Raw genomic sequence first — 282,008 nt, 5'->3', positions numbered from 1 at the left:
TCCGTCTCATTCTGTTTACTGAAGATTTGATGAATGTCTTGGTTTTTAGCCTCCAGTGTTCCTTTCCACTTTTACCTCCTGACATCATCCTTATCAATGATCCTTCTAGCCTTATTTCTGTAATGCGTACCCATCAACTATAATAGTCCATTTTCCATGCCAGGCGAGGACAGCCACAAGTCAGACTTGGAGCATTTGTAAATGCCTTAACCTCTGTGAACTTGAAACTTCCCTTTTTAATCACTCTATCTTCTCTCCTTTCCCAATCCTGTCTTCTTTGTTTAATTAGCTCTCCACCCTCTAGTGAGCTCCAGTCCCCAGAGGGCATATTATATTATTCTTTTTCAGTCCTACAGCCTGGACCTCACTATCAGGATTTCAGCAATACTGCGGCTTGTATCCTGGAATTGCTCACTTCCTTATTGCTAACAGCCACTCCAATCCATAGCCCTGGCCAAAACACCTTCTTTTCCTAGTAAGCTGGAAAAAGTAACAAAACTGAAATAATTGGCCTCACCACAAGCTTTTACCAGGCCTATGGCAGAGACCAACAATTACCTACACTGATAGCATTTATCCTGCCTGCTTAGTCAGAGAACCCTGACTTTCCTCTGGTCACACTGAGGGAAAACAACTACGTTTTCCAGCCTCCTTCATGGACAGGTTAGCTAATGTGAGTTTTGGCAAATAGAGGAAAGCAACATATATGTGATACTTCCAGAAAGGCTGCTTAAAGAGACCTAATGTGGCAGCAAGGAACCTACTCTGTCTTTTTCCTTTCCTCTGCTAGCCAGCACATGGCATGTGATGAAGACAAGAGCGAGCAGCTCTCTCTCGAACTGGGAAAACAGAAGTTGGTAACTAGAAAGGTAAAGCAAAACTAGAATGAGCCAGTGTTCCTCATGACTTGGAACCGCCAAACCACTCCTTGTCTGCCTTCCTCTGGACTCCTTCCCTCCTTCCTTCCTTCCTTCTTTCTCCCTCTCTCTCTCTTCTTTTCTTCCCTTTCTTTTTCTTTCTTTCCAGAGAGCACATGTGTTTGTGGAGGGGGGATGGGACAGGGGATGGGGGGAGAGGGAGAAAGAGAATCTAAAGCAGGCTCCATGCTGAGCATGGACACGGGGTTCAATCTCACAACGCTGATATCATGACCTGAGCAGAAATCAAGAGTTGGACACTCAACTGACTGGGCCTCCCAGGTGCCCCTGGACATCTTTTATAATAAAAGATAAATAGACTTCTAACTCAGTTAACACATCTTTCTAATATCTACCCCACCCCCACTCAGTAGCATCCTCATCTCTCTCACTATGATGACATTCTAATTTGACTGAAAATAGTCTGATACAAATTTCAGTTTTCTATTCTTTGACTTTTACATTTCTTTCAACCATCCTCTCAGATTTCCCTTATTCCATTTTCTCTCAACTTCAGTGCACTGGTTTCTTCAGCGTACAAGCATAATCCATTCTCTCTTAAGAAAAAGAAATCAAACTACTATTTCATGCTTTTGTTTTGTTTTGTTTTCATTACATCTGAATAGAGCAGCTGACTAAGGCTTGCTTGCTTTTCTTCATTACGGACCTCTTATCAAATCTTCACACTCTGAATTTCACTATTTCTAATTTTATGGGTACAAATGTGCTATTAAGTCACAAAGTTTATCTTCCTTGATACTTTCTTTCCTTGGGTTCTGTAAGCTTGTACTTGATTTTCTTGACTTCTGCTTACTCTTGGTCCTGCTCCTCCACCTTACATAACTCTATAGACCTCTCTTCTGAGTTCCTGCCCCAGATTTTCCATGGTATATTTTGCACAATATATAGTATAGTTTTTAAATACCCTACCAGTACCTTCAACTGTCTTTGCACAAAACTGAATGAACCATTTTCCCTCCTAAGTCTGGTGATTCTCCCATCACTTTTGTGTATACCTCCATCTCTATGCTTCTACTAGCCTAAACCCAAATCCTCACATCTTTACCTCTCCATTACCATAGTAGTAATGGACACTGGACAATGGAATCTTTTGCTTCTGTACTTAAAAGATCTTAGACACTTTTTTTTTAAGATTTTATTTATTTATTTGAGAGAGAGAGAATGAGAGACAGAGAGCACGAGAGGGAGGAGGGTCAGAGGGAGAAGCAGACTCCCCGCCGAGCAGGGAGCCCGATGCGGGACTCGATCCCCGGACTCCAGGATCATGACCTGAGCCGAAGGCAGTCGCTTAACCAACTGAGCCACCCAGGCGCCCCGATCTTAGACACTTCTGACTAAAATCATAGTTAGGAACTCAGCTAGAATGATGTGCTGACCCCCAGCAAGAAAAGGCAGTCTAGCAGAGAAGAATCTTCTACATGAGATAGGAAAGGAATGTATAGAAGTTACAAGGATTGAGGCAGTTTTAAAATTAAAAACATGTTTTTAACAAGCAAAGGTTTGGGAGTGGTTGGGGGTGGGCAAGGAATCATTCATTCAACACTGAGCTAACCAGTGATACAGGGAGCAATTCTAGGTTGAAGCTAAAGCATCCAGCTGAATAGTTTCTATTTGACTCCCTCCTGATGGGATCCATCTGTGTCCCTCACATATGGTCCAGGTCCTTGGGACTTGGTGTCTCTGATTCCAAAAGAACCAGAAATAGTGTATTTTACTGGGTGTTCATGGGCCATCTTGCATCTGTGTCATTTGGGGAGTGCTATAAAAATTAGAATTCTTAAGACACTCCATGCTCACTCAATCAAAAGTCCTGAGAATCTTATTGTTAACAAGTATCTCTGATGATTTGTATGTACATTAAAATGTGAAAAACAATAACGTAGTCTTATGATAGAAATATTAGAGTATGGAGGCTATCCTAGGCTGCATGGTCTTTGAGATCCTGATTGACCCTCTCTCACCTGAGAAGCAAAATCACCTCATTAGGTGAACTGCCCTTCTCTCCTAATATGTGATCTTTAGAATATCAACACCTCCTTGGATAGAATTTAAGTATGCCCAATTAGCTTTCCTGTGATGTTAGGTTTAAACTCTGAAACTCCACCCTAGGCAGAACCAGTTTTGGCTTCCTTCCCCCACCTCCAACCTCACCACCACCATCTTGGACAAGATCCATAGCCCCTAAATGATCAGTTTCTGACACTATGCCCTCTACCTCCAGCAAAATTTTTCAGAAAGGGGGGAAAGACAATTCTATTTATGGTGTCTGATGTACAGCGTTCTGCATGAAACAGCTCACATTTTAAGACCAACTGGAACTGTGAAGGAACACAAATTCACATACAGAAGACTTAATAGGAATCAGATATTAAGACAGTGGAAAGCAAAAGAATGGTCTCTGATATGACTGCCTACTTCAAATAACTAACATACTAACATAGGGGAAAAACATATTTTTGTTATTTATGGTACAAAAGTTAATTGAGTATCAATGATAAAAGTTACAAGTTAATAGATTCTACCTTGATATAAAGAAGACTATTATTGAAAGATGCTTGGGGGTGCGTGGGTGGCTCAGTGAGTTAAGTATCTGACTCTTGATTTTGGCTCAGGTTTTCACCTCAAGGTCGTGAGATCGAGCCCCAGGTTGGGCTCCTCACTGGGCATGGAGCCTACTTAAGATTCTCTTCTCTCTCTCTCCCTCTGCCCCTCCCACCCCCCTCTCTCCTTGTCAGAAGAAAGGAGGGATGAAAAAAGAAAAGGGAAAAGAAAAAAAAAGGATGGATGGATGGATTGATAGAGGGACGGATGGATAGATGGATGGATGGGAAAGATGGATGGAGATGAAATAGATGGGTTTGAAATCTAATGATCTTCCCTGTCTCTAGAAATGATAACTTCAAATTTATGCTGAGAAAATAATTCAAAATCCCAGTGTCATATAAACTATCCCTACTAAAATTCCTTATGAGATTCTGTGATTCCATAACTTCTATGTTGGTATGATCTTTGAGATGATGTATTTTATGGCGTCTGTTTTATGCTTGAAAAGAACAAAGGCCCAGAGACTATCCTGTACAAGCTTCATAGTTGGTGATAAAATGATCTCACGTATCTTGAGCTCCGGTCCAGTATTCTTTCCCTGACACAAGAAGTTGGCTTTATTTCCACTTAGGAAAATCAAGATTCTCAAATACTTTTTTTAACCCTGATATATGAGATTTTTTTGTTTTCTTTTATTCAGAATTACAGTTTCAGGTAATGATGGCTATCCCAACGCTTGAAGAATGTCTATAAAATTATTCTCAACTCCATTTCCCCATGATGCTGTATCTTTACAATGTTTTAAACTACCTATTTATTGACATTGAAGGTATTCAAGTCTAGTTTGGGGACTTTGGCATAAGGATTTAGAACTGGGACTGAAATCTGTGTTATAGAATTAGGTTAACATCATTAGAATGTACTGTCAATTCTAAGTGACTATCTTTTTTGTGGGTGTGAATTCCCGTTGCCCTTGAAACCACTTCCCTTCCTCCTTATTACGTCTCCTGACATGTAAACATCCAAACTAGCTGTCTTTGGATACTGACTGAGTCACTGCACTTCGAAGAAGGAAGTTCTACATTATTGTCAAGAACTGTGAGTGGCCTGAGATTTGACCCTACATTCAAGCTAACAAGTGAGCCAGTTTCATCAGTGTCCTCAATGCTGGCAGGAAGACCTAGGACACCTGCCTCAGAGGCCCAGTGCAGTTTATTACTTACAATAATAGCAGCTCTTCTGTCTGCTGGTTCCCCACAAGACCAGCAAACCTCTTCACGGGCCCTTACAGGAAAGGAACCCTGAACAGAGGGAGTCCAAATCTTCTTCAATGGTGGTCACACACCTGACCCTTTGCTCCGAAGGGAGACACTACCTGTATCTTCTAAGGCTGGTCACTATGCAAACATCTTGAAAAGACTGTTCAGAACACAAGCAGTCAGTGCCTTCTGCAAGATGTGCAGAAATACAAGAGACCCACAGAAACTTGTCTCCATCAGTTATGACTGGCTCTGCTTGCTCTTTCAAGCGTACCGCCTTCCTTGCTTGACTGCCTCCCCGTTCTTAACCGCAAAGACAACTGTGTTTTGAGGTGGATAACATGTCAAACCAGAAATATTCTCTATCCTCAAAAGATATTATTCTAAAGCTCCCTGGAAATTGTTCTGAAACCCTGACTTCAACACTCCATCCCAAGTCCCTGTCCCAAGGCAATATGCCAGGGTACATTATGTTTGAACTGTGGCTCTGCTTTCTTGCTAGACGTGTGATATGAGGGGCTTATTTAAATTTTCTGTGCCTTTAGTTCCCTTCTCTGTAAAAAGAAGGAAATACAATGAATGACTTTATAGGATCCTTAGGAGACCTACTGAGATAATACATGTAAAGTGCTCAGCATACTCACTGGCATGTGATAGGAAGTGTTAAAGAATTCTTAGCTCTTATTTTTATTATTAAATAATCTTATTATTATTTTTGGAATCTGTATTAGCTATGGTAAAGGCCAAACTGGTATAATGAAGAGACTAAAAACGCATTGTGTTGAAAATAGACATTTATCTCGTATAAGTAAGTAGGCTTTGCTCCACAAGTCACCCAGATGGGTGGGGCAACCTTTCCATCCTCAATATGTTCTAGCCATTGTCTTTTCCAACCAGAAAAAAAGGAAAAGAAGGAACTTTTCAGGCCAAGGACCTTTAAGAAAATAAGCCAGAAATTACACACATCACTTCTGCCCCCATTCTGTACCCATGAACTTAGTCATGTGGTCACACCTGGTTACAACCATCTGCCCAAACACAATTCTGTTTCTATGGAAAAAGAACAAACAGATTTTGGTGAACATACTTAAAGTATTTAGTAAAAAATAGCACTTCTCTTATCCACTTGAATTTTGAAGCTATTGAAAATAAGAACAGAGTATCAACAGAGAAAAAATTGTCACCATTAAGCACAATCGTCCAGCAGAGATCTCCTACTCTATTCCCCAGTCTCCAATCCAGACCTTAGAATAGACTATTCTGGGATGCTTTGAGTTGGCAAAGCCTGCCCGCTTTTCTCTGTCACTGCCTTTTACAATCCAGATAGAGAAAAAAAGGCAAACGATCAAATGTCTAATGCCTAGGACCACTGGCAGATTTGTTTCACATATTTGAAGAATGTGGACAGTGGCTGTCACCCACTCAGCCTTTCTGCTGTGGAGAGAATCAGGAGATAAGGCAAGATAAAATGCTGGTCAATAAACCGTAGGAGCAGATTTACAGCAGATGGACTCGCTTGGTATAGAAGTAGTGCCTTAAGATCAAGTGATAATGACTAGGAATAAGGGCATTAATCCCGTCTGCCTCAACAGACGCTCTGACATTTTCTTCATGATCATTCTCTTTGACCCTGCTGATGTAAAACTCCTTGCCATGTCCATGAAACGGTCTGGTTTGGGACCCTCTAATGTTCCCAGTCATAGTTGTCTTACATATTCTACTGTTTCCTATCCTACAGATTATCTGTTTGCTTTGCTGGACCAGAGTAAACCAAAAGAGGGCACAGTGGGAAGACTGGAGAGCTGCTGTGTAGAGACATGAGAAACATTGCCGTAATACTCGTACACATCAGTGGGTGGGACTGTGGGGAGGTTATAAGTCTTTTCTTTTGTAGGGGGGGTCATACTGAAACTTGAGTCATTACGGCCCATCCTCACATGCTGATGAGAAAACTCCAGTTACACAGAGAGAGGAGGAAACTGACGGAGAGAGGCAAGGCTGCCTGGCTCAGGTAACACAGGCAGTAAGTGGATCCAGAATCCAGGCTTTGCACTTTTGAATTAAGAGTACGTTCAACGAGGAAAACTTTCTAACAGCCATCGTTCAAGGGCTTTGCTCTATTGCCTAATCCAGGTTATCTCTATATCCCATATCCCATGAGGCAAATATAATTGTCCCAATTTACACATGATGAAAGTATTTTAAAAAGCAATAAAAATAACCAAGATGATTCTGGTAGACAGAATAATGCCCCCCTACCCCCTTCGTGCGCGTCCCACCAAAGATGTTCATATTCAAATCCCCAGACTAGATGGCCAAAGTGTCTTCCAGATGTTATTAATGTCAGGACCTGGGGACAGGAAGGCTATCCTTGATTATCTTGGTGTACCCAGTGTAATGAGTCCCTATAAGAGGAAGGCAGAAAAAAAGAAGACAGTAGGAAGGGAAAAATGAAGGGGGGGAGATCGGAGGGGGAGACGAACCATGAAAGACTATGGACTCTGAGAAACAAACTGAGGGTTCTAGAGGGGAGGGGGTGGGAGGATAGGTTAGCCTGGTGATGGGTATTAAAGAGGGCACGTTCTGCATGGAGCACTGGGTGTTATGCACAAACAATGAATCATGGAACACTACATCTAAAACTAATGATGTACTGTATGGTGACTAACATAATAAAATTTTAAAAAGCAACCTATGAGAAAAAAAATAAAATTCTAAAATTTGGAACAAAAAAAAAGAGGAAGGCAGGAATGTCAGCGTCAGAGACAGAGATGTGATGACAGAAGCAGAGGGGAATGAGAAAGAGATTTGAAGATACTCTGCTGCTTGCCTTGAAGATGGAGGTCCACAGGCCAAGGAATGCAGGCAGCTTCTAGAAGCTGGAGAAAGCAAGGAAACCAGTTCACCCCTAGTGCACTTCAGATGGAAGGCAGTTCTACTGGCACTTGATTTTAGGACTTCTGACCTCCCGTACTTCAAGACAATACATTTGTGCCTTTTTAAGCAAATAGAAAACTAATACAGTGATTATGAATTTTCAGAATGCAAGGGAGGCATTGGAAAGAAAATATTTACTCCTTCATTATAATCATATTTAGAGAAGAATAGAAAAGCTGTTCTCCGTATCTCTCCCTGGCCTTTTGGGGTTAAAGGGGGGTGCGGGGGGGAAGATCAGGAAGATCTGGCAGTGTTCTCCATCCTTCCTCTCTACCCTCAGATACAGCTGGGCCTACAAAAGGACCTCCACTTTATGAGGATGATAGTGGTGCTTGATGGGCTCCAGCCTTGCCTTGGCATTGCAAAGAAACGTGCAAGAACACAGCCAACTCACAGTTTCATTACAGCTTTGGCTTTTCCAGATGTTTCGCTCATGTCAGAAGCCAGGAAATACATTGCTTACAGCCCCGCATATGTTTCTGAAGAAGGGTCCTGATAAATATGTCTGGTCTTTCCAAATAACCCTAAAAATTGGCCTAATTCCTAGGAGAAAAATGGCTGTACTTCAGTAAGTTAGACATTACACAAGTGGTGTCCGATAGATGTCCGTAAGTGTTTGTTCTGCATTTAAAATTAACAAAACTATTTTGAGCATGCTTTTTACAGCTATGTATCTGAAGTGCTTATGTGTGAAAACAATTTTTTTTACCTATACCTGAAGTTATCAAGTAGTATGGTCTAAAAAAGATCATTAAAAGAGAGTAAGTGGCAAGAAGCATGTGTTTAAGAAACAGAATTTTTTAAAAAGAGTAAGCCACCTAAAACTGTCAGTAAAGCTCTTTTTTTTTTTCCTGAACACAGTGCAGCCTACATTTGTTCAATGCTTTATTTGTATAGCAATTTCTCATTCATTTTCAGAATTGATTCTGACTACTACATTATAAGGTGAGTTTTTATGGAAAAGAAAGAATCCAAGAAGTAGCCACACAGCTACTAACTGGTGGCATCAAAGACTCTGCTCAAGACACCTGTCTTCCAACTGCCGACTTTGATTTTTTTTTTCCAAGTTCAAACTTGGCCTCTGATAGGATACAAGAGTTGAATCACTGGTTTGACTGCATGAACCAAGCAGCTACAAGTTCCCTTCAAGGTCAGGTGCTAAACTGGGTTAATTCTCAGAGAGCAAGGCAGGATTACTACTTTGGAACCTATTAAGGAACTACTATTGAGGAATTATTATTCCTATAGTTGGGGAAACTAGGGCTACAATGGGCGATAATTAATGCTTGGTCTACCTAAAGTGCCCCTCATTTGTCTAGCAAGTAACACAAGATTTAAGAATGATTTATCCATTTAACCGACCCATCATTCAGGAGGTTTCTCACCTTTATTCAAATGAGATATAAACTACAGTGTCTCCTACTGAACATTCACATCACCTAGGATGTTCAAGACGGGTCTTGGCTCTTGACAGAATTTAATCCTTCCTAAAAAAATTACTGTGTGCCTCTGCACAAAGGCTGTTTACAAAATTTATTCTTATATTTGTATATGTATCAATGTCCTTAACTGCAAACTGGACACTGAAAATATTATGAGAACACTTCAGTTTAAAACAAAAGTATGAGAACATTTAGATCATAGACTCCCATTCTTTCCTTGAATTCACAAATGACAGCATTTAAACATTCATTTAAAAATCAGCTCATGAAACAGATTTAATAGTATAGAAAGGAACTCTGACTTCTGGTTTTCTTCCATGTTCTAGATATTCAATACACAATTTTTCACTAGCCTTTTGGTGTTTTGAGGAAGCCATACTTCCATCTTATACTAGTTTGAAGTAGATTTACCAGCATCCTATTCTGGCTGTGGGTGTGCAAGAGCTTTGAGTTAATGCCCATTGTTTCATTTCCTAGAACATTTTTCACAATAACATTTTTAAAGCTATTTTAATCTTAATAGCACACTGAGTCAATGTCTTCTGCAACTATGAAATGCTTATCAACATGTGTTTTATAGAATGTTAGTCGCACAAGATGGTAACATGTGGATTTGATGATCAAGTAAGTTTGGGAAACATTAGGCCAAGAAAAGTTAATCAGATTCCTTGATTACATCTCTAATGTATTACTGTGCATAATTATCCAAGAGATGGTGTGTAATATTTTCCAAACTTATTTGACACTGGAACCATTTTCAGAGCTCATCACATAATGCTAGTTATTCCGGGGTAATACAATGAGAAAAATCTGAGCTGTGGCAAGATTTCCCAGGTTCTTCTCTTCAATCGTTCCTATGGTTCAGAGGCCTTATTTTACAGGTCAGATTAGAATACCTTTGATGTGCTCATTTACATTAAACTTACTTGCCATTTTTCTGCCTAAGCACACAGACTCCCCAACCCAACTTTTCAGTATATGGAAGAGTTTAGTGGTACTTTCACACCCGAAGTACTCACTGTATGGTCTCTTGTCTATATCACATATAAACATATTCTAAATTTTTCTTTTGGTCAAGACTGACCATCAAGAAAACCTCTTTGTAGTATAGCCCTATTATTTTGTCCATCTGCTGAGAGAGTTTCACTGAGTTTTCTTTTGGTGTTTTTGATCTTAGTTTTTGTTGAGGGGAGCTAGGAAAAGCAGTTTTAAGAAATATATTATGGCATTTACTGCAGGGGATGTATTTAAGTCCCTTAGAAAGGATCCATATGCTTTCTCTAGTGTTAGAACTAGGAAAACAGCATGTTTTCTCCTCATCAAACTGTAATTGACTCTTTTTTTATTTTGAACACCAGGAAACTTAAAACCAAATTGGGGAACAACTAGAGCAATGACTTATGCCTTTGTAGGCTGCATATTTCTGTTGCATTTTTACCTCTCCCTAGCTTGCATTAACCCCCTACTCTGATTTATATTTTTACTGCTGTTATTTTGCATTCGTTTTCTTTTCATGCTATACTATTTTATGTGTTCTTATCCTAATCCAATTTTTACTTGTTGGAATGACTGCTTTTAAAAAGAATGTAGAAAAGGAAAGAAAAATAATTCTGGTTCTGACCATGATCACTACATGTTGTGGTACCAGATATAACTGATGCCGGGAGATCATTTAACATTCACAGTTCCATTTGGAATAAAATGTCAATGATGTTCATGACAGCTGATTTTTTTTTTCCTGGTTTTATAATGGTGCCAGTGTACACATTAGAGGATTCAAATTCTTTCATCTTCCTCAATTGCTTCAGTTAAAAACCCACGAGCGTCTAAAAGTTTGACACAGAACATCAAGATAGTTATGAATGGGGAGGTCAATCAAGCTGGCAGGAGGCTCTTGAATTCCCCTCCTCCCACTGACACATCAAATCTACAGTTTGGGAGCAATTACCTACAAAAGAAATCTAGAAATGAATAAGCAACTCCTACATGTCACGCAAATGAGAAAATACCAACATCAAAATGGGTAGGAAAGGTGGAGATACACTCTCGCCATAAACCCCACCCTAGACACAGCTCCACACATTTGGGAGGGAACTCCCAATCCCCAGCTTCTCCCTGAGGAGCACAGGGATTGAAGCCAACACTCAGTACTCAACTTTTAAGACTCCCAACTGAGCGGCAGGCCCCCCAAACATCTAAAAGCCAACAATGATTGTGTCCATAAGACAAGAGCAAACAAAGGAGCAGTTGTTCACAGTGTGCAAGCACTTTCTGTAGGGCTATCCTACAGATACAGTGTAGAGAGAGCAGGCAAAATTGTCCGTCTCCTAGTGTTTCTCTGAAAGGGTCCATCTGCAAACTTTGAAAGCTGCTGCCTAAGAGTCAGGCTTCTAATTTAGCACACATATAGGGGCTGGCTGCAATCATCCGTAAAGACCAGGGAAACTGATAGACACCTCTCCCATGACCTGTAGCCTGCTCCAAGTCACCAGGATCTCCCTGAAAGGAGCCTGTACACATGGCTATACCTCAGTTGCTGCCTAAGGAGTGAGTCCCTAGAATACCTGCTCTAGTAGCTAATGGGGCTTCCATTTACAAGTCCAACAAGACTGTCGAAGTCAGGATCACCTCCCTGTGGCTATACACCTGAGCCTAGAATAGAGATAGCAGGATAAAACACCCATCTCCAGGTTTCTCCCTGAAAGGGACTTAACAACATACATTTTCAGCTGCTGCCTGCAGTTCCAGCATCCATTTAATCTACATCTGGGCACTGAAGGCAATCCTTTCCTTTTGGACATTGATGGATCTTGGCACACTTTCAACTACTGGGATTAACTAAGAACAAAAAAAAGCAGCTTGGACAATCACAGAGGTTTAAAGAAAACCGGGAGCTCAGACCAAGCTGATAGATGAGGTTCATCTCCAACTTGAGACCACTCTGTCAAGACCTGGAAGGTGGCTGTTTTATCTAATGCACAGAAACCAACAGGGAGTCAAGCAAAATAAAGAAACAAAAGTATGTTTCAAACAAAAGAACAAGATCCATTTCCAGAAACAGATTTTTAATGAAACAGATTAAGTAATTTACTTGATAGAGAGTTCAAAATAACAGTCATAAAGATGTTCACCAAGGTCAGGAGAGCAATACATGAACAAAGGATTTCAACAAAGAAACAGAAAATATTAAAAATTACCAAACAGAAACCATAGAACTGAAGAATATAATAAACGAACTGAAAATTTCAATAGAGGGGTTCAAAAATGGACTAGATCAAATGAACGAAAGGCTCAGCAAACTTGAAGACAGAGCATCGGAATTCATCCACGCTAGCAAAAAGAAAAATCAATGAAGATAGCTGACGGCACTTATAGGACACAAACCAGTGGATCAACATTCATATGACAGAGGCTTTACCAGGAGAAGAGAGAGAGAAAGAGGCAGAAAGCTTACCCAAAGAAGTAGTGACTAAAAACTTTCCTAATCTAAGGAAAGAAACAGACATGCAGATCCAGGAATCCCACAGAGTTCCAAATAAGAAGAATCTAAAGAGACCCACACCAGGACACATTATAATTTAATTTTCAAAACTTAAAAACAAGGAGATAATCTTAAAAGCAGCAGTAAAAAGGCAACTTTTTACATACAAGGGAACCCTCATAAGAGTACCAGCAGATCTTTCAGCAGAAATTTGCAGGTCAGAAGAGAATGACAAGATTTATTCAAAATGCTGAAAGGAAAAGAAATGCCAACATGAATACTCTACCTTGCAAAGCTGTCCTTCAGAATAGAAAGACAAATAGTTTCCCAAACAAACAAAATCTGAAGGCATTCATCCCCACTAGACTGGCCTTATAAGAAAGATTAAAGGGGGTTCTTCAAGCTGAAGCAAAAGGATGTCAGTTAGTAAGAGGAAAACAAATGATAGTATAAAACTCTCTGATAAATATAAATATATAATTAAATTCAGAATACTCTAATATTATAAAGGTGGGGGTAAACCACTTAAAACTCTCGTATAAAGATAGAAAGTATTAAAAATATCTATAACTATAATCATTTGTTAATGGATACACATATTAAAAATGTGTAAATTATGACATCAAAACATAAAACGTAGAGGGAGAGTTAAAAATCAGAGCCTTAGTATACACTCAAAGTTAAGTTGTTATCAACTTAATATAGACTACTAGAAACACAAGATGTTTCATGTAAGCCTTATGATAACCACAAAGCAAAAACTTAAATATGCAAAAGATAAAGGAAGTTAAGTGAACCACTATAAAAAAAATCATCAAATCAGAATGGGAGAGAGCAAGAGAAGAAGAAAGGAATGAATGATCTATAAAACAACCAGAAAACAGTTAACAAAATGCCAATAGTAAGACAGTACTTATCAATAATTACTTTAAATATAAATGAATTAAAATTCTCCAATCACAAGACACAGAGTGGCAGAATGGATATAAAAATAAGACCCAACTATATGCTGCCCACAACAGACACACATAAGCTGAAACCAAACGGAGAAAAAAGATAACCCACACAAATAGAAACCAAAAGAAAGCAGGGGTAGCTATACTTAACGTCAGACAAAACAGACTTTAAGCCAAAGATTGCAACGAGAGACAAAAAAGATCATTATACAAGGATAAAGTGGTCCATTCATCTGAAGGATAGACCATTATTAAATATTTATTTACTCAACATAGGAAAACCTAAATACACAAAGCAAATATTGAAAGATCTGAAGGGATAAAAAATTGTAATACAATAGTGGGGGACTTCAATATCTGACTTTCAACAATGGATAGATCATCCAGATAGAAAATAAAGATTGGGGCACTTGGGTGGCTCAGTCAGTTAAGCATCTGATTCTTGATTTTGGCTCAGGTCATGATCTCAGGGTCCTGGAATCAAGCCCCACATCAGGCTCCATGCTCAGTTGGGGGGCTGCTTGAGGATTCTGTCCTGATTCTCTATCCTTCTCCCTCTGCCCTGGCTCACTCTCCCTCTCTCTCTAAAATATATAAGTAAATCTTAAAAAAGAAAGAAAGAAATGAATGCAAACTACACATTAGAGCAGTTAGATCTGACAGATATTTATAGAAAATTCCATTCAAAAGCAGAACACATTCTTATCAAATGTACATAGAACATTCTCCAGGATAGATCTTATGTGAAGACATAAAACAAGTCTTAATAAATTTAAGGAGACTGAAATATATCAAGCACTTTTTTTCTAATCATAATGTTAAGAAACTAGAAATCAATTAAAAGAAGAAAACTGAAGGGGCGCCTGGGTAGTTCAGTCAGTTGAGCATCTGACTCTTGGTTTTGGTTCAGGTCATGATCTTAGGGTTGTGGGAATGAGTCCTGTGTCAGACTCCACACCCAGCACAGAGTTTGCTGGAGACTCTTACCCTCTTCCTTCCCGTCTGCCCTTCCCCCTGCTCACGCTCTCTCTCTCAAATAAATAGAATCTTAAAAAAATTAAAATTAAAAAATTAAAGAAGAAAACTCAAAAATTTACAAATATGTAGAAATTAAACAATAGATTCCTGAAACCCAGTGGGTCAAAGAAGAAACCAAAGTGCAATAAAAAATATCTTGAGACAAATTAAAATGGAGACACTGCATACCAAACTTATGCAATGCAACAAAAGCAATTCTAAGAAAGCTCATAGCTATAAACATCTACACTACAAAACAAGAAAGATATCAAAATAAACAACCTAACTTTACAGCTCAAGGAACTAGAAAAAGAACAAACTAAGCCCAAAGTTACAGAGGGAAAGAAATAACGATCAGAGTGGAAACAAATAAAATAGAGACTACAAAGACAATAGAAAAGATCAATGAAACTAAGAGCTGGGTTTTGAAAAGATAAAATAGACAAATCTTTAGCCAGACTCAAGAAAAAGAGAGAGAGGGGATCAAGTGAATACAATTAGAAATGAAAGAGGAAACAACACAATCGATACTACAGAAATAAAAATTTAAAAAAACTCTTGAGAATAATTATATGCCAACAAATTAGACAACCTAGAAGAAATGGATAAATTCCTAGAAATATATAACCTACCAAGACTAACTCATGAAGAAACAGAAAATTTGAATAGACCAATTATTACCAAGGGGATTGAATCAGTAATTAAAAACTTTCCAACAAATAAAAATCTCAGACCAGATGGCTTCACTGGTGAATTCTACCAAACATGCAAAGAAAAATTACTATCAGATCTTCTCAAACTCTTCCAAAAAAAATGAAGAAGAGAGAAAACTTCCAAACTCATTTTATGAATCTCAAGCCAGATAAGGACACTCTAAGAAAAGAACATTACAAGCCAATATCCCTGATGAACATATATGCAAAAAATCCTCAATAAAATATTAGCAAACTGAATTCGACAATACATTAAAAGGATCAGACACCATGATCAAGTGGCATTTATTCCAGGGATGCAAAGACTGTTTAACATTCATAAATCAATCAGTGTGAAACACCACATTAACAAAATGAAGGATAAAATCATATGATCATTTCCATAGATGCAGAAAAAGCATTTTACAAAATACAACATCCTTTCATGGTAAAATCATTCAACAGTCTGGGTATAAACAGAACATATCTCAACATAATGAAAGCCATATATGACAAGCCCACAACTAACATTATACTCTATAGTGAAAAGCTAAAACTTTTCCTGTAAGATCAGGAACAAAGCAAGGATTCCTACTCTTGGTACTTTCATTCAGTGTAGCACTGGAAGTCCTACTCAGAGCAATCAGGCAAGAAAAATAAGTAAAAGCCATCCAAGTTAGAAAATCTGAAGTAAAATTTTCAGATGACAAGATATAACATATAGAAAACTCTAAAGATTCCACCCCAAAATTGTTAGAATAAATGAATTCAACAAAGTTGTAGGATACAAAAATCAGTTGCATTTCTAGATACTAACAATGAACTATCAAAAAAAGAAATTAAGAAAATAATAACATTTAGAATTGCATCAAAAAATGAAATGCTTAGGAATAATTTTAACCAAGGAGGTGAAAGATCTAAACAATGAAAAATATAAGGTATTAATGAAAGAAATTAAAGATGACATAAATAAATGTAAAGATATATGTTCATGGATTAAAAGAATATTTTTTAAATGTCCATACCACCCAATATAATCTACAGATTCAATGCAATCCCCATCAAAATTCAAGTGGCATTTTTCACAGAAATAGAAAAAAAAAAAAAAAACCTGAAATATGCATGGAATCACAAGAGATTTTGAAGAGCCAACGAATCTTGAGAAAGAAAAACAAAACTGGAGGCATCATGCTCCCTGATTTCAAACTACCTCACAAAGCTGAAGTCATCAAAACAGTATGGCATGGGTAAAAAACAGACAATAGAGTCAATAGATCAATGAACCAGAATAGAAAGTCCAGGAATAAATCCTTGCATAAATGGTCAACTAGTATTTGACGACAGTTCTAAGAATACTCAATGGGGAAAGGATAGTGTCTTCAATAAATGGTGCTAGGAAAACTGTATATCCACATGCAAATGAATGAAACTGGACCTGTACCTTACACCATACATAAAAATCAACTAAAAGTGGATTAGAGATGAAAAAGACCTGAAACCTTAAAACTCCTCAAAGAAAACATAGGGAGTAAGCTCCTCAGCTTTGGTCTTGACAATGATCTTTTTGGATTTGACAGCAAAAGCAAAGACAGCAAGAACCCAGATGTTCAACAGACGAATGGATAAAGAAGATGTGGTGTGTATATAGATACATAAAATGGAATATTACTCAGCCATCAAAAAGAATGAAACCTTACCATTTACATCGATTTGGATGGAATTGGAGGGTATTATGCAGAGCGAAATAAGTCAATCAGAGAAAGATAATTATCATATGGTTTCACTCATATGTGGAATTTAAGAAACAAAACAGGATCATAGGGGAAGGGAAGGAAAATAAGATGGAATCAGAGAGGGAGACAAACTATAAGAAACTCTTAACTATAGGAAACCAACTGAGGGTTGCTGGAGGGGAAGTGGGGGGGATGGGGTAACTGGGAGATGGAAATTAAGGAGGGCACATGATGTAACAAGCCCTGGGTGCAAATGATGAATTACTGAACTCCACATCTAAAACCAATGATACACTATGTGTTAACTAATTGAATTTAAATAAAATAGTCCAAAAAAGAAAGAAAGAAAGCAAAGGCAACAAAAGCAAAAATAAACAAGTGGGACTATATTACCCTAAAAAGCTTCTTCTCAGTAAAGGAAACAACAAAATACAAAGGCAACCTACAGAATGGGAGAGAATATTTGCAAACTCCATATCCAGGAAGTTAATATCCAAAACACACAAGGAACTCATAAAACTCAACAGCAAAAAAGCAAATAACCCACTTAAAAACTGGAAAACAACCTGAACAGACATTTTTTCAAAGAATACATACAGTAGGGACATGTAAAGATGTTCAACATCACTAATTATCAGGGAAATGCAAATCAAAAGCATAATGAGATATCACCTTGCACCTGTGAGGATGGTTATTATCAAAAAGACAATTGATAACAAATGCAGGCAAGAATGTAGAGAAAAGGGAACCTTTACATACTGTGGGAATGGAAACTGGTACAGCCAGTATGGAAAATTGTATGGAGGTTCCTCAAGAAATTATAACTAGAAATACCATATGATCCAAAAATCCCACTTCTGGGTATATATCCTAAAGATATGAAACGATTATCTTGAAGAGATATCTGTACTCCCTTGTTCATTGCAGAATGGACACTGTAGCTAACATATGGAAACAACCTGTTTGTTGAGGATGAATGGATCAAGAAAATTTGCCATGTAAATACAATGGAATATTATTCAACCTTAAAAAGATGGAAATCCTGTCATTTGTAACAACATGGATGACCTAAAGAACATTATGCTGAGGGAAAAAAGCGCCAGACAGAGAAGGACAAACACTGCAATATGTTTAATTTAAAAAAAAAAAAAAAGTCAAACTCAAAAACAGAAGGGTAGAAAAGTGGTTGCCAGGGGCTGGCGTGTATGAGAAATGGGGAGAGGTTGAAAAAAGGGTCTAAACTTTCAGCTATAAGATAAATAAGGTCTGAGGATCTAATGTAGGACATGCTGACTAGAGCTGATGATGGTGTATTCTATAATTGAAATTTGCTAAGAAAGCAGAATTTAAATGTTCTCATCAAAAAAAAGGGGGGGTGTTGGGGTAAATGTGTGAGGTCATGGATGTGTTCATTAACTCAATGGGGGCAATCCTTTCAAAATCTATACATACATCAAATCCTAACATTGTGTACTTTAAATATCTTATAATTTTATTGGTAAATTTTATCTCAATAAATCTGGACAAAAAAGTTATCAGCAGTAGAAGCTGACTTTATGAGGCTAGCATAGCATTTCCCCAACAGCTTAAAAGGAACACCCTTTTGTCTTGATGTGATGCAAGTTTTCTCACTTGTGGCATTATTGACAATTGGGGACAGATATTTCTTCCTTGTGGGAACAGCTGGTCTGCACTGTGAGATGCTTAGAAGCATCCCTGGTCTCTGCCTAGCAGATGCCAATAACAGCCCCACCTCCAAATAGGACAACCAAAAATTTCTCAAAATATAGCCAAATACCCCCTGGGAGTTGGGGGGTGGGTGGGCAATTGCCCTTAAAACCACTAGTAGAAGGGGGAGCATTTCAGAAGGGTGCAGTGTTGGAGATGATCCAGGAAATGGAATTAAATGGCAGAATTGTCTGAGAGGTCCAGCCTAAATCCTCTGTCTCTTTTCCAAATGCCCCCATGAAATTAGTAAAGAGCTCTTTGCTCTGTCGATCCTGGCTAGAATAGATCACCTGGCAGAGAGTGAGTTCAAAGGGAGACAATTATTCATACAGAGACCAAGAAGAGAGGCCGTGATGCAGTAAATTATGCACAATGATAATATGTTGATTACAAACAGTAGGATTAGTAATATAATCAAAATTGTTCATCTTCATTATTTGCTTTAGCTTATAAAATATATGTCCAATGTAAAAGGCCAAACATTAATCATGTTTGTAAAAGTTGTACCTGCTATTGCAAAAAGTTGAGGGCAAAGGAATGCATAAAACACAAAGTACAAGTATCATCTCCCCTAACCACTCTTCTGAGATAGAATTCTTGGTATTCTTAAGCAATCATTTCCATGTATTGCACGTGTGTGTATGTGTGAAGCTTTTTCACTTAACACATTGTCAACTGCATGATTGTACATATAATTCAATTTTTCCTTTCTAGGAATTTGGGTAGTGATTTATTGTATGCATATGCCACAAATTATCCAATCTGTCCCCTATTAGTGGGAATTTAGGTTTGTAATTTTTACTATTCTACCGACAATGTGGAAATAATCATCTTTATGTGTACATCTCTGTATGCTTTTGGAGATATTACTGTTTGATAAATTCTTAGTATTGAAATACCAGCATCAGAAGATATGAAGATTTAAAATATTGAAAGATAATTGCCAAATTGCTCTCAAAGACTGTAGCAATGCAAATCCTACTGCAGTGTTTAAAAATGCACCAAGAATTAGTAACTGTTCTCTATAATTTTTACCATTATGATAGAAGACAGACTGGGATGTATGGAGGTTTTTTCCCCACAACACATGGTACATATTTAAAAAAAACCAGCCTCAGGGACGTAGAGTTATTTGCCTGAGTTTATAGGGATAGTACGTGACAGAGCCAAATAGTTAGATAGCTGGGTTCCCCAATTCATGCTTTCTTCCTCCTGCGGGATTTCCAAGCCAAGCTGAGTCCTAAAACACCCACAGAACTTTAAAACAAATACAGATTTGCTCCCCCATAGATGCATCTATGTTTTTTAAATTCCCTGGTTGACTCAGAAGAACAGCTGTGGGCCAGTAGTCTGAAATTAGCATTCTTAGCAGATGGCCCTACTGGAACTTAACCTCCATTTGTCTTTTCTGCATGTGCCCTGTTCACGGAGGGGCATGACGAGGTGGCTCTTGCACCACGTTAGCAAGGAATGAAAGATAAACGTTCTCCTTCTTGGAGGCTGGAAGGGCTAGTGTTTTCTAAGATCCAACCTCTTCCTTATGGGACAGTAAGAGGGTACTAACCAAGCTGTGCAGAGCCTCACTGGGCCAAGCAGGAAGTTGAATGCAGCCAGACGAGTCTGAGCAGAGCCCGACGTGAGGACCAGCTCCAAGGCTGCTGTAGCCAATAGCCTGGATGCCAGACCATGTCTCCCACCTTACCACCTGCCACAGGAGCAAGACACAAGCCCTCTGGTTCTTCAACCATGTGGGGACAGGAAATAATACTTGACTTGAGCTCATTTGGTGGTTAGCAGCTGGGCCTAGTTCTCATTTGACTTGGGAAGTGAAGAAATGTGACATTATTTCTATCTCCAGATCATAGAGCGGCTTGTACCCGGCTACCGGCACAATAAACTTCTATTTTTTTGTATGAACTGGTTTACAGTAAAAATAAATTTTTTCTGCTTTAATTAATTCCTCTTCTCCAGAGCAAAACTAACTTTGAGGGTCCCCCCAGCACTTCACAGGAATAGAGATGTGGCATGTCCATGTTTTTGGTTTGTGGCTGTGATCTTGCAATCGCTTGAGCTGGGCACACAAAAAAGCAAAATACCATCTCCCCAAATTAGTTTTCAGAGGTAGCTCTTGAAAGAGGCTGAATTGCCAAAACTTTTCAACATTGTAAGTTGTGCTGAGAGATCTTCCTACCTGTACCCAGCCTTTCTGTCTTCAAATAATACTGGCTGGATGAAGGGAGCTAGGCCACTTAGGCCGTGGGACTCTGGGGGGATGAGGAGCAAGTAGGTATTGCAGAAGAGCCCCCCAGACAGAGCCTGCTTGTACAGACAAGGGTGGTACTTGGTAATGGATTAATTTATCCACAGTGTTCATGCAACCAAGGAGGCAAATAATCTATGAAGATTAGGCCTTAGTGTCAACCCAGAGCCACACCCTGACTTCAGTAGGCTCAGTTTCAAGGTTGGAGGTGGAATATTTTGTATAAGAATTCAGTGACTATTAATTAATGTGGGTCTGTGCATTTATGGCTAGAAACCCTCTTTCTCAAGCTTATACTCACCAGGACAACTCAGTTATAAATCATGTTTACACCAGAGAAACTATGTTTCCTACAACGGTAGAAGTGGAAAAGAACTTACAGATCCTCATCCTCCCTTTCTTCCTACAAATGAGAACACTAAAGTTTAAAAGGTAAACCAACTGGCCTAATACAGTATAACCAGCCATAAACAAAAGCCCACATATTGTGATAAGAGTAAAATCCATTTTACTCACAGTCTCAAAAATTAGGGCTTCATTAGCATAGAATGAAGATCACCTCGCGGTGCTTCTTGATCTTTAATGTGCATAGCATTAACTCCCCACTCCTAGACCTTGTCACAATGCAGATTCTGATTCAGTAGGTCCGGGCTGGGCCCGAGATTCTGCATTTATGACAAGCTCCCGGGTGGCGCCCAAGTTGCTGGCCTACACTTTTGAGTATCAGGTGTTTACAGGCAACACCCTTGGCCTGGTGTGTGTGAACCGGAGCCTCTAGCAGAAAGGTATGCAATACTTTCCATTGAGAATTAGTCTTTCCTGATATGGTAAAGAGTTTGGCTATGGTTAAGGTTAAGGAAATTTCTTCTAAGTGCTCCTTTCAGAAAAAAATAAAACTAAGAGGATCTTCTATTTGTGTAAATGCACAAATTAGACTCCCGTGTGTCCTTGGCAGAGGAACCTTCTCATAATTAAGACAGTTCCCATCTGCATCTCCCACTCAGTCTGAGCATGTTTGCTTCCTCTTGAGTCAAAATCAACATTACAAAACTGCAACTAGGCAACTGGCAAAATGCTCCCAGGAAATACAAGTGCTAGCTTTCTCTCGTAACAAGTTCCCTTCCCTGAGCCATAGCATCCTCTCCTACCTGCATTCATTCATGGGTTTCTCAGCCTCCGCACTGTTGACTTTCTGGGACGCGTCATTTGCTGTGGGGAGCCGTCCTATGCACTGTAGGATGTTTGGCAACATCTTTGGGCTCTAGTCATGTCTTAGTTTAAAGGGCTATACCCTAGTATTACAGACTGGATGGCTTAAACACTACACATTTATCTCTCACAGTTCAGGAAGCTGGAAGACCATGACCAGGGTGCCAGCATGGTTGAGGTTTTGGTAAAGGCCCTCTTCCTGGTTTAGAGACTAATGTCTTCTCATTGTATCTTCACACAGCAGAAAGACAGTGAGAGCTAGCTCTGTTTCTCCTCGTATCAGGACATTTATCCCATTATAGGGGTTTCATGACCTAATTACCTCCCAAAGGACCTATCTCCAAAAACCATCAATCAAATGTGAATGAATGAGGTATGTGAACATATGAATCTTGACAGGACACACTTAATCAGTCCATGGCAACCCACTGGATGCCTATGACACCATACTACCAGTTGTGACCACCATAAATGTCTCCAGATATTGATAAATGTCCCCTATGAGGCAAAATCATCCTCCCAGTTGAAAACTACTGCCTTAAAAAATAATAATTTTATGTTGGAAAAGACAACTAACTTAAACCATAGAGTTACATAATTTTAGATCTGAAAGGAGTCTTGGAGCTCTTCTGTATTTGGGGATCACACACTGACTTTAGGTTAGGAAGACCGTTATTATGATTAGGTATAATTCTTTCTGGTCAAATGGCGAATTCAAGGTATTCCATTTTTCAGTGGCACAAACTTGAGTTAAAGTCTCAGATTCCTTATCTAGATTGAGTCTTTCCTGCTGTGGCAGAGTGTGGGAAGAAATCAATACTTTTCTCCATTGTCATCGGTACAAGCTTAGAAAAGGTGAGATGAGAGCTGCGGGGAGGCTCCAACATGTCCCCACAGCAGGGACCATCCACTGGGTTGTGAACCGCCTTCAGTCGTATGTAAAGCACACATGCACACACATCACTTCAAGATAAATTCCCCACCCCCTACTCAGAGCGTCTTAGCCATCTAGCTAGCTAAATTCCAGAGCAGTTTGTATTTACTTTCAGGGACAGTAGGTCAGCTTACAATATGCTCCATGTGATTTGGAGTGGCTTTCTCACTGCAGTATTAGTGAAAAATATTTTTACTAATATTCTACTGACAAAAGGGAGAGAGAGAAATAGAGCGCATGGCAGAGCGAGGGCAATTTATCAGGTATTTGCCTTTTGGCAAACGCTCAACAACAATGATGTATGAAAGTGACCACTTGTTATTAGATTTGCTAACTCACTGTTAAAAGACCTCTAGGTAAAACACATATTAAGTACTTAAAAACTCCTTTCACATTCATAGATTCTCCAACATTATTAAATGGCCTAGAAGCATGTCAGTGTCAACCCAAGTTATTTATGGTAGCTAATATTAATAGCTTGAGGCCCTGGCACAGGACCAGAGCAGAGGGGCCCCCTTTCCCCGTCTCCTCTACCTGGACAAAGAGGGAAAGCCTGTCTCTCTGAGCTCTGTGATGGAGATGACATCCATCCACTGCCCCACAGCCGCCGCTACCTCTATTCACACTCAGCTAATATTCCTTGTACACCTACCATGTGCTAGATACTGACTCAGGCACTTCTACATAACATGTGTAATATATTTGGACACCACTGCAGAATATAAGGAAAAGCACTGAGGTTAACAATGCCAAACCTCTTTAAGAGTTCTCTGTGCTCAAATTGCACTACTGGGTATTTACCCCAAAGATACAAATGTACTAATCTAAAGGGGCACCCACACCCCAGTGTTTACAGCAGCAATGTCCACAGCAGCCAAACTATGGAAAGAGCCTAGATGTCCATCAACAGGTGAATGGATAAAGAAGATGTGGTGTGTATATATATATATACACACACACACACATCGCTTCTCGGCCTTTTGGCTAAGATCAAGTGTAGTACATACACGCACACACACACACACACACACAATGGAATATTATGCAGCCATCAAAAAACCAAAATCTTGCCATTTGCAACGATGTGGATGGAACTAGAGGGTATTATGCTAAGCGAAATAAGTCAGTCAGAGAAAGACAAGTATCATATGATCTCACTGATATGAGGAATTTGAGAAACAAGACAGAGGATCATAGGGGAAGGGAGGGAAAAACGAAACAAGATGAAACCAGAGAGTGAGACAAACCGTAAGAGACTCAATCTCATGATACAAACTGAGGGTTGCTGGAGTGGAGAAGGGTGGGAGGGATGGGGTGGCTGGGTGATGGAGACTGGGGAGGATATGTGCTATGGTGAGCACTGTGAATTGTGTAAGACTGATGAATCACAGACCTGTACCCCTGAAACAAATAATACATTATGTTAATAATAAAAAAAAGAGTTTTCTGTGCTCAAAAAAAATATTAAAATTATTTTCATTTTCCAATTTTTGATCTTATTTATTTTTTATCATTTCCCCCCTTCTTTGATCTCTTTATGCAATAAATGTACTCCCAGCATTTATAAGCAACTACCAGTTTTCGAAGATGACTCACTTTTGAAACGTTCGAGGACGGCTCAACATTTAAGACTCATGAAGTCAATGTGCCCCTGATAAACAAAACATGCTTTGGCAAGAGGACTAGCCACCTTTTATCTTATTTTTAACTTTGAATCTTTAATTAGGTTTGTTGCCTAGAAGCAGACAACCAGAGAAGTCTTTAAGGTCGGCTAAAAATCAATGTTACAGAACAACGAAGGAAACTTTTTGTGTTACCCAGGAATTGTGACTAACGCTGTGAAGCTGGAAAAGTGAAGTGTTCCAAGTTTATCAATTCTAACGAGCACTGCCAAAAATTGGGGCTGGCTGAGCAGCAGCTGAACAGGTCGTTCCGCAAGCAGCCCAAGCCCCGGTGTACCTAAGGACAGGACTGAGGTGGGGTGGGGACGGGAGACAGAGAGAGAGGCTGTGATGAAGACTTTGCAGCAAGCTGCTTTCCCCTCCCCCTCCCCCGTGGATGCGAGCCAGGTGAAAGGTGGCTCTAAGACAGTCATTCCTAGATACTAGCAATGCCTGCCAAAAACAAAGACCTAAGACTGAAACTGCACTTGTCCCAGCTCACTCACTCATCTGTATTTTGGTGGCAGGGGAGGGGGATTGAAGAGGGGAGGGTTATGTCACATCCTTCAACGATAGCCCAGAAGATGAGGATAAGGACACTTATTTAGCAAAGTGTCGTTTATCGCTAGGAGTAAAGAAGTGCCTGCTTCATCTGCATAGGTCCTCAACCTAGAGTGATTTGAAACCATGCCTGATGCCAAGTCCCGCCCCAGACAAACTGAAATCTGGATCTCTGGGAGGGAAGCCAAAAAAGTATTTTTTTTTTAAACCACTCAGGTGATTCCAATACACCATCGGGTTCGGTTATAATTGCAAGCAAAATAGCTCAGGGCAGCCGTCCGAGGACTAGGCTCAGTGGAGTGGACCAAAAATACTTGATAAAGTCAATGTCAGCCTTACGCTGGGAGGGAATCTGGCATCCTGGGGCTGGTGTTCTGCCTGCTAGTCCTACAACCTTGGCCTCCGGGGCTCCAATTTTTGTCTTTAAAATGGCACTGGTGAAACCATCTACCTCTGACTGCTGTGAAGACGAAGATAAGCCACACAAGCCACGAACTGTTCCTGGTCACGTTTAAGGGCTCCAGGATGAGCCACTATTAGTATAAAGTTATCTCGGAAATTTACACTGAAATAATGCCATGCATAAAGTTCTTTTGGGTTTTTCAAGCCCTTTATAAATGGATCTTATTTCAGCTATATTGCAGTATCCAAACCATGCCAGATTGACCTGCTGTTCATCCGATTTTTCTCCATATCAGAAAAAGCCGTGCTTTGCCTGAACAACCAGTCTGTTTCCATCTTTCTTTTACTTTAGTTTGGATACTATGAATCTTGCGGTCAGTTTCTCTCTTTGCTTTAGCAGTTAGAAAACTAATGTGACCTATATCTCAAAACTAAATAAAACTGCCTTTACTACTGTCTTCCTTTTTTCCCTCCCTTGAAATCTGAGCTTTGACTTCATACTTTTACCCAACATCTATGTACATTACACATATAACATTTTACATTCTTTTACAACATCTGTTTTTGTAAGTTGACTCAAGTGCTTTGTGCAGTGAAACCAGCTTAAGTTAATTACATTAGAAGCACTTTTCTATGATGAGAGCCAGACTAATAGGTTAACTGCTTAACTGAAAAATGCAGTGAAATGCAGAAAGTCATGAAAATATGATGTATATATATTGTGGGCTTTTTTTAAAAAAAATGTAAAACATGTAAGTGTGCATCCTTTAATTGATCTTTTGATATGGAGCCAAGCCCTTGTCTTTAGACATAGAAATTTACCTTCTCAAAAAGATGGCACTTGACACTGTCTTTCTTGTATCTATTGTCATTAATCACCTACAACACCCATACTTTTCAAAAATTTATTTCAGGGCGCCTGGGTGGCTCAGTTGGTTAAGCGACTGCCTTCGGCTCAGGTCATGATCCTGGAGTCCCGGGATCGAGTCCCGCATCGGGCTCCCTGCTCGGCAGGGAGTCTGCTTCTCCCTCTGACCCTCCTCCCTCTCATGCTCTCTGTCTCTCATTCTCTCTCTCAAAATAAATAAATAAATAAAATCTTTAAAAAAAAAATTTATTTCAGAGAAAGCAGGGAGGTGGGAGAGGCAGAGAGAGTCTTAAGCAGACTGCTTGCTGAGCACGGAGCCTAAGGCGGGGCTTGATCTCAGGACCCTGAGAGCTCAACCTGAGTGGAAACCAAGAGTTGGACGCTTAATCCACTGAGCCACCCAGGCACTCCTAGACCAATTTTTTAATGGAATGAGAACTCAGAGACAACTGCAAAGAAAGCAGAGTGCAGAGTCTCTCTAGAAATTTTACCGTTTTCCTCCCTGATCACTAACAACTCTCTTGCCCACCCTCATTCAAAAGTATTTTTTTTATTATTTTTTAAAAGATTTTATTTATTTGAGAGAGACAGAGTGTGAGTAGGGCGAGGAGCAGAGAGAGAGAGGGACAAGCAGAATCTGCGCTGAGCACAGAGCCCCATATGGGGCTCAATCCCACAACCCCAAAACCAAAACCTGAGTCAAAATCAAGAGTCTGACGCCTAACCAGCTGAGCCACCCAGGTGTCCACAAAAGCATTTTTTTTAAAGACTTCCTTCCTCAAAGCATTTTAAAAGGTGGGGTTTTTTTTGTTGTTGTTGTTGTTGTTTTTAAGATTTATTTGAGAGAGAGAGAGCACAGGAAAGAGAGAGAGCACGAGCAGGGGGCCAAAGGAAGGGAGACAAGTAGACTCCCCGCTGAGCAAGGACCCTCCCACCCGCACAGCTTGATCCCAGGATCATGACCTGAGCTGAAAGCAGACCCTTAACAGAATGAGCCACCCACGTGCCCAAGCATTTTAAAAGTTTTAACCGAATTTTCATATGCCCAGCAAATGTCTTCTTTATTGCGTTTATTTTGTAATATTTGTAATTACAGGTTTAGGACAAATAAAATCAATCTCAGTCAAGACACAACACAACTGGTAGAAACAAAAGTGCACGAGGCCTATTAACTGTGAGTGGTCTGTATTCTAGAACTTCGGTCTGTGTGTTTTAGATGGAATGAAGAGTCTTGTATAAATTGTTGACAGAGAGAAATAGCTAAATGAATAGTCCCATACAAAATATATAGCTCAATTTGGCATGAGAACATTCAGAAGTTTGTAAATATACACACATGGGGAGGAACATGAGTGCGTTATCATGCATTTGTGTGTACAGATGTCTATGTGTGTGTGGATGTGCCTGGGTTTTCCCATGGAAGATTATTTCCTGCTCTTCCCCTGATAGCATTGTTGTTGCAAGGACGTGGCAATACCTTTCATGTGGTTGCCATTTCCAGAAATGATGCAACTTCAGTTTTTATATTGTTTTTCATTTGCCATATAGTTCAAAAGGTGTTTCTTAAACTGATATTTGCTGTTTTTTAATATTCCTGGGAATATTTTAGACTTTTTGCCAAAGTAAAAAAATATTGTAACAAGACAGCCTTGGTAGAGCATATTCTTTCTCGTCATGGCTCCCTTTAAATTTCTTGATCATTGTGTCTCAAATTATAAAATAAGTAATTCTCCACTTAGGGGATTAACTTCATAAAATAATGGATCTCCTTCAACTAGCAGGTAGATGTAACATTAACTGAGCAATGAAAACTGCTAAGTATTAAGAATTAAAGTTCTAGGGGCACCTGGGTGGCTCAGTCGGTTGAGTGGCTGCCTTCGGCTCAGGTCATGATCCCAGGGTCCTAGGATCGAGCCCCGCATCAGGCTCCCTGCTCAGCAGAGAGCCTGCTTCTCCCTTCCCCTCTGCCTGCCACTCTACCTACTTGTGCTCTCTCTGTCAAATAAATAAATTAAAAAAAAAATCTTTAAGAATTAAAGTTCTAATTATTTTGCAGCCAAGTGTTACATGTAGCAACATGTCACCTGAGAATTTGATTTCCATAGAACAGGAAATCTATGGGAGGGTGGGAGAAATGGTCTTGGTGACAGGACTATGAGTTCAGTTGAACTCAAAATGAAAATTATACTCAAATGAAAAGCATTTAAAGCTAAGGATTGTATCTAATGGCCATTAAACTAATCACGTTACGTCTGTAGAAATGCATAATGTTTTAGGTTTAAAATATGGATTTTTGACCGAGAATATGCACCTATAGGACCATGGAATACCAACTGTCAAGTTTAAATAGGTACTTTGAAAGAAAGTTACTGGTGGGTACCAAATATTGAAGCACTCTCATATTCTCTCTACCAAACATTAGAACAAATACTCTCTAATCCCTACCTACATCTACCACTTCCTGTCTAAATGGTTAACATGACAGACTGAAAAGGAAATGAGTGGAAAATATAATTAACAATATTTAACCATTATTAACCATTATTTAGCCACACTTAACCATATTAAGTTCAATCACAAAGTTCAACTGGATGAGCACCAGTCCCTCAGCTCCTACCATGTGGTGACACCGAGGACTCTAGGGTTCTGAGAACCACTGTGCAGCTTGTCTGTGTTTTGCATTTTTGAATCACATACCTCTTAGTTTAGAGGTTTTATGATAAATCCTAAGATTTCTCCCAAAACACTTTCTTCCAATGCTGCTTTCAATATGCTAATATTCCATGGGTAGTGTATTTCTATTAATAATGTCTATTAATTATAAGTTAGTATATATACCCCCAAACACTTTAAACATGGGGAGAAATGTGAAGGGTTTAGGCAAACTACATACAAAATAGCCAAGCATTTTAGTTGTCTTTCCCAGTGACGCAAGGATTAATGTTAATGGTTAATGTTACGTATTCATATTAAGGCAGAGTTGATCATTATTCACAGAAGCAATATCAACCAGATGAATAATTAACATTATTTGGATCAGAGCCTAATGAATCAGTCACAGACTGAAGAGTCAGAATGACCTGATCTTATATCTTAGAATTTTAAGGCACAGAAACACCTTAGGAGCATTGGTCAAGTGTTGTTCTTCCCTCCCAGGAAATGCACTGAAGGATCCAATGGAGTACAGGGAGTTAATACCAGAGCTGAGATTTGTTTTTTGTTTTTTTGGGTTTTTTTTATGAATAGAGAACAAGCTACACTTTACTAATATTTGGTTCACAGTGTGACAGTGATACCATGGCTCTTAATTCATTTCTGAAGTCACAAGGCATGGACTGCCTGTGAGTGTCCCAAGGGACAGGAGGGCTCTCCACAGCCCAAATGCATCCTTAGTCAGTCATTCATTGCCTTTTAGAATTTAGAGACATATTGCAGGTTACCTACGAAAATTTTTGTTATTATTCTTCTAGATGTCAGAATAGTTTGTCTCGATTTTACTAATACACTTCACTGCTTTTGTTTATATTTTAATGATTTTTATCTACATTTTCCCTTCGTTCCTTAATAAATCTGAAGAGGACAAATTAAGATAGTTCAAAAAAAGGAGTATGTAGTTTCTCATTTCTTTTATTGAAAGGTTCCAAAAATACGTTTACAACTTGTAGTTTAAAATCGTGTATTTGGACTTTATCAACTTTTAAAATAAATGTTCTATCTTGTTTAAGGTCTCTTCTGTGTCTTTAAACATGTTCTTAAAAGTTCTCATTATAAGAAAAAGATTCTAACTGTGCGTGGTGTTGGATGTTAACTAGACTTACTGTGATCATCTTACCACATATACAAATATTAAATCAGTGTTGTACACTGAAGACTAACACCATGTCAATCATGTCCCAATTAAAATATATATATATATCACCGTGCCATCTTCCAAGGAAGGCCTGAACAACTTTTCAGCGGGCAGACCAACTAATTATATTCAGATTCTTTAAAGGAAACCCCAATTTGGCATGTGTGTTTAAAATACTTCAATTTTTAAGATAAGCCTGAAAAGAGATAGCACTTTGTAACTGCTGCAAAAATACATCAGGAACTCACCTCAATTCAAATGTCACCTCTATCCTGGTGGTGGCTTTTCCACTCTTGAGATTTAGAGAATGAGCCTGCTCACAGACACACTCTGTATTTATTAATTTACCTAAAAGAATATTGTCTATACGTTTTGGTACAGCTACACTATCAAAAGACTGCTCGTGAAAGCGGTCAGTCCTTCCATGCTGGCTACAATCGTCCAGAGCTGCTCTGCTGGGTAAAGTCACTAATAGAAGGTTTTCAGTTGGGAAACAAAAATTAAAAATCACTCCTAGGATTGTCTGTTTTACTAGGTACGCACAACAATTACCAATTCATCGGCGACTTCACACCCAGGGCAGAATCTGCATCATATTTGATGTTTAATTTATTCCATTACTTTATTTTGTTCATATTTTCAAACTATTTTGATTAATTCTTTTAAGTTTTTCAGGTAACTTAAAGTTGGTTTTTGAATAGTGACTTTTCCCCGGCAACCTTTGTAAAAATAGGTCCAAATCAGCAATTTGTTTGATGATCCTATGATTTTCATGAAATTTCCACTATTTGAAGAACACCGTATTCTTATCACACCCTCTGAAGGGCAAACCTTTTCCACTTATAATGTATTAGCAGCAATGACCCTTTTTGGTACTTCAAAGTCATACTAAATACTTTGTCTCTTCTATTATTCAAGATGTTAGTCTAATGTACTTTAACTTGGTTTACACGTAATCCAAGCTAACAGTTTGTTTTATTACTGTCCTATTAAGACTTTGTGAAGTCGCTTGGTCGACAAAAAAAGCACACAGTTCTGTTTAATAAACAGCTTTAAACCATAGTCTCATGTCTTCAGAGAAGTCAAAAAACTTTTTTTTTTTTTTAACAGCAGATGCATCTGAAAGAAAATTGAGTGGACTGACATGTTTAATATAAATGTTCTTACAACCCTTCAATTTTAATTAAAGTTCCTTCCAAGTGAGTCCCTTATGACTCTAAGTCTATCCTGCTTTTCATTAAAAGGTAAAGTCTGATATAACTTCAGAGGATTGGATAAATCCTAAAAATCCCTTAGGCAGAGCCAAACTAAAGGGAAATTTGCATAAAGTGATTTTCCCCCCTGGTCTTCCTCCAAAACATCCATCTCTCCTTCTTCCATACCCCAAAGGTATACTTAATCCAAATCCCACACACACTTCATTTTAATTTGGGGGTACAACTGCTCATAAAAATTTAGCCCTGTAGAGGTCAAAGTCTCTTCCTTCTTTTGCCAAAGAAAGTTTGCAATTGTTGACTTTAAATTATTTGCAAAGAGATAGCTTCTTTTTCCATAGACTTTCTACATCTTTAGTAAATTAACCAGCTGTGTGGTTCTAATCACATTTCTCTTGCTGCCACAACAACCAACCAATGTTTGGAGATACAGTGAAATTGATTTAAATAAAAAGAACCTGAGAATAACTGTATAGTGTGATTTCAAATGTGTATCTTCCCTTGGATTATTTATTAACCTCTTATCAGAAAATAGACCAAAGACCAAAGTGCTTATTTCACTAGGAAGAAATGTGATGATTCAGTGAATTGCTCCCCTACACAATCAATAGAAAGCAGATGTCTTATTTTTCCTTCCTGGCAACTGGTGCTGTATGTAAGATCAGGCATAGCATGTCTGTATCTAAATGCAGATTCGTGTTATTAGAAGTCATGTGTGAAGGACTGTTGCCCCACTTCTATTTGATTTGAACACTAGGTAAGTGTGCTACTTTTCATTTATCCTAACTTCAAACCAAAATAAATTTGCCCCAATCTGTGCAGGACTACCATGAGTGTCTAGATTTCATTTCTTCAGTACATGTGCAAATTTAAATTATCATTATGCTTTTATGGAATATCTTACCTAGGTTAAATGAATTACTTCCCAAAGAAAACAGCAGGCCAAGATAAGAATGATCTATAAAATTGACTGTTTTAATCATACAGTTGACAAAGCATGTCCTACTTGTTTTTTAGATTAAGACCTTACCTTTGTTACTACAAGCAGTCATGTTGGAAAAGTGCTGGGGAGGGTATGTGCTCTGGTAAGTGCTGTGAATTGTGCAAGACTGTTGAATCTCAGATCTGTACCTCTGAAACAAATAATGCAATATATGTTAAGAAAAAAAAAGAAGAAGAAGAAGAAGGTAGCGGGAGGGGAAGAATGAAGCGGGGGAAATCGGAGGGGTAGACGAACCATGAGAGACTATGGACTCTGAGAAACAAACTGAGGGTTCTAGAGGGGAGGGAGGTGGGAGGATGGGTTAGCCTGGTGGTGGGTATTGAGGAGGGCACATTCTGCATGGAGCACTGGGTGTTATGCACAAACAATGAATCATGGAACACTTCATCTAAAACTAATGATGTAATGTATGGGGATTAACATAAGAATAAAAAAATATCTGTTTTAGTATGTTAAGTATTAATGCCTGCAACCCACATTAACAAGTCTTCATGCATGATGGTTATACCTGGTTTTAAGGAATACCCTATCAATGTTCCAAATAAGCAACTCATAAGTGGACCACAGAAATAGCATTCATAAACACTGGATCTCCTGTTTGTGTATGCAATAGTTGTTAAATTAGACCTTCTCTGTTGTCAAAATTCAGCAGAGATCCCTAAAACCCATTAGATGCCAAGAAAACCCAAAATCTTAAATGGAGAGGCATGACCACACATACAAAATTGCACGACTGATATTATATCCAGATACATAAAACAAATCCTTGAATGAAGAAGGCAGGGATTAATAACTTTGAAGCAAGTAGTAAACGTGTTATATATTTCTCCTATGGGGGAGAGAAAAGGAATTCTTCCAACTCATCTCAAATCGAGTGAGTTTTCGAAGAACCACTTAGAGAATTCTTCATATCTCTCTTGGAGTATGGGGCTTGGGACCAGTCTAAAAATAGTCCAGAGCAAAAATTTGGCAGTATTTTGAGAAGGCAAAGAGAGAAATGGCTTTCCTTCAACCAATAATTAATAAAAGATACATGTTTTCTATGGGCTAATAGGGAGCTGGCTACAAGTTCCCTTGAAAAGGAAGAGGGCGTCTGGCTGAAAACACAACAAACATCCATTACAGAAACTGAGCGAGTATGTAAGCCCAGAGGGCTCCAGGTAAAGGCAGCAAGCAGCAAGTCTGGGAAGGGAGCGGTGGGGTTCAAGGAACTCTAGGGTTTCCCATGGAAAAGTCAGCTTTTGTATCTGCTATAACTAGAGGGTATCAGTACCCTATTAACTGTACTGATCAAATAAGACTTCCCTTCACTTTTCTCTTCTACTCCTTGCCCTCCTTTGGCCACCAGCAAATGTAGCTAGAAAGTGGTGCTTCCAGTGATAGGAACAGCCAACTACTTCCCTTTTCCCATTGCAAGATTTGCAGCCTGTGGGAGATTTGGAGGAAGGTAGACAAAAGGTACAAATTTCCAGTAATAAGACAAATAAGCACTGGGGATGTAATGTACAACATGAAGGCTAGAGTTAACAGTGATGTATGGTATATTTACTAGTTGCTAAGAGAAAAGATCCTAAAAGTTCTCATCATAAGAATTATCTGTATGAGATGATGGATATTAACTTACAGTGGAAATCATTTTTTAATACATATAAGTCAAATCGTTATCCTCTACACCTTAAACTTATACAGTGCTGTTTGTCAGTCATATTTCAGTAAAACTGCGGGGTGGGGGAATCTTTCCTGGAGAAAAAAAAAAAGGCAGGCACATTTAACCTCATTGGTGAATTCTACCAAACAGTTAAGGAAGAAGGTAAACTCTTCCAGAAAATAGGAGAAGAGGAATCCCTCCTCAAATTATTGTAAAAGACCAGCATTTCCTTTTTACCAAAACTAAAAAAAGACATAATAAGCAAAAGTAACTTCTAAAACCACTTCAAAAACACTCATTATAATTTCTAAAATTGAAAATTCTCACACAGTGCTGATAGAAATACAAAATGGTAAAGCCACTTTGAAAAATATTTTGGCATTTTCTTACAGAAGTTAAGTATATACTTTTATGACCAGGCAACTCCACTCCTAGTTATTAAACCAACAGAACTGAAAACATATTTCTACAAAAACATCTAGAGGTGAGTGTTCATAGCAGCTTGGTTTTCATAATAGCCAAAAACTAGAAACAACTCAAATGTTCATCAAGTAGTAAATGGATTAACAAGCTGAGGTCCATTATACAGTAGCATACTACTCAGCAATGACGAGCATGTACTGGTATATGCAGTAACTTGGATTCATATCCAAAGCATTATGCTAGAGGAAAAAGCCCAGCCAAAAAAATACGTACTCTATGATGTCATTTATAGAACATTGTAGACAAGGCAAAATTATAAAGACAGAAATCTGATCAGGGGTTGAAAGGGAGTGGGAGATGTGAGAGACCACAAAGGAACAAGAAAAAGCTCTTTGTTACAGGGGAAATGTTCTGTAACTTGATAATGGAAGTTGTTAAAAATCAATGAACTGTATATTTAAGCAGACTAAAATTTATTTTATGTACATTATAACTCAATGACCCTGAAATAAAAATAACCCTGGATGAAAATAAGTATTTTTTTTATTTTTTATTCTTATGTTAATCCCCATACATTACATCATTAGTTTTAGATGTAGTGTTCCATGATTCATTGTTTGGGCATAACACCCAGTGCTCCATGCAGAACGTGCCCTCCTCAATACCCATCACCAGGCTAACCCATCCTCCCACCCCCCTCCCCTCTAGAACCCTCAGTTTGTTTTTCAGAGTCCATCGTCTCTCATGGTTCGTCTACCCCTCCGATTTCCCCCCCTTCATTCTTCCCCTCCTGCTACCTTCTTTTTTTTTTTTAAACATATATTGAATTATTTGTTTCAGAGGTACAGATCAGAGACTCAACAGTCTTGCACAATTCACAGCGCTTACCAGAGCACATACCCTCCCCAGTGTCTATCAACCAGTCACCCCATCCCTCCCACCCCACCCCCCACTCCAGCAACCCTCAGTTTGTTTCCTGAGATTAAGAATTCCTCATATCAGTGAGGTCATATGATACATGTCTTTCTCTTTAGTCAAAAAGAAAATAAGTATATATTAAAAATTGAAAAACTTCCCCACCCAGCAAAGACAGAAATTATAAAATGGATGACAGCTTTGAATTTTGATAATACATGGGATAAGGCATTTTAATATCCAGAAAAGGAGACTACCTGGGTAAGCTTACAGATATACATAAGATTCCATACAGGAGTGAAAAGATGAAGTCCACAGAGATCTGAGTACTCAGGGACGGAAGGGATAGTTTACAGGGGCGAAAAAGTCATTTTCCCCTAGGACATATGAAAAGTATTTTGGTCATGTGTTCAAGTAGAAATGTTGGAGACATGCTAACTCCTGATAGATGCGACAACTTTCTAATCTTAGCTTTCAATAGGACCTTCACCTCTCTTTCCATCATTATCTCTTGAAACACTTCCCCCAACCAGCTCTACGATTCCTACCTCCCAACCTGCCTCACTCTTCTGCATACCTATATCTGATTTTCTCCTTCTAGAATGTTCTTCCTATTTTTACCACTTGAAATCTTTTGTGACTTTCAAGGTTAACTTCAAAAGCTTTTCATAAAGCACCTAAGGAGAAACAGCTGGGATGCCTAATCCTAAAATCGTTTACAAGCTGCTAGTGGCATATGACACCATCTTTGCATGATTTCTGAGGGTTATTTTCATGGGATTCACTCCAAAAAAAAAAAAAATAGGCTCCTGATTTCCAGATAGGGATTAGTAACAAATCCTTAACTCTCTTGTGCTCTCCACACAGAGCTGGGACATTTGTACTTCACCAACAGCCCCTATCCCTTTATTCTAATAACAAGAGTAAGAGGCACCCCCATTTCCAAAAGGTCCTATCACAGCTGCTGCATCAGAACACTGGACAGTCCCATAAAGACCATGTCTGTGATAGGAGATGGAAGAGAGCACACAAAAAGACTTAAACTCTTCTATCCTCCCATAGAATGAATGAATGCTCCACTCATGATTATAGTATCTTAAATAAGCATATTTGAGGAATTCATTTTCTGTCCCATACTCATTGTCATATTATTCTTCCGTCTTTGGGGAAGGTGGTTTTATTGACTAATCCGTGTTTTCGTGTTGGTTGTGAGAATGGGAATGGTTAGCTCTTCCCTGCAAATTAGAGAGTGACACTACCGAAGCCTTTTTCCTGATCACTACCTGAAACAGAAAGATTTTACTTCGAAGATTTATTTTGCCTATAGAATTGTTATGACCATCTGCCTACAGGGAAGGCCATGAGGACATAAAAATCTACAAAAGCAGGGTCCATCTTTTCTACTACTATTTGTAACGTCTGTAGACACCAACACATAGGAGGTATTCACTAAATATTTGTCAATGTTAAATTAAAATATTGCTATATTGCAATCTCTCTTGAATATAACTTAAAGTATGACTTTCTTGAACTACATTAAGAGGTTCATTTATTCATGTTTCCAGAGAATTCATAGTTTCTATAAAACAATCTCCCTTTAAGACTCTCTTAATATATGGATCCTTAAAAGGTTGTTGTAGGATTCAGTGTAGTAAGTTGCTTATCACCTCATTACATACAACACTTAGAAAGTCTGTTATCCATTGTAAAAGTTCTTATGAGAGTACATAGCCAATTTCATTCTACAACTCTTTTGCCAAGTTCAAAACCACAATATCTTAGCAGCTTTTATTTTTCTTCCAAACACCACAAGTTATTACACTATATGATGTACTGCATACTTGCCAAAGCATTTCAGCCAGATTTTTTGTTACACAAGCACAAAAGCATCCAATGCTAATAAACTATTTTTCTTTCTACTTTTATATAAATTCAAGAACCAGTGCATGTTTCTAGCCCTTGGATAGGAAAAGAAAAGCAATCACTAACATTTGAGAAGTATTGTGCCAAGCCAAAATTGTGAGACATGTTTCCCAAATGAAATAAATTTTTTCCTAAGTATAATTTACCTATTAATATACAAGTTTTATAATAATCTAAAATGTGTTGCTTACAGATCCAACACAATGACTATGGTTTTGTTGTTGTTTACTTTGCTTGCTTTTTCAAAATGGAGTATATTTCAATCAGTCTCTTGCTTTTGGTTTTGTTTGCCCAGCTACAAGTTTAATAAACCTATGTGTCTGAAGTTTTACAACTGAAATACACACTCATAGGTGTATTTCAACAATCATTTGGAAATTTTTCTCAACCATCTAAAAACAATGAAAATTTTCTGTCAACAAAGGTAGCTTAACAAACTACGCTATGCTCCAAATTCTGCCTAAAGATTCTGCATAAGGTTCTACTAGGTTTGGTTTTTTTTTTTTTTCAGTACTTGCACCATTAGTTGGAGAAGTAGGCTTACCACGAGAGAATAATCAAGGATTATGGAACTAATCATGGTAGGAGAGCTAGCAATAACGCAAGCTACATACAGAGGAAGACCTACAAGATGGCGTTGAGGAAAGAGAAGCCATTCAGAGAATGGGTCTGCAGCATATCCAGAGCTGTTTTTTGTTTGCCAAAGACTCGCTCAAAAATGTTCACAACATAGCAGGGAATGTTATCGGTTTGTGAATTAATATGGCAACTGAAACATATAAAGTGATCTAACTCACATTTTTCAGTGAACTGATACAAACATTCTCTACCATTCCTCAGAGCCTATTAAAAGGAGAGATGTTCTTTTCTGTGCCTTAGTAAGTAGCAGCCATCACCATGGCCCTTTTGAAAGGTGACATTTTGAGAGTGACTGTTTTGTAGAATATCTAAAGCTAAAGGCAGGATCAATAGGACACCAAATTAACTAGCAAAAAAATGAGGAATCTGGCCAACCTGCTCCTTGGCCTGCACAGTACAAACCACCAAATGGACTAATCAGTCCATTTTCTACCTGTGCATTACCAGAATGAACTGGGGAGCCGATGGAGGTGACAGTTATGGTCAAAATGGTCATCATGGTATAATAAAACAAGGGTCTTAAGATCTGGGCTGATCCTGCCAACCATATCTCAGATAATGACCAAAATTTAGAGTTGGAATTCTTCCAGAAAAATTACATTTCTAGTGACATTTCCTTAGCTAACTGGTTGTTTTCTGGTCTTATAGGGATACCAGCAGGTGAGACATCTGGTGTTGCCTCACTTCATTGTAAAACTCACTATAACTTCAAAGATTCTTGTGAGGTATCTGGAGGTAATCAGGGGTGAAATAGAGGAGAGTTGGAAGGAACCATTTTTATTTGAAAAAGAATAAATATTACTGTACACACACACATATATACACACTGGTACCCAATCCAATGACAGGTTCTGAATATACAAGAGAAAATAAAGCAGATATTGATCCTGCCTTCTTTTCATTGATGTTTAGCCAAAGTACAGAAATTCATACTTAAGAATTATAAAGTAAGAGAAGGGGGTATCACGACAGAACAGTAGTGAGTGACTCACATCAAACTGAAGGGTTAGGGTTGGCCTTTCTGAAGAAGTAACTAGGAAAAATGCAAAGTCAGCCATAAAAAGAGATTTCAGGCCAACAAAAGGCCCAGAGGCACGGCCAATGGGAGAAACAGCAAGGAAACCAGAGTGCTAAAAGATTACAAGCAAAGGGGTGGGTGGGACAACATTAACTAAAGAGATAAATAGAGCCAGATCACACCAGGCTTCAAAATTCATAGAGAAGGATTAGTCTTTGATCCTGAATAAAACTGGGAAGCAAGGAGGGCAAGGAATAGGCAAGATACAAATTATATTTAAGAAATTATTCTGGATCTTGAGTGGTATATAGTGGAGGCAGGGGACGGGGTCAAAGCGGGAAGATGCATACATGTGCATGTATATATGTAAACATGGATGTGACATGTACTTTCTATAACCAGGATGTGGAACTACTTCACAAGTCCTTAAAATATTTTTGCGTTGAGACATTTTAAATGGCAAATAATCACGTCAAAAAGTGCTTAAAAGAGAGGAAAGCTAGACAAAAGAATTTTAGGGGCAGTTTCCAGGAATTTCTCCCTTTACAAAGAACTCTAATTTTCTCATAAACCAGGGTAAGCTGGCTTTCATGCATTATTTGTACTTGTGTGTCATACACTTAGATGGTCAATTTTAAGTGCGATTATTCATTTCCTCTCAGTATACTTTCCATAAAGGAATGTACCCTGCAAGGAGGTGAATTTTATGGTCTTCTGTCTTGGCTTGTTCCTTGCAGCAACATTTGCCTTTCTTGCTTTTCTAAGGTTAATCAGGCAACATTGCTATCTCTTCTCATTACACGTGTTAGATAATCCCCATCAATAACGTGTGGGGGAATCTTTTCTGAGACATAATTGTTCAAAGCACAGTTTTTAGCCACATTGTGGCTCCCAGTGAGGGGCTTTCCTGATTTCCACATCCTTTGACTGTCAGAAAGGCTAGAAGTCTATAATTTGCAAGTCATCTATAGTGCTGCTGAAGGCTTTTGAATGTTAAAAAGAATAGTGATGTAAGCACAAAAAAATTAAATGTTTTATAAGTATTTGTATATATGTATTTGTGATATAGATCATGGAGAGTCAGAAGCTGGAACATGTGTGGGCATGCACATGCGTGTATGAAAAGACAGCCACTGCTATTTCAATATGGAAGAAAAAGCAAAGGCCCTTTTGTTCCACATATTCATTCACTTCTTAGCCACCTCAAAGAACATGATACTGTTTTCAAAGTCCACTTGCAGATCTACAAAAGCTGTTTTGAAGCTATGGATTCAGAAGCTAGAACTACAACTCCCCTGTGTCTCTTTGGCTCACGCCACTGCATCTTGAGGGTAATGGTCAGATTTCATGACACATCATTTTCCAAGATGAAGAATGACAGGGAGCCCTTTCCAGTGTCAGATCCTGTTTTGGTCATCTCCAACATCTTTTTCAGTTGGGAAGTGAAGGAAGTAAGAGAATCTCACAACATAAAATCTTTCCATTTAATGAGAAGTGTGCATGGAATAGCCTTAAGGAAAAAGGAAACATTTTTCAACTTCAAATCCCTTTCTGGACCCCAGTCTTTAGGAGGAAGCTCTAGTGACAGAATCAAAGTATCATTTTCCCCCTAAAGGACAGTAAATACAACTTTCCCAAAAGAAAACGAGTCCAGTCAATTACAAGACAGGACTTTAGGATATATTGCCCATTACTATGCTTTTATAATTTAAGTACATGTTTTTAAACTCTAAAGACAAAATTGTCTCCATGGTTCCATTTTAAGATAATACATGTAAATCAAACCAATCCTTTGAGGCAGAGCTTAAAATCTCAGGCTTTGGGTTCAGGCAGCTTCTATTCAAATCATGGCTTAACCACTTATTTGCTGAATGATGGGGCAAATTGTTAAATCTCGGTGTTTCAATGTCTTCAACCTTGAAATGGGGATAAAAATAGAAGTGACCTCAGAGTTCTTACAGGGATTAATCAAACTATCTCACGCCTAACATGAGGCACAACTCCATATACATTATAATCACCCAACAAGAGATAGTAGTACACCAACAACTAAAGTGACCAATTATTATGTTCAAAAGAATTATTTCACTCTGTACTGGCAGGGCCTAAAATGTTGATATGATTTCCAAGTATTTTAAATTATTCTTGAGAATGTCATTCTTTTAGTAGTTCAGATCAAATTCCACAACTTTTTGCTTCTTCCTTACAGCCCATCTCAGTATCCCATAGCAATCAAAGGGGCACCCAGTCCAACACCTACAGACTGCAACTGAAAAGTTGATTTATGGAAGTATCTTGAAAAATGTCTCAGTCTCTGTTACACACACACACACACCCCTATTATTCAACATCTACACAATACAACTTTAGACATAGAAATAAGACCTAGTAACCTGGATGCCTAAGTCAAAATCCATCTCAGCAGGTGGAATTAAATAGTGAGACTACAATGATTTTTTTTTTTCCCCTGAAACATATTTACTACTATTTACTTCTTGGGTCATTTTCTCCTAAGGCAGACCTTAAACAAAATATAGATATGAAACAAATCTCATCGTTTTGTTATTTTGCTCTCATATGGAATTAAAATAAAAAAAAAAACTACCTGGAAGGTCACTAAATTTTGCCTATCTGCAAGAAGGGGAAAGGCTAAGCTGTCCTCAAAAGCACATCCAGCTTCCTTCCAAACGGTGCTAACAGGGTGGCATACACCCTTCCTGTTACCCCAGGTGCTCAAGTGGAAAATATCAAACACTTAGCAATGAAGATACTCTCTGAGGTGGCTACAAAAAGACTGGTCTTGGTTTCTGCCCATACAGTAGCACACACTTGTATTTTATTTCATTTTACCATAAGGAAGTTTCTGGAGTTGCCCCACCCCCCATGACACCTCAACTTCGCTTTTTTTAATCTGTGTAAATTTTTTCTACTTCTGTCTCTCAGGCATAGATTTTTGGTCATTTAGTTGTTTCCCATGCTTTTACCTGAATGTGGGCAACCTCAGCAGCAGAGGCTCCTGGAAACATGCTTCACCTGTTTTTCTCAGAAGATAGGAGAACCGTTGACTGGACTTATGAGGGGAAGTGGTTGGTTGCGGAGTTGCCAAAGTAGCGATGGAAAGTTCTTTATTGATTTAAAAGTAACAAGAACTCATATTTATCTTTTGACCACGGCAACCTAAGGACTGACTTCCCTTTGCTTTCTTTTACCTCAAACAGGAAGTAAGAAAGATGTTGGTTTCTAGGTTCTGGGAAGCCAATGTTTTAGGGCCATTTTTCTTCCTGCCTACTGTCTGTATTACTTATAGATTTAATAATGACTTTCATCTTTATCATTAGATCTTTTTTTCAAATTAAGGAATTCTAGTGAGATGATTTCTTCTTATATATACAGTAATGTTTCATTAAAATGAGGCATTTCGCAATATCCATTGTGAGGAGCTTTGCTCTAAACCCAGAGTTGAGAGTAAAGCCTCAGGGTGAAGAGGAATTTAGAAATCACAAACATTTTTAACTTCTTTAACTAGAGGTGAGAAATGGAACATCTCTTATGTCAGAAAATAATGTTGTGGGGGAAATTACAACTAATGGTGAAGCAGGATTAGTTCTGTATTGGCCATTTTTAGGCTTTCCTTAATGTTATGCGGCAGTTTGAAAGAAGTAAGCTAGTAAGAGATTTTACTAAGTGCTGGTGCAATGAGAGTGGACAGCTCACAGGTAGGGAGAGAGTTCACTTTCAGTCATGTTGGAAGTTAGGTGCCTTTAAAAAGAGATAACCAAGAACAATTTGAAATTGTACCTTAAACTCAGAGGGTATAGAAGTTAACAATACACCTGTGGGAGTCCACCAGGGCAAATCTGATGATTTATGCCAAGATCTCCTCGTAAGGTGATCAGATGGCATGAGAAGAGTACATGACTAAACACTTACTGGAAGAAGAGTAATATTTCAAGGACAGGAACCCGTGAAGGAGCCTGGATATAAGGAACTGGAGAGGGAGGGGAAAGTGGGTATATCTGCTTCTGGTGCAGAGGGGCTTTGCTCAGCACAGGCCCCATTCCAGGTTCTTGCCAATAGCTAAGGCAGGAAGTCTAGATCTTAGTATTTGTTCTGATGTTCACGGACATTCCCTCTCTGAGTTTGTAGAAAGAAAGGTAACATTTCCAACCAAGTATCATTTAAACATTATTTATAAAATTCTAATTAAAAGGAAATTTTCCTAAAAATATGGAGAGGCAGGTCTCATAGGGATGTTCAGATTGGCACAAAGCTATCCTCTTTACTAGTCATTGCTGAATAGTCACTGATGAGACTGCATCCTGCCTCAGTGATGTGGCTAAAAAGTAGACTTCAACTTGGTTGAGTGGTGAAGTGGCTTCTAACTCTAGAACCTTCTACCCCACTTATTCCAATAGTAGTTTTATTCAAGTTGACTTTTATGGCTTCTATAGAATTGGAAAGTTGTTATTAAAAAAATGGCATCTAGCCATTAGCTCACTAGAAATTGAAAGTAAATGAATCAACTGTGAAGCAGAAGTTCAATAAAATCAGCAAGTAATAGGATTTTAAGATGGGCTCATGCATTTTTAGAATAATGACAGAGCAGTCTCGAGAGACAATGAGTTCTTTAAAAAAAAATAAGAAGAAATAGAGGTGTTGAGATGTATGTCCAATGCCCCACTGGACATAAAGAGGATTGGGAAAATTTCCTTGGTTTGGGATTATTTCTTAGTAGACCCTATTAGGATAGCAGGGCAGTGTGGAAAAGAACATCCTACAAGTTGATAATGGCAAATGCTGAGTTATTTGCATTTATGTATGTGCGTCTGTGTGCGTGCCTATGTAATAAGAAAGAGGCTTCAATAATATAAGGAAGAAAAGTGATTAATGGAGAAAGTGGACAATAGTTTCAAAGGCTACAAAGTAAGAAAAGACCTGATGGGAATTTACTTTATTTAGGAATTATGATGTCACTGGTGACCCGAGCAAGGGTAGATTCTATAAAATGCTAAGGGCAAACCTTGGTTACAGGAAGGTGAAGAGTAGACAGAGACTTCCTTTTCCAACAATATTGGCAGAGTAAATATCCTGAAAAACGATCCTGCTGCAAAGCTCCTAAATATTTGAGTTGGAGAGAGTAAGAGAAGCTGTCAGTCATCAGAGGCCAAAAGTTGTGGGAAAAACCAACTCAAAGAGTTGTAAGAAATGAAATCATCTGTTAATACCAGTAACCTAGAGCTTAGGTTTTGACCTGGACAAACTCAGATCTGCACTGGTGGGAGAGTTGGGTTCCAGTTTTAAGACCTACAAAGAACTGAATCTTCAGTCAAAGTGTCAATTAGAAAAAAGAAAAAGCAAACAAAATAAAATATGCCTTGAATAAAGAAATAAAACAAAATGTCCTCTAAATTTCATAAGTCAGAGCTAATCTTCATATATGCCAGGGTCCCACATCTCACTGCCTGCATAGTCTGAGAGACTCGAGCACAACCCCAGGCTGGAAGCTTCCCCAAGTGCCTGTCAGAAGTAAATCATTTTCCCTAGATGAATCAACCAGCAAATCAAGCCTCAAAGAATCTCCTCATATAAATTGTGTATATTTTAAAAGTATAAAATAAAAAAGGAAACAATGAAGAAGTAAATGCATCAAAAACATTAAACAGATCAGACCTAGAAAGAGTTCAGATATTCCAACTGTACATTCACAGGATTAGCATGCTTAAAGTGTGTGTGTGTGTGTGTGCGTGTGTGTGTGTATTTATATGGAAGAAGTCACTATAAAGATAACTGGGCAGTTGAAATAAAAATAGAAAATAATATGGACATATAGAAATAAAAATACACTAGTTAAAATAAGAATTTAGCAGACGTGCTACTTAGCCTCAGACATGACGAAGGAAAGCATGAATAAGCTGGAATATGGATCTGAAGCACCTGGACCCAAGGGAGGGCAGAGAAGGGACATGAAAGCAGTTGAAGGATAGAAGGTTAGGATATAACATAAGTCAGGTCAGAATTCCAAAAAGAAATAGAGAAACAGAAGAGAGGATTTGAAACACAATAATCTCAATCTTAACCGAACTATAGAATGCAAAGGAAAAAGACCTTTTAAAAAATCCAGAGAGAAAAAACACAGTACCTCCAAAGAAACAACTGGAATGATAGCTGAATTCTAAACAATGGAAGCCAGAAACTGTAATATCATGTCAAAAGTTATAAAAAAAATTTATAGCTGCATACCTAGAATTGTTTATTATCATGTCACTTCAAGAAAACAAAATTAAGAGATTCTAAAATACATACTATATACTTCAAGAGTAAGAAATTATTTCAGAAAAACTGAGGTCAAGAAGAAAAGGTGAACAAATAAAGTGGTAAATATGAGTGAATCTAAACAAATATCAACATTATAAACCAATAATAAAGTGTCAATTTAGTGCATATAGTTTTCTATTGCTGTGTAACAAAGTACCACAAATTTAGTGGCTTAAAACCACAAATAGTTATTATCCCCATGTTTTGAAGGAACATGAGTCTTGGCACAGCTTCATTGGGTTATCTGATCTGGGGTCTCACAGGGCTGCAGTCAGGGCACAAATAGGCTATGTTCTCTCTTGGAGGAACCACTGAGAAAAGATCCATTTCAAGCTCATTCACATTAGCAGGACTAATTTCCTTGAGGCTCTACAACTGAGGACCCAAACCGTTTACTGGCTGTTAGCTGGAGGCCACCCCATTTCAGAGGCCCTCTCACAATATGGCAGCTAACTTCTTCAAGTTATTAAGCAGACTCTCCAGGCTGTATAACACAATAACTGATAGGTCATCCCAACACCTTTGCCATATAATGTGATCTAATCGAGGGAGTGACATCCCACTACTCTTGCAATATTCTATTTGTTAGAAGCAAGTCACAAGTTCTGCCTACACTCAAGGACAGAGAATTATGCAAGGGCATGACACACCTTTGGGTGTTTTCAGCAAGAGAGTTTGGGAAAAAAATAACCAAGATGGAACTAAAACAGCAAGTAAGTCAGAAAGAGCATGATCAGAATTAAAACATGCTAAAGTTCTTGTATGAAGTGCAGAAAGGTACAGATTAATTCTAAACTGTATTACGTGTAAACAGAAGCCACAAAATAAGACGGTAGAAATAAATCTAAAATATAAACATGCATTTTTCAATGAAAGGGTAAACAAAAATTAATGTGGCTATTCTAATAGCAGATAAAATAGACCTTAAGGTAAAAAGGATTATTTCAGTTAGAGGGTCACTACCTAATGATAAATCCAGTGCACCAAATTTCACAATTCAAAATGTTTACAGTAAAAATTAACAGAGAGAAATCAACAAATTATAGTGGGTGATTTTTAGACATAATGTTTAGCAATTGACAGATCAAATAGACACCGCCCTCAAAATCACTAAGGTATAAAAGACTTTGAGAATACAAATAACAGGCTTAAACTAACTGTATTATGTAGAATAAAATACAAAACAATTAGAAACAATACACTACTTTCAAGCACTCATGATACTTACTGACTATAGATAGAAATCATGAAATAGTTATAAAACAAGTTTTTGGTGGGTTTTTTTTTTAAGATTTTACTTATTTGACAAAGAGAGAGAGAGAGCAGGAACACAAGCAGGGGGAGTGGGAGAGGGAGAAGCAGGCTTCCTGCCAAGCAGGGAGAGAAAAGCAATCAAAATAAATATTAAAAAAATTTATAATCATGAAAAATTCTATGTAGGATACAGATAAAATAGTTTATAGAGAGAAATTTATAGCCTTATGTAATAAGGCTTTTATATTAGAAAATCAAGCAGCCATCTCAATTTAGAAGAATATTGACAAAATAAACCCAGAATAAGCTGAAAACTTATTTTCACACAAAAACCTGCAGGCAGGTGTTTATAGCAGCTTTATTCATAGCTGCCCAAACTTGAAAGCAACCAAAATGTCCTTCAGTGGGGTGAATGGATAAACTGAGGTACATCCAGACAATGGAATATTAGTCAGCACTAAAAAGAAATGATCTATCGAGCCATGAAAAAAAAAAATGGAGGAAACTTAAATGCATATTACTAAATGAAAAAGATCAATCTGAAAAGGCTACATACTGTATGGTCCCAACTATATGACATTCTGAAAAAGGCAAAACTATGGAGATAGTAAAAAGACTGGCAGTTTCCAGGGGCTAGGAAAAAGAAGGGACGAATAGGCAGAGAACAGTGGGTTTTTAGGACAGTGAAAACACTCTGTATGACACCATAAGGATGGATACATGCCATTATGCATTTGCCCAGACCACAGAATGTACAACACCAAAAGTGAACCAAAATGTAAACTATAGACTTTGGGTGACTATGATGTGTCAATGTAGGTTCATCATTATAACAATTGTACCACTCTGGTGGGGGATATTAATAACGGGGGAGGGTATGCAAGTGTGGAGATAGGGAGTGTATGGGAAATCTCTGTACCTTCCTCTTAGTTCCGCTGCAAACCTAAAACTGCTCTCAAAAAATAAAGTCTTGGGAGGCTGGGTGGCTCAGTCAGTTAAACATCTGCCTTCAGCTCAGGTCATGATCCCAGGGTCCTGGGATGGAGGAGCCCTGCTTCAGGCTCTCCGCTCAGTGGGGTCTGCTTCTCCCTATGCCCCACCCCCCTGCTCATGCTCTCTCTCTCTCTCTCAAGTAAATAAATAAAATCTTTAAAAAAGCAGTCTTAATAAAAACTTTTTTAAAACAATGAACTATAATTTTATATCTAACAGATTTGCAATTTTTTCCTGTTATACCATGTGCTGTTAAGAATGTGAAACAATGGGACCATTTAAACACTGATGGTGGTAATACTAACTGGAACAATAAATCTGAAAAATAATTTGACGTTCTGTAGTAAATATAGAGATGCTTCTGCTGTTGGAACTATGAATTCCACTTTTGCCTTGGCCTAGAAAAACTCTCACACATGGCATAGGAAGACATGTTCAAGAATGTTTGCAGCAGATTTTTTGTATAGAATAAACCACAGTAAATACTGAAAATCAAATTTTTTAAACTATAAAAACTATAATTTCATGTGGTTCAATCTAATAATAGCAACAACTGGAAACAACAGATATTTATAGTAAAATCCCATGATAGAACACATTATGAACCACGGCTGCTCTGTTTATCATAATAGATAAATTGCACAAAACTAATGTGGAATAAAAACAACAAACAAAGCAAGTCAAAGAAAAATACTAACAGTATTATAGATTTTATATAAAATCAAAACATATAAAACTAAACCATATATTATTGAGGTATATATAAATTATAAAGAAACAAATGAAAAGCAGCAAAAATCATGATTCCTTTACAGGGATCTGGTGTTGGGTTGAGAAGGGTAATGCAAGCGTATTTTAAAGGCTTGTACTTCCTAAGCTGAGCTGTGGATACATTTTAATTATCATTTACATCTTATTTAAATTTAATTATCTTATTTATATCTTACCTTTACATATCATTTTATACGTATAAAATATTTCATAATAACTGATAAAGCATAGGTAAGGAAGTGGAAGCTTAAGAGCAGATGTCACTTTTTTTGTGGACACTTGGGTGTGAAGGGAAAAGGGGGAGAAGTTGATGGAGCAGGAACCAGAATCAGAAAGGGCTTTGGTTTTTCAGTTGAGAGAAACTTGACTATGTTAATATACTGCAAATGAGAGGCTGGTAAGAAGAGAAAAGGTGATTGATAAAGGTGACTGAGGATATAGGCGGAAATGAGAACCAGTTGAAGGCAGAGAGAATAGCTTTCTCCAGCAATGGGTGTCTCTCTTCCCACTCATATGGAAGGGAGAGTTTACGATACATGGAGATGTTGGCTGAAGGAGGTCAAGGAGTCAAAGCAGTGCAGGTCTGATGGTCACTGTTTTTTTATGAATTTGAATGTCAGCCATCCTTTGAAACTAATAAATAAAATAGCAAGTCAGGGCATCGAGGAGACCGACTGGTAGAAGGTTAGAGTGATTTCTATGAGGCTGAGAAAGAGAAAGCTAAGCTGTGTGTTTTCCTTGGCAGGTGCTGCAAGAGACACACTTGGGCTCCAGGGAATGAATTAATAAGCCTTTGCAGTTTAGGCAGACACAAGTCAAGAAACAAAGACAAGAACGGCTGGAAGGAGAGGAAGAAAGAAAAAGGAGAGTCAAGTGCTGGTGGTCTTGATGTGGTCAGATAACTAGAGTATTGAAAATAAGGGACTGACAAGTCTGAAGCTAAGGAAGGAACCTTCCAGAAGAGGAAAACAGAACAGTGCTAATAAATTCAGGTGGGAGAAGCTGGGCAGTGCTCGTCCCTGGAAATGAAGAGATCAGGAACCATGCAGCAAGTTTGTTAGTTCAGGTTGTCTGCACTGACCTTGAAGCTGGCTGGGAAAATGGAGGCAAGAAAGCCAATAAGCAGAATGCTAAGGTCCCTGATACATGTGGAGGGGTGACAAGGGTATTGATGAACCACAGCAAGGAGGATGCTGGGAGGTGGGTGGTCACCGGATGGCAGGAGTCCCAAAGTGAAGGGAGGCTTTTTATCTGAGGAATGAGAATAAATGGTTTGAATCTGAGGAATGAGAATGAATGAGTTTTGTTGTGCAGCTAGGAGGCTCTAATAATCATCTGTGTATGGGGTGCACACACTGGGAGAATAAACTGACTTCCCTTGAGGATAAAGAGAATCCCTGGTCCCAGCTCTATAATGTGGTAGCAAAAGCCCCCTACCATCACTCTTATTTTCAGTTAAAAAAGTGTTTTCCTAGATATCCTTCCAATGCTGATTTATATCTGCACTTTGTACTTACCTCACTTCCGGCACCTAATCATGACTCACTGTAATACTTGGTTTTATGTCTGTCACAGCCACTAGACTGCACTCTGTTTAAAGGAAAAGCGTGTAATATTTACCTTTATGTCCACAATATTTAAGAGTGCCCAGTATATAAAAGGTGCTCAATAAATGTTTATCAAATAAATAAATGGAAGGAATAGTGTAATATTAATAAATGGAAAAGATTGTGAAAGCGAGGGAATGACACCTGTGTGTTTGCATTTGTGGAGGAGTTACGTGTGTGTGTGTGTGTGTGTGTGTGTGTGTTTCTTGCAAGAGTTGTTAAAATAAAGATGCCCTAGAGAGCAGTTATGAAGTCTAATCACCTGAGAGGGTTGGGGGTGAGAACTATGTTAGTCTGAAACTCAGGAATAGTCAGGAGAAAAATAATAAAGCATTATAGAAGTAATAAAGCCATCACAATAACTTTGCAAGTAGCAACGAAGGGGGTAATGCTAATAGAGTCCCCACTGGTATATTCTCAAATTAATAACGATCCAAATACCTCCTATGAAGTTTTTCATTAAAAACACACTTCCATAATCTAAGTACTGTAGACTCTGAATTCAACAAAGGAAGCCTTGTTTTACAGTGTTGGAAATTAGAGCTCTATGAAATCAAGTTTATCTTTAGAAGGAGGTTTTAAGAAACCTGAAAGGACTGGTAATAGCAAAGTAAACAAGAAACAGATGTTGCCCCAAGGAGGCCCTGGATAAATTTATATTTTGATATGAAGCTAATGAAAAAGGGTGGTATCATTGGGACGATTTTCACAAAATTTATACATTTTCTTTCTAATCTGCAGGGTGTAACTTCCCTTTAATTTCATGACTAGCTGAACTATTTTTATCAATGACATTAAGTGAGCTTTGATTTTAGATTTAATAGGCTGTATATTTTACAAAAAATACCAGATGAGATTTTAGAAGTACAAATCTTCTTCGTTGTTCAAAGGAAGCATTTCTCATGAAACAATTTGTTCTAGTCCTTATAAATAGGTCTGCCCAGAAGATATGCCTAGAGAGATAATAAATAATAATCTAATAGTATATGTGATATGTAAGTTTGTAAACTGCAAGGAATTCTATGATGTCATGACAACATTGGTGTGCTCGATGTCCTGTAAAGATTTAAAGATAAAAAAAAAATAGAATATACCCTATTCTCTAATACTGAGGAGATTTATGCAATTTTATAAATAAACAAAACCTTACAGATATTTTATTTCAATATCCTAACGTTTTATATGAAAAAACAAAGGGAGATTAATGCTTGAAGGCAGAATTGGACAAAGGTCAGATCTTCTGTATTTCAGGACTATACTTTTCTCCCCTTCTCTTTCGCCTTATACCATAGTCCCCCTAATCTTTGGTTTCACTTTTTGAGGTTTCAGTTACCCACAGTCAACTGTTGTCTGGAAGCAGATGACTTCTGATGATACACCTTAGCTTACCCCTAAGTCGCAATGCCTACATTATTCACCTCACTGTACCTCATCATATAGGCATTTTACCATCCCACAGCATCACAAGGAGTATATGTGCTGCCGAAGCGAGCACAGCCCACAGCATCACAAGGAGAAGGACTAGTACAGGATAATCAGGAACTTAGAGAGAGACCACATTCATATAACTTTTATTACAGTATATTGTTATAACTGTTCTATTTTATCATTAGTTATTGTTGTTATTGTCTCACCATGACTAATTTATAAATTCAACTTTGTCAGAGGTATGTACGGGTAAGAAAAAACATAGTATCTATAGGGTTCAGTACTATCTATAGTTCAGGCATCCACTGGGGTCTTGGAACGTCACTTCAGCATATAAAGGGGGACAACTGTATTTAAAAACTGTTTCACTATACTTACATTTGATATCTATACTGCAATGCCCGGCTTTTACACACAAGCAAAATGATTTTTTTTAATTAAAGTTTAAATTTTATTAGAGGTATATATATATTTTTATAGAGGTATGGACTTTAATAGAACTAACAAGTAAAGAATGAAGGAAAGAAAGTTTCAGGTGGAAAATTGTTTCATTAGAGAAATAGGATCCAGAATCAGAAATCCTATCAGCCCAGACTTAAAGCGAAGCAGAGAATTGATATTCATAAAGGTTCTCCAATAAAATATTTAATTGATCTGCCCCTTTTCCAAAAACAAACACAAAATTTTCATAATAAAGAGATTCAAATATGCAGTGCTATTCCACAACTATAAATTATATAAAGCACTGAATGCTAAACCATTGGGCCCAAAGTTACACAGAACCAGAACTGACTACTTGGAGAGCCTCTTTGGGTTGGGAAGGCTGGGGATGTTTAAAAGAAGCATGGCTAAGGCACATCTATCATTCCGACTTCTCCTAATGGTCACATAAACCCAGAAATTTCTTTCTCCCTTCCTCCCCAGATTAAAAATCTGCTAGGGTTAAAAGCAGAATTTAGAATGTCAAACCCACAAAAATGTTATGGTTTGGGAGTGTTTAATCTTGGTAAACTGTTAAAAAGATCTGAGTAGGTATTTGGTTTTATTTGGGACTAACAGCAGACTCCAAGCCAGAAGAACTCATCAAGACATTTAATAGCCACTCCAAATAAATTTTGGCTTAAAGAAAAAAAATTTAAAAACCAGACTTACAAAAATATTATCAGATGATAAAACATTATACGTATATGTATGTATATATATATATATATACATATATATATATAGTTACTTTTCACCACTGAAATTTTGGAACACTGAAGAAAGTATCCAATTTGGCCCTTAAATATTATTTTTTATCTCTATATTCCGATCTTCTTAGAAAGAAGATAAAATTTTGTCTTTCTCAGATGGTAGCTACACTTGTGGTGAACATAGCAGAATGTATAGACTTGGGGCGCCTGGGTGGCTCAGTTGGTTAAGCGACTGCCTTCGGCTCAGGTCGTGATCCTGGAGTCCCGGGATCAAGTCCCGCATCGGGCTCCCTGCTCGGCAGGGAGTCTGCTTCTCCCTCTGACCCTCCTCCCTCTCATGTGCTCTCTCTCATTCTCTTTCTCTCTCAAATAAATAAATAAAATCTTAAAAAAAAAAAAAAGAATGTATAGACTTGTCAAACCACTATGTTGCACACATGAAACTAAGGTAAATATTGTATGTCGACTGTACCTCAATAAAAAATAAAATGAATAAGAATACCAGAGGATATACTACGGTTGAGCACACAAAGATTTTTTTTACAATATCATTAACAATAGAAGAAATTGGCAACAACGATATAGAAATGATTACATACATTTGACTTGGCTAACAGTAAAAAAATAAATTTTAGTCAATTCTTTCAGCAAAAAGAAACTTCCAGTCTAATGTTTGTTCCTCAATCTCCTTCCTGGTGCAGGAATAATAATTAACCTGTTCTACACAAAGTTGTATTGCTTTCCTCTCTACCTCCTACTCCAAGTAATCTGTAAGAATTTGGCTTTAAGAAAATTATATCCAGGCTCTTAGCCAATAAGAGTCACTAAGTCATTTATTATGTACTCAGTGCCTTAATTGTAGGGCAAAGTGCATTTTATAGCTTGAGAAGTATATAAAATACAGGCAGAAATCTTGATGTCCGAACTATTTTCTATAGAGTTTACATCAACTGGCCCATCAACCTCTTGTAGATAAAGTAATGGGCAAAACTTCAGAGCAAATTTCACTGGAATGTTGAGTTCCCCGAGATGATCGCTTACTCATTGCTTTATCCCAACTGTAAAGAGCCAGACAAATAGTTGTGCTCAATGAACAGCGAATGTGAAAGGAATGGAGCCTTCCTATGAATCTTCAGACGACAGTTCCTAGTAAGGACTGGCTCACAAATATCATTTGGTGCTTCCTTCTTTTACCTTTCTTACAGCTGTGGGCCACATAATGAAGAAGGTTGGCAGATGCTAAATTTGCTACTCTGTAACTGGATTATTGATCCTAAAATGATTTTTTTTTTTCCTGCAAGGAAAATTACAGGCTGGCTCTTTTTTTTTTTTTTTTTCTTCTTGATTTTAAGAATACTAACTCCGCATTTACTGTCTACTTCTCAACAGAGTATGCTTTGTAGTTAATATCACCTTTGGCCACCCTGTCAATGCTACTGTTACTTACTTCACCCAGGAGGGGGTATACGCCTACCTCGATTTTTCCTGAGGGTTGTCAGTTTCTATTTTTATTTCCACCGAAAAGAGCCATTGTTACTCAAAAAGCCAGACACTTGGACTGGCTGATCCAACGTGTTTTTCAAATCCATTTCTCCCCTGCCTGTCACTACCACACGACAGTAGGAGTGAAAACTCAATTTCCCAGCCTCTCTTTCAGCTATGAGTCGTCATGTGACCCAGTGCTGGCCAAGGAGATGCAAAACTCATTGGGGCTAGTGTATTCCCCGTGCCCTTGCCTCCTCCTTCCTGCCTGGAGCATGGACGGTAGAGAGGCCATCCTGCAAACGTGAAGATTAAAATCTCATGCTAAGGTCTGCAAAGCAGAAAGCTGTAACAAGCCCAGAACATTGACCACGCTGTGGAACCACGGCACCAGCCTTGGAAGACCTATCTGAACTTCTTTTTGTGTAAGAAAAATTAATCTCTTTCACTGTAATTCTGGTTTTATACTGCTAGGCACAATCCTCACTGATACCCTGGAATAATGTATTTTTGTGGTGGAGGTCAATAACGTTAGGATGATTTCCAAAAAATAAATATTTACAAATGATTTCTTATTCTCTGATAGGTAAGACAACAGAGAAAATGCCTCATTAAGATAATTTTGTGAGGAAAGGCTGTTTCTTTTGTTTTGTTGAATATGGGTACCAGAAAATTGATAGTAATTCTCATTCATCTAAAACAATACCAGAGGGGCTACTAAGCTCACAGCTTTATAAACCAACGCAGGGATTTATTGTGAATAACTTAATTGAGTTATCTTATCAATCGCTGTGATATGTTATTTTTTGTTGAAATATGTAAAGAAAATCTCACTTTATATTCAAATGTGGCTGAAAAGGGCAGTATTTTAATAACAGCTTCTTAAAAGTTAATTGCAGTATGGAATCTGAAACTGTCAATAAACTCTTTCTACTTCATTGGATCGAAGGCCACTGGTCTCTCCTGCACTTTGAATGGACCTTTTGCCCATGTATAATAACTTTGTAACATCATGTACTGGTCATTTGGAAAATGTTGGTTAAGGGAGTTATGTTGCTTTTCTAAATGTTGATCCATTTCATCATGTAACAGAAAAATCACAGTCAATAATACTATATTGATTATATCAGAGAAGTCTAAGTATTGGGAAGCTGTTAAGTGTACAGGAATGGATACCAGTTTCCTAAAGTTCTTCCACCGGAAAGCTCAGATTTTATCACTGACTAAAATACTGCCAGTTGTCTTCCTTGAAGTAACAGGCTCACTTTGATCATTTTCAAGGGAATGTCTGTCCAATATACAGCTCCGAATGACCATAGCCCTTTGTCAGTCATTCTTTCAAGTAAAAGTGGTGTTCCATGACAGAAGTAACAGTGCAGCTTAGAACTCAATCAATAGTACAAGCGCTTGTCCTTAAGGGACTCATCATACGTGGTATGCTTTAGGTTTATTTCCTATCGTGTCACAGAGAATATTAAAAACACATGCACTGATACGCACTCAAGGACTGAAACTTAGTAAAGTCATTTTTACTGCTTCCTCAAGAACATTCTAAACTAAATATTTTTGTCTTCTTTTTTTCTCTTTTACAGTATGTGATAGCAAAGAAAACAGAGACAACTGGTACAGTTTCCCTCCTCGATTTCCGCTAAGGCACCAGGAGTTTTATCCATTACTGTTTTTGTATCATCAGTGCAAATGTCAATACAACGTAAAAAGCAAATAATGTCTTAGTATTATGAAAATACTTTTGAAGCCAGGAACTGCCACGGATACACATCACATTTTGAGTACCACTACCATATAGACTATTAAATGGACCAATAATTACACCCAAAATACAAAATATATCAACAAAAGCTATTGCCCCAGAAACCTGCTATTCACAAAACAACAGAAAGGGTCACTGATTCATAAAGACTGAATTCTTTTGCTGAAATAATTGTCCCTGTATTCTAGAAACAAGTTTTATATTAAAATATGCTTATTTTTCTTCCAATATAATATATGCTATCATTTGGAAAAGCATGAAGAAAAATATTAGCTGTCTGCTGCACCCCCACAGATTAACCATTGTTGACATGTGACACATTTTCTCAATATTGTATTATAAGCTTTTAACCTGTCATTTAAAATTCTCTCAAAACATAACTGTTATTGGTGGTAAAATGTCCTGTTTTGAAGTGATACAATAATTTTCCAATAATTTCTAAGGGTTAGATAGCTTATTTCCAATTGTCTTCTATTATAGGCTTTGCTGCCAACATTGAATACAGATGCACATTTGGCCATTATTAGGTGTCATCAGACATTTTAATTTAGTCATGTTCTGATATTGCCTTGTGGCTTTATTTTGCATTTTCTTGGTAAATAATGACCCATAGCAAATTTTTCATGTGCCTACCTACCACTCATATATCTTCTTTTGTATATATATTAACATTTTCGGTTACTTTTTCTCTTGTATTTTTATGATACATGTTTTCTGAAAAGTTTGATTCTGTTGCATATGCCATTTTGTATCCGTTCTTTTTCTTTAGAAAACATGTGACTTATTATAGAACTAACAAATATTGCTCATGAGAAATAGAGAAAAGAATGAAGAAAACATAAAAGTGCCTTATAATCTGACCACTAAGAGATAACCACTGCCAGCCCCTTAGTTTATTTTTCCAGTCTTTGCCTTATGCAGTTTTCCATAATTGAATCAATATTGTATATTCATTTTAGCGTCCCATTCCTTTGTTCAGTACCTTATCATGAACATTTTTGTGCATTGTTAAGTATTCTTTCCACATCACTCTCTCTTCCTACACCACGCACAGGAAATTAAAGTTTACCTAGGACAAATACATGCAAAGTAATAAATAATAGAGAACTCCATTTTATAAGGTAGGTATTGGGGAATAGGACGAAGCTGATATGAGTGCTGGGGAAGGTCGCTGAGAGCTGGAGCTGTTAGGAAAACACAGGGAAGATGAAAGATGAGTTGGGCCTTGAGGGGATGGCAGGTGTGTGAACCAGGGAGCAAGGAGCAAAGATGCAGAGGCAGGAGGGGGCAGAGCTGTGTTGTGTTAGGGTCGGGTGGGTTTAGGCGAGGATTCAGTGAGGAGAGCAGCAGAACTGGTTTACTTTAAAAGATATGGGAGTGGCCACATTTCAGAGGTCTTTTGGAGGCTGGCTCCCCGTAGAACTGAAATGTGTTTGGAATTATATCAAAGTTAGTGATTTGTGGGAGAAAGGCCCACTTAACAACAAGACACTTGTTTATGGTAACATGAAAACCAAAACACCACGTGCACACTGCCATTTCCAGAAAAGACAATGAGATCACTGCTGTTACTAGAAATTGTATAAGCCTCCTTTGGTGAATGGCACATATACATTTTGTAATTTTACGCTAATAACAAATATATGGGACGGGTGTTGTTGTTATTACTGGCACAACTATGATCATAGCAGTTTGTAAAATGAATAAACTTACTCCACATAGATTGAGTTTCAATCTCTGGGTCTCCGAGAGCCTGGGTGGCTGTGGGTTAAGCGCCAGCCTTCAGGTCAGGTGATGATCGGTGGTCCTGGGACGGAGCCCCATGAAGGGCTCCTGGCTCAGCCGGGAGCCTGCTTCTCCCTCTCCCTCTCCCCTTCCCCACCACCCCCCAGCCCCAGCCCCATCCATCACTCGTGGTCTCTCTCTCTTACGCACGTATGCACTCTCAAATAAATAAATAAAATCTTTAAAAAAATAAATAAGGGATGGGTCTCAACCCTGGCTACATATGAAAATCAAATATGGAGCTTTTAAAACTTTCAAAGCCCACTTCTACACCTTCTGCTCTGAATTTCTGATTTAATTAATCTGTAATAGGACTTAATTGCTGGTGGTATAATCCCCCCCCCCATTAATGCTTATGCATTTGAGAACCACACTGCTTCACCACCACAGTATTCTTGGGATGACGGATGATTATGGAAAGCATCAAGATACTTTCTCCAAGACATGTTTAGATTTGAATTCTTAATTTGATTACTTTCTTGAACCCATGCTGAATTTCTCCATGAAATTTATTTTCAAGAAACGTACACATATAATATGTTTTCTGCATCTTTCATATGTGAGAATGTCTTTTTTTTTATTTTACAGAAGAAGGATAATTTAGGTAAATGTGGACTTTGGTGGACCGATATTTACTAACATTTTATAGATATTTCTCCACTCTCTCTTCTGGCATTTATAGTTGCAGGAGGCAAATCTGATGCAAGCATTTTTTTTTCTCTTTAATTAATTTAGATTGCTTGTTTATTCTTGAAACTTGATCCTTTCTAGCTGTCATCTCTTCATTTTTTTATCTCTTCATTCTTTGATTTTTTTCTGATAAGTTCTGAGAGAGCATCTCATATTTAAACTCTGATTCAACATTATACATTTTTAATTCATTCACTCACTCCAATAAAAATTCAAATACTCCTACTGTATTTAATTCTAAAATCCTAAAGTTTCCTTATCTGACATACTTAGCTTCTCAGTGCAGCCTTTTGATTTCGGGCTCTTGTTTCATGGACTTCATATTCTTTTACTACTATTGATTATGTCAAGCAGTATAAAAAATACTTTTCTTAAGTTCTTGGGATAGTAGTTACTTTCCCATGTTCTGAAATATACTTTCCCTTATTTTTGTTTTGTTTTCCTTCCTTTACTCTTAATGAAACAAGCTGTGGTTAGACTCAATGTCAACTGATGGGCATATGGATTTCTCCGCATGACACTCAGTGTCTGTGGGAAATTAGGTATAAATTAGCTAGAAGGCAGGTCTATAAATGTTCCTTCTAGCCCAATTCTTAGTTTCTAAGAAGCAGTCTTTGTCGTAGTGATTCTGTGTGTATTGGGCTGATCTGGGATATTATCCTTCCCTGGTGTCGATGTTCCCAAACAGATTTAATAAATGTAAATTTATAACATCCAGTTAAAATTGTTACAAGGGTTTCTTGTGTCTTTACCTCAACCTACATCACTTTTATCTGTGGGATCAATATCTCTGTAACACAATGTGATAATGCTATTTTTTCCTCCCTCCCTTTCTTCAGTTGCCAGATTAAGTACAAGATGCCCAGTTAAGTTTGAATTTCAGATAAACAACAAATAATTTTTAAGCATAAGTCTGTCCCACAAGTATTTGGGATATACTTACACTAAAAAAAATTATTTGTAGTCCCCACTTCCTATTTGGGACAAAGTTCTATTAAAATAGTTTGTAGTTTATACAAAATTCAAATTTAACTGGTCACCCTCTGTTGGTATTTGCTAAATTTAGCAAACCTCACTTCTTTCAACTTGTTTTCTGGGAGCAGTAGTGTCTAATTTGTATAGAAAGAGCTGTATTCATGGTAGTGAGTATACATGAGACACAGAAGGCTCTCTGACCACTTCTCTCAGGCAGTACACCCATGCAGGAGAGGGACAGCTACTCAGTTTTTTCACTGGTATAGTTCTGGAACTGTTGAGCTGAAGGACAAATGGTATGCGGATTTCTCTGCTTTCTTCAGGCTGGCCAGCTTGCTGTGTTGCAGAGACCTGGCAGCCATGGCTTTCAATTACATTTTTCAATCCAATTCTATCCATCTTGCAATTGGATATAAGAGCTCCCAGATTCTAAAACTTCAGGTTTTGGGTGGCTTTTGTTAGTTTTTCTCTTTTTTGTATGACAAATCAGGAGAGGCTGACTCCGGGGATATTAGCCAGACATTACTGGAAATCAGACTCCTGGCACTATTTACTGTGTGTGTGTGTGTGTTTGTGTTTGCATGCTTGGACTCCAACTTCAGAAGCATTCTTAGAGGCCCAAAACGAAGGAGGTAATTATATTTGGCTTAATGAACCCTGCCAAAATGGAATCAATTGTGATATCTAAATCTATCTCCACAACAACGAGGCAGCGTTTTTTGGAAAAGGCTAAAGTGTTGCTGGATACAAGATTATGTTGCCTACAGTGTGTATTCCACATGGTGCTGTGGTTCACTTTTTGAGCTTTTACCCTATTGAGTGTGTCCACAGATATGTGTTGTAGTCATTCAGGGCTGTTGGGCCCAGGATTGTCTTTGTCCTAATAAGGAATAGCCTGTCAGAGGTCTGCTCATCTTTTGCCTGTCTTATAGCTACCCAACACGACACAGGCAATTTTTACAAGAATTTCTTCTTCCAGGGGTGCCTGGGTGGCTCAGTCATTAAGCGTCTGCCTTCGGCTCAGATCATGATCTCAGGGTCCTGGGATGGAGTCCCACATCAGGCTCCCTGCTCAGGGAAGCCTTCTTCTCCCTCTCCCACTCCCCCTGCTTGTGTTCCCTCTCTCGCTCTCTCTCTGTCAAATAAATAAAAATCTTTAAAAAAATAAAATAGTTTAAAAAAAGAATTTCTTCTTCTGGCTACTCTTGGGAAATAGTCAATCATGCCATCCCTGATATAACTTAAAACCATACCTAGGTGAAGGACCATCTACCACTGGCTGTTTGGCAATCCCCAGAGCTCACGAAAACAGGCAAAGTATAAGAAAACGTCTTCAGAATTGCTCTTGACACTCTTAGTTCAATCAATTCCCAGCTACCAGCCTTTCTTAAATAAGTCATGCATTTGGCTAAGTTGAAAGCCTGACAGAGGTTACAGATCTGGCTTTGGTGTAAATGTGCAATGCCTCACGCTGTGTTTCATCCTTTCCAAGCACAGGCCAACCCACCTGCTTTGCCCATTTGATTTCCTCCAGCTTGATTTGTCTTGATTTACTCTCAAGGTTTTTGTCTGGATTTACTCTCAAGGTTTTTGTCTCACTGACTTAGAGAGGAGGCCTACTCATTCATTTCATGAAGATTATCTTTTTATGGCTGTGTTATTTGGTCAGCAGAACACAAATTTGGTAACAGTTACATTTGTAGAACAAGGGGACGAATTTCTTTTGTAAGGAATAATATACTCCTTAAGAGGCAAAGACTGATGAGACTCATGGGGAAATAATCCTTTCTTCCACTGCCCTTTGTCAGAGGTGTTGAGATGAGCTGGGGATATACCACATAACCTGTAACCCTGCAAGCTCTTTTTGGAACTTCTTACAATGAGGACAGGCTGTTCGGAGAAAGCAGACCTCTTGAGGAGAGCTGTTAAACAGAAGGGTGCTCATTTGAGATCCAGAAATGGAGAGATTAAAGAGAGTTTCGACTTGGATCCTGTAAGGGTTGAGTGTTCTCCAGTCCTGGGCCCACTTGGTTCTTTTCTGTCCCCATTCTAGAGGGACTCATTGTGGTCAGTGGAAATATGCTCTGCTTAGTAAGAAGGGGAAGCTGGAAAAATCCTGACATGAGTGACTTACCTCCATGAACTTCACTTTTCATGATCTGTAAAATGAAGCCAGTAATTCTGCATTAGCTGAGGTAAGGGCTAAGCTGCTGAAAGATATCACAAAACATAATGCTTTTAAAAAGACAATGGCTCAAATTAGAGATTTGTTTCTCTGCTTCTCATGTAAATGTTTTAAGGTGGGCATTGGAAGCTGGGTGGGCAGTGTTTTTCCTCTAAACCACTGAGGAGCATGGATACCTTCCATCTTGCTGCTGGGTCATTCCGTAGGACATGGTCCACATTCACAAGGACAAAGCTGTGTCTCAGTAAATCCAGGCAGCCTGCATGGAAGGGGGAAATTGAAGTCTAGGGTGAGCAATTTTCTTTAAGAAAGTCTGACGTGCAGAGGTTTGGCTCTTCCCCTCACAGCCCATTGGTCATGTGACTGAGTTCTCAGCGATGGGACATGACAGCAAAAACATGGAATGCTGAGAAATGAAATCTCAAACAGGGAGCCTGTGTGCCCAGGAAAAAGGGAAGGACGGGATTTTTGAGAGCAAATAGCTACTAACCAGAAATACCAAGCTCAAGAGTTAAATGGAAAGGTTAAATATTTAAGATAATATTTTTAGAGTGCTGAGCACATGCTAAGATAGAGTATTACCAAGAGCCTACTGCTCAACTAATAAAAACTTTGCTAATTATTAGTAAAAAGGGGGGGGGATTAGAAATGACGTACACCTCTAAATACAGACACAAGGGGAATGGAAAGAACCGAGCCAGATCTAGGAACGCCTGAAATTTAAATAATTCTCATTCCTGGATGGTTTAATTAGCTGAGTGTCACGATGGAGGCGGGGTATGAAATAATTCTCCTTAGGGACCTCTCTAAAACTATGACAAGATGAGGAGTCATTCCTTTTTGATTATAGGGACCAGGGCTCAGACTTTGTTTTCTAACACAGCTCTTTAGACATTATAGGTGGTAGATAATTGCTAGTCTATTAGTTGCTGTTCAACCATATTCAGCATTGAAAGTCCTAAGGTAATAAGCTTAAGAGCAGATTAGACTGCCTGAGGCCTTGTCAGTTGAACTGTTCATGTATGAATTTCTGAGTAAGGCATTCTCCAGAGAACTGTGATTTCTCTTTCTGTACCTTTGGAACAATCCAAGGGTTTGGATGGTATATGCTCGATAATACATATGAAATGTTTGAGTCATACAAAATCCATTTAAAAACGTGTAAGGTGATGGACTCTGAAAAAGAAACTGAGGGTTCTAAAGGGGAGGGGGGTGGGAGGATGGGTTAGCCTGGTGGTGGGTATTGAGGAGGGCACATTCTGCATGGAGCACTGGGTGTTATGCGCAAACAATGAATCATGGAATACTTCATCTAAAACTAATGATGTAATGTATGGGGATTAACATAAGAATAAAAAAAAAAAACTTGTAAGGTATCACTTTGCCTTAAGATAGAAAAAATGAACATTTGGGAAATTGTTTAACAAAAACAAAGTTTTGTGGGAAATAAAATCCACAACAGACTTCTATTTGTGTAACTGTGCTTACTTAAAAACTCAATTTATAATGAAATATATATACATATTTATATGACTGTATGGATACACGTTGGAAGTTAAACACAGGTTATTTCTGGTGGATGTAGATATGGAGGGTTGTTAGGTTCTTTCTCTTTCTCCAGTATTGTCTCTCCTTAAGAAAGAGATAATTAATGGGGGGCACTGGAGAGTGGAAAGAATAAGACTTGAGACAATCATACCTTTTAATAGATCTTCCGATTACAAATGTTCCAAAAGCCTTTTCACATTGTCTGTAATCAAAACAATCCAGTATCCCCATTAGGTGACTAGGGGAAGTGGGTACAATGTTCGTTGTTTTCAAGTGTAAAACTGAAGCGTAGAGTTATTATGTATGCTCCCCAAGACAGTGGTGGGAACAGGACTGGTACCTGTAACAAGTCCGTTCAAGGCCCCCAAACTCACGAAAATGTATTGTTCACAGAAACATTATGAGTGTAAAAGACTGACATTTCCTCTGCCATTGTTTCTTTCCTTAATGCTCCCTGGTGCCCCATACTCTTCCAGGAAACAGCTCCCCACTCCTTCCGCTTAGTGAACATCAAAAGGCTTAGAAGCCATTTATGTATCCATATGTGTTCATTGTGGAGACTGAAACCAAATGGGGAGTTTCAAGTTCTCAAGTAGGAATTCCAGCAAGTGTGGCAAGGCTACTCTGGGATATGAAGGGAAGGCTAATTTTCCATATCCAGCAAAATCTAAAGTAATCAAAGTCCAGTAAGAGATGTCTTTTAAATTTGACTCTTTATGTCCAGAATAGAGTTCACTGTCTTCACAGTTTCTTCAAACACCCTCATACTACAGACTGAAATCTCTGGCAGTGAATTTTGAATACAAATAACTGAGTCAGGGTTGCAGATGGGGAGTAGACATTTGTAGCAGTAAATGAAAAGTACTTATTTAGGAAGTCTTACTACAGAATAATGTTGTTGTTCTGGCCTAAAGTTCTGGTCTCACTTCTTACTTTAGCTTTTGCTCTTATCCAAACACTATTTTCTCATTTTTCATAAATTGGTAACAGAAGTGATTTTGTTAATACAAAGTTGTAAAAGTGGTCATATTAATTCACAAGAAGAGGATGTGTTATATTCTTGTCCTATATACATAACTATGATTTAATTTACCTATAATGGAGGGAAGGGGGAGTGGAGTACAGAAGGTACTAATAAACCTACAGCTCATTCTGCCTTTTTGAGAAGTTTTTTCTTTTACTTGTCTTTAAAATCTTAGGTGAAACATGTTTAATTTCCTATTTCTATTACTTGTCTACAACTCAGCAATGTGGTAAGACAGAGGGACAATGTATGACTGAAATGTCCTGTAGTAAGGTGAATGTATATTCCTAATCATCTGTTGTGTGGGGCCCATCTGAAGCAATATTTATGGGGGTTCTTTGGTCACAAAAAGTTTACTCTTAATAATGAAATCAAATCTGGCTTAAGAAATCTCAATACTTGCAGTCAAAATAAATTTGTAAACTTATACATTATTTTTCAAAGTGTACTTCATGAAACACCTCGCTCTGAGGCATTGTTAACAGGTATTATTCAAAAATAGCCAATATCAATTTTTCAGAAGCAAACACGCACACACACACACATACTTGTGAACATACTCCAGCAAGTGAAACATAAATCCAAGAAAAGAGCTATGGAAATAAGAAATAAGGTCGAGCAAGGAACCAGGAAGACTAATACCTGCCTAAATAACTGTTGAAAGTAAGGCTGTGCAGCTAAATCCCTGAGTTAAAGGATTCTTTAAAAAGAGGGATACATGAGCTGGCTCAGTTGGAAGAGCATGCAACTCTTGATCTTGGGGTCATGAGTTCAAGCCCCATGATGGGTGTAGGAATTACTTAAATAAATAAAACTTATATAAAAAAAGAGGGGTATATGGGAACATATTTCAGAAAAGGGTAAAATTAGCATCTGTCTATCTTCCTGGTATCTTTAGATTTAAGTATGAATATAATATCATGGTGCATCTTACCTAGAAGAAAAATGAGACCAGGAATCTGGGAACCAGGCCCAAAGTAGGAAGTGAGAGGTTGTTGCTAGGTCAACAAGGAGTCATCTATGAATTATGAGTATGCAAAAATCATGCAGATTACATTTGGACAATCTGAAGTCAATGTATAATGTATGTATTATCTATAATATAAAGAATTAGTTGTTCGTTTTCTAGAAAGGGGTTATTACTTTGTAGGGTGGAAAGAATACTTTCCTTTCTGGGGAAATGCAGGCAGATTGTAGAGCGTTGCTCTGAGTTTTCTAGACCATGCTTCTCTTAAAGACAGAGCCACCCAGGTGTGCCCCCCCCCACTTTTTTTGAAAGATTTTATTTATTTATTTGACAGAGAGACACAGCGACAGAGGGAACACAAGCAGATCATGCTTCTCTTAAAGGCAAAAGTCTCAGCGAATGACAAGAACAGTACATGTCATGATCTTGACAGCCTAAGGGAAAGTTCAGTTGAAGCTTATCACCCTTCTCCAGTCCCCAAAACACAAACAGCTCTGTTGAAAATATACAGAATTATTGTCTTTGGATGGTGACTTGGTTTCCTCTTTTTTTTATACTGTTCCATAATTAGCAAGTTTAGATTGATGGTTATTTATTTTTTATTTGTGGAAAGGTGAAAATAATGCCTTACTTTGTAATTTAATAAGGAATCATGAAATACTTACACACATATTTTGAAAAATACAATTTTCTACCAATATATCAGGGAAAGAGATAAGAAAGTTGCACACCAGAAATGTTTGAATTGAAACATTTGAAATGTAGACTGAAGAAATTTAGCTAATTTTCTAGTTGTAGCTTTGATAAGACAGGCTTAGGCATGGTTAAGACATGTTAAGATACCTTAAGAAATGTGATATTAAAAAAAACTTTGGTTTTCTATTTCATATTACCTAGGGTTTTGTTCTTGATGGCCTCTTTCTATAGCTATGCTATTTAGGTAGAAGTTGTTCACTCAAGAATTTGTGTGATCAAAATCTATTATCTCTAGATATTTTAAGTTTTTCCTAATTTCAAATGTCTATCTTTTTCTTTCAAAATATGTGTAGGGGCATTGTGAGGGCCCCGAAATCTTTTTGGTGTATCATGAAAAAAAAAAAGAAAAGAAAACCTTATTGCAAGATGATGCTAAATATTCATAATGTTGAGTAGCCTTCTATGATCTATATATGCTTCAGGGAAGAAACCAGATAATCACTTTCTCCCTGGCAAACACCTTAACACACAGGCAGCTTTGCAAGTTTAATTGAAATAAATGTCAAAACAAGGAGTTATAAAGAATATGCCTACCTAAACTTTTAAAATCTCAAATCTTTAAAATGCCTTGCCCTTCTTGCATCATGACTAAAGGGATAAGGATGCACTCTATTTGGGGAGTTTGGGAGATCATGCCTCCAATCCTGAGATGTTGATGGGATGTTCCTTCTCCAGACCTATAGGAACCCTATCTGGCATGACCTTAGTTATATATACTTCTCTTCATTCCTTTGAAATTATGACTTCACACAGACCCCTATAAACTTCATTCAAAGGAAAAGAAACATCTTTCTACATGGCCGATTGTTTATCCATTCACCCTAAACCTGCTTTCTCTCTCCTGCTTGTCCTCCGGCAATATCATCATCATACATCGAGTATCTATGAGAACACCAAGCACCGGGCTTGGTGCTCACATTTTATACTCTCTGTTTTCCATGTTGACATCTTAAATTCTCTTATTTAGCCCTCCTCCCCTAAGAGTACTGCCTTTGGTTTCAGAAAATGTTCTCTGTCTCATCCAACCACAAAAACCTTCTTGGGTAAGATGGAGGTGACAGAAAATATGGCATAGTAGAAACAGCACGAGCTCTGCATCAGAGAAACTTAGACTTAGGTTGAAACCTTGGCTCTTCTGTTTACTAGCCATGTGAACTTAGATGAGTTGCTCTCTCTCAACCTCAATTTTCCCACCTACTGTATCTGTTAGTATGCCTGCTTCACAGAGCAGTTAGAGGCATTCAAAGAAGTAGAATATAAATGGTCTTACACAGTGCCTAGAACAGGGGAAACAATAAATAGTAGTAATTCTAATGCTCAGAGGTAGTTTCCACTTCAGTTGATACTGGCAGGTTCAGAATGGTCAAGTGACACTTTGTGCTCTCTTTTTTTTTTTTTTTTAAAGATTTTATTTATTTTTTTTTAGAGAGCGAGCGAGAGAGAAACAGCATGAGAGGGGAGAGGGTCAGAGGGAGAAGCAGGCTCCCCGCTGAGTGGGGAGCCCAATGTGGGACTCGATCCCAGGACCTTGGGATCATGACCTGAACCGAAGGCAGATACTTAACCATCTGAGCCACCCAGGCGCCCCACTTTGTGCTCTCTTATAGGCACATGCATGACATAGAGAGCCTAATAATGAATAAATAAATGAAGTACAGTCTACACTATTGAGTGTTTCTCTTCATTGTTATAAACGTTATTTAAGAAAGCCCTCTCTTTTCCTCTTCTTTTGGTATATAAATTAATTACAGTTTTATAACCTCCCCATCCTTTTGTTTGATCTTCTCTGCAGTTTCTTAAATTGAAAAATACCAATAGATTTAGATTAGCCATAGCAAAATCATGGTTTTCCTTCCTTTTGCCATTTCCTTCCTTTTCATCTTCTTGTAATTTAAACTTTCCACATCCTAGAGTGAGAATATGAGTTCCCAGTTTTTCCATAGCCTCAATAAGTGGGCTGGAAAATGTTTTAATGGATTGCTTGAACCAATGAATTTTAATGGTTTCCCCACATCCTCCTGAAGATTTTCATATTTAGCTCTTCTTTTTGTCTGGTGTCTTTAACATCCCAGTCCCAACCCTGAGTCATAATGAATTGAGCCTGTGGTATCAATACTAGAAGAGCTATTTCTTAGTTTAAATGGTAGAATGATACTTTGCAACTAAAATTAATTTTGCATTATTATTTTCACACAGTTCTTTCTCATTCTCTCTTTGTTTCTTGTTTGCTTGTTCTGAAATGAAAACTCCTAAAATATTTCTCTCTTTACTTTTAGTGGTACCCAGATGTGACAAGGGATCTAGAATTAATCCTTAACTTGCCCAGGGACCCAACAGGTACCTAGTTTTAAAGATGTTTTTCCCATACTTAAATCTTACTCAGAATCTTACTCAAACCTGTCTAGAGAAGTTGCATTCTGGGCATGTCATGTTTTTACCAGTGTGTAAGCTTTGTTTTTATCATGTCAGGGATAGAACTTGTGAGTTTTCCTTTATCTGTGAGAGAAAAGTTGACCTTTTGTGCTAATTCCACTTCCTGGTGACTCAGCCTTCTTTCTCTTGGGCTCGTCTCTTTGTTCAGTGCCAGTAACTTCTCACACTCCACTGATTCAGCACCTACCTCTCCTTATCCAAGTTCTTATTTAAACCCATTTTACCAGCCGCAACCTTGACGCAGTGACTTCTTTGTGTGGCCAGTGACTTAATTTTTCAAAGCCTCGGTTTCCACTTAGGAAAAAGTAAAATGAAAATAAAAATAACATACCATTGATCATCCCGCTAGAGCATATCAAGTGGGGAAAAAATACAAATGAGAGTTACCAGCAATAACTATATTCTCCAGGAAGGAGGTAATGGTAAAATAATGAGAATTCATTTTATCACAAAATTTCAACATCCAGGCAGCAACAAATAGGGAGTAATTTCTTTTGCCCTATCATTTGCCTCCAGGAATTTGGCCTGTAGTTATCCAGGTTCCATTTTTCTTTATGTATTTCCAGTTCAAAATAGTAGAATGGAAAGGAGTAAAAAAGTAAACTTTCTCAAGACTTTTCAAAGCTTCCTTATGGATTTAGAGTGGAGAGGGAAAAGCAGTACCAGGTACTGATTCATTTATTCAGCAGATACTTCCTGAGTGCCATCTCTGTGCTATGTCACTGCTTCTATGTGGAAAGGAAGTATTCCTCTGAGACATTCCCTCACTTGGTAGAGGTCAGCTGTTCAAGGAGCAGAGCACATATGTTTCCACAACTAGAGAAAACAGATACGCCAAGGATCCTACATCTCTATTCACTGATTCCAAGAACTGAGCTAAGCCCCTTTATAAATAGCAAAAGGAAATAATTAGACTATGATTCCAGTAGGAGTATGCATTGATTTCACAGTCTCCTTTACTATGGTGTATTTTTAATAAGGTCTGCCTTTGAATTAGGTTTGAGCACAAGGCTGATCAGTTTTCATGCCTTTTACTTCCTTGTAGCCTAGAATGACCTAGTGTTGTTTTTTGTTTTTGTTTTTGTTTTTCATGACTGCAAAGTCTTTGAATAAAACATCTAGTATGCCAGGCTTTTAGAGGAATAATTGTGTCTCTACCCTATCAACTTTTTTTTAATAGGAAGATACTTAGAATTAAGGAGTTTTCATGAGATCTAATTAGGTCTCTTTGCAATCCTAACAGAAGAATGGTAGCATATAAATCATTAGATGAGATCATTATTTTCGTCTGGAATCCCGCATCCCTCAAACATGAGTGTTCCCCCAAGTGAGCACCATTCTGTTTTTAAACTGAGTGTGTTTTCTAGCACTTAATACTTTACCTAACATGGTTGCAATTCATTTGACCTATGAATCATGATATTTATCCCTTACATGTATTTTTACCTCTTCTAAAGCTTAGCTTTAAAGTACAATTAAACTAATGGAATATATGTGCAAATTTTTACAGCTGCAAATTATAATACTATTTTGAAAATATAAATAATTAATACTTCAGGAAGATGGAATGGTTTCATGGGAAAAGTACTGGATAAATTTAGGAAGCCTGAATTTGACTTCCAGTTTTGCCACTCACTAGCGGTAGGAACTTGAAAAAAATCATTCAATTTCATTTAAATTCAGTTCTTTATCATAAAGCAATAAGGCTGGATCCTTTCAGTGCTAAGATTCTAAAATAATAAAGATAGGCACCTTTCCTTTTCCAAGTCAAACTAACCAACTATCTAAATACATTGAATGATGAAGGGGCGCCTGTGTGGTTCAGTCGGTGAAGTGTCTGACTCTTGGTTTCCGCTCAAGTCATGATCTCAGGGTCCTGGGATCAAGACCTGTGTCAGGCTCTGCGCTCAAGGCGGAGTGCGCTTGGGATTCTCTCTCTCCTTCTCCCTCTGCCTCTCCAGCTTGTGTTCTCTAATAAATAAATAAATCTTTAAGATAGATAGATAGATAGATAGATAGATAGATAGATAGATAGATAGATAGAGTGATGGAACTTTTATTAGGCAGCTGGAGAAGCACTTTGCATTTTTAACTATTTCTGTTTGCAATAAGAAAATACATAAAAACAATAAGCTCACTGCTCAGATAATCACTTGTAAAAATTACATGTACAGGGTTTAAAAAGAAATCCAGACATTGGAGGAAATGAATAAAATGAAAAGTCAAAATCTTCATCTCCATCCCCAATAGCCCCCATCCATTTCCTAGGAGATAAATATTGCTAATATTTTGCTCTGACTCTTTTAAAAATCATGGCACACTAGTAAATACATGCATGTGTTGCTTAAGTATTTCCTCATATACACAGATCCTACCACAAAGTTGCATGCATATCATATTTTTAAAAGAGAAATCATTGGTTTAGGGAACATTTCATAACATTAGGGAGTGGCTAAAGAACTTTAAAATTTCTTTAAAAAGCCTAAGTATGATTGTAAATAGTGTTTTCTTGTCCTATGTACAAAGTAAGAACAAAGGCATGTTTGGAAACAGACCCATGCGTATTCTCTGATAAACTTCCCTCTTAAATAGGTATACCACTGTGGGATTTTGGATTTTTTTAAGCAGGATGGAATATTATACTCAATTTATTAGTCCATATAAAATAAGTTGGGATGTGATTATTTTTCCTCAAAGTTTAAATGTAACACATAAAGGACAACCCAAATAGCCAGAGCTGGAACAAGTTTAATGGTCTCAACACACCACCACCAATTTAATAGTTCAGACAGTTCTCTTGGAAAGATCTCAAATGTCCTCTGAAAAGGCAGCACAGTTTCCGAAAGCCCCACAGGAAGACCTTAATGGTAACAATAGAACCATCTGTTCTGGAAAACAGACTCTGAAATGAATTATACTTGGGATGAGAAGATCAAGCCCTCTTCTATATTTGTGGGTAACCCAAGATATACATCACAGCTGCTGGGGGCAAATTTATAGGGCTCCTGGAGGTTATATTTGTGATTCGTAATGGCAAGATGAGCTCAACATTTAACCTACAGGAAGTTAGATTTACCAATATTTAGCAACCACAGGATTCACATTCTCTCAAAGCAAAAAGTAAATGAAACCTTCCTTAATGTAAGGGAGCAATGAGAGTGTACCAGTAAAAATACTACCAGGAGTCATTTCTTTAGTCAAACCCGCATCAGAACTCAAGTATACGAGAAATCATCTTTAAACACAAAGAAAACTTCTGCTTGTGCTTATTAAAGACCACTGATAAAAAGGAACCTTCTACAAAAGTTCCAGTTCATCCCTATATTCATAAATATATGGCAGTGTGTCTTAGGAACGTAGACTCTAGGGCTAGGCTTCCTGTGTTCAAACCCCAGCTCTGAACCTCAACTGCTATACTATGCTGGCCAAGTCTTTAGTCTGTCTGTCCTCAAATTCTTCATCTAAAAAGTGGGGATGGATGAAGATAGTACCTGGCTCATTGGGTTGTTATGAAGATTAAGTATGTTAATACATCTAAAACACCTACCTGGCACACAGTAAGCGCTATGTGATACTAGTTATTTTCATTCTTACTCAGTGGGTCTATGCCAAGACCATAGTAAAGGTCCAAATAAAAACAACAAAAATATCTTTAAGTTGAAAAATACTTCATCCAAAACCATGTCACCGTTAATACACAAAAATGAAAATTTTAGGGGGAGGGAAGGAAAAATAAAATAAGATAAAAACAAAGAGGGAGGCAAACCATAGGAGACTCTTAACTATAGGAAACAAATCAAGGGTTGCTGGAGGGGAGGCCGTGGGGGTATAGGGTAACTGGGTGATGGGCATTAAGGAGAGCACTTGATGTAATGAGCACTGGGTATTGTATGCAACTGATAAATCACTAAACTCTACATCTGAAACTAATAATACACTATATGTTAACTAAATTGAATTTAAATTAAAATTTTTTTTTAAAAATGTTAAAGTTAAAAAGACTAGTATTCTGCGTTTAGATTGTGAATGTATGTGCAGGATATTTAAATATATTGCATAAAGTCTTATGTTTGTGAGCTTAAAAATCCACCAGTTGTGAATCCATTATTGTACAGAGTATGCATACAAATAAAAGGGAAATTGTTGAATTAATTTTAAAAATAAATTTTACAGCTTTTCCTAAGAATCCCTTAATGAAAAGGCAGCAAAAAGATAATGAAGAAGGACCAAACAGATGTTGGTTTCCCCTAAAATTTGCCAGACTTTTACAGCATCATTAGGGTAGATTTCCATTTAGGTCTCCACAAGTTTAAAAATAAGTGGGACATTTGGATCTAGAAGAGAGCAGAGATGATTAAAGGGTTGGAAACCCAAACCTAAGGGGAAGGGATCACAGAAATGATGTTGGTTGGCCAAAAAGAAGAGAGGGCTGTGGGTGACTTCACTGCAATCTTATTGTATATAATATGCCTTATAAAGGGGTCGGGAAGCAGATGTTGTTCCCCAATGAAAATGGTACGAGATGGAATGGGAGACTTTGGTTCTGACTTGATAAAAATCTTTTTAAAGAGTTAACAAAAATTTTCTTGTAAAGAGTTGTCAGACAACTAAATCTTTGTTCATTCGACCAATATTTATTCCATTCCTTAGATCCTGTATTAAGTGCTAAGGATTAATTTATAGGTAATAATTCACATGCAGACATAGATATAGATGTATGGAGTGGGAAACTCCCTTTGTCCCAGATTTGTCCTTGCAGTAGACTTGGTCTATGTGCATTAGAGAATGAGAAAAAATGGACATCCAGGTGGGGAAGGCAGCAGTGGGATGTTCCACATTCCCTCTTCTGATACTCAAGGCGTGAATTTCCTGAGAACACCATAGGGAGAATGCACACAGTGGGGAGTGCTTTTGTACATACCCCACCCAAAAGGGCTGACCTGAGGGTAAGAGAAACCAGCAGCAAGATCCCCTGTGATGTATCACAGGAACTGAGAGAGTTTGGGCCAAAAGTGAAGCAGAACAGATGACCCCGCCTACTCAGAAGGCAGGCTTCCTTTGAAGACCCACCTACCTACCCAAGAACTCATCCAGGAGGACTTTCTCTCTCAGGAGCCCCATGAGAGAGCCACCATCTAAATATCTGCCCCCCAGAGGCATCAATAACCAGTCTTGGATTAGCCAGAGAAACAACAGCAATCGAAAAACAAAAAATGACACAGAGGCCAGTGCAGTGATATTATTAGAATGTTTAAATGCTCCTGTAAGATAAAGCAGTCATCTATTATGTCAGTCAGGAAATTATTAATGCGCACCACTATGCTTCTCCTTGCTAAGAAATGTTATTAAGCCTGTATACATTTTGCATTATTTCTTCCTCTGAGTCCGTCGGAAAAAATGAAATTATAATTCACATAGCTTTGGCTTTATGTATATTTGTGGTATTCTAATGATTTGAAACTTGATAATCAAACTACTTTGTCTGCTACCACTCAGCACATCTGCATAACAAAATTCTGTGTTCTCTTTCACAGCAGTTCTCACATTCTGACCAACATGCACACTCACTGGTAATTATGGTGGATGCTGCGAGGTGTCATCCAGTCCCCCAACTAGGGGCAGAGGCTCGAATTTCCCAAGCTACTTGCAGTCTGGCTCAGAGCCAGCCCCCTCTGGGAATTTCCCTGGGTTGGAGGGAGCCCATTAAGGCTCTACCCCCTCACAGGTGCATCAGCATCCAGCAACTGGTTTATACAGGCTGGAAGATGTTCCCTTGGCCTCAGTTCAAGATATCCCTGAAGGGCCATCAGCTCCAGAGCTCACCATGATACTGAAGCCTTTGGTAAGCCTCTCCACTGCAGTTCAGTCTCTGTGGCTCCCTGCACTCCCTGGTGGTTTTGTTCCCAGAATATACCCCATGTAGACCTCTGTCTCCGAGTCTGTGTTCTGGGGAATTTAACCTAAGACAAATGAAAAAATACATATTTAAGAAGTAAGCAACAAACTAATGATCAATGAAAGATACATATTTTGGCTTATCAAAAATTAATATGATACAAATTTCTAAAATGAAAGCTCGTCTCCATCCTTGCCTCAGTTCTATTCTTGTTAGAATTATTTGATCGAAATTAGGAGGATAGCAAAGGAATCAATTTCTGCTACTGCTCTCCATCACTAGCCCCCAGCAAGGGGAGGGGGGAAATGTGGTCAAGTTACCATTAGACTAAATGGCAGCAGAAACTAACAAATACATGACCTGCCACCACCACATCTCCTTCTCTCCCACAATTTCCCCAATTGTGTCTGGGAAGCAAGTGATAATTCATCAGAATCAGGAGAAATGGAAAGGCATTGCACACTAACTCATGAAAGGTGCCTGGAGAAAGTTATTCCTTTTATTATGTAACAAGATGTAGAAATTCCTGTAATAAGCCTATTTAATTTAATTTGAAAACCTCTCTTTGGAATAAGTTGTCTGTTTTATTATACAGCCAACTGTTATCCATGAAAAATGTGATTCTGATCAATTGTTCTGGCTTGGATAACTCTTGAAGAAGTTTTCTGAAATGGCATCCAGGCACATTTTCCCATGTGAGTCTCATGGGTGAAGGAACATGCTAATGTGTAATTTGGAGGTGGCTGGAAATATTTTTAGAAAACTTAATTGAGGGGCACCTGGGTGGTTCAGTCGGTTAAGCATCTGCCTTTGGCTCAGGTCATGATCCCAGGGTCCTGGGATTGAGTCCCACATCGGGCTCTTTGCTTGGTGGGGAGCCTGCTTCTCCCCCTCCTGCTGCTCCCCCTGCTTGTTCTGTGTGTGTGTGTGTGTGTGTGTCAAATAAAATTTTTTTAAAATCTTTAAAAAAAAACTAAAAAAACTTAATTGAGGGAGTTTTTAGGTTGGATTCCCCCCAAAATCAGACCCTGAGACAATGATGAGTCCACAGTTTGAGAAGTGAACTTAAGCAGCCCTAGTAGGAGAGGGGGAAGGAAGGAAGCCAGTAGAGGATATATTAATGAACAGGTTACTGCTCCTAGGCAAGTAGAGCGCAATCCCTCTGGGTAAAACACACCTCAGAGCTGTCCCACCTGAGACAGGGGGAAGCTGGAGTATTTCTCTACCAACTCCTATCACTTGTTTGTTAAGGGCTGCTTCCAGGGATGTTCACTACCCAGATCTTCCACACTTCCTCCCCACACATGTACGAGCTGAGCTTGCTCTTCCAGCCAGAGAAAGCTCACAGGCAGAGTGGCGCAAAGGTTTGCAGTAAGAAGCTAACTAAATGGGAACTGAGGGAAAAAGAGTGGAGCACCAACAGCACCTGCTAAAGAAGTCATGGAATCCCCTGTCTTAAAGCCTTTGGAAAAAAATAGAAAGAATACTTAAAATCCATTCCTTTTGGGAAATGGAAAAGTGATTGTCAGATTTATTGTAATTTTAAGATTCCAGGCCTCTAGAAAAATTCTAATGCCATTGATAAATAAAAGCAAGCTGTTATTTGGTTACAAAGAAAGAATTTTATCAAGAACTTATATTTAACATTGAATATTTATAAAAACTAAATTGTAAAGAATTAATATTGTTAACATATCCATACTACCCAAAGCCAACTATAAATCCAATGCAATCCCTATCAAAATTCAAATGGCATTTTTTAAAGAAATAGAAAAAAAATCCTAAACTTTGCTTGGAACCACAAAAGACCATAAATAGGTAAAGCAATCCTAAGAAAGAACACCAAACTGGAGGCATCACACTTCCTGATTTCAAACTATACTACAAAGTTACAATAATCAAAATAGTATGGTACTGGCATAAAAACAAACACAGACCAAGGGAACAGAATCAAGAGCCCAAAAATAAATCCATGTACCTACCAGTATCTGACAAGGGAGCCAAGAATACTCACTAGAGAAAAGATAGTCTCAATAAATGGTGCTAGGAAAATTGGATATTCACATGCAAAATAATGAAACTAGAACCCCATTTTATACCACTCACAAAAATTACCTCAAAAATGGATTAAAGGCCTAAATGTAAATCCTAAGACCATAAAACTCCTAAAAGGAAACATAGGAAACAACTTCTTGACATTGGTCTTGGCAATGATATTTTAGATATGACACCTAAAACACAGGGAACAAAAGCTAAAATAATTAAGTGGGACTACATCAAACTACAAAGCTTCTGCACAGCAGAAAGAAATGATCATTAAAATGAAGAGGAAACCTAAAGAATTGAAGAAAGTATTTGCAAACCACATACCTGATAAAAAGTTAGTATCCAAATTATATAAAGAGTGCACATAACTCAATAGCAAAAAACAAATAATCTAATTTAAAAATGGGCAAAGGGCCCAAAATAGACATTTTCCCAAAGAATATATTCAAATGTTCAGCAGGTACATGAAAAGATATTCAACATCATCAGGGAAATGCAAATCAAAACCACAATGAGATACAACTTCACACATATTAAAATGGCTATTATCAAAAAGAAAAGAGATAATAAGAGATAACCAATACCAAGGAGGATGAGGAAAAAAAGGATACCTTGTACACTGTTGGGGGAAAGTAAATGAGTGCAGCCACTATGAAAAACAGTATGTAGGGCCCTTAAAAAATTAAAAATAAAACTACCGTATGATTCAGCAATTCCACTTTTGGGTATCTATCTGAAGGAAATAAAATCATTATCTCAAGTAGCCCCATGTTCATTGCAGCATTATTTATAATAGTCAAGACATGGAAACAATTGAAGTGTTCGTCAATGGATGAATGGATAAAGAAAATGTTACACACACACACAGGAATATTATTCAAATATGAAAAAGAAGGAAATTCTGCCATTGGTGACAACATGGATGAAACTTGAGAACATCATGTTAAGTGAAATAAGTCAGACTGAGAAAAACAAATACTGTATGATCCCACTTTTATGTAGAATCTTAAAAAAAAAAAAAAACTCATAGAAACAGAGACGAAATCGGTGGTTATCATATGGGAGGGGTTACAGAGTGGGGAAAATGGATGAAGGTGGTCAAAAGGCACGAACTTCCAGTTATGAGTAAGTTGTGGGGATGTAATGTACACCATGTGGACCAGTTAACACAATACAGTATGGTATATTTGTAGGTTGTTAAGAGAGTAGATCTTAAATGTCCTCATCACAAGAAAAAAACTATAACTATGTGAGGTGATGGATGTTAACTAACCTTATTATCATAATAATTTTGAAATATATACATATATCATATTGTATGCCTTAAACTTATGTAATGTTATATGTCAATTATATCTCAATACAGCTGGGGAAAAAAGTGCATTGTAAATTATGATTATTTACAAAATGTACACTCAAAATTGAAGGTAGAAAATGTTCATTTTTAAAATGTTATGATAAAACAAGTTGGGGTCTATTCCATGGATAATGTATTTATTTAGAAGCTTAATAGCAATGTGAATTTATTTGCTCCTTGTTTTTATAATTCAGTCTTAGAAATCAGTCTCAGTAATATATTTGGAATTTTCTTTTGGGGTATTTTTTTTTCTTTTCTTGCCTCAAGTGTAAAGCCCCCAATTTTCCTAGCTTTGTAAGTGATGGCATCCAGTTCACCCCAAGCAGAGCATATGCTGTTCTTAACTCTCACGGCAGCTTCTTCTCCAAGTCCCGTTTGCTCCAGAGGGCTAGAGCCTGAGAAGCCTGGAAGGATAGACATTTTCCCAATTTAGGGTAGGGTAGGCCAGGAAGGGTAGGCCAGGAAGTCTGTGACTGGCCTGCACTGGCCTGGCACCCATGTCACCAGCAGCCACATGCCCCCTCAGGAGAGAATCTCTGCGTTGCTGAATGGCTGTCCATCCACTGACTCAGTAGCATCAGCACCATAGTTTGCACAAAAGCTTTATTCGGGTGGTGTCTTGCAGTTTACCAAGTTCTTTTACAAACACTAATTCATTTAATCCTCAAGATATACAGAATATGAATTATTATATTTCTTTGACTGGTGTGGAAACCACAATTTAAAGGAGATTAAATAAATTCCCCCTTTGGTAACCAAACAGTAAGTGACAGAGCTGATGTCCAAACTCACTTCTCAGAGGGAGAATCTTAGCTCTCTTTTCACCAGCCGGGTCTTTTCTTTAGGTTCCTAGGGGATGATATACATCATTGTACATTTAAGGCAACAAATCACTGAACAGCAAAGTCTGAACTGTGACACAGATCTACCTTAAAATTAAGCTAAGGCAGAATTACAATGTATGTGTTGTAATGAGCACTGGGTATTATAAAAGACTGATGAATCACAAGACCTGTTCCCCTGAAACAAATAATACATTATATGTTAATTTAAAAAAGGAATTACAATGTACACATTTATTATTAGAAATCTGACTGCAAGTTCCTTTTGTTTTCTAAACCTGAGTACTCTACTCTCTTTTCTTCTAAGACTTCCACTCAGATGAAATTTGAATGCCATTTACTAAGTATATTAATTATCTATTGCTGCATAACAAATTACCCCTAAATTTAGAAGCCTAAAATAATAATCCATATCTCACAGGAGATCACTGAGATCTTACTATGTGTTAAGGATCCAGGAGCCATTTAGCTGGGTGGTTCTGACTCAAAAGTTTCTCTTGGGGTTGCAGTGAAGCTGTTGGCCAGGTCTGCAGTCACCTGGGGCTGGAAGATCCACTTCCAGGATCACTCGCATCCCAGGCTGTTATCTGGCCATCTTTGTTCCTTGTCACTCATACCTCTCCATGTGCTGCACAAGTGTTCTCATGGTTCTCATGACATGGCAGCCGCCTTCGCCCCCAGAGCAAGTGATCGGAAAAAAAAAGAGAGAGAGAGAGAGCTCCACGTGGTAATCACAGTCTTTTACAACCTAATCTTAGAATGATAGAGCACTTTTTCTGTATTGTGGTAGCCACACAGACTATAATCCCGATACAGTGTTGGAGGAGACCATACCAGGTTGTGAATACCAGGAGTGAGGGGACACTGAGGGCCACCCTGGGGGCTCGCTATCACATTGAGGCGCATACAAACATAGGGGCACATTAGTCTCCCTGTTGCTCCTCAGAGGCAGGTCGGAGCATGTATACATAAAGCAGAATTTTGTCTTGTTACTTGTTACATCATTCCCACAAGACTGAGCTCAAAATGGAACCTAATATAGAATTAATAAGACATTAAGATTCCACCACTACACTCAAAGAACTCAGTCTAATAGAGAAAATATGTCATATAACATAAATCAAGAGAAGGTCAATAACACAGATCAAAAAAGCAAATGGGGTTCCAATAATGATGGTGAGGTGCTGTATACTTGGGAAAGAACAGAAGTTTGGGACAGCAAGGATTTGTTATAAAAGTGGCTGTCTGTGAAGCTGCTTGTCAGAAGGACTGGAAGAAAGAGAAAAATGTCAAGATAGATTTGACTTCCTGCTTGAATTTCTTCAGTGGCTTCCTATTTGGCAATGGGCCAACTCCTTAGCACAGTTTACAAAACCCCTTAGCATGGTCTTCACCTTGGGAACTGCATTGCCAAGCACCATGCTGCCTCAGGGCCCCCTTTCCTAGCCCACAACCAGGGCTCCAGCCACCCCATCTACTTATCGCCCCAGGGCACACCTGGCTGTGTCCCAGCTAGACAGGCATGCTTTTTCATTCATTCTCTCTCTCTCATGGAATATCCTGCACATCTTTTGTCTGCAATACTACCTACTCAACTTTACACATTCCATTATAATGTGTTGGAAAGGGTTTTCTGACTCTCCTCTTTGCGAATCCTTATCCCAGCCCTAATATCATCACCTAGCATGTCACTTAATCTATTTAATTGATTCTAATATAGATGGTCCTTGACTTATAATAGTTCAATTTATGATTTTTCAACATCACAATAGTATGAACGTGATATGCATTCACTAGAAATTATACTTCAAGTTTTGAATTTTGATTTTTTTTCCAGGCTAGCAGTAGGTAGCATGATCCCCTCTTGTGACCCTAGTCAGCTGTGGTGAGCCAAAGCTTCCATTCAGCCACACCATTAGAGGAATAAACAATCAATACACTTATAACAATTCTGTGTCCATGCAGCGATCCCTTTTTCACTTTTGGTACAGCATTCAATAAAATATATGAGGTATTCAACACTATTATAACATAGGCTTTGTGTTGTGATGTTTTTGTTCAAGTGTAGGCTAATATAAGTGTTTTGAGCACATTTAAGGTAGACTAGGCTAAGCTAAACCGTTTGGTAGGTTAGATGTATCAAATGCATTTCCACCTTATGGTATTTTCAACTTACAATGAGTTTACTGGAATATAACCCCATCATAAGTAAAGGAAGATCTCTACGCACATTCGAATCTTACAATGGAATGACAGTTTATCTGACATCTTTTTTTCCTTGGTGATGGATAAAATAATAATGCACCTAAAAAACAATTGTTTCTTAAGTTTGATGAAATTTATTTGCACTTATTTGCATGTTGATTCCTTCCCTGAGACTAAAAAGACCCTGAGGTCTGAGATCATTTCTTATTTATTTTATATCCCCATTGCCTGTCATAGTAGGTTCCCTATAGGTGTTAAAGTACTTAAGTGAAGGAGATAGATCCTTAAATAGCTGATAAGTAAAGTAAGCTTCACTGTTCTCTACCTTGTCCCAGGAAAGATGACCCTGTTTAGCCATGTCATCACATTCAAAACGGTCAGCTTACGGTAAATGAATAAAGATTCCCTAATTTGTTGACCCTGTGACATCATTTGAGACATCACAACTCTTCTTTTCCTGAGCCTTCCTGGAACTGATGTTGAAAACCCCAAATCTCTTGGCAGGACACCATGGTTTTCAATAATGGACTTAGAACGGTAAAAAAAAAAAAAAAAAAAAAAAAAAAAATATATATATATATATATATATATATACACACACACACACACACACACACACACAGTTGGTGAAATGTCTGATCAATGGAGTCAGACATGCTTGAATTGAAGTTCAGGTTTTAGCATTTATTAGTATGTGACCTTGTTGTTTACCACCAGGATCCTCAGTTTTAACCTTTGTAAAACAGGGCTAATATAACTAACTTCTCAGGGTAGTTGTGGGGATTAATTACATTAACAAATATAAAACATCTTGATATGGGGGCTGGTACAGGGAGGTATTCACTTAATTTTCAGACTATCTTTAGGTCCCCAGCACCTGGCATATAACAGAATGAACAACAAAAATAATGAATAAGAATAATCCACATGGTCAGGTGAGCAACATGGACCTAGAAACCCTTGCAAAATCATATAAATTAGGCACTGAAGCAATTGTCCAAATTAGTGATATTAAAACACAATGAACACCAATTCCTGTAGAGGATTTATTCTGCTTGAGCTTCCATCCATTTATCTTCATGTATGATTGAGTCATTTTAAATTTGGATCTGGTTTTACCTCTTGCTTCCTATTCACCAAAACATGTTTCACCATGACAATAGAACTTATGACAATTAGACTGTGTATTTTCCCACATATCATCATTTTAGGGACTAGTCTGCTGTTTTTGCTTGCATGACATTGTAATTCAGCAATGTACTGGATAATAATCTTTAGCTCCCATTGGCTCTATCTCAGTAAAACTACCTTATTTCCGGGGCGCCTGGGTGGCTCAGTTGGTTGAGCGACTGCCTTCGACTCAGGTCATGATCCTGGAGTCCCTGGATCGAGTCCTGCATCGGGCTCCCTGCTCAGCGGGGAGCCTGCTTCTCCCTCTGACCCTCCCCCCTCTCACGTGCTCCCTCTCCTCTCATTCTCTCTGTCTCAAATAAATAAATAAAATCTTTAAAAAAAAAAAAAACTACCTTATTTCCTCTAAAGCTTTCCCATAGGCTTTGCAACTTCCTTCTGAACTTTCTCCAGGCCCTAAATTGCTTGACTGTATTTCCCTTTCTCTTCTATCATATACTTCTCTATGTTGAGAAGTCTTTGGGGAAGCAGGGAGTCCCTGTGCCAACTGACAAAGACTAGGATAGGCATGGAAAGTGATCAGGCCTTTTAAAGAGAATTTAGAACTATGGAAACAGGGCAGGTAGATAGGAGACATGATGAAGGAGGGAGAAAGGAATTGAGGAGTGGTTAAGTAAAGTTGGAGAACAGAAGAGTGGAAAAGAGTAATAATTGTGATGATTAGTTGCCAAAGACAAAGAGATTAAGATCAGGAGAGAGTTTCGGCTGGTTTCCATTTCAAGACGATGAAATGGGGTGGGGGGGGGATAGAGACCCAGTTTTCACAAAAATATTTAACTAAGGGGCGCCTGGGTGGCTCAGTCATTAAGCGTCTGCCTTGGGCTCAGGTCATGATCCCAGGGTCCTGGGATCGAGCCCCACATTGGGCTCCCTGCTCCACGGGAAGCCTGCTTCTCCCTCTCCCACTCCCCCTGCTTGTGTTCCCTCTCTCACTGTGTGTCTCTCTGTCAAATAAATAAATAAAATCTTTTAAAAAAAAAAAAAAAAAGATCTTTAACTAAGAGCCTGACATAAAATGTTTAATCTTCACTGGATAAATCCTGCTGGAAAGTAAGTTCTAGGTATCAGTGCAGAAAGAGATTAAAAACCCCTTTATCCTACAGTAATGTAGAAACACAATCCCAGAACAGTAAAATAAACAACACATACTATTTTTGATCTTTTGGCTCCTTTTGCCCATTTCATAAACTCAGCTGCTCTGCTGGGGGCTAACCCTAGCCCAGCAGTCTACGTGGTTGGATGGCTGCCTGGTCTAAGTGCTCAGATCAAGTCAGTCTTTTCAACTCTTCCTATAAGCACAATTTTCAAAGATACTCTCTCTAAAAGCCAAGTGCTTTGATTAACAGGTTAAGTGCTATAATCACCAAGCATTTGAATGCAGATTAACTCATAGACCCAGATAATGAATCTTGTTCTGTCATGTTTTTTATTTAGCCAAAAGTTGAAAGAGAAAGCTTTGAAGAATGTGGAGAAACTTGACTATGAAATTTTGATAGCCTTGGGGCAGAGAAACTTAACACAAAGAAATAATCATCATTCATTCAAAGAGTATTCATGGCCTCAGTGGAAAGATTAATGCCAAAATTCTGTGATTAATTACAGTTATTGAAGAAGCTAAAAAAAAAAAAAAGGCACCATGAGTTCTTAGGTTAATCAAAGACAGCGCAATTCAAATAAACTGTCCTAGTGTCAACAGTGAGTTCTTGGTCAAATGCTCATAAGCCTCATTGTTATTTTGAATCATAGGACTTCACCTTCATCTCCAAACAGATTTCACTTTCATCCTGAAAAAAATGCCTGACTGAACATTATTGATTTGATAGAGAAGGTGTCAATGATTTTGCTACATAAAAGTGACTAACGAAATCTGAGTTGTGATATTCAGGTTTTCTTGCCTGAGAAACATCATTTCACAGTATTCTTCTAAAAATGTAAGGACTAAATATTGTGATTAGTAATTACAATATTTAGTGAAAGAGGAGAAAATTTCAGGAACAGGGATAAAATAATTGAAAGGAAGGACCACCTAACTATACCAATAGACCATCTCTGCTTCGGTAATCCAAAGTTGGTCTGTGATGGATTTGCCTGCCAGAGACCTACCAGGAGCCCTGCCAGATAGAGCAGAGGCAGATAGCTAGGTTTAAAAAGAATCACAACTTCTCTTCTTCACATTTCTAGGTAGCCTTTTGGCATAGACACGACTAATATTCCATGAATAGAAAAATCAATTCCTTATTACGAGGCTTCAGGAGGGGACTTGTATTAAATAGTTGTTGTGGCCATGGCTTCCTCTGTGGAGCATGGGAAAAAGATATGCCTTATACCCAAGATTCCTTAGAGTTCCGAAAAAATTGAAAGTCAACTCTACAGAATGTTAACTATTAAGTTTGAACTTGCTACCATTCTTGAAATCATTTGTTTCTAACAAATGACGTGTAACATGTAAAGGAATGAAAACAGTGAACTTTACACACTTGCAACCAATAGAGTTTCCAGATTTCCTATTACTTAAAGAATGGAAACGCCTCTGCTATATTTCAATTGCTCTTCTTGCAACACAGCTAAAACGATTTGTATGTTTTCCTAATTCTTCTCACTTTTCTGAATAATCAAAATGGAGGAAATATATGTGTGTATATAGAAATAACTTGTGAAGCCCTAAAAGGCAGACACAGTGGAAGGGACATGCAGTCTCTATTCTAGTAAAACAAACCATATGACTAATTAAATATGTATGTTTTCTATTGCTCTCTTCACTATTTCTGAAAATATATGCTATTTAACTGATCAGCCATTAGTTTGGGGTCACTCTCATCTGACATCTTATACACTACATCTCTTTCTCACCTGTTAATGAGGCTCACTCATAATTTTAAGCTTTTATTTGTAGACTTGAGCTTCTTACACTTTTCAGACTTACAAGGCCATTAAAAAATTTTTTTTAAATACCTCTCTGAGAACATTAAATGTTGTAAAAGTGGTCCTATAAATATACTATTTGTTTTTCTTTGCTATGTCAGAACAAGAGAGAAAAAATCAAGGCTATATTCTATTCCTGGAAGAACTGTATATAAAATTGAGAGGGATTCTCTCTCCACTACATACTGAGTTGCCATGCTGCCAAGCCAAGCCCTGCTCTCCCTTGCAATCACTTCATTCTTTCCTCCTTCATAAAGTTCTCCTCCCAAAAAGTGCCCATCTTTTCAGAAACTGCCACTCTCCTCCTAAGGAAGGAAACATGAAGATGGGCAAAAGGCTGACCTCAATCTGCTTCATCTGGCCCTCTTAGAATAGAAATTTCTGACAAAAGCAGGAAATTATTTCTACCTTCTATATAGTTATAAATACAATTTGGCACAGAGCAAACATTCAATGAGTCAGTGAGCAAGTTCACTCATTATCAACCAAATGTTGAATCTGAACCTTGGCATATTGATTTAGGACAAATAACGAAAATGAAAGGATACTCAGGCCAAATTTCATCCAACCCCGTTTTTTAGTACAGCAATACTGTGATGAATGGAAAATGCTGCTTTCACAAATGGAAGTTTTACATGAAGACTTAGTATGAGCTTAAGGTATACAAACATAAACCCAAGGCTTGTTATTGTTGAGGTTATAAAGGCTCAATAGCATGTGTCTCCTCCCCTCCCCCTCTTTTAAAAGTAATAATGACTTTATTATAAGGCCTGGTTTGGCTGTAGGCAGAGTTGAACACTCGGAGCAAAGAAAAGTGATGTGTTGGCTCTCATCACTTTCCCGTAACTCATGAATATTAACTTTTTCCGAAAGATCGCCGCCCATGGGAATTTCAGTCCTTCTTTTCCAAATCTATTGTTACATGCATTGTTTTGCCTCTCATTAAAGGAAGGCAATCCAGACTATTCAAATAAACTCAGGGTTTAAAAAAAAAAGATGGTAAGGAAAAAAAAGAAAAAAAAAAAACATTTCCAAGTTTTTTCAACCCCACTGCATGAATGCAAGCTTCAGCTCAAACAAAACTACTCTTAAATCCAGTATTGACATGACATTATTTTGATAGATTCCAGTAATGGCTTCTAGTGTGTCTTTAATTCTCTTCTTAAAAGACCTCCTCATTTAAGCAGTTTATATTTGTCTCTGTTATCTTCACAGCTTGCACATGCTAAAAACCAATTCCTTTGGCCCAGTGCAAAGACCAGTGGTTTCTCCACACCTGAAGTTGGACAGTATCTAAAACATCAGGTCATCCTCAAAGAGGACCTGAAGGCCCCTCTCTAACTTGTCTATTAATGTTGCTCTCCTGGCAAGCAGACAACTTCATCAGAGAAGTCAGCCAAGGAGAGTCTTTAAAGGGAAGTTCTGCACACGAGGAGCAAATGCATTTAAAGTTGCTGACGGGCATGAAATGCTTTGATGTGAAGATGGAAAGCTCCAAAGCAGGAAGGATTTGGGGCATTTTGAGTCTGATTGACTCTGTGGTTTCTCTGAGCAGTTATTCCATGGGCTAAAATAAATGCAGAAATGGTATTTTGAGACCACAGCTATGAGGGGAGCATGGTGAATTTCAATAAAAATCCCATTGAATCTTTAAGTTCAGTTCTTAAAAAAGCAAGGGATATGAGAAAAGTAATACTGTTTCCTGAAATTTCACTGTTTTTATTTAAGAGGTTCAAAAAAAGGAGAAAATCCCATTATTTATTTTTATTTTTAGGAAAATGTTGAATCCTTATTGCCTAGAACCATATGGTAGATGCTCTAAAGTTCTCCCCAAAAGAAGATCTTATTTCTTTTATAATTAAAATGTTAGAAAGATGCAATTTAATAAGCAATCTGATCGAGGTAAAGTTCAGAGACAGAAAAGCACAGATGAGTAATGATTTCTTTCATTATTATCTTCTCAAATAGGTTTCTTCCAGTGGTCAGTTAACAGCAAATCAATTTCATAGAAAGCTTGTTTCAGTGAGCAATGATTTTATGCCAATATGGAAGTTATTTACAGATCCTCCTTGATTTATGATGGGGTTACATTCTGATAAACCTATCATAAATTGAAAATATCTTAAGTTGAAAATGCATTTAATATACATAACCTACCGAGCATCATAGCTTAGCTTAGCATACCTTAAATGTGCTTAGAACACTTAGCCTACAATTAGGCAAAATCATCCCACATAAAGCCTATGTTATAATAAAGTGTTGAATACCTCATGTAATTTATTGAATACTATACTGAAAGTGAAAAACAGAATGGTTGTAAGTGTACCTTTGTTCACCCTTGTGATCACATGACTGACTGGGAGCTGGGGCTGCCCAGCAACATGACATAGGATCATAGAGCCTATCACTAGCCCGGGAAATTCAAAATCAAATGTATGATTTCTGCTGTATGCGTATCACTTCCACAACATCGTAAAGTTGAAAAATTGTAAATCAAGAACCAACTGTACTTTTACCATGAGATGCTTCAAAAAGAATAAAAATTAAGAAAACCCAATCAGAACTTTCATCATAAATAGTATTTTCTACAAAGACTAATGGTAGGATGTACTGAGGTTAAATGAAATCAGATATGTAATGAGACCTCAAAAATGTAACATGGTTAATTATGCAAATATTCATTTTAAATAGAGTCTTAAGGCTTGGAACTAAATGGAATAATAAATAGACCAGGATAGTTGAAAACATGGCCTCCTGAATCTGAGTAGCTCAGTTTTGAACTCTGCTCCAAAGAAGTTACAGTTGGATGACTTTGGACAAGATACTTGAGTATTCTGTGCCTTAGTTTTCTCAGCTGTAAAATGGAGATTTTAATAGAACTTTCTTCATAAGCTTAGGATGAGGATTAAATTAATGAATATATGTAAAGCTCTTGGAATAGTACCTGGCACCTAGTAAGCACTCAATAAATGCTGGTTTTTATTAGTGGTGGTGTGGGATACTAAAACAAACAAACAAACAAACAGCCCAGCAAACCCCTAGTCAGGCATCTGGTTCTATGTCTGCAACTAGTTAAATTCCCCAGACCTCATTTAAGCCATCTATAAAATGAAAGCGTTGGGCAAGATCACCTCTAAAGTTCCAACTTTAAAAACATATTGCTTTAAAACATGTTGTTTGGGAAGTATGCTATATATTCTGCCAAGTTTTTAAGTGGAAGGTGATACTATTTTAACAGACGATATTCTAAAGCACTTACTTACACAAAAATGTATTTCCCAGATTCTACTTCCTCATCTTGTATTTTCTCTTTGACCAAAGACTGTGGAAGTTCATTTGTTGCTTCTCCAGGGAAATGGCTCTTGCCAAGGTCACAGTGATTTTCACATTGCTAAGACCAATGGTCACTTCTTTGACCTCGTTGTACTCACAGCTCATTTCTCCCCTTTCTCCATTCGCCAGCCAAATTGTCTTTTTAATAGATAAATATATTCTTTCACTCCCCTGCATAAAATCCTGAAACGGCTTTCCATGACATTTATAACAAACTAAAAATCTTCTTGAGTTCCATCATCCTTCATGATCTAGACACATGCAACCTTATTTTCTATCCTACTCTCCTTGCTCTTTGCCTTCTTTCCAGCCACACTACCTCTGTTCTGAACTTTGAACACCCTGCACTTATCTCAGATGAGCTGGTGCTAGCAGGGGCACCAGCTTGGAATTCTCTCTCCATAGGTCATGGCTGGCTCCTTCTGGATATTCAGTCTCAGCTAAAATGTTTCCTCCTCAGAGAGCCTCCCCGATTAATTAGTACCTAGATCTCTCAGTCTGCCTTTTCCTATCTCATACTTTTTAATGAAACCCGTTATTATTTGAAATTATATTTATTTTTACTATGTCTATCTCCCCCAAAGAAAGTAAACTCCATGAAAACAGGCACATTGTCTAGCTGAATGCCAAGATGAGAAAAAGTTCTCAATAAATATTCATTGAACGAAACATAATCCATTTTCTCTTATATCATAACCAAATTGTTCCCTGCCTTCCCTCAACACCCTTCATGCAGTTCCCCTTATTTAATATCTGTCACAAATTATTCTGTATTATTCTGGACTTTTCTTCTGCATGTATGTCCTAGTTCTCCAATTATAAAGTGACTTGTGGAATGAGATTGTGTCAGTTAGCTCTAGACAATAAAAAATGCAGATGTCCCAGTGAACTCCACCACTTCCCCCTCTACGCTGTTTTATCTGGCAGAAACACCCTGAACTCTCACCCACTCCTTACTTATAGCCTGATTCACTCCCACTCACATGTTGGGGAGCACCCCTTCCCAGAGGCATGCTGAGTCAAGTGCAGACTAGTGCTAAGGACCTAGACTAACCTCTTCCCCCTCCACCCCTCCTATGTACACACACCAACCTCTGGGGAGAGAGATTCAGAAGAAAGCCTGGGCTTTCTCCTAATCAAGGGCATACAGCCCAAACATTGAGATACCGAATATTGCTCTAAAGTTAACTCACTATTTAGGAGCACTTCATACGTCCTGCAGGAAGCAGGGCCCCTCTCCTCCTGTGACTCTGCTGTATCCCACCTTTCCCTCTCACCTGTGCCCTGACTCCCTCTTTCCCTCCTTCCGGTGGGTGCTCTTTGGGCAACTAACTCCATTTTCTGATTGCCCTGAAGCAAATTCCTAGTTGCTGTCCAAGGTAAAATCACAGCTGACTTTCAGTCAAAACTTGGACTCCTTATGGTTTTGAGTTTACAAGTTTTGCGATAATGAATAAAAAGAAAAATATTTACTGATCACTAATGATAATTTTGTTATAAATATAAATATATGAGATAAACAATGACTATTTTTGTTAGAAGTTATATTCACATAGTTCTTACTAAATTTAAATATGAGAAGTACTACTAGCTTATCTAATATAGCATAAATAACACATAGGCAATGATATAGAGAACAGAAATGTATTAATCACATTGAAATAATTATTAACCTAATTTCTTGGTTAAAAGCAACTAAACAAGTGTTAAAAACAAGACAACATCCCAAAATGGAGTCACTTATGCTAAGCCCCATATCATGAAACTGAGGCTTAACTTAATTAAAGCTTCAACCCTCCCAGAAATGGAGTCTTAAACCAATCAGGAATCTCCTGATCAGCATTAGTTAGGTAATCTCCCTGAGATACCCCTGCCATCCCCTATAAAGAAAGTAACCTTGCAACAGTAAAATCTGCTTTCCTACATTGCTTTAAAAAACTCTACTGGAGGAAGTAATATTTTAGGAAGTAAGTAGAGAATGCTTTTCAAATTGGAAGGCCAAAGAAAGACATGAAGGAAAAAAATTGCTCTCAGCACAGATGAAACCTGAGAAAAGTATCTGAAGCTGGAGTTGGAATTAACAGGCAAAAAAACCCCATAAATACATTTACCTAAGGCAAGTGGACTTTGAAGGAGAAAAGGCATAAGGAGTTGTGTTGGTTAAAACACTCCAAAAACCCTTATATCTTCAATAGGCTATTTCCATTCCTTTTAGGTTTAGCATAGCATTGAAAAAATGGAATGCAAGGAGACATTTGAATTCATTTAACTATCATGAAATGATGTTTGTAGTGCTTCTAAAATAAAGACAAGTTTTATAGTATATAAAAGACAGAAAACAAACTCCACAAATAGAAGCATGAAATCCATTTGGAATGGTTAAACCAACCAGAATGTGCGGGTATATGTATTTGTAACTTGAAATACACTCAATCATTTTGTCAAGCACATATTCTTTTTTTGTTTTGTTTTTGAGTTGGATATTTGGAGAAAGATGTAATCCATATGTTTTTTATTCATTTACACTTGTATTAAAATGGGGTTCAAATCATATATTCATGCTCCATGAGTCAGTTATTTCTGTTGAAAATGGATCTTTTCTTGATTAAAAAAAATTTCACACTATAGTCCAAAGTTGTCAATTCATATCATAGACTCTTAGTCTAGAATACAGATACTCTTTTGACATATGAGAAAATGTTCTAAGTTTTACAACCATCTGACACTATTAAAGGTCAAGTCCTTGCCTTTTCTGTCACTATTAATGACCATTATTTGCCATGACAAAATAATCATATAATAACAATAATTTCTATTTGGCTCCCTATTTTAAGGTTCAGCACACTTGATTATATCTACCTTAGGACACTCCAGATTTAGAAGTTCTTCTTTTATACCTCATTTAGTTTTTGTAAAGTAATTTTTATTTTCACCAAATACAGGGAACATTATCACAGGCCCTAAAAGAAATTCAAACAAAATAGAAAACAAAACAACATAAAACAAAAACACAAAATTTTACTTTTCATGAGCATAAGATTTCACTTTACATACAATAGTATGCCTTGGTTTCCAGATCAGCTTCTCTTGTCCATTAACTGATTTATTTCCACTAGTGATGATTTATGTCATTTTCCCCTTCAATGGACGTCTTCATTGCTGCTTTTTGTGGGGGAAAAGGCAAAGAGAAAAAAGGAGAAGAAAGAGCACATCGAAGCACTGGAAGCCAGACGTCACAGCTTTTGCTCTCACGAGGCAGAGGTCCCAGAGACACAGTGGCACATTGTCTGAGATGAGAGCCGAGATGCAAGAGGCTCCTGTAACCCTAAGAGGGGAAGCTTCTACTGTGGCTGGCTCTGTGGTAGCTTTGTAATTCATCCTCTACCATACCAAATGCCTCTTTTGGCGGTAGCCGACTGGTGTTGACACTTGTTTTTGTATGCCATAGTTCAAAAGACCACACTATGAAATAGCTCTAGAATGTGCCTTGTAACATTTATAACAATAAGGACATTTACATCCTTTTTTTTTGTGAGAGAACATTTAAGTTCTACTCTTCTTAACAAATTTCAATTATATAATACAGTGTTATCAACTATAGACACCATGTTATACATTAGATCTTCAGACCTTATTCACCTTATAACTAAAAGTTTATACCCTTTTACCAATCTCTTTCTCTTTCCCCCACCTCCCAGTCCTGGCAACCACTTTTCTACTCTCTTTTTCTGAGTTCAGCTTTTCTTTCTTCTTTTTTTTTTTTTTCCTTCTTTAGGATTCCGTATGTAAGCAGCACCATGAGTATTTGTTTTCTCTGTCTGACTTATTTCACTTAGCATAATGCCATCCAGGTTCATTCATGTTATTGCAAATGACAGGACTTCCTTTTTTTTTTTAAGGCTGAATGATATTCCATTGTATAGATATACCACATTTTCTCAATCCATTCATTTATCAGCACTTAGCCCATTTCTGTATGTTGAGCATTATGCATAATGCTTTCATTTCCTCTAGATATACACCCCAAAGTGGGATTTTTGTATCATATGGTAGTTCTATTTTTAATTTCCCGTGGAACCTACATACTGTTTTCCATGGTGGCTTACATTCCCTCCAACAGTGCACAGGGTTCCTTTTTCTTCACACCCTCCCCAGCGTTTGTTCTCTCTTGTCTTTTTGAGACTAGCCATCCTAACAGGTGTGAGGTGGTAGCTTGCTGTGGTTTGATTTGCATTTCTCTGATGACTAGTGACATTCAGCACATTTTCTTTTACCTATCAGCTATCCGAATACATTCTTTGGAAAAATTTCTATTTAAGAATGCCCATTTTTCAATTGCGGTGGGGGGGGTGTTTGTTTTGCTACTGAAATATATGAGTTCCTTGTATGTTTTGGATATTCACTCCTTATCCAATATCCAATATGTATTTGCAAATATTTTTTCCCATTTTATAGGTTGCCTTTTCATTGAGTTGATGTTTTCCTATGCTGTGCAGAGCTTCTTAGTTTGTTGGAGGTCCACTTGTTTGTTTTTGTTTATTTTGAGAGGCAATATTTGCAGAGGGCTCAAGATATGTTCTTGGTCCTTAGGAGAAAAAACATATTCTGTTTGTACTCTACAGTTCAGTGAGTTTAATTAAGGTTATCATTTTCTGAGTTGTTCTATAAGCTAAGAGTAAGCTCACTGCCTTCTTCTTGACCATATATTCAATCAGGAGAATATGATGACGCAAAACTGAATTTTCCTGAACCATGTGCCAAAAGTGTAACATCCTATTAATAAGAATAATATAAATAAATAATCAGGTGTTATAAATTGCTGCATCCCCTCAAAGATATATTCAAGTCCTAACCCTTGGTACCCATGAACGAGATCTTATTTGGAAATAGAGTCTTTGCAAATGTAATTAAGTTCAGATGAGAACATACTAAATTTGGGTGGGCTCTAGTACAATATGACTGGTGTTTTTATAAGAGGAGGAAAATAGGTCAGAAATATAGAAACAGAGACACGAGGGGAGATTACCATGTGAAGACAGAAACAGAGATGATAATTACATTGCCACAGGCCAAAGAATGCCTAGGGCTCCCAGAGCTGCAAGAGGCAAGAACGGATCCTTCTCTAGAGGCTTTGGAGGGACCATGACCCTCCCAACACCTTGATTTTGGACTTCCAGCCTCTAGAACGAAGAGAGAACAAATTGCCATTGTTTAAGACACCCAGTTTGTGACACTTTACGGCACTCCAAACAGTTGGAGATAGAAGTCTTTCAATCCTTTGGGGAGCTCTGGTGGTATATCACAGTGAACCACAGTGTCCACTTCAATGCCTGACATTTGTAGTCATACAAATAAACCCATGTTTTAGAAAAACATGGTTTCTGATGAGCTAAAATTTACATGTATTATGCAGAAGAGATTTAGTCAGGAGTGCAGATATGTGTACCCAAACTCAATGCTGCAAAGAACCCTCCTCCTCCAGGAATATCCTTCCGGGAAAGGCCATCCCCCAAGGTAGCTATTTGTTATATGCTTCACCAGGACTGGCATAATCTGTAGCCCATTGAATCTGAAGATCCTATGCAAATACCTGGTGTTTGTGGATTTGGGGTTAGTGCTTTTTAGGCATGGTTTTATAACATGAGCCCTGGGGTAATTGCTTAGATTAAATAACAAGTAGCTTCGGATTTGGCTACTTGAGGGCAGGGGTCATTTTAGATGGCTATTGGTATCCAAATGGTCTGGTACAGTATCTGCCAGACGGAGGATGCCAAAAATGGTTGATGAAGTAGTAAGTAAACATTGGGTATGTATAAATGTTTGGTTATACATAAAAAGAGATATGCTTTAGGTAAAAACTGAGTATAACTATTAATGCTTTACCTTTTTGAAAATAGTATAGTTTACGAGGATATTCATACGTTATTTAACTCAATTTTCAACACAACTCCATCAAAGAGATATTACTCTCTCTGTTTTATGGACAGGAAATGAAGGCTCAGTGACATGCCCAAGATCACACAGCTAGTGAGTGGTGCAAAAATGTTATGAGTGATTCGGAGTCCAAATCTTGGTGCCAAATTATATTCTTTGATGCCTATATCATAACTGCCTTTTGAGGAAACGCCTGCACAGGTCTTGAGACTACAGACTTCACTATAAATCACTGCATGCCTAGAAACCATTCACTTCAACTGTTTCTTTCACAATTTGTCCCCTTTGGTGGGGTTAAAAAATATCTGAAAGGGGTGCCTGGCTGGCTCAGTTAGTTAGAGCATGTGACTCTTGATTTTGGGGTCATGAGTTTGAGCCCCCTGTTGGGTGTAGAGATTACTTAAAAAATAAAATAAAATAAACTTGGGTGAGGTAGACTTAAAAAAAAAAAAAAAAGCCTGAAACCCTCTTCTCATTTGAACAATGAGAGTATATGTATTAATGCTTAACTTATACCAGCAACTATCAAAAAGAAAGTCCCTGTTTAAATCCAAGGAATTAGTTTTATAATTATACAACTAAAATTTTAGCCACATGTAGTCTCAAATGAATTATGTTAATTAACCCCCTTCTTTCTATCTTCTAAAGATTACAGAAATTTCACGCTAATTTTATCTTCACTGTATTTTAATATTCTAGACATTCTTAGCTAAAATACCAACTATCTTTATTAAATATTTTATTGAAAGCTATTATTTCTCATAACCTGATATATAAAGCACACGGTACTAGACTGGATTCTTTAACTGCCCAGAATCTCTCTGCATGAAGGAGCAGTTCCTGAGCTCTGCCTCCACCAGCACATCATTCAAAATGATTGTCATGGAGTCAGGATTGGAACCATGCAACTATCTTTTGGACCCAAGTTTGGTGAATTCCAGTCCTACTCTAGAAATCTGACATTTGGATTTGAGAGTCAAAGAGACTGCAGGGACCATTAAAGCTGAATCACATAACTGCAATGCTCCAGGAAGGAGGTCCAGGATCCCCAGTAACCAAGAGTTAGCCTGATGTGAAAATAGCTGTAAGGGATTCTGAAAGACCAGCCAGATATAAATCAATCAAAAACTAATCATGAAAGCATAAGCCTGATCAAAACAGAACACTTAACCATCTCCTTACAGATGAAATCATGAACCATTTAGACATTTTATAATCACACCCAACCTTCACCACACCATGGTACAGAAGACAAAAAAAGCAAGTCACATGTAACACTACTGAACTGTACACTTATAAATGGTTAAGATGGTAAATTGTATGTAATATTTTTTACCCATCCCCAGAGTCACGCAGAAATTAACTTGCTAGTTAAGAATGTAGTATTTATCCAGTTGAGATTCTCTGTTTCCAATTGATGAGAACTTAGTTAACTTTCTAGGCCATGGCAAAGAGATGAGGCACTTAATGTGTCCCTGAATAATGGTAACATTTAGTGTTGAAGACATTCAGAGACATTAGCAGAGTGAGCTGGTGAATGTTTAACAATCAGCTCTCAAACAACACAACGTAACCGATCTGTAGAACTGGTCAGTTTCCACAGTATAATTGCTTCCACGGCCATTTCAAATCACCAAGGTGACTTCAGTAAACACAGAGCTGGGGGGAAACGGACACAATCTGCTCCCGTGAGCACCCCCACACCAAGACAGGGGGGCAAGGCAGAACAGAACCACCCCCAAATGTCTCTTGTGTCCTCATTTCATTTGTTTCAAGTTCAAAATGTAGTGATGTAGGAACAGGTAAAGGGAACAAATATTTATGAAGTGACTATTGTGTACCGGACCCAATTTAAATTACTTCATTTTAAAAGGTTATGTACACCACTAAATAGTACACTTAAAAGGGCGACTTTGTGGTATGTGAATTACACTGCAATCTCTAAAAATGTTGAGTTAACACCTAATTGATTTGACTAATTCTCTGGATAGATTTTTTTTTTTCCTCTTATGAAAGAATCTTTTTAAATTCTTTCAGATGAAAGATTGTACAGGCAATGAAAAGTCACGATCTTTGTCATAATCAAGCTGTTGTTATCTGAATACCTCTCTAAATTGAATGCTATACCAGCTTACCGTGTTTACCTTCAGAGCACAGGGGACAAATGGGTAAGTGGGAAGTTCCTACTGAAGCCTAGTGTGGAAGTATGGTCTCTCTACTTGTCAGCTCTTCTGTCTCCCACCAAAAACTGATGTTGGTATTTACAAATTATTAGTCCCAGCAAGACTGATGGTAGAAAAAAAAGGAGTGATGGTAGACAACTGTGCCAGTTGTGGATCAATAGTTCTGAGGGTGTTATGCAACACGAGACCTTTGCATTTCTGTTAGCAGGCCAATTTTAATGTATCCAATGCTTCTTCTAGAGAATTATATCCTCGTTGTTAAAGTAATTACCCAAATTAGAATACCAAAATCATAGAATTCTGGAATGGGGAGTGCTTACAGATTTCTTGGGACTTACTCCTTTGACAGATGAAGAGGGAAGAATTTAGTCATGCCACGGTTCTTTTCAAAAGAGAAGTCAGTTTCCTGGTTTCTAGAGAAGTCACTTCTATCTCCCTGTGCTGCATGTGGCACTAAAATCCCAAATGTTTATGTTTTACACAATTCCCACCCTAATGTCTAGTTCCAGAACCAGAAGCTCTCCTCCATGGAATTACCTCTATTTTACTAATTTTTAGTATATCCAGATATTTCTAACAGTAAGAAACAATGCCTGAACTATACTAGATTATCTTTCAACTGTCTCCCACCATGAGTGAAACTTAAAAACTGTTATGAGGAATCTAGTGTCTCCAGTTTCATCTGTTTGATTTTATATTATATATAATAATATTTGTAATATATTCATTATATTATAGATTATGATACAATTCTATTATTTATAATATATTACACATAATATGGTATAATATAATATATAATATTTAATAATAATATTTATGATTTAAATATAGGAAATGCATTTCCCCAATCAGTTCTTTTTGCACTGGTTCTGCCTTTAACAGAAATGTAATTGGCAGTAAGTTATAACGAAGCCAACACTGATGCATGTTGGTGTCAGGAAAACTTTCAGATTCCAACCACACCATCACCAGTAGGGCTAGTAACAATCATAGCTAAAGTTAATGGAGCACTGTATGATGTGCCTTAAATGAATTATAACTTAACACAATTTCAAAAGTAGGAGCTATTATCAATCCAGTTTCTTACTGAGGAAAGGGGCTGAGAAGAAGCTGAGTAACTTGCCTAAGGTTACTACTCAGGGTCTCAGGTGAGATCTCAAGAGCCTTCAGCAGGTAACTGGGCTACTGCCCTCCATCAGTGACGTCTAAGGGGCCTCTCCCAAACTTTTAGACCCTCCTGAATTGCTCATTCCTTCCTGCAGGCAGAGGACGTGCTCTGGACCAAGAAGGAGAGACCGACATGGCAGGAGAGCAGAGACTCCTACCTTCTCTTCTCTTCTTTCTCTTTCTTCCTCTCCAGTGATGGCATTAATATCCATCTGCACCACCTGTGAACTATGAGATCATTCACTGAGATTACAATTTCAAGGCTCACTATTTAAGAACCTGCCTTTACCTTGTACTGGGCAGTTAGTTGGTATTAAATATTTTTAAGAGTTTGCCTAATACATTTTGTAATAAATTAAAGAATGTTAAAAACTGAGTTTTAAAAAAATGAGTTTTCTACAAATTAGTGAAACTGAGTTATGAATCCCTTCTTGTAGTATCTATTGAAATCAGCCTTTTGTGGTAGGCACAGCACTTTTTGTTAGCACAGCATTCAGAAGTACAGAGGATATTTATAGTGCAGACTATTAAAATACTGTATTAATGTAATGGAGAGTATTTTTGTTCTGATCATTTTTCTTTCTAGGAAATTGACCACGGCCCACTTGCATCCTGCTTATCACATCCTTCAGGGATGGCAGAGAGAATATGTGTCCTCTCTTCATTTCTTTCCTCTTCTCTACTAGAGCTTGGTTCTCAATTGCCTAATCTTACTCAAGCCCTGGAAAGAGGCTTTCGAGTCAGTCTGGAAGATAGCCACTTGAATTCTGACCCGTGAGCCACTTTGAAAGCTGGGTCATCTTGGCAATTATCCAGTCTCTCCAAGTCTTCACATCTTCAACTAGGGAAATAACAACACTCATCTCATCTAGAGGCTGTGTGGCTTAAATGAGAAACAGGGCACAGGGCCTACCAAGTGGCAGGCTCTTCCCTCTGTGAGCCCTTCCCCTTCTAGGCTGAAAGCTTGGAGCACAGGCTCCTCAGTGACCCTTCCCACGTTTAGGTCAAGACCCTTTGGGAATCTGAGGAGGTCTAAGGACCCACCGTGCAGACAAAAGCAGGTGTATCCTCACAAATGTGGCACATGATTTCATGGATTTCGAGTACCCCAGGGAAGACCTTCCACACTTCCCTGGGACTTCACAGACCAATGGCTAGGAACCCCTAGAACAGTACAGCATCATGAGTGAGGAACAGTGAACTTCAATGGGGGGAAAAAAAACAAGAATAAAGAGAGCAGGAGGTGGATGATCAAAGGAGTTTAAAAATAACTAAAACAAAAGAAATAAATGGAAAAAAGACAAAAAAGGCAAACTTGGTTTGGGCAGAGAGACTATGTAAGAAATATGGGTCCATCTGTAGCCACTGTCCACAGCCCAAATGGATATACTTGTTAGCTAGGGTTTAAGTAATTTGCAGAGTGTTTAAATAGTTAAACATGGCCTTAGAAATATTTGACAACAAAGTGTACACTAATCCAAAATATAATCAAATTGAAAAAGCCAAATGGACCTTCCAGATGTCAGGGATGAATAATTCACTTCAGTCCTACCCCAGCCCCTCATCGGGCACATTACACTGATGAGGCTTCGCCCTTGTGCCTAGCTTTGCTGCTTTAGAATTATGGGACCACGGTTTCTGGAGGCTTCTTTGAAAACTACAGTCACAAATAAATTAGCTTAATTATTTACTGCTTTACCAATGCAGATGAAATGATTATGTTAAAAAAAAAAAAAGTGACTCCCAGGGAAGAGCAGACAATCTCAAGCCACGTGAGAGTTCTCCTCCGGTGCTTCTGCTGCTCTCTTGCTCTGTGTCAGCCCTGATTTGAGGGCAGATTCTGGCCTATCTGCTATTTTCCTGCTCTTCTCCGTTCCCTAATACCAGCCCTCCAATTAAAAGAAGGAGCCTTGGGGAATTGGGGAAGGGGGTCTGTTGGAATCTACTGGGTAGAGCCCAGGGATGATGCTAAATATCCTACAATGCACAGGATAGCCTCCACAACAAGAAATTATCAGGCCCTAGATGCCTAGTGTGAAGGTTGAGAAACACTAATGTAACCCCAAAGTTAGAATATCGGTCTGAGAGGGCGGTCTCCATCTGTGATTCTCTCTATTCACACCACCATAGTATTTGTTGTGTCTTCCTCCTCAACTACACACTCACTTTTCTTATGCATCCAGAAAACCACTTCAGTGGGTTATCTAGTAGGATGGGGGAATACCTAGAATATTCCCACTATCCTTACTGAGTCTGGTGCCCAGGAGAAACATGGCTGGAACGAAAGCCAGGAAGGAATCCCAGGTATACCACTTAAGGGCCAATTGAATTTGAAAAGATACTTAACCTCCCTGAACCTAAATCCTTCAGTAGTAAAATGAGAATAAAAGAGTGGATTTTGTAAAAGTGTTCAGAATAAACAATATATATCTGTGTCTGATGCAGTGTTTACTGAAGTAGGTGCTCAATAAATGCTATTATTAATACTTAATAGCAATGGATCCCGAACTATATTATGCATCATAATTAACCTGGGAAGTTATTAAATTCACATTCCCAGGCCCCATCCCCAAAGGTTCTGATCTCCTATGGCAGGAATTGTATCTAGAATCTGAAATTTTTAGAAGAGACAAGGTGATTCTGATCTACATGGTCTGTGGCCCACATGCTGAGAAATGCTGCTGCCCAGGGGTTGGCATTGAATGTCCCCAAATATTCTGAGCGAGATCCTCTGATTTTTTTTAACCTTCAGAGAAAAGGCATATCTGATACTCCTTGCCTTTTCTCTAGAATTTAAATTCTGGGATAATTAACCTGAAGAGTTTTACTTAACCCAATCTTACGCCCACTTCCCTGAAAGCCCAACTCACTGATGTTTCCAACTCTTATTCTATAAAAGAAAGCAAGCATTTGGCCAGATGGGGCTATAAATAAAAACGTGGAGGAGAGGAAAAGTAACACATGCTGACTTACCCTTGGAGAGCATCATGGAGCCATGGAAAAAAAATCTGACTTTAGAGTCAGACCGGAGTTTCATTCTTAGGCCTGCCCTTTGCTTGCTCTCTGAGCCTCAGTACCCTCAGCTGTAAAATAGGAAGGAAAACATGCACGTCTTCCATTAACAGGTGTTCTCAATTACCTATTCTGCATGGGTTGGTCATTCTGGGATTAGCCCCTCTTCTATGTAGCAGACAATACCTATGCATTCTTCCCTTCTTGCCTTTTTTTAAAAAGATTTTATTTATTTATTTGAGAGAGAAAGAGAGCACAAGCAAGGGAGAGGGGCAGAGAGAGAGAGAGAGGCAGACTCCCTGCTGAGCAGGGAACCTGACCCTGAGCTTGATCTCAGGACCCTGAGATCATGACCTGAGCTGAAGGCAGACACTTAACCAACTGAGCCACCCAGGCACCCCAATGCCCCCCCTTTCCTGCTTGTTAACAGAATCTCATCATTTGGCAAGGGCAGCAAATGTACCCAGGGAAAGAGCAGCTTTCCTCATTCTTGCAGTTAGGAGTAGCTGTGTGACAACACAGTTCTGGTCAATAAGCCTCAACATGAATTCAGTTGAGGATTTCTAGGAAAGTATTGCTTCCCTTTCTTCCTTTTCCCTCCTCTGCATTTTTCCTCCTCCCTTTTCTCCTTACTTCTCTGAATACTCTTTCTACTAACGGAATGTGTTTGTGAGCCTGGAGGTGGAGGTCTGTGAGTGAAGGTGGACTGCCTGCTTTCATGAAGATGAAGGTCCAGGCTGAGAGTGATTGAATAGGAAGCCTGGGTCTTTGATAGGGTCTTTAAAGCAGCTCCACCAATCTTGGACTGTCCACCTTGTTGCTACATGATGAAATAAGCCTCCTATGTGTTAAACCACTGTTATTAGAGTTTTGCAGTATACACATAATTCTTATCCAAACCAGAAGTGCTTCATGCCAAACAGGAGATCGCTAACAGTAGCAAGATCCAGACTCTCCAGATTAAACTTCTTGACTTTGTAGTTTCGCTCTTTGCTTGGACCTAACTTGAATCTGCCCTCTGGGATAGTCTCCAAATTGTAGCCTGTTGGGTGATCTGATCTACCGTTTGTCCTAAAATCTTTGCTCCATTTTCCTTTCTTCATTTTTCCCCCTTACTTTCTCATTTACTTCCCTAGTTCTGATACCTTTCTTCAATCAGAATGTTTGCATCCCCTTAACGAAGCTCTTTTGGCCCTCAGGGCTGGGACTAGGACATGCAGTGATGTGCCATAGTGCAAAATTTTAGGTGGCACTTAACAATTCATGCAAGCAAAGGGTCAGTATGTTAGAGTAAATACCTCCTTAATGCTTGCCTCAGTAGCCCCATTCCCGTGGCCCTTCCCCCCACAACTTCTCCAGCCCTGCCCCCACTATCAGTTTTTGAGATTGATCTAACCTTCAATTTTAGTGTTTATCAAACTGCAATTTATCACCACTATTCTTTCCTGAAATCCCTGTAATGGATATGATATTTTCAAAGGTGATATACAACAGAATAGAAAACGCTGAAAAGAATCCATTACATAGAAAGCATGTCTTACATAGTAAGTGTTAAGTGTAGTTACTTGTGGGCGCCTGGGTGACTCAGTCGTTTAGCGTCTGCCTTCGGCTCAGGTCATGATCCCAGAGTCCTGGGATCGAACCCCACATCGGGGGGGGGGTCTTGCTCAGCAGAAAAGCCTGCTTCTCCCTCTCCCACTCCCCCTGCTTGTGTTCCCTCTCTCGCTGTGTCTCTGTCAAAAAATAAATAAAAATCTTTTTTAAAAAAGTATCGTTACTTGTTTCAGCTATACATATAAATATGTGTGTCTGTATGTGTAATACTGGGTCATGAGATAAAATGTAATACTTACTGTGGATTGTGGTCCAATAATTTTTGGGAGAAAAAGTTTTGTTCTTTGCTCCAAGCTTATCCCTCTCAATCCAGGTTTCTCACCTTCTACCTACCACACTAGCTATCTACTAAATTTTATCTGCAAATTTAGCTTATATAAGCTTATAGAGTATCTAACATAAATTAGCTACAATGAGTCTATGTATGTGCTATAATGATTCCCAAAGTCTAAATTTGTTCAAAATGATAGACTCCATCATTTTGACACATGGACAAACTTCTCAGGCATATGTAATAGCTTACCTTCATTCTTTTTTTTTTTTAGAGGGAGAGAGCAAGCACAAGCAGGGGGAGTGGCAGGCAGGGGAGAAGCAGGCTCCCCACTGAGTAAGGAGCCTGATGTGGGGCTCGATCCCAGGATCCTGGGATCATAACTTGAGCCAAAGGCAGCCGCTTAACCAATTGAGCCACCCAGGCGCCCCTACCTTCATTCTTTTTATTATAAAACATTGTTTACTTTCTTAAGACAATATTCCTACAGGTGTTCCTTTGAAGGATTTGACTTGATCATTTCTAGGGTTCTGTGACCATAGAGTAGGGTCAGCCTGTATTCTTGTATTAGGAGCTGGGGAATATCAATCTAGTTTTCCTATTTCTAAAAGAGCCATGCTTCAACTCTTCTAACACTTGAGGTCTTTCAGCACACTTAGAAAGCATAAAAAGTATCTGTGATTCTTAGAATGACTCATAGCAACAGCAACCTCTAGTTTTTGCTAATGTTTATATTGGCGCTCAATCTTTTGCAAGTGTTCATTAGAGTTTATGTGGTCTCTTCCACCTGAGAAGCTAAGCGTCACAGAAAGCCAACACAGATTTATAAGACATCTACTGTAATTCCATATAATGCACAAAACAAACAAAATACGATTATTTAACATAAGGGCCTTAAGACTACAACCAAAACAGGAAGAAAAACAAAGTATATGTAATTCCAAATGCAGCAAATATATCAAAGAGTTATCCAAATAGCTGATGGAAGATAAACTACATCATTGTCTTGCTTGCACAGTGATGCTTAATTGAGCTATCACTCTAGCATCTTGGCATACAATAGCCAATCATGTCTGCACCAAGTATAGGGATAAGAAGATACGAAGAATTAAGAGGACCTTTTCTTAATTTGGATTTCAGCCCTTCAAAGTCCTTCAAAGGAACTTGTGTCAGTTCCTAGATAACAACTGCTTGCTGCCTTGGCACACTGTAGGCTCTCAGTGAATGTGTGTAGAAGCAATGAACGAATGTTTGACCAAGGATATGCAAATTTAGACATATTTTTGATCCTTCACACAGCAGGCTACTTACAAAACTATTTGAGTCCATAAAGAAATAAAAAAATATATTTATGAAATTATCTTCTTCCATTCATTTTGAATCAAATGGGAATTCGGAAGACTCAAGTTCATTTATTTCATATTCACTTATATTAATCCATTCAACAGTTATTAGACACTAATGGCTCTGTAGAGACGCACTACAGTTGAAGTCATTAGAAAAATAAGGCTTTTATCTTTCAAACAAGAACTTTTATTTTGCCAAGAGTAAAACTTGAACTCAAACACATTACAAACATTTTTTTAAATGACATTTCAAATGTGATTCCTTTGCTTGTGTTATTTCTATTTTCTATATTTGTATGTAAATTGTACTTTATAGAATAAGGCAGAGGTGAGATAAATTTTTCCTTATCCTTTTCATTGTTTCCTTTCTTTGCTTCCGTGTTAGTGAACATGACCATAGATGTTGCAAAAATCACTACCACTGTGCTAAGTGGCCTGGCATGACTACAAGCTCCAAATTTAATTTCACAAACATTTATTCAGTTAATGCTAAGTGCTTCAAACAGTAATTGGGAACCTATAGTATTCTAGGTGCTTTTTATAAATTTCTGAGTTGCTTCCTATTGGCCAGGGTTCAAAACATTTAGATACTGTTCCTACCTTCACAAAGTTCATTCTAATTAATCAACCACCATATATGACCTTTGAAACAAAGTAGTTAAATCTTGCACTACTTCTGCTATGCTTCCATGCTTCCAATTAAATATTAAAGTAGGTTGGAAGATATTTCATCTTCAGAAACGTGTTCCATTTGTCGCCAGATTGGGTGGTTTGCATTGTCTTCAAAATGTTTTTGGGTTATGATCATGTAAGCCCTAACAAGAAATGAGTTCTTCAGCACTGTCAACCTAAAAGGCAAGTGATTCTGTATTCAGTTTCAATGTGTGAAACCTCAAATGTAAATTTTCTAGTTCTCTAAGTTTCAGTTTCCACCTGCATAAATGAGGCTGGACTAGATGATCACCTTGCAAACACAGCTTGTTTGCTCACTGGACACGTACAATCTACAATTTGCTAGAACCAAATTTTTAAAAAGTCACTGTCCTACAACATGTTGTCATGCCTAGAGGCAATAGGTATTCTTTTCTGATCATGAAAGAATTAATGTGTTCTCCTTCTTGTCCTCCACAGTTCACATCATCTCTGATGACAGGCTATAAAAGCTATCAAAAGATTCCCAGGGAAATACATCAACTTGTACAGGAACTGTGCAAGAGGCTTTAATCCCATATGTTTACAACTATTTTTCCCTGTAACATGTATGTCTTGGTACCACCCCATGCACAGCTCTATGCCTTTATGTTCCTATGTATATGTAATTTATTATATGCTGAGTGCCAGGGCTGAATTAAATGTTCTATATACATTTTTACATATAATCCTCACAACAAGCCTACAAGGCGGACCTTGTTAGGTCCATTTTCCAGATTCAAAACATAGTGTTTAGAAATAGAATATAATTTGCCCAAAGTCTGCAGTAAGAAAGTGACAGAGCTAGAATTGAAACTCCAGTTTATACAACTGGAGGCATAAATTTGCTCCTAAAATATTGCATTGAAACTCTACCATCCTTATGCTGATAGAGAAGGCATCTCTGTTAAGGCAAGACTAACCAGAATTCGTTAGAAAACAACATATAATATATTGCTCACCTGGTAATAATTTTTCTCCTCAGTAACAAGAATGTTTTAACTAACAAAACAACTGTGGTGTAATGGAAAACTAACATCTAGACAAGTATTAACCACAGCCTTCTTATGAGAGTTCACCCATCCTGTACTTTCTTTAGTAAAAATGAGAGCATTTACCATTTCACATGTTCAAATTCCAATGCATGAAAACAATGGCAACATCTAGGTCTTACGTGAAGTAGCATGCATACATTGTTTTTTGTTATTCTGAAATACAGATATTTATTAACTATATACATACATATATATTTAAAATTAGTGGATTACTTTAGGTAATTGTGTCTCATTCACTTCATTTAGCTGATATTCCCCAAGAATCTAGAGATATCCAAACAATGCCATTAAATTAACAATGAGCAGATTTGAATTTTGCTATGTAATATTTTATTGACAACTTAAGATTTCCATACTGTCCTGCTCAGGTAAGTATGGGTATTTATTGTGGGGTCAGAGAATTCAATGCAATGTTAATGTTAGTCTAATCCACAATTAATATATTCCACAGAATATCTAATGTATTTAATTTTCTTGCAATTTTATTTGTATAGGCTATTGACAGAGATTTACCTAGCCATAAACATTGTATTGGAACATAAGATTTTTTTTTAAGATTTTATTTATTTATTTGACACAGAGAGAGAGACAGCTAGAGAGGGAACACAAGCAGGGGGGAGCAGTAGAGGGAGAAGCAGGCTCCTGGCTGAGCAGGGAGCCCAATGCAGGGCTCGATCCCAGGACCCCGGGATCATGACCTGAGCCGAAGGCAGACGCTTAACAACTGAGCCACCCAGGTGCCCCAGAACATAAGATTTTTTTTAAGTTGAGTGCTTTACTTTCTAAATTATTGAACTAGTTTTCAAAGGATTTTGCCTTTCAGAAGAATAAAATAATACAAAGGTACATATCAATTTTTTAATTAAATATAATTTTTTTATATTTTTAAAGTTTTAATTTAAAATCCAGTTAGTTAGCATACAGTGTAATATCATTTTCAGGTGTACAATACAGTGATTCAGCACCTCCATGCATCACCTGGTGCTCATCACTGCAAGCATACTCCTTAATCCCCGTCACCTACTTCACCCATCCCCCTACACACCTCCATCTGGTAACCATCAGTTTGTTCTCTATAGTTAAGAGTCTGTTTCTTTTGTCTCTCTCTCTTTTTTCTCCTTTGCTCTTTTGTTTCTTAAAGTCCACATATGAGTGAAATCATATGGTATTTATCTTTCTCTGACTTATTTCACTTAGCATTATACTCTCTAGCACCATCCATATTGTTGCAAATTGTAAGATTTCATTCTTTCTATGACTGAGTAATATTCCATATATATATATATATATATATACACACACACACATATATATATATATATCACATCTTTTTTATCCATTCATCAATCGATGGATATTTGAGCTGTTTCCATAATTTGGCTATTGTAGATGCTGCTGCTATAAATATCAGGGTGCATGTATCCCTTCGAATTAGTAGGTTTATATTCTTGGGTAAATACCTAGTAGTGTGATTGCTGGATCCTAGGGTAGTTCTATTTTTAACTTTTTGAGGAACTTCCATACTGTTTTCCACAGAGGCTGCACCAGTTTGCATTCCCACCAACAGTGCAAGAGAGTTCTCCTTTCTCCACATCCTCGCCAACCCGTTGTTTCTTGTATTGTTGATTTTAGTCCTTCCAACAGATGTATCTCATTGTGGTTTTGATTTGTATTTCCCTGATGATAAGTGATGTTGAGCATCTTTTCACGTATCTGTTGGCCATTTGTATGTTTTCTTTGGAAAAATGTCTATTCATGACTTCTGCCTATTTTTCAATTAGATTATTTGGTTTTCTGGGTGTTAAGTATTTTAAGTTCTTTATATATTTTGAATATTAACCCTTTATCAGATATGTCATTTGCAAATATCTTCTCCCATTCCATAGGTTGCCTTTTGGTTTTGTTAATTCAAACACTGTGCAGAAGGTTTTTACTTTGATGTAGTCCCAGAAGTTCACTTTGTTTCCCTTGTCCAGGAGGCATATCTAGAAAGAAGTTGCTATGGCTGATGTCAAAGAAGTTACTGCCTATGTTCTTTTCTAGGATTTTTATGGTTTCAGGTCTCATATTTAGATCTTTAATCCATTTTGAATTTATTTTTGTGTATGGTAAGGAAGTGGTCTAGTTTCATTCTTTTGCACGTTGCTGTCTAGTTTTCCACACCATTTGTTGAGGAGACATTCTTTTTCTCATTGGATATTCTTGTTTTTTCAAAGACTAGTTGACCATTTAGTTGTGGGTTCATTTCTGGGTTTTCTATTCTGTTCTGTTGATCTATGTGTTTTTATGCCAGTACCATATTGTTTCTATTACTACAGCTTTGTAATATAACTTGCACTCCAGAATTGTGATGCCTCCAGGTTTGTTTTTCTTTTTCAAGGTTGCTTTGGCTGTTCAGGATCTTTTGTGGCTCCATACAAATTTTAGGACTGTTTGTTCTAGGTCTGTGAAAAATGCTGTTAGTATTTTGATAGGGCTTGCCTTGAATGTGTAGATTGCTTTGGGTAGTATAGACATTTTAAAAATATTTGTCCTTCCAGTCCATGAACATGGAATGGCTTTTCATTTCTTTATGTCCTCTTCAATTTCCTTCATCATTAAAAGTACACATCAATTTTTAATATGAAGTCTAGTTTACCAGAGGGTGGTGTTTTATTTGTTGCTACCATTAGGAAAGGGCTGCCCCTTCCACCTATTATAGTAGATAACCACTGGCAATGTGCTCAGTCTTTAGATCCATTTCTCAATGAGAAGTAGAGATCTGTCAAATTGCTCTCCATTCCTTCCCAAACATTTTGGATCTAATGACTGGAGAGAGCAGGGTATATATTTTTAAGAAGGCATATTGAGGGGTACCTGGGTGGCTCAGTTGGTTAAGCATCTGCCCCCGGCTCAGATCATGGTCCTGGGATCAAGCCCTTCATCAGGCTCCCTGCTCAGCAGGCAGTCTGCTTCTCCCTCTGCCCTTCACCCCACTCATGCTCTCTCTCTCTCTCTCACTCTCTCTCAAATAAATAAGTGAAAAAATCTTTTTAAAAGAATGCATATTGAATTTTTTTAAAATAAACAATTCTTACAATGAAATTACAGATTGCAAAAATGGGCAAAAACTCGACTCAGGTCAATATTCACAGATTTTGTGGTTTCAACTGGGGGGGGAGATATAACATTTCTAGAGGCTATTACATTTTTGTTTAGTTTTCATAGCTATGGACATACATAGCAAGAAGAAACAAATTTTTTGAGAAACATGGCTTGAGATGATTTTTAAATCAGCCCTAAACATTCTTAGTACTGTGACTTATGGTTTAGGCTTTGTACCTTGACTCCTGAATATATTATTGGATGCCAACTGCACTGCCTTTTTTTTTTTTTATTTTACCCTCAGAGTTTTGCAGGAATTCTAGGAACATTGGTCAGATTGGAAAATACACTTCACTGGAGATTCCTGAGATGACTCTAAAACCCTCCTGAAATAAACAGCAGTACAGCAGTAAATTCTGAAGATAACATCTGCCAGGGAAAATATATCTTTGAGATACCCTATGAGTAGTAAGTCTCTGGAATATTTGAAAGTAAAAGGAAAATGAGCTCTGGAAGCCCGAAAAATCACAAACGTTTTGGTAGCTGGTATATGGTAGTGTGCTGGGCCTGGGCCGGCTCATACTAACTTGCAAGAGTCTGTTGTGAACATCCCTAACCAATAGCTTGAAATCAGTCGTGATAGGAGTCATTATTGAACAGAAATGACAAATGCTACAAATCAATCCCCTCACCCCCACCTCCAATCATGACTGTTACACATTTACTAACATTTATTGAGGAGGCAAGGAGGATCACATAAGGACTTTTATTTTTGAGTCTTCCATGTAGTAAGAGTGCCATGGTTTACTGTTTTATATAGTAAGTTTCTCCATAATGTTTATGGTGGGGATTTTGTTTTCAACCTGATTAAAATGGTGTCCCTGCAATGTTTTGTGATGGTTTAAGTTGGATCTTGGATCTATATTTTAATGCCTGGCAGAGAAAGGTCTTAGGTAATATGAGGTAAGAATGTTTAACCAGGTACTTACCAGCTGGTTCCATGCTCTCAGCTTTTAATACTGGCAGGGTTCCCCAGCAGCAGTTCCATATTCACTGAAATGTGATGGCAATACTCATGTGCCCAATCTCCCTCAACCTCTTGACCCTTTCCCTTTGAGATTCACTGTATCTCTTCTCTCATCCTTAGCCACAAAGCCATGCATCAGAGTCAGTTAAAGATATATATATATAAGATATATATATATATCTTATATATATATATATAAGGCTTATTGAGATATAATTGACATATGAAGAACTGCACATACTTGGTATGTACAATTTAGACATATGCAAATACCCATGATACCATCACCACTAAGGTAATAAACCTATCCAATACCTCCCGAAGTTTCCTTATGTCCCTTTCGTTTTTGTTTTTTGTGTTTTTTTGTGGTTGGTTTGTGGTTTGTTTGTGCTGGGAAGCCTTAACATGAGAACTACCCTGAAGTAACTATGGAAAATAGTATGGAGTTCCCTCCAAAGATTAAAAGTAGGGCTACTCTATGATCCAGGAATCCCACCTCAGGATATCTAACCAAAAGAACTAAATTAGGCTCTTGAAGAGATAGATATCTTCTCTCCCATGTTCATGCAGCATGATTCACAATAATTCACAAGATATGAAAACAACCCAAGTGTCCCCCAATTGATGAATGGGTTTTAAAAACATGGTAAATACACAAAATGGAATATTATTCAGCCTCTAAAAGGAAGGAAATTCTACCATTTGTGATATGGGTGAACCTGGAGGACATCACACTAAATGAAATAAGCCAGTCACAGAAGGACAAATACTGCATGATTGTATTTATATGAAGAATCTAAAATAGTCACTCATAGAAGCAGAAAATACAATAGTGATTTCCAGGGGTTGGGGGTTGGGGAAAATGGGGAATTTTTGTTCAATGGGTATAAAGTTTCAGTTATGCTAGATGAATATGTTCTAGAGATCTGCTGTACAACACAGTACACATAGGTGATGATGAAATGGTATTGTGTACATCCATTCTCTTACGCAACCACTCAACTTCATCCCCCTCCTTGGGAAACTGTGACTGTGTCCCACCAGCCACAGGGAAAGGACCATCTGGTAATTATTTGGTTAATTTGACTAATCTAGGTAATAGAGTTAGGGAAGAATAATCCCTCTTGTCCTTATAGGGTGATGACATTGGACTCTCAGCTACAGCTGGGAAGAGGACCCAGGAGGAATCAATTTGTTCCTAAGACATCCAAAAAGTACAACAGAATGAACTCCATGAAAACAAAACTCTAAACAAAAGTCAACACAATCTTGGGCACATTCAGAAAGATGTTAGGAACTGTGTCCTGGCCTCAATGAAGACAGTATCTGGCACGGTGTGTAATTAGGCTGCTGCCCTTAGGAAAGCTAGCACAGGACAAAGAGCATCCCGACAGGGACAGTCCACGCAACGAAGGAGATATGGGAGGTGTTCGGAAAAGTCTCCCCTGTGGACTGGAATCAGGAAGACAGGAAGGAGTCAAGATCAACAACTCCTGCCTCACTAGGGCAAGGAAATGTAGGAAAAGTGAAAGGAATAGGTGGCAAATAATAGGTAACAAATTTATGGGAATTTTTAGCCTGTGAGGTGACAGAAGTTTAATAAAAAAGATTTAAATAAATTTAAAAGTTGACAAAGATAGAAAGGTGGAAAACTCTCAAATATATTCCTCACTTCTGAGGGGGAATTTAGAATAAATTTCTTTCTCTTCATAAACTATGCTTCCATTTTCAGAACAAACTAGATCATGGCCCTTATACATACAGAAATTCCCATGGTATGTACATAGAAATGGAGTTTTCCCTTTCCTGGAACATAAAATCAAGAAACATTATCCAGAATTAAGAGCAGTTTTTATTACCCTTGGAAATAACAAATCTAACACTTCTTCATAGCTGAGTAATGCATGTATTTCTTCCAAAATCAACAATCAACCACAAACCTTTGGCTGGCCTAGAAAAGGTTTAAAGGCTTTGAGAATATTAGGAGAGACTTAATAATAGCAAGTGTTGCAACTCACATGCCCACACAAGACCACTCTGTGCTTTTAGGGAAAATGTCCTACATATGGTAGAGGATAGCATTTTATTCTATTTAATCTATCACATAAATCACCTCTTGTGTCTCCTAAATTATGTGATCTTTATCTCTCTAAAGTAGCTTAATCTGCATCCTGGTATATTCTATCCATGCAGAAGCTCTTTCTGTTCCCATTAAAATCTAAATAGAGAACAGAATATAACACTTTTGAATTAAAGTAGGAACACAACAACCTAAATGGCAGGGGGCTATATTTCTAAGGTCTCAGCCCAGAGAGGGCAGAACTCAAGATCAGTTAACTTCTGTTTGCATATGAGAAAGCTAGAGCAAAGTGAGGCCAGGCAACACAGCCAAAATGTGTATGCAGATTCCTAAAATCCAGTATAGCAAAGCAACTTAATGCCCTGACCCAAGCTGTTTCCTGTTTGCCCAATGGCTGATGCCACATTGTCTAACAGGGTAGCAAGAGGGAAAAGGAATGCCTGGAAGTCTTCATTTGTTTAACGTCTACCTTTCCATTCTCCAGTGTCATCTACAACGTGGTTCTCAAATTTGGGCACACATTGAATCCCCTGTGGAGTTTTAGAAACTAATGTCTTAGTCCCAGTGACAGAGATTCTGATGGAATTATTCTGAGGTTCAGCCTAGGCATCAGGATTTTTAAAAACTCCACAGTTGGTTATAACAGGTGGCTAAAGTTGAGAGTCACTGATTTACAGGAACTAAGAGACTGTCTAGACAGTGCTTCTCAAATTTTAACACGTGAATCGCCTGTGGATCTTGTTAAAATATGGCTTTTCATTTAGTAGGTCCGGGGTGGGGCCTCAGATTCTGCATTTCTAGCAAGCTCCCAGGGGATGCTGAGGTTTATGTGGTCCGGGAACCAGACTGGGATTAACAGGGTCCCAGAGCTGCCATCACTAAATTCCTGAAGCAGCATCCACTTCACCTGCGAGTTTACTTAGAAATACAAATCCTCGGGCCCAACCCCAGACCTGTTGAACCAGAAAGAGCAGGGTGGGGTTGGGATGAGCAGCAATCTGCACTTTTAACAAGCCCTCAGTTTTCATGTGAGCTGAAGTTTGAAACTGCTGGTCAAAAGTTGCCATTCAAAGTGTGGTTATCTGACCAGCAGCATCAGCAGGAGGATCACCAAGGACTTTCTAAGGTCAATGCAGGATTTCAGACTTCCTGTATCAGAATCTACATTTTTTTAAAAATTTTATTAGTTTATTTTAGAGAGAGAGAAAGAGAACACAAGCGGGAGGGGCAGGTGGAGAGAGGAGAGAGAAACTCAAACAAACTCCACTCTGAGCCCTTTGCCCAACACGGGGCTGGATCTCAAGTCCCTGAGATCAGGACCTGAGCCCAAACCAAGAGTCAGATGCTCAACCAACTGTGCCACCCAGGCGCCCCCAGAATCTACATTTTAATAACATGCCAGGTGATTTCTATGCACATGAAAGTGTAAGAAGCACAAGAACCTTGGCAAATTTCCTCAAGACCCTTACCCAGAACAGTGATAAAACATTCATTTGAAAAAAAATTAACAATATTGATTATAATTGTGATAGTATGTAGCAGGTTTCTTTTTAATTATAAAACGAATCTTGTTTATAGTGACAAGTTTTAAAATCTGGCAAAGCCTAATCAAACAAACGGAAACCACACGTGATCCCACCATGTGGAAAAACTATTAAAAACTGTTTATTCCTCCATCAAATCACAGTGTTTCTAAAGAGAAAATAAAAATAAATTATCGGGCACCTGGGTGGCTCAGTTGGTTAAGCATCTGCCTTCAGCTCAGGTCATGATCCCGGGGTCCTGGGATCGAGTCTCACATCAGGCTCCTCTTTCAGCGGGAAGCCTGCTTCTCCCTCCCCCTCTGCCTGCCATTCACCCCTGCTTGTGCTCTCTCCCTCTCTCTCTCTCTCTGTCAAATAAATAAATAAAATCTTAAAAAATAAATAAATTATCATAAGAGATCGTCATTTTATCCTGCTCAAACAGAAATTTGGCGATGTTTAACTGCAACTTAGACCCCTCAGACCTTGCCCAATGTGGCAAAAATATGAAGCTCTTGTTTAGGAGAATGTTGGTGACTTAAGGGGATGACATCACATCCGGTTCCTACGGTCATCTTGGGAATATGAAACCTCCTCACCACGATTCAGAATGTTGAAACCAAGCTATTCTGTTCTGCTACTACGTTAGAAGTTCAGAACTCACAGACTTAAAAATACCAGCCAGTAATGAAAAACAGGGTGGCCTCATTTAAGTTACCAGCAGTGAATAAATTCCCAGAAAGTTGAAACACTTATGTGTACTGGTGCCCTTTAAAGATATAATGAGTAAATAGTTTGGAAAAACAGTAATTCACATGGGTCTCAAATGTATTCTCTTTCAATCTATAACAGATAGCTTGTTTTCTATAGGGGAAAGCAGACTGTTAACATTTTCACAAACTGGGCGGCCTAGAACTGCTATAATCAGAAGCCCAGGAAAAGAAATTGGAACTTTCACATAGAAAGCGAGATTCCCTGGCTCCTTCATCCTTAGGGAAAGCTAAGAACATAAACTTTTTCAGTGGCTCTTTCTCTAGAAGACTGTTACGGTATCAAACTCCAGCGTGAAAAAGAAACCAGCCTATCTATCAGCATTGGAAAAGGCAGCTGGAGCAACAAATCTATTGCTTCTGCGAAAAGAGAAAAACCAAGCACAGTGATAGTTTGAGTATTTTTAGGTGTGTGGTATCTTTTTAGAGCCCAAATATCCTGTGACTTGTTATTTTGGAAAATTTTTTATCACCACCATTCACTCTCAAACTGATATATAACTTTAACTTAACAAGTTGTAAGCACCAGGTTAAGCAATTTGAATAAACTAGCAGTTAACCTAATTTCTTAAATTTTTTATCTTCCATGCACATTAGTCTTGGAACTTCTCGCTTTGGAAAGATAAATAAACTTTAAATGTAGACAGTATATAGTGAAGGCTTTCTACTCTTAAAATTTGCCACCAATATTAAGCTTATCTATTAAAGAGATAGTTTGAGAACCAAAGATAGTTTGAGAACCAAAAGATGGAGAATTTTGGAGAGTCAGGATTGGGCATTATAGTAAGAAGGACATGTCACAGGCAATGCCTCTCAAAGAGGTGAGACCGGCTATTCTGGTGCCTTCGGAAAATGCTCAAGGCTGTGTTTATATTTTAGGGAAATAGTGGCTGTGCATTTACATATTGGCATACATATGGTTTTGCTGTAAGGCACTTTTCTTATACTTCTTCATGTTTCTTTATATCATGGTAATCTGTATTAGTTTAAATTATATGTATATTCCACAAATAAGTGAAACCATATGATAATTGACTTTCTTGGCTTGACTTATTTCACTTAGCATAATCTCCTCCAGTCCCATCCATGTTGATGTAAAAGTTGGGTATTCATCCTTTCTGATGGCTGAGTAATATTCCATTGTATATATGGACCACATCTTCTTTATCCATTTGTCTGTTGAAGGGCATCTTGGCTCTTTCCACAGTTTGGCTATTGCGGACATTGCTGCTATGAACATTGGGGTGCATATGGCCCTTCTTTTCACTACATCTGTGTCTTTGGGGTAAATACCCAAGAGTGCAATTGCTGGGTCATAGGGTAGCTTTATTTTTAATTTTTTGAGGCACCTCCACACTGTTTTCCAAAGTGGCTGTACCAACTTGCATTCCCACAAACAGTGTAAGAGGGTTTCCCTTTCTCCACAACCTCTCCAACATTTGTTGTTTCTTGCCTTGTCAATTTTTGCCATTCTAACTGGTGTAAGATGGTATCTCAGTGTGGTTTGTTTTTTTTTAATTATGTTATGTTAATCACCATACATTACATCATTAGTTTTTGATGTAGTATTCCATGATTCATTGTTTGTGCAATAACACCCAGTGCTCCATGAAGAGGGGGACATTGGAAGGAGAGATGAACCATGAGACTATGGACTCTGAGAAACAAACTGAGGGTTTTAGAGGAGAGGGGGGTAGGGGGATGGGTTAGCCCAGTGATGGGTATTAAGGAGGGCACGTACTGCACGGAGCACTGGGAGTTGTACGAAAACAATGAATCGTGGATCACTGCATTGAAAACTGGTGATGTATTGTATGATGACTAACATAACATAATAAAATAAAATTTAAAAAAAGAAAACCAAAAAAATAAAAAAAAAATTATATGTATAAATAGATTTGTATATTCCATGAATTTCATTTCAGATGAGTAAAAGATTACAAAATAGTTTTAGAAAAAGGTCATTGGGTTTGTTAGAACCTGTGAAACTGATTAATTACCTTATCATCAATGTAATTACCTGCATAGCAACTTCATTGTCATTACCTCAATACAACAACGTTAGTTTTATCCCAAATTTGGAAAATATGTTTGAGATACTCGAAAACCAGTTCACGTGACATGTATAATAGTGTTGGAAACCAAAACTGAGACAGCACCAGAGGTTTGGGGACAGCCAAGTTGTAGAGAAGTGGGATTAATATAAAATGTTATGAGCCGAAAAACACCCCACAAACAACCACAACATGATTTCAGTACAACTCCAACTTAAAAGTCACAGGGGTAGCTTTTGACATACAGCTGGGCTCCTTCTCACATGGGTAACTTTATCCAGTGAGCTTTAAGCTTAGGGATATTATTTATTCACTATAGTTAATATGGAGGTGAGCTGGTATAAAACTAGAGTAGTCTGGAGAGGTATACTTTACAAGTGGACCAGAAATATTACTCTAGAGTTAGTTCAGAATAGGGAAAATTTTAACAAGCCCCTTAAGTAATTTTGGGAACTGGGAGGTACTTTCACATTGTCACATTATCTTTTTTCGTCACACATGTAATTAAGTACCTTAATCATGCAAAATAACAACAATATGTAAAATATCAAACTGTGCTCAAAGTCTAAAAGAATTTTTTTTTTTTTAATTTTAGAGAGAGAGAAAGGGCACAAGCAGGGAGAGGGGCAGATGGATAGAATCTTCAAGCCGACTCCCCACTGAGTGTGGAGCTCAATCCCATGACCCATGAGATTATGACCTGAGCAGAAACCAAGAGTCAGATGCTCAGCCACCTAGGCACACCTAAAAGAAATTTAAAAAGGATGTGTCACAGCACTGTTTTGTTGACTTTGAGTACTTGCAAAATATCAATACATGTCCCTGCTAATGGCCAGACAGCAGAACATGAGGAACTCTGACCCACCATAGCAATGCACTTGGTTTGCACTTAATTTCCCCCACACCTTGGCTATGTTAGGACAGGAGAATACTAGAATCCAAGTAGGAACTCCTCAGGAACAGAATCCTTAAGGGTTAAAAAAAGAAATGGAATCATCTCCTACTTTCAAGATCTCTAACACAGTAGCTGACCACATTAGCCTTGAGACACAAGAGCAGAAGCAGATTCTTTTTTTTCTTTTTTCTAATTAATTTATTTATGTAATTTCTACACCTAACATGGGGTTCAAACTCATGACCCAGAGATCAAGAGTCTCACATTTTTCCAACTGAGCCATCCATTCTTTTTTGTTTGTTTAGTTTCAGAGGTAGAGGTCGGTGATTCATCAGTCTTATATAAAAAAGCAGAGATTCTTAAGAAGATTGGAGCAACAGCTGAGATTTCTAAGGGCCTCCAACCAGCTACAATGTCATTCACCACATTTTCTTACCCAGTGGTTCTTAGCTCTACATTAGAATCACCCAGAGAGCTTTCAAAATAAAATCTGATGCCCGTCTTGAATCCCCAACCAATGAAATAAAAATTTCTGTGATTGGGACGCAGACATTTGTATTTTCAAAGCCCCCTAGGTGATTGCAATGTTCACCCAAGGTGAAAAGAACTACTGGCTTAGCCATATTCCAAGAATGAAACTCAACACAAAGAATTGTAATAAGCTTCACAAATCACGTGTAGTAATTATTATCACTATCATCTAGGGCTATCCAATACTGTTCAGAATTGGCTGGCTTGGCCATTGGATCAGATGGGAAAAATCAGCTCAACAAAACATAATTCTTTGATGGAAATTTAGCTTTTTGCCAACCACATGTTTAAGCATTTGTGGCCCAACTTCAAATGAAAACAGAAGTGTTCTGTTTTGTTTTTTCTAACTGAATCATGATATTCACAATATACAGCTTGACTGACAGTGCTTGTGGGCAAGTGAACAACTTTAGAGATTCCTTTTTGCTTGAAAGTACACTGCGGACATTTATTTTATTCATTTGAAGAACAGGACTCTGAAAGCTGGGCTTGATTCTTGCTTTAAACAATCTGTGGGATTTGGAGCTCAACCGAAAACGATCTAGATTTTAATTTGTTGACTCTAAGTAAAATAAGTTTGGACTAAATGATCTCAAAGATCTTTTCCATCTCTTAATGTTCCAGTTCAAAAATATATATAGTTTTCTCCCCCTTGCCAAGGCATATGCCCTCAAATCACTTAGATTCATATGGTGATACCATTTTTTTTTCACTACTTAGGCCACATATTAATGGCCATGAGTTAAACAATAACTTGATCATTTTTGCATGGTATAAAAGAAGTACCAAAAGTACAAAGCTTTTCACAAAAGACAGCACAAAGTGTCATCCATCCATCAGGTGTGAAGAGACATCTCCAGTAGAGACCAAGAGAATATCTGCTTTCTAATATAAACATCACTTTTCTGTAAAAAAAATTATTAGGAGGCATTCACTGAAGGGAAATTATTGGCCCTGGAGGCAAAGATGTGATAAGATAATGACTTCTATTCTTTCATTTTGGCCAAATGGTAAATAAGTCACAAATGAAATAACTTTGGCACTATTAATTCTCAAAAGCAGATTTAGGCAGAGACTTCAATAAGCCTGAAATCAGCACTTAATTTTTCATTTTCTCTTCTCTGGGAGGCTTCAATGGAACAGTTTCAATTCTCAATTTAAGATAGGTTGCCAAAAACTGATTGAAAAAACATGGTGCATGAGAAGATGTTTAGGTAGGTTTAAAAAAAAACAAAAAACAAAACCTGGATACTACCACTGCTTGATAGGAAAATGACTTTTGCACCATACTTTATCCTTTTAATAGAAAAAGACTCCTTTTTTTTTAGACTTTGGAACAGCTTGATACCTAAAAATATATTTTTTTGCTGTTGATGAGATATTTTGAGAAGTGTAGGTCAAAGCTTAGAAGTTTAAGAACGACATTTCACATGGAAATAGTTTGCATAGTTTCCACATTCTCTTTTCTTTTCCCATTTCCCTTAATAATATTGGATTTTAAAGTTATGCTGCTTTTTGTCTTCATAGTCTCAGACATGGATGATTTTACCTTTAAATTGAGAAATTCAAAGAAATAATGTTAGAAGAGGTATGTATTTTCTAATCTACATTTTTCTAAGATTTCAGATCACCTCTTCCTATTTGAGTGATCAAATTATCTCATCTGGTGTTTCTTGAAATGAAATTACTCTCAGGCTCAAAACTGATGATATAAATATCTTTGATAAATCTTTGAGTAAATAATTCTTTCACAACTACAAGGTCTTAAAGTGCCAAAAGAAGAAAACATTGCTCTTTTGATTTATTCCTATTACATGTTAAACAGGCTACTGACCAGAACTGAAACTAGATGAAGAGGACTTGGATCTCCAATTTGAAGTGTGATAGGAGCTTAAAAGTAAGTTTTAACTACTTTAATCTAATTTGAATCCTTTTGAATCCAGTTTGTTAAATTCAGAACTGCACTGAATTAATTGATGTTGGATTGAACCATTTTCAACAATATTCTCATGATCTTAGCCTTGTCCAATGCCTGCCTGTCATATAAAACAATGCACTGTCTACAAGAATGGAACAAGGCATGAAGTATAGAGATGATATAAAAAGGGGGAGGAGGTCGAGGGGCGCCTGGGTGGCTCAGTTGGTTAAGCGACTGCCTTCAGCTCAGGTCATGATCCTGGAGTCCCGGGATCGAGTCCCGCATCGGGCTCCCTGCTCGACAGGGAGTCTGCTTCTCCCTCTGACCCTCCCCCTCTCATGCTCTCTCTCTCTCTCTCATTCTCGCTCTCAAATAAATAAATAAAATCTTTAAAAAAAAAAAGGGGGAGGAGGTCAATATTAGTTATCATTTTGTAGAGAGATTATATGAAATGCAAGAGATGATCAGAATTTGGGGACCAAGAGTCAAGTCAGGAAACCAGAGATTGTATGAAACTCTTCTAAGCCCTGCACACAATCCAGGTTCATGCAGCAAAGCAGGGAAGTTACAGGTGACACCTGTGACACCTAGAATTCCAGGGGAAGGGTCTGTTCTGTTCCAGGGTATAGAAAACTTTGCAAATAATTATGCAAACTCTTCCAAGTACTTCCTCTGAAATGAAGACATGATGAGGAGCCCAGGGTTTAAACAACAATTTTGAGTATGCTGTACAGCTAAATGCTTCCTGGAAGTGTGCTGTTTTGTCTGAGATCAATAATGTCCTATAAAAGGGTAAACTGGACCATCATGGTCAGTCTACCACCATGACAATGATGGTGTCAAGAACTTTCGATGGAAGGGATTTAAAAATAAATTCTAACTATATCATTCCCCAAAGCACTTAGGAATCAGGAATGCATGTGGTGATTCAGAAGCATCTGAGATCCACGTTAACCCGGTTCAGCAAAGTGAGAAGTGACATAGAAGAGTGCCAACATCCCTGGTAGCATGGGTGACCCTTCACTATATGTTGAGTTCTGCAGCTTTCAGGGCAGCTCCAGAGCTCTGCCAGGCAGTGTTGTCACGGGGTCTGTGTGATGGCGCCACCATGCCTGTTGTTTCCTAAGCTTCCCAAAGGGCCACCAATATATAGGCTTGCCTTAGAACAAAGATCTCAAGGGGTGCCTGGGTGGCACAGTCTGTTATGCATCAGACTCTTGGTTTTGGCTCAGGTCTGATCGCAGGATCTTGAGATCAGGCCCCATGTGGGGCTCCGTGCTCAGCAGGGAGTCTGCTTGGGTCTCTCTTTCACTCTCCTTCTGCCCCTCTTCCTTGGGCTTGTGCACGTGTGCACTCTCTCTCTCTGAAATAAATAAATAAATCTTAAAGAAGAAAAAAAGAACAAAGACCTCAAAACCTGTTTAAATCAGTTAGGACTATATTGAGATAAGCTCTTCCAAGGTTTGAAATAGTGAATGAAAATATTAACTGTAGCTAAGTTCTTAAAAGACAATCCTAGGTCTGTTGTTCTTAAATAAATGACTACTTCTGAAGAGGCATTATAGATTATATTGCTGAAATCTTAGCTTAAAGAAGGTCATTAATTCAGAAATGAATGAATCAGGGACAGTAGTTAATGCATAATTCTCCAAATAGCAGCATTGCTATTGCTTTATCGAATTTGCCCAAATTTCAAGATCTTTCTAAACCACAGTTGTTCTTGTACGTCACTTTCAGTATAATGTTTACCATCTGTTGTCTGTTTATAGGAAATGCATGCATGTGGCACTGCTTATATGCAACATGTAAGCTTACTAAAACAGATTTCATCAAATGGGAATCAAGTCAAGGTGAAACTTTATTCAAGGACATTTGTTCATTTCCAATCATTTGCTTGTGACATAATCATTGCAGGTTGATCAAATAAAATGATCTCAAGCTATTCCAAGCAAGAAAAAGCTTGACCATTGCTCATATCTCAGTAATATCAATTCCACTTAAGAAAAGTTTGGGGTATTTTTTGCTAAAACAAAACTGCTGACTTCAAGCCTTAAAATTGGTCATAGATTTCTGAGACCCAAATCCTCCTATGCCACTTGGATTACACACAGTAGATACTGGGAGAGAAACCAGATTTTTAAGAAATTCACATATGTTAAGTAAACAGCATAACTTTGTAATATGAACTAGTAATGGCAAAGAAGTAATTTAAACCTACTGTACAAACTGGGAGGATCTAATATGTAGAGTGATTTCTCTTTTGAAAAGGAAGTAAGGGCTAATTGTAAACTTTAGGGGTTTTGCTAAATTGAAGTTTCATTGTATTCTTTCCCTTTGCCCAAAGAAACTATACTAAGTGCAAAGAAACTAGCAAATATTTGAGTATCTGTCAAAATAAAAATTGTATCAGTCATGTTTGAGGAGCTATCGGGCTTACCTTCGCCTGACTGGAAGTGCCGACTGGGGTCATGATAGGGAGAATACAAGAAGGGAGCTTCATGGCCAAAAACTCAGGGCTCTGCTCTCTGAAATTATCCATCTGGGAGTCTCACAGCCCAGAAATCCCACCAACACACTCCCAGTCTAAAAAGAAGAATGGGGCAGAAGGTTAGAGACTCTATAAAGCAGCCTCAGCCCAAAGGGTCCCAATTAATCCCTGGGTTCTGTCCTCATGTATTATTCTAACCCTTCTTACTATATTCTCTAAGCTAATTTATATATTCTGTATTAGGAGTTTAGTTTGTTTCTGTGGTAAATTATTTTCTTTTTAACTCTAAGTTTTATTTTCTTTCTCTTTTCTTTACTGTCTCATCTCTAACTTTCACTATATTTTATTAATTCCTGACTTTTATTTTTGCCACTTTATAGTGCTTATTTTATGCCACTTTAGCTTACTGTTTCATTTCATTATGTTACTTGGTTATTTTTATCATCTATTTTAAGATACCATTCTTATTTTCTTTTAAGTATTACCCAATTTTTATAAATGGCAAGCAGAAATATTGGCTAAAAGGATGCATCTGGGAGGTCGATCTAGGCCCTAAGCAAGGAATGTTGAGAGATATTTTTCCCTCTTATGGGTTTTACATCTCTTCCAGATCCCCACAATTAATTCCTGAATTCCCACCCAACATAAATCTTTTGATTGTGAAATCAGTCTGAAAAGAGAGTTTGACTACCATCGTGAACACTTCATGCTAAGGAACCAAACCAGCCTACAAGCCAAAAATATCCCCTCGGCATCACGATAATATGACCCTGTGGACAGCACACATGAAAAACCAAATTACAGTGGTCTTCTTCCCTCACAAATCAGCCAATCCATTTAAGGAAACTGAGAAAACTTCATGATTTCTATTCTATAAAACTGTTGGATTCTGGGTAAATTCTGGGGGAAAACCACAGTTTACCAGGAGAAAGACGGTCACAGGAGTTGGGACCAGAAGGAAGTCAGGCAGTTCCAGTCAAGGAAAGAAACTGGCTCACATTCTCCAGACTTTATCCCTGTTTCCCTCTGTAAGCACACTGGCTTTGTTGTTTTTCTGTTGCTACTTCAATAACAGGATCATTTAGAAAATTCAAATGACATAAAGTTCTAAGCAAGAAAGTGAAAACTCACTTGATTTCCCACAACCCTGAAATAATAATCACCATTAATGTTTAGTGGCGATCTTTTCATGTCTCCTTATGCACAAATACCCATGGACATATGGCATTTTAGATAAACGATATTATATCTTACATGTTTTTAAAACATGTCGTCTGTTTTCTTACTATTTCCTTCTTTTATGTTTTACCTTGTCTTACCCTTTCCCATTTCATTCTAGTCTCCCAACCTCTATACACATTCCTGACCAGCAACCCATGTTAACAAACTCGTTTAAAACTTGTATGTTTACATATATGCTCATAAACATATATACACACGTGTGCATACACATAGACATACATACACCTCAGGAAAGGCTAGGTTATGCTGTTATAAAAAATGACCCCAAAATATAAACAGCAGTGATTTATTTCTTGATCATGATATATTTCCATTTTAGGTCGGCTGCTGTCCTGCTCCCAGTTATCTTTCCTCCTAGATCCTGGCTGATGGAGAGGGTGCGTTGCTGTTGTGGTGGCAGAAGGAAAAGTAATATGGTGATGCCATTGAGCTAAGATGTAGACAAGAGGTACCCTGTCCTAGTCCATGCTCTTTAGGAAACACTGATCTGGCCCTTCCTGGCATGTGCCTTCTAATGGAGCAGTCTGAAGGGCCAAAGGGCCATGCCCCCTCTATGTCCCTGTGGCTCCCCCCACACCAATCTGGACTGTGCTGCAGATTCTAGCTAGGATCCAAGAATTCCTGCCCAAATGGGCTCCGTGAGGGCCTCTTCCCTGAGTTCATCCCTCTGAGGGCAGACAAGATTGTAGGAGCATATACCCCTTAGCTCAAGAGGTAGCCAAGAGTTAGATGTTTGTGGGGAATGATGGAGCTTGAAAATATGGGCTGGAGTATTCACAGAAATGAGCTCAAGTCCCTCATGATATGACACAGATGGAAATTTAGAGCCCTACCTTATTTTGTTTCAGGAGGACAGTGTGTAGTCCAACTTAATAAATAAACTGTATATTTCTCTGAGTTAAACTATACTTTTTTACATATAACGGGGATCACCTCTTGATTCTCTATTCTCTTCTACTGATCTATTTTTCTGTGTGTATGCCAAAACCACAATGATTTCATATTCTGTATTCTAATATGTAGTATGGCAACTCCCCTTTCATTAATAATTTTTTTCTTTTTCCAAAATATTATTAGCTATTCTTGGGTATTAATTTTTCCACATAATTTTTAAAAATCACTTTATGCAATCCATTACAGAAAACTCTGTTGAGATTCTAATAGGAATTATATTTATATACTTACATAACACTGATATTTTTATGTTATCAGTAAGCCCATCCAAGAATAAGTATGCTTTCCACTAAGATTAATTTTTTTCTGAACTTTAATAAAATTCTATACAACTGGCTCTGAATATTTCTAGTTAAATTTACTAAGCATTTTTATAGTTTTCATTACTATTGTGAATGAAATGTTTTCCATTTCATTTCCACATTTTTATTGCTCCCATAAAAAAAAAACATTTTTTTACATTTTCTTGTTTTATTACATTTATTAGGGCCATCAGTACAATGGCAATAGCTGTCAAACTAGTCAGTGACTTTAATTGAAATATATTTTAGAATTTCACCATACAGAAAGGTGTTAGCTGTTGGTTTCTGGCGAATGATCTTTATGTCACTCAAATTATTTTTATTCTTTCTCTACTTTGAATATTTTTTTTAAAAGATTTTATTTATTTAACAGCGAGAGAGGGAACACAAGTAGGGGAGTGGGAGAGGGAGAGGCAGGCTTCCCGCTGAGCAGGGAGCCCGATGAGGGGCTGGATCCCAGGACTCCGGGATCATGACCTGAGCCGAAGGCAGACGCGTAACGACTGAGCCACCCAGGTGCCCCTTGAGTATTCTTTTTAACAGTTGCTGAACTTAGTCCCTTTCTGGTTAATATAGTTCTTTTTTCTGCATTGTATTATATAGGGTCAAGTTCAGCTCTGAGGAGCAGATAACTAAAAGTAGCAGTGACTTAAAACATAAAGTTGATTTTCCTGTGTTGGATAAATGTGGAAAGTCAAGGACTGGTAAAACCCACAATCATTGGGACTTCCCTCCTTCTATCCTATTATTCTGCCACCTCGACTTATGGTGCAGGGTTGCCTTGGGCTCAACCACCATGTTTTAATTCCAGTCAACAGGAAGATGAAGATTCAAAAGAAAAGGGCAAGTTCCCCTCTTTTGATAAGCCTTGTTCAAAGATGCACACACTACTTTTGCTTGCATTACACTGTTCAGAACTTAGTCTTATGGCCATGCCCTAAATGCTAGGAGGCTGGAAAATAGTCTTTCACTCTATTTTTTCTGCCTTTTGTGGTTTTAAATGAGTATTTTATAGGATTCCATTTTCTCTCCTTTCTTAGTATATCAATTATTTTTCTTTTTTTACTTGTTTTGGTGGTGACCCTGCAGTTTGTGAACTAAGCCAAGTCTACTTTCAAATAGCACTGTACCACTTTGCAGGTACTGTGAGTCCTTATGATTAGAAAATAATCCTAATTCTTCCTGTCTGTTCCTTGTATCATTGCTATCATTCATTTTACTTATATATACTACAGAATCATATAAATATATGTATATACATATATATACACACAAAAGATATCTACATAAGCATGCACAAATACATTGCTGATATTATTATTTTGAACAAACTTATGTTAGATCAATTAAAAATAAAAGGTTTTATTTTACCTCCGCGTATTTCTTCTTCAATGCTCATCCTTTATGTAGATACGAGTTTTGACTTCTATTATTCTTTCTCTAAAAACCTTTTAGCATTTCTTGCAAGATAGGTCTACGGGCAACAAACTCCCTTGATTTTTGTGTCTGAGAAAGTCTCTATTTGTCCTTCACTTGTAAATGATAATTTCACAGAATTCTAGGCTGGTAGTTTTTTGTTTTGCTTGTTTTCCTCTCTCAACACTTTAAATATTTCACTTAGCTCTCTTCTTGTTTGCACTCTCTCCTTGTTTCTGAGAAGAAATTGGATATTGTTCTTATCTTTGTTCCTCCATAGATAAGGTATTTTTTTTTTCTCCCAAGCTTATTTTGGGATTTTTCTTTCTCTTTGATTTTCTCTAGGTTGCAATGATAAGCCTAGGTTGCAATGATAAGCCTAGGTGTAGTTTTTGGCATTTATCCTGTTGATGTTCTCTGAGCTTCCTGGATCTGTGGTTTGGCCCCTGGCATTCATTTAGGGAAAATCTTAGTCATTATTATTTAACATGTTTCTCTTGTTCCTTTTTCTCTTTCTTCTCCTCTGGTATTCCTATTATGTTACACCTTTTCTAATTGCGCCATAGTTCTCATCTATTCTGTTCTGTTTTTCAGTCTTTCTTCTCTTTGCTTTCCTATTAATATAACTTCAAGGCACAGGGATTCTTTCCTGAGCTGTGCCCAGTATACTAATAAGCCCATTAAAGGCATTCTTCATTCCAATTAGGGTTTTTTTATCTCTAGAATACAGTTTCCATCTTTCTGCTTACATTGTTCACCTGTTCTTACATGCTGTCTACCCGTCCAATAGAATGCTTAGCATATTAATCATAATTATTTTAAATTCCTAGCCTGATGATTTCAACATACCTACCTGCCATGTCTGTTTTTTTTTTTTTTTTAAGATTTTATTTATTTGACAGAGAGAGAGACATGGGGAGAGAGGGAACACAAGCAGGGGGAGTGGGAGAGGGAGAAACAGGCCCCCCGCCGAGCAGGGAGCCTGACAGGGGGCTCGATCCCAGGACCCCAGGATCATGACCTGAGCTGAAGGCAGATGTTTAACGACTGAGCCACCCAGGCATCCCCCATGTCTGGTTTTGATGCTTGCTCTGTCTTTTCTAATTGCAGGTGGTTTTTGTTTTTGTTTGCCTTTTGGAATGCCTTGTAATTTTTTCCTGATAGCCAGACATGGTGTACTGAGTAAAAGGAACTACTGTAAATAGGCTTTTAGAAATGGGGGCAGGGGGAGTGTTCTACAGTCCCGTGAGTAGGTCTCTCCTAGTGAGCTTGTGCCTCTGGACTGTGAACTTCACTTAGTTTTTTTCTCCTGCTTAGGTGGGGCAGGATGGCTAGAGTGGGCTGGAGTTAGATATTTCCCTCACTACCAGACCAGTTAGGCTCTGGCTAACTAGTTTCCTTGGGTGCAGTCTTTGTTAAGAACAGAGTGCTCTTGGGCCACCTGGGTGGCTCCATCGGTTGGGCAACTGACCCTTGGTTTCAGGTCATGATCTCATGGGATGGAGCCCCATCTCAGGCTCCGTGCTCAGCGGGGAGTCTACTTTAAGGATTCTCTTGTTCTGGGGCACCTGGGTGGCTCAGTTGATTAAGCGACTGCCTTCGGCTCAGGTCATGATCCTGGAGTCCCGGGATCGAGTCCCGCATCGGGCTCCCTGCTCGGCAGGGAGTCTGCTTCTCCCTCTGACCCTCCCCCCTCTCATGTACTCACACTTTCTCATTCTCTCTCTCTCAAATAAATAAATAAAATCTTTAAAAAAAAAAAAAAAAAGGATTCTCTTGTTCTTCCCCCGCCCCCCCATCCACTCCCCACCCCGCCTTGTGCACATGTGCACATGCACATGTGCTCTCTCACTCTCAAATAAATAAATATTTTAAAAAATAAAAAGAACAGAGTGCTTTGGCCAATTTCAAAGTGGTTCCTACTCTCTTCCCCCTGCCAAAAGCACAAGGGAATTTTTCTCTGATATTTACTCTGGGTACCTGGTGTAGCTCCTGGAAGTAGATCTCACAATATTAGTGGGAGTGGGGGGCGCCGGGCAGCTGTAACTCAGTTCACCAGAGGTTTTTAACTCTCACATTTGTCCTCGCTGAACCTGTAGCAATTCTTCTACTACAGCTCAGCACTGGTTCCTACAGCCGTTCTGCTTGTGAGTCTGCTCAGGCAAGTGGCAGCACCCTTACTCACCTGTCTCTCCAATCTCAGGGGCCCCGGTGTACCCTGTGGCCTCCTGTCTCTTATGGATTCAAGTACAGTTATTAATTTTTCAGCCTGTTACTTGTCAGGATGGAGTAGCAACTGCCAAGGTCATCACATGTGAAACCAGAAATCGGAAGTCAGAAATATATTCTTTATTCTGGGCCACATATTCAGCTAAAATTGGGATTTTTATTAATTAAACATGTGGAGAACAGGTATTAAAGTACAACTGACAGCTACTTTCACAATTATTTACTCCATGACATCTGGATTTTTATTCTTTAAATTGCTTAATGCAAGAACTATATTGAGAGGCTTCCTGATATGAAAATTATTGGAATGAAAGTTATTTAGTCATATTGTATTATTTTCAATATATCTCCCTAAAAATATAAATTACAAATTTGAACCCAAGAGTAGAACATACGAATATACCATTACCAAAGAAGATGTTGCAATACTTGTTAAAGTTCCTTTACTAAAAATATATCAGGATCACTTGGTTTTATGATTTAGTTCCAAACATGGGGCAGCTCAGTCCATTGAGCATCCAGCTCTTGGATTCAGCTCAGGTCATGATCTCAGGGTCATGAGATTGAGCCCTGAGTCAGGCCCAGGGCAGAGTCTTAGGATTCTCTCCTTCTCCCTCTCCCTCCCTCTTTGCCCCTTCCCCTGCTCTCCTCCACAGGCGCTCGCTCTCACTCTCTCAAATCGCTCTCTCGTTCCCTCTCAAATAAATAAAATTTTTAAAAAATTTTTAAAAAGTAAAAAAAATAAAAACAGAATTCAATGTCTATGTTTATATCACTACAGACCATAAAAAATGAAATATTCCCTAGTCATTTGATAAAGACATTATTTTAATACTAAACCTGTTAGAAATTAATAAAAACTGTAGCTCTATCTCACTTATAAATTTATATGCAAAACTTTTAAGTAAAATAATTATAATGTCCATAATAAACCTGTTGGTTTAGGAAGCAAGGGATGCTCCCACTAGGAATTTGTCAGGATATCTTACCATGGTTTTAAGAAACCCAGATCTCCTGAATGCTGGAGTGAATGTGGAAGAATTTAAGCCATAGCTACCAATATAGAGCTACAACCGCTCTAAAAACTTTGGAAAGTGGACCCTACTCCTCAGCTTTTTATGGTATTACTTAACTGTGGCAAGCCTCAATTTCTCCACTATAATATTGGAATAATAATCGTGTTCTTGGAACAATTCACTAAGATCATATATGTGAGGCATCTATTACATGTTTGGTATATGATGAGTGCTCAGTATTCTTACATGGCATCTTCCATTGTCTATACCATAGAGAAATTTGTAATGCAAAGGCCTATCATATTAACCTACCTAAAACCATTTGCCAGTAGAAAATTAATTCTTTTATATCTTAGTTTTGAGTTTCTTTACTTTCCTGGCTTTATGAGTGAAAAACCTGGCCAATTGGGATAGCTATTTTTAAAATGATTTTTACTTCATTTAAGAATTTATTTCTCACCCTTTCTCCAAAATTATAGGCAGCTTATGAAAGTGTATGAAAGGGCGCCTGGGTGGCTCAGTCGTTAAGCGTCTGCCTTCGGCTCAGGTCATGATCCCAGGGTCCTGGGATCGAGTCCCACATCGGGCTCCCTGCTCGGCGGGAAGCCTGCTTCTCCCTCTCCCACTCCCCCTGCTTGTGTTCCCTCTCTCGCTGTGTATCTCTCTGTCAAATAAATAAATAAAATCTTAAAAAAAAAAAGTATGAAATACAATAGCAAAAAGTATATATAGAAGTTTTTTTAATAAAAAAGCAACATTGAAAGGATAAAATAAAATCATGAATCATACAAATAAAAAACCTGTATATCAGAGGGTCCTATGAGCTTGCTGTAGTTGGGTCATGTACTTCACTACAAAATGTCTTGCAGAAAGTGCTGCAAGTTACTAAGCTCCCATTCATTTTGAAACCGAATTTTCTACTTTGGTTCCTATTTTTTGGTCTCTGTGGGTCCTCACAGTCATACTCCTCTTAAAAAGTGTATGAAGATTATTTTGATGTCTGATATCAATTCAAAAATCTTATAAATTCTGTGTATATTAGGCACCAACCTAAACATGACTTCTTTAAAAAATCAGAATAGAATTTTTAACGCTATTTCCCAAAACTACACAAATGATTGGGGTTTTAGAGGGTTGTTCTATTATGGACCATTTTCCTAGGGGTTACTGTGAACTAACTAGAAAAACATTTAACCAGTGAGACTTCGAACTATAACAATTTGAATGATAATAGAAACCTCATTTATATTTTCAATCAAGAAAAATGGGTCACAGATGGCTTTATAGTGAACTTGTCTTTGCTTACTGTCATCATTGATAGGTTTCTCAGGCCACAGTTAAAGTGACTATTTCTCACTCAGTCTGAACAGCACTAAAGCCACCTCCAAGTTTATGAACATAACTAGAATGCCTAGGTTTTAAGGGTTGGGATGGCTGTGATAGATCAAAACACTCTCAACAAACTACCTTTGGATGTTTGGTGGATTCCCTTGAGACTTGTTGAGAGAGGTTTCTGCCCTCTCATCAATGTTTAGCATCCAGCACGTTTTAGGTTCAACTCCCCTGTGACTATACTCTTAACCATAAGAACTCTGATAAGACTGCCTTCGGCTTTCACTTAACCACCTTTAGCCTTGATTACGAGAATTTGAATATGGAATAAGTTATGAGAGCTTAATGTAAGATCCAACTCTTTATACAGCTGCAAAATTTGCATTTTAAAACCAACGGAAGAATGGGTCCCCAGGCAGCAATGGAATCCAGATGGCAAATTTTAAAGATCACTTTAAATTCACTTTCCTCTTCAGCTTATAACTTAAAGAACTAATACTCTAATGTTGTTTTGGAGCAGAAGTTGGCAAATTTTTTCTCTGTAAAAGGGCACATAATATTTTAGGCTTTGCAGACAATACAGTCTCTGTTGCAACTACTCAATTTCACCATTGTAGCATGAAAGCAGCCCTAGACAATACCTAGATGAATGGGCATGGCTGTGTGCCAGGAGGATTTTATTACCAACCTTGCAGACCAGATTGGACTTGCCAGCAGTCATTTGTGTGTCCCTACTTTGAAAAAACTGTGTCTTTACCCTCCAGTTACAAAATTGCTTTGTATGTTTTTATGATCAGATAGATTTGTGATTCAGAAATATTGGGTGACTTGTAATTATTTGTCACCAAAATATTAAAGAGTTTAAAATATTAACTCTAAATTCTCTAGACTCCATGTACTGGCATGATTATCATTTCATGGTATCTGAAACACACTGCAAACCAGATGATTTCATAAGAAAGAAATTATAGAAGATGATGTTGAAAAAAGAGGCCTACCCCTTCATAGTTAATAAATTCAGGGCACAGACATTCTTCTAAAGTAATGTACAAAATGTTTTTTGCATATCAGGTGCATTTTAACTTCAAGTTCAGGAAAGTAGTTAAAGAGCAGCAGTTCAAGAAAGTAGTTTGAATATAGCTACAAAATCCAGATATGGCTGAATTGACAATGAATGATGGGGGCTTCCTCTTTAATCTGACTGCTCAGGTTAGAACAGCTAATGGAGCTTGGAACCACCATTGGCTGTAACGATGATTTCCAATGTGACATAACTGTGGGAAGGACAAAACAGCTTCTAGGTGGGCGCCTGGGTGGCTCAGTTGGTTAAGCGACTGCCTTCGGCTCAGGTCATGATCCCGGAGTCCCGGGATCGAGTCCCGCATCGGGCTCCCTGCTCGGCGGGGAGTCTGCTTCTCCCTCTAACCCTACCCCCTCTTGCACTCTCTCTCTCACTCTCTCTCTCTCAAATAAATAAATAAATAAATCTTAAAAAAAAAAAAAAACCAGCTTCTAGGGAGACACATGTAAGATCTTGCAGTATTTTTACTTTGGCAGCTCATTTGCTTGCTCCATGGTTTTTTGAGATAAGCCATGTCAGAGGAGAAATGACAGGCAGCTTTATCTAGTTATGAAGCTTTTTAAAATGCCACTCTCCCCTTCCATAAATATCCCAGTCTTTTATTGACAACAGTGCTAGAATTGTTTCCAACTTTTTCTATTCATAGGGAATATTTTGTGACTGTTACCGTGTAGCTTTGTGCGACTCAAATGTCTTTCACTTTGCTGTTACACCTCTAAATGGGCCAGAGCTTTTTAAAATTTAAAGAGTAAGAAGAGATGTGGAGTGTACACAAGGGAAAACACCATATTCTTTCATATATTGTTGTTGCATTTCAAATCAAAATGATTAAGACATGATTATTCATGAAACAACTTTACTTCTAAATACTTGAACTACACTTTCATTTACCTTAAATGTATGGCTCTGCTTCAAGTTCCGCATTTTTTTCATGTTTTCTGTTAAAGACCACCTTTTCATGACATGTATACCCTTTGAATATTTATAAACTGCCACCATACTCTCCATTCTTTACCTTTAAGCTGGATTCATATTTTTATGGGTACACATTCTACAACAGGATAGGAACAATTAAATGACATAGCACCAACCTGACTCATTTTTTGTTGCGAGGTTCTAAAATCCTTCATCTCATTCCAACAAGAAAGCTTTTAACTTTCTACCAATTTCTAACCATTAACTCTCTCCTTTAGTTCTTTATCCCTTCAAATACTGACAATTCATGTACTCTGAGGCAGCTTGGCAGAACTACAATATATAAATACTGGAAGAATCAGATTCTATGCCAATAGTTGTAAACTATAGATGCACAATGATTATTTTCAGAAATAGATGTAGGGAATGTCCACAGATGTTTGGAGTTCAGTCTCTGAAAATGTCAGATTTGAGTTATCATGGAAATAAACAAATATCAGTGCAACCAAGCAATTAAGGCATTTTTCTGTTGGTTATGTTAATACCATGCTATGTTCCCCAAATCGTATGTTTGAAATGTATTATTAACTTCAAGATGGGATATTGGCCAAAATAGTAAGTACCAATGCACTTAGTGAAAAATAATACCAATATGTTGATTCTTAGGTATAAGATAATACTTGTACTATATTTCAAAAAGCAAGAAAATGATAGCCTTCACTATCAGAAAATAATTCTACCTAAATGAATAATATCTCCTTTGCAGTCTCCCTCAAAATATAAATATAAATTAACAACCAGGTCTGGGATTAGAAGTATTAGATGGACTACATTTCATAAATCCAAAATGTATTTATCATCTCACTTACCAAATATTTTTGTCAGATAACAATCTACACATGGATGTAAGTCAGCCTGTTTAGCTTTTATACAGAGATAAAATTAATTTAATTGTGGTGTGTTCATGGGAGATGGCATAGTCAAAAATAAATACTCAATTGAAGGACAAGTAGCATTCGGATAATCAACATCCAAATAAACTCAATTCTGGTATTTCTATTTTGAAATCACAGTTCTGTAAGTTGCCACTGTGGTTTATAGGTAGCTAAACTCGTTTACTGGTATTAGCAGTTTTGTATATTGCACTGGATTTTCTACATAGTTGGTGATATTACTAACAAATGAAAAGTCTTACTTTTTTTTCAAGCTGTTTTTTTGTTTTGTTTTGTTTTGTTTTGTTAGTTTTGCCTTATTACATTGCATAAGACCTTCAGAAAAATTTTGAAGTGTTCAGGGTTGGCATGTTTGCCTTTTTTATGATCATGAAGATTAAGCGTTCGGCCTTTCACCTTTTTTTTTTTTTTTAATTTTTTTTTTTATTCTTATGTTAATCCCCATACATTACATCATTAGTTTTAGATGAAGTGTTCCATGATTCATTGTTTGTGCATAACACCCAGTGCTCCATGCAGAATGTGCCCTCCTCAATACCCACCACCAGGCTAACCCATCCTCCCACCCCCCTCCCCTCTAGAACCCTCAGTTTGTTTTTCAGAGTCCATCGTCTCTCATGGTTCGTCTACCCCTCCGATTTCCCCCGCTTCATTCTTCCCCTCCCGCTACCTTCTTCTTTTTTTTTTCTTAACATATATTGCATTATTTGTTTCAGAGGTACAGATCTGAGATTCAACAGTCTTGCACAATTCACAGCGCTTACCAGAGCACATACCCTCCCCAGTGTCTATCACCCAGTCACCCCATCCCTCCCACCCCACCCCCCACTCCAGCAACCCTCAGTTTGTTTCCTGCAATTAAGAATTCCTCATATCAGTGAGATCATATGATACATGTCTTTCTCTGTTTGACTTATTTCACTCAACATAATACCCTCCAGTTCCATCCACGTCGTTGCAAATGGCAAGATCTCATTCCTTTTGATGGCTGCATAATATTCCATTGTATATATATACCACTTCTTCTTTATCCATTCATCTGTCGATGGACATCTTGGCTCTTTCCACAGTTTGGCTATTGTGGACATTGCTGCTGTAAACATCGGGGTGCACGTACCCCTTCGGATCCCTACTTTTGTATCTTTGGGGTAAATACCCAGTAGTGCAATTGCTGGATCATATGGTAGCTCTATTTTCAACTTTTTGAGGAACGTCCATACAGTTTTCCAGAGTGGCTGCACCAGCTTGCATTCCCACCAACAGTGTAGGAGGGTTCCCCTTTCTCCGCATCCCCGCCAACATCTGTCGTTTCCTGACTTGTTAATTTTAGCCATTCTGACTGGTGTGAGGTGGTATCTCATTGAGGTTTTGATTTGGATTTCCCTGATGCCGAGCGATATTGAGCACTTTTTCATGTGTCTGTTGTGGCCTTTCACCTTTAAAAGTTATGTTATGTTAACTATAGGTTTTCCGCTTTTATCAGGTGATGAAGTTTCCTTTAATTACTAATTTGCTGTATGTTTTTATAACAAATAAGTGTTAAATTTTATCAAGTGCCTTCTCTGCATCTATTGAGATGGTCTTAGAGGTTTTTTCATCATTATTCTGTTAATTATGTGAACTGCTTTGATTGATTTTCAAATGTGAAACCAATATTGGGTCTGAAATAAATCCTATGTGGTCAAAAAGTATTATACCATCTATATATTGCTGGATTCTCTACGAGTTTTTGCATTTATATTCATAAGGACTATTGGCTTATTGTTTTATGGGGTTTTATTTTCTTCTATCTCTTTGGTTTTGGTATAAAGATAGTGCTTTCTCTCATTTTTCTTTCATATATCTGTAGGCTCTGTAGTGATTCTCTTTTTTAAAATTTCTGATATTGTTTATGTACTTTTATTGTTTTGTTTATCCAACTTCCCAGAAATTTTTAATTTATTGATCTCTAAAAAGAATATGCTTTGTTTCATTTTCTCTCTTGTTTTCCTGATTTCAAATGAACTGATTTTGCTCTTTATTATTTCCTTCTTTTACTTACTTTGAGTTTAAGTAGCTCTTTCCTTTATAGACTATTAAAGGGGGGGGTGCAGAGAATTTAATTTACAATTCCTTCTAATTCTAATAAGCATTTAAAACTACAAATTTTCTTCTAATCACTGCTTTAGCTATATTCCACATTTCAATATGTTGTTTTTTTGTTTCATCTCATTTCAAGAACTTTCTAAAGCTACTAGTGATTTTTTTCCATTGGTCTTGTGTTTTTTATGAAAAATATTGTTTAATTTCCAAATATTTGAAGATATTTCAGTTTATCTTTTGGCTTTTTGTTTCAATTGAATTGCTGTAATCAGAGAACAAACTGCATGATTTCAACCCTTGCATATTTTTTCCAATTATTTTATATATATGTCAGGACATACTTTATAATCCAACATACAGTACATCTTGGTAAATGATGCATATAGGCACATGAAAAGTATATATACTCTGCTGCTGTCTGATGGAATGCTCTATAAATGTTAATTAAGTCTAGCTGGCTGTTAATGCCAATCAATTTTTCTACATCCTTATTGATATCAATTACCAGAAAAGGAGTATTAAAATATTTTTAAAAAGTAATAGACTCTAAAAGTAATATAGGAAATTTACCTGATCTTTTTATTTAAAAATTCCAAAGTCAAATATAAAAGATTAAAATTTAACTCTTGTTCAAAAGAAAAATGTTGATTCCAATTTTAATATTGTAAAAATGCAGCAAAACAGAATAAGGAATAAATGAATTGTACAGTACTAGTTAATTTTTGACCTACTTAAAACTTCCTTATATAACACATGTGGTTTCCTTGATTTAAGTTTGACTTCCTGAAAACCAAATTAAGACAGTTCGAGGGTAATTCCACCCCAAATTTAAGGTAACCAATTTACTGCTCTGCTTCTCTTTTGTGGACTCTTTTTATCTTTTTCCATGTAGAGGGATTTTAACATTTTTTTTATAATTTTGTGAGTTGAGATTTTTTTACTATATAAGTACTCAAATTATTATTCTTTCATAAGTATAGTCACTAAACACCTGAGAGATGCAATTATCCATACCTTATTTCCAGTTAACTTATTTCTTCTGACCTCTACTGGATGGCATTGACTATGTCAAAGTGAAAATACAGATATATGTAAAAGAAAAAAAAGAAGTTTTGAGGAAGGTAGAAAAGAAGCAAACTTAATCTAGGAACTTCATTTTTTAGCCTTAAAATACTGAGATTTAAAATAAAGTACTTAAAATAAAATACTACAAGAAAAAAAAATACTGTCTTTTTTCCTTCATAGTACGTAATTTTTTTTTTTTTAAGATTTTATTTATTTATTTGACAGAGAGAGAGAGACAGCGAGAGCAGGAACACAAGCAGGGGGAGTGGAAGAGGGAGAAGAAGACTCCCCGCCGAGCAGGGAGCCCAATGCGGGACTCGATCCCAGGACCCTGGGATCATGACCTGAGCTGAAGGCAGACGCTTAACGACTGAGCCACCCAGGCGCCCCTCATAGTACATAATTTTAATATTTCAGAGCAACTTAACTTTGTTGGACTTGCATAATAGCACTAGAGTTTTCCAGCTCATTGATTCCTAATTTTTGTATGTGTGAAGATACTGTCTGATGGAATGCTCTATATGTGCAGACTGATGCTGCACAGTACAGATCCAGATGTAGGTACTGTGTCACACTGCGAACATGGCCTCTGATTTATAGTTATTTATTGCCATTAATTTGCTACTCACAGATTTTCTCATTCTAATTGAAGACTCAAGATATCTGGCCCAAGCTTTTCCCAAGAAAACTGTTTCCTAATTCCTAATGCTTTGACCTCAAAAATGGTTAAGAAAAAGGTTGCTGTGATGTATGCATGGGATTTACAAGTCTGTTAGATGTCTCCCTCAAAGGGAAGAACTGTGAAAACACAAACCAAAACACAAACATAAGAAATAACAGGAGATTGTCTGCTGCACAACGCCCCATCAATTTGATTTACCACTTCACTCCAAACAAGTCCATGTATTTTGGCAATAAAAAATCTTCCCCATATTCTCAAAATAAATAAGCCATGGGGAGAGAGGATGAAGATCTTCATTTTGTAGATCTAGAATTCTGCTTTTACACTTCCTATTTCTCTTTAGTCCCAACCCAAACTTGAAGTACATCTTTAATTTCTACAAAAGTAAATAATCCAACACAATAAGAATCCGAAGGCATAAGAGCCTGCTAAATGATTTCTGAACAGACAAGGATTTATGTTCCAGCCACAAAATCAACTTGAAATTAAGTAAGTATCACCTGCATTAAAATTCTCTTTGATTTTATCTCCACCAGGGATTGCAATGACTTTGCACTTTATGTAATCTCGATTCTCTTCAACTTGTTGGTTCCCTCTATCCTTCATTGTATATGGGCTCTTGTCTCCTCTTTCCTTCTCTGAAGAAGTAACAAATTCTTTCCTGCTCTCCCTTCAGTACAGTCATTGTCTGCCTTTTTCCCTGAACTATGGTACAAATGAATTTCCCTGACAAAGTTCTTGGGATCTAACCTCCTACTCACAAAGCATTGAAGTAACATTTAGTTTTGTAAGAATTTTGGAGACAGGCATTATGTTGATGTTGGGAGGTATAGCTATATAGAGAAATACAGATATTATATCTATTATAAATTATATATAATATATAAAATTCATTTTATTAAATTTATGGAAAAGGTAAGAGAATATTCAACATTATAGAGCACCTACTATGGAAGGCTAGGCACAGACACTACTCTTAGTACTATGGTGAACGCAAATTGACCTGTCATACCTTTAAGAAACTCTAACATTTTATATCATAATATTTAAAATAAATACAAATTGGGGCACCTGGGTGACTCAGTCGGTTGGGCGGCTGCTTTCAGCTCGGGTCATGATCCCAGAGCCCTGAGATTGAGCCCCACATCAGGCTCCTTGGCTCAGTGGGAAGCCTGCTTCTCCCTCTCCCTCTCCCTCTGCCTGCCACTCCCCCCGGCTTGCTCTCTCTCTCTCTGTCAAATAAATAAATAAACTCTTTTAAAAAAATAAAATAAATACAAATTTGGTAAAAGAATATTAAATCTCTAATATTAAATATTGTTAAATATCTTTGGGACATAGCATAAAATGTCTTTTTACTATACACCTTACTTCCCACCATTATAGACCTAAAACTTCCTTGTTCACTTGGAGGACAGGATGAAACCAGATATCATTCAAATCAAACGTTAAAATTTATAAACCTAAAAAGTATTAATTTCTAAATTATATTTTCAGTAGCCATGTCCACTGCAAATATGCCATTTTACAAGAACACAAAAAGAGAATTTTAAAAGGGCTTATTTTTTCCCTATAATATGCCCCATGTTAAGGGCCAAATGCTGCTTTTTATGTAACCCAATTTATATTTTTCCTTTTTATGCGAATTTTTAATCATTTTTGCTTTAATAACCAAAAAAAAAGTCATGGAAAGTAAAATTTAATTCCATTCTTTTAACAAGCAGTTAGCCAACCACACACCCTTTACCAGGAAAGGAGTGTTAGAAGGTTTTACTAGAGGAGGGAAAGTTACAAAGAAGAAATGATTATTTAGTCTTAGGAGGACAACATTCATTCAGAAATTGTAAAAAAGCAAGAGTTCAGAAGAGCATATTAAAGATTTACTATACAATATGCTACAAAACACAGCTGGATAGTTAAGGCAATGTCAGGGAATATTCAGTATTACATGAAGTTTGACCTATGGGTTAAGTCTTGATCTAGAAGGTAGAACTTGAAGGTATATATGTGTAGCTGGTTTATTGAACTAGCATAATTCATGACTTAATTGAAATAGAAATTTGTTTTTATTCCCACAATTATCCTCTAAACTTTATTCAGTACTGGTGGTTTCCTCTAGCACCAGATGAGAATTCATGGGCTTACTCTTAGATAATAAACAGTCCTATGGTCACTTTAACACAAACAAAAATTCAATTTAGTAATTGGAATGTCTAGTCTAAGATAGTAATCAAAATTTTGAACTGGATTTAACAATAATTCTTCCTTCCTCCACCAGCGTGAGCCTGTTTCCCCCAGTTCACTGGCCTGTTTTTGCTTCTTCCAGTGGTTGGTGGTAAGGAAAGAGAATGGTAAGATTATACTGGACCCTCTTGTTGTTATCAGGCTTCACACCATCAGGACTGGCAAAATTTTAAAGCTGACTCTCTTAAAATGCATTTTGATGGAAGTCTCTATAGAGTCTCTGATTAGCTGCTTCAACTGTAGTTTCTTTGCTCTGAGAAGGTATACCATTACTCCAAATGGTTGTGAATTCTCCATTTTACTGATGCTGCAATCCCCAGTTGGTCCCCCTCACCACCACCTCTCTCACTTTATCTTTAGTGGGTATGCTGGAGAGCCAGCTCCTACAAGCTTGCAAGAGCAGACTGTGCTCATATTCTTTCAGCTCCACATTCAATGATGCCATGTGGATAGTTTGAAATCAGTCATAATGGTTATATTTACACCATAGAAATAGACAAATGTTACAAATTAGGAGATACAGCAGCATTGCTTTTATTTTTGTTTTTGTTTTTGGAGAATCACTTTTGCAGCACAATTCTGGGTCCATGGGAAACACTTAAAACCCTTAGACACTTAAATCATTTGCCCCCAGCAAACTATTTATGTATTGATGGGGAAATCCCAACACTGCTTCTTCTATTTGCTCCCTCACTAACACAGCAGCTGGCATGATTTTGCTCTCTAAATATACCTGGTTGGAGCCAGACTACAGAAAGCCCCAATGTACGAGTCACGTACCAAGCTTCAAAGGTACCCTTGGAAGTCTCCTCACCATCAGGTTTGATGAAGGGGAGCAGGCACTCTACCTCTAAGGGAGTATGGTTCACAACACACCTTTCTCCAAAGATACCTTCTGCCCTAAATCTACACTCTTCTAAACTACACTCAGGTTTTTATCCTCCAGCTGGTAGTGGGCCCAAGAGTTGTAGAAGTGGTCAATTCTGCATTTATGATCTTTTACAGTTCACATTTATTTTGTCTTAGTGTCTTCTTCAAAACTCAATTTGAGCATCCTGATTCGAGAAGCATAAATCATGAAAAAGAGAAGGGAATCACACATATTCAGTATGAAAGGATGATGAGAAATAAGATCAAATGAGAGAATATACCAATCTCATCTTTTGTGATTATAGTTGTTGTTGTTGTTAAATGTAGGAGGGGAGGCAAGTTCATGTGTAAAACTCATTTAATTTGAAATGAAGAAAACTATATTAATGGAGCACAACCCCATGCACGGACTGTGCTAGACTAGGCAGTGTTTTTATACTTAATGTACAAAGGAACTTTCTAGGAGGCCTTGTTAAAATGCAGAGTCTAATTCAGTAAATCTAGGTGGGACTGAGATTTTGTATTTCTAACCCAGTTCCATGTAATGCATATACCACTGGTCTAGAACTTCTCTGAACACCAAAGGACTAGAAAACACACACACACATACTCATGAAATAATTAAAACAATTTTATGAGATGGTTCTTATCTCTATTTTATCTATGAGAAAAATGAATTTGAGTGAAGTTAACTTGTCCAACTACATATATAAGTGGCAGATATTTGTCTTCTTCTCTTACTCTTTCTATTGGATGACACAGTATCTCTGAAGTAGTTGTTATTCTTATTTTCAATGTATAAACTTTAATCTGGTAAAAAATAAATAAATAACAATGTTGAATTTCTTTTCCTCATGATACGACTAACTTCCCATTTTTAAGTAACTGTTCAGTCTCCTAACTGCTTCATAGCCCCAGAGTTATAATAGATTTAATCAGTATCATGTTCAATGCCAGCTACTAATAGATACAGTTCACCTATGGAATGAATGTCTTCTAGATAATTTGGTCATGTATAATGGTACAAATGTCTATATTAAAGAGTTGTATTTTATATTCTATAGAAATATATGAAGTCTTCGGGTTATCAAAGGTTTACTGTCTAGTGAAGAGACTTTCTAAAACATATATTCCCTCTCATTTACTTATACTGAATGTGTACAGAATGCCCACCAAGGGACACAAAAGCTGATCCCCAAGAAAAGTATGACGAATTTGGGCTGCCCCTAGAAAGGTGGTATTAACAACCTCAACCCACAAATTTCAATTTTAAAAGATTAAAATCTTTAAGTCCCTGATTGCTTACAAAATACCTTGGTCACATGTAATAGATTTAAAAAAATTATTAGCTAAATGATTCTTTTATTATCAAAGTTTATACATTTATTTTTTTAATTGTTTTCATTGCTACATAAACTCAATCCCTTGATCTTTCCTTTTAAGCTTGTTTAAAACTAAATGAAGGAAGGAAGATAGAAGGACGTGAGTCACATGCTAACCAAAATAACAAAACAGCCCTGGCCACAGATAATTTCCTGAAACCAGTATGAGAAGGAATAGCAATGCGAAAGAAAAACATTAGCAAGTCATTTTGTAAAACAGTAAAATTTCCAAATATAATTGAAAAGAGAAAAATATTTCCAAACTAAATATCAATTTCGGAGCCTGAGGCAATAAATAAATAAATAAATAAATAAATAAATAAATAAATAAATAAATAAATAAAAGGGGAAAGCTCAGTCTTAATATTAAAAAGAATAAAAACTGCTTATTTTCTACGTTTATAATATGACTGAGAAGCTGTTTAATAAAACTGAAAAGAAACATTAGGTAAAATTCACTTTTAAAATATATGATATTATGATCTCTATGCAAGAGATTTAATAAATTGTTATGTATTCTGGGATTCATTGAGTTTTAACTTTGCAAACATCCCTTTGAATAAATGGAGTTTGATAACTGGGAATGGTTTCATGTGACATATCCTATCAAAAGACCCAAAACAAACACACAAAATGTTTGATGATCTCAACACAGCTGTTAAAAGTCATTTTGGTTAAAAAAAAAAAAAAAAAAAAAAAAAAAAAAGTCATTTTGGTAGATGTCAGCCCCATTCTTGTTTTTCAATCTTTTTTAAAAACTGGGATGAAAAATAGTTTATTTATGTGCAAAAATATCAACCTACTTAAAATTAACAGCCATTTTCTTAATAGAGAAACTCTATTGGGGTCCTCATACATTAAAATCCAGAACAGACAAAGAATGCTCACAATTTCCAATAACATTTAGAATTTTCCTAGGTATTCCAGATAATAACATAGAATATGTGGAAGAACTTGAAGTTTCCAGTATGGAAAAGAGAGATAATATTCTACCCAGGAAATCCAAGATAATCAATTGAAAAGTTACTAGATTTCATAAGAAAGTTCAGTAAATCAGATAGATACAAGATAAAATAGGAAAAGCAATCACTCCTTGGCGTATCAGCAGGAGGCCATTAGAAAATAAGATGGAAAAACCTCAATAACAGAAAAGAACATAGAGCATGTGCAGATAGCCTTTGAACACATGGATATCTGTCTGGATTATTCATATAAACAAAAACTTGAATATATAGTGAAATATCCCATGTTCATGGATGAGAAAATAGATCATTAAAATGTTAGTCCTTTTAAGATGAATTTATACATATGAAACAATTATATCAAAATTTCAAGAGGAGCTTCTTTTGGAACTAGAAAAATATTTTTAGATTTAATATAAAAGAGAATGAATGATGAAAGAGTCAAGAAAATTTTTTAAAAAAGAAGAGTAATGAGTGAAGGGACTTTAACTCTACCAATATTGAAATATTATATAATAAAGTTTTAATAATGTGAAGAGCATGGTAGTGTCAAATATGTAAGAATTAAATGTGTAATAAATAAGGCATTCAAAATGAAAAAAAAGGAAGATTTGTTTGATAAATAGTTTGGAAACACACCTAGAACGATGAAAGTCAAATGCAAAAAAATAAGAAAAAACCTGATAATAAATTACATCAAAAAAATAATAAAAGTTATGTAAACAAATTCTCCAATTGTGGGATGAAAAGAACCCAAAGCTCAAAAACAAAGGACCAGTTTACTAGATTTAAAGATCTAAAATGCTCCAAATTCTGCCAATCAAAAAACAAAAGCCCGTAAACCTTAACAGTAATAAACAACTAGATAAAATATTTGCAAGATAAATCAACAAAGAACATGAACTTAGCATTGGCAAAACTGGAAATACACATAGCTAACACTTAAAAGTAATGTTCTCCCTTACTAAAAATCAAGGAAGTAAAAAAAAAATTTAAGAAAATAACATGTTTATTTTTCAAAACAGGAGATATTTTCAATGGTAAGAATAGCCAATACTGAATACTTTCTTATGTTTATTGAAGTCAGTTTGGAAGTTAATCATTTAGCAAAGTGATCTACTAGGTTACAATGAATGAAAGCAAGTTTCATATAACACTTTTTCACACTTAGAATTATTAAACAAACATTCATTAACAAGCAGACAAAACAACAACAACAACAACAAAAACAGAAACAAAAAACCTGTACCAAATTTTCACTAAAATGCCACTTCTGTACTTTTTAACTGGTCAGACCACCACCTACGTGAAAAATTAACTGAAGCCAGATCGGACAACCTCCCAGAAGCAGGACCTAGTACCCTAGTAGTCAACTGCACACAACTTAAAATCTTTAACCAATGGTTGGCCACAGGACCATTTTGGGATCAAGCATTAGGCATCATTTTAGGGGTAAAGAGTAGAGGCCTTGCTGATTTCTTACTCTACATTCATATAAGTATACAGAGTGTCCCTAGAATGTTTTAACTAAATCATTTTCCCTGAAAACTTTTAATTCACTAAGCAGTTTAATTATCCTAATTAGGGCGCCTGGGTGGCTCAGATGGTTAAGCGTCTGCCTTCGGCTCAGGTCATGATCCCAGGGTCCTGGGATCGAGTCCCACATCGGGCTCCCGGCTCAGCGGGGAGCCTGCTTCTCCCTCTGACCCTCTCCCCTCTCATGCTGTTTCTCGCTCGCTCGCTCTCTAAAAAATAAATAAAATCTTTAAAAAAAAATTATCCTAATTAACAAGCTACCAATTTCACCAAAAAAGCTAATTTCTGACAATTATTATGTTAATTCCCATATTAGTTATTAACTGAGACATAAAAAAACAGAAACACTTGTATTAGCCACTGATGGAGCTGGACTTCCTGATCAGCAGGCTTTCTTTGGACTTTTGTACTGTTGATAAGCAGCTAGGTTATCGCTTAACCTAACAAAACCTGCCCCCCCCACCCTATATAAAGTAAATTATAGACATTTAACACCACATTAAATGTCTCTTTCCATATGACCCCTCCTCTTATTATTGTGTCTTCTATATATCCTGTATTCTTATCTATGGAAATGACTGGAATTACTACACAATTAGTTCAGGTTATATTCAGCTTGAGTCCATCAACACGGATTCTGGTAAATCGCTACAAATGTCAAATTCTTCAAGCCAAAAGGAAATCTGCAGTTTGTACAGAATGACAACCACTTCTCCCTTTAAAATTTCTTGCCATCCTCTGCTAAGAAAGATTATCTTAAGTATTTGATGGTAGTCGAATCTTTCGCAATCTCAACTTACTTCACTAGGCTTACCACATCACTCTGGGAGACAAACAAGGTCGATGTGTAGTCTATGGCAAGGTCATCTACACTGTTTATGATGCCACAGCTCTTCGGCAGTGACGCCTACCCATCCCCCTGCCCCAATCACTCTCCAGCAAGCCTGGATCTCTGCCAGCAGCCATCAGTGGGGGGAGGGACTAGTACTTCAAAGGTCTCAGTGCAGCTCACAAAAGTTCAGGAGGATTTACCCAGGCCAGGATGAAGACTGTGTATTTGGCAGTTATGTTTGGTTATGATGATGAGATAATCCATAGAAACACAGGATCAACTGAGAGGAAATCTGGATTTAATAGCCCCGGAGCAGGCTAAAAATAAATGTAACAGAGAACTGACAATCCCTTGTGGGGGGTGGGGGAGGGACAGCTTAGTATCTCACACCTATCAAAGCAGAAGAAAAGGGAGACAACAGCACACAGTATCATTCAAAAAGAACTACGCAGGATTCACACAATGTTGACCAAACATGACAGTGATGTTAAATATCCAGAAAACAAAAATGAAGAAATGAGGAAGGGAAATTAAATACTCAAAAGAGATGGTCAGTAAGGTGGTGAAGGACCTAAGGCGCTGCACAATTCTGGGGACAAGGAGCACCAAGAGAGACTCTGAAGGAAACCTTAATTCCAGAAAACTAAAAACCAGAAATCAGCTGGAAACTCATGACAAGTTTCAAGTCATTTCAAAGAAGAGAGCAAAAATGAATATGGATTCAAATTACAATTAAACATCCAAAGTCCACTGCCAATCCAACTTGGAACTAACTTCTTTCACACCCTTGGAGAAGCCTTTTGCAATTTTACACTTCATGAGAAGCCTTTCGCAATTCCTAGATAGGAAAGTCCTTGACTCCAGTAGCCAGAACCTGGCTGTGGAGAGAGGGGAAGCTATTATCAGATTTTGTGTTTATACCCACCTTGTTCCAAAAACAATATAAAAAATCATAAAAAATATAAAATAGAAACATTGTAACATGACAATAAAAATTAGAAGAAAGTGAAAGAATTCTGGCAAAAAGAAAATAAGGTAGAGCTTATGAAATAAAACCAAAAATGAATAAACACACAAATACATTTTTACAATAAAATCTGGTATGAATGGTTCCCAGCCTTTTTAAGGATGAGATTGATTTTTCTAAAATTAGAAATTTTCATACCTTTAAACTGTAATCCACCCCCCTACAACCATGATAACAGTAATTGTACAAGTATCTATCCACCAATGAATTATACAATAAACTACAATGAATTCAGTTAAGTGAAATTCTATTTTACGAGTCAGAAATGTATTCACATGAAAAGTATTAATACCTAAATGTGTAAGATATCATTTAATCTAATGAAAATATTTGATACTCAAATCAATTCATGGACCTTTCTAAAAAGTCTAATGCCCTGACTTAGCAAATCTACTCATTTTCTAAAGATCTTTGCATTCCATATCTCCCCAAATACAATGAACTTCTATTTTTTTTCTTCTCTTTTTAATTCTTATTTAAATTCCAGTTCACCTACAGTGTAATATTTGTTTCAGGTATAGAATTTAGTGATTCAACACTTACATACAACACTCGGTACTTGTCACAGCAAGTGCCCTCCTTAATCCCCATCCACCATTTAACTCATCCTCTACCCACCTCCCCCTCCACTAATCATCAGTTTGTTCTCTATACTTAGGAGTCTGTTTCTTGGTCTGTCCCTTTCTTTTTTTCCCCTATGATCATTTGTTTTGTTTCTTAAATTCCACATGAGTGAAATCATATGGTACTTGTTTTTCTTGGACTTATTTCATTTAGCATTATACTCTCTAAGTCCATTCATGGCATTGCAAATGGCAAGATTTCATTCTTTTTATGGCTGAGTAATATTCCATTGTACATATATACCATATACACCATATACCATATGCTTATGTATGTACCCACCCACATATGTATACACACACACACACACACACACATCTTCTTTATCCATTCATCAGTTGATGGACATTTGGGCTCTTTCCATAATTTGGCTATTGTAGATAATGCTGCTATAAACATCAGGGTACGTGTATACCTTCAAATTAGAATTTGTGTCCAAATACGATAGAAGTTTTGAAGGAAATGTAGTGGGTAATAAACTATGGCCAGTAAGGCCTATAAGGATTTTTCCTTGCGGTCTATGGAAAAGGCTCTCTATAGTCCCCAATTATCTGTTCTCCATTCTTCCTTCAAAAATAGCCTCCCCCAGCCTCCCCAAATATTAGCATGTATACCCCCCACCAATTGCCCTTAGGTATAGTCATGTGACCAAGTTTTAGTCAATGAGATACACAGAAACAGTATGAGCAATCTCCACCAAGGAAGGGCTATGCACTTCATCTCCATCTTTATCCTTCCTGCCTGGTGGAATGGACACAGTACTGGCAAGGGTCATATTCTCAATAGAGCAGAGAAAAAGGTTGTATGGAATCTGGGGCTTTGATGAATCCATGGAAATTCTTTAGTAGGACTCTGACTACTGGACTTGGTTTGTAGAAGAAAACAAAAACCTCTTTTTAAGCCACAGTTAATTTTGGATTTTTGCTGTCATATGCTTTCAAGTCGAATTCGTATTAACACATTGTCTTTACCTGTCAATAATTTTCATTTCTTATATTTAGCCTGCATTCACTCTTAGATTTACACAATCTGAACGAATTTAACTTATGTCCTACAACTCTGCAGCCTTGTTTCTTGCTATTGTCCTTAGTTCTTTCTGTATCTTTCCTCTCACCCTAGGCATTTACTCTGATAACAGGCTTGCCAGTCTGTCATGACTCTGCCTGACTGCAACTGGGACCAATAGCTTTTTAGATTGTCCATATAACTGATGTACCAGGATTTGTTTTCAAATTATTCCTGGTTAATTCTTCAGTCCTTCCTCACCCCCCACACCCACCTGGTGTCTTTCCTTGGCTTAGTTTCCATCCTTGTTTTGCTGGAGCAAATCTTCAAGTAACCTCCATAGAAAAGTTCATAAAAGTTTATAAATTTGGCAAAGTTCAAAAGTAACCTCCTTAGAAGTTTCTGAAAGTCTGAAAATAGCTCTATTTTACCATCACACTCAATTGCCACTGTGACTAGCCTAGAATTTTTCCTCAGAACTCCAGAGGCATTGTTTCACGGCATCTAGGACCAAGTGTTGGTGAGATGTCTGACGTCAATGTGATTCATTTTCATGAATCATAAATATGACATGTCCTCTGCATCCCAACTTTTAAGCTTTTTTTTTAATTCCTTGTGTTCTGAAAATTCAGGTATGGATTTTTTTTTTTTTTTTTTTTGTATCATCCTGGAAATTCATTGGGTATTTATAATCTAAAGAATTCTTGTGTTTAAGTACTGAAAAGTTCTCTTTGATTTGTTTTCATTGCTACCCTCCCCTCCATTTTTCTCCATCCCCTCCTCTCCCCTCAGAAATCCTACTGGGTCGATGTCAGGCTTCCTGCCTTGATCATCCATGTTCTTTTTTCTCATTCTTACCATTTTTAAGATCTTTCTTCTCTTTTTCTGATTTTCTTAATTTCATCTTCATAACTATTGAATTTTTGCAGGCATATCTTCAAAAAAATAATTCATTTTTGTTTTCCATTGTTCCTTGTTTTATAGTTTCCTTACTTCTAGATGCAACATCCTCTGAAATTTTCAGGACGACAATTAGCTTTTAAAGTTCTTTTTCCCTAATAATCTGTGTTTCTTCTAAAGCAAATGTTTTTGTTTGAGTTGTTCTTTCATTTTGCTGGTTTTATTCATAATTTTTTATGATCTCTGGCTGATGTTTTATAAAGAAAAACATTGGAGGGTTGAATTTCTAAGATAAAAACTATGAGTCTCCTAGGTTGTTGTTTGTATATTTAATTTTATGGCTAGGTCTCTCACACAATGATGATGCCTGGCTCAAAGCTCAGTGCATATAGGCAGAACTAGTCTACTGGCAGGCTTCATATTAGGATGGGCAGTAATGGAGAAGGCATTTAGGCTGGGGCGAGGATAGAGCCTCCAAATGCAATGAGGAGGGTTTTATACTGGAAGATTTAATTTTATACTTGTAGTTCATTTGATTTCTTTAGAGAAATGGCTTTAGGGTTGCTTTATTGTTACTGTTTTGTCTTTGTTTTTGCCTTCAAGTTATATATTAGGCTGCTTAGAAATGCCTGAGCTCGGGCGCCTGGGTGGCTCAGTCGGTTAAGCCACTGCCTTCGGCTCAGGTCATGATCCTGGAGTCCCGGGATCGAGTCCCACATCGGGCTCCCCGCTCAGCAGGGAGTCTGCTTCTCCCTCTGACCCTCCTCCCCCTCATGCTCTCTGTCTCTCATTCTCTCTCTCGCAAATAAATAAAATCTAAAAAAAAAAAAAAAAAAAAAAAAAAGAAATGCCTGAGCTCAACCCATCTTGGGATGAGAAAGGGCGGAGAAGAAGGAGTGTTGCAATCCTACTCTTCATTCAATGGTCAGCCTTTCAGTTAATCTCCCAATTTGGCTTTCCTTCTCATTTGTGTTTTTATCGCTCCTGGGCCAGGATCATCTCTGTTAGCTCTGCTATATAGTTCAGCCTTCCCTTTAGTATGGCATTCCCTCTTGTGTGTTCTGGGCTGCAATGATTTATTTTTAAAAAATCTGTCGACAGGGTTTTATCTTCCTTGAGTCTTCTAGAAATTTACTGGCACCTGGGTGGCTTAGTTAGTTAAGCGTCTGCCTTCAGCTCAGGTCATGATCCCAGGGTCCTGGGATGGGCCCCACATCAGGCTTCCTGCTCAGCAGGAGCCTGCTTCTCCCTCTCCCCCCCTCACTCCCCCTGCTTGTGCTCTCTCTCTGTCAAATAAATAAATAAATAAATAAAAGAAATTTACTGGAATCTTTTTCAATAATTTTTCTCCTCCCACTCTTTCCATTTTATGAGTTGATTTCTACGCTATCATATATTGGGATTTCAGGAGGTAAGGGAATAGACATGCTTGTGCTAAATCTACCACCTTAAACCAGAAGTATTGTTCAGTGTTAAATAAAAATGGAAAAAAAACTTACATGTCTGATAAACATTTATCAAAATCATTCATTACTGGATTAAAAATTTAATATTTCTTTTCTATTTCATTTCTTTGCATATATATGCATTTATGTATTTATTTTTTATGCCTTTATTTGTTGTATGACTTTTGTTTTATCTTTTGATATTAGCACAGTGAAATAACTTGCAGCTACTTTAAGTCCTTGGGAAACAGGAAGGATGATAACTCAGTTAATATTTTTAAATGAATTTTGGCACAACTAATTATGTAAAAATTTTGTTATTGAATTTATCATTTTGTTCCTGAAGGGAAAAAAAAATGCTTAAGCACCCTTTAAGTGTACTTTTAAAAAATACTAAGTGAAAGAAACATGAAAATAAGTATCATCACGGTATAGTTACTAATTCAGTGGCTCCTGATGCCTAAAAGCCAAATCATGTGACTCCATCCAGAGCCTGAGGAGCAATAGCAAAGGAAGTTCCAGGTCTATATGAAAATACTTCAGAATATCAGTCTAGATTAAACATCACATGGTATAGTTAGGAGCATATTTTGGGCTTTGCTACTTATAAAAATCCACTGGATTTTCAGAAGCACATTTTTACCCAAAGCCACTGGAGTGTAATATGTAATGAAGAGGATTGTCTTGACCTGAATGTAATTTCTTCATATTGTTTGGAAGAGTTTACTGCACAGACCACTTAAACTTGATTTTTACTAAAATGTTATTGTCCTTAAAATACTTGTGGTTTTTAAGAGTGATTTATCAAGACATTTTGGGGTATTTTGTATTCTGCCCAGAAGGAACAAAAACAGAAACAATTATTTCATTGGTCTCCCATATGATTTCTATGCATTTACATATACAACCTTGGAGTTGTGTTATTGTTTAGTATGAGTCCACTGTCTATTTTGGGATTCCCTCCATCCCCCAAATTTAATGAGACTCTTCTCTACTTTGGGCAGTGACTCATTTGTATTTATGGATTAGCCTGTACTGGGAAAAATGGTCCTCTTCAGAGTGACTAAAGACTACATCCCTCTTTCTACCCAAATATACTGTATGTCTCCCAGACATTTTTTCTACCCCTGCAAGAAAATAGGAGAGGTAGAATCTTATCAATTATCATTTTACTCGTGAGTTGAGCAAATGAGAAACTTTCCCTTCCTGGGAGCATTAATTAAGGAACCTCAAACTGATTTCATGATGCCCAGCAAACAATCCATCTCTCTCTCTGTGTCTCAAATGAAGATATAATTCACATATCATAAAATTTACCCTGCTGAAGTGTACAATTCAGAGATTTCTTTTTTAGTATATTCGCATAGTTGTGCAGTCATTGCTAACTCCAAAACATTTTCATTACTCCCAAAAGTAGCCCCTATTCCTACAAGCAGACACTTCCTAGATACCCACATACTCCTCCCTACCCCCACCCCTGGCAACTACTAATCTACTTTCTATCTCTATAGACCTGCCTATTGTGAACATTTCATCTAAATGCAATCATTCAATAGTTGTCTTTTTTGAATGGCTTATTTCACTTACTATAATGTTTTCAAGGCTCACCCATCTTATAGCAGGTATGAGTACTATATTCCTTTATATTGTCAAATAATATTTCATTGTATGGATATACCACATTTTATCCATTCATCAATTGATGGACATTTGGGTTGTTTCTACTTTTTGATTATTATGAATAATGCTGCTATAAACACCCACGTGTAACTTTTTTTGTGGATCCATCTTTTCTTGGATATATACCTAGCAGTAGACTTGTGGGGCCATGTGATAATTCTATGTTTAACTTTTGGAGAAACCTCTAACATGTATTTTTTATATTTCACTATATCGAATAAATGGGGTAATTTTTTGTAGTATTACCAAAGAGAAAATAATTATAAGCATAAATCTCATTAAGACAGAATTTTGCAAATGAAAATGTTTACTTGTTTTTTTCTCCAATCTGAACACGAGGATCATGATGAGGCTCTGCCAGTAGGTCCATTCTCTTCAAATATCTATAAGTAAGTATACCAGAAAGAGTTCTTTAGCATAGGACTTTCTGAGGACAAAAATAGAATCAGTAAAAAAAGCTTAAATCCTTATTTAGAATTAGACTCTGAATATATTACTTGGAAACATATGTTTTACCATTTGCGTATGCTTATTCATCACAACATATAAGAAATATACAATTTTCAATCTTCAATTCTTCCCCACATGGAATGGGTAATAATACTTATTCTAGAATAATGACAAGAGTAGTCTCTGTTCTGTCTGGACTTTTTTTTCTTCTAGGTCCTACTGATAACTTTCAGTGTTTTATGTCTCTCCTGCCCTGAGCTATTTTTCATTAACACATGACTTATTTTCAGAGGACTTATTCTCCATGTCTACTTTATACTTGCTTGGATTTCATTTTAAGTACCATGATTTTCTAAAGAGGATTCTTTTTCCGGGGGCGGGGGGTCCTACAAAATTCTTGCTAATATAAGAAAGGCTGGTCACACTCTATTAACATGGCCCCGAAGCTTGTCAACTCCTCTTCTTTGAGCATTCTTCTTTCATCAGGTCTCATTCTTGGCCATCCTGTGATAAAACTGATAGCCTCTTGATGAGAAGAATGACATGCAGAATATGGTCCCAGGTGAAAGCATACTGTCCACTGTATGAAAGTAGAGGTGCCACATGCTTCCTGGGTAATGTTATTAAATCATGTTATTAAATACTCTCCCTGGCTATTCAAAGATGAGCTCCTAATTCATCATTTTGCACTGAGTTTCCTTGGCTAAAAGGAGAGGGATCAAAATTTTTACATGACTTAAATTTATAGTTGTCTTTAAAACCAGTGCAGGAAAATAAATAAATAAATAATGCTTTTAGAATTGAATGCTGCCCCGAGCACATTTCAAAATGTTTTCTCCACTTTTGTTCTTTCAGAGTCAATGCCTGTATGATTTTTTTTTTTTTTTCTTTCACAAGGCATCAATATTCTTAGCTTGAGGACAGGGTCTCTTATGGTAAAGGAGAAAAGATGTGCCTCTAGCCCTGAAAGAGGTGTCTGTGGGGTGATGAGAGAATGGAGGAGGGAATTTTCCCTCCCTGCTATAAACTAAAGAGTATTGCTGAGTATACTTTCGTTGAAGATAAATCACAACTGTAAAATGGGAGAAAAATCTGCAAACTTACTGTGCACCGTAGTGGTTGTACGATGTACGTTAATGTAACAGTACAGATGGTCTTTACAAAATAGCGGGTTTTTTTACTTTTTTACTGTTTTTGTGGGCTTTTTTGCACCCCACTATCAAATCAAGGATAAAAGAATCATTTGTTTTAGTGACATCTACAGGCACTTTCAGAGAAAAACATTCTCAATTCTTGTAACTGCACTTGCATTGACCTAATCAGGAATGCCTGTATAGATTCAGACGGATGAGCAGTAGTCTTCATTATAGTCGTGCATAGAAGGCAGACCTTACTGTAGTTTCAGTTGAGTTTTAAGTGCATCCATTTGTCTCCACAACTAATCTTCATCAAATGTTTAGTCAACTTGATTTCCCACACTCCCATCCCATCCATATTTGTTCAATAAAAACTTCATGTTACAGTTTGGGCTTAATACTGTACTAAAACAATGTGAATGTCTCCCATTTGTTTGTGTATGCTTTGTTCCACTCACATAAATTGTACCTTTTATGGGATTTGACTGGATAGGGGAGACTGCTGAGTTCACATACACACACCCCTGCTACCCTCCCTACTTCCTACACTGTAGAAACTTGTGCTCCTGTTTCAGGATACTACTAATGGAAAGGGTAATAAAGTTTTTGGAGGAGGAGAGGCTGGATTACCAGAGTTCGAAGCTTGTAGGAGTCCACTGGATTGAATAACCTTGAGGAGCTTTGCCCAAGACTACCTGTCACTTGCCACATCTGAGTGACCCCAGTACGAGTAAAGCTGTGGAATAGTGGGTACCAGATCAGGCAAAGAGAACAAGATGAAATGGGTTAGCCAGAGAGAACATCTCTCACAGCAAGAGACTGCACAGTGTCAGAGATGGGGGAGGGGCAGGGTGCTGATGATAAAAACACCACAATGGTGCCCTATTAAAGAAAGAGCCAGCATTAGGAGCCTGCCATGCCAGAGAGCACATGACCCCTGAGTAAGGTCTCCCAACAGTACCAGCTAAATAAAGACTCTCTATTTTTTTTTTTTTTTTTTTTTTGCCCCACATGTCTTACTCCTCTGTCCCATCCAACTCTGAAGGATCCAACAGCAAAGAATGGCAAGTCAGGAAGATATGAAGCAAAAAAGAGAGAAGAGTCAACACACCCCTTCCCAACGTTCTGGGTCAGGCCCAAGGGAAAGGGAAAAGCTCTAAAGTGGATATGACAAGTTCAGTTTAGATCAGACTGCTCTTTTAATACCTGAAAAATGAAACTGAAAGTGACCAGAAAATATCATCTAGGCATGAGGAAGGAATATCTGACAGAGAAGTTTTCAAAAATGGTAGGAAAAAAATAAAGCTATTTTCTAATCTTATATTACTGAGTCCTGACCATTTCGTTGATCCAGTCAGAATTTTACTTTCTACTATATTTTCTTTTTAGATAATAAGTCAGCTAGTTTTAGAGAGAGATTGAATAAAAAAGGGGGATATTCTTGTCCATGTTCAAAACTCAGGAGAATATTCCAAAAGTGATAGTTATTTTAAGGTATATTTTGCATATTTATGGTTTTAAATTTATATAACCTTCATTTAAATTTTTCCTCCTCATAATAATACTTTATATAGAGTTTTGCCTCTGTTCTATGAGAATGGGAGAGCAAACCTCAGGGACTTCTCTTCAGGACTTGTTGAGTGGGACTTACACCAGACTTTTTTTTTTTTTCAATATTTTATTTATTTATTTGTCAGAGAGAGAGAGAGAGACAGAGAGCATAAGCAGGGGGAGTAGCAGAGGGAGAAGGAGACTCCCCGGTGAGCAGGGAGCCTGATGCAGGACTTGATCCCAGGCCCCTGGGATCATGACCTGAGCTAAAGGCAGATGCTTAACCGACTGAGCCACCCAGGCATCCCTAAACCAGACTTTTGATCCCCCAACTCTCCCACTCCCAAAAATGAGGCTTTTATTGTCTGATCTCCATCAAGTTTACTATCACTGTCTGAAACTCTATGCCTTCTTGGAAGGTTAATTTATCTTTGCTGAAGATTCTTTTGAGTTCCCTACCCCTCACCCCCACGGGGAAGTTCCCATGGCTAGAAAGTACTACTGTGTCTCCAGATGGCTTTTCTAGGAGACAGTCTTGCAGACTGACTTAGACTGATCAGACCTGAGGATTTTGAAACTTCACAAATATTTATCAGAAGGATTTACAGATGCTTGGTTTTTATAACTGCCTGTTGATACAAATGCCACATCAGCTGCCTCAGAAATAAAATGGATTACTCATCAGACAGGAACACAGATGATGAAACACAAAAGATCCACTAGTAATTACATAACCCCCTGTGGACCATGGGACAATGAAGGTAAGGGTCCAAGGAAAGGTTTCTGGAATTGTTTTTTCATTCCAGGCAGGATGGATTACACAGAAGGGTAAGGATACTGAAACAGAGAAATAGGGGAGGGAGTCCTTTCAAAAACCAATTTACTGATAACAAAAACCAGGAAGTAGTGGTGTGTGTTGCACGAATATGCACTTCCTTGTTCCTTGCTGCACCAGAGGTCTAGCCACACCACTGAGTCATCTAATAGCAACCACTCTCCTATCTCTCACAATCTCCCATCTTCCCAGCTTCTTCCATTAGAACTCAGACAACCCTTGAGACTCAAGGACACAGTACAGAGGGCAGAGAAGGATTTTTGTGTGCCTTTTTCTCTTGCCTCCTTTTCTCCAGGCAGATTATTGCCCTACCCAACACCACCATAAGTCAAGAAAGCAGGAGCCAGTCCAGTGCCTGCTGGGGAGGTGCTGGAGTGTGATTAGGGCGCAGCTCTAGCTGGCCTGTGAAGTCAAGTATTAACAACATGAATAAGCAAATCTCTCCACCCCTAAGCATTTCCTCCTCCCATCCTCCTACTTTGTCCTCCTCCATATCCCAAGGGCTTTCCTAAAAAAGCTCTCCTAGAGAAAAATAAACAACTACTACCACCCTAGCAGGTAAACTCATCAAGGGGGTCCCCTCACACATCACTGTCTAAGGGAGCGAATATGCTCTGGGAAATATGAACTCAAAAAGAAGAGCAATGTGGCATCTTAGGCGCATAATCATTACAAGCAAATTATGTATAACATTTATGAAAGCAGAATTAATAGAACACACACAAGATTTGAAAGTAAGCATATAAAATATCCTCAAAGAGACAGAGAGGATCCTGGAAACCAGACACAGGGGGACCGGGGTGAGGGGATGGGAGAGGGAGTCATAAAAAAGTGAAGATGCTACTATGAAAAAGAAAAGATTTTTTTTAATAATTTAATAGATTGGTTGACTATTATGAAAGATACAGCTGCAAAACTAGAAGATTAAATGAAGGAACTTGGCCTATCACAGGTGGTTCCGTATATTCCTCAAAGTATTGCTTAATCCATTTTAAATAATCCTCTGTCCAGGACAATCTAACATAATTTTCTCTTTTCAGAAAACCATTTCTTCTCCTATTCAAGTCATCATTAAACTACCTCCACTCATATTGCTAAACTGAAACCATAACATACCAGGACCCAGTATCTACATTCAGACAGAGGATTGCTTCAGTTTTATTTAAGATCTGGGGCTGGTGGTGGATGCCTGACTACATTTGTGTAAATCAAGCCTCAATCTTGGTGACTGTCTCCAACCTAAAATGGTTTGGCCTCTAGGCTTTCATTTCTAGGGGTTGAATGACCAAAACCCTGTATCCTGCCTTGCCCCACCCTGCCAAAAAAGATGGCAAAGATATTGCTAAATGGATAAAAAGAGAAATAAATCCCTTTCCAATAGGTACCCTGCTATGTAGAGTAAGATTTGCCATGCTTAAAGAAACATTTATGCTGCTACTGTATAAGGATCATCCATTCAAAAATGATACAAAATGGACAACTTTAAGAATCTGAAATACTTACTCCTTTTTATATCAGGTACATGAATAAATGTAAACACATATTTAAATGGACATATTCTTTTGGTCTGGGGGAAAATAATTTGGACTAGGACTACATCCAATTTCTACACAGAGCCTCAGTACTAGTTTGGGATGTCATAACAGGCAGGGTCCTCCACACCTCAACCCCACCACCTACTACTACAGGTATTGTGAAGAATAACTATTTGCATTATAAAATATTTTCCCTGAGACCACAGAATTTGAAATTATGCCTCCAAAATTTATGGCATTGGATAAGATATGTAACATGAATTCCCAGATCAAAAATGGGACACTTATTTAATTCACACTACAAAAGTCTACTCAACACCTACAATGGGCCAGGCTTTTTCTTTTTTCTTCTTTTTTTTTTTCTTTTCTTCCCCCCCTCCCCCAAAAGAAAAACCTCCATATTCATGAAAAAAATTTTAGGTTATTTGGAAGAAAGATTTTAGTGAAAGAAAATCACTGTGTTAGTTGTTTTTAAAATCAGAACTATAATATATGACAGCACTGGCTTTCAATGTACTAATTTTAGTAGTCCCTAATCCACAGATAATGATAGCGCCTTAAACATAGAAATGTTTTCCTCTAGAAGAAAATATGAAATATACTGGAAAAGTACTAAAATACAAGTCTTATGTAAGCAATTAATAGGAAATGTTGTGAATCTGACTTAGATTTAATGCTGTCCTTCTGCTTCTTTTTGTAAAATACAATTTACATTCATATATAAAATAATGCTTTTGTTATATATGGACAAGTGGGCAGAAGAAACCACTTGGTCATATGATGTCCCTAACAATAAAGCCTATAAAATGTTTATATACTATATTTAAATGGTTTATATAATTTTGGAAAGAGAAGAAAAGACACAGAAGATAAGGATTTAATTAGCTTGTGGGTTGAGTAACATTCAAGGGCTAATACCTCTCCTTGCAGAAAGAGATGATTTTCTGATGACAACATCCATTACAACATGCAGGATATAAAGAGGACACTGTAGTCATTAGCCATGCCCTATAAAGTAGAGAGACAAGTGTCTGCTTCATTAGCTCATCATCAAGTTTTGGCCTTTAGTTAAAGATGTTCAACGTTGGCTATTTAAGGCATTCACCAGTACATACTTGGCCTCAAACCTCCTCACTTGGCTTAAAATCTTAAATTTCTTCTTTCTGGCAACTAAAAACATTAAATAAGAAATGAAAAAGTTAATAGGAGGAGGAGCAAGATGGCAGAGGAGTAGGAGACCTAAATTTCGTCTGGTCCCAGGAATTCAGCTAGATAGGTATCAAACCATTCTGAACACCTACGAACTCAACAGGAGATCAAAGAAAAGAATAACAGCAACTCTCTGAACAGAAAAGCAACCACTTTCTGGAAGGTAGGACGTGTGGAGAAGTGAATCCAAGGAGATATTCGGGAAGATAGATGGCGGGGAAGGGGGCCTCCGTCAGCCACTTCTGGCAAGTGATAGAGCTGTGGAGCACAAAATCAGAACTTGTAGAAGTCTGCTCCGCTGAGGGATGTCGCTCCAGTGGCTAAGCAGGGGGTGGAACCCTCCCGGGACAGTGTGGTCTCAGGACCCTCGGGGTCACAGAAAGACCAGGGGTGCCTGAGTGCGGCAGAGCTCTCAGGTATCAGAGTGGGAAAGCCGGCTGCAAAGACAGAGCCGCAGCATGGGCTCTCAGCTCGGGGTTGCCATAAACTGTGATCTGCAACACAGTCTGGCCGCTGCTCCTCCAGCAGAGACCCAACAAGCGGCAGATCTGGGGAGACTCCCCTTCCTCTCCTGGGAGGAGTGGTGCGGGAGCAGACCGCAGGGATCTGCTGGGTTTGGAGACTCCACACGGGGTCGTGCACCAGAGATAGAAACGCTTGGTCGGGTGAGCATGGAGTGCGGCCGGAGACCGGGAGACGGGAGTAACTGACTGTTTTATCTGGGGGCGCACTGAGGGGTGGGGTCCCGAGTTCTCGGCTCCTCCGAGGCGGAGACTGGGAGGCCGCCATTTTCATTCTCATCCTCCAAAGCTGTACGGAAAGCTTGCAGGGAACAAAAGCTGCCGAGAGCAACCCCGAGCAGATTACTTAGCCCAGACCGGTAAGGGCAGGGCAATTCCGCCTCAGGCAAAGACATTTGGGAACCACGGCAACAGGCCCCTCCCCCAGAAGATCAGCAAGAACAGCCAGTCAAATCCAAGTTTACCGATCAATGAGAACGGCAGAACTCCAGTGCTAGGGGAATATTGCATAAAGAATTCATGGCTTTTTTTTCCCCTGATTCTTTAGCCTTTCAAAGTTAATTTTTTAATTTTCTTTTTTTTTCCTTTTTCTATTTTTTTTAATTTTTCTTTCTCCCTTTTTCAACCAACAACTTATCAATCCCTTTTTTAAAAATCTTTTTTATTTTTCATGTTTAGAGTCATATTCTATCCCTTCATTGTAGTTAACCTTATTTTTGGTATATATATAAGTTGTTCTCTCTTTAAAATTTTGGGATACAGTTTCTTCTAACAGACCAAAATATACCCTAATTCTCTAGTGTATGGCTTTGTTCTAGTCTCCTGCCTGATCACATTCTCTCCCTTTTTTTTTTTATTTCTCTTCTTTCTTTTTTCAACCAACTTCTTATCAATTCCTTTTATAAAATCTTTTATAATTATCACCTTTACAGTCATATTCTATCCCTTCATTGTATTTACCCTTATTTTTGTACATATATAAGTTTTTCTTTCTTTAAAATTTTGGGAGGCACTTTCTTCTAACAGACCAAAATATGCCTAAAATCTAGTGTGTGGCATTGATCTATTCACCAGCCTGATCATATTTGATCGTATTCTTTTTCTTTTTCTTTTTTCTTTTTTTCCCTTTCTTTTCCCCTGGTTTCAGGTCTCTTCTGATTTGTTTAGTGTATATTTTTCTGGGGTTGTTGTTACCCTGTTAGCATTTCGTTCTCTCACTGATCTATTCTCTGCTGGACAAAATGACAAGACAGGAAAACTCACCTCAAAAAAAAGAACAAGAGGCAGTACTGACTGCCAGGGACCTAATCAATACGGACATTAGTAAGATGTCGGAACTAGAGTTCAGAATGATGATTATAAAGACACTAGCTGGGCTTGAAAAAAGCATGGAAGATACTAGAGAAACCCTTTCTGGAGAAATAAAAGAACTAAAATCTAACCAAGTCGAAATAATGAGGTGCAATCAAAAATGGAGGCTCTAACTGCTAGGATAAATGAGGCAGAAGAGAGAATTAGTGATATAGAAGACCAAATGATGGGGAATAAAGAAGCTGAAAAAAAGAGAGATAAACAACTACTGGATTGCAAGGGCAGAATTCGAGAGATAAGCAATACCATAAGACAAAACAACATTAGAATAATTGGGATCCCAGAAGAAGAAAAGAGAGAGAGAAGGGCAGAAGGTATATTGGAGCAAATTATAGCAGAGAACTTCCCTAATTTGGGGAAGGAAACAGGCATCAAAATCCAGGAAGCACAGAGAACCCCTCTCAAAATCAATAAAAATAGGTCAACACCCCGACATCTAATAGTAAAACTTACGAGTCTCAGAGACAAAGAGAAAATCCTGAAAGCAGCTCGGGAGAAGAGGTCTGTAACCTACAATGGTAGAAACATTAGACTGGCAACAGACCTACCCACAGAGACCTGGCAGGCCAGAAAGGACTGGCAGGATATCTTCAGAGCACTAAATGAGAAAAATATGCAGCCAAGAATACTATATCCAGCTAGGCTGTCATTGAAAATAGAAGGAGAGATAAAAAGCTTCCAGGACAAAAAAAGACTAAAAGAATTTGCAAACACAAAACCAGCCCTACAAGAAATATTGAAAGGGGCCCTCTAAGCAAAGATAGATCCTAAAAGTAACATAGACCAGAAAGGAACAGAGACAATATACAGTAACAGTCACCTTACAGGCAATACAATGGCACTAAATTCCTATCTTTCAATAGTTATCCTGAATGTAAATGGGCTAAATGCCCCAATCAAAAGACACAGGCTATCAGACTGGATAAAAAAACAAGACCCATCGATATGTTGTCTGCAAGAGACTCATTTTAGACCCAAAGACACCTCCAGATTGAAAGTGAGGGGGTGGAAAACTATTTACCATGCTAATGGGCATCAAAAGAAAGCTGGGGTGACAATCCTTATATCAGACAAATTAGATTTTAAACCAAAGACTATAATAAGAGATGAGGAAGGACACTATATCATACTTAAAGGATCTATCCAACAAGAAGATCTAACTGTTGTAAATATCTATGCCCCTAACATGGGAGCAGCCAATTATATAAGCCAATTAATAACAAAATCAAAGAAACACATCGACAACAATACAATAATAGTGGGGGACTTTAACACCCTCCTCACTGACATGGACAGATCATCTAAGCAAAAGATCAACAAGGAAATAAAGACTTTAAATGACACACTGGACCAAATGGACTTCACAGATATATTCAGAACATTCCATCCCAAAGCAAAAGAATACTCATTCTTCTCTAGTGCCCATGGAACATTCTCCAGAATAGATCACATCCTAGGTCACAAATGGTACCAAAAGATTGGGATCATTCCCTGCATATTTTCAGACCTCAATGCTTTGAAACAAGAACTCAATCACAAAAGGAAAGTCGGAAAGACCTCAAATACATGGAGGCTAAAGAGCATCCTACCAAAGAATGAATGGGTCAACCAGGAAATTAAAGAAGAATTTAAAAAAACTCCTGGAAACAAATGAAAATGAAAACACAACTGTTCAAAATCTCTGGGATGCAGCAAAGGCGGTCCTAAGAGGAAAGTATATAGCAATACAAGCCTTTCTCAAGAAACAAGAAAGGTCTCAAATACACAACCTAATCCTACACCTAAAGGAGCTGGAGAAAGAACAGCAAATAAAGCCTAAACCCAGCAGGAGAAGAGAAATAATAAAGATCAGAGCAGAAATCAATGAAACAGAAACCAAAAGAATGGTAGAACAGATCAACGAAACTAGGAGCCGATTCTTTGAAAGAATTAATAAGATTGATAAACCCCTGGCCAGACTTATCAAAAAGAAAAGAGAAATGACCCAAATAAATAAAATCATGAATGAAAGACAAGAGATCACAATGAACACCAAAGAAATACAAACAATTATAAGAACATATTATGAGCAACTCTATGCCAGCAAATTAGATAATCTGGAAGAAATGGATGCACTCCTAGAGATGTATAACCTACCAAAACTGAACCAGGAAGAAACAGAAAACCTGAACAGACCCATAACCACTAAGGAAATTGAAGCAGTCATCAAAAATCTCCCAATAAACAAGAGCCCAGGGCCAGATGGCTTCCCAGGGGAATTCTACCAAACACTTAAGAATTAATACTTATTCTTCTGAAACTGTTCCAAAAAATAGAAATGGAAGGAAAACTTCCAAACTCATTTTATGAGACCAGCATTACCTTGATCCCAAAGTCAGACAAAGACCCCATCAAAAAGGAGAATTATAGACCAATATCCCTGATGAACATGGATGCAAAAATTCTCACCAAAATACTAGCCAATAGGATCCAACAGTACATTAAAAGGATTATTCACCACGACCAAGTGGGATTTATCCCTGGGCTGCAAGGTTGGTTCAACATCCGCAAATCAATCAACGTGATACAATACATTAACAAAAGAAAGAACAAGAACCATATGATCCTCTCAATAGATGCAGAAAAAGCATTTGACAAAGCAGCATCCTTTCTTGATTAAAACTCTTCAGAGTGTAGGGATAGAAGGTACATACCTCAATATCATAAAAGCCATCTATGAAAAACCCACAGCGAATATCATTCTCAATGGGGAAAAACTGAGAGCTTTCCCCCTAAGGTCAGGAACGCAGCAGGGATGTCCACTATCACTACTGCTATTCAACAAAGTACTAGAAGTCCTAGCCACAGCAATCTGACAACAAAAAGAAATAAAAGGCATCCAAATCAGCAAAGAAGTCAAAGTCTCACTCTTTGCAGATGATATGATACTTTATGTGGAAAACCCCAAAGACTCCACCCTAAAACTGCTAGAACTCATACAGGAATTCAGTAAAATGGCAGGATATAAGATCAATGCACAGAAATCAGTGGCATTCCTATACACCAACAACAAGACAGAAGAAAGAGAAATTAAGGAGTCGATCCCATTTACAATTGCACCCAAAACCATAAGATACCTAGGAATAAATCTAACCAAAGAGGCAAAGGATCTGTACTCAGAAAACTATAAAATACTCATGAAAGAAATTGAGGAAGACACAAAGAAATGGAAAAACGTTCCATGCTCATGGATTGAAAGAACAAATAATGTGAAGATGTCAATGCTACCTACACATTTAATGCAATCCCTATCAAAATACCATCAACTTTTTTCAAAGAAATGGAACAAATCATCCTAAAATTTGTATGGAACCAGAAAAGACCCCGAATACCCAGAGGAATGTTGAAAAAGAAAAGCAAAGCTGGTGGCATCACAATTCTGGACTTCAAGCTATATTACAAAGCTGTCATCATCAAGACAGTATGGTACTGGCACAAAAACAGACACAGAGATCAAAGGAACAGAATAGAGAGCCCAGAAATGGACCCTCAACTCTATGGTCAACTCATCTTTGACAAAGCAGGAAAGAATGTCCAATGGAAAAAAGACAGTCTCTTCAACAAATGGTGTTGGGAAAATTGGATAGCCACATGCAGAAGAATGAAACTGGACCATTTCCTTACACCACACACAAAGATAGACTCAAAATGGTTGAAAGACCTCAATGTGAGACAGGAGTCCATCAAAATCCTAAAGGAGAACACAGGCAGCAACCTCTTCGACCTCAGCTGCAGCAACTTCTTCCTAGAAACATCGCCAAAGGCAAGGGAAGCAAGGGCAAAAATGAACTATTGGGACTTCATCAAGATAAAAAGCTTTTGCAGAGCAAAAGAAACAGTCCACAAAACCAAAAGACAACCGACAGAATGGGAGAAGATATTTGCAAATGACATATCAGATAAAGGGCTATCCAAAATCTATAAAGAACTTATCAAACTCAACACCCAAAGAACAAAGAATCCAATCAAGAAATGGGCAGAAGATATGAACAGATATTTTTCCAGACATCCAAATGGCCAACAGACACATGAAAAAGTGCTCAGCATCGCTCGGCATCAAGGAAATCCAAATCAAAACCTCAATGAGATACCACCTCACACCAGTCAGAATGGCTAAAATTAACAAGTCAGGAAATGACAGATGTTGGCGGGGATGTGGAGAAAGGGGAACTGTCCTACACTGTTGGTGGGAATGGAAGCTGATGCAGTCCCTCTGGAAAACAGTATGAAGGTTCCTCAAATAGTTGAAAATAGAACTACCATACAACCCAGCAATTGCACTACTGGGTATTTACCCCAAAGATACAAATGTAGGGATCTGAAAGGGCACGGGCACCCCAATGTTTATAGCAGCAATGTCCACAATAGCCAAACTATGGAAAGAGCCAAGATGTCCATCAACAGATGAATGGATAAAGAAGAAGTGATATATATATATATATATATATATATATATATATACGTACATACAATGGAATATTATGCAGCCATCAAAAAAACCTGAAATCTTGCCATTTGCAATGACGTGGATGGAACTCGAGGGTATTATGCTAAGGAAATAAGTCAATCAGAGAAAGACATGTATCATATGATCTCACTGATATGAGGAATTCTTAATCTCAGGAAACAAACTGAGGGTTGCTGTTGTGGTGGGGGGTGGGAGGGATGGGGTGGCTGGGTGATAGACACTGGGAAGGGTATGTGCTATGGTGAGCACTGTGAATTGTGCAAGACTGTTGAATTACAGACCTGTACCTCTGAAACAAATAATACAGTATATGTTAAAAAAAAAAAAAAAGATCGTAGGAAGGGAAAAATGAAGGGGGGTAGATCAGAGGGGGAGACAAACCATGAGAGACTATGGACTCTGAGAAACAAACTGAGGGTGAGGGGTGAGGGGGTTATCCTGGTGATGGGTATTAAAGAGGGCACGTATTGAATGGAGCACTGGGTGTTATACACAAACAATGCATCATGGAGCACTACACCAAAAACTAATGATGTAATGTATGGTGATTAGCATAACATAATAAAATTAAAAAAAAAAAGAAATGAAAAAGTTACCAAAGTTCATATAAGGCAAAATTTTGGATACGATGTTAGCTTTGCTACACTATATTTACATAACATGAAAACGACAGAAGAAAGAAAGCAGTCACAAAAAAAAGTACAAGTCTGATAGGGGTAATATCATTTCTCTGTACCGTTATCTGCCTCTACCAGTTGAGTGAGTTATAAACCAAATTTGCCAAGAACAAACAAAGGCAAGCATGCTCTGAATCAATACATTTACAGTTAGACCTCAAAGAATTCATTAAATCAAGGATCATGACTTCAAAGTAAAAAAATCACCATGCATATGAGGAAATGGGGCAGCATGAGTGGGAATTATCAGAAAGAACAATTACCAGATAGCAGATTTAGATGTGCAAAAATTTCAGACATTGGAATTATCTGACACCAAATATAAAGAAAGTGTATAGAAATAATGTACAAACAAGAAAATGGAAATAATGTATAAATAAGAAAATAACAAGGCAGTTCTGACAAAGAAATACAGCATTTCTACCAATGGAAAAAAAAATATATGTTTGGATATGAAAACTCAATGTATAGATTTAACAACAAATTAAAAATGGAAAATGAGAACATAATTGAATTCATAGAAAAATCTAAAGAAATTGTCGGGAAAATAGAATGGGATAGAAAATATGGTGAGAAGTTAAAGGATGTGAGGGATAAAATAAGAAAGCCTAATATCAATGTATATCAGAGTTCCAGTAATACAAAAAAGAGAGAATAGGGTGGAAGTTAGTATTCAAAAAGATGATGACTGAGAATTTTGCAGAAGTTGGAGAATTTTAGATTTACAAATCCCTGTGAACCTCAAGCAGGAGAAATAATACTGTCATAGTATATTGAAGCAAAGAAAAGATCTTAAACACAGCCAGAAACAGAGTAATATGCATCAATGAAAAAAAGCAAACTTGCTACAAAAAATGGATAAATGTCAAAAAATTATGCTGAGTTAAAGAAACCAGATATTTAAAAAACCAGATGTAAAAAACTGCATAGTATATGACTGCATTTATATAAAATGTCTATATGTCAAATTTGTAGAGGGAAAACACATATCTGTTGTGTGTGGAGATGGAGATTTTAATTACAAATGGTATATATATCAGCCAAACATAAGCCTAAAGAAAAGTGGATTAGCTAAAGTAAAGAAAGATAAGACAGATTTTAAGTATTAAACATTACCAGAAATAGATCAAGTGATGATATAATAATAAAAAATTTAAATCACTATGTAGATGCAAAATTTCTAGATTTTTATGTAACTAATAATATAGGTAAAAATAAATCAAGAATCTACAGAACTACAAAATTATATTTAATAAATCTATCACCACTGTGGGAGATTTTTTAAATGCCCTCAGTAATTATTAGATTAGGCAGACAAAAATATCAAGCTATAGAAGATTTGAACGCATATTTACTTATTTTAATCCAATGATGCACAAAATCCATTATACCTAATAAATGTTTCATGTATAAACTTATAAAAGTTGCTAGAACGCAAGCCTCAAAAAAATTCAAAGGATTTATATCATGCAGACCACATTACCTGACTTTAACACAATAAATCAGAAATAATTAGAAAACCATCACATATTTGGAAATTAAAAACAAACTTCCAATAAATAAAAAAAATCATAATGGAAATTAAAAATATTTAGAGCTAAAAGATAAAATATAGTAGTAGCACATATCAAATCTTGTAGAAAATAGCTAAAGCAGTACTTAGACAGTGATTGCCTTAAGAAATTTATAATATAAAATTTGAAAATTAATAAACTAAGCAACAATACAACATAACAGACAAACCCCCAAAAAAGTAGTAAAATGAAACTAATGAGGACAGAAATGAATAAAAATTAAACAGAAAATTATATAATAATCAAATGTCTAGAAATTTTTTTTAATAACTGACTAATAGAAAAACACTGATAAGATATCAAGAAAACAAAGGGAAATTCACAAATATTAGAAATGAAAAGGGGGGCATAATGACAGAGGTTAAAAGGTTTAAGAGGATATCCTGAACAACCTTATATAACTAAATTTCAAAACTTAGCTAAAATGAATAAATTTTTTTTAAAAAATTCAACACAATCAATTCAAGGAGAAATACTAAAAATACTAGAACACTAAAATTAAAACTAAGTGATCAGTAGTTTACAGTCATCCCAGAAGGAAAACACCAAGACTAAATGATGTGACAGGCAAGGTCTACCAATCATTTTAAGATCCTTATATATGAATCCAACAAACAGTAGTCCAGAAAACAGAAAAACAAAGAATACTACCCAACTAATCTGTGAAACTTGTAAAAATTTGATATCAAAATAAGAGAAGGTCTCTAAGTGAAAGGAAAATTGGAGGCCAAATTCACTCTTGAACATAGATACTATGCCCATAGGCACCTAAATAAAATACTAGCAAACCAAATCCAGCAATGAATATAAAAGTCTGAATATCATGACCAATTTGGATTGAAATGGAAGGTTAGCATAATATAAGAAAATCAATGATTCAATACATTGACAGATTATAGGAGAGAAATCACTTAATCATTCCGATAGGTGCAGAAAAAGCATTAGATGAAATCATCCATGATTTTGAAAAATTGTAAGCACATTAGAATAGGAAAGAACCTGACAAAGTGTGTCTACAGAAGCAATGGCCAATATGGTGCTTGATGGCAAAACGTGAATGCATTCCTTTCATAAAAGCAACAATAGGACAGTACACCTGCTATCATCCCACAGAGGTTAACAACTGCACAGTGTTTATCTTGCACCAAGCAGAGTTTCTACATACTTTGCATTTAGGCAATGGATAGAGAATTTAGTGGGGTTCAAAATCCCAATGTTAATCTACTTTATCAGAGATGCAAATAGCAACTGACACCTATGACATTTCAGGCACAATCCTGGGCACGGGGTATAGAGATGAAAAGACAAGAACCATTCTCTGAAGAGGTTTTGAATTTAGAGGAAATTGGAAACATACTGCCCTCTAGGCAACTAAAAGGGCATTTTACATTCATCTAAGTGCAGGTCAAGAGACACTTTGAAAAATACTGTGAGAATACTTTATGTATAAAAGCTTAACACCAAAATGAATTTTCAGTGAATATTGATACGATATACCTATGCCTGGTGCTTAATGAAGATAAGCATAAAGAAAAATAAATTAATAATTAATAATATAAAGAAATAATTTTTAAATAACTAATTTGTAGTAGAGAAATTTACCTATATTCATTTGGTCTTTTTGTAAATATATGTTGTGCTGTCATAGAAGAATATTTTTTTAAAAGCTAGAAATTTTGTTTTATGATCAACATTTTTCAAGCTCAGATGAACCCATCAGTGATTTGAATCTGAGTTTAGAATGGTGGCTTTGATTAAGAGAGCTGTCATGCTTCAAAGGATAATCAATGACCAAGGAAATAATCAATAATGACCAAGGAAATAATGAAGTCCAGTATGGACTTGCTGTAGGACCTAACAGAAAATTTGGGTAAGTTAGAGGACTTTATTGTTCTAAGCCTTAAATAGTAATAAGAGCCAAAATGTACTGAGCTCTAACTATGTTTCGAGCTCTATGCCAAGCACTTGATATCTGTCATTCCATTTTAAACTGATGATGTAGATTTTGGTCTGATAAATGCCTGTATGTAAATTCTGGTCAAACCATTTTTGCTTCCTGCCCACTAACCATAGCAAGGTCTAGACACTCAATCCTCTGAGTCAAAAGATGGATCAGAAATTAATGAGATTGTCACAGACCTCTATGTATACCTTCTTTGTTCCCCAGATCTCCCAGTGAGTGGACAGAGTGAAGCCAGGGCCTTAGAGATGCTACTTGACTTTTCCTGTCCTGCTCTGATGGATCTTGTAAAAATGGAGCAAAAGCTAGAAAGTCCCTTCAAATAACCTAGGACACATTCTAAGATGGTGGACTTTATTAACAAAAGAGGCATAAAGACAGCGATATCATATTGGTGGGAATAATAATTGAAATCACCTTTCTACAAAAAGTTTGAAAACAGTGGTTAAAGGTGCAAAAAGTACATTTCCTTTGATCCACCAATTTTCATGTCTAAGAGTTTTTTCTAGTTGAATCTAAACAGAAGTAAACACAAATATGTGTGACTAGGAATATTCAACAGATTTTTTTAGAACAGCAAAAAAAAAATGTGGAAACAGCTAAATTTCCAACAATAGGAGCAATGGATAATTCTATCTTAGGATAGAATAATAGGTAGCTACTTTAAATAATATTATAAAGGAGAGTTTCTAAATCTCAGAATTACCGACGTTTTGGACTGCGTAATTCTTTGTTGTGGGGGCTGTCCTGTGTACTGTAGTACATTCAGCAGCATCCCTATCTTCTACCCAGTAGATGCTAGAAGCAAAAATTGTTTTCAGATGCTACCAAATGTCCTCAGGGGGTAAAAACTGCCTGGCTGGGAATCACTGTTATAGAGCAATATTTATGGTCATGGGAAAATATCCATAATGAGCTAAAGATGAAAGAAGGAGTCTATAAAGCACTGTCACAAATATTTCTCTTTACACACACATACATACACATACACACACACACACAGAAAGGAAGAAAAAGAGAGACCCTTTTTATTTTTCCAAAAAAAAAAAAAAAAGGACTGGAAGGATAGTCACCAAAGTATTAATAAAAATTATTTCTGGGTGGTGAGATTATAGTCTGTCTATCTGTCTGTCTCTCTTTCCATTCTTCAGTGTTATCTAAATTTTTGGAGTTGAGTTTTATTCCTTTTTATAACAAAGAATAAAATGAGTAGCCTTTATAAGCATCTCTTTAAACATGACAGTGTGTCTGTTTCCAAAACAAAGGATTGTCAATGATGAAGGAATGCAATGTAATTATTGAAACATTTTCCAAAAGAGTCCTCAGCTGCAAGGATTAAGGAAGGTCTGGAGACAGGGAGAATGGGTCTTCCTTGTTGGGCATGTCCTCCTCACCAAACCAAGCCATCAGCTTACCTGCTCAATGCTGTTTGAAAATTTAGGATTCCAAGTAGAATTAGCCCCTAAATCAATCTGCAATAAGTAAACAGAAAACCAACATTCCTATGATGCTGTGCTTAACAAATTTACTCTCCATGAGTGTTTGTGTGTGAAGAATGTGAGAAGAAAGGAAGTCATAGTCACTTATGAAACATTTGGGTGTGAAGATCACAGGCACCAGTCCATTTCCTCACATTTCCCATGCTTCAATTTTCTCATTTGTAGGCACACATGTGTGCACAGACACACACAAACACAGTTCCAGAGAAATCTTTACTTGGTAATAAGGCCACTTATTACCAGAGGTGGAAGAGGTGGGTGTGAATAAGAAAGGTTGCCAGGGCCTGGAGGGAAGGACAAATAGGAAGTACTAGTCAAAGGTATAAAGTTTCAGTTATAAAAGATGAACAAGTTCTAGAGACCTACTGTACAGCCTAGTGCCTATAGTTAGCAATACTGTATTGTACGTTTAAAATGTTGCTAACTGTAGATCTTATGTTAAGTGTTATTATCACAAAATAATATAAACAAATAAATAAAGTGGGAGAAAAAGAAACAATCCAGGATTTATACAACATGACTGAACATTTTCCAGTGTTGTCGTTTTTTCCTTTTTAAAGGCAAACTTTCTCTGGATCTCTGATTACAGAAAACAATTTTTACTTATGCATATAAAAGTAAAAATATTTTTTACCCATGAGTATAAATATGTGTGTTTTAAATCCTGTGTAATTTTTAGAAAACGTGCTAGAAGACTATCATAACTACTAGATTTCTCTTGGAAGGCAAATCTTGATAAACCTTGAAGACTGCTGTGTAATATTCTTAGGGTGGATTTGAGAATTACAGACTCCTTGAGGCTAGTTCCAAACAAAGCATCTAGGAAGCTTGCCAGGGGTACTTCTAGATAATTCTGAGTGATATAGGGAGGGGAGAATTGCGTCCCTAGGTCCACTGACCCAGCGTGAAATGTTTTACCTATGAGGGATATGTCTTTGGGTATGTTTTGAGAGGAGAGAAAGTGCAAAGCAGGATGAGGAAAGACCAAAGCTAAGGAGACTTAGTAGAAAGAATAGATTTTTTTCATAATACTGTTAGAAGTGAGGCCAAGTGTTTCTCAGGGGAGCCAATTCATTAGTCTGTTCATTCTTGATGAATTCAGTATGAAGATGAACAGAGAAATGTTCTCCTCATTTGCCAAAAGAGACAAAATATTTCCCCTGCCAAGTTTGAAGAACAGAATTAAACTCATTAAGCATTTCTAAGATCCCACTCCTCTCTCCTTCTGACTTTGCTTCCTTGCCTGGATAAAATGACCTTCTTGACAGCTCCGTGTACATTGGATAAAGAGTTTGAAGGGAAGCCTAGTTTTACTCCATGGAAAATACGGTAACCTGTTAGGAGAGAGGTTGGGGGTGATAGAGAAGAACCAAGTATACCAGGAAGGCTGTAACTTTGTAGAGCTGTCTACTCCTTCTTAATTTGTTCAGAGCCTCATAATTCCTTGAGACCAGCAAGGTAAAAATGTATAGGGTGCTGGTGGCTTAGATCATGGCACAGAGGGGAAAAAAAAAAAAAAAACTACACACACACAAATACATGCATCCACTAACCAAAAGTGTAACTAACCAAGAAAGCCATGTAAATATCAAAATTATGCAAACCACAACATGGTAGATCATATGTTAAAAGCCAATCATAGTCAAAGATTCAGAAAGTTCTAAACAGGTTAGTACTTCCTTCTCTGGCATATTCTATTAGCATTCTCAGAAATGTTGCCATATGGACAACACCACACAGCTTGCCAAATCATTCTTGAAGCAAAATAACAAAGAATTCATTAACAATAAAATGACAAATATTGAATATGAAGATTACCCAGCACTGCACAATTCTCACAAAATTCCCATTTTTCACTTATGCCTACTTTCCCCATGGCTCACACAAAATGGAAGAGAAATCAATGTCCTATAGGCCAGATGTCCCAGAAACCAGGTCATCTATGCCACCAAGTATTGATCCCTGCTGAGTTTCTATCTACTACTGATGCTGCCTTCATGTTAGTCCATATATGTTCCCCACCCCCTGCCCTAGTAGAATGCTGCATCTTAAAAATCCCTTCATTTATTTTTAGTTGCTATCTTCCTTCCTCTGCTACAACATTACATTGATCTCTCTCTATGCTTTTCTCAATACAAAAAAAAAAAAAAACAACTTTAATTCTGTTATTTACAAGATTTAAAGTTTATGGTTGGCAAGACTCTCCAATCCCGGCGCTAAATATCACTTCTTAGTTCTCACTCTCAAAATCACCCTCCCTACTAAGTAAGACAGTAGCCATGGCCAGCTTTGTGCATCAGTGCGACTTCTGTGGCAGTCTGCCTAAATATGGCCCACCACCAATGTGTCTGTTTCAATAGAAAGAACTCAATTAGTAAGTTTGAGAAGTTGGACGTTCTAGTTAACTTTCTGAGTAACTCTTTCTACTTTAATCCTTTAAATGTATTTCAAAAAAAAAGTTCACCTTGCCTGGCATGATACTGCTTCCTGGTTCATTTTCAGGCAAGATCAGCTCTCCCAGACCTGAGCGGGGACCAGACCCCAGAAAGCGAATGTCGTTTGCGATCTTCATCAGACTGCAGGCGGTGGTGTTCATGGCGCCGCTGAGCTTTCTGGCTACAATATGAAGATAATTAATTTGCCTAGTTTCCTTTATAAGTGACGACAATGTAGCAAGAATCTAAACAGATAGATGTTGGTCTTTAAGAGTTAATCAGTCTTTAACTAAACTGGTCTGCTTCTTTGTAAATGAAGATAATCAGTTTTGTGAGAATTAAATGAGAATTATCTAATACTCCTCACACAGGATATGAAATCTAGCAAGCACTCAAAATATGCTAACTTACATTAACATAGTTCTTCTTCTGTATCTAATTCTAATTTCTTTTCTATCTTCTCTTTTTAAGGTTAAATCAGCTCCATTTATAGACTGTGACAGTTATCTAGAAGAGGCGTGGGCTGTCTTCTATCTTATCCTCCATGTGGTTTAGTTTTTATTATGGAATCTTTTTAATGTTAGATGTTGCTAGGCGATTTTTTCTGGTTTGATTAATTTAGTTCTAGCACAAACAAAAATATATCCAAATGGTTTGTTCTTCACTGATGTTGCTTCCCTTCCAAAATAAATAGGTTCTACTTTTGTGTCAAAAGACTTCTGATGTGGTTCCAGACCTTTACAGAGTTGTGCATGATCACAAACTTAGTGGTTTAAGAACTTCACCACTCATTGTTAGTGTAAATACATTGAGAATGAATAACTATAAGTGATGAAGTACTGTAAAAAAAAAGAGAGAAGAAAGAAAGAAAGAAAGAAAGGAAGGAAGGAAGGAAGGAAGGAAGGAAGGAAGGAAGGAAGGAAGGAAGGAAGGAAGAAGAAAGAAAGAAAGAAAGAAAGAAAGAAAGAAAGAAAGAAAGAAAGAAAGAAAGAAAGAAAGAAAAGAAGAAAAGAAAAGAAAAGAAAAGAAAAGAACTCCAAATTAATTGGAAGGGAAAATGTATGCACTGTAAATGATAAGCAGACAAGAAAGAAGTGTGACTTCTTTTTGGAATTCTTTATCTAAATAGTCCATGGAAAATATGACCCTCCATCTTCAGGGGGAAACTGATAGGCCATAACGTGAGCAAAACATGGAAACAGTTTATTGAAATTAACCACTCTGATGTATAATCTCCTGAGGTTTGACAAATCCACCTGATTTTGGACTAAAAGTTAGCAAAGCAAAGCATGAACTGCTTTACGTTACAGTTTACCAGAAGACAATAAGATGAAAAAATGCTGGGTTAAGTGTACTGGCTCTAGAAGATCCTTTAATATTTAATTGTGAAATGTTTTCTGGTTTCCCGATTCCTGTTACCTGAGTTTGTTTATACAGGCTGTGGGAAATTGCCAGGATAATTGTTTTTGGTAGGAAGGGAACACTATTCAAAGTAATAGAATTTAGAACAATTTTCTTTTATCAAAGGTTAATTTTTTGGGTAGCTTTCTATAAAGTTCCATCCTATTTTGTAGTCACATTAAAATGTCAACGGACTTTATGGATTGCCCAATGATGCCAAAGATACAGAAATACCCACCATGGTGGGAAGAAGGGACACAGCAGTGTTATTAACAATACTTTTGTTATTAACAGGAATATATAAGAGGGGAATTCAGTGAAAATGGCTGGCATCCAAGTATACAGCTAATCTTTTCTTCAGTTGAAGTTGTGGATTCTAATCAGTGGCTCAGAAGGAATGAGATTGGTGAATCTCACAGAAGAGTTTTTGAGAAACTTTTATTACACAAAAAGCTTTTGAATGAGGAAGTAGGCCTTTAAATGGGATGGCCTCTCTCAGATATTTCGCTCATTTCCAGTAAATCCTCCTAAAAAATGAACACTGCTTCTAACTGAACAATCACAGTATTTCAACATACCCAAGGCAAACTGGGTAGGGAAAGCTGAATTATGATGAAAGCCTGTGTACTATTATGACCTTTCTCATGACCATAATTGATGGATGTGCCCCTAAAACACTTTGCAGGGCTGTTGATATATTTAGAAATGCGCCTGTGACTCATTATGCCCATAATTTGGCAGTAAATAGGGGCAGATTATCCCAGTGGCTATGGAGACAACTCATTACCCAAGGATGTGGTTCTTTCATGTGTAATCACCTTTTGTAGAATGTACAGTTGTCTCCTTTTTGAAACTGTACAGCCTGGGCTCAGAGTTTCATAAGCTAAACTCTATTTTTTTATCAGTATAAATTCAAAATAATCAAGTTCAAAACATTTCAACATCCTTTCTGGTATGAATGCTAAAAAAATCCTTTACTTAAAGGCTTATATAACTGACCTTTGGCTTCTGCCTTGGATATAGAAATGTGGAGAGTGTCACTTCTCTATCAAATAGAAGAAGCTGGATAAACTACAAATCTTGATTTTTCTTGAGCCTAAAGAAGTAAGTTTACATGGTATCCAGCTAGTCTAAAGCCTAAGAAGAGAAAGATATCTTTAAGGAGAGAGGGAATATAAGTATGGGCTTACTAGTGAGAAGAGAAAAAGCCAGGATTGCCATACAAGTGGGTAAGAAACATCCAGTTAAAATTTTTAATAAATTCCTAAAATCCAAGAGTGGGCCATATGAAAATATGGAACCCCTGGAAATTACAGATGTAAGGAGAATTTATACCATCTCAGTTATTCTTCTCCATGACTCTGTGATTCTCTACTAATAAAACAAAGAATACCTTTCTTGCCAAGGGTAGCAAGAACCAAATAAACAGCAACAGCAGTCTACCACTGTGGGATTGTCAAGAATGAAGAGAAACCCTCTCTGAAGTCTAGGTACACAGAGAAGGTCTATTGCTAAGGGTGGAACAGTAACATTAAGAACTCATGGGCAAACAGGACCCCACCCTAAACACAAGGTAATGCAAGAGGAATTTGGAGCCATTGATACAGTCAGTGAACCCATAGCAACAACCAAACTCAAACCCAGCTCACTTCTGAGTAGGCTGACCTACCACCCCACAATAACAGCCTAGCAGAACACAGATAAGCCTATTTCCAAGAATAAATACTAGTTATCTCACTCTCTAGTCTTCACACGATACCCACTATTCAATGAAAACTTATGAGACATAGAAAAACAAGGACAAAACAACCCACTGATATGAGGAAAAGCAAGTGACAGACCCAGAGATGACCTATATGTGGGACCATAATATAGTGAATTTAAAATCACTGTAATAAAGATATTAAAGACACTATCAGGAAAGGTGGTCAACATGCATGAACAGATACTGAATTTCAATGGAGATAATGAAAACTAGAGGAGTCAAATAGAAATGCTAGAAACAAATTCACAGAAACAGAAATGAAGAAAGTCCTCCACTGTCACTGACATAGACATCTTGCAGCTGAAGAAAAAACTCGGCAAGTGTTAAGATAATTCATTAGAAATTACATAAACTGAAACACAAAGAGATAGAGAATGAATAAAACCAGTGAGAGCATCCCAGGCTACAAGATGTTATCAAATGGTCTAACAAAACCAATTGAAATCCCAGGAGAAGACAAGAGAGACTGGGACAGAATAAATATTTGAAGAGATCATGGTCAAGAATTTTCCAAAAATAATGAAGGATATCCAATGTGCAGACCCCAGAAGCTCAGAGGCCTCCAAGCAGAATAAACACAATTTTTTTAAAAAGCCAGACATATATACAAGGTGTTAAAAACCAAAAAGAAAATGGGCGCCTGGGTGGCTCAGTCGTTAAGCAGCTGCCTTCGGCTCAGGTCATGATCCCAGAGTCCTGGGATCGAGTCCCACATCAGGCTCCCTGCTCAGCAGGAAGCCTGCTTCTCCCTCTCCCACTCCCCCTGCTTGTGTTCCTGCTCTCTCTCTCTCTCTCTAATAAATAAAATCTTAAAAAAAAAAAAAAGAAAAGAAAATCATAAAACAAGAATGAAAATGCCACATTACATATAGAGGAACAAAGGTAAAACTGCCAACAGATTTCTCATCTGAAAGTACGAGAACCAGAAGACATGTTGAAAGAAAAAAACTGCAACTGAGAATTCTATACACAATGAAAATATCCTTCAAAAATGAAGCCAAATTAAAGAGTTTTTCAGATGAAGATAAGCAAATTAATTACCAATACACAAAGCGTTATCAAATGTAAAAAGAAGTTCTTCAGGCAGAATAAGTGTAAGACAGAAATGGAAATGGTTAAAATGAAAGTAAATACAAAAGATTTTTCTTATCTATTTTTTTAAAGATTTTATTTATTTATTTGACAGAGAGAGATAGAGATAGTGAGAAAGAGAGCACAAGCAGGGGGAGCTGCAGGCAGAGGGAGAGGAAGAAGTAGGCTCCCCCCCGAGCAAGGAGCCCAATGTGGGGCTCGATCCCAGGACCCCAGGATCACGACCTGAGCCGAAGGCAGCCACTTAACCAATTGAGCCACCCAGGTGCCCCAGATTTTTCTTATCTTTAATGCCACTAAAAGAAAATTGACTGTCTAAAGCAAAAATAGTACAAATTTATTGTGTGTTTATAAAATATATGAAAGTAAAATCTATGGCAACAATGACTCAAAGGCTGGGAGGATAGAAGTAAAAGTATACTATTATTGGTAAAGTTCTCAAACCTATACATTAAGAGGTATAACATTACATGAATATAGACTGCAACTAATTAGAGAGGTATATTGCCAATGCTATGGAACGAGATAAAAAGTAGCAAAAATAGTAATTCAATAATGGAGATAAGTAAAATGGAAATTTTAAAAATACTCAGGGTCATGATATCAAGCCCTGCTTCAGGCTCCACACTGAGCATGGAGCCTGCTTGAGATTCTCTCTCTCCTTCTTCCTCTGCCCCTCTGTGCAACACCCACCCTACCCACCCTGCTTGTGTGCAGGTGTGCTCTCTCTCTCTAAAAAAAATAATAACAGTAATAATCCAAAAACACACAGAAAAAGAAGAAAAAGGAAACAAAGAAAAAAGGAAAAAGGAAACAAAAGCAAGATGGTAGATTTTAATCCAACCACACCAATAATTATATTAAAGGAAAGTGGTCAAAACAAACTAAATAAAAATCAGATTCTTAGATTAAAAGAGAAAAAAAGCTAGATGTAAATATATGCTGATTACAATAAAACCAGTTTAAATTTAAAGACTCAAATAGGTTAAAAGCAGAAGTATGGGAAAGATATACCATACAAACACCAACCAAAAGAAAGATATAGTGACTCTATTAATGTCAGACAAAATGGATTTCAGAACAAGGAACATTTCTAGTGTTAAAGAGTGACATTACAATCCCGAAAGTATCTGTGCCTAAAAACAAAGATTCAAAATGCAAGCGCAAAAACTGATAGACCTGAGAGCAGAAATGGACAAATCCACAATTAGAGCTGGAAATTTAAATGTTCCTCTGTCTCTGTAATTGATAAAATGAGTAGCAAGAAAATCAGTGAGAATATGGGACCTGGACAAAACTAGCACCCTACTTGAGGTAATCAGTATTTATAAAACAAAGTATCCAACAACAGCACAATATCCATTCTTTTCAAGTTCACAAGGAACGTTCAACAAAATAGTAGACCATATTTGGGCTCATGAAACAAATCTCAACCAATTAATAATAACTAAAATCATACAAAGTCTGTTCTATGATACTAAAGTAATTAATCTAGATATCAGTAATGAAAAGATATTGAAAATTCCCACACATTTGGAAATTAAACAGACATAAATATTATAAATAACTCATGGATCAAAGAGAACATCATAAGAGAATTTACAGCATTAAATATTTATATTAGAAAAGAAAAAAAGGGCTCAAATCAGTTATCTAGCTTTTACCTTAAGAAATTAGAAAGTGGGGTGCCTGGGTGTCTCAGATGCTTAAGCATCTGCTCAGGTCATGATCTCAGTGTCCTCAGGCTCCTGGCTCAGTGGGGAGTCTGCTTCTCCCTCTCCTTCTGCCTCTCCCCCACTCATGCTCTCTCTCTCTGTATCTCTCTGTCTCAAATAAATAAATAAAATCCTTTTAAAAAAAGAAACTAGAAAGAGTACAAATTAAACCCAAAGTAAGTAGAAGAAAATTATAAAAATTAGAAGAGAAAAATCAGTGGCACCTGGGTGGCTCAGATGGTTAAGCGTCTGCCTACAGCTCAGGTCGTGATCCCAGGGTCCTGGGATTGAGCCCCATGTCGGGCTCCTGGATCAGTGGGGAGCCTGTTTCTCCCTTTCCCTCTGCCTCTGCTCATGCTCTCTGTCTCTGTCTCAAATAAATAAATCTTTTTTTAAAAAAAAAAGAGAAAAATCAATTAAATATTGAAAGGAAAATAATAGAATCAATGAGACTGGGTTTTTAAAAAGATGAATAAAATTAATAAATCTCTAAGCAGATTGACCAAAAAAAAAAAAAAAAAAAAAGAGGGAGAAAGTAATAGCAAGTCAGGGAGAAGATATAAATATCAGTAATTCAACAACTGAAAAGGAAGGGACAAATTCTTTGAAAGACCAACTGCCAATATTTATTCAAGAACAGACAATCTAAATAATTATACATCTCTTACAGAAATTAAATTTGTAGTTAAAAGTTTCCAACAAGAAAAACTCTAGGACCAGATGAACTGACTGGCAGTCAGTTCTGCCAGATACTTAAGAAAGAAATAATATGAATTATACCCCAAATCTCCCAAACACTAGAGAAGAAGGGCACATTTTCTAATTCATGTTATGAGCCCAGCATTATCTTGATACCAAAAGCAGATGAAGAAATTGAAATGAGTCAAAAACTACAAACCATTATCTTTCATCAACATAGACATAAAAATCCTCAACAAAATCTTAGCAAATAAAATCAGCACTATGTACAAATGATGATAATGTATCATGATAATGTATCATGACCAAGTGAGGTGATTCTGGGAATACAGAGCTGGTTCAACATTAGAAAATCAATCAGTTTGATTCATTACGTGAACAGACTTAAGAAGAAAACCATACGACTATCTTAATTGATGCAGAAAAATAATTTGATAAAATTAATCATCCATTAATCATGAAAATTCTCAGACATCTGGGAATAAAAGAGAATTCCTGAGTCTGACAAAGTACACCCATGAAAAGAGTACAGCTAAATGATACTTAATATAGAAAGACTGAATGTTTTCCCCCTAAAATCATGAAAAAGTCGGGCGCCTGGGTGGCTCAGTGGTCAAGCGTCTGCCTTCGGCTCAGGTCATGATCCCAGAATCCTGGGATCGAGCCCAGCATCAGGCTCCCTGCTCAGCGGGAAACCTGCTTCTCCCTCTCCCACCCCCCCTGCTTGTGTTCCCTCTCTCGCTGTCTCTCTGTCAAATAAATAAATAAAATCTTTAAAAAAAAAAGAGATCATGAAAAAGTCAAAAGTAACTACTCTCACCACTTCTATTTAACACCATACTGGAAGTTGTAGTTAGTGAAATAAGGAAAAATAAATGAATAAAAGGTATAAGAATTAGAACAGAAAAAAAATAAACAAAGCTACTATTTGGAGAAAACAAAGAAAATCCTGTAAGAGTCTACAAAAACTCTAGTAGAGTGTCACAGATCTAGGCCAATATATAAATTCAATTTCATTTTGATATATTTACAATAAACAACTGGAAATTAAATTACTATAGTAAAATTTTTTCTAAAGTACATTGAGAATAGAACCAAAAAGCATGAAATTATGGTGTATACATCTAACAAAAGATGATCAATGTCTATATGTTAAAAATTACAAGATCTGATGAAGGAAATGAAATAAGACCTAAATAAATGGAGATATATACCATATTCAGGTAATGGAATACCAAATACTGAGCGAGTGCTCACACTGCCTGATTTCAGGACCAAAAAAGTTGCAGTTCCTTGACCACCTCACCTCCAATGATCTTATTCCCTCTGCCACTCATTTCCTGGTCATACTTCCCATGACCCTTCCCCCTCTCACCATCAGTTGATGACCTGGTTTCCTATTTCACTAAAATTAGAAACAATCAGAAAAGAACTTCCTTATTCTCCAACCACTGGTCTACCCACCTAACTCTGTCTTTGCATGTGTACTCTCCCTTCCCTGCTGTTCTTCCAGATAATCTACTATTCTAAGCCCACCCCTCCAGTTTAAACTAGTTCAATTAGTTTTTAGCACAGGGCATGGGAACTAGTTTTTAGCATGTGCTGAAGGACATCATTCTTGCAACTGGCTACTATCATTGTTGGAATTAATCAACATTTCATGAACCATCTGAACATAATCAATTTTCAATTTCCTCTGCATAGATTACACATTTTATGCATTCTTTCTCTTCATTCAGACTATCTCCCTCCCCATAGTTTCCACTCCTCCCTGGCCTGCCAATGGAAGCAATTTTAGTGTTTTGGTGATCAGGGTTAAATTGCACCTGTAGATATTTAACTTTCTGGCTGCAGGCTGCATCTCGGCATCCATCCCTAAGGGCCATAACAAAGCGGTAGAATATGAACAAATTCTGTGCTGGGATCATTATTCAACCCCATTTATGAAGCAGGCATTCTGACCTCAGAAACTCTGGGCCCTAACCACCTCCGTGGATCCCAGAGACTTCCACACTCACTCTGCTTTAACCAACAGTGCCCTGATTTGACTCACTGCTATTGTTCATCCTTGGCTGGACTCCTGCCAGATCAGTGATAACCCTGTGACAGCTAAGCAGAGTATGTCCACTTTTCAAAACAAATTAAGAAGCATTATGTCACATGAAGAGAGATAAAAACTGGAAAAACAAAAAGCATTTAACAAGTGATCTCTTCCCCTTCCAAGAACCTGCCTATCTAGCACCTTCTGTTTCTCTCAGTTTTATATAAACTCATGCATCCTTGGCAGAAAGGAAAGGTCATGCCCAAGACTATTTTGCAGCATACTTCCCAACTATGATTCAGGTCCCACAGACCCTAGATATAAAACTCCCTACTTGGCATAGGGCAACGTTCTATACCAACGACCTGTTCTCTCACCAAGAACACAGGCCTACTCTTCCAGATACACAAAGGAGGAGCTCTGTCCTGTGACAGATGGTTCTGGCAAATAGAATCAGAATGGCCCTTTTATTATCAATCAGACCACACACACTGGCAGGAAAGTCTGGACCTCAGTGCTGGGCTACAACTGGCTCATTTAGCAGTCTGCCTTCAAAGTCCTTTCCCAGGTGAGCCATCCCATCTTGGTTCATAAGCCGCAGTTGTCATAATCAGGCTTTCGTTCCCCCTCATAAATAGTATTTTCTAGACTTACCTCCATTTCTTTATTTCTTTTTTACTCTGCCATTTCCCATTTCCCTTACTTTCCTCATGTATAAAATGAGAACTCCAGAAAAAGTTACTGAGCTTGCCAACTATTTTAAATATGAGACTTTTATTCTTTTGTTATAAATCAGGACTCTGAGGGGCACCTGGGTGGCTCAGTCATTAAGCGTCTGCCTTTGGCTCCGGTCATGATCCCAGGGTCCAGGGATCAAGCCCCACATCGGGCTCCCTGCTCGGCGGGAAGCCTGCTTCTCCCTCTCCCACTCCCCCTGCTTGTGTTCCCTCTCTCGCTGTGTCTCTCTCTGTCCAATAAATAAATAAAATCTTTTAAATAAATAAATAAATCAGGATTCTGAGATTCAGGTAACATGAGTAGCAAAAGGTCACACAAGCGAGGACCAGTGTTCAAATATGAACTTGGAACTCTTGCCTTAAAGTCCTCCTATTTTCATTAAGACTATGCTCTTGTCAATATAGGTGATAAAGGAAGGACTCAGGGTATATTGTAGTGTATGAGGTCAAGGGCACTAAGAGATAGTACAGAACTGTGCTTGACACATAGTAGATGCTCATGCTAAAAAAAAATTGAATTACTCAATAGATACATTATTCATTGATTTCCAGATTTAATCAGCTTCATCAAATGTATGGCCATAATCCCTAAGTTCTTGCTTCCTATCCCTGGCAAGCATGGTCTGCTATCACATGCTAACTGCTCACAGGGTCTAGCTGCTCTTAACCAGGGTCTGGTTTTCATGGGTTTCATCACACAAAGGTCAGCCAGACCCTGTAGGAAAAATGAGGTGGTAAGCAAGGGACAAGCACCTCTAAGGATGTAGGAGACAGCCAAGTGTGGCTTTGACATTTACAAAAGTTGGAAATATTTCTATTTAGAAAAATTCTATAAATATATCAAAAGCTATCCTTAAAGATAGCTAAAATCTTAAATTCCAACAAAGAAATGAGATTAATACAATATCCTCATAACTTTAAGGATTTGGAGAGAAAGAAAACTCTACTTTTAGCCAAACTGTGGAAGGAGCTGAGATGTCCTTCAATAGATGAATGGATAAAGAAGATGTGGTTCATATATACAATGGACTGTTACTCAGCCATCAGGAAGGATGAATACTTACATTTAAATCGACATGGATGGAACTGGAAGGTATTATGCTAAATGAAATAAGTCAATCAGAGAAAGACAATTATCATATGGTTTCACTCATATGTGGAATATAAGAAACAGGGCAGAGGATCATAAGGGACAGGAGAGAAAACTGAATGGGAAGAAATAAGGGACAAACCATGAGAGACTCTTAACTCTTGGAAACAAACTCAGGGTTGCAGAAGGGGAGGTGTTTGGGGGTTGGGGTAACTGGGTGGTGGGTTTTAAGGAGGGCACGTGATGTGATGAGCACTGGGTGTTATACGCAACTGATGAATTATTGAACTCTACATCTGAAACTAATGATGTACTATATGTTGGCTAATTGAATTTAAATTAAAAAAAGAAAACTGCTTTTAAATTTAGTTTATTAATTAAAAAGTACCAGATGTTTTGTTTTTCCTATAGAAAACCACTCAATACATTGTCTTCATTAGGTACCTTGTTTGAAGCCTTCCATTAGCGACATGAGTCAGCTGTTCGCTCTTTCTTCAGATCTCAAAGAGGTTAAAAAAAGAGTATTTCTATCATTGCTGATTCATGGTTACTAAAATAAATAACATGACTGCGGATCATGTGTATTATATTCATCCTGGCTCTTAAGGTTTAGTTCCAACAGTTCAAGTGTGGTGGTCTCTGAGGTGTTAGAGTGTAGGTTTAATTCCATGCAGCAAGGATGCTCCTCACACTGGACTAGGAGCTACCTCTGGAAGGCAGACTCCATGCCTTTCTCTTGTTTCCTTGCAACAGTCAGATACCCCACCATCAAATTCAAACTCACTGGGTCAGAAGCCCTTCGGAAGGGCACTGATTTTAGAGAGGGGCCCCAAATGCATAAGGCTTCTTACCCTAAATCCAGTGATATCTGTGAGAGTTGAAGAGATCACTTATTGCCTGTATATTTCTATTTACTTTCCAAATGTGGCATTTAAGCAAAAACTGATGTTTATCTGGTTCAAATCAGAGCCAAGTTATAGTGTCAAGAGAGAATCTTAATTTCTCAGAATATGTTTGGCCCTAGTGTGTGATTTATCAATTAGTATATCACATTTGATAGATGTGTTTGCTCTAAGTAGGGAACAGGCCATTAAGCATTACATATCCTGAACCTTCAGGAGAGGAAAATAACTTTGATTTCTCTGCTCTTTCATAATTAAGATGAATCACAGCTGATAAATAAATTTTCTGTATTGCTTAATACCTCCCAGATACCAGGATCAAGAACTTGGCAAGGCAGGTAAAAAGATTTCCATGAGCAAGAAGCAAATGAGAAAGACTTCCTCTCTGGAACGAATTCTTGGTAATTCCTGTGGGAAATTTTCTTTTGTCCAAACATCCTTCCTCTTCCTTTGCCTTGCCCTATTCTCAGTGTTTTTAAATACACCAGTTATGGCTTTCTACTAAGAGCTGGTAAATGGAGTTAGGGGAAAAGCCACAGTATAGTCCCTCTATTGTAGCCATGTAAATCAAAAGCAAGATATATTGCATAGCCACATGGGGACATCACATCTTCCTTCCTCCTGACACAACTTGTACAGTCATTAAAAGTGATTAAAGTCTTAGAGACCCAGACAGAGTCATATCTATTTTGGTACTGCTGGCTTGGTCTATCCCCCCATCCAGAAGGGAATCACCCTCTTTGTGTAAATGTTTGCTTTGTTGGAGATTCTTAAGCAGAAATTAATAGTATACATGCTTCAGGAGTATTAAATCATCCATGATAAACAATTCCCAGGCAATAAATAAATTTTCTGTATTGCTTAATACCTCCCAGATATCAGGATCAAGAACTTGGCAAGGCAGGTAAAAAGATTTGTGCACATGGATTTTGTGCACCCTAAGAATTGTGCACATGGATAGAACAACCCTTTTGCCATCTACATACTAGGACCATCTATAAAACAAAAAGCAAAGTAGACATCTGTCAATTAACCAATTAGCCTAATTAATGTTTTCTCTCAATGTAGATAGGTAACAAATTAATGACTAGGCAAGTACGAAATCTCTACTTTGTTTTATGTGGTGTAGATACAGTTAATGAATCATGAATGTGTGATACTCTTTGCCAGCAGTTACAGAACACACTTGGAACTTCTTTGGAAATCTGCTTTGATCTCTTGTTTGAAGTCATGTGCCAATATTTTGGACCCGTGACATCAACTATCACCACCTGCAGGCTATTAAAGAGCTGAAACTACCCAGGTAGAATTGACACCAAGAGAAGTTTCAGTACAACACAGTCATGTGTTGAGGGAAGATTTGTCTAGGTGTTCAGGAAGCTCAATAAAGTTGCAAATATTTTTTTTAAATGTATACAAACACACACACAGACACCTATATATATATATATATATATATATACACATTATAGAGAGAGAAAAAGGAAGAAACAAAAAGACTTTCAGTTTTCTGTAGTCCAAATCAGGATTAAAGCAGTATTTAGGATATTCTCAGTAAAAACTGGATATTATATTTCTTTATAGGAATCAACAAAATAGAGCAAATTTACCTGAGGATACTTTGAGGTTCTGTCACTTTCCCCATCATGCTGACCCAAAAACCTGGAGGATACACAGTAACAAAGAAACCAATTCCATGGGGCAAAAGTCTTATTTTGAATAACATCTTATTATAACTGACTTTGAGCCAAAAGAAAAATGTGGCTTTGGGCTGGGGGGGAGGGGGGTGCAGAGGGTGGGGAAGCAAAGGGGGAAGGAATTTATTCCATTTCTGTTGTCTGATTCACAAGTGCTGTTAAATATTTACCAGAAATCTGACAGCCGTTTCTTAACATTTGTTAATCACAGATAACATCATTCCATTAACAACTCAATAAACTTCTTTAAGGTTGTGCAAGGTAAGTCTCACTACCTTAACACTGCTAACCCGTCCTTGGTAGAATAAATATTTGTTTTCGATTTCTCTATGCCAAGTTTTATGGGATCGTGTAATCTAAATCTCCTTTTGTAAATAAGGTATGCCCTCAAGAGGATGAGAGTGCAGAATCTAAAGCCTTGTCTGCATTCTCTCTACAGGTCCTTGAATAAAGGGTTTCATGTCTCCAGAAAAATAGACTTCAGGCACTTCTGACAAGTACCCCAGCAGGAATGTCTTTGAGAAATATTTCAATGACAGTTTAAGGCTCCTTTGCACACATTTTCCCATATCCTCCAGCGTGTGTTGTCGTACATCTATCAGGGCACCCATGGCTGAAGATCGTGTTTTCCATTTTTCTGATTATCCTTACTTCTTTGTAACAATCTTCATAGAAGTCCAGCCTAATTTCTTTCCCAGAGCCTGTGTCGTACAGATCCTGATTTTCATGATTAATCTTACCCTGAATTAGCTGGGATAGAACTCTGATGATAGGTCATCCTGTGATGGTCATTAGCTGCCACCTGCACAAACACATCACTGAATGGGACTTGGGGTACATTGGTCTTGTATACGGAGTAGAAAGCTGCCTACATGGAGTGACTTCTCCAACCAGCCACACACACAAGTAACCTTTCCCCACTCACTGGTACTAAATTTCTATATAGAGGGTAAGTCATTTCACCAAAAACTCTCATAGCAAAGTACGTGGTAAGCATGGTAACTATTTATTATTATTACTATTATTATTATTAGAATTCTACTTCTATAAAATACTCTAGGAAATGAAAAAAAATAACTCTATACAATACTGTAGGAAATGAAAAAAATTATTACTCATGTAAAAATGAATGACATCAGATTCTTCCTGAAAATATGTTTTGATAGAGGGAAGGGGAATGAAGAGAGGATAAATTACACTTATTAAGGAAATATCATGTCCCAAACTTTGTACTAGGTGCTTTACATAAATTGTTTCATTTTCATTCCTGCAGCCATGGTAAGCTATAGATAACATTACCTTCACTTTAGAGATGAATGAACTAAGTCTCAGAGGAATTAAGAAGTTTGTCCAAAGTCCCATGCCTGGTAAATAGTATGTTTGGTATTCAAATAAGTCATTTTAGCACAAAAGCTCAAACTAGTGAGGACTAGGGGTGATGAATCGCAGACCATGAAAAGCAGTGTACCTAAGATTTGAGTAAAGACAGGCTGGAAATGACCATAATATTTGGACAATTTGTCCTAAGTCAGACTATATCTAATAGAATTACTCTCTGCCCTTTTCCCCATTTTATCTAAAAGGAAGAAGTGTGTATGTGTGTGTGTGAGAGAGAGAGAGAGAGAGAGAGAGAGAGAGAAAGGAAGGAAGGAAGGAAGGAAGGAAGGAAGGAAGGACGGACACCAGACTCTTAGTTCCTTGAAAAAGAATGAGTTAAACTCTCTTACAAGTTTTTACCCAGATAGTGTTAAAATAAATATTCCAGGAAAGAAAGATTCAGAATTAGAAAAGCCGTAAGTGACACAATTGTCATTTCCAGCATTTAAATCAAGACCAATCACACAGAGCTCAGTGTTAGCCTGAGTCCCTTCCACCTAGTTTTCCGCTCTCCTTGCCAATAACCAGTCTATTTCATAAAGGAGTCCAAGGCACTGTGAACATGAAAATTAACTTTAAAATACTTCCTGAAGCATTACCAGAAATCATGTTTTCAATGTCTAAATGACTTGCATTGTTCTAAGTTTCCAAGCTGTGCCCAAGACCACAAAGATAAATGGGGCATTGGGACAACCATGTGAAGGACTATGTTGCAACATGAAATAAGTATACTGTTCAGCGTGAGTCATTTGCAAACAGAAAGAAGAATGGCTAGAAAAGGTAATGCTTCAGGACAAGAATACTTCAAATAAGACACAAAAACTTGTCTATATTCACATTCAGGTCAGGAAATACCACATGAGCTGAATGTTTGAGAACCAGCTGGCTGTGGATCACCCGGATTCAACAACTCAATTAATCCTATCTTCAGCTCTACAGCATAATCTGTGGTTCTCTACTTGAGCCACACAACAGAATCACCTGAAGAGGTTTTTTTGTTTTTAAACAACACTGATACCTGGGCTCCAACACCAGACATTTGGATTAATTGGTATAGGGCGGGGGCCAGGCTCTAATATTTTTGTAAAGCTTTCTAGGTGACTCATTGTGAGCCAGGGTTGAGCCCTACTATACTAACAGTACAAAATGAATTTAGAAAGTTTATCCCCACCCCTTAGGGCTGCCAGAACTGCCATCATGACTTTCACCTGGGAGTAGTTGGCCAAGTGACTGATGCCTGAGATGCAGTTGCCACATCTCTAAAATAGAGAGGAGAAGATCTTTCAGGCATGTGCTTTAGCATGGGGCTCAGATCATCATATTTTCAAAATAAATGTCTATGAGCCTAGACACTTTATTTTTCTTCAATCATATGCCTCTAGAATGAACAGAGAATATAACTTGTATGTGAACATATCTCTTAGATGTAACATTATTTCTTTTGCCTCTAACTTAAATTATGGCTTTAGAATACCCAAATTATTGGCTTGAAAGTAGGAAAATACTATCAACTAATATTTGTTCTATCTCTATATTCCCAAATTAGAAAAAGTGTTTCTGATGTGATGTTTGTTAATTTTATCTATTTTGTTTAAAACCGACCAGCTAGCCCTATACTTACGGCTTTATATCAAAGTTGGTAGTCTTGGTAACAAAAAACTCCGACTTACTGTTTGGACTTCAAATACTGTGTACCCTGTATTACTAAGAAATTCATGTCATTTTGTTGTAAGGTTGAAGGAAGAATTGAATTTGCATCTCTTTTATCTCCATTGTGCTACCACAGTTCCTCAAATAAAGTGGATGTTTACTATATATCTGTTAAATTTATTTCCAAAGACTTACTTCAGTGTTCCAATGATTAAATGATGAAACACAGACATATGACCCCAACCCTTGGTATCTGCTGTCAAAGATTCTAGAATCAAGCAAGTGAAAGCACCAATATTTCCTGTGCTACCGTATAGCTTAAATTTCAGAGTATTTTTTTGCTTTCATGAAAGTTTTATGAAAATCTGTATTTCTATATTTTGAGGGGTAGATGTTATTTCCTTTCTATTCTGGATCTGTAATCAAATCTTTGACAAATTAGTGAGATTTTCCTCCATGAATGTAGAAGGAACAGAAAGCCAACAAATAAAGATACTTCACAGAGGCATTTTGTCATTTGTAAAGAATTTTAGAGTACAGGGTAATTCTTTCTTGGCGAGAGCGAAAGTGAGAGAGAGAGAGAGAGAGAGCACAGAGAGCAGGGGAGAAGCAGAAGCACACTCCCCACTGAGCAGAAAGTCTGACATGGGGCTCGGTCCCGGGACCCCAAGATCATGACCTGAGCTGAAGGCAGACACTTAACTGACTGAGCCACCCAGGTGCCCCCCAGGGTAATTCTTTCTTAGTGAATAAATAAAATGCCGCATTTTATAGAAGAGCACTCCTTAAATCATAGTAATAAAGGATAAAAGTATGACCCTATGTGACAGAAACTGTTAGTTGCTACCCAATATTTAGCTCCTACACTTTATTCCTTAGGGTCGAAATGTGCCGAGACTCAAGTGATAGTCTATGATTAGACTGAGTCAATCATAACAATTTTGTTCCTTTATTTCCCAGCCTTCCTTACAACTAGGAATAGTCACATGATCTAATTCTGGCCATGAAATGTAGAGGGAAGTCTGCCAGTTTTGTGTACCTGTTAAAAAGGAACAGACACTGAGGCATGGCTCTTTCCTCCAGCTTCTGATTTGAATAAGGTATCCTTAGATGACTGAAGCTTCAGAAGCCATCTTGTGACCATAAGGCAGCAATCCTAAGAACAAAAGATAACAAAATAAGAACCATGGAGCTGAAAGATAAAAAGATCCTGGATCTTTGATGGAATCATCAGGAGATGAATCAATGCCAGCAAACACCTATTGCAGACTTTTTATTATATGTGAAAAATTACTTAGAAGAAAACCACAATTTCCATGTATGAAATATTATGAAGCATAATATCTTCTCCCTATAAAATTCATAAGATAGTAACATTTCATCTGTGAGTGAGAAATAGTTTTTCATAACAAATCAATCATTAGGAAAGACATTTCAAACCCAATTTCACTGTTGCCCTCATTTTCCTTCCAGACCCCTGGCATTAAAAACAAACTCTATTACCTCAGACCACTACAGTCCTTACTGCCCTATCAACAGCTTGTCTTTCCATCTCTCTCAAATATATATGTGTTCATAATATACACATAATATATACTCAACTTCTCTGAATAATTCCATTCTCTTTAAAACATAGTTTTGAATGTTTGGAAAAGTGATAATAATGTGAGCAATAGGGTTTTTTGACTGCACAGGAGGTTATTCTAACATACTTTAATTCCCATGACTAGCCCAATGCCCTTGCATTTTTTTTTTTTTAAGGCATAGTAAACTGACCATTTAAATCAACTGTGTCCAAATTAAGGAGGTGTGAGCAAACTTATTTCCAAATTAACCAAAATGAGATACCCACAGAATAGCACAAGAGAGTAAAGATCTCTTAAACAGTTTTTCACCCATGTAACTCATCAGAGATCAGGATTGAGAGAATGAATTTACCTGGAAAACCCAAAAGCTATCTTCTAATCCTGATTACTTGCACAGACTTGGAAAATTACCTAAATTCTTAATGCCCTAAATACTAAATATACATAATAATAATTCTTCCTGTTTACACATAAAATGCTAAGGAAATTACCAATACCTCATAAGATGTTGAGGAAATTGCCAGTAAATTTTAAAGTAATGCACATAACAGTGCTATTAAAATGTTTCTTCCCAGGTCACCTAAGAGTCTGTTAAGCTTCCAACTCTTGATTTTGGCTCAGGTTATGATCTCAGAGTCTTCAGATCAAGCTCTGGGTCAGGCTCCATGCTCAGTGGGAATCTGCTTGAGATTCTCTCTCTCCCTCTGCCCTACCCCCTGCATTCTCTCTCTCTCAAATAAATAAATCTTAAAAAAAAAAAAAAAAGAATGAGGAACACAGGAAATAATATAGAAAGACAGAGGAAAGGGGTGAAGAAGTTAGGGAGGAAGGAAGAAAGAAAGAAACACAAACTACCAAATCAGTATGAGTGGGGAATATAACCTAGAGACAGTAAAAGGACAACAAGGAAAAATTATAAACAACTTTATGATAATAATTTGACAACTTTAATGAAATGGTTAAATTCCTTGAAAAATATGATCTATCAAAACTCACTAAAAAGAGATAACCTAAATAGTCCTATATCATGGAAAATGAATTTATAGTTTCAAAACTTCCTACAAAAGAAAAGCCCGGACCCAGATAGTTTTACTTACTGATTTTATCAAACACTTAAGAAAAAAATGCCATGTATACACAAATTCTCATGGAAAAAAATAAAGTGGGGGGAGGGGCACTGTAGGCACATCCCCATTCATTCTATGAGGGCATCATTACCCTAATACCAAAACCAGATAAAGACATCCCATTAAAAAAAGTAAAGACCAATATATCTCATGAACAAAGACACAAAATTCTTCAGCAAAATTTTAGCAAATTTAATCCAACTATATAAAAAGAATAAAACACTGTATATTTTGGTTTTACTCCAGAAACACAAGGCTGTTTTAATGTTCAAAAATCAATCAATGCAATTCATTAATTCTAGAGCCTACAAAAGGAAAGACCATATAATTAAATCAACAGATACAAAAAAGGGCCTTGACCAAATTTAACATCCCTTCATTTTAAAAACTCTCAGCAAACTACTAAGAGAACTTCTTGAAACTAAGAAAGAGCATCTATGAAAAACTTACTACTAATATCACACTAAATACTGACAGACTGAGTGCATTCCTCCTAAGTTCAGAAACAAGACAAGGACGTCCACTCTATTTCTATTCAACACTGTTGTGGAGGTCCTATCCAGGATAATAAGGCAAGAAAAATAAATCAAATGTATATGTATAGGGGGGAAATTATACTCCTTTTTATTCCCAGAAAATATGATAGCCTATGTAGAAAAACCTGTGAGATCTACTCATAAAGAAATGTTATTAAAATCAGTGAGTTTACCAAGATTGCAAGATATAGGGTCAATCTATAAAAATCCATTGTATTTCTCTATGCTAGCAACAAACAATTGGGAATTAAAATTTAAGATAAAGCATTACCACTTACCATAGCACCAGAAAATATTAAATATTTAGGGATAACCTTAAATATGTATAAGATATATAAGTGGCAAATATAAAACATTGCTGCTAAAATTAAAGACCTAAAGAAATTAAGAAATATATTGTGTTAATCAAGCAAAAGATTCAGTATTGTGAACATGTCATTTCTTCTCAAGTAGATCTAAAGATTCAACACAATCCCAATAAAAACTCAGAAACCTTTTTTTTATAGAAACTATCAAGCAGATTCTCAAATTTCTATAGAAATGCAAATGATCTAGAACATATATTTTTCAAAAAGATCAAAGTTGTAGAACTTATACTACCTGATTTCAAGACTTTATTATAAAGCTTCAATAATCAAGATAGTATGACTTAAATATATACATACGGATGAATGGAACAGAACAGAAAATACATAAATACAGGTAGGTCATATTTGGCCAATTCATTTTTATAAAGATGTCAGGGAAATTCAATAGAGAGGGGATAATCTTCTCAACAAATGGTACTGGAACAACTGACTCCCTATGCAAAAATAATAACAAACCTCACAACATACATAAAAATTAACTTAAAGTAACTCACAGGCCTACATGTAAAGCCTAAAGTTATAAAACTTTGAGAAGAAAACAGAGGAAAAAGTTCTTTCTGTCCTTGAGTTAAACAAAGATTTATTCTTACAGGGCACAAGAAACAAGAACTATAACAGGAAAAAAAAAAAAAAAAAGAGGGTGCCTGGGTGGCTCAGTTGGTTAGGCGACTGCCTTCGGCTCAGGTCATGATCCTGGAGTCCCGGGATCGAGTCCCACATCTGGCTCCCTGCTCGGCGGGGAGTCTGTTTCTCCCTCTGACCCTCCTCCTTCTCGTGCTCTCATTCTCTCTCTCGCAAAAAAAAAAAAAAAAGAATGAATTTGATTTCATCAAAATTTAAATATTTAAAAGCCACTGTTAAGAAAATGTAAATGCAAGCCATAGATGGAGAGAAAAATGTTTGGGAAAACCTGTATCTGTCAAGAGCTATGAAGGGTCTGAGATTTTATACTCACAGCAAAACGACACATTAGCCTGCCATGGTTTCATGGATTCTAACAGAGGACCTGAGACTCCTGCATCATAAAAAAGGACTTCATTACTCACAGCAGAACAAAACCTACAGGGGTGACGTGCAGCTGAGCCCCAGCAGACACTGCACATGGAGAGGATTTGCATCACCCCTCAGTAACTCCAAGCTTAGAAAAGCCCATTTTTTTCAAGAGCAGCAAGCAAACCTGGGAGATACTCTTTGTTACCTTAGCAAACAAATTTTCCCTTTCCCAAAGGAAGACACTATCTCAATTGTCCAAGGCTTTTTTGCTATACAACCACCTTTAAAAACAGAGTCTGGAATAATAGGCGTCAGTGTCTCTGCTGGTAAAATCTGCAGAAACATGAGAATTCCAAAGAGAATTCTCTCCCAACAGTATCCAATGAAGAAAGTATGTCCAGAGCATATAAAGAGTTCTCAAAATTCAATAATAAGACCAACCACTCACAATTTTAGCAAAATAATTGAACAGACACTTCACTCAAAAGATATATAGATGGGGAAAAAACCATATGAAAACTATTCAACATCATTAGTCATTAGAAAAATATACATTAAAACTCACAATGCAAAATCCCAACCCACCTTTTAGAAGAGCTAAAAGTTTTAAATAGCAAGCGCTGGTGAGGACATGGGGCAACTGGAAATCTCAAACACTGCTGTTAGTAATGCAAGATGATACTTTGGAAAATAACCTGGCATTTTCTTATAAAGTCAAACACATCCTGACCACTCAATTCAATTTCACTCCCAGCTATCTCACCAAGATAAATACAAACGTATGTCCACACAAATGCCACGAGTCCTTCCAACTCATTATTTCATCTGTTTGCCAATGATAGTGCAGTCCTTGCCTGTGGACCAGCTGACTCAACAGTGAAGCCCCAGGCTTTTTTTTTTTAAATGCTGGAGTAGGGGACACAGGTTTTCCTGGACTACAAACAGAACCGGCCTTTGTGCCTCTGTTTTTGCCACCTTCAAACCAAATGTATATGCTAAAGTCTACAGCAGCTTTATTCATAGTAGACAAAACCAGGATGTTGGGCACTAAATTCCCCCTGGAACCTCCTGTGTTCTTGCAAATCGAGGCAGTGACTGCCTTTGTTTCCAGTGATCTCTAGAACATGTAGAACAAACATATAAGACACATATAGACTCATACAGAACAAAGAGCCTTGGAAGATAGAGTTTCCCCCTCTAAGGAAAGGATGGGTATATTTTGCTACCCAATACAATAAAGATAATGCCTGCCTCTGCATCAAAAGACAGGTTTACTGCCCATAAAAGAAAAGACTCGAGTTCCCTAAGCTCAGGAGTTCTCTTCTATGAAGCAACCATTGCCTGGCCCTCTACATCTCAACCTCTGCAAATAGCGGCTCAGGAAACAGGCACAAATGTTAAGATTCTGACTGTGCTGTTGCCAGAATACATTGCCCTTGTTTGGTGGACCAGGAATCTCATGTTTTTACTATAAATAAAGGATTCATGAAACTGTGGCAGCAACTGGGTAGCTTGATGGGGAGGGTTAACCATTCACAACTCTTGACCTTAGAAACAACCCAAATAGCTACCAAAATGTGGTATATTCATGAAATGTAATCTTAGTTGACGATAAAATAGAGCTAACTGATACATGACCAACGTGGATGAATGTTAAAAGCATATATGCTAAGTGACAGGAAAACAGAACAGAATACATACTATGTAATTCTATCTAGGTGAATTCACACAAGGTAATACAGTGAGGAAAAGCAGAGGAGTGGTCACCAGGAGGACTGACTGCTAAGGGGCACAGACAGTTTTCAGGGTGATGGAAATGGTGTTTATCACCATCATAGGTGTTACATAACTATATACTTTTGTCAAAATTCATCAAATCATACCCTGTGGTGGTGATTATAACTGTACATCAATTATACCTTAATAAAGCTTACAAAAAGGATATTAATGTTCAGCAAACACTTAACAGGCACACTTATTTCTTTAGGCACACTTCGTGTGTGTGTGTGTGTGTGTGTGTGTATGTGTGTGAGTGTGAGGGCCAACAGTAATTTTTTATTCCTTTATTAAAGAAGCATGTGGATATTACTGAGTGTCTATGATGAGCAAATCACTGAGGGGGTACTATCCTGTGTTCATCTTACCATCTTGTCAGGAACAAAGTCCCAAATAGCTCTCTGCAAATTTCCCCAGCTTTATGATTTTTCTCTGACCTGCAGAAATCATGGGAATGGTCTCTCTTTAGGAAAGAGAAGTTTCCCTGGCATCCCTGGTCCCTGTGAACTTCTAGGAGAAAAACATGCAGCACTAAGCAGAGGAAGTCCCTCCTCTCATGGAACATTTTAGAGGAGAAGTGGGAGCAGATTATAAACAAATACTCAAAATAAACAAGAAAATGTCAGGTAGTGAAAAGTGTCATAATAAAATAATGTGTTCTAAAGACAGAGTGACTTGGGGGAGCACTTTAAGTCAGGTAGCCAGAAAATCCTCTAATTTAAATCGAGTCCTGAGGCATCAGTAACAGCAGTTGTCTGCTGGGATGGGAGAATGTACAAGGAGGGACTAGGAGTTAGGGGTAAATGACGACCCAGGAGGACAACAGACATATTTTTTCTGTATCCTATTATACAGTGTTTAAATATTTGCCATATGTCTAGATAAATTTTTCTTTTAGTAAGGCAAATTAAGGGGCACCTGGGTGGCACAGTTGGTTAAACATCTGACTTTTGGTTTCTGCTCAGGTCATGATCTCAGGGTCCTGAGATGAAGCCCCAGATAGGGCTCCGAGCTCAGCAAGGAGTCTGCTTAGGACTCTCTCTGTCCCTCTCCCCCCTTACCTCACTCACTGTCATGTTCTCTCTTGCTCTCTCTCTCTTTCTCTCTGGAATAAATAAATCTTTTTTACAAATGTAAAAAAAAAAAAAAGCCAAGTTAAATTAAGAAATACATATTAAACATAGGCATTCTGGAAAATGTAACAGAATCCAAAGGGCTTGCCAAGCTATTGAGTTCAGGGTCCTAAAGTCATCTTCACAACAATGAATTACAGAGGAAAAAAATAACTATTTATTGTTCCTGGACAGATAAATGATTCTTCACAGCCAGAAACTGAATCTTCACACCTAAGATTGGAACTACTTGGAGAATCAATGTTATAGAATTTTCTCCCTGCTTCCCCAAAGATCTATAAATAACTCAGCAGCAGAAAAAAAAGGTCTGTGCTTTTTTCAGAATCTCCAAAATTTTTTGGTGTCTACATTCACTCTCCCTTGCAATAGAACTCTATTGATTAAAAAAAAAAAGTTTCATCCTGGTGTCTATGACTAATAAGACAAAAAATAACTTTGTGCATGATTCAACTGACATCACTTTGGCATACTAGAAAAATTGGATCAAATAACAAAACCACTGTGGTCAAAATTTTTTTTAAAAGACAGAATGTTTTTTTGTAAACATAAGAAATTTGCTACAACTTCCTGACCCAAGCATAAATATATTTTCTAATTTGTAAGGAAAATGAGAGGGGAAAAGCATGTAAAAATCATACTCTACCAGATATCATTAAAATATATAATATACATATACTACAGGGGTATTATATTTTGTTAGGTATATTATACAAGGTACTTCAAATGAGTTGAACTACTTGTAAAAACTATTTACCACAGAACCTGTAATTAAATAATTTTGAATATTCTGAAGTACCTACTTATAAAGCAGGAACACCACAATCAGTAGAAAAGGAGCATCTTCATTACCAAGAAAAAAGCCACTGTTACTTAATGTAAGTTGAAAGAATACAAATTGTTCCTCCCAAATTCTTTCATTTGAAGTCCATCTGTTATGATGTAGTCACCACACATGTACCATGCAGCCCTACAATCTGCAGATTTCCACAAGAGAGGTCAACACATGTGACAGAAGGAGCTCAGAAAGGGTAGCTGTCATTGCCAACTAAAGAAATCAAGGCAACTGTGTGGCAAAGCAGGCATGGGAGCTCATCAGAGAAGGATAGTCCTCTCTCTTCAGTGCTGTTGGAGACAAAGGACATTCCAGGCAGGAAGAACGTTGAGAACAACCACATGAGGCCAGATGGCCTGAGTTGACAGTTAGATGTGGAGGACACACTGGGGACCTGTCCTCATCAGCATCCAATTCTATCACTGCATGGTATATCCATTATAATAAACTGTTTCTATCTCAAAAACCAATTTCCCTGAATAGCAAATCAGTGTTATGTGATAATTATCATAATACTTTTTTAAATAAATCAAAGTTCTGGTATATTATTATTAATCCCATTGGTGAGGCTTTTGCCCTATTTAGTTTCAAAGCTATTTTTGCCTGTTAATTGTTGTCTTAGTCAGAAATTTATTTCTCACGGTTCTGGAGGATGGAAGTTTGAGATTGGGGGCCAGGATGCTCTGGTGATGTCCTCTTCCAGGCTGTGGACTGCTGAGTTCTCACATGGCAACAAGAGGACCAAAGAGCTCTCTGGGGTCTCATTACCAGGGGGCACTAATTCCATTCATGAGATTATACCTTCATGACCTAATTACCCCCCAAAGGCCCCACCTCCCAATACCATCACTGGGGAGTATAATTTCAACACATGAATTTTAGGGGACACATTTAATCTACTGCAATTGCATTTTTAAAAAACCTAGGAAAGGGAAAAGCACCAAACTTGTGTAGGATCATTGGATTGTATTGGAAGGATGGAACTCAGAGACAGTCAGCTTTGCATTTTAGAGATAAGGAAATGGAAAGATCCAATGAGTTGCTCAAATTTAATTATTCTTTTTTACTTAACAACTGCTTACATAGAACATTTTAGAATATCCATTCATTTAATCCTCATAACAAACGACGTAGGTGCCACTGTGATCCCCATTTTACAGATGAGGAAACTAAGGCACAGAGAAGTTCAGAGACTTCTCCTTTTCAGCGGCAAAGCCAAAATCAGTTCCCAGGCTGGCTCAGGTAGACTCTACATGTTAGGTTACTAACCACAGCGGCAGGGTCAAGGCGATTGCTGACTCTCAATCCCAGTTTCTTTCCACTTTAAAATTTCTATTCCTACACAGCCAAGACAGGTTTTCCAGATCCCAGTCACTGAGGTTTTTTGCTATCTCTGTATCAAAATGCTTCCTTTGCTCCACAAATCTTAGAGTTGATTGTGTTCCTCATTTTCACAGATGGAATTTTCCCTCTCCTCAGCCACACGCGCTCTGCCTCTCACTACAAGCAAACCATGCCTAGTCAAAGCCACAACAAAAAAGCCTCAGTGTTGTGCATTCCTTCAACAAACAAAAATAGCCACATGCAGTGTCTGCTTTTATTTGTCCTGGAAATGAAGGAGGAGAAAACAAGCTGCCCACACCCGTCCGTATAACTCACTCACAGCACAAATACTTGGTGCCCTTTCAGGTTCTGGTCCCCTCCCTTATAGGGGCCAGAGCTGAAGAAAGGAGCAAGGCCCTTTTCCATTTCACTTTCTATACTCAAGATGTCATTTCATCCTGCTCAACAAGAAGTTGAGGGGAATTTTTTCCAGAGTGGTTTGCTAGGCTCCACAGCCGGAAAGAGAAGAGAAGTTACCCACATTCTAAAAGGAACATCAACACCTCCAGACTCCTGCAACACCTGCAACCCTTGCCAGGTCTTACGAAGAGGTGGCAAAACCAGGCTTAGAACACTCAGGCTCACCCCCACTTCTAGTCTGTGCACCGGGGTGCTCAACATTGGCTACGCATTAGAATCACCTGGAAGCTTGCAAATCTGGTGCCTGGATGCCTCCCATAGAGAAAATTACTTATTGGGCTGTGGCAACACCCTAGGCAATTGGCTTTTTTTTAAGTTCCCCGTGTGGTTCTAATTGCAGGCAAGGTTGGAATGACTGTTACACAAGAAACAAAGGAGGAGGTGAAGACATTGGCCTTGAATACCAAGTGAGAAGGAATGCCCCTCTTCCAAGTGGAGGTTGCTTTTCTTCTCTGAAGGTTAAGAAGATGGTTAGGAACAACTCCAAGAGAACTTTCCTACAAGAAGGGATGGCTATTTGTAGGTAAGCTTAGCCTCTGCCTATTTGAGCAAGGAAAACAAAAAAGAGGATGGCATTATGGTGGAAGGAGGACACTGTTGAAGTAAAAAAGATACTTGATTTCCTCAGCGCCAAATGGACCATGCAGATATTAGCTGTGCTCCAGCTGTCTTTCATGGAAACTTCCAAGAAAGCTGTTTACCAAGTCCTGGCTGAAGGCTGGATTATGGCAGCAGGTGACTGGGGCTAGACTGCTGGGTAGGGGGTGGGGGAATAGGGGAGCTGGAAAAGATGGGATTCCAACATCAGAGAGTGAGGTAGTGAGGAGACCACACGCCTGTGCCCCAGGAGAAGGCTGCCCGTGAGATGCTGCTCGTGAGAAGGGCACCAAAGGCCAGTACAGAAACATCATCAACCAGGTGGGAGAAATCTAAGATAGGGTCCCTTCCCCTCTCCTTCCTCCTGTTCTAGGACACTGGGGGTCCTCTGGCCTGAGAGATGGAACAAAAAAAATGTGGAGTTTGGCTTAGACGTGAGCTTGAAAATTGGAAAAGTGGGCTGAGTTACAATAATCAAAATGGACCAGAAATGTATAGAATCCACCCAGGATGTTGGTTGAAGTCAAAAGTCTTCCAATCAACAAAGGTGAAGGCAGAATTGAAAGAAAAAAAAAATCATATGACTTCTCAACTGAGCTTTGACTCCTAACTACACCTGTTGGATTTGCAAGTGCATGCCGATGTTTCCAGAGGCAGTGCATTTATGTGCAAGTAAATGGGTATGTTTACCAAATGTCACAGCAGTTGGTGTTATTTAGTAAATGTAGCAACAGCATTGGTGTGCCATCGTAGCACCCTGCACAGCGAATGAAGGAATTATGGACAGATGCCCTGAATCTGGCTCCTTTACAGGGTCTGTGGTGTAAGCCACAGTGCCATGGACTAGCGAGCCAAACAGATGCTGACTTAGCTGAATGAGAGAGGAAATGCTCACCAAGCAGTGATGCTGATCTCCCGCAATGTATGAAGATATGAAAATATTTGAATGACATCCACCCACAATGGCTGGCATATGACCCACTCAATCAATGTTCATGGAATTTCAGTCTTGATAAAACACTCATAAAATAAAACTCTACTCAGAAGCTCCCATTTAAGTGGGCATAAGAACCAAAAGGACTTGAGTGAAAGACTGTTTCACAGAGAAGCATCCATATGGCACAGATGTGGAGAATACTCAGTGCTGTACCTCCCTCCAGATGAATGCTTGTGGTTTCCTGAGAAAATTTTAAGCACAGTTCATACTAATAACAGCCATATATAATCTATATAATGTTTAAAAACAGCTTTGTTTGATGATTCTTAAGCATTCAGATTTAAAAATGTGTAGCCCATTTAAAGAAGACAGTAAAATAAACTGAATGGGGCCTGAATGAGGAAATTAGTAACAAGTCTAGGTCCAAAACTACCACTTTTCTTTTTAGAAGGCAATTCAGAGCTGGAGGGGGGCGGAGAGAGAGAGAGAATGAATCCAAGGGCTTAGGAACCATGCAGCAGGCCAGAGCAAGAATTAAGGGTTGCAGAGCAACAGGGAGCCTTCTGGAAGAAAAATCACACCTCTCCTTTGAATAGAAGTTAGGAATAGCTGGAAAGGCACCTTGAAGCCATAAAAGTCTCCAATAACAGAAAACAAATACTAAAGACCTTCATTTAGGATAAAAGAAAAACTCTTAAATACTCAGAACTTACATCCGTTATTACTTACAAAATACTTCCTATGTTCTATACTTAGGAATGTGCATTTCTCTGACTTTAACTTCGGTATTATAAGAAAGCAAAAGAAGCCCATCAATATACCTATAATTTCTTCATAAATAACTATATAGAAATAGCAAAATCAAGTGCTTCTTGCTTTCTATCTTTGGTTCCAGGTATCCTTACCTGAAGAAAACCTATTCTTGTGCACCAACGCTCCAAATCAATGGCTTTTATTTTATTTTATTTTATTTTATTGTTAGTCATCATACATTACATCATAAGTTTTTGATGTAGTGTTCCATGATTCATTGTTTGTGCATAACACCCAGGGCTCCATGCAGAACGTGCCCTCTTTAATACCCATCACCAGGCTAACCCATCCCCCCACCCCCTCCCCTCTAAAACCCTCAGTTTCTTTTTCAGAGTTAGTTTCTCATGGTTCATCTTCCCCTCTGATTCCCCCCCCCTTTATTTTTCCCATCCTACTATCTTCCTTTTTTTTTTTTTTTTTAACATATACTGTGTTATTTGCTTCAGAAGTACAGGTCTGTGATTCATCAGTCTTACACAATTCACAGGGCTCACCATAGCACATACCCTCCCCAATGTCTATCACCCAGCCACCCCATCTCTCCCACCCCCCCACCACTTCGGCAACCCTCAGTTTGTTTCCCGAGATTAAGAATTCCTCATATCAGTGAGATCATAGGATACTTGTCTTTCTCTGATTGACTTAGTTTGCTTAGCATAATACCCTCTGAAGATGTACATCAAAATCAGCCGGGAACTTTTCCACACAAGCTCATGTTTGTTTCCTGATTCAAACCATATGAATTAGAAACTTCAAGAGTGGGTAGGGCCCAGGAATGTGTATTAGAACATGTTAAGTCCCCAGGGATACTGATATGCACCTCCCATTCTAACTACCAGCCATCACCATTCAACTGGTGGCAGCTACCCAAATTGTAGGCACCATCCACCAAGGAAGAATTAATCCAACAGTACAATCCTTCACTCCTGATAAAGCTGAGAACTTTCCATTGTTTCACTTACTAATCTCTGGCAAACTAGCCCAGACAATTTTAACTCACATTAGTTTAAATTAAATAGCCTAAATGTATCCTGAATCTTTCCAAAAATGAGAAATAGAATTTGCTCAATAATGATTTGTTATAAATTAATCAAGCCTACACTCTGGTCTTCAGGTCATTCGTGCTTCTTTACCAACGGTCTACAGCATCTGTACTTTCTGGGAGATCCAGCCATAGCAAGTGACAAAATTGGTCTCTTCCTTTTAGGACATTTCTCCTACCATTGGGATGAATCAATCAATAACCAGTAATTGAGCACCTGTTATAACAAGGTACTCTCCAGGTGCTTCGAATTCAACCTAGTCTGTGTTTTTAGGAAATTTAAAATGCAGTTTGAGGAGTGGAGTGAACATATGAGAAAACAGGTAAGAGGAACAAAAGGCAGGATATAAGAGTCTGAAGTCAAACTTCAACTTCCAGGAGGGAAGCTATTGGCTGAGCTTAATGAAGAATTTGTGGAGGACTGAGGTCGATCCTAGAGAATAGCAATAATGATGTGAGTAAAGAAAAGGTGAAGAGAGCATTAACGCTCAATTTTCAGTTCAAGAAATATTCATTGTAGGCCTACTACATGATCAAGGCTGAGGTTATCAATAACAAAGATGACAGGCCCCAGACCTGTCTCTGAAAGGCTCATACTACATCACACCAGAGCCGGGCTCTTCCCCATTTACACCGAAAGCTGTTAGGAGAACATGGCAGACTAATGAAGGCAGTGGCTTTTTGAGATAAGACTTATATAATATATTCAATAGGAAGTATTTGAGTAAAATGGCTTTCGGAAGAAAGAAAGCTGACAATATATGGGGAAGAGCAAGTAATCTAATTTGACAGAGCATACATAAAAAAAACTACAGCATCTTATCAAACATCTAAAAAAGTTCAAATCATATTTTAGAGAATTCAGAATGTCAGTTTGATACATTCCTATTTAATTGAATAGTCACTGTGGAGTCATGAAAATTTATGTTCTGTAGAATTACATAATCAAAGTTGTAATTTAGAAGGAAAATTCTGGAGGCAGCCTGTAGGCTCATTGGGAACAAGGAGAGGAAGGCCAGGAAAATTCGAGGCTCATGTAGGAGCCCAAGTGAAAAACAGTGAGGTGTAACCCTGTGGGGGTCGCTAGGTTAGGAAGGCCTAGGCTTCCCTGCAGCCGCACACACCTTCTCCTCCACTCTCAAGTTTCTTCTGGGTAAAAAGACATCATGAGACTCTTCCTAGTTTAATAAGAAAAAGGATGCTCTTTTTCAACCGAGTAATAAGGATAAAACCGAAGTAGGATAAATGATGACTACTCTAACAATATCCAGTAAAAATTATCTCAATGCATTTGTTAGATTTCAATATTCATATATTTCAATATATGTTAATATTTATATATTGAATATATGGCTCTGAAAAATATTCCCATTTTTCTGATTCTGACAGGTAATAGTTATGCATCATAAGCAAATTCCCCACATGTTCATATCACCCCCTATCTACCCCCATGTTCCTCCAAGAAGGTTCCTACAAGCATCAAATGAACACGATAACTGACTTGCCTGCCTTCAATTTTAGGTCTCAAACATATGCAATTCTTTGACTCAAAATCTTGTACTTATCCAATTGAACCACAAAATGTGCATTAAGGCCATATATAATAAAGGTACTGGAAAGTGGGAAACATGACCCATGTTAGCTTGTAACTTGGGGAGTACATGGTAGGGGCAAGCAATCTTGTCAACTTCACGTAAGGCTGCCATCACCATTGAAGAATAAAGGTTTGATGGACCAAGAATCATCATGTTTACTGTTACTGAACTATGTCCCATCTTTCAAGAGGTTTTTATAATTTTATATTCTGAAAAAACCCCTGTGATTCCCATTATGTAGAAAAGAAAATCAAGGCAAAGAAAGCTCATCATCTCACAACTAGCTAAAATGGATCCCAGGTTTTCATTTGTAGTTCACTACTTCTTCGGTTAAACTTTAGTGGCTCTTCATTCAGTGCCTACTGTGATCTTCCACTCTCATCTTTGAGCCAAATCAACGTCTTCACCTGTGCATCCCTGCCTTTGATAACATGCCTAATGTCTTCTAAGGTCAGAAAGGATCTTTGAGCATATTAAAAAAAAACAATACTCAGATGGTTTGATGGATGTTAAATTGCTCTTGTAAAATAACATCTTGATATGAGTTAATTGCAAATTAATGAAAAACACATGAATTTGAATATATTCAAATGAAACTAATTGGTTCAAAAAAAAGGAAAATCTGCTTAGCAGAAAGCACTCTACCAACTCCCAGATACTTAAGCAATAAATCATGATAGCCCAACACATGCTGGATCGGGCTATCTCTGTTCTTTAAAGAAGGCATTTCCATGAGTGCTCACCAACCAAGCCCCTGAAAACCAGATGAAGATTTGGAAACTGCTCTAAAGAAATCCAGGGAATAGCAAAGTTCTCCAAAAGAGCTACCTGAACCACCTGGGAAATGTCAAAACAGTAAACTCTGGCATTTATCAAATTAGTCCATTTTCTGGTCTGCAACAGCTTAAGTTGAAAGACTTTCAGTTTTTCTGAAAGCCCCCATTCTCCCCAAGAAAAGTCCTGCAGGTTGAGCTCATATGAGTCCAAAATTTAAATTTAGATTCAGCCCAGATGTCATGAATGATGGTAATCACCTCCTACTAGACAACATTAAGAATTCTGTCACTCTCAAAGACTAACTCTTTACAGCTTTCAAAATGGATTAGGGCATTCAACGTTTAGTTATTCCTAGGTTATGCCCTGGATCATTTGGTGTTTTGAAAGTCTGGAAGCTAACCAGTAATATTCTTTTTGATTTAAAATTAAGCCAAAGAAATATAGACTCAATACAGGAGAAAATAGTGCCAAAGAAATTTTTGTGAAAAGAAAGAATATTCAGAAACTAGCATTTAAAACCTATTTTCCAGTACCAGTTTGGTAGTTGAAATGACAGGTGAGAGGTATGAGTTAGGAAGGACACCTGGGTTAGGACCTGTTTTCATTTAAGTGACAGACCCAACTCTAACTTAAGCAAAAAAGGAAGTTGTTGATGTTTACTGGGGTAGGCTCAAGATTGAAGAAAAACAACACACCAAGGACTCTTTGTCTCCTGGATTCTCTCTCCATTCATCTCTCATATCTGCTCATTACTACTTCTCCTCATATGCTGGCTTCACTCTCTTTTTCTGGAAGTTGGTGGTCTGTGTTGGCAGGAGGTGTGGCTAGTAGCAGCCCTAGCTTCACGTGCCCATTGGCAACAGGGCAGGATGCTCTTGGACTTCCCTTGTATCACACATTCCACTGAGACTGGTGTTGAGCCCGGGGCTGGGGTAATATAAGTGGCTGGCTCACATACTCTTGTAGCTAGAGACAAGACAGCGGGAGAGCTTGCTAGGCAGACGAAGAACAGTAACAACCAAAGGAACAGCAACAATGGCAATAATAATAATGACCTCACAATCTCACAATTGTCCACAGGGGCCAAAGAGACTGTGGAGGTCTTCGGGTGTGTGCCTATCCTGGGGGACAGTTGTAGAAATGTTCTTCCCTCCTCAACACTGATCCAAAAAGTACCTTCCTCTAAAGCCAGGTGGATAGCTCACTCCCCACCCCACCCCACAACCTTCTCGCTTCCTTCCCTCATCACTAAACTTCTCTAAAATTCCTAGTCTGTTTCAAATAAGTTAGCATTGAGTTGGTTTTCTATCTTAGATTTTGCTTCATTTCTGAAAATAAAAATAAAATACATAAAACATACAAATTTAAAAATCTGGAAGCTTATTTTTATCAATGGGTGTTATTTAATCTTTCAAATCTATGGTAAGTTCAACTCTCTTATGTTCCTTCCACAACAGAAGCAGCTGAATGACTGTATTCTGTATTAAAACATATACCATTAGGGAAATTCCCCAATTAAGTAATTCCACAATTCCCTTTTTGAAAAGTAAATATGATCCTAAAAAACCTGTAGCCCTTAACATATCTAAGTATTTGTGTAGTGAAGAGTATACCAGAGAGAGACTTAGGATGACTTTATAATACCCTAAGTTGATTTTTACTTTCTCCACAATAATGTTCAATTAATTTGGCTTGAACTGATCTTTTTGCTTAGAATAGTGTTCAATTGATTTGGCTTCTTAGTCCGTTTCTTACCTACTTCTGCATATTGATCACCCATGCAGCCAACGTGTTTTGGTCATGAAACTGGCTAAAATTATTGGATCAACTCTTCTTGGATTTACAATTAACCCAGCCTGAGTGAATATAGGGAACCAGCTTTATTGTCCAGGATCCCTGGATCCAATACATAACATAGAAATAATAATATTTGTTCTGAGTACTTCAAAGCGACTTTATAACTTTAGTGAGCTGATAGCAGCACTTGATTTATTTATAGTACTCAGAAAAAAACAAGTTTTGTACAAAACTATATCCTGAACAAATAGATAGCTAATATAAATTATGACTACTGTTATTATCACTGTCATAAAACCCATGTAAAGCATCCTCTCCTCATAGCTGTTTATCAAAAGGAAAATAAATATAAGACCGAGTCTACTTAGATTAAAATCAGGGTCAACGTACATTAAAGCAACTGTTGTTAAAACATAAAAGGGATGTAAACGATAAGATGCTTACTATTACAGAAAACTTCTGGTTATTGTGTGCTGGATTTCCCAAGCTAAGATGGAAATTTTAAATATTTACCTTGACTCACACTTATCTAAAACATCTGTGTTATTCAAATATTACAACAGGTCTCCTTTGCCTGTGATTATGTGTGCACACATGTGTGCATGCACACACACACACACAAATGGACTGGCCACATTATGTTTTTAGCTATGATTAGGGAGACTGGTTTTCCTTTTCTAATGAAATCCAATGGAGTGAGAAAATCATTATATACTAAACCTGAAAGATAATAAAGCTCCAAAATACATAGCCACGGATTCTCTGCCCCCCCAACTATGTAACAAATGTTAATCTTCTTTCTTAATTAAAACAACTCTAGTTTTTAATTTATTATTTGGACCTGATCATAATTTTAAAAATTTAATTATATGCCTTGCAGGAAGGAACAGGAGGTTTTTAACACACTTTTAGTAAATTTGAATCAATTAAACCCATTCTTTAAAATACAATATTGCAGCAACTTCTAATCTTTTTACCCTCATCACTAAAGATAAAATGTTAACTGCAAAGTTTGCATTTCACTCAGAAATGACTGAATTGATCGGCCTCAAATTGTGGTCCCCAGACTGGGAGCATCAACATCACCTGGGAACTTGTTAGAAAAACAAATTCAGGGATTCCACCCACATGTACTGAATCAAAATCCCTGAGGATGGAGGCCAGTGCTCTGTGTTTTAACAAAAGCCCTCTAGGTGATTTGAGGACTCCTGCATAAAGAATCCTAACAGCAGGGCTGATCCCTGAGAAGTGGGCAAATTTTATTGCTCCCACCCCATCCAGGGCACCCTCTCTGAGCATCCCATCTTTCCTCCAGGAGCCTGGACACCGGGGGTCTATGGGTGGCAGCCTGCCTAGGAAGTGCATCAGGCCCCAAATCTCCCTTTTGCCATAAAATGCTCTGACCCCATTTGGTGGGGAACTCAAATTCCCACCAAGATGTTAACGATTGTTAACAGCTTACCTTACCACGTCATGCTCTCAGGCAGATTTGCATTGTACACTTAGATCTAATCACTGCCCATGTCTGGGTTGGGGAAAATGGTGACTGCAGTGATATCCGAGGCAGGATGTCACTGCCCAAGGACCCCTCGGGTGTTGACAAAGACAATCAGGAGCGATGTCATCACCCCACTCTCCAGTCCCACAGAGCTTCGCATCTACCTCTTTTTTGTTCGTTTTTTCACTTATGCAGCAAATACTTATTGAACATCTGCTATGTACCTGGCCCTGGGCTAACTTTAGGTGCACTTTTTCATCTTTGCAATAAATATCTATAGCAAGAAAGAACTACAAAAAGCAGAAGAGAGGTAAGTGAAGATCTCTTTAACTTTCCCCAAACAGCATCTTACAGAGATACTGCCCCTCCCTCTGTTTTTCAGGGCTAGCCCAAATCAGCTGATTTTTGCATGCTACATCTAAAAAGTTTTAGTTTTTGATTGCCCCAGTCTGAATGGCCCCAGGATTAAATATAACTAAATGCTACAGTGGAGCCCACAGATAATTGGCCTGCAATTAACACACATCTAGCTATGAGGCCACTGGCTACACACTCTTATCCTACCATTTGGCTCTCCACAGCTCTCATTAACATGGAAATAGTAAAATTCTAGACATTATGCAATTAAGTTTTTGGACTTTCTTATAGGATTAGGTAGGATTTTACTTATAACTCAAATGAAAGGAAAAACCTGGCGTCATGGCTAATAAACAATGAAAGCACATACTTCCTCCCTGGATGGATGGAATATGGCTGATAGCAGCAGTGACTTCCAGCTTTAGAACAGTATATACTGAGTAAATCCTTGTGTTTTTTACCCCAGGAATATCACTTTTCCTTAAATTATCTCTAATTCTCTTTCACCTGTGCCTTGATTAAAAAGTTAGAAATTCTCTAATGAAGCAGTTCTCAAAGAGTAGTCAATCATCACTATCAATATGACCTGGAATGCTGGTCGTTGTGCCCCACCCAAGACCTACTAAATGAGAGATTCTGAGGGTGCGGCCCAGCAACCTGTTTTAACAAGCCCTTCAGGTGACAGCAAGCACACTAAAATTTCAGAACCATTGTTCTACTGTATTAATCACTAACTAGCCCAATCCAATGGAAGTGGAAAATATGAGGAAATTTTCTCTTTCCCAAAAAGAGGAAAGACTTGCCTGAGAAACATTGAAATATCTGATTAGTCAAGGAATACACAAAATGACCCCCTGAATGTAAGGAGATTTTGTGAATGGGACCCAAGTGTCAGGACAAGGTAAAGAAAGGTCATAAAATAGGGCCATGCCTAGATGAATTATGATATTAGAAACTGAGGAGTGTGGCTCATTAAATCAATCCAAGTCTGTGCACCAGAAAGAAAAAGGGAGACAGTAAAATGCACTAGTGGTGTCTAGTGGTGCAGTAGTGGGGAGGAGGACAAAGAAGAACAAGGAAGAGAAGGACCAATAGCAGAAGTTTGCCTATGGCTGCGCTTTGGTTGGTTTTGTCCATTGTATTGCACAGTGATTCAGAAGTTAGGCTATAGTAATAATGATATTAGCTAGTATATTTAAGAAGAAAGGTGAAGATATGGTAAATGAGGGCAAAAACAAGGTAAACTATAACAACAAAGAAAATGTAATGGTATAAAGGTCAAGAAAAGAAAAGAATACCCTATAATCCAGCAATTACACTACTAGGTATTTACCCAAAGGATACAAAAATATAGATTTGAAGGAGTACATGCACCTCAATATTTAAAGCAGCATTATCAACAATAGCCAAACTATGGAGAGCACCCAAATGTCCATCAACTGATGAATAGATAGAGAAGATGTGGTACACACACACACACACACACACACACTCTACAGCCATGAAAAAGAATGAAATCCTGCCATTTGCAATGACATGGAGGGAACAAGAGAGTATTACGCTATGCAAAATAAGTCAGAGAAAGACAAATGCCATATGATTTCACTCATATGCAGAATTTAAGAAACAAAACAAATGAACATAGGGCGGGGAAAAAAGAAAAACCAAAAAACAGACTCTTAACTATAGGGAACAAACTGAGGGTTACTGGAGGGGAAGTCGGTGGGGGGATGGGTTAAATAGGTGATGGGGATTAAGCAGTGCACTTATGATGACACCAGGTATTATATATAAGTGATAAATCACTAAATTCTACTCCTGAAACTAATATTACACAGTGTTAACTGGAATTTAAACAAACTTGGGAAAAAACATAATGGAATATAAAGTTGCATGTATCTTATAATCATTAGTATTTTAAAAATAGTATGTGAACAAGAACTGGAAGAAATGATAAAATAGCATTCTAGAGTAATTTACAATGGGGAGTTTTATTCTTTTTCTTAAAATTGACTCATGCTAATGGATCTTCTTTTTAAGTTACGCTGACTAAAGCTGCCTGGGGCTGCTCCCATTCTGAGTTCCTCCATATTAGTTCCTCTAATCATGTCCTAGTGGTGCCAGGACGCTGCTCATGTTGTTGCTGCTTGTGTTGTATAAATTTGAAATATGTTCTCACCCAGCTGGTCAAGTGTCATATCAGGTCAGTGAATCTGGCTGATATGCACACATTCTAAAAGCCTCGTAGTATTTCTGAGAAAGAGCTAAATTGCACATCTCTGTTTTTGAAAAATTTTGTTCCGCAGGAGATAAAACACCTCGAGTCATTTGAAACTTCAAAGTCACATTTATAGTCAGCGGTGTGGTCAGCCTTCGATAAGGAAATTGCTATTAGGAAAAATGTGTAGCAGAGATACATGGAAAGGACAAATAAGAAGGCTCAGATAGGAAATCCCTTTGCATGTCATCACTAGAGTCTCATCAGGAGATGTTATTGGGAATGGAAGAGCAATAGGAAAAACAAGGAAATGTGCAGAATGTGAAAAATTAAGAAAATGTCAAGTACAAAGGGCCAACCCTTATAAAGAATAAATAATTGGTGAAGCATTTATTTCTTCAGCACCCAAGGGAAAAATAAATAGAAATGGAAGAAATAGAAAGGAACTTGCTCAAAAGTGGCTTGGCAAAGTAAAGAACAGCTGGATTTAATTCAGCTTTCCCAAGAAAGAGAGGAAAGATTTGGAGTGAACCCAACTTGTCTGTCCAGTTTAATTCAGATTTCATACATTCATTCATTCATCAACAAACCTCTACCAAGAGGCCACCATATAGCAGGTAGACAATGTGCCAGGCCCTGAGAAGCAAGCCCCCTCTCCAATCCTGGGCCTCTTCTCTGATTCTTGCCCTCTCCCATCCCCCTCCTCACTTGGACACACTAACCCTTCACTGGGAGAAAAGTGTGCCACCCAATTCCACACCTTTCAATTTTTAGAGCACCTAGAATAATATAAAGAAATAGAACCCAACACTCCAATTTTTAATGCATCAAATATGTTAAAATAACTTTCTGGACCCAAATTAGCCACTCCTGCCTGGGAGGCCATATCACCAAACTAAAACTTAGATAACTTTTGTGTCTCTGTAAATGCTCTGCTTGACCAGAAATGCAGAATATCCAGCCAACCAATCCCCAAACACCAAACCAACTCTGGGCTCTATACTTATTTTTTTGTTCCTTCTCAATCCAAACAAGGTTGACTATATGGCCCCAGACAACCAGATATTTTCTATTTTTCTTTGTTCTTTATTCTTTATCCTTTAAAAGCTTCTTGCCTTCCACCCCATTTTGTAGTTCTCTGAATAGACTGTTCATTTCATGAAATGTTAAATAAAGTTTACTATATCACCTAAATTGTTGTCCTTAATCATTTATTAATGGTTGGAACCAAATTCTATTTCTTAATCAATCAATGGTAAATTTACAGTATCCTAGCTCTTTCAAAATGACTGAGTTTCATTCTGGCAGGTTCAGGGTAAAAAAGAGCTGCTCCTAACGCCCATTCCTTAGCCTCTAGATAACCCTCCCCCACTCACACTCATGCCTTTAACTTCAAGCATACACACACATAATCATAACAGTACAAATGAAGCATCAAATCTTTTATTAAGGAGACCCCAGTCTGATTCAAAGCCTTGAGTGGCAGCCAGCTAATTCCTGATACTTGAGATAAAAAAAAAAAAAAATCCCTCTGGTATAACTCTCTTTTGTGCCAAGCTAGATACAAAATGGGAGAAAAAAAAATCCCTGATTTCATGCAAAAGTACGCCTAACCTACTCAACCTTTAGCCAGGTTTTGATAACCCTTTTTCTCATAAAGCTACATATAGAGAAGAAAAGAATCATGCTATGATCTGAAAGAATGCATATTTAGAGCCAAATTTTAAAGTAACACAGTTACAGTTGGCCTCAGAGGGATTAACTTAGGATACAGAGGGAGATGTCTGACTGCCCATGTTTGAGGCTGACCCTGACCCCCAGTCCCATGATGAAATGACTCACCTAATCTCAAATGAGGACATCACACTGTGAGTAAATCCAGATTCAGTGTTCTGAAGACAAGATCATAAAAACAAAATTGTAAGAGTTGGAAGGACATACAAGTTTCTCTATTCCAGTCCTCTACTTAATGTATCAATTCTCTCTACAACATTCTAGAAAAAATGGTCAATCAAATGATTATCTCACAACACAATGGTTTATTTTTTTATTATGTTAATCCCCATACATTACATCATTAGTTTTAGATGTAGTGTTCCATGATTCATTGTTTGTGCATAACACCCAGTGCTCCATGCAGAACGTGCCCTCCTCAATACCCATCACCGGGCTAACCCATCCTCCCACCCCCCTCCCCTCTAGAACCCTCAGTTTGTTTTTCAGAGTCCATCGTCTCTCATGGTTCGTCTACCCCTCCGATTTCCCCCCCTTCATTCTTCCCCTCCTGCTATCTTCTTCTTTTTTTCCTTAACATATATTGCATTATTTGTTTCAGAGGTACAGATCTGAGATTCAACAGTCTTGCACAATTCACAGCGCTTACCAGAGCACATACCCTCCCCAGTGTGTATCACCTAGTCACCACATCCCTCCCACCCCACCCTCCACTCCAGCAACCCTCAGTTTGTTTCCTGAGATTAAGAATTCCTCATATCAGTGAGGTCATATGATACATGTCTTTCTCTGTTTGACTTATTTCGCTCGGCATAATACCCTCCGGTTTCATCCACGTCGTTGCAAATGGCAAGATCTCATTCCTTTCGATGGCTGCATAATATTCCATTGTATATATATACCACTTCTTCTTTATCCATTCATCTGTTGATGGACTTCTTGGCTCTTTCCACAGTTTGGCTATTGTGGACATTGCTGCTATAAACATCGGGGTGCACGTACCCTTTCAGATCCCTACTTTTCTATCTTTGGGGTAAATACCCAGTAGTGCAATTGCTGGATCATATGGTAGCTCTATTTTCAACTTTTTGAGGAACCTCCATACAGTTTTCCAGAGTGGCTGCACCAGCTTGCATTCCCACCAACAGTGTAGGAGGGTTCCCCTTTCTCCACATCCCCGCCAACATCTGTCGTTTCCTGACTTGTTAATTTTAGCCATTCTGACTGGTGTGAGGTGGTATCTCATTGAGGTTTTGATTTGGATTTCCCTGATGCCGAGCGATATTGAACACTTTTTCATGTGTCTGTTGGCCATTTGGATGTTTTCTTTGGAAAAATGTCTGTTCATGTCTTCTGCCCATTTCTTGATTGGATTCTTTGTTCTTTGGGTGTTGAGTTTGATCAGTTCTTTATAGATTTTGGATACTAGCCCTTTATCGGATATGTCATTTGCAAATATCTTCTCCCATTCTGTCGGTTGTCTTTTGGTTTTATTGACTGTTTCGTTTGCTTTGCAGAAGCTTTTTATCTTGATGAAGTCCCAATAGTTCATTTTTGCCCTTGCTTCCCTTGCCTTTGGCGATATTTCTAGGAAGAAGTTGCTGAGGCGAGGTCAAAGAGGTTGTTGCCTGTGTTCTCCTTTAGGATTTTGATGGACTCCTGTCTCACATTGAGGTCTTTCAACCATTTGGAGTCTATTTTTGTGTGTGGTGTAAGGAAGTGGTCCAGTTTCATTCTTCTGCATGTGGCTATCCAATTTTCCCAACACCATTTGTTGAGGAGACTGTCTTTTTTCCATTGGACATTCTTTCCTGCTTTGTCAAAGATGAGTTGACCATAGAGTTGAGGGTCCATTTCTGGGCTCTCTATTCTGTTCCATTGATCTATGTGTCTGTTTTTGTGCCAGTACCATACTGTCTTGATGATGACAGCTTTGTAATAGAGCTGGAAGTCCGGAATTGTGATGCCGCCAGCCTTGCTTTTCTTTTTCAACATTCCTCTGGCAATGCGGGGTCTTTTCTGGTTCCATACAAATTTTAGGATTATTTGTTCCATTTCTTTGAAAAAAGTTGATGGTATTTTGATGGGGATTGCACTGAATGTGTAGATTGCTCTAGGTAGCATTGACATCTTCACAATATTTGTTCTTCCAATCCATGAGCATGGAACGTTTTTCCATTTCTTTGTGTCTTCCTCAATTTCTTTCATGAGTATTTTATAGTTTTCTGAGTACAGATCCTTTGTCTCTTTGGTTAGATTTATTCCTAGGTATCTTATGGTTTTGGGTGCAATTGTAAATGGGATCGACTCCTTAATTTCTCTTTCTTCTGTCTTGTTGTTGGTGTATAGGAATGCCACTGACTTCTGTGCATTGATTTTATATCCTGCCACTTTACTGAATTCCTGTATGAGTTCTAGCAGTTTTGGGGTGGAGTCTTTGAGGTTTTCCACATAAAGTATCATATCTGCAAAGAGTGAGAGTTTGACTTCTTTGCCAATTTGGATGCCTTTTATTTCTTTTTGTTGTCTGATTGCTGTGGCTAGGACTTCCAATACTATGTTGAATAGCAGTGGTGATAGTGGACATCCTTGCCGCGTTCCTGACCTTAGGGGTAAAGCTCTCAGTTTTTCCCCATTGAGAATGATATTCGCTGTAGGTTTTTCATAGATGGCTTTTATGATATTGAGGTATGTACCCTCTATGCCTATACTCTGAAGAGTTTTGATCAAGAAAGGATGCTGTACTTTGTCAAATGCTTTTTCTGCATCTATTGAGAGGATCATATGGTTCTTGTTCTTTCTTTTGTTAATGTATTGTATCACGTTGATTGATTTGCGGATGTTGAACCAACCTTGCAGCCCAGGGATAAATCCCACTTGGTCGTGGTGAATAATCCTTTTAATGTACTGTTGGATCCTATTGGCTAGTATTTTGGTGAGAATTTTTGCATCCATGTTCATCAGGGATATTGGTCTGTAATTCTCCTTTTTGATGAGGTCTTTGTCTGGTTTGGGGATCAAGGTAATGTTGGCCTCATAAAATGAGTTTGGAAGTTTTCCTTCCATTTCTATTTTTTGGAACAGTTTCAGAAGAATAGGTATTAATTCTTCTTGAAATGTTTGGTAGAATTCCCCTGGGAAGCCATCTGGCCCTGGGCTTTTGTTTTTTGGGAGATTTTTGATGACTGCTTCAATTTCCTTAGTGGTTATAGGTCTGTTCAGGTTTTCTATTTCTTCCTGGTTCAGTTTTGGTAGTTGATACATCTCTAGGAATGCATCCATTTCTTCCAGGTTATCCAATTTGCTGGCATAGAGTTGCTCATAGTATGTTCTTATAATACAACACAATGTTTTAAGTGACAATGATATTACTGGGTGCTCAAATATGTATCCCCTTGGATTATTTTTCTCATGCTAATGGTAAATAATAATCTCATTGTTTATATTTGTAGATTCTATATTCCTACATGCCAAGAATTTTGAAGCTTTCTTACCCTGCCTTTTATGAGATGATATGAGCTGGTAAACCCTTTGTTTGCTCAGCCCAACCACTCATACCAAGTAGGGAGAAAATTTACAGGAAGAAGAATATCACAAGTAGTAAATTAATATCCACTTTCCACTTCAAAAGTAAATCATCTACATTAAGTTAGAACCATTCATTTTTTTTATGCTTACAAGTTTATTATATAATAAAGGATATGACAAAGGATACAGATGAATACCCAGTTGAAGATACAGAGTGAGGCCTGGGAGGGTCCTAGAGCACAGGAGCTTCTATCCCTGTGGAACTGGAGTATGTTACCTTCCCAGCATGTAGATGTGTTGGCCAAACTGGAAAAGTTCTCCGAACCCCAGAGTTTCGGGATTTTTATGGAGGCTTCATCGTGAAGGCAAGGCAGGGGAGAGGGGGACATGGAGCTGAAACTTCCAAGTTTCTGATCATGACTTGGTCTTTCTTATGACCAGCCCCCATCCAGGAGCCCACCAAAAGTTGCCTCATTAGAACAAAAGATACTTCTGTCACCCAGGGAATAGCAAGGGATTTAGGAGCTCTGTGTCATACACTTTTATCACTTATGAAATTGCAAAGGTCTTGGAGCTTCTGTATGAGGAACTGGGGTGAGACCAAATATTAGAACAAAAGATTGTCCTGCACCTCTGTTTACAAGGGTTTAGGAGCTCTGTGCCAGGAACCAGGGGGCAGAGACTAATAAATATTTATTATTTCATTCCTATCTATCTTTAAATCTCTATCTGTTCATCAATCCATCTTTATGTTGATGCATTTCAAAGAAAGTTAGTACATTTTACCACTCAACACCTCAGCATTAATATCTCTGAGTTCAATGGTTTCTTTTTTTTTTTTTTTGAGGTAAAATTTCCATACCATAAAATGCAGATCTTAAATGTGCTGTTTGATGAATTTTGACAAATATATTCACCTGTGTAACCCAAACTTCTATCAAGATGGAATTTTTTTTATTATGTTATATCACCATACATTACATCATTAGTTTGGTTGTTTTTTGTTTTTTTTTTTTAAGATTTTATTTATTTATTTGACAGAGAGAGACACAGCAAGAGAGGGAACACAAGCAAGGGGAGTGGGAGAGGGAGCAGCAGGCTTCCTGCCGAGCAGGGAGCCCGATGCGGGGCTCGATCCCAGGACCCCGGGATCATGACCTGAGCTGAAGGCAGACACTTAACGACTGAGCCACCCAGGTGCCCCTACATCATTAGTTTTTGATGTAGTGTTCCATGATTCATTATTTGCGTATAACACCCAGTGCTCCATTCAGTACGTGCCCTCTTTAATACCCATCACCAGGCTAACCCATGCCCCCCACCCGCTCCCCTCTAAAACCCTCAGTTTGTTTCTCAGAGTCCATAGTCTCTCATGGTCCATCTCCCCCTCTGATTTCCCCCAATTCATTTTACCCTTCCTACTATCTTCTTCTTCTTCTTTTTTTTTTTTTTTAACATATAATGTATTATTTGTTTCAGAGGTACAGGTCTGTGATTCAACAGTTTTACACAATTCACAACCATTCATATTGATTGTATATTGCCTTGAATACATATTATTCCCCTTTATCCCCACCTCCATTGAGAAGAATCATAAACTGTATATGACTGAAGAACTGGAAGATTCCTTAGAAACCATCTACTCTAGTTTCTGTACAAGCAGATAGGGAGATCTAAAAAAAAAAAAGATATTGTGGAAAATGTTTTGGAAGAAAGAAATGGAAAGAAAAGGTGCCTATGTTAGACAAATGTTGGCTTACTGCAGAAATGGGAGCCAAGAAAACTGGGAAGTTCTATATTTGCAAATCAGCCACTATAAACTAAAGGATACAATTAACAACAAAAGAGCTAATCATTTGACAAGCATTAGTGTATTTCACATGTATTAATTTATTTAATCCTCAAAATAATCCTGTAAATTAGGCTCCAAAACTACGTCATTTTAGAGATGAGAAAACTATGACTTAGAGAAGTAAAACTTCAGAATTTATGCCTTAAACTCTATGCCATGACCATCTATATATACTGTGGTGTAGTACAAAATTTTGTTCTGGGATCCTGACAACCAACGCAAAAAAAAAAAAAAAAAAAAAAAGGGCAAAAAAACACTTGCTATAGCAACTTTATCATCCAACAAATTAAATAAGTTATTTCTTCAAAAGATGAAAACTTGCAACAGCAAAATTCAGAACAAGTAAATTATGCAGGGCCTTATATAAGAAATAATGGACATCATAATGGTCAGTAAACGTTGTACAACATTTTTTCATAGATGTATTTCTTGTATAAGCCTTCAATCAAAGCTGAGGATACAGTGTTGATCTGGAAGCCAGTAAGATATTCCACAAGTGAAAAAGGTACAAATAATGAAGAAACAAGCACAAGAATCCTTCTGCTTCTGACAGGGATTTTTTTTTCCTTTCTTACCCAGCTAACTTCAGAAGGAAGCCCAATAGAACAGAGATCATGCAACTGAAGAAAACATTCCTTGTGCTATTTCCTGTTCAGGAGAGAAGATGAGAATAAACCCTGCAATACAACAACCTGTTGAGGTAGCAACATAGAAATTAATCCAAAAATCTTTCCTTGAGTGGGGTTCAGCTGCATCTGCACCTGGGATTACTCTCCTCTTCCTTGCTTCCCTACCCTGTTGCAGTGCCAAGGGTTCTCCCACTTTGCCCACATACTTCTTTTCTGCATTCTGTGTGTTACTGAGTCTCCAGCACAGGAGATCTCCAACACCAATGGAAAAGTCAGCCTTCACCAACCAGGTGCAGGCAATCATACCTTCTCTTCTCTTTCTGTTACAATGGGAAAAAGTTCTCCTGCCAAGGCCCAATTCCCCAAATTTGTGTTCTGAGTTCCTTCCGCTCCCATCTCTCAGAAATCTGTTTCATCCACCAGCCCATCTCTGTCATGACCTTCAAGCTCTTCTCTATAGGATCAGGCCCTAAAACATGGAAACATCACTTTAAAGTCCTTTTTTCACCCCGTCTTCTTCCAGTGACCCATCTAAGTCTCATCTCCCTGCCCTACCCAAGTTTCTTAAAGAGGTACTGACACACTCTCTTGCTTACTTATCCAATTTTTAACTCGAATCTAAATTACTCTTGCTAAAATCACCAATTGTGGCTATTTTCCAAGGATGGCCCCAATCTGCCGGTTCTTTTGCAAGCATGCTGCTCCTCCAGTCAGAAGGTAGACTTTTTTATTCCTCCCCTTGGCTCTGATCCAGGGCTATAATCTGCTTTGTTCAATTTAATATAGTGGAACAGATGCCTGACCCCTTCACCTGGCAGCTTCTGCTTCTGCTTTTTTCTCTTGGAGCATTCTATCTCAGAAACTAGTCACCATGCTATGAGAACCCCAAGCCACAGGGAGAGGCCACCGTAGGTGCTCCCCTATCTCAGGGCCTACACTTCATCTGTTCACTCTTCAGAGAGGGTTCATCTACCTCCTGCTCCATCCCTGGCTAACTCCACTCATCCTTCAAGTCTAAAACTAAAAATTACTTCCTCAGAGATGTCTTCGTTTGAAATATGCCAACTCGAATCAGGTACCAATATTGTAATTTGTCATCAAACACTGTATTTCCAATTCATAGTCACAATTTTTAAATGCTATTTTATTTAAGAATTATTTTAGTGTTTGTCTCCCCCAATAAACACGTAATCCTCAAGTTTTTATTATTCACCATCACGGTAGGCAGCTTCTAACATGGCCTCTGATGATCCCTAACCCCTGGTGTTCACACTTTTGTGTCATAAGTGTGGGCTGGACCTAATGACTCACTTTTAGTCAATAAATATGGCCAAAGTCATGGAATATCACTTCCATGATTAGAGTGTAAGATTATGACTTGTGTCTTCTTAGCCAATTCTAACATATTGGCTTCTCAAGTTACACACTTTGATGAAGCAAGCTGCCATGTTGGAAAGACCCAAATGGTAAGGAACTGGGGGTAACCACTGGCCAACAACTGAGGAAAAAAAATCCTGCCAATAACTACGCATCTGGGCTTAGAAGTGAATTTTTCCATGAGATGACTGGAGCCCAGGGAACACCTTGATTGCAACCTGCGAAGTAGAATACGCATCTAAGCCATGCTCAGATTCCAGCCCCACAGAAACTGTGAGAGAATAAAAATGTGTTGTTTTAGGCCTCTAAATGTTAGGATATTTTGGTATGCAGCAATACAATCACTGTGTCTCCTACAACCAAAAATAGTAAATATTAGTGGTTATAATGTTTCAGACAGTGTTCTAAGCACTTAGAACTAAGGAGGTAAGTGCTATTATTTTCTCAATTTTACATATGAGGGAACTGAGGCAAAAAGATTAAGTAACTGCCAAAGATCACTCAGCTAAGTAAGGGTGAGAGTAGTGCTTGGTTTAGGTACTCTAAATATTTATCAAATGAATGAACAAATACATGTCTCTATTACTCTGCAAACTAAGAAAATTAATATTTTGGGGGCCACTAAAACATCTTCAGCATGTTAACAAACTATAAAATTAATCAATGCATATGTAATGGACTCTGTGTACTAGTACCTTTAGGTCCTGTGGTTGACATAAAATATAAAATATGTATCCATTAATCCAATGTACACTGTAGACATTATAAGTACTTGAGGATTACATGTTTATTGAGAGATACAAACACTATACTATTTACAGTCTAGTTAAGGAAATCATGCAGAAGAGTCTGATCACTGACCATGATTTATGGCATGAGATTTACGGCCAAGATATGTGAATCTGCCCATTTTATTGACCCAAATTACCAGCTTCAGCTGTAAGCAAGTCATTTTTTCACCTTGAATAGCTAATGGGCATTTTATAGGATACCTCCTGGTTACCCATTATGTTTCCTGCTGTATAATGCCAACTCCTTCCAGTTTCACACTTGCAAGCTGGGTCATGTGATTCATGCCAGATGATTTCCTTGCTGTGACTTAGGCGTGGTTTCCAAATAAAACAGTTCCAGAATATGGCTTTACTCCACAGACTAGGACCAGCCTGTTCACACATCTTTACCTTATCCCTATTTGAAGTGAAAATCAATTCCCAACAGTGATCATTTCAAAAGTTTGATTTGAATAAAATAGAAAGGGGTAGGACTAAATTCTTAAAACATTAATCCTATTTTACCTCTCGAGGTTCTATGGGTGCTCACGCAGTAATGTAAACACAAATATGCTGATATGTGTCTAAAAGGAATGTTACATGACCATGAGTCATTATGCCCATCACTTTAAGGCTGTTTGGGTAGCTGGAATAAACCTGTTTTCTTAGTAGTAGTGTAGGAGGTAAGGGATATGGCTGATTTATACTTAAAGGATTGATAATCCTAGGCTTTGTTATTAATGGCAGTGGTCCTTTAACTTTTGGAACAGAGGAGTTATATTTTATTTTCCAGAAGGTTTGAAGTTACCAGGCAATTAATATTTATTAAACAATACTTTTATCTTCACAATAAACCTAGAAGTACCCCATTTACCAGATGGGGATTCTGGAACCCAGAGAAGTCATTTTTTCCAAGGTCATATAATTCATATTAACAGAGTGCATATTTGAGCCATGCTTCCCTAGAGCAGAGACTTAACCACACCTGATACTAAATTATGGAAACATCTTCCACTTTTCAGTCTTCTAGTCCATACCAGGGCTCACTCTGGCTTAGGTATAAATCTAGTCCTCAACTACCTTTTTCCCACCCCAAGCATTCACTCCCTTCCTACCCTCCTTTAAGTCTGTTTTCTAGAAAAAAATCAGTCAGGAAATATAAGTCACTACCTTGCCTCTCCTCAAAGAAGTTTGCCTTTAAAACACTTTGTTCTTGACAATGAAGATGGTTTCACAGGGTGTATAGTACTTATCTCCAACCATAACAAGTTGATTACCTTAAATATCTACAGCTTTTTGTATGTCAAAAATACCTTGCTTTATTTTTCAGCCTAACACTTTCTCAGATAGCTCCCATTAGACATCTGTGAGCAAATGCAGAAGGGAGAATGAGATAGGAATGTGTACGCATGGCAGAGGATTTTTCTTAAAGGCTCTGAAAGCATACCATACAGAATTGCTAATGCCACTCATGGTCTTTTGCCCAAAGGTAGCTCTTCTGCTCCTAAATAAGGAATGGAAATTGCATCCAAACCTGTTTAATTCAGCCTCATGAATAACTTGGGACTCAAGAGGATACCCAGAAGCAGATAAGTAAAAGATGGTTGACATCCTTGGGCACAGCACTACCTCTTTGGAGAGAGGGAGCATACAAATGAACACAGGAAACAACTGAGGAAAATGTTGTTTAGTTAAAGGACAACTAAAAGTAATTTTCAATGATATGGTGTGCCAAAATAATTAATTCAGGCAATTATTGCTGTATGAGATCCAGACAGTGGAAAAATAAATTTATCTTATAGAATTGGGAAGGATTACCAAAAAGAGGGCTGACTTGGTACAAGCATGGAAGGATGTGAAGAGAAAACAGAAGCGTTATAATTGGAGAACGAAACACAAAAGTGCAGAAGTGAGTACAAAAACCTCACCAGATTGAAACAAAGCATCTGTGGTTCTTCCTCTCTGCTTGTTCTGTTACTCCGTGAACACTCACTGAGTTTCTATTTTGTGCTAGACACTGCTCCAGGCATGAGGAGATTGATGGATGAAGGCCCTCCATTCAGAGAGCTTATATTCTAGTGGTAAGAGAGATACATCAACAAATGAAGAATATAAATTTGGATAGTGATAAATGCTATAAAAAATGGCACAATGGGATAGAGTTACCAGAGGAAGCTGTTATGAGCTGAACTGTGTCCCCCAAGAATTTATATATCGAAGTCTTAGCCCCTCACATGACAGAATGTGATTGTATTTGGAGATAGGCTATTTAAAAGAGGTAGTTAAAATGAGGTCACTACGGTGTGTCCTAACCCAATATGACTGATAACTTTATAAGAAGAGGAGACCATGCAAAGCGAAAGGGAGAAGACACCCATCTCTGAACCAAAGAGGGAGGCCTTAGAAGAAACCAACCCTGCCAACACCTTAATCTCAGACTTCTAGCCACCAGGACTGTGAGAAAACAAATTTCTGTTGTTTGCGCTACTCAGTCTGTGGCTCTTCACTCAGGCAGTCCTAGCAAACTAATACAGAAGCCTATTTCAGGTACTACAGTCAAGAAGGGCTTCTCTGAGGAGATGACAGATAATATCAGAGCTGTAATCTAAAAGAACACTGTCCCTAATAGAGAAAAGGAGATGTATAAGAGACCAGAGACAGAAATGTCAAAAGACAGGAAAAAAGCCAATTTATCTGTGGCACAATTAACAGGAGCGTGTGTGATAAATACTGTCTCCTGGAGAGCATAGACATGTTCTCTCCTATTTCACAGGGATGGTATACAAGTACAAACAATGGGACCAGGAGTGGGGAGTGTTGTCCTTAGATAGAAACTGAGACAACCCATCATGAAAGGGGGGAAGGTAAAATATGTGTGAGTAGATACCTGTCAGTTTTCTCTTCTTTTTAAAATAAATCGTGAAGCAAGGTCATTAGTTAAGGAAGTTAGAAAAGATATCACCTCAATCAGTGGGAGAGTGGAGGTGTGAGAGAAGTGGGTAGGACTGACAGTCCGTGCTGGGTGCCCATTTGAGATCAGTGGTTACAATTTGAAAGGAAGAAAGTCATCACAGTTGCTTGATTTTCTCTAACAATGCTCAGCTATTAGATCAGGTTCAGAGTAGGCAGAGTTGAGTTTAATCAGGCTTCTTATGTTGCACATGTGTATGACTGGGGACAAGAAAAAAAAGGGTGTTTTCAAGAGAGTGGTGATAGTATCAGGCCAAGGAATCCACTCATCTCCCTTCTTTCTTCCTATGAGGGTTTGGCCTGCTAAGAGTTCCAGTAGCTGGATAGAATGAGGCCAAATTATGAAAAGTCTTAAATGCCCAGAATGGAAAGTAGATTTGATCTTGGAGAAAATGCGTAGTCCTTCATGATATTTTGAAATGATTTAAAAAAAAAAAAAAAACCCTAATATGATTCATAAAAAAGGGAAACCAGGAAAAGATCTTTCCTCTCTTGAGATTTCAGGATTTGTAGTGGTTTATTTACACCTGGGTTTATGCAATAGGACAGCAATGCTATCATTAAAGAGCATCTTAGCAAACCCATTTTATCCACTGTGCAAAGTTTAGTAAAGAAAAAATAGTGAAATGTGATTCCCATATTCTAGGGACTTTTCTTATAAACATGATGACCAGCAATGATGAATCTTCCCAGAAAACTTCAAACTCAAGTATTCTTCCATTGTCCTGAATGATACCCTGTGCTTGTTAAACCACATGCCTTCATTGTTGTCTCAGAAAAATATGATTACCATAACAACTAGACCAAACACACTGACATTAACAGAACAAAGACAAATCCAGATTAAAACCTTATGTTAAAGAGATCCCAGAATACGGTCATAGGCGGTTTACTTGTTAAAAAGTCCACCATTTCAGAATCCTGAGGTCCCTTCAAAAGAAGGACAACTGGCTTGATATGTTCAAACCAACAACTGCTCCAAGACAGATTCTGTCTAAAAAGTTAAGGAAGAAAGTCATTGCTCAACTATACAGGGTATTTCTGGGAAAGAGTCAAGATATACAAGCTCAGTTTGGGGACACTGGTTGGCAATGGAATGGGAAATATGATTCTAACTATATCTATTAGATCACTATTGAGGTCAATATATCTTAGGATATAAGCCAAGCTGCCGTAGCAGAGTGCCCAATATCAAGTGGCTCAAACAGAATAGAGATAGGTTATTCTTTCTTACACCAGTCTGGAAGGAGATAGCTATGTTCTAAAAACTCATTCAATGTTTCAGGTTCAGTCCATTATATCGCTCAGGGGTTCTCAAATGTTTTGGTTTCAGAATCCCTTTACACTGAAAAATTACTGAAGACCCCAAAGAGATTTGTTTATATGAGTAATATCTTAATAATAACTACTATATTTGAAATTAGAACTAAAAAAATATTAAAATATGTGTTTATTAATTCCTTTTTAAAAACCATGATAAACTATATGCTAATATAACTAACTTGTTATAAAAAATAACTATCTTCAAAAAAGTAGTAAAAAAAAGCAGAATTATTTGATATGTTTGGAAAGTCTCTTCAATGACCAGCTTAATAAGAGAAGAGTGATGATGATGATGATGGTGATGATGTTCTACATTCAATCTAGTTCAGGAGGTTGTTTTAGTTCAAGTATGTGAAGAGAGTCTAGCCTCACACACCTATATAGCTGAGAAAGGGAGGAGTATCTTAATAGGCTTTTCAGATCATTGTGAATATTGTTCTTTAATACTACACAAAAACTCAAGTAGTAGTTTCTTAAAAGTTGCAACATGACATCTGAAACATATCCAAAATCTTTTCATACTCTGTTACATCAAAATCCATTGGTGGTGTGATTATATAACTGAATACATTTACCAAAATTTAGCAAACAAACAAGATTTCTTGTTTAATACATCCCGTGGGGGTTTTACCCACGCATGACTTTGTAACATCATGCATTGTTCCTTTAGAAATTATTGGTTCATGAGTTATGCAGAACTTCCAAATGTTGACACATTTTATTACACAATATTAGAAAATCATGTTCACTGATAGCACCACTGATCTCATCAGAATAGGTTTTAAAAACTGAGACGCTGTTAGGTTCATGGTGGCAGATACCTATTTCCCAAATTCAAATTTTGCTTGCAAACTCAAACTTTGTAATTCGTAATAAATACTGTCTGGTTTTTTTTCCTTGAAGTCACAAGCTGATTTTCAAGGAAATGTATACCAAATGTCTGGATAGACAAAGCTTGTCAATCATTCTTTCAAGTAAAAATGGTGTTTAGTTCAACTTGAAATTCAAACAATCACACAAGTGCTTTCCCTTGAGACAACATATTTTCATACACGTAAGTATTTATGCATACTTTCTATTTCATTACACAGAATATTAAAAAGACATGTACTCAACAGGGATGATGAAAGTGATTATCTGTAGTGCTTTTTTAATTTTATTTTGTTATGTTAATCACCATACATTACATCATTAGTTTTTTTGATGTAGTGTTCCATGATTCATTGTTTGCATATAACACTCAGTGCTCCATTCAGTACGTGCCCTCTTTAATACCCATCAGGCTAACCCCTCTCCCCAACCCCCTGTAGTGCTTCTTCAAGGACATTCTTAACTGAAACTGCCATTTTTTGTTTTGTTTTGTTGCAACTGCAAGTCTGTGAAGAATGTGGTGACTCTTGGTACAGTTTGGGCGTCAGTGCCTTGATTCATGCTAGGGTACCAGTAGTTTCACACGCCAGTCCATTGCCACCATCAATGCAAATGCAAAACAGTAAAAGAGGCAAATAACACCCTAAAATTATGAAAACAGCTTTGACTTCCCAGACTCCCTGAAAGGGCCACAGGAATCTCCAGGTGTCTGCAGAACACACTTTGAGTAGTACTGCACTAGAGTTCTGTCCTCATCAGCATGGATGACATTCCCTAGAGGAAAGGAGGGAAACTAATGTTCAAGGTAAACTCTTTCCTTTTAAGTAAGTAACCAAATATTTGAACTCTTACATTCCATGAGTGAGAGCTTCGTTCCATGGCCTTAGCTAGCCACAGGGTAGATGAGGAAAAAGTAGTCTCTAACCAGGCAGCCATATTATATGGAAGAGCAAGAGAACAGATTTGGGCATGTAATAGTCACCACACTCACCCCATTAATCTATGAGCAGGTCAAGTAAAAGGACAGTCATGCTAGAGGGCCTGCAGTCAATTGACAATAAAGGTACTTCTGCTTCGTGCCTAGCCCCAGGGTGTAACACTGGTCAGGGGGTGTCTGGAGATCATGGGGCAGGAGCAGAGAAGCCACAGCTCCAGTCCTGTGGGCAGATGGACGGAGCACCAGGAAAACTGTCCTCAAAACGGCTCCCAAGCATTACAGTCAGGAGAGGATCACTGGAGAAAGACAGAAAAGGAAGCAGCAGTGGGAAGAGTAGGACCCCCGAAGCAAAAAGAGAGGGCAGATCATCTGTGGGTCTTGGTGAGCAGATCATGGGGAAGCCAGCAACCCCTGGAACTAGGAAGAGCCCTGGTTTACAGCAACATTCCTAACTGGGCTGGGCCAGAAACAGGCTGCTCTGTGACTCTTATTGTGACCTCACTTTGTCCCCAGGCTGGAGAGGTGGGGGAGTCTGGGTAGTTTTATGCTGTTTTTATAGCTCTACTTGATAGAAACCTATTCCTATTTGAGAGCTGAGTCCAAATATTTTATTTGTTCCCCTCTCAATAGCAACAAGAACAGCAGGCAAGAGCCAATTCTGCAGAAAACATGTTGTGCTGCAGAAAACTGACGTGAACTTAGGGCACAAAAGTAAAGAAAACAGAGGTAAAGGTAGCTCTGGTCACTGAGAACAAAATCCTAATTACAGCAAGCGTACTGGAAGCCAAGACTAAACTGACCTTGCAAAGCTGAATAAACGGGAAATATGGGACCAAAAAGCTTTTAACTGCTGTGCCTTATCTGATATGCTGGCAAATGTACACAAAGACAAAAGGAAAGGATTGGAAGGCATTCATTTTGAGATCAGATCCAGGTCAACCAAAAGATCACGGGTCCTTGAACTTCATTCCATCAGCAGCAAACAGAAAGTCTATCGATACCTGGTAGAAGGGGTTTATGACAAAACTTAGTTGTCCGAAAATCATCCTCATTCATGTTTTTCCCCCACTACCTCCCTCAATGCTTCTATTTTTTACCCCTACTGTCAATCTCTGTCCTACAAAGGAAAGCAGTTTTTAAACACATTATTTTGGTATATTAGCTCAGGTTAAAGGACAAGGAGACCAAAAAAAAAAAAAGAATAGAAATGAAAGACATATCAGAACCAAGGAGATGAGAAGGAAAATATTTGCCAACTTCAAGGGTTTATGTATTCCCTGTGACTGGACATGAATTTTGAGTCCAAGACTTTTGGCAGGCTATGCAAAAGAACAAACACAATGATTGACATGGTTCTCATTGTAAGAAAAGAGGAAGCAAAATTGCTGTTGGCTCGAAATTCTCAAATTTCTCCTCTGAGTCCTTTAATGAGAGCCAGTGAGTTACATAATGGACCTTCCCCTCAGCACCAGTTCTGTGGTCAATGCAGATCGATGCCCATTTAAACCTAAGCTTTTGATTTATGTTACTCATCTTTGTGCAGATTTTCCAAGAACCTATAAAAGCATGACAAATGTCACATAAAATAACTATGTGTGGCTTTTAAATTCTGCCAGTTGACCTAAAGTAAATCTGACCTGGGAACACCTGGCAATGTTGGAAGGACCCATCTACCTTGGTCAGGAAAGGCTACCTCTGAATGAATCAAAAGGTGCAATCGCATCACAAAGGTCCTGAGCACCACCACCAGCCTCTGTGACAGATACTTGACTCTACATGGTAGCCTTTAGCATAAAGTTCTGACTCCACCAGCAGTAACTGTGCTATTTGGAGCATGTCACTTAAACTCTTGGAACTGCAGTGCCCTCGTTTTTAAATGACTCATAAGGTAGCTACCATTTTCTGAGGTCCTACTCTGTGCCGACCACCATTTCACATCTGTTTTCCCAGCTGGGTTAGAAGTTCCATGAGGGCAAAGAGAGTATTTCTTTTGTTCACTATTGGATTTCCATCATCTAACACAGGTCTGGCACATAGTGGAGGCTTAATAAAAAATTGTTTTAACTGACCAAATTCTCAGTGTCATAATAACCCTGCAAACCAAGCATAATTCCTATTTTATAATTGAAGAACTCGAGGCTCAGCAAGTTTAAGTGACATTTGGAAAGTCACAGAGCTGGTTAAATAGAGTAGCCTGTCCAGCCCCAGAGCCTGCTTTAGTCCCACAAGGCTGCAGCAATGCAAACAGACCACAGCAAGTTCCAAGGCTTATCCAGCTCTATCATGGAATGGTTCCCCACAACTGGTGGGCGGCCAATACCCTTTAGCACAGGGGTGCCTGCTGCTGAAAGAGTTCCTGCTTAATGAAATTCTTCAACGATTTTCACTGCATCAAACCCAGTGGGCACGGCAGTGAAGTTGAGATGGGAAAGGGATAAGAAGTGGTCTTCCTCCTCTATTCATGCCATGAGCTTCCTCGTTTCCCCACCACCCCCTCTCCCACTGGCCTGCATGCAGCCCATACTGAGAAATCAGCTTCAGCTGGTTTTATTACTGCGAGTACATTACTAATGGCCTCTGCTGTTCTCCACAGGCACAAAGCACTGGATCCAACACTGGACAGAGGGGAAAAAAGAAAGAAGGGTGGAGGAAAAAAGAGCAGTAAATATAGAGGCAAAGGCAGCAGAGGGGTGGGAGAGAGACAGAAATGAGGTAGGAGACATCAGACCATGCCAGCACCAAGACTTGTCTGTTAATGATAATGGTAATAATAATGATAACAACAATAATATTTATGGAACATTTACTACAGGCTAATACTTTGCTAAATGCATTGCACGTGTTATCGTTCATTTACTCGCAAATATTCGAGAGACAAAATCCCTGCCCTCCTGAGGCTTACAATATAAGTTAGCAAAATATCTAGCTAGAAGGCAAGTGCCAAAGATGAAAATGAAGCAGGGGAGAAGAATGGTGTTTCTCAGGTGCGAACAAAGAGAAATTGATTTAGCTCAGTGTCCAGAGAAGGCTTTCTGAGAAGGGGACATTTGAGAAAGACTTCAAAGATAGCAGCACCAGCTCCCGCTCATGCTCAGGCATTTCTGAAATATTTTGAGGCCCCCAAAATATTTATTTTGTTTTTCAGCCAGTTATGACTTTTCTCGTTTGTTTTTTATTCTCGTCTCTTAGTACATTTTATGTCTGGGGCAGAAGGGATTATCAAAGTGTGAGCCACCTGCATCGTTTTGACTGGTGTGGTCATTTCTCTGTACCAAATGTAAAAGGACTAAAGGCTTATCCAAGAGGAGCAAACCTACCTTAAGTTTGGAAATCCTGTCCTGAGAAGGAAAGACCAGCAGTTGCTAGTATTCTTCTATATTTCATCCTGCTGATGTTACTCAATACAGGGAGCTTCACACCATGGCAGGAAAAGCAGCAGATATCGCATCAGTCAATCGCACTTCATTATGTCATTAAAAGATCATTTGAATCACCTTATTGTACTTGGAATCCTGTTCAAATGGTTGGAAGGCCTTGCATAAAATTGTGGGCTGGTTATCACATTAGCATAGTTTTGCCCCTTTCACAAAAAAAATCACAGACACTGTGGCATGTCCTCACCACAGGAACAGTACGCACTAGGGAAATTTGGGAGGACAGAGTGGGAAAGAGAGGGGAAACTGACTCATGCTTCAGCTGGTTTTATTACTGTGAGTACGTTACTTGGGAGGCTGAAGAGAGCAAGGTGGACAGACAAGGCTAGAGACCCTTGAAAACACTAGGAAAATAAGGTAGGCCAGCACCAAACATGAGAGCCTGAGACAGAAATTAAAAATATCAATTTACATATATAAATATAAACATTATATCATATGAGCCCTAAAACGAAATCCTTCGCTTACAAGTGCATTTAAACCAGTAAGTGAAAGAGTCAATAAAGCACTATCTGGAAAACTCGGCAAGAAGTACTACAAGAGTAAGCTTTTCATCGCCCTCCCACTGGCCAAGACTGTCGAAGGGAGCCCACACCACTGCTCTTTTATTTAAGGACAGAAGGGGCGAAGCTGGCTCAGACCAGCTCACGAGAGCTGACTGTGCACATCTCTTCCCCACCCCACATTTCATGGTGTCAGGGTGGTAGCCTCACTTGGCCATGAGGAGAGTATTTGCACCATGGAAATCACCAAATGTTACCAATCAGTGTCAGGGCATTGTGTTTTGGGGGTTTTTGGGGGGGGGGGCGGGGGTGTTTGTTTTCCATTGAGAGCCTGTTGTTAAGCCTTTACCAGCACAACACTATGGGAGGGAGAGGCTGTCCTGGATAAATTAAGTGATCTGTGTGACCACTCAGAGGCAAGAAGGAGAGAAGTCATTCCTTCATGCATGAAAATATGCAAAAAGTGTAAAAAACACGCTGATGATACAGGTGTTCGATGGAATGGAGGGTGAAAACATTTTAAGGCAAGAGCATCCCATTTTGGTAAAGGAGATTCCAAAAATCTGTTAAACCAAGATTCTCTTGACGTCATTAAACAGAATGAGGATCAAGCGAGCCAGATCTAGAAGTCTCACAAAACTAATGGTTGGCTTACTCTGAGACTTAGTCACAAAGTCAAGGTCAATTTTCCATTTGAAACTTAATTTTAAAGTACCCTTTAATTCCGGAAGGTAGGAAAAGTGAAAAAAATATGTATATAGGAAATCAGGTTACTCCAACAGCTCAGCCATATACATATCGCTGTCTAAATCACCAATAAAAAACAAACATTCCCTAATTATCCTAATTACTCTCTCTAATCAAAGATCAAAGCTTTCATCAAAACTGAAAGACTTAAACGGGACAGGTGGAGCAACAGGACAAAGAACCACAAGAAAACAAATGTCTGCTATCAAGTCCACACTTCACAGCTTAGAAATTTGCAAGCTGACAGAATTCATGTGAGTCCTGAAGACATATTAAATCTGACATCGCTCACCACTGAAATTGTAAACTTTCTAATAAATAACATGGAGCAGGAGGTGAGATTTTGTTTATTTGCCCTCATTTCTGCAGAACCCCAAAGGCCTTGCCTGTGTTCTTCCAGGCTCCTTCAACAAAATTCCTCTCCTGAATTCCTGTGACCAGAAGAGTAACAAACTGATACCAAATAGGGATAGTTCTTCACTGAGATAGAGATTTCATTTGTGATCTCTGCATTTGTTCCTTCTGTAGGCATGGATTTCCTTGAGTTGTTAGTCAAAATGCATTATTATAATAGAGAATAATGGTTAAAAATAAAGTTTTTGGAGACAGCTAGATCTAGTTTTTTTCTTGCTCTGCTACTTGCAAGCATTATGACTTTGGACAAGGTCCTTAGAAGACGTATTTTTCCCCTTTGTATTAGTGGGGATAATAATACCGAAACTTCATAGCTGCAGTAAAGTTGAGATACGGGACTACATGTTAAGCATTTGACTCGGGGCTGGGCCTAGAACAAACCCTCCATAAATGTCAGCTATTACAACTCTGTTACTGAATCTCCTCTTAATCGTATCACCAGATTAACTGACAACATACTGATACCCGTGGATAATGAGCACTTACAGCTACTACACTCACCTCTGCTACACAGGCACACTTATACTCCTAACTATTGTGTTGTCACTTGTTCATGTTCTCAAAACGGCGAATTCTAATTGCACTTGTTCTTTTAATTAAGTATAATCAATTAAATTTTATGTAAACCCACAAAATATGAGTAGAAAAAGACAGTTGTGTAACATTGCTATAAAAACTAAAATGGTGGCTTTCAAAATACTCAAAAGTGCAAGCTACTACAAAGAGTACTGCTAATATATGAGGTATGGATGAGTTGACTAGGAATACTGGGGAATTTTTTTTTTAATGCTTCAAAGACATATTCCAAAATTTGCTTTAAAAGTATCGCCAAATTATCCATCCACATAAAAATGAGTAACTAGTATACAATGGGAAAAAGTCTCTTCAACAAACAGTATTAGGAAAACTGGACAGCTACATGCAAAGAATGAAACTGGATCATTTTCTTTCACCATACACAAAAAATAAACTCAAAATGGATGAAAGACCTAAATGTGAGACCTGAAATCATAAAAATCCTAGAAGAGAAGACAAGCACTAACCGCTTTGACATAAGCCATGGCAACTTTTTTCTAGATGTCTCCTGAGGCAAGGGAAATAAAGCAAAAATAAACTATTGAGACTACATCAAAATAAGAAGTTTCTGCATGGCAAAGGAAACAATCAACAAAATTAAAAGGCAACTTTTGGAATGGGAGAAGTTATTGCAAATGACATATCTAACAAAGGGCTAATATCCAAAATATACGAAGAAATGATACAATGCAATACCCAAAAAACAAATAATCCAATTAAAAAGTGGGCAAAGGACATGAACAGGCATTTCTCCAAAGACATCCAGGTGGCCAACAGAAACATGAAAAGACGCTCAACATCACTCATTATTACAAAAATGCAAAACAAAACCACAATGAGATATCACTTCACACCTGTCAGAATGGCTAAAATCAACAACACAAGAAACAACAAGTAATGGTGAGGATGTAGAGAAAAAGGAACCCTCTTACACTATTGGTGGGAATGCAAACTGATGCAGCCACTGTGGAAAACAGTATGGAGGTTCCTCAAAAAACTAAAAATAGAACTACTCTATGACCCAGTAATTACACTACTGGATATTTACTCAAAAAAATAAAAAATAAAAATAAAAAAACTGGGGCACCTGACTGGCTTAGTTGATTAAGCATCTGATTTCTGCTCAGGTCATGATCTCAGGGTTCTGGGATCGAGCCCTGCGTTGGGCTCCCCACTAAGCAAGGAGTCTGCTTGTCCCTCTCCCTCTGCCCTTCCCCTTGCTCATGCTCTCTCTCTCTCAAATAAAATCTTAAAAAAAATAATAAAGTATATTTTAAAAAATACAAAAATACTAATTCAAAGGGATACATGTACCCCTATATTTATTGCAGCATTATTTTTAATAGCCAGACTATGGAAGCAGCCCAGGGGCCCATCAACAGATGAACAGATAAAGAAGATGTGGTATATATAAACAATGGAATATTATTCAGCCATTAAAAAGAATGAAATCTTGCCATTTGCAATGGCATGGATGGTGCTAAAGAGTATAATGATAAGCAAAATAAGTCACTCAGAGAAAGGCAGTGATCTCACTCATATGTGGAACTTAAGAAACAAAACAAATGAGCAAAGGGAAAAAAGAGAGAGGCAAACCAAGACACAGACTCTTAATTCTAGAGAACAAACTGATGATTACCAGAGGGGAAATGGGGGAGGGGGATGGATTAAATAGGTGATGGAGATTAAAGAGTATACCTATCATGATAAAAAAAAAAAAATTAGATAAAATAAGTATCACTAAATTATCCCTCCACTTATAAATGAGTAACTAGAAATAGAGGATACATTGAGTGCGTGTGTGTGTGTGTGCACACGCATGTGCACACACATGTTGAATAAATAAGGAAGAATTTGATCAAGGTTTAGGAGTGAGGGACTACTGAGCAAAGGGAGGAGACATGGTATAACTTTCTTCCATGCTCTAGTTCAAGGTCTTTAGGCAAGTCACATAGCCTAAAATGGGGATTAAAAAACAAACTTAAAAGGCATGGATTTGAATCAGAATATTTTATGGACCTTTCTAACTCAATGACTCTTGGTATCATAGATTTTCAGATAAAGCAATGATGCATGCAAAAAAAGAGAAACTTGGTGTCCTATGCAGATGAAACTAGTGATCAGGGAACAGATATTCACAACAAGCTCCTTGATTTGTTGATATGAGTGCAACAAACGCCCAAAGAATGCTGGGTCCCTGAGCAGGAATGAATGGGACAAAACCAGAGCCCTGACCTAAGCCTGCAATTGGGCCACGACACGGCCAGGCCACCTCACCTGTCTTGCTTTACTTCCATGCCATTATGGTGAATTTAAGCAGTTCAAAGAGGTCTAGACATTTGATTCTGATCTAATTTACTTAAATGTATGTATATATAACTGGTGTTCAGCAAAAGCATTTATAATCTCAGTGTGAGCCAACATATCCCAGATACAGTAGCAACACTTGGCCGATTTCTTCTTTGTGCAATCAAAAAATTAAAATTAAAATTTTGTGAAAATCACTCTAAGAGCCCACCTTTTTCTGTCTTTGCCTTGTTATAATAAACAGAAAGGAGAGATGATTTTTCAAATGTTAGGTTACTGCCATTTGGTAGAGATTATCCTCTGGGCCCACTAACCAAAACCTCAAGGCACCAGGCAACCTGCCAAAAGAATGAGATGCAATGCATTAAGATCAATTTGTTAATTTTTAATAAGGCTGCAAAATGCCCTAGTAAATTACTTAATCATTTTAAGAATGTATTGCTGCTTCTTCACTATTCCTACCTCCTGTGCATGGAAAAACTAACTTTCTTTTAATCATTTCCATTCTTCCTTTCATCCCCTTGAACGCTACAATAATTCTCTGTTACTACCATCACCAACCAAAGCAACCCATAAAACTGAAGATCAAATATAACGAAAGAGCATAAAAAACATGGCAGGATTTTCAAAGCAACTAGATTGTTTGACTCTATTTTTAAAAAAATAGTTAATTCACAGTTTTAACATAGGGAGTTAATATATTGTATGTCTTCCTCTTTGGAAATAATGCTTTAAATTGTGAAGAATGTTGCACACTATTATAGTTCCAATGAGTCAGATTATATTACAAAACTTCACTTGAATTGATCCTTTTCTTAATCAACTAAACTTTAAAGTGAAGCTTAACAAAATGAGGAGGAAGAGTTTTAAAGCAGACTGTTGAAAAAGTGATCTGAATCCATGAGGACACCAGTCCTTGGGGGCTTTGTTCACTGGGTGGCCCCACGGCTTCATAAGAGGTGCTCAACAGATAGATTTTTTTTAAATAAATGCTTTAAAGGAGATTTATCCTTTCCTAACAGTCAAAAAGATATTCAGGAAGTATAATGGAGGGAGAAAAAGCACAGTTGAAGGCAATACCAAACCTACAGCTACTAGACATAAAACCACAGCTCTCCTGGAATAAAGCCAAGGCTTGCACATCGAATAAGAGTAGACATGACCCACAGAATGAATCAGGCTTGTTCTAGTTCATAGCAGCACCATCTTTCTAAGCAGAGAAACATACATTCCTAGTAGAGAGAGATCTGTAACTTAAAAGTAAGATGTAGCAATTTCATTGGCTATTGAACATTAAATATTTGGACAGTAGAATCTCTTTTTCTAAAACTCAAAAAAAAGGAAGGGGGAAAAATCTAAAACTAGATCTATTTCCAAGGTAGTAAATTAAAGATTTACAAAGGTACTTTCACAAAAAAAAAAAAAAAAGCCATTTTAAGGAACAATGTGGTTCATGACAATAGTCTTCAAAATTCTCCCTGCTAGGATGTGAGCTCACAAAGGCACAGTCAGCACCTATCCATTTGCTTATTTCCTTGGCACCTAGAGTGGTAGAATAAGCAATGGAATTAAATCAGTAGAAGTGGATTCAAATCCCAGCTCTACTTCTTTCCAAGTGTAAAATGAAAGTCTGAGCCTAAGTTTCCTCCTCAATAAAAATAAAATAACCCAGGGCGCCTGGGTGGCTCAGTCAGTTAAATGTCTGCCTTTGGCCCAGGTCATGATCCCAGAGTCCTAGGATGGAGCCCCACATCAGGCCCCCTGCTCAGCAGGGAGTCTGCTTTTCCCTCTCCCTCTGCCCCTCCACCTGGCTCGTGCTCTCTCTCTCTCAAATAAATAAAATCTTAAAAATAAATAAATAAATAAAATAACCCTTCATGGGATGTTACGATGATTCAGGCCCAGGAACCTGCATTTCATACAAGCAGGTGAAATGAGACTCACTCAGATTGTCTACATAGATAATTTTCTGAGAAACACTGCCTTTATCCCAAACTTCTTGTCCAAAGGAGGAAACTGAACCCCAAGTAGGATGAAATGACTTACTAAAAGACCTTCAATTAATTTGAGGAAGCCTTGGGAGAAGAGGTGGGGGCTACAGAGAGCAGAAGGAGGAGTGCCAATGGCGCAGCAAGCAGAAGGGCTCCTTTGCTTCCTATAGATACTGTAGCCAGGTTCATAGAATCAACATACCACTGCACTTACTAATCCATACATATGGTTATTTTTAAGTAAATTCTAGCAGTGTAATTGCTAGATCGCAAAATATGCATTTTTGAAGGCTTTCTGATGCATGTTTACCGTGTCTTCTACAAGACATACCAATTTATACTCCTACCAGCAGAGTAACATTCTACCAAATAATGGCTCAGGACATAATAGAGTGCTCTCTGGAACTCCAGCTAGGCCTAAAGGGTTCTGAAGGCTCTTATGGAATGTTACTTGGGCACAGCATTTTGGTTTTGACACAGACCTACAGTTGCATCTTGAGTTTACCATATATTTTTTTGTCAGTTGGTCACATCCTTAATCCTTGCTACTAATTTGGGGTGAAACTAGATTACTTCATAAGAACTGTGGTTTCATCTTAAATGAAACAAATCTTGTTTCCAGGAGAAGCAAATTAAAAATGTTGATTTGGATGATGAGGCTTAGTCAGTTTCACCATGTGAGCCAGAAAAGAGCCCAAACTCAACATAAAAGGCAATGGAAATGGGAAAATTACCAATTCCAAAGCCTAAAATGAATGAGCCAAATATCAGAATTTAGGCATCTTACATATTTATACCCAATGCTTACCAAAGAGGGAAATGTTATGTTTACTCACTCTGCTTGTGGTTTTTTGCCAATATCCATCACCCAAAATAAGGCAGTCCAGCATTTTCTGCAACCTGTATGTACAGGACTTTATACAGAACCATCTAAATCAGTGCTATTCAAACTCTGGCATATACACAAATCACCTAGTGATCTGGTTAAAATGCAAATACTGATTCAGTATGTCTGGGATGGGGCCTGACATTGTACATTTCCAACAAACTTCTAGGTCACTGATGCTGCTGGTTCCTGGATCATACCCTGAGTAGCAAGAATCAACACTAAATGTACTGAGGAACTACAAAAGACACCATCTGTCTATCCTTTAAGCCAAGGGCTGTCACCCACAGTACATTAGTATGACTCTCTCCGTGAAAAGGAAAGTGACAGCATTAGAAAGAGCACCTGGACTTGAAACCACCCATGTGAACCACCACCAGTATTGTCAGTAACCTGACAAGTAGTTACTGATGGACCTGTGTTGCCCATAAGAACTTGTGAATGGGGCGCCTGGGTGGCTCGGTTAAGCGACTGCCTTCGGCTCAGGTCACGATCCTGGAGTCCCGGGATCGAGTCCCGCATCGGGCTCCCTGCTCGGCAGGGGGTCTGCTTCTCCCTCTGACCCTCCCCCCTCTCATGCTCTCTGTCTCTCATTCTCTCTCTCAAATAAATAAATAAAATCTTTAAAAAAAAAAAAAGTCTATGGTGTGGGGCGCCTGGGTGGCTCAGTCGGTTAAGCGACTGCCTTCGGCTCGGGTCATGTCCCAGGGTCCTGGGATCAAGCCCTGCATCGGGCTCCCTGCTCTGGGGGAAGCCTGCTTCTCCCTCTCCCACTCCCCCTGCTTGTGTTCCCTCTCTCGCTGTGTCTCTCTCTGTCAAATAAATAAAATCTTAAAAAAAAAAAAAAAAGAAATATCTCTGAGTCTCTGATACTTGGTCTTCATCCTTCCATTAAAATCATCACTGGGGGCGCCTGGGTGGCTCAGTCGGTTAAGCGACTGCCTTCGGCTCGGGTCATGATCCTGGAGTCCCGGGATCGAGTCCCGCATCGGGCTCCCTGCTCGGCAGGGAGTCTGCTTCTCCCTCTGACCCTCCCCCCTCTCATGTGCTTGCTCTCTCATTCTCTCTGTCTCAAATAAATAAATAAAATCTTTAAAAAAAAAAAAAAAAAGAACTTGTGAATGGGTGTGTGGGGGCAGCAAAAAAAAAAAAGTAAGAACCAATGCTTTAAATATTTGTCTGCAATAACATGAGAAGTCTACTCATCTCTGCGGCCCTCAAGTCCATTCCAGAAGGGGAGCCCATCAGGTTGGTCTAAACACACATCGGCAAAGCCAGCTGCCATATAAGTGGGATGGAGCACAAGGCGAGATCATGGACATTTTAATCAAACCCTCCTACATGTTGACATTTATGTGCAATATAGAGGGTCTCTGGCTTTTTAAGCACCATAGGGATATGTGGTCAGAAAGAAGCAATTTTCTAGTTAATGCAATTTATAACTTAAACCTCCAAAGTGAGCTTACACAAACAGTTCTAGAACTATCTTCAATGATCCAAGGAGTAACATATTACTAGATAATTTATTTAAAAAATCAAATTTAGTATATTTCAAGGTGATATTTTTAAAAGGCATATATTACCTATACACTGAACTATAAACACTGTCATTCAAGTAATAACCACAGACAGCATGTGTGGCTATCATATGGTTGTATCTGAGAACAGTTCTTACCTCAAGGTTTGACCTCAGATAGAATCCCTTCTAAAATGCCCCTTTAGGGTTCCTTTCTGAGCCTGTTGCCTGTTTTTTGGATTTCCTTGATGGGATGGAATCCTTTGAGAATGGCTAGCAATTTTGAAAACAGCCAAAAGTCATTTGAAACCAAAGATAATGACCAAGGAGAGACAACAAATACTCTTTGGAGAAAACAAAAGTAACTGGGACTGATTTTCTTTTGTGGCCAGTAAATGGGTTCTGAAGACACTGTGAAGCTGGAGCCACAGAAAGGTCATTCGAATAGCATCACATTGTGATGACTTGGAAAGCTAACACATATTTAAAGGTTATTTTGTTGAAAATTGGCTGTTTGTAATGTGGTGTTAACACATCCACAGGGGTCCATAGATGGGTTTCAGTGGGTCATGAAATTCCTACGATTGCATATAAAGTGTGATGCATGTGTGCCTTTGTGCTTTTTTTAATCAAAGAACTTTATGCTCTCATCAGATCTTCAAAGATTTTTGTAACTGGCAAAAAAGGCACGTTGGGATGTCAGACAGATACGTGGGCTTGGGCTGTCCACTTACCTTGAGCAAGTTGCTTATGCTATCTAAGCCTCAGTTTTCTCCCCTGTTAAATGGCAATAATACCTACCACAAAGATTGTCACAAGAGGGGCACCTGGGTGACTCAGTCAGTTAAGCGTCTGCCTTCGGCTCAGGTCATGATCCCAGGGTCCTGGGATCAAGCCCCGCATCGGGCTCCCTGCTCGGCGGGAAGCCTGCTTCTCCCTCTTCCTCTGCCACTCCCCCTGTTTGTACTCTCTCTCTGTGTCAAATAAATAAAAATCTTTAAAAAAAAAAAAAAGACTGTCACGAGTATTGAAGTGAACATAATGTGAGGCACACAGTAATAACTTAATAAATGGTAATCTTACTGATTTGTAATTATATAGCAATCACGTGACTGCACACAATCTCTCAAGTGTCCCAATCTTACAAAATGGCTTCGACTCTACTTGTGCCATTTCATCCTTCCCTCAAGGCTCAGAGGAAGATGGTACCATTTTCCACACTAAGCCCCCAATCTCTCCATCTCATTCCTTCATTTTTCTTCTTGCATTTTATTTCCTGATGCTTCCTCCAGCACCTTCCATCTCTCTTCCTCCACTGCTGCCTTCACTCCATTCCAGCTTGCCATTTTCACAAAATCCTCTCGATCTTCTAGTTATAATTTTACACCACTTTTTCCTTTTCCTCTTTCTCTTTGACATGTGGTCTGCTCCAAGGTCCCAGTTCTTAACACTCAAATAACTATGATTTCATGCTTGCTTCAGCAGGACATATACTAAATCAAATAACTATGATTTCTGCTCATGAATGAAAAAGAGCTTATCATTTACACCCCCAGGAGCTGACTTCTGTGGCAAGAGCTAGTTGTGAAAAGAGGACGGTGAGCCACTGGAATGAGGTTTAGTGGACATCGTACTGGATACAGAGACAGAGATCTATTACAGATCTCCCTGATAAAATTTTCTTAACTCCTCAGTTTTATTTGTGGAATCAAAACTGACTCTATCTTAACTAGACTGTGTGATGTTCTTTGCCAACTATACAGCATGACATGCACACCAGAGATGAACAGATCTACAGAGAGATGGCTTCAAACAGCTCTAAAGGACTTCCAACAGCCTTTTTTCAGTCCTCAGTCTCTGTGATCTCTAAGGCATTTGGTGGTGTCAGCTACCTCTTTACGTCCACAACATTATTATCTCCCCTGTCTCTGGACACACCCACTTGAACACATTATCAACTAAGACTCACAATTTCAATAGCTAACTTTTGTTCCTCCCCCCAAATTGGTTCTTCTACCCCACCTTCTTGAGTTTCCATTTTGTGCCAGTGTTATCACCCTAGGGAGGAGTTGCACATCCTAGAGGAGAGATTCCAATAAGGAGTGACCAGCAGCATATCCCTGCTCCCATTTTCCCACATCCTCTCTCCTCAGCTTAATCCAATTTGTGACATTTCTGGAGCATGAAAATGCAATCTCCTTTCTTGGGGATTGGTCTTGTCCTGAAGTCCCAGTTACCTTAAGGACGAGAGTAATTAAACTTAGAAAAGTTCCAACTATGGTGAGGGGAAAATCTCCAATATAATTAAAATCAGGGTTTTAATAGTGCTATACATAAGTATTCTAATAATGCTATCCATGTTCATAAGCAAATTAGAGCTTCAAAAGGCCATTTTATCTCATTCTATATGTGCATCTATATGTGTTATATATATTAATATATGCAAATACATATCAATATATTATCTACACATATCTTACGTGATTATTTATTAGTCAAAGATTGATGGGGCAACTCCTATACTCAAGTTATGTTTCTAGGCAAACAGAATGTCTGTCCTGGGGAAGTTCGTTACTAAAGCAGACATATATAAACAAATACTTGTAACAATATCAGCTGCACTGGGCTAACCCTTGTGCACTTCCTGTTTTATAGACACTGCTAAGTGCTTTGCATAGATATTTTTACTTAGTTGCTCATAATACTGTAGGTAGATACTATTACAGATGAAGAAAAGAGGCTCTAGAGACACTGAGTGCCTTGTCCAAGCCTATAAATTGGCAAAGGGTTCAAACCCACATCTGTCTAATCTGGAATGCACACTCCAAACCAGCACATTTTCTGGCATCCAAAATGCCCTAGGAGCAAGGAGACAAGGAAAATGCCCTTGGTCAGGAAAGAAGCGGGGTTGATCTTACTCCACAGCCCCGCATGGCTTACAGAGAAAAGGGAAGCTGCCTGAGTCCATAGAGCCTAAGAAATAAAAGAAAGCAGGGAACTTCCATTTATAAAATAAATAAGTTACTGGGATGAAATAATGTAATAACTTTGTATGCTGACAGATGGTAACTACACTTATCATGGCAAGCATTTCATAATGTATATAACTGTCAAATCACTATGTTGTACACCTGAAAATAATATAACATTGGACATCAACTATAATTCAGAAGAAGAAGAAGAAGAAAAAGAAAAAGGAAAAAGAAAAAGAAAGAAGAAACAAGAAAGGATCAGGGAGCAGGGACCTGCCAAAGTCAGAGCCACGGTTCTGGGAACTACTCCTATCAATCAGCCCAAGCAGCTCAGATACAAGATACAGTGGGCCCATGGTGACTCCCCTGCCACCCTTTGTAGTTCTCAGTTAGGTTCACCAATAGCATAGACATTTTTTATCTGGGTTATCATTTCTATTTGTCACTACAATAGGAGTCCTTGTTTCCCCATACTGCTCCTTTGAAAACACAATGTGCGCCATGCCCATTTCACCCTGGTCAGCAGCGCTGGAAGTGAGCACCAATCAAGGATAGTTATGTAACCAAAATCTCTACTCCCTGATACCTGCCTTATAAAACTGTTCTTAGAGAAAATATAATTATATTTTTAGCTCCTTCCAAAGGGCATGATGAATACCTAGTATCATTTGTGTATTTCTTATAAACACTTTTTGCCAAATGACTTCTTATAAAAGGTGCTCCAAGTTCTTTATCCATTTAGTCTTTCAAAAGATGTTTTCTGAGGGCCTACCATGTGCCTGGCACTGCTTTAGGCATCTGGGGATATAGCTATGAACACACACACACACACACACACACACACACAATATCTGGCCTCAGAAAGCTTACATACTTGCAAATATAGTTGGATAAAACATAAAAATTTAGCTTGGTAGGGACCTAGTCCTAGCAACAAATTACATGGTGTGGTAAAGAGAAAAAAAGATATATAATTTTTCTTACAAACAGAACTTCAAAATGAGTTGGTGAATGGATGAGACTATTTCTAAGTTACGACTTTGTTTTGTGTAAAATAAATAGACTTGTTACTTAAAGAAAAAGTCAAGCAATATAGAACATCACAGAGAGAGGAAACAGTAAGTCACCCCATCCCTCTTCCCAGATTAGCCCATTGGGGAACACAACTGCAGACAGAAAGAATGCTATATGATTAGGAGCACACTATATATGTGATTTAAAAATATATAATTTTAAAAATTATAATAGATTTAAAAAATAGAAATTGGAGTAAAAGCTAAAGGAACTATTGAATTTCAAGTAAGTGTTCTTTTTGTTTGGTTGGTTTTTGGGTTTTTTAAAGATTTATTTATTTATTTATTTGAGAGAGTGCGCGCACATGGGGGGAGGGGCAAGGGAGAGGGAAAGAATCTTCAGCAGACTCCATGCTGGGTGCAGAGCCCACAACAAGCAGAGCCCACAACAGGGCTCCATCTCACAACCCTGAGATCATGACCTGAAACCGAGAGTTGGACGCTTAACCTACTGAGCCACCCAGGGGCCCCTTAAGTAAGTGTTCTTAACAGACAGTAACACTAAAACATTATCAAAGGGAGGGCTGAAAACCACAAAAGCACACGGGAGGCCAATGGGTAAAACTTTATTTTTTAAAAGGTCCATTATATGACTTCTTTAAAAATCCATTATACGACTTTTAAAGAGTCATACTAAAAAAGGGCTATCCACTGCCTTACACTTCTGACTCTCTAACCCCAATGCAAAAACTAAGCACTTTTAATGCCTTGTATTTATTTTTCCGTGTATTTATCTCCACATTTCTAAAACTTGCCTGTGTGCTGGTATTTCTTGATTTATCAATTTTAAGTATAATCTATTCAATTCTCATTATGAAAGATAACTATTAGTGTCCTTACCTGCCCCCTTGTTTTTGTTTAAATTACCATGACCATTTAGACTCTTTACTGCTAACCCAAGTGGTGAGCTGTAATTATTTCCTTCATGCACCACTTTTATTTTTCCAGAAAGTAACACTTAAGAAAAATTTGTTTTGCTTAGTTTTCTATGTAGCTGTATCTAATTCTCTCACTCTCAAACAGCCTCTCAAAACAATCTTCTAGGTGGTCAAATGTATCAAATAGTCTATCTGATCCCATGGTTCCCACCTGGAAATTTCCATCCTGAAGCACTCTTTTTGCTACGGTGTGTACTGTTTTTCCTAGATATGTTTCTTAAAGCCTCAATAATGCTTCAATAAGCCTCTTGTGGTGTTAGGAAAGGGAAAATTATACTTTCTTAAGAATTATTATTTAAAAACATATTTTAAATATTGGCAGCCATTGTTCCATTAGAATTAGGTGAGGTGTTTTTTGTTGTTGTTTTTTGGGTGGTTTGTTTATTCATATTTGATGAAACAATTCTAATGGACCCTTCATCACTCTTGACCATATCTACGGGCAGCCCAAACCTAATCCTGTTTAGTTGCATTAAGAAATCATCCTTTGATTTCAATATTTTTCTCGAAGGTGGCTCATTTTAGGGATTCAGTTTTTTAAAAGAGAGAAGCAACTGCTTGATATTTATTTTATTTTCCAATATTATTTTTGCTTCATGTGTGTGAGTATTTTTGATGTCTGAGGCTTTTTACAGCAGAGTTTAGCTCCGTGACATTCAGTTCAAACATTCTGCAAAGGTGGCTGTGTATATGTGTGTGTATGTGTGTGTGTCTGTGTGTGTCTTCTGAGGAACAGGTCCGTGGTTTTCATCAGATTCTTAAAGCAGTTCTTGATGCCAAGAGGCTAAAACCTCTGCTTTGTAGAATAGATGTGCTTGCGATTTAGAGAATCAAAATAATAAAGTTAGAAAGGACTAGAAGAAACCATCTGGCAGTTAAGCAATTAAACCATCCAAAAGATAGAGTGAATTATCATTTTCTGGAAGTGGCTCATCCATGACTAAAGGGCACAGCTTTTCACCTGTCACAACCACGAGGCTTCAAGTCTGCTTCCAGACTACAGAGCACAGTTAGGCTCTCTGATGGAGAAGACTCTATTGTTCCTTATTGCACTGCTTACAAGGCCTCCTTACAGCTTAAGGCTGTTGATAATGATTATGGGGAAACTGAACAGGGCCTGAAAAATGTGCCTAGTACAATTTACCATGGTTGATCTTAATAAATGAAATCCACCAAATAGGTTCTTCCGTCAACCAACTTGGTGAACATCCCCCATGACGCAGGTCACACAAGTTACAACACGCACAGACAGGCATCTCTTACTGCATGCAAAGCTGGGTTTCTGGGAAGTGTGTGAGATTGTGAAAAATGCACTGAAAAGGAGGTAGAATATTTGAATTCAGTCTTGTTCTGCTTTAAATTCACCATGTCCCTCATATGTGACATAAGGGAATTTAAGGGTAGGGAACCAGTAATCTTTCTGAGTACTCACAATGAGTCAGGAAATTAGATATAGATACAGGTAGATAGATATAGATATGTTCAGTTAACCTTCTCAGTATTGGTATGGAATCTATTATTATCTTCATTTTACAGAATAAACACCAAAGACTCAGAGAGATAAAATAACTTATTCAAGATCACACAAATATCAAGTCACAGAGTTGAAATCCTAACGAACCCCTCATTTTTTTTAATTATGAGAAATTTCAGGTTCACAGCAATATTGAGTGGAAAGCACAAAGAGTTCCCATCTACTCCCAGTCTCCACTATCAACATCTGCCAACCCTGTTTTTTTAAACACAAAAGCCAGGCATTAATTCCACCCCCACCCCCATAATTCTAAGATTCTAAATCCATTCACATAGCACCAAATGTGTTACAGGAACATCACATTTAAAAGGCCCCATTATTAATCTTTTTTAAGCAGATGTTTTTGTAAAGTGAATAATTAATAACCACTTCATCGTTTTTTTGTTTGAGTAAATGTAGAGTCTCCCATATAGGATTTTCTTAGAGTAGGGTAAACTTTTAAAATCTAGTTCATATAACAAAATGAACCCTTCTGATACTTAAAATCATGTACTGGATCACATTATATTGTATATTTTGAAGAATTACTTGTGATACACTATTTCTCAACTGTCTTCATCTGTTTAAGTTCCATGAAATCTAGGAAATGAAAGTACCTAATCTCACTTCCTAGCCGGAGCCATTCAATGGCAAATACTCAATTGAAATAAGAGAAAGGGGATTTATAGGCAAGAGGAATAGAATTTAATAGAATGTTTGGCCCAAAAACCAAATAGTTCAATTTTAAAAACGGCAGAAGAAATGAACAGACATTTTTCTAAAGAAGACATACAGAAGGCCAACAAACACATGTAAAGATGCTCAACATCACTCATCATCAGGGAAATTCAAATCAGAACCACAAGGAGATATCACCTCACACCTGGCCAATATCAAAAACACAAGAAACAACAAGTGTTGGGGAGGATGTAGAGAAAAAGGAACCCCAATCTTGCATTGTTGGTGGGAATGCAAATTAGTGCAGCCTCTGTGGAAAACAGAATGGAAATTCCTCAAAAAGTTAAAAATAGAGCCACCCTATGATCCAGCAATCATAGTGCTGGGTATTTACCCAAAGAATACAAAAAACACTAATCCAAAGGGATACATGTACCCTATGTTTACTGCAGCATTATTTACAATAGCCAAATTATGGAAGCAGCCCAAGTGTCCATCTATAGGTGAAAAGATAGAGAAGTTGTGGTGTGTGTATGTATATATACATATATATATACACAGAAAGATACAATGGAACATTATACAGCCATAAAAAGAAATGAAATCTTGCCATTTGCAACAACATGGATACATCTAGAGAGTATTATGCTAAAAGAAATAAGACAGAGAAAGACAAATACTGTATGACCTCACTCACGTGGAATTTAATAAACAAACAAAAAAAAAAGCAAAGGAAAAAAGAGAGAGGCAAACCAAGAAATAAGACTACTGGCTACAGAGAACAAACTGATGGTTACCAGAGGGGAGGTGGGTGGGAGAAATGGGTAAGATCGGTGATGAGGATTAAAGAATACACTTATCATGATGAAAAATAATAATAATAAAAAGAATGGTAAAGTATAGACTTAAAACTTCAAAAATAGGGCACTTGGTGGCACAGTTGATTAAGTATCTGACTCTTGGTTTCAGCTTGGACCATGATCTCATTATATCAGGGTCATAAGATCAAGCCCCACGTCAGGCTCCCTGCTCAGCGTGGAGTCTGCTTGGGATTCTCTCTCCCTCTCCCTCTATTCCTCTATTCCTCCTGCTCACGCCCTCTCTCTCTATCCCTCCCTCTCTCTCTCTCAAGTAAATAAATAAATCTTTTTTAAAAACTTCAAAATAGGGGCACCTGGATGGCTCAGTCATTGAGCGTCTGTCTTTGGCTCAGGTCATGATCCCAGGGTCCTGGGATCAAGCCCCACATTGGGCTCCCTGCTCGGCGGGAAGCCTGCTTCTCCCTCTCCCACTCCCCCTGCTTGTGTTCCTGCTCTCGCTATCTCTCTCTCTCTGTCAAATAAATAATCTTTAAAAAAAAAAAACTTCAAAATATAAAATGATTGGTGACTTTAGGAGATTTTGAACAAGGTAGTTAATCTGCCAAACTTCAGTTTCCTCATCTGTAAAGCATGGGGGAGCCTGTGAGAGCTAAAGACAAGGTATGCGAGCTGCTGAGCTTGGTGAGCTTGGTGAGTTGGTACCTACGGGGGTCTCGGTGCATTAGAGGATATCATGGTTATTATTGTGTCTGCTGCTGCAGAAGTCAGACTTCTCCCCTTTTTTAACTGGCGGTAGCAGGAGTTGTATTGGTGGAAGGTGGTACCAAAATGCCTGTAATCCTTCAGGTTAAAAAAAAAGAAACATAGGTAGGTTCATCTTGACCTTCATTACATTTTGCCCTGAGAATTTACTATTCCTTTGAACAACAGTATTTCAAGTTAAAAATAACATCTATGTGAGGCTTCTTTGAGAAGCAGAGTGGCCTGGTCAGCCACAGCTTTGTATCTGAAGCCCATGCTTCATTTATCAGAGTCCCATCTTTTAAAACACATTAAAATCACATGGCAAGAATTTTATCTAATCTAAGTGGAGAATCCCTTAGGAAGAGATTAAAAAAATAACAGAACCAAAACTTAGACTACTTGGGGCTCTATTATCACCTCAAGTCCTGACTGTAGTCTAGAAATTCAGCCCATCTTTGCCCCATTTCTTTATCGACAAAGTAAGTAGATTACCAATGTACCTATTGGAATCAGAGTATCTAAAATATAACACGTAAACTGGATTTTAGATGTCACTCAGTTTGACTTTTTTTCCCCCCAAAACAAGCTTCAAAAACCCTGGAAGGAATTCCTGAGGAAGAAAAGGCAACTAAGGTTTAATTTTTCTCCACAGAATTTTTAAAAATTCTGCCCATATTCCTAAGCCTAGAAGAAAGAGGCCTTCAATTGAAGTGTGGGAGCCAAGATCACCCAATGAGGCAGAACTAGGTCAAGAACCAAATTCCCCTAACACCCAGCTCAGCACCCTTTCCAGTACGTCCAGCTGACTGACTTGCAAAATAGCTGTTAGAAGCTAGCAGTTGTTTTCCTCACCCCAGACTGTCTAGGGTCATTATGTTTAAGGCTGGAACAAAGTCCAGGAACACCAACAATCCAGCTCCAGCAACTCACCCAGAAGCAGAAAACAAGGGGCTCTCTGCCAAGATTATGTAAGATCTCACCCTAAAGCAGTATGCTATTGACAGAGAAAGGCAGGAGTCAGAATCTTGGCATGCGGCCATAAGGCTCAAAGATCAATCCCATTTTCAAATGTGCCTAAAGTTGCTCAGGGAATTCTCCCCAGATGCTTAAATTCAGCAATGGAAAAAGTCTTTAAGTTACATGGAAGTAATTATTCTTATCCTCTTAGAAAATGTTGCCTTCTTTGAAATATGAATTATATATACCCACTATAATTAAATCTCTCTGATGGACAATGAATGCAATTGGAATTTGGTTTTCCACTTGCTCTGTTTATCACAGGATATACTTACTCCCATGAGTATCCCTCCATATTGTCATTCTTAAACTGATTACACCGTTTTCCTTTGTAAGACCAAATGCTTGGAAGGCGGGGAGAGTTTTAATTAAAAGTAGGTAGGAAGGAGGAGTACCCTGGGTGGCTCAGTCAGTTGAGCATCTGACTCTTGGTTTGGGCTCAGGTCATGATCTCAGGGTTTTAGGATGGAGCCTCCATCCCCCCATCTCCCCCCTTATACCCCCCCACCCCGTGGGGCTCTGCACTCAGTGGGGAGTCTGCTTGAAGATTCTCTCCCTCTGCTCCTCCCCCCACAAGCTCTGGCTCTCTCTAAAATCAATCAGTCATTTTAAAAATGGCTACGAAGGGTTTGCATAGATCTAAACTTTAAATCATCAGTACTTATTATTATTCTATTTAACTAGTAATGCAAATGAGCAAATATCTTCCCAGTAGAATCCAAAAGAAATCTAAGTGCAATGAACTACATTCCAAGAAGTGCTATTTCAACTTCTAAGCTAGCTATTTGCTTTTCTCCCCTTTCTCTTCCTCCCTCCATCTTCTTGTCTTCATTCTCATTGCCATCTCCACCACTGTCACCTGAAAACTTCAAAAGGAATTTTATCCTTTGAAAGATAGTTCCTTCCCACCTTAGGATTGTTTTAAACACGAACAACTCTATTATTAAATTTGATGGAAGTAAACCAAGAAAAGATTCTTCTGTCATCACTATCATCACTAATTTTCATATTTTTAGAATTATGCATGTAATATAGCTTAAAAAAGTGGACTGCCCCTCCCCAAGTCCAGAAAACTCCATGAGTCAGTATACTATATTTTAAATCATAAGACCAGACATATACAAAACATTCCATCCAACAGCACCAGAATATATGTTCTTCTTAAGTGTACATGGAACATTCTCTAGGATAGTTCATTATTAGATCACAAAACAAGTCTTAACAAATTGAAGGTTGAAATCACATCAAGTATCTTTTCTTACCACAATCGTATGAAACTGAACACCAATAATAGGAGGAAAGCTGGAAAATTCACAAATATGTTGAAATGGAACAACACATACCTGAACAACCAATGAGTCAAAGGAGAAATCAAAAGAAAAATTTAAAAAAGTCTTGAAACAAATGAAAATAAAAACGTAACATACCAAAACTTGTGGAATGTAGCAAAAGTATTGCTGAAAAAAGTCTGTAGTGATAAACATTCACATTAAGAAAAAAGAAAGGTCTCAGATAAACAACTTAACCTTATACTTCAATGAACTAGAAAAAGAGGAATAAACTAAGTTCACAATTTGCACATAGAAGGAAAAACAAAGATCTGAACAGATATAAGTGAAATAAAGACCAGAGAGACTCCTGGGTGGCTCAGTCGATTAAGCCTCCAACTCCTGACTTCAGCTCAAGTCATGATCTTAGGGTGGTGAGATCAAACCCTGCATCAGGCTCCACGCTCAGCAGGGAGTTTGATAGAGATTCTCTCTCTCCCTCTCCCTCTGCCCCTCTACCTGCTCAATCTCTCTCTCTCTAAAATAAATAAATCTTTTTAAAAAATCTATTCTAAAAAAAAAAAAAGACCAGAAAAACAACAGAAAAAAATCAGTGGAACTAAGAGCTGTTTTGGAAAAAAAAAATCAAAATTAACAAACCCATCACTAGGCTAAAGAAAAAGAAGAGAAGACTCAAATAAATAAGAAATGAAAGAGGAGACATTACAAATGATAACATAGAAACACGAAACATCATTGAGTCCTATGAATAATTATAGACCAACAAACTGGACAACCTAAAACAAATGTATAAACTCCTAGAAAAGAAAACCTGTGGAATGGAAAAATATATTTGTAAATCATCTCCTGATAGGGATTAATATCAAAATATATAAGGAACTTACACAACTCAAAAGCAAAAAACAACCAGATTAAAAAACAGGCAAAGGATCTGAATACACATCTTCCCAAGGACATACAAATGCCCAAGTACATGAAAAGAAGCTTGAAATCATTAATTATTAGGGGAATGCAAATCAAAACCACAAAAAGATATCACCTCATACTTGTTAGGATGGCTATTATCGAAACCACAAGAGATAATAAAGGCTGGGGAGGATATGGAGAGAGGGGAACCCTTATACACTCTTGAAGAGAGATCTGCTCTCCTATGTTCATTGCAAGATTATTTAGAATACATGGAATACATGTACAAGTACAAATACATTATAAATACATGTATTTATAATAGCCAAGACATGGAAACAACCTAAGTGTCTGTTGATGGATAAATGGTAAAAAAAATGTAGTGTGTACATATATATACATACATGATGGAATATTATTCAGCCATAAAAAAAAGATGGAAATCCTGCTATTTGCAGCCACATGATGAACCTGCAAAGCATTAAGGTAAGTGACATAAGCCAGAAGCCAGAGGGAAAGACAAATCTTGTATGGTATCACTTAATATGTATATACATATGTCACTTATATCTAAAAAAGTTGAACTCACAGAAACAAAGAGCAGAATGGTATGCCAGGGGCTTGGGGTGGGAAGAACAGAGATGCTGATCAATGGATACAAACTTTAAGTTATAAGATGAGTAAGTTCTGGGGTTTAATGTAGAGCATGGTGACTATAGTTAATAATACTGTATTATTGGATTGTACTCATGATTTTCTTAGAGTTAATAAGCATTCTCACTATAAACAACAACAAAAAAGCAACTATGAAAGGTCATAGATATGTTAACTAAATTACGGTAATCATTTCACAATGTATATGCATATTAAATCATTATGTTATACACTTTAAATACATAACATTTTGCCAATTACACCTCAATAAAGCTGGGAAAAGATTATTACTACATGTCTAAGGTGGAAACTAATGAGAATTTAGACTGACATTCATTCACATTTATAGCAGATAAGTCACTATGGTTAGGCCTCCCTTGTGAAAACTTTTCCACCTGCATTTGATATTCATTAAATAAGTCAGGCAGTTCGCCTGACTTTCGCCCTTTTTTTTTTCTCAATAAGAATCAGCATGTTCTCTCTTTTATGCCCATTTGTATTTTCCCATTGGGGGTCTAGAATCAGCAAGGCTGCTTCATTTTAAATCCCAACTCCCTTGATTACTATCTATGTGCCTCAGCAACTCTCTCCTCCCCCGATGCCTTTCTGTACCACGGAGAGCACAGCCAAGCCTTGTGCGGAGCTGGGTAGCCCAGGAAAGGCTTGGGTGCAAGGCTGTGGTTCTTTGTTCTCTAAATTATACTAGAGGAAAACAATTCTCCTGCATTATGGGAAGGCAGGCAAGAATCGCAGGAGTCTCTACATTTTTATGAGAACCCCACCCTGGTGAGACTAGAATGAATCGAATCCAGTACCCAATACACACATCACTGCTACATGCAACAATTCTACTTGCTCTTTTCTAAAAGTCTTGCTAAACAAATCTGACTTACAATGACATCTGCTGGGAGTTTTTGGCACTGGAAGGGGAAAAAAAAAAAGGCCAAATATCTGTTATTAGCAACACTGCCCAGGGAGAAAGGAAATTTAACAGTGTCAAAAGTCAATGTCTTAAATGATCTTTCAAACTGGGAACTGTATTGTGAAAAATAATAAAAAAATAAAATAAACCTCAGGTGAACCCATAATAAATACCAGATGTTGCACTATGAAACTAACCCTGAAATGTGAATTAACACTCTAATACAGTGTTATCCAACTTTTAAACATCCTTCTAGAAAGAGAAGGATGAAACATGCGACATTCCTCCTAGATGCACTTATGCTTCCGGGAGTTTCTCAGAGCCAAATCTTCAACTTCTCAAAGCTGAAACTACATTTTCTTTCAAAAATATCAAAATATTCATTTAGCTTGATTATTCTTTATGTTTAAGGGAAAGCTGCTACAAGTTTAGGTCAGACATCCTCAAAGGCTGATGAAGAGCATCTTTCTCCTAACCTCAGGCTTGAATTCCAGTTGAGGGTGTGGTCAAGGAACAGAGTAGAAGGACCACCGTGCTCATGAATCTTCCAGCAAGCCACTGACATGTCCAGTGGATTTATTTTCAAGGAGAGATGATGATGCATCAGTCAAGATGAAATGAAAGCTTCCCTGCCAAAGTAACCTAAGCTTTAAAGGAGCACACTGTTAGGATGGAGTCTCCTACCATTCTCTTCCCCACGGAGGAGCAGATAACTAAATGAAGGAGGAATTGTAGGAGTTCATAGATGAATCAGGAAGACAAAAGGCATTATTACATGCACAAGTTATAATTCTATTTAACTGCTACCACTAAGACATATTGATATTAGATTCAATTAACCTAAATTTTAGTGTAAAGTCCAATCTCCAGCTGCCACTCAGTCAAAAAAGTCTTATAACCAGATAGAAGCTTTCACTGTTCATTAAGGAAAATTCAAATTGGTCTTGTATTTGAAATTATTTTTCCAGTTTTGTTCATAGTAATAATTGAGGCCATTCTTTAACATGTTGATTAAAATGATTGCAGTGAGATTTAAACTAAGTGAATTGGAGAGAGATTTAAAATAAGAAATTTCTTAATAACATTCATTGCACTCTTGGGATTTCCAAAGATAATTTTAAAAATTACAAGTGAAATTGGACAGTTATTCTGAGAAAAAGCCCCTGAGCCATAAGAAAATCCCATCCCATAGTCTTTTATTCAAGCTTTAAAAGCTGGCACTTTGTATCTGTGATGTTCAGATATGTCTACCTTTCAATTTCATTTTCATATTTAAGGACATGAAGAAACATTATTGAATCTAATAAAGGCTGAAGGCTTTGCTTCTAGCAAGATGCAAGTTATTCCCACATGATTGGTATAGGGTCAAAAACGTAATGGGTTGGTATAAATTCTAAACTCCCTTTTTTTCATAAATTGAGCTCATTTTGAGGCAAGTCTCCATAAGAGCAGAGACTGTGTCCAGCTTCATTCAGTGCTATATTTCCAATGCCTGCCCACGAATGTTTCTGGAAATGCACAGGAAGACTATTCATATGAAGTAGCTACTTTCATGATTTCCAGTCACTCTGTAAACTTGGGACCTGATAAGTCTGCATCTGAAAGCAAATTTTTCCAAGCCTTTTCTGACTCTCGTTGCTTCTCCCTTCTGCTCCAAGATCTCCAGATTTCAGGGTTCCACCCCAGCTAGTCTGAGTCTCCCTTACATCACTCTGGTAGCAGAAGGAGTCCTCTGATTTTTACACAGGCCATCTGCTGCCTTGAGCCAAAGGCCTATGCTGACTGCGTCCTTCAGCATCAGGACTCTGGGCCAGAAAGAACAAGGGTGAGGAGCAACTGGAGCCATTGAATTAGAGGGAAAGCAAATGATAGGGCATCTAAGCAAAGATTCACCCATCAAGTAATTTTTGAAATGGCTCTTTAAAGACAAGTAGGGGCAGGATGGGAGGAAGCCAGGATCTTTGTCTTTTGAATCTGTGTCAAATACTACTCTGTATGTATAGAATCATTAAAAATTTGCAAACATTATGCATAATGGGAAAAAAGACTAGTCAAAGAGATTACAGTTGGGCACGTGGGTGGCTCAGTAGGTTGAACGTCTGACTCTTGATTTCTGCCCAGATCATGATCTCAGAGTCATGAAAATGAGCCCTACATTGGACTCCATGCTCGGCAGGGAGTCTGATTGAGATTCTCTCTCTCCCTCTCCCTCTGTCCCTCCCCCCATTCACGCTATCAAATAAATAAGTAAATCTTTTTTTTAAAAAAGAGCTTTATAGTTAAGTAACTTGTTTTTCTTACCTGCTTATTCACAATACTCAAATATCGAATGGTTGTCTACCTGCTATACAAACAACAAACTAGTGTGACTATACATTCACTAAGTTGAAAAAGTTTTTCTCATGGACATAATCAAAACTCTCGTTAATGCTACATCTGGATGTTTTTGCTGACCATTTAAACAAGCAGACAGCTTGATCAAAGTTATTTTGCAATTGTGGAAATAGTTATTTTATGCCTTCTTCTGCATGATATGGCTTTTCCTTAAACAGAAAATGTCCAAATAATCTGCAAAGAAAATAATTAAAATAACTTTCTTTTGGCTACTTCTATACATGTTTACCAAATCAGTCCTCCTATTCCCCAGCCACCATCCTACATCAAGCTCCATCTTCTCACTTTCTATTACGCCACAGCCCTGCCTTCCCAACTTCTGAACACCCTACCAAAATAAAATGTTAGCACTTTACTCCTGTGCACACACAAAAATGTTGCAATGGTTCCTAAGTTTTTGCAACTTCAAGCTACTTGAAGTAGTAGATCCCAATCCATTCTGTGCAATTTTACATTCCACTACTTTTCATCCTATGTGCTTTGTTTAGCACACTGTCCTTGAGCATGGAAGTCCATTCCCTATCCTAGTCACTTCATTCATTCATTCAGCTCACCCAGCATTCTCTGCACCCTACTCCACTACCTATTCAAACTCTACCCATACTTCAAGATTCTCCTTAAGCTGTATCTGAAAGCTTTTACATACTTCAGATGTTAAAGATCTCTCCTGCCCTTCTCACTAGCATGTAGGACCATCACAAATATCTACTCATCAAATGCAGAAGCTAATCATAAAATAGGGAAATGAATAGTTTTAACCATATTAATCAAATTAGTATGATTTCTGTTTAGGCAATTCAGCTTTGATTAGTACCCAAAACCAGGCAATCAGCACTTCTCCCTATTAGTGTAACTTAGATTCTCAAAATTAACTGCTTTTCAAAATTGACTATAAGACCTACATAAGAATAGAGGTCTGGACCTCTCCCTGACATCATGATTCAGAAGGTCTGGAGAAAACATAGTTTCAAGTAGCTCCACAGGTGTTTCTGATACCCACCCACATTCAGGATATTGTTTTTCCAAGGGAGATCCCAGCTGATCGCCTGTCAATTGACACATGAATGACTCCACAAGAAATCAAAGAAGCCATACAAACAACAGGAGATTTAGGGTTGATCTATAGATTAAACAAAAAAACAAAAAGCTTTGCCTTAACAAGCCAAATTCAGCAAACATAGGTGATCCAGTAATTCAGAATAATTTCTGGGCTGCCGAATTTACACAAACTGGCAGTTGGGACCAGAGGTTCCCTATCATTACTGTGCCTAGAATAATCTGGAAACAAATGTAGGTACATACTAGGGCACCTGGGTGGCTCTTGATCTCAGCTCAGGTCTTGAGCTCAGGGTTTTGAGTTCAAGCCCCACATTGGGCTGGGTATGGAACCTACTTTAAAAAAGTGCAGATACATATTGCAACCCACTGAACCAGGAACTCTGGGAATGGGACTTAAGGATGTATATTTTCTTAAATTTCCAGGTGATTCTTTTGAGCAAAAGATTCTGGGAAACTCTTAGGTCATTCCAAATTAATATCTATATTTCCTTCAAGTTAGACAGATCTTGCCTTAAAAGAGCTGTCTGGTGAGTAAGTCTCATCTCCATTCCACTAGAGCTTCTGGATATGAGTTCTTCCCAACAGCATTCCAAAAATCCATATTTGGAGCATTAACAACATAAGGAAGTGATAAAGGATTGCTGTGGAAAAAGACAAAACTTTGGTTTTGGTTAGCTGATATTCTTTCATCTTTACATTGGCCATTACAATGATTGCTTAACTAAGTCATTGGTATGGCATGAGTATTTTTATGTTCTAAAATCTTTCCATTGGCCATGACTCTGGGATATATACCATTCCTCTTGCCTAGAGATAACCTTATGTTTTTGCTGTACAGAAAACCAAAACACACACACACACACACACACACACCGCTGAAAGGTTAACTTTAAGTGCTTCATCAAGTAAATATCTTAACTGAATACTCAAATCATGAGCCATCCTCTCTTTAATTACACTTCGACAGTTTTTTTCAATTGCAAAAATCATCATTATGAAATTTCCCTTTTTATTGAACACAGTAGATATTTTGAGGTACATCAACGAAAAAAGAAGAGTGTGTTTGCCAGGTGGTATTTTGCCCTTATTATATAAAATTGGAAATGGAAATTGTGGCCTTGATGAAAACACTGAAATTCCAGTAAGTAGAATCAGTCATACTTTTTGTGTACCAGGGTTAGATTTCAAACAGCAAGTAAAAGTTCCCTGAGCTACTAGTAGAAGCAAACATTCTCAAATTAAAATAAAAAAGAAGGAATACACATGCTTTCAAGAGCCCAAGAGGGGATGAGTAACATTTGACATTTGAAAGGCTGGAATCTAAAAAAAAAAAAAAAAAAAGGCTGGAATCTGAGCAAACGGCTTTCTCCCAGAGGAGAAACTTCTCACCAAATAGTTGGCCCTTTGTGGTATCTAGCTTTCTTTGAAACAACAAGCCTAAAATCTTCAGGAAGAAGGCAAATTAATGAAACCATTTTGGCTTAACTCCTCACAGCCTGGGAACTGTTGTAATCAAGTCAAGAAGCGCTAACCAACCGAGTTTTAAATTATACCACGGTCAGAATAAGGGGAAGAGCATTAATTGTAACAACTTGCTGACAAGCCTGGGGCCCCTCCAGCTGCCTCATTCACTTGCTCACTTGAGTGTCTTGGGACTTTTTCCTTCCACTCTTAAAAAAAAGATCTCATAGTTTGGGAGGTAATATTTGGATCTCCCTCCTTGTTTTGTACATTGGGACAGTTACCATTTAACTGCAGGGAATTTTTTCATTATTAAAAAAAAGAGCAAATAGGTAAAAGGATGAGTCAGGCATCAAAAAATCCACACTGTCACCCACATAATTCAGAGAGAGAGAGGCAGAGAGGGAAATAGGGTAGAGTATTAGAAGTCATAAATATTTAACTAAAATAAGATTTACACATGTTCCATACATTTCATAATGCCTCAGAGCAGTGGAATATAAAATCATCCTGCTGCAGTACGATATTAAGTTTCTTAAAATGCCAATGGCAAAATTTAGAGTATTTATGTGTTCTTCTTTCAAACCATCTAATAATAATAAATAATAATAATATATAATAATATATATATAATATATATAATATATATAATAATAAATAATCTCTTTTGAAGCCATCAAATCCCCTCACAATTCACACAGAAAATGCAAATCGTAGTTACTTCTTCTAAATCCCTCACAATCAGACAAACACAAAATAATAAGCTCTTAGTAAACCTGTGGCTAGGCCTGTTGCCTTGCCCTATCTGCTCAGTCTGGGTGGCATTGTAACCATCCAGAAACTGGACGATAACAAGAACTGATAATTCACCCAATCTAACCATCCAGCAGTGTGTCCAAAGAGTTTCATAGTGGCCCACTGCTCCTTGCATGCTTCTTCCTCCTACCCACAGTCAGTCTATAATATGTAGTTCTGCACAGACTTATATTAGTTTGCTAGGGCTGCCATAACAAAGCACCAAACACTGGGTGGCTTAAACAACAGAAATGTATTGCCTCACAGTTCTGGAGGCTGGAAATCTGAGATCAAGGCATTGGCAGGGTTGGTTCCTTCTGAGGACTGACAGAAGGATCTCTCCCAGGCCTCTTTCCTTGCTGTGTATATGGTCCTCTTATTATGTCTCTTCATATTATCTCCCCTCTATGTATACCTCTTTGTCCAAATCTCTCCTTTTGATCAGGACACCAGTCATATTGGACTAGGGCCCACCCTAATGACTTCGCTTTAACTTGATTCCCTCTGGAAAGAAGTTTTCTCCAAATAAGAACGCATGTTGGGGCTCTGGGGATTAGAATTCCAACACATAAATTTGTGGGCCAAAATCCAACCCATAATAATCCTCTATCCAACCTTACATGGTAAACACTAATGTCAACATTTAGGGGTGATTTGCACTGTGAGAAGTAAGGAAGACAAACCCACTGGGCCATGTGGTCATCTCAATCATACCTTTTGAAGAAAACTCACAAAATAATCCTTTATTATATGAAATTATGAAAAAGTAAAACTAAAACCACAATAGGTAATTATCTATAAATAAAACACCTTTGGTTTTCTTTAATCTTCTTCTGTGGAGGTAATTACCAAGCCTAATTCACTATTTTGAGCATTTAACAGTGAAGTAACAATATAGTCTTGTCACCCCTATCATGGTTCCCCAAATCCTCCATCCCTTCTGGCAGTCACAACCCCAAATTCAACAACCAACAACATTCATATATAAAGTAGTCAAATTCATAGAAATGGAAAGCAAAATGAGCTTGGGTCTTGCGGGGGAGGAGGAAGGTGGGAAAGAGGAAACTCCTATTTAATGGGTATAGAGTTCATGATTTGCAAGATGAGAAAGTTCTGGAGATCTGTTTTGCAAAAATGCAAATATACTTAACATTATTGAACTATACACTTCAAAATGGCTAGGACAGTAAATTTTACAACACGTATTTTTACCAAAAATTTTTTTAAAAGAGTAAACAAATGTTAACCTAGAATTCTATACCTGTGAAAACGTCTTTAAAAATTAAGGTAATATAAAGGCTTTTCTTGAAAACCAAAAGCTGAGAGATTCAACACCTAACCTACAGTATAAGAAACATTTAAAAAATGGGTTTTTTTTAATGAGTTTTTGTTTGTTTGTTTTTTGTTTTTTTATTCATGATAGTCAGAGAGAGAGGCAGAGGCAGAGGGAGAAGCAGGCTCCCTGCCCAGCAGGGAGCCTGATGCAGGACTCGATCCCAGGACCCTGAGATCATGACCTGAGCCGAAGGCAGACACCCAACCATCTGAGCCACCCAGGCGCCCCTAAAAAAATGTTTTTCAGGCAGAAGGAAAATGACACCAGACAGAAATTGGGATCCACACAAAGGAATGAAGAGTGGCAGAAATAGTAAATATACAGGTAAATAAAAAGCTCTTGCTTCTTATTTGTTAATTTTTTAAAAGGTAATTGACTATTTTTTTAATTCAACAAATATTTATCTAAGACCCATTATATGCCAGGGAATGTTCTAGGGGTTGGGATATATATTTTTTATTGTTATGTTAATTACCATACATTACATTAGTTTTAGATGTAGTGTTCCATGATTCATTGTTTGTGCACAACACCCATTGCTCCATGCAGAACGTGCCCTCCTTAATACCCATCACCAGGCCAACCCATCCTCCCACCCCTCTCCCCTCTAGAACCCTCAGTTTGTTTTTCAGAGTCCATCGTCTCTCATGGTTCGTCTCCCCCTCTGATTTCTCCCCCTTCATTCTTCCCCTCCTGCTATCTTTTTTTTTTCTTAACATATATTGCATTATTTGTTTCAGAGGTACAGATCTGAGATTCAACAGTCTTGCACAATTCACAGCACTCACCATAGCACATACCCTCCCCAGGGTCTATCACCCAGCCACCCCATCCCTCCCACCCCACCCCCCACTCCAGCAACCCTCAGTTTGTTTCCTGAGATTAAGAATTCCTCATATCAGTGAGGTCGTATGATACATGTCTTTCTCTGAATGACTTATTTCGCTCAGCATAACACCCTCCAGGTAACTGACTATTTAGAGCAAAAACAGTAACAGTATATTTTAGAGTCTTTAACACATGTAGAAATAAAGTTTATCACAACAGTAGCATCAAGGATGGGAAAGGGAAGTAATAGTATACTATTAAAAGAGTCACACATTATATGTGAAGAGATATAAGATTATTTGAAATTCAACTGTGCTAAGTTAAAACTGTCTATTACAAGTCCCAGAATAATTTCTAAAAGTATAAAAGTGGTATAGGTAATAAGATAATAGCACAGAAAAAATTAAGTTCTAAAACATGCTCAATTAATCCAACAGAAGGCAGAAAGAGGGGTGAAGAACAGATGGTACAGATAAAAAAAGCAAATAACAAAATAATAAATTTAAAACCAGTCATATTGCCATTTACATTAAATGTAAATGATCTAAACACTAATTAAAAGGCAGAGACTGTCAGGCCAGGTAAAAAAGCAATACTCAACTATATGGTACTAAGAAATTCCTTTAAAATATAAAGATACAGATGTAAAATAAAAGGAGGGAAATAAAGCTACAATGCAGAACTACCTATGAAAAAACTGGAATTTCTATATTAATATTAGAATGGCTCCATTAGCCAAGTATCACCAAGGCTTTTGCCTCATTCTGTTTTATTAGTGTAATTTTGCATACTCACCTGCCTCTATTCACACTAAACTAGTCAGCCTGGCCCAGCCCCTAAACTTCTATGCTGAGTTTCTTATCCCGTAGTGGATTTCACTTTGAATTAGAACACATGCCACTGCAGGGTCTTGTAAGGCCATTCTGCCTTGTCAGGGTCACATGTCTTCTTGGTTAAAAACAGAAGCACTCCCTCATTGAGTCAAACCCTTCACCCGGTTATTGAGCTCTAGATCAAAATCCATGTGGCTTTACCCCGAGTAGCATCTAAGTGCTGCCATACTGTGCAGAAACAGGATACAGCAGGAATGTTTCTTCCACCCACACAGAAACACATGCAAGACACACGGAAAGACAGAAGGGCTCCATTCTTTGCCCAAGACTGCTTAAATTCTCTGCCCAGGAAAACTGACATCAGCATTAACTTTTGGAATGAACATTCTTTAAAACTAAGCTATTTCTATTATTATGCCTACTCTGGTGACAATGATTTACTTATATCTATATAGCATGTTGTACTTTTTGAATAGTTTCAGATAGTTCATCCTTTCCAGAGTCCTCTTCAGATTAAGGCTATAGAGACAGAATGCCAGGTTTTAAATACAGGGTCTATCATATATTAGCTATGTAAACTTCAGCTAGTTACTTAAACTCTTTAAGCTTCAGCTACTGGTATAGTGGTAAGTGAGCAGACTTTCAATTAAAAGTAGAAAAATGAAACCTAGAGGTATTATACAAGGTGCCTAAAGTCACAGACAGAATAGATCATGGATTAGAACTCCAAGACTTTCTATGTATTTTGCCATCACTTCTCACCACCTCCACTGCTACTACTCTAGCATTGTCTCTTGCCTAATTTGTTAGGTAGCTTTTGAAATGTCTGGCTATGATCTCCATCTCCTAATATTCACACCTTTGTACAATCTCTTCCCCTTGAGTATGTGCTGGATTTAATGACTTATTTCTAACAAATATAATGTTATAAAACTAAGGGGTATCACTTTAGAAATTAGGTCTTAGAAAACTGTGACTTCCATTTCTTCCTCTCTCTCTCTCTCTCTCTCACTCTCGCTCTCTCTCTTGCTCCTCTTACCTGTTTGCTCTCCTGGAGAGGATCATATACAAGGAACTGAGGGTGTTTCCTGACCAATATCTAGTGAGGAATCAAAGACCACAGTCCAACAACCCACAAGAAACTGATTTCCCTGTGAGTAAACTTGGAAATGAATCCTCTCCTAATCAAGCCTTGAATTCATGCTTTAATTGCATTCTTATGAGAGACTCTAAGCCAGAAGACCCAACTTAGCCAAATTCTGAGAAACAGAGGCTGTGAGATAACAAATGTTTGTTGTTTTAAGCTACCCAGGTTGGGAGTAACTTGTTACACAGTATAACTAACACACCTCAATTACTATAATAGCCTTAAAATTGGTGTCCTTACTTCTACTCTTGACTGTCCAGAGTACACTCAGACTTATCCTTTAAACAAGCCTGATGAAGTTATTTCCCAGCTCAAAATTCTGCAATGGCTCCATTTTCTTTTAGAATCAAGTCAAAGTCCTTACATAACCTAAAAGATTCTACAATTCCCCTCTGTTCTGACCTCAAGTCCTATTACTCACTCACTTGTGCCCCAGCCCCATAGGCCTCTTAGCTGTTCTTCACACATGTTGGGTGTGCTCACACATGGCCTTTGCATTGGCTATTGCCTTTCCCTGAAATGCTCTTCCCCCAGATATCCACACAACTACTTCCTTTGCCTCAAGATATTTCAAGATTTTATAGTGCCAAAAACTATAGAGTCTATGGTGAGATAAATCATGCCTGCTATAACTACCTCTCCAAGGGGCTTTTTATAACTGCACCAGAACTTCAGATTAAAAGGATAAAGATAGCTTAAAAAACAAAAACACTGACATAAACTAAAAGTGTGAATGGCATTTCCTTATTAGATGTATTAAGCAAAATAAAAGCTCACAAACTCATATATGAGAATATATGATAAGAAATAAGGGTATTTTGGGCTGCCAAATGAGCTTTATACTATTACATACTTCTTTTGTGTGTGAAAGTATAGAAAATATCTGAAATATCCTTTATATTTATCAGAAACTCAATTATTAAGCACAAATTAAATTTCTTTGTTCAGCTTTTATGAGCGTATATCACACCTTAATCCTAAAACCAGTATCCCTGGTAACAGAAGCAGGATTAAGCTTGACAGATACCCACAAATAAAGGCCTCTTTTATTCTGCTCATTTTCTTTTTAGTGGAAAGGCCTTCTGTGGTGAGCAACCCGATTCCTAAGGCAACCTTTGTGTCCAAGTAGGAGTTCTATATGCTACCCCCAAGTGTGCAAAGTACAATGATCTCCCACTATGTGTGTTAAGAGGCTGCAAAGCTTAACAGTCCCAACTGAAGCAACAACTTTGTGCTTTGACACTTGAAACCTGAATGCCATGTAGCTCTACCTCCACTTAATTGTTTTCCCCACTTCAGTGCACAAGCCTACACACATACATACATGCATACACACACACAGAGACACACACACACACACACCCCTTGAAGTAATGTTCTTTACTGACACTCGACACTCTTACAATATAACAGCTGTGTGGTAGTAACAGAGAACAAAGGAAATTAATGTTGTATACCAGACTGTTTTTAAGACTGACACAAATGCTTCCTGGGTCCAGCCAAAGTAATTAAACACATACACATACACACTCACACATCTCAAAGCATGTTGTTTGACAAAAGAAGTTGAAGGCTTGTCCCCAGAGAAAGCTATTTATGAAGGACATCAAATGAATACAGCATGAGTCAATGGACTCCAAACATTTCTTGGGCTAAACAACTTGTGGGGCCCTTTTGATGAGATCCAGGACACTGATCTGGGGATATACCAGCACTGCCAATGCCACCAACTCAGAGGAACATTGATGAATGAGTTACCTGGATGTGTGGGCAGAAGGCTTCTCCCAGAGTTGATCTCTGTGAAACCAAAGCAGCCCCTGGCACCAGCAACCCATGCACCAGTGAGGGAAGGGTAGACAGAAGACAAAAGGGGAAGCACAGGCATGAGGGATGGGAAGAGCCTCCATGTTATCTTTGAGAAAACAAATCATACCTCATTGCCTGAGAAACCACTCTCAGTAATTTGCCAAAGCCTCGTCTCATTCTTTGATGGCTGCCGCCCCCGAAGGGGACAGGAACTTCATGCTTCAGACTGAACATTCACCTATTCAAAAAACATTTATTGAGAGCCTACTATGAAATGAGGGGCACCTGGGTGGCTCAGTTGGTTGGGTGACTGCCTTCGGCTCAGGTCATGATCCTGGAGTCCCAGGACCAAGTCCCACATCGGGCTCCCTGCTTAGCAGGGAGTCTGCTTCTCCCTCTGACCCTCCCCCCTCTTGTGCTCTCTCTCTCTCTCTCATTCTCTAATAAATAAATAAAATCTTTAAAAAAAAAAAGAAATCATGAAATGAAATGAACATACACTGAGAATAAAAGGGAAACATAATTAACACAAAGCACTTTCTCTTCCCTAATACACCAGACCCCAACCTCAAAAAGCAGAGCAGAATCACCCCACTCTGGATTCTTTTTTCATACAGAAGAAAATAACCCCCTTGGAAGGCATCTCTGCTAAATCCTAGAGACTTCTTAGAGTTTAGAGTATTTCTTTTATTTATTTTCCCTTTGAAGATGATTATTTTTGTGCCATTCAGCATCTCCAACTGTAAATCTACTTAGTATCCTAGCAATTTCAAGCACTCCAATCTAAAAAGTAGTACACAGAACACAGTCAGGCACAATTTTTTTCTTTTGACTTTACTCATGCTAAAGGGTCTGAAAACCCTAGGATCAATGAACACCATATACACACATAGCCACATGCCCTTGAAAAGACACAAGATAGTATGTTACTCTGATTTTGCAAGAAATAGCACACAAAGGGGATTCAAGCTGACAAGGAAAAGCAAGATGCATACTACATCTCATTGCTCTATCAATATAATCCCCAATATAATCCCCAGAGAGTATCTTTAAGTGGTTTCCAAAATTATATTAATTACTAAATGGAAGCCTCAAGGACAAGGAGAACCTAACAGTCATAGTTTTATTTACCCTCAGCACCTGCTATTTGCTCAGGGTTTATTTAAACTCATAATCATGTCTCCTGCAATGGAGGATTTGGGTTGATTTACGGTCACAAGTGGAAAATGTTATATATCCACATCAAATGTGAATGTGGTCTCCCTTAGTAGAAACTGATGAGTTAAACCATGTTGATCCTGTAGGCATATGAGATTTAACTCTACAGGGAGTCCTCAAAAAAAAAAAAAAAATTCCACAGGGGTGCCTGGGTGGCTCAGTCGGTTAAGCATCTGCCTTTGGCTCAGGTCACGATCCCAGGGTCCTGGGATCAAGTCCCGCATCAGGCTCCTTGCTCGGCAGGGAGCCCGCTTTTACCTCTCCCTCTACCTGCTGCTGCCCTTGCTTGTGCTCTCTCTGTCAAATAAAAAAAATTCCACAGAGAGGGAAGAGTTACTTAGACCTTTAAGAGCACTTTGTAATCATTGCTCATCACAAAACAAAAAAACCAAAGAACAAAAACTTAAAGAGCAAAAGAAAAAACATACTGATTTGCAATATTATTTTAGTTCAATAGGTTGTTTTCCTTTATCCACGCAAGAACAATAAGAGAAATCCACACACCTATTAAAAACTGAGAATCTCTAAAAACAACCACAAAACAAGTAACAAAATGGCAATAAATACGTACCTATCAATAATTACTTTGAAATGTAAATGGACTAAATGCTCCAATCAAAAGACATAGGGTGATACAGTGGATTAAAAAAAAAAAAAAAACAAGACCTATCTATATGCTGCCTACAAGAGACTCATTTTAGATCTAGACACCTGCAGATTGAAAGTAAGAGGATTGGAGAAAAGATGGAGGAGGAGTAGGGGACCCTATTCCAACTGGTCCCCGGAATTGAGCTGGATATCTACCAGACCACTCTGAACACCCACAAAATCAGCCTGAGATGTAAGAAGATCTGGATCTCTACAAACAGAATATCACAGGCAGTTGGTTCTGAGGTACGAAGTGGGGGGTCGTGACTCCGCAGGCAGATACTGGAGGATAAACGGCAGCGAGAGGGAGCCTGGCCATGGGGATCCTACACCGCTGGTGAGCAATAGCCTCCTACACTGGGGACAGGGCGCAGACTCGCAGACTGGTAGCGGCGGGCAAAGGACTTTACATGGAAACCAGAGCGGCAGGGCCGCAAGTGCGAACTGGGGGCAGCTGGTGGTTTCAGAAGCACAAAGGGCAGAGATGTGCCCTGACCTGGAGGCAAGGACTGGGAGCCCTGCTGAGGGGTGCACAACCCAGGATGCTGCAGTTTATAGCAGCATGGACAGAAACAGAGGTAATGTAGCCTGGGGAGCTCACTGAAGAACAGACTGTGATCTCTCTGCTCTGAGGCAGAGGGTTGGAAACGGTCTCTTCTGCTCTGACTCTCCAAAGAGACACAGAAAGCCACCAGGGAAAGTGCCAGAGAACAAAAGTCCCAAAAAACCAGTTCCCACTGAGCCCATCCCCTGCCACAGGGGGCAGGGCAACTCTGCCCAAACAGGGTTGCCTGAGTAACAGCATGGCAGGCCCCTCCCCCAGAAGACAGGCTGGGAAAACAAGAGGCCAGCAACCCTAAGGTCCCTAGAAAACAGGTGCATCTTGCTTGGTTGTGGTCAATAATTTGGACTCTATACATTCCCTCAACCACCCATCAACAGAATGACGAGGAGGAGGAACCCCCAAATAGGAAAGACTCAGAGATTATGACTTATGCCACAGATTTACAAATGGATTCAAATATAACTAAGATTTGGAGATGGAATTCAGGCTAGCAATTGTGAAGACAATAACTAGAATGGAGAAATCAATTAATGGCAACATAGAGTCTCTAAGGGCAGAAATGAAAGGTGAATTGGCAGAATTTAAAAATGCTATCAATGAGATCCAATCTAATCTGGATAATCTAACAGCTAGGGTAAGTGAGGCAGAAGAATGAATTAGTGACCTGGAAGACCATTTAATAGATAAAAAGGGAAAAGAGGCAGCCAGGGAAAAACAACTCAGAATCCATGAAAATAGAATCAGAGAAATAAGTGACACCATGAAGCATTCCAATGTCAGAATTATTGGAATCCCAGAGGGGGTGGAGAGAGAGAGAGGACTAGAAGATATATTTGAGCAAATTGTAGCTGAGAACTTCTCTAATCTGGGAAATGAAACAAACATTCGCATCCTAGAGGCAGAGAGGACCCCTCCCAAGATCAAGGAAAACAGGCCAATACCCCGGCATGTAATAGTAAAACTTGCAAATCTTAGAACCAAGGAAACCATCTTAAGGGCAGTTAGGGGGAAAAGATTCCTTACGTACAGAGGGAGGAACATCAGAATAACGTCAGACCTATCCACAGAGACCTGGCAAGCCAGAAAGGCCTGGCAAGACATATTCAGGGTACTAAATGAGAGGAACATGCAGCCAAGAATACTTTATCTGGCAAGGCCGTCATTTAGAATGGATGAAGAGATGCAGAGCTTCCAAGACTGGCAGAAACTGAAAGAATATGTGACCACTAAGCCAGCCCTGCAAGAAATATTAAGGGGGGTTCTATAAAAGGAGAAAGACCCCAAGAGTGATCTACAACAGAAATTTACAGAGACAATCTATAAAAACGTCTTCACAGGCAACATGATGACAATTAATTCATATCTTTCAATAATCTTCTCAACATGAATGGCCAAAATGCTCCCATAAAATGGCACAGGGTTGCAGATTGGATAAAAAGACAGGACCCATCCATATGTTGTCTACAAGAGACTCATTTTGAACCTAAAGAGACATCCAGACTGAAAGTGAAGGGATGGAGATCCCTCTTCCATGCCAGCGGACCTCAAAAGAAAGCTGGGGTAGCAATTCTCTTATCAGACAAATTAGATTTTAAACTAAAGACTGTAGTTAGAGACACAGAAGGACACTATATCATTCTTAAAGGATCTATCCAACAAGACGATCTAACAATTGTAAATATCTACGCCCCCCAACATGGGAGCAGCCATCTACATAAGCCAACTGTTAACCAAAATAAAGAGTCATATTGATATCAATACGTTAATTGTAGGAGACCTCAATACTCCACTCTCAGCAATGGACAGATCATCTAAGCAGAAAATCAATAAAGAAACAAGAGCTTTGAAAGACACACTGGACCAGATGGACCTCATAGATATTTACAGAACATTCCACCCTAAAACAACAGAATACTCATTCTTCTCGAGCGCACATGGAACTTTCTCCAGAATAGACCACATACTGGACCACAAATCAGGTCTCAACTAATACCAAAAGACTGAGATTATTCCCTGCATATTCTCAGACCATAATGCTCTAAAACTGGAACTCAATCACAAGAAAAAAATTGGCAGAAATTCAAACACTTGGAAGCTAAAGACCATTCTGCTCAAGAATGTTTGGGTCAACCAAGAAATCAAAGAAGAACTTAAACAATTCATGGAAACCAACGAGAATGAAACGCATCAGTCCAAAACCTATGGGATACTGCAAAGGTGGTCCTAAGGGGGAAATACATAGCCATCCAAGCCTCACTCAAAAAAATAGAAAAATCCCGAATTCACCAACTAATGCTACACCTTAAAGAACTAGAGAAAAAGCAACAAATGATGCCTAAGCCATGCATTAGAAGAGAAATAATTAAGATTAGAGCAGAGATCAATTAATTAGAAACCAGAAACACAGTAGATCAGATCAACAAAAGTAGAAGCTGGTTCTTTGAAAGAATTAATAAGATTGATAAACCACTGGCCAGACTTATCCAAAAGAAAAGAGAAAGGAGCTGAATTAATAAAATTATGAATGAAAGGGGAGAGATCACGACTAACACCAAGGAAATAGAAACAATTATTAGAAATTATCAACAACTATATGCCAGTAAACTGAGCAATCTGGATGAAATGGATGCCTTCCTGGAAACCTATAAGCTGCCAAGACTGAAACAGGAAGAAATTGACAACCTGAATAGGCCAATAACCAGTAACGAGATTGAAGCAGTGATCAAAAACCTCCCAAAAAACAAGAGTCCAGGGCCTGATGGATTCCCTGGGGAACTCTACCAAACATTCAAAGAAGAAATAATACCTATTCTCCTGAAGCTGTTTCAAAAAATAGAAACAGAAGGAAAGCTTCCAGACTCATTCTATGAGGCCAGCATTAGCTTAATCCCCAAACCAGGCAAAGACCCCATCAAAAAGAAGAATTTCAGACCGATATCCCTGATGAATATGGATTCCAAAATCCTCAACAAAATCCTAGCTAATAGGATCCAACAATACATTAAAAGGATGATTCCCCACGACCAAGTGGGATTTATCCCCGGGATGCAAGGGTGGTTCAACATTCGCAAATCAATCAATGTGATAGAACACATTAATAAGAGCAGAGAGAAGAGCCGTATGGTCCTCCCAATTGATGCAGAAAAAGCATTTGACAAAATACAGCATCCTTTCCTGATTAAAACTCTTCAGAGTATAGGAAAAGAGGGAATATTCCTCAAGTTCATAAAATCCATCTATGAAAAACCCACAGCAAATATCATCCTCAATGGGGAAAAGCTGAAAGCATTTCCCTTAAGATGAGGAACACGTCAAGGATGCCCACTCTCACCACTATTGTTCAACATAGTACTAGAAGTCCTAGCAACAGCAATCAGACAACAAAAAGAAATAAAAGGTATTCAAATTGGCAAAGAAGATAAACTCTCTCTTTTCGCAGATGACATGATACTTTATGCAGAAAACCCAAAAGACTCCACCCCCAAATTACTAGAACTCATACAGCAATTCAGTAATGTGGCAGGATACAAAATCAATGCACAGAAATCAGTTGCTTTCTTATACACCAACAATACAAGTGTAGAAAGAGAAATTAGAGAAACGATTCCATTTACAATAGCACCAAAAACCATAAGACACCTCGGAATAAACCTAACCAAAGAGGTAAAGGATCTATACTCTAGGAACTACAGAACACTCATGAAAGAAATTGAAGACGACACAAAAAGATGGAAAAACATTCCATGCTCATGGATCAGAAGAATAAACATTGTTAAAATGTCTATGCTATCCAGAGCAATCTACACCTTCAATGCCATCCCGATCAAAATTCCAATGACATTTTTCAAAGTGCTGGAACAAACAATCCTAAAATTTGTATGGAATCAGAAAAGCCCCCAAATCACCAAGGAAATGTTGAAAAAGAAAAACAAAGCTGCCCGATTGAATCGTTGCCCAATTTCAAGCTATATTACAAAGCAGTGATCACCAAGACAGCACGGTACTGGCACAAAAACAGACATATAGACCAATGAACAAAACAGCGAGCCCAGATATGGACCCTCAACTCTATGGTCAAATAATCTTTGACAAAGCAGGAAAAAATATGCAATGGAAAAAAGACAGTCTCTTCAATAAATGGTGCTGGGAAAACTGGACAGCCACATGCAGAAGAATGAAACTCGACCATTCTCTAACACCATTCACAAAGATAAACTCAAAGTGGATGAAAGACCTCAATGTGAGACAGGAATCCATCAAAATCCTAGAGGAGAACATAGGCAGTAACTTCTTTGACATCGGCCACAGCAACTTCTTTTAAGATACATCTCCAAAAGCTAGTGAAACAAAAGCAAAAATGAACTTTTGGGACTTCATCAAGATAAAAAGCTTCTGCACAGCAAAGGAAACAGTCAACAAAACAAAGAGGCAACCCACAGAATGGGAGAAGATATTTGCAAATGACACAACAGATAAAGGGCTGCTATCCAAGGTCTATAAAGAACTTCTCAAACTCAACACCCCAAAAAACAAATAATCAAGTCAAAAAATGGGCAGAAGAGATGAACAGACACTTCTCTGAAGAAGACATACAAATGGCTAACAGACACATGAAAAAATGTTCATCACCATTAGCCATCAGGGAGATTCAAATTAAAACCACATTGAGATACCACCTTACACCAGTTAGAATGGCAAAAATTGACAAGGCAAGAAACAACAAATTTTGGAGAGGTTGTGGAGAAAGGGAAACCCTCTTACACTGTTGATGGGAATGCAAGTTGGTACAGACACTTTTGAAAACAGTGTGGAGGTGCCTCAAAAAATTAAAAATAGAGCTACCCTATAACCCAGCAATTGCACTCCTGGGTATTTACCCCAAAGACACAGATGTAGTGAAAAGAAGGGCCATATGCACCCCAATGTTCATAGCGGCAATGTCCGCAATAGCCAAACTGTGGAAAGAGCCGAGATGCCCTTCAACAGATGAATGGATAAAGAAGATGTGGTCCATATATACAATGGAATATTACTCAGCCATCAGAAAGGATGAATACCCAACTTTTACATCAAGATGGATGGGACTGGAGGAGATTATGCTAAGTGAAATAAGTCAAGCCGAGAAAGTCAATTATCATATGGTTTCACCTATGTGTGGAACATAAGGAATAGTATGGAGAACATTAGGAGAAGGAAGGGAAAAATGAAGGGGGGGAAATCGGAGGGAGGGATGAACCATGAGAGACTATGGACTCTGAGAAACAAACTGTGGGTTTTAGGAGGGGGGAGGATGGGTTAGCCCAGTGATGGGTATAAAGGAGGGCACGTACTGTGTGGAGCACTGGGTGTTATACGAAAACAATGAATCATGGATCACCACATCAAAAACTAATGATGTATGGTGACTAACATAACATAATAAAATAAAATTTTTAAAGAAAAAGTAAGGGGATGGAGAAACATCTATCATGCAAATGGATATCAAAAGAAACCTGGGGTAGCTTGAAAACAAACTGTAACAAGAGACAAAGAAGAACACTACATAATCATAAAGAGGACAATCCAGCAAGAATATATAGGAATTGTAAATATTTATGCACCCAAAATGAGAGCACCCAAATACATAAAATAGTCAATAACAAACATAAAGTAAACAATCAATAGTAATACATAATAGTAGGGGACTTTAACACCATTATATCAATGGACAGATCATCCGAACAGATCAACAAGGAAACAGTGGCTTTGAATGACCACTGGACCAGATGGATTTAACAGATATATTCTGAACATTCGCTCCAATTCCATCCTAAAACAGCAGAATACACAATCTTTTGAGTGCATGGAATATTGTCCAGAATAGATCACATAACAGCCCACAAAACAAGTCTCAACAAAGTCAAAAAGACTGAAGTCATACCATGCATGCATCTTTTCTGACCACAATGCTATGAAATTAGAAATCAACCATAAGAAAAAATCTGGAAAGACCACAAATACATACAGGTTAAATAACATGCTACTAAACAATGAATCAGGAAATCAAAGAAGAAATAAATTACACAGAAATGAACAAAAATGAATACAACATTCCAAAACCTTTGGGATGCAGCAAAAGCAGTTCTAAGAGGAAGTTTATAGCAATACAGGCCTACCTCAAGAAGCAAGAAAAATCTCAAACCACCTAATATTACACCTAAAAGAGCTAGAAAAAGAAGAAAAAACAAAACCCCAAACCAGCAGAAGAAAGGAAGTAATAAAGATTAGAGCAGAAATAAATTATATAGAACCAAACACACACACACACACACAAGAAAACAGACCAATGAAATCAGGGACTGGTTCTTTGAAAAAGGCAACAAAATTGATAAGCCTCTAGCCAGACACATCAAAAGAGAGAGAGAGAGGACCCAAATAAACAAAATCACAAATGAAAGAAGAGAAATAACAACATCACAGAAATACAAACAATTTTAAGAGAATATTATGAAAAATTGTATGCCAACAAATTGTACACCTAGAAGAAATGGAAAAATTCCTAGGAACATAAACTACCAAAACTGAAGCAGGAAGAAATAGAAAATTCAAACAGACCAATTACCAGCAATGAAATTGAATCAGTAATCAAAAAACTCCCAAAGACCAAGACCAGATGGCTTCACAAGTGAATTCTACCAAACACTTAATGAAGAGTTAAGACCAATTCTTCTCAAACTATTCCAAAACATAGAAGAGGAAGGAAAACTTCCAAATATGTTCTATGAGGCCAGTATCACCCTGATACCAAAACCAATAAGTCACCTCAAAAAAAAAAGGAGGGGGGGGACCACAAGACAATATCTTCCATGAGCATACATGCAAAAATCCTCAACAAAATGCTAGCAAACCAAATCCAACAACACGTTAAAAAAACCATTCAGCACAATCAAGGGGGATTTATTCCTGGGATGCAGAGGTAGTTCAATATTCACAAATCAATCAACATGATACATCACATCAATAAGAGAAAAGATAAAAAACATATGATCCTTTCAATAGATGCAGAAAAAGCATTTGACAAAGAACAACATCCATTCATGATAAAAACTCTCAACAAAGTAGGTCTAGAGGGAACATACCTCAACATAATAAAGGCCTTATATGAAAAACCCACAGCTAACATAATACTCAATAGTGAAAAACTGAGAGCTTTTCCCCTAAGGTCAGGAACAGGACAAGGATGTCCACTCTCACCACTTTTATTCAACATAGTACTGGAATCCTAGCCACAGCAATCAGACAACAAAAAGAAATAAAAGACATCCAAATTGGTAAAAAGTAAAACTTTCACTATTTGCAAATGCCCTGATACTATACATAGTATACCCTAAAGACTCCACCAAAAAACTTCTACAAGTGATAAATTCAGTAAAGTTGCAGGATACAAAATGAACGTACAGAAACCTGTTGCATTCCTATACAGTAATAATGACGCAGCAGGAAGAGAAAGTAAGAAAACAGTTCCATTTACATTTGCACCAAAAATAATAAGATACCTAGGAATAAACCTAACCAAAGACATGAAAGACCTGTACTCTGAAAACTATAAAACATGAATGAAAGAAAATCAAGACAATGCCAAGAAACGGAAAGACATTCCATGCTCATGGATTGAAAAAACAAATATTGTTAAAATGTCTATATTACCAAAGCAATCTACACATTTAATGCAATCCTTATCAAAATACCAAAAGTATTTTTCACAGAACTAGAACAAACAATCCTAAAATTTGTAAGGAACCACAAAAGACCCAAATAGCCAAAGCAACCTTGAAAACAAAAAACAAAACTGCAAGTATCACAACTCCAGACTTAAAGCTATATTACAAAGCCATAGTAATCAAAACAATATGGTACTGGCATAAAAATAGACGCATAGATAAAGAAAACAGAATAGGAAACCCAGAAATAAACCCACAATTCATGGTCAATTAATCTGCAACAAAGGAGGCAAGAATATGTAATGTGAAAAAGACAGTCTCTACAACAAATGGGGTTGGGAAAACTGCACAGCTACCCGCAAAGGAATGAAACTGGACCACTCTTAACACCATACACAAAAATAAACTCAAAATGGATGAAAGACCTAAATGTGAGACCTGAAACCATAAAAATCCTAGAAGAGAACACAGGCAGTAATTTCTCTGACATTGGCTGTAGCAGCTTCATTCTAGATATGTCTCCTGAGGCAAGAGAAATAAAAGCAAAAATGAACTATTACATCAAAATAAAAAGCTTCTTTACAGTGAAGGAAATAATCAACAAAACTAAAAGGCAACCTACTGAATGGGAGAAGATATTTGCAAATGACATATTGGATATAAGGTTAATACCCAAGATATATAAAGAACTTTCACAACTCAACACCCCAAAAACAAATAATCCAATTTAAAAATGGGCAGAAGACATGAACAGACATTTCTTCAAAGAAGACAGGATGGCCAACAGACACATGAAAAGATGCTCAAGATCACTCATCATCAGGGAAATACAAATCAAAACCACATTGAGATACCACCTCACATCTGTCAGAATGGCTAAAATCAACAGAAAAAGAAATAACAAGTGTTGGTGAAGATATGGAGAAAAAGGAACCCTCTTGCACTATTGGTGGGAACGCAAACTGGTGCAGCCACTGTGGAAAACAGTATGGAGGTTCCTCAAAAAGTTAAAAATAGAACTACCCTATGATCCAGTAATCGCACTACTGAATATTTACTCAAAAAATACAAAAACCCTAATTCAAACGATACATGTACCCCTATGTTTATTGCAGCATTATTTACAAATTATGGAAGCAGCCCAATGACAGATGAATGGATAAAGAAGATGTGGTATATATACACACTGGAATATTATTCAGCCATAAAAAAAGAATGAAATCTTGCCATTTGCAACAAAATGGATGGAGCTAGAGACTATAATGCTAAGCAAATAAATCAATTAAAGACAAACATCATATGATTTCACTCATGTGGAATTGAAGAAAAAAAACAAGCAAAGGAAAAGAAAGAGAGAGAAACCAAGAAACAGACCCTTAACTCTAGAGAACAAACTGATGGTTGCCACAGGGGAGGAGGTGGGGGGGTTGAAATAGATGAAGGGGGTTAAAGAGCACACTTACCATGATGAGCTCTGAGTAATGTACAGAATTGTTGAATCACTATACTGTATACCTAAAACTAACACTGTATGTTAACTATACTGGAATTAAAATTAAAAACTTAAAAAAAAAAAGCACAGTGTAAATAAAGGTAAACCACACATGCAAAAAAATAAAAAAAAAAAAACCTGAGAATCTCAAAGTTCCCTTTGAGTTGATGGGAGAAGAGTGAAAAGGATTCATCCCTAGATTCAAGGCAGGCTTCAGGGGCCTGTGACCAGTGTGGTCACACAGGGTGCCTCGCTCAAAAGAGCTCAGCACTGGCATTTAATGCTCTTAGATCGCTGACTTGAATTTCTCAAATTTAGCTTTTAATTTGCTCCAGGGATTTGGAACCTCACCTCACATGCAGCCTTGCTCCAGGGGTCCCCATCCCTAACATGGGAGATATCCCCACAGAAGGATGAATACTCATTCTCTTCCAGAATCACTGCTATCCTTTGCCAACCCCTGAATTAAAAACCCCATTGCCATCACAGCCCCCTGCCTAACTTCTTTGGAGTCTGGTTAAAGGAGCCATGAGGCAACTGAGACGAGGGGAGCAGCGAAGGGCATGGTCGCTATGATTTACGTCACTTGAGCAAACTGCGGGGGCAGGTGCATTACTGATCTATCTCAAGTAAGGACATATTTATTAGTGCTTAACTACATCTGAGCCTAGTTAGGAGCAAGGCAGGATAGTTATGGAGTCAACTCCAAGCACATGGAAGACCCTTCTCCCAAAACCACCAACCACGAGAGAACCTTGTGCCATTTCTGTGTCCCCGACTATCACAACCGGGTTGAGGTAAAATCCAGCCAAAGAGAATTCTAAATGTTTCCCAAACACTTTCTAGTTAAATGCAAAGACACAGAATCAACAAGGAAGGAGAAGTGAGCCAAACAATAAAGGGAAAACAGAACCGTTCTAAAAGAGAAGTTTCCTCTTTCTCAAAGCTTGATGTTTAGACACCTGCATCAGTTTACCTGGGGTAGGGGCAGGAGGGCCACAGGGAAGGGTGTTTCTTAAAAATCCAGGTTCCCTAAGCATCAAGCTCCCCAGAGTTCTGATTCCACAGTGTGGAATCTGCGTTGTCAAAGCACTTTGCCCCACACACCCCCACCTCACCCCATCCCTCAAACTTTTGACACAGGAGGATCTCAGATCATACCTTGAGAAATACAATCTAAAAATAATAATAATAAAGCCCCAGATTCTTAGCTTTTATTATTTTAGGACAGCCACAATTAAACTTCAAAATCTTTTAAAGTCCAACTAGTGGTTATTTAATACCTGTTGGGTGCTAGGGCCAAGTATGGGAAGGTGAATTGGTCCTTTGCTAATGGAGATCGGAGTTGAGGAAAGAAAAACAGGCCGGCAAGCAATAGCTGCCACACACTTTAGATGTGTAAATGCTGAAAATGTTGAACACTGTTGTTGATTTCACACCATGAATATCCAACAGAGTGAACAACCCACATTCTTACAATGATAGCAGCTGCCATATACTTAAGAGTTCCTGCCACATGCTAAGCGCTGAGATTGACACTCTGAGAACAGTAACTCCCCAACAAGCTTGCACAGTTTTCACACCCACTTTTTACACGTTCGGAAACTGGCTCAGAGGATTTAAGTAACACAGTGCAAGATCTCAAAGTGAGTCAGGAGCAGAGGTGGACTGTGGGTCGAAGATCTGCCTCATGCTAAAAACTGTTCCCCTCTAGAGAAGCTGCTCCTTACAATTATATATTTTTTTGAGTTTACGATGTTATTTTCAATTACAGTATTCTCATTGGAACAGTAAAAAATGTATTTTTTATTCTTCTCTTGCTGATGAGAAAACTCAATTTCTTAGAGGTTAAGGAATACGCGCATGAAACATGACAGATCACACTTGAAACCAAAACTTTATAAGATGGATGGTATTTCCAAGAACAATATATGATCAATCAGCTGAGTCATGCTTGGTTAAAAACAAAGCAAAAAATGACCCCACGGTCTTTGTAGCCCACAGCCACAAAGGTTCAGTTCTTGCTCATGTTTCACGTTAATGTCGGTTGCAGACACGTTTCAGTTGAGCTCCCCATCTCCTTCATTCCAGGGCAGCCCTTATTCCAGGAAGTGAATGCTGCTCTCGTGACAAAGGAGAAAAGCAATGGTGGCAGATGCAAGAGCTTGCAAAGCTTCCATCTGTAAGTGACATATGTCACTTCTTATTATCTCAATTGACAAAGCAAGTCACGTGGCCAGGCTGCTATTCGGGTGCTACTGAGAAGTGATACTTGTTCCTGAATGAATGGATTGGGCATATCTAAGCACTCTTTAACCAAACTTCTTTCAGAGCCCTGAGGTAGTGTCATTTCTGATATCGGCAGGAACACCAGCTGTTAAGTTTCATGGCATCCAGACACAGGATACCAAAGGTTTCTGGGCTGCCCCCTGCCTGGGACAGAGGTACTCGCAGGCTCTTTGAGAACTTTGTATGTGTACATGTATTTGCAGGGCGGAGCCTACGGGCAGCATTATGAAACAAGTATAGCAACTACTGCATAAATCAGCACCTTTCAATGCTAACTTCTGTGTGGGCAGTCAGTCCTAAAGGGTGTCGCAAGTAATTCATTACTAATAACAAAGGAACAAAGTATTTAATAAATTGGCATTTTAAAATAAACGTGAATAAGCGTAAGGATATTCTTTGAACCCCAGCATCCTGATTCACTTGCGCTCTGCTGTTTTCTTGAACAGGGGGAAAGTATGGGCGGGCTTATGGCTACTTCCTAAAGAATTGTGTTTAACCATGATTACACCCAGGGGTGTACATCACATCTGTGAACTTCAATGTACATATGTGTTGTGGCAGAAAAACAGGTTGAGAACCACTTACCTAAACCGCTTCTATATCACTTCTATATCACTGCAAATAATTCCATGTGTGTTCTTGCTAGCCAAATGCTAAGCATCCCAAGAACAAGAACCATATTTCTCCCTTTCCTTGTCTTATCCCAGCATAGTCCGCTGTGATTAGAAGAAATCGTCCTTTGGCACAGGTAAGAATGCTTTTCCCTATCAGGAGTCACTGATGCACAAAGAGGGGGGGAACAATATAATGAGGGGCACACAGTCATGAAAATATGTATTGAGATATGGAGAAACAAAACAGCACTTCATCTATTAATTTTCTGTTATAAACAGAGCTAAATGAAAAGGTGAGAATATCCCCTTCCTCTCATTTAGGTCCCGAACCAGAAAGCATTGATGAATAATTACAGTAGAGCTTACAGACTACCAAGAAAGAATGAGCTGTAGTGAAGCTGATTAGATCAGAAGAAATAAAGTTGGCAGCATCTAAGGATTCGCTTCTTTTCCCACCTTGATCCGGCACTGGGGGCAGGCAATAAGTACCCCCTAGTAATATTTGTGGTCAGGAATTCTGGGGAGCAAAGTAGTAAAAGGCTCCCACCATCCTTAACATCGGCCCCAAGCTGAGACTTCAAAAATGGAAGAAAGAAATTACTTGTTTAGTGACCAGAATAAACTGTACCTCTCTTGATTTCAACTCAAGTGTTTTCAGGGTAAAACTTAGAAAAAGCTTAGAGATACAGTGAAAGCACAAGCATAATTTAGATATTCTGTTCCTTACTTAAAACATAAAACTGTGAGAAATCTGAGTTCCCGCTTAGGATGGTAGCTACTCCTGAGCACATGAGAAAACAAAAGGGCTTTTATCTTCTTAAAAAAGGCAGACAAGCCTCTGAAACCCTCCTCAAAACAAAATCTTGATCTACGTCGTGCTATCATTTTTCCCTTTGAAGTCAGTAGGAATTACATCTCAAAGATACACAAAGCAGGAAAATACCAGTATTCAGAGCTCTTACAGAAACAACGGAGCTTCAGATAGCTTTGCCCAGGAACAGAAAGCAGATAAACGATTCAAACACAGACTCATTTCCGCATGACATGGTCTTCTGTTTCATTTTTACATTTATTTATATGCTGTTTGACTCCGGGAAATATTCGAATCAGATAAAGCCCTGTCTTTTTTTAAGTAAACGGTATCTCTGATGTTAAATCCTTTCTAAAGGCTTTGCCAACAGTGGCACCTCTAGTAAGTGAAAATATATGTATAATTGAAAAATAAGTATAATTTCTAGGGTAAAAAAGCTGTTTGATTCTCCTAAGGGAATCAATTTCACATAGATTATTGCAAGCAGAATCAATGCCTAAAATTCATTCAGAACGGCAGAGGGCTTAGTTTTCCTGGGAGGAAATGGATTCTCAACTTATGAAGGACATACTAACACTTGAATGACGGAAAAAAACACTCATGCATTGCTGGGTACTTACACTGGACGAAGCAACACTTTCCAGTTTACGTGAATCAAGAAATATCCCCTCTTCTCCTTTAGACTCTATCTTCCTGTCTCCTCTCTCGGGGTTTGGCTGTCATGAAAGCTAAACCCTGATTTTACCAGTCCTTAAAAAAAAAAACAAAAAAAAAACCTTATGACCCTTTCCATAAATCCTCTAACTAGAAGTGGGGGTGGTTTGAGATACACAGAATAGCCATAGTTAGTTAACTGCTTCCTTTCTCCAGCCTCCCTTTCCTTCACTGTGAAACTGTACCCAAGGCTGGGACCACGTGGGTCAGTCACCGACAGTGGGACAGAGAAGGTCAAAACCACCATGTGCGGTTAGAAGACCAAGAGGAGTGCTTGTAGGTGAAGCTCACGGATGTGACACGCACCCTTTACCGCGGCAGGCCCTTCATGCGCACGAAACTGCTAATGCTCTCAGGCAGCCCAGTAGGCAAGGTCATCCCCTCCATTTTAGGGCCGAGATGCTGAGGCCTAGTGTGTGCCTAAGTTGCTTGCCCATGTTTGCTTGTTTTCTGATGCCTTATCTCTTCACATTCAAATCCCCTATCATGAACCACTCATTTTGTTCAAGATGCTATTAGAAGAATACCGCTGAAAGGATAAATAATAGACTGATCACAGCAGTTCCCTTAGGACTGGGGAGCAGGGAACCAGGAGAACGAGGCTGTGTGAGGCTAGAGGAGGAAAGGAGACATATTCACTTTATGCCCTTTTGTACATTAAAAGTTTTTTTAACCTTGTACAATCAATCTTCCTTCTTCATGAATTCCCTATTTGTAGATTTCCCAGATTCATTTGCAACACCAAAATCATTATGCACATGTGTTAGAAAGGGTTAAGAAATCTGCCTATAAAATATATCGATATTTTACCTTTTCTTTACTTCCATTACCAGTCTTAGTAGTTTTCTTTTTAAGACAACTTTTGAAAAGAAACAGAACGCCCGTGCCAAGCTCTAACTGCAGTACACAATGGCTCCAGCAGCTGTGCTGAGAAAGGCATTGTCAACGGACTGCACTGCGTGCCGAGGTGGCGCCTCCCATTGGCTGCTTGGAGTGGGGCAAGGATACTGAGGCAGGCCCGCTCCTGGGAGACAGGGGGCTTCTCTGACCGCGACTTTGGTACTAGGGCTTCCCCCATGGCCTTCCAGAACCTTCCTTAGACTGCATGGTCTCTGGGCACTTCCGCTGGACCTTCCCTCCCTCTCTGTCTCTGCATTACAATTGCATCCCAGTCTCAAGAGCTTACCCAGCTCCCTCCCCATGTCTCTCCTAAAGCGGCTCCCTAATACAAATCCTAGCATATTTAAGTCCATCCTGGCATCTGCTTCTCAAACAGGACTAACAAAGGAAGCGAATTTCAAATGTTTCATGAAAGTTACCCTTACGGGCAAAAAACTGGGGAGGTTGCCCTGGGTGCTTTTCCCTCAGCCAGACTAGCTGGCTCACTGCCCACACAACTCACTCTACTTCCAAGACAGAAGGCCACCAAGATTTTGATTCAAGTTTTGGACAAATTACAGGTTACTGCACGTTTCGGATTACATGCTTAATTTAAAACCTTTAAAGATCACATGTAAATGAATGTTAAATCCACAAATGCCGTGAATCTAT

General features: G+C 38.0%; 1 long non-coding RNA gene across 1 annotated transcript; it reads right to left on the bottom strand.

Moving 5' to 3' along the window:
* Window positions 1-151,903: 151,903 nt before the first annotated feature.
* Window positions 151,904-280,493, bottom strand: LOC123835979 (uncharacterized). Its single transcript, XR_010406664.1, has 3 exons — window positions 280,364-280,493; window positions 190,111-190,227; window positions 151,904-152,028 (listed from the first exon to the last, which is right to left on the bottom strand). It is a non-coding gene; the product is annotated as an uncharacterized LOC123835979 (long non-coding RNA).
* Between the last annotated feature and the right edge of the window lie 1,515 nt (window positions 280,494-282,008).

The sequence above is a fragment of the Mirounga angustirostris genome, unplaced genomic scaffold (assembly GCF_029215605.1).
Source record: "Mirounga angustirostris isolate CCGP_5_RB_7025 unplaced genomic scaffold, mMirAng1.0.hap1 SCAF_12, whole genome shotgun sequence".
NCBI classification, from domain to species: domain Eukaryota; kingdom Metazoa; phylum Chordata; class Mammalia; order Carnivora; family Phocidae; genus Mirounga; species Mirounga angustirostris.
Note: the sequence above shows the minus strand (reverse complement) of the source record. Positions and strands in the feature narration are given on the sequence as shown.